At 47.5% G+C, this 288,358-nt stretch overlaps 1 protein-coding gene across 1 annotated transcript; it reads right to left on the bottom strand.

Annotated features, from left to right (window-relative positions):
* Positions 1–11,975: 11,975 nt before the first annotated feature.
* On the bottom strand, positions 11,976–222,459 carry VTCN1 (V-set domain containing T cell activation inhibitor 1). The gene is made up of 5 exons (XM_086933554.1): positions 222,130–222,459; positions 53,255–53,319; positions 20,804–21,148; positions 13,412–13,666; positions 11,976–12,100 (listed from the first exon to the last, which is right to left on the bottom strand). The coding sequence occupies exons 1-5, from the start codon at positions 222,159–222,161 to the stop codon at positions 11,976–11,978; spliced, it is 822 nt and encodes a 273-aa protein (XP_086789680.1). The 5' UTR covers positions 222,162–222,459.
* Positions 222,460–288,358: the final 65,899 nt, after the last annotated feature.

The raw sequence follows: 288,358 nt of genomic DNA on the forward strand, positions 1-288,358 counted from the left end.
ATTGTTTCCTGTTGGCACTTTTTGATAAAACTCTTCTGTAAGTAATGTCAAACGTGGCGCCGCCGTGGAGTGAAAGAAAACAAAGCGAGCAAGGTCCGCTAGACCTTCCCCTTGTATGCATAGCTCCACCATGATGAGTAAATTGCATTCTAGGACTTGTAGTCCCGCTGTTTAAACAGGCCCTGCTAGCATATGCAACTACATGGAAGAGGGTACACCAGAAGCTGTGTAAGCATCCGAGTCACGAGCCGGCGGTTGAAAAATGCTGACTCAGCTTTTAATTAAAAGGCACCCATTGCACCGTAACGTATTCAAGACATATTAAGGCATGTTTACGAAATCCTTTGCGGCTCGACAACCCTGTAGTCTTTTTAACAGGCGTTTAACAGCATGTTTACTTCGTGTACATAAACTTGCTGATCTAGCCCCAACAAAAACGTGCAAACATGCTCGAAGGGCCTGCAGCATAAACCTTCTCCCTACATTTAACAAGAACACCACGCCCCCGAACCGCGCCCGCAAAGCCGCATGCCCCCGTCTGGAATCCACAGAAAGGCCTATCGGGCCTGGAACTGTTTGCGCACTTGCCGTGGGCAGCATTCCCTAAGACAGGTGATGCCTCGCACCCGCCAGGCAGGGACAGCGGAGGCAGCCTCTCCCGATTCCGTCGTGGGCACATAACGAGAGGATAAGTTTATATAGTGCGTTTTGTGTAAAGTGAACCGCCGTAGTACAGCAGGGTGAGTGTGTCCCCGCCCTAGACCTCTCTTGCTCTGCCAGGGTGCCTCTCCGCAGCTGCCGTGACAAGCTCATCCTGAGTATGCCACGCAGCCAACAAACGGGCCTGTGATTTACTGCATCAACAAATGAGAACACTTCCATAGCTAATAAAAATAGTTCACGGGAATGGGCGTGTCCTCTGAGGGCTTATACTACGGTATCTCTTAAATGGCATTCTCCAACTAATTATTCACCTCAATTCAGAATAAAAACATAACGTAACACAAGCACCGTTTCTACCCTACCTCCTCCACCGCCCAGGAACGTGCTGGAATGACGGCACTAACAAAACTAAAAAAAACAAAAACGGGGTGGGAACAGGATACTGAATCCCGCCCCTCCAGGACTCCCTGCCCTGCCTCATGGTTGCCAAGGCAATATTTCTAAAAATATTGCTGTGCTACCGTAAGGCAGGTGATGGAGTCCTCGAGAGGTGGAGTCCAGAGCAGACAAATCTGCTAAACAGGAGCTTTTTCCAATGGCAGGCCTCCGTTTCGAGAGGCCTGCCAATGGAAAAAAGGCGCGTGGTTTCACACAGTACTGAAATTCTCCTGTTCACAATAGGTCTTTGCCTCCAGCAGGGCCATGCCCTGCAATGGAGGCTTCAACCTAAAAAGGGCAGATTTGTCAGAACAGGTGAGTCACGTTTTTCGGATCCCATGAAAGTAGTCAGGGTTGGTAGACAAGTTGTGGAGTTAACAGATGGAAATGTTTGGAGTTTTTCGAAAGTTGAGAGGGTCTCCAACATGGATAATTGCTGTGCTCCTTCTTTACTAAACAAAAAGGTTCTACATAAAAATCTGAGTTGGCGAAAAGACCGTCAATATTCTTCGAATGTTGGGAGGAGCCAGGAGTGTGTGAGACAGAGACATCCACCTTCGTGGTGTAAAGATTATGTTATGAATAGATAACTCCTAGTTATCTCTGTTTACCAAACTCCTTAAATGTTATGTAAAGTCTACTATTGCAAAAGATTATTTATGGTTTAACTTTGTGTTTTGTTGTATTGTTGTAATATTTTATTTCTTTAAGGAGGGAAATGTGTGGTGTCCTCCGTTCTGTTGTGGAATCTGGAACACACTGCGTGTGGGGAGAGTCCAGAGGAGATGGGTTGGCTCAGGCTTGTAAAGACGACATCTCTTGAGTTCCTGATGAACAATAAATCTGAAGAATTTACCTTGGCATCCTGTCATCTTTGAAGAGAGATTACCACACCAGCGCTATATAAAACCTTTAAAATAAAATAAATAAATTGTCACATGAATCGACAGAATTGGATTATAGACAGGGCCACTGAAATTGTGCGATTCTGCAGCCGCAGCGTTTTCCGCGTAATTATGGATTTGATACATTTGCTACATGATCCATCATCTGCAGCATAATTTGAAGATTTTAACAAACACCATCATAAGAGGATCACATGTTACTAAAAATGCAGTGATGAGTTGCTGCACAGTGGAAGGCCCTTCACATAGGTTTACTCCTCACTAATGAGGTGAAACCTTTTTCCAGGGCGTTAACGTGCAAAAAATGTCATAATAATGACCTAATACTGCCCTGCATTACACTGTAAAACGGAGCCAGCCCCGCGGCATAATGTAGACCTCTCCTGCTGCATAATTCCAGAAGCCCTGATTCTAGCGCCGCTGCTGCCCCTCAGGTGCTAAACTGATGAAAGGCAGAAGTCTGAGGTGGAGAAAAGACAGAGGCGAAGGAGGGAGATGGGGTTAGAGAGGGGTAACAAGGGGGAGGCAAGAGGGAAGGTAGTGAGAACAAAAGGAGGATGGTGATGGGGAGAAAAGGAGGGCACGTTGGAAAGAGAGAGAAGAGTGAGCAAGAGTTAGAGGAGGGCGAGGAAGAGCGAGATGGGCGAGGAGAGACAAGGGTGAGGAGGAGGGGAAGAGTGAGGTGGAGAGAGAAGTGTCAGCTGGAGAGAAGGGTGAGCTGGAGAGAGAAGGGTGAGGTGAGGTGGAGAGAGAAGAGTGAGGTGGAGAGACAATAGTGAGTTGGAGAGACAAGAGTGAGGTGGAGAGAGAAGAGTGGGGTGGAGAGCGGTGGGTGAGGTGGAGAGAGAAGAGTGAGGTGGAGGGGGAAGTGTGAGTAGGAGGTAGAAGTGTGAGATGGAAAGAGAAGAGTGAGGGGGAGAGACAAGAGTGAGGTGGAGGGGGAAGAGTGAGGTGGAGAGAAAAGAGTGAGGTAGAGAGAGAAGAGTGAGGTGGAGAGAGAAGAGTGAGGTAGAGAGAGAATAGTGAGGTGGAGAGAGAAGAGTGAGGTGGAGGGGGAAGTGTGAGTTGGAGGTAGAAGTGTGAGGTGGAGAGAAGTGAAGGTGAAGGTGAAGGAGGGAGATGGGGAGAGAGGGGTATCAAGGCGGTGGCAAGAGGGCGGGTAGTGAGAACAAAAGGAGGATGGTGATGGGGAGAGAAGGAGGGCACGTTGGAAAGACAAAGACGAGTGAGCAAGATTGAGAGGAGGGTGAGGAAGAGCGAGATGGGTGAGGTGGAGAGAGAAGAGTGAGGTGGAAAGAGAAGAGTGAGGTGGAGAGAGAATAGTGAGGTGGAGATAGAATAGTGACGTAGGGAGAGAAGAGTGAGGTAGAGAGAGAAGAGTGAGGTGGAGAGAGAAGAGTGAGGTGGAAAGAGAAGAGTAGATGGAGAGAGAAGAGTGAGGTGGAGGGAGAAGAATGAGGTGAGGTGGAGAGAGAAGAGTGAGGTGGAGAGACAATAGTGAGTTGGAGAGACAAGAGTGAGGTGGAGAGAGAAGAGTGGGGTGGAGAGCGGTGGGTGAGGTGGAGAGAGAAGAGTGAGGTGGAGGGGGAAGTGTGAGTAGGAGGTAGAAGTGTGAGATGGAAAGAGAAGAGTGAGGGGGAGAGACAAGAGTGAGGTGGAGGGGGAAGAGTGAGGTGGAGAGAAAAGAGTGAGGTAGAGAGAGAAGAGTGAGGTGGAGAGAGAAGAGTGAGGTAGAGAGAGAATAGTGAGGTGGAGAGAGAAGAGTGAGGTGGAGGGGGAAGTGTGAGTTGGAGGTAGAAGTGTGAGGTGGAGAGAAGTGAAGGTGAAGGTGAAGGAGGGAGATGGGGAGAGAGGGGTATCAAGGCGGTGGCAAGAGGGCGGGTAGTGAGAACAAAAGGAGGATGGTGATGGGGAGAGAAGGAGGGCACGTTGGAAAGACAAAGACGAGTGAGCAAGATTGAGAGGAGGGTGAGGAAGAGCGAGATGGGTGAGGTGGAGAGAGAAGAGTGAGGTGGAAAGAGAAGAGTGAGGTGGAGAGAGAATAGTGAGGTGGAGATAGAATAGTGACGTAGGGAGAGAAGAGTGAGGTAGAGAGAGAAGAGTGAGGTGGAGAGAGAAGAGTGAGGTGGAAAGAGAAGAGTAGATGGAGAGAGAAGAGTGAGGTGGAGGGAGAAGAATGAGGTAGAGAGAGAAGAATGAGGTGGAGAGAGAAGAGTGAGGTGGAGAGAGAAGAGTGAGATGGAGAGAGAAGAGTGAGATGGAGAGAGATGGGTGAGGCGGAGAGAGAAGAGTGAGGTGGAGGGAGAAGGGTGAGGTGGAGCTAGAAGATTGAGGTGGAGAGAGAAGAGTGGGGTGGAGAGAGAAGAGTGAGATGAAGAGAGATAGGTGATGTGGAGAGAGATGGGTGAGACGGAGAGAGAAGAGTGAGGTGGAGGGAGAAGGGTGAGGTGGAGCTAGAAGATTGAGGTGGAGAGAGAAGAGTGGGGTGGAGAGAGAAGAGTGAGATGAAGAGAGATAGGTGATGTGGAGAGAGATGGGTGAGACGGAGAGAGAAGAGTGAGGTGGAGGGAGAAGGGTGAGGTGGAGCTAGAAGATTGAGGAAGAGAAGAGAGTGTTTGCTCGCTTTACACAATCAAACACAATCTCTTCGGTAGCAGCGTCTGCCAGTTTTACACAATCAAACACAATCTCTTCAGTAAGAGCGGCTGTCAGCTTTACACAATGAAACACAATGTCTTCCGTAGGAGTGTCTGCCAGCTTTACACAATGAAACACAATCTCTTCGGTCGGAGCGACTGCCAGCTTTACACAATGAAACACAATCTCTTCGATTGGAACGTCTGCCAGCGTTACACAATGAAACACAATGTCTTCGGTACCAGAGGCTGCCGGCTTTACGCAAGGAAACACAAACTATTCGGTAGGATTGGCTGTCAGCTTTACTCAATGAAACACAATCTCTTAGGTAGGAGTGTGTGCCAGCTTTACACAATCAAACACAATCTCTTCAGTAAGAGCGGCTGTAGGCATTACACAATGAAACACATTCTCTTCGATTGGAGTGTCTGTCAGTTTTACACATGCAAACACAATCTCTTCGGTAGGAGTGTCTGCCAGCATTACACAATCAAACACAATCTCTTCGGTAAGAGTGTCTGCCAGCTTTACACAATGAAACACAATCTCTTTGGTACGAGTGTCTGCTGGCTTTACACAATCAAATACAATCTCTTCGGTAGGAGTGTGTGCCAGCTTTACACAATCAAACACAATCTCTTCGGTAAGAGCGGCTGTCAGCATTACACAATCAAACACATTCTCTTTGATAGGAGTGTCTCCCGGCTTTACACAATGAAACACAATGTCTTCGGTAGGAGTGTCTGCCAGCTTTACAGAATGAAACACAATCTCTTTGGTACGAGTGTCTGCTGGCTTTACACAATCAAACACAATTTCTTCGGTACCAGCGGCTGCCAGCTTTACACAAGGAAGCACAATCTCTTTGATAGGAGTGGCTGTCCGCTTTACACAATGAAATACAATCTCTTCGGTTGGAGCGTCTGCCAGCTTTACACAATGAAGCACAATATCTTTGGTAGGAGCGTCTGCAGTTTTACTCAAAGAAACACAATATCTTCGGTAGCAGCGGCTGCCGGCTTTACACAAGGAAACACAATCTCTTCGGTTGGAGCGTCTGCCAGCTTAACACAATGAAACACAATCTCTGCAGTAGGAGTGGCTGTCAGCGTTACACAGTGAAACACAATCTCTTCAGTTGGAGTGTCTGCCAGGTTTACACAATGAAACACAATGTCTTCGGTAGCAGTGGCTGCTGGCTTTACACAAGGAAACACAATCTCTTCGGGAGCAGCGTCTGCCAGCTTTACACAACGAAACACAATCTCTTTGGTTGGAGCGTCTGCCAGCTTCACACAATGAAATACAATCTCTGCGGTAGGAGTGGCTGTCAGCGTTACACAATGAAACACAATGTCTTCGGTTGGAGCGTCTGCCAGCTTTACACAATGAAACACAATCTCTGCGGTAGGAGTGGCTGTCAGAGTCACACAATGAAACACAATCTCTTCAGCAGAACCACTGTGCCATACACTCTGTTTTAAGGTCACATTTTTTACTAAACCAGTAGATTTGAATTATTGCCTTTAATAATGCATTCATGTGGCTTCCTGGATGTCAAGATTTAAAAGACGTCAAGGATATGTGAGGATTGCACAATAAGAGGTTAATGGTCGTTCCTGAGGGACCCGGGTTCTATCGTGCTAAGCCTGTGCCGGGGCTCCAGCTCTCACTGAAACTCTTCTACCTTTCATGTACACCTTCTCTCGGAATCCATCTGCCTGGTCCTCAAACCTCTTCCTGTCAGCTGCAGCTCTACAGGAGTCTTTTTCGGTCCCACTTTCACTGGGGTGGGAATGTCTTGTAGTAACGGCAGTGGCGTAGTACACAGTTTGCCTCCCATGGCTGTTCCTGTCTTTGCCACTCTGTCTTTCTGGCAGCCGTATGGAAGAGCAGGGGGTGGGGCTGCTACCCTTAAAACTCATGCCTCCCGGTGCAAACCGCACCCCCCTGTAACCCTCTACCCCCTCTCTTGCTACGCCACTCAGTAATGGGGAATGGTAAAGTGGTTCTTGAGTATTGATTCCAAACATCTCTACAAATCCCGGTAACACACAGAAGTGGAACATTGTAGGAAGCTAGCTCCATATATAGTGTAGCAAAATGAATTTAACTGTGCAGAGAGTCCAATGAGGCCCCAGTTGGTATACAGAGGTAAAAGTAGATAATACTAACGCAATATTTGTTGTAATTTAGGCAAGCAGTTATGCTTATCAGAGGGTAGTGCTAAGCATTTGTTGTACTCACAGAGGCAATACATGAGACACTCACTCAAGAATAAATCCGAGACCAATTTATAAAAATAACATAGATTTTTGTACTATTTGAAAAGTACTATTTCTTTTACAAATTTTTAAAGTTCCCAAAATAAATCAGTTGCACCATTACGCACCATAGAAGTTAATGGGAAGAGATAGAAAAATGCATAGAACATCAGAAAGTGGGCTCTCAAGGTTCACCTTCTGGATTGGGGTGAGTGGATTGGCAGTTCGGGCTGGACTGTTCCCATGAGGCACAGGGTCAGGCTGATTTGCATATGGCCATGTCCAAACTGGGGTGGCGGTGTGAGCTAAAGAATGATGATGGATTAAACCCAGATCAGTTGACTGGGGGTGAGTGCTTGCAATGTTCAACACTCCGTCCATTGTGCCCTTTGGTTTTGCTTAATGTTCCAGCAGCAGAATTTCAGGAGCGTTCCGGATTCAGCCGGTAGCAGGGTGCTGAGGTTGTTGATAGCAGGTGCTACGAAGAAGGGGGCCCACTTGTAAACACACTGCACAGGATGATTTAAAGGTAAGTCTGGGGGGGCCCACTCAAGGGAGCAGGTCGCAAGGGCCTCAGAACCATGGAAGCACAGCTGGTTCGTCATTACCCAGGCTAGGCGGGCTGGGTACAGAGCAGATAGGGCAGCCAAACGTTGTGTGTCAAGATGGTCCTCGCGGTCAGAGGCAGGCAGGTTGCAGAGGGGATTCCAGGACAGCTGGGCCACACACAGAGCAGGTCTCAGGGGTCTCAAAGTCTATTGATTAATGCCTGTGTCCTGGGTAGTTGGAGTCCGGATTGTCTTCTTTCTTCTCGGTCATCTTTGTAGTGGGTCCGTTACCGCGGGTATTGACACGGCACGACTCCAGTAAGTCCTGGTGTCCTCTCAATTGGTGAGGGGGACAGGTCTGACCCTCCGAAGCTGGGTTACCTCTTGTACTTGGGTGCTGCATTGGAGTCGCCAGGGAGCAGCAAATCAGTAAATCGTGCTACGCGGTTCGGTGCCTGCAGGATGCAGGGGAGTAGCTCCTCTACTCCAAGGGAGGTTTTTGGCAATTTGTGGAAGGCTGGGGGTGCTTGTGGTTCTTGGAGGCCTCACAGTTGCAGGATGAGACAGCAGGTCACAATGGTTGAGTCCTGGAAGCAGCCGGCAGATTTTGGCGCCAATATTTGCCTGCTGGTCATCGGTTCTCGGGTCAGCAGCTCTTCTTTTGATGTTGCTCTTCTTAGTTCCATCGAATCTAAGTTTCAAGGTCAAGGGACGCCACCTAAATACTAGGGGCCTCATTTATGAGGCCTTGCGTCAGTTTTGCGCTGCGGATGCGTCACTTTTTGTGACGCATCGGCAGCGTAAAACATGCGCCTTCTTGCGCCATATTTAAAAAGTGACGCATCTAGGTAGATGCGTCACTTTTTAAACCCCTGCGCCACATTATACCTGCGTCAGGTATAATGTATGCAGAGGGGGCGTTCCCCCGCAAAAAGCCTCGTAATAGTGACGCAGTGAAATCTATGAGATTTCACTGCGTCACTTTTAGGATGCGGTTGCGTCAAAATCTTGCGCCTGCCTCACAGCAGGCGTAAGACTGACGCAAGCCCTTTCACATGGGGCTTTCCCCATGTGAAAGGACGCATTGCTGGAGTTGCTTCACTTTTGTGACACACTCCAGCAATGCGTCACTTTTGCGCTTACAGATACGTCAGAAATACTGACGTATCTGTAAGTCCTTGCGACATGATGCGTCATACCGTAAATATGACGCATCATTGGTGTCGCAAGGAGTGCGCAGTGAAAAGTGACGCATCGCTGTTTTCACGCAGCGATGCGTCACTTTTCATAAATGAGGCCCTAGATTTAGGGGCGTTAAAGGGGAAAAGAGGTAGTAGCCAATGGGCTACCTACCTTTAGGGTGTCTACACCCTATAATTGACCAATTCCTGTGAGAAGGACCACTACCCTAGCCCTGATATGTTAATTCCTGCCCTCCCAAGATGGAGGAATTGGAAACGTCTTGTCCACCTCACCTGCCCCACCTTAGGGGTGGTGCTGGCTGATTGTGGTAGTTACTACAAGTCACTAGTAGTTACTAGTTTCTACAGGTAGTTACTGCACTCCTGCACGGCAGGTAGTTGTACTGCCCTCCTGGGCAGGTTGGACTTCTGGGGCAGGCCCTTGCTTGTTCACATGGTACTTTTCACTCCTTCCTCCATCTCATCAGCACCCTGTCCCTGGTTGTGTTTTTACAGTCACTGCCCCCAACAACCCCTTCCGTTTCTTGTACGTTTTTATGTAACCTGTCCTTTTATACTTTATCCATTCTGTCATTTGACAAAGTCTTCTAGGTTTACATTTTTCTTCCCCGTCAAGTCATTAGGAGCTGATTTAGCCTTTTCTAGAATAGAATCTCTAATATTGAGTTTTGTTCGGCATTAGCGGGCTCCTCCAGTGATTCTCTTTTTCTGATGATACTCTGTGTGATCTTGGGCTGCTGGTATTCTCCTCCGTGGGGCGGTTGGACTGGCAGCGATTGCAGCCTATGAACGAAGAGATACCCAGGCAGGACGCAAACATTCTTCAATGAAGCTGTGTTTCAGGGCGGTCCTTCGCGATTCCTGCTGATGATTGGTGGTCTCTCACGTATCCTGAAAGAAAAAGAAGAAATACTCAGTTCTGGACCATTGCACCCCCCAACATTCGACCCTCTCCTCCCACATGGAAACAGAACACAATGTCTTCACCTTTTAAAAGTTCACGTTTGTTACCTGCGCTACTAAGGTCATTCTTTTTTAACTCTGACCTTTTAATATTGGAGCTTCACCTGCACTTAAAACATGTGTGACCTATGGTTACCTGGGTAGGAAGGGATGACACACATATCTTACCCATGCTTATCTGGGCAGGAAGAGATGACACACATCTTACTCCATGCTTACCTGGGCAGGAAGTGTTGACTCACACATCTTACTCCACACTTACCTGGGCAGAAGGAGGTGACTCACATCTTACTCCACACTTACCTGAGCAGGAAGCGTTGACTCACACATCTTACTCCACACTTACCTGGGCAGAAAGAGATGACACAGATTTTACTCCATGCTTTACTGGGCAGGAAGTGTTGAGTCACACATCTTACTCCAACACTTACCTAGGCAGAAAGAGGTGACTCACTTCTTCCTCCACACTTACCTGGACAGGAAGAGATGACACACATCTTAATTCATGCTTACCTGGGCAGGAAGTGTTAACTCACACATCTTACTCCACACTTACCTGGGCAGGAAGTGTTGACACACATCTTACTCCACACTTACCTGGGCAGAAAGAGGTGACTCACATCTTACTCCACACTTACCTGGACAGAAGAGATGACACACATCTTACTTCATGCTTACCTGGGCAGGAAGTGTTAACTCACACATCTTACTCCACACTTACCTGGGCAGGAAGTGTTGACTCACACATCTTACTCCACACTTACCTGGGCAGAAAGAGGTGACTCACATCTTACTCCATGCTTACCTGGGCAGGAAGTGTTAACTCACACATCTTACTCCATGCTTACCTGGGCAGGAAGTGTTAACTCACACATCTTACCCATGCTTGCCCGGTCAGGAAGGGATGACACATTTTACCTATGCTTACCTGGGCAGGAAGAGATGACACTCATCTTACTCCATGCTTACCTGGGCAGGAAGAGATGACACACATCTTATCCCATGCTTACCTGCGCAGGAAGGGTTGACTCACACATCTTACTCCATCCTTACCAGGGCAGGAAGAGATGACACACATCTTAATCCATGCTTACCTGGGCAGGAAGAGATGACACATTTTACCCATGCTTACCTGGGCAGGAAGAGATGACGGACATCTTACCCATGCTTACCTGGGCAGGAAGAGATGACACACATTTTACCCATGCTTACCTGGGCAGGAAGAGATGACACACATTTTACCCATGCTTACCTGAGCCTGAAGGGTTGATTCACACATCTTACTCCACGCTTACCTGGGCAGGAAGGATGATGCACAGCTTACTCCGTGCTTACCTGGGCAGGCAAAGATCACTCACAAATCTTACTCCATGCTTACCTGGGCAGGTAGAGATCACTCACAAATCTTACTCCATGCTTACCTGGGCAGACAGAGAATACTCACAAATCTTACTCCATGCTTACCTGGGCAGGAAGAGATGACACAGATCTTACTCCATGCTTACCTGGGCAGGAAGGGTTGACTCACACATCTTACTCCACGCTTACCAGGGCAGGAAGAGATGACACACATCTTAATCCATGCTTACCTGGGCAGAAAGAGATGACACATTTTACCCATGCTTACCCGGGCAGGAAGAGATGACGGAAATCTTACCCATGCTTACCTGGGCAGGAAGAGATGACACACATTTTACCTATGCTTACCTGGGCAGGAAGAGATGACGGACATCTTACCCATGCTTACCTGGGCAGGAAGTGATGACATACATTTTACCCATGCTTACCTGGGCAGGAAGAGATGACGGACATCTTACCCATGCTTACCTGGGCAGGAAGGGTTAATTCACACATCTTACTCCACGCTTACCTGGGCAGGAAGGATGCCGCACATTTTACTCCATGCTTACCTGGGCAGGCAAAGATCACTCACAAATCTTACTCCATGCTTACCTGGGCAGGTAGAGATCACTCACAAATCTTACTCCATGCTTACCTGGGCAGGCAGAGATCACTCACAAATCTTACTCCATGCTTACCTGGGCAGGTAGAGATCACTCACAAATCTTACTCCATGCTTACCTGGGCAGGTAGAGATCACTCACAAATCTTACTCCATGCTTACCTGGGCAGGAAGAGATGACGGACATCTTACCCATGCTTACCTGGGCAGGAAGGGTTGATTCACACATCTTACTCCATGCTTACCTGGGCAGGAAGGATGCCGCACATCTTACTCCATGCTTACCTGGGCAGGCAGAGATCACCCACAAATCTTACTTCATGCTTACCTGGGCAGGCAGCTATCTCTTACTGCATGCTTACCTGGGCAGGTAGGGGGGACTGCCTGTGGCTCTACAATAGCGTAACGAGCAGGGCGCCCACGGTGAGGAGGGACCCCTGAATGGGGGTGTGGTGTAGCAGGTAAGGGGCGGCGCTGAGGACCCGCAGTGTGCTTTCTTTCAGCAGTTGGCCAGAGGCTGAAAATGAAGAAAAGAAACAGGTGTCATGAACATGTGGTCTCATCTCCAGACACAGGTGTGCAGATCTACGGCAGACCTTGTCACCCTGCTGAGTTGAGCACTTGTGCATGGCTTTGCAGTGCCAGTGTCAGGAGCACATGGCACTGCATGGCACTGTTGGGGTATCCGTGGAAATGGGGTGCCAGCGGAACCCTGACTCTTGCATCTTCAGTAGAGCAGTTTTATGATGTTTTCAGCCAGACACAGAAAATGTATATTCACAGCAGTGAACATAATGAGGGGTGCTGGAAGCTTTGAGATGTGAGCTGGTGAGCAGAGGTCTGTGATCCCCGAGCTGTGAGCTGGTGAGCATACAGCCATGAGTACTGATCTGGTGAGCATAGAAATGTGAGCACTGAGCTGGTGAGCATACAACCATGATTACTGAAGTGTGAGTTGGTGAGCACAGAGTTGGGAGCACAGAGTTATGAGCTGGTGAGCATAGAAATGTGAGCACCGAGATGTGAGCTACAGAGCTTATATCAGTAAGCACCGAGTTGTGAGCTGGTGAGCACTGATCTGTGACATGTGACATGACATCCACAGAACCCATGGCTAGTTCGTTCGCCGCTACACAAGTACTACGGGTGGTGTTTGTGGTAAAGGTGGCATACATACCTTTCAACTTGACAACCAGAGAACCCCTGGCTAGTTTGTTCTCCATCACACACGCAATACGGGTGGTGTTTGTGGTAAAGGTGGCACACATACCTTTCAACTTGACATCCACGGAGCCCCTGGCTAGTTCGTTCTCCACCACACACACACTATGGGTGGTGTTTGTGGTAAAGGTGGCACACATACCTTTCAACATGACATCCACAGAACGCCTGGCTAGTTCGTTCTCCACCACACATGCACTATGGGTGGTATTTGATGTAAAGGTGGCACACATACCTTTCAACATGACATCCACAGAACCCCTGACTAGTTCGTTCTCCACCACACACGCATTATGAGTGATGTTTGTGGTAAAGGTGGCACACATACCTTTCAACCTCACATCCACAAAACCCCTGGCTAGTTCGTTCTCCGCCACACACGCATTACGGGTGGTGTTTGTGGTGAAGGTGGCACACATACCTTTCAACACGACATTCACAGAACCCCTGGCTAATTCGTTCTCCGCCACACACGCACTACTGGTGGTGTTTGTGGTAAAGGTGGCACACATACTTTTCAACATGACATCCACAGAACCCCTGGCTAGTTCGTTCTCCACCACACATGCATTACAGGTGGTATTTGTGGTAAAAGTGACACACATACCCATCAACTTGACATCCACGGAGCCCCGGGCTAGTTTGTTCTCCACCACGCATGTATACTCTGCCTCAGTGGTGATGGTCAGCTCCGAGTTTACCAGCCATGTGATGCCCAGACCCTGCTCCGGTGTATAGTTCTGGGTAAGATTGGCACCAGAGGTCTTGTTGAGCCAGCTCACAGTAGGTTGTGGATACCACGCAGCTGAAGAGCACATCAGAGAATGGTTGGTGGGACTGGTGACATCCACGGGCCTGTACACTGGTTGGAAATACAAAAGTTACAGTGTGTCTGAGTCTTGTGGACACGGAGGTTGAGAGGTGTGGCTACAACTTTGTGGAGCTTTGTCCACTCAAGCAAAAGTATGTTTTTCAATTCTAAAACATTTGAGTAAATATTGGTTTAGTCAAAAGGTCGTGCATATACCATCTCAATATCAGCCAGGGCTCTCAACTTCCGATTCCCTGCAGCTACCCAAAAAAGAGCTTCAGTAATCTTGCAAGATCCTCTTCACACATGCCCACTGCTGACATCACCTGTACCTTGGTAAAATAGTGCTCTCTGTTCATGCTTTATGTGGCAAAGATCAAGTACAGTAGCAGTCAGCTCACCTCTGGACAACTAACCAATAGAGCTCACCTCTAGAGAACCAACCAACAAAGCAAATAATAGACCTCACCTCTGGAGAACCAACCAACAGGGCAAATAACAGAGCTCACCTCTGGAAAACCAACCAACAGGGCAACCAATAGGGCTCACCTCTAGAGAACCAACCAACAAAGCAAATAATAGACCTCACCTCTGGAGAACCAACCAACGGGCAAAATAATAGACCTCACCTCTGGAGAATCAACCAATAGGGCAGCCAGTAGAGCTAACCTCTAGAGAGCCAACCAGTAGGGCAAATAATATAGCTCACCTCTGGAGAACCAACCAACAAAGCAAATAATAGACCTCACCTCTGGAGAACCAACCAACGGGCAAAATAATAGACCTCAACTCTGGAGAACCAACCAATAGGGCAGATAATATAGCACACCTCTGGAGAACCAACCAATGAGGCAGCCAATAGAGCTCACCTCTGGGGAACCAACACATAGGGCAGCCAAGAGCTCATATCTAGAGAACAAACCAGTAGGGCAAATAATAGACCTCACCTCTGGAGAACCAACCAATAGGGCAGATAATATAGCACACCTCTGGAGAACCAACCAATGAGGCAGCCAATAGAGCTCACCTCTGGAGAATCAACACATAGGGCAGCCGATAGAGCTCACCTCTGGAGAACCAACACATAGGGCAGCCAATAGAGCTCACCTCTGGAGAACCAACCAATTGGGCAGCCAGTAGAGCTCACCACTGGAGAACCAACAAGAGGGCAAATAATAGAGCTCACCTCTGGAGAACCAAATAATAGGGCAGCCAATAGAGCTCACCTCTGGAGAACCAACACACAGGGCAGCCAATAGGGATCCCCTCTGGAGAACTAATTAATGGGGAAGCCAATAGAGCTCACCTCTGGAGAACCAACCTATAGGGTAAATAATAGAGCACACCTCTAGAAAGCCAACCAATAGGGCAACTAATAGACTGCACCTCTGGCGAACCAACCAATAGGGCAAATAACAGAGCTCACTTCTGGAAAACCAACCAACAGGGCAAATAACAGAGCTCACCTCTGGAAAACCAACCAATAGGGCAAATAATAGACCTCACCTCTGGAGAACCAACCAACGGGCAAAATAATAGACCTCACCTCTGGAGAAGCAAACAATAGGGCAGCCAGTAGAGCTAACCTCTAGAGAGCCAACCAGTAGGGCAAATAATAGACCTCACCTCTGGAGAACCAACCAACAGGGCAAATAATAGACCTCACCTCTGGAGAACCAACCAATAGGGCAGATAATATAGCACACCTCTGGAGAACCAACCAATGAGGCAGCCAATAGAGCTCACCTCTGGGGAAGCAACACATAGGGCAGCCAATAGAGCTCATCTCTAGAGAACAAACCAGTAGGGCAAATAATACAGCTCACCTCTGGAGAATCAACACATAGGGCAGCCAATAGAGCTCACCACTGGAGAACCAACAAGAGGGCAAATAATAGAGCTCACCTCTGGAGAACCAACTAATAGGGCAGCCACTACAGCTCACCTCTGGAGAACCAACAAATAGGGCAGCCAATAGAGCTCACCTCTGGAGAACCAACACACAGGGCAGCCAATAGGGATCCCCTCTGGAGAACCAATTAATGGGGAAGCCAATAGAGCTCACCTCTGGAGAACAAACCTATAGGGTAAATAATACAGCACACCTCTAGAAAGCCAACCAATAGGGCAACCAATAGACTGCACCTCTGGCGAACCAATCAATAGGGCAGCCAATAGAGCTCACCTCTGCAGAACCAACACATAGGCAGCCAATAGAGCTCACGTCTGGAAAACCACCAATAGGGAAGCCAATAGAGCTCACCTCTGTAGAACCAACTAATAGGGCAAGTAATAGAGCTCACCTCTAGAGAACCAACCAATAGGGTAACCATTATAGTAAACAAAGAGCAAGCACCAACACCACAAAGGACATCATAAACGCCTTCTGGTACTCCCACACCCACGTATCTTGTATCCTGATCAATGAAAGATCCATAGGAGCATAATCCACACTCATGATTGGCTGGACCGCCTCTTCATCACATAAAGTTTGATGTTAGCCGTATTGCACAAAGCTATACCACATGGCTACTAAACTACTGCAGAAATCACCACAACAACAAGTATAGTGGGGTGTTGGCTATAGTGTAGCAAACCTCTTTTGACGACATCCGTCAAGAACCACTCAACCCCAGAGTAAGAATCCCTACACTCCTTCCTGGTTCGTTGTTCACCACTCCCAACCTTTTCTGCCTCATTCCTTCTCCTCTTCCAACCACCTGCAGACTAAGCCACCATCGCCAAAGCCCGCGGGGACTTTGTCTTGGATATAATATTTGGCCACCCAAACCTTTGCTTCCTGGGAGAGCTCAACACTTGTTTTGACACAATGCAGGTGACACTAACCTTAAAGCACTCAATTACTACCAACTAATTACTGTGTCAACACAAGATGCTTCCACTGCGATCAACACAATCTTATTTGGAAAAAGATCCTTTCGCAGGTAAATAAATCAGTTATCACCCACAGTGTTCATCTTAACAGCGACGTCAACCTTAATCTCTCAACAGCAACACCATTGCCAGCAGCACAGACATCAAAACCTCTCAATGAGCCGTGGAAGCGGAGACATCACCAATGGAAGTCAGAAAAGCACGGAGAAATGAAAGCATTTCTCCTTTTGACGCATACTTTCCAGTAGTTGATTTTTGCCACTAAACGCTGCTTGCCGATGATAGTATATAGGGTTTAGAGTCAAAAGCCTGCTTGCATGGGAGCACCCGTGTATCACCCATGTAACGCCCCCATGATCCAAGGGAATGCAAAGCAGCATTTTGCGTTGTTTTGCGTTACTTTTCTGTATTAACCAATGCAAATACCAATTTGCGTTTGTTTGTTAATCCCAAAACAGGTTTAGCTTCGGGTTTGCGTTAATCCAAAGCTAAACCTTTGAGAATCTGGGCTCAAATGTGCGTCTGTGTGACCTCAAGGGGGCATGCCCTCATTTGCATGGGGGTGTGGTCCTATGCAAATGAGGCACGCCTGTGCCTCTAGTTTAAACCAGATTACAGATGCAAGTAAAGAGGCAAAGAGGCGATAAGAAGGCGGACAAACTGGATGCTACAAAGAGATTGCTCACAGTCAGTGTGCCCGATGACACCCCATGGGAGGAGGTTACAAGGGTCGTGAGGGCCTCCCCACCCATCCTCTGACCAGCAGGTCCCCTCACAGCTCCCGCCTGCAGGGGTATTCTGCCCCTCCCAAGAATGAATGAAGTAGGATTGGCTGGATGAAAAAAGCAGATCTTCAGCCTTTCAAGGCTCTGCCTTTCAGGAATGCTCCCCTCAGGGCAGGCATGAACAGTCAGAGTTTGCATCTGCACTGAGGGAAGCACAGTGGGTTCTGTAATTGGATGCACTGTCCCTTCCTGTGCTGGGCAAACATCACCGAGGGTGCATTGTGGTACAGACTCAGTGTGTGCCCTACTGGAACCTGGTCTCATTTCTGGTCACTGTAAACCCTGCCCTCGTTTCTGGTATTCACAATAAGTATATAAAACAGTGATGAATGCTTGAATTATTCTCAGCCACTGGTAATCAGTTGGGCTGCATTCCAATCCATTGTTTTATTGGACGCCATGCAACCTCAGTATGGACCCAGATATATGCAGATCAGTATTGACTCTGCTCCAATCAGATCAATCCATCCCCAAGTGCCAAGCCAGGTCCTCCCTGAACTGGAACACAAGCATCTCAGGATTGTTTCTCCCTAGTTATGGGCTCATCAGCTGGGTACAGCTTGGGTCCAAAGATACAGTGTGCACAGGACCCACGCCTGGGCATACCCATCCCACTTAGGGCAACACAATAAGTATACAAATCCGTAGCTGATGTGGCATGGTGGGCAAGCAATGGATTGGGATGTGGCCCACGCGATTGCCAGTGGCTGAGATTATTCAAGCATTCCATCCATCGCCTTGTGTTGTTTTTGCTCTTTTCTGCGAGTAGCAGACCCAAATCTCTCTTATAGTCACTACAGACCTTCACGTCTGGGCACCGTAGACCGAGCCACATTTCCTGTCAAAGAAACCAAGCAATGTCTTCTTGTCATAATAGATATGACACACCTCTGTGGTGCCTACAGATCAGCCTTCCCTTCTGCTCCCCACACACCACTTCCTCTCTCCTTGTCTTTACAGACTATGATCCGTTCCTACTCACCAGAGACCTGGCCATGCCTTCTTGTCCATTAAACTCCCTTGTAGTGACTACAGATCAGTTCCTCTCCTCTGGTTTCTACAGGCCATGTACTCTCTTCTGGTCTCCACAGACCATGTACTGTCTTCTGGCTTCTACAGACCATGTACCCTCTAATGATCTCCACAAGCCGTGAACTCTCTTCTGCCCTTTACAGGCCATGTACTCTCTAAAGATCTCCACAAGCCATGAACTCACTTCTGCCCTTTACAGGCCATGTACTCTCTTCTGGGCTTTACAGACCATGTACCCTCAATCGTTCTCTACAGACCATGTACTCTCTTCTGGCCTCCATAGACCATGTACTCTCTCCTGGCCTCTACAGATCATGTACTCTCTTCTGGACTCCACAGACCATGTACCCTCACCTGGCCTCAACAGACCATGTACTCTCTTCTGGACTCCACAGACCACATACCCTCTCCTGGCCTCTACAGACCATGTACTCTCTTCTGGACTCCACAGACCATGTACCCTCTCCTGGCCTCTACAGACCATGTACTCTCTTCTGGACTCCACAGACCATGTACCCTCTCCTGGCCTTCATAGACCATGTACTCTCTTCTTGCCTCCTAAAATGTTGTACCCTCTCCTGGCCTCTACAGACCATGTACTCTCTTCTGGCCTCTACAGACCATGTACTCTTTTCTGGCCTCTACAGACCATGTACTCTCTAAAGATCTCCACAAGCCATGAACTCTCTTCTGCCCTTTACAGACCATGTACCCTCAATCGTTCTCTACAGACCATGTACTCTCTTCAGGCCTCCATAGACCATGTACTCTCTTCTGGCATCCACAGACCATGTACTCTCTTCTGGACTCCATAGACCATGTACACTCTCCTGGCCTCTACAGACCATGTACTCTCTTCAGGCCTCCATAGACCATGTACTCTCTTCTGGCCTCCACAGACCATGTACTCTCTTCTGGACTCCATAGACCATGTACCCTCTCCTGGCTTCTTCAGACCATGTACTCTCTTCAGGCCTCCATAGACCATGTACTCTCTTCTGGCCTCCACAGACCATGTACTCTCTTCTGGACTCCATAGACCATGTACCCTCTCCTGGCTTCTTCAGACCATGTACTCTCTTATGGGTTTTACAGACCATGTACTCTCTTCTGGACTCCACAGACCATGTACCCTCTCCTGGCCTTCATAGACCATGTACTCTCTTCTGGCCTCCATAGACGTTGTACCCTCTCCTGGCCTCTACAGACTATGTACTCTCTTCTGGCCTCTACAGACCATGTACTCTCTTCTGGCCTCTACAGACCATGTACTCTCTTCTGGCCTCCATAGACCATGTACTCTCTTCTGGACTCCACAGACCATGTACCCTCTCCTGGCCTCTACATACCATGTACTCTCTTCTGGCCTCTACAGACCATGTACTCTCTTCTGGCCTCCATAGACCATGTACTCTCTTCTTGCCTCTACAGACCATGTACTCTCTCCTGGCCTCTGCAGACCATGTACCCTCTCCTGGCCTCTACAGATCATGTACTCTCTCCTGGCCTCTACAGACCATGTACTCTCTCCTGGCCTCTACAGATCATGTACACTCTTCTGGGCTTTATAGACCATGTACCCTCAACCGTTCTCTACAGACCATGTACTCTCTTCTGGCCTCCATAGACCATGCACTCTCTCCTGGCCTCTACAGATCATGTACTCTCTTCTGGACTCCACAGACCATGTACCCTCTCCTGGCCTTCATAGACCATGTACTCTCTTCTGGCCTCCATAGACCATGTACTCTCTCCTGGCCTCTACAGACCATGTACCCTCTCCTGGGGCCCGATTCACAGAAGTAACTTAAGACAAAAATCTAAACTTACTACCATTTAGGTATTCACAGAAGGCACTTACTCATTTTGGAAGGCACTTACTCATTTTGGTATTCACAGAAGGCACTTACTTATTTTGGTATTCACAGAAGGCACTGACCCATTTTGGTATTCGCAGAAGTTAGGACTCCTAACTTTAGGACTCCTGAATGCCTTCTGTGAATACCGAAAGTCTTAAAGTTAGGTTAGCCTCTTCTTGTCACTATAGATATCCTACTGTCTTCTCGTTTCTACTGATCAGCCGTCTCTTCTGGATGCGGAAGGCCTGGCCTTCTCACTGGTCGGTATCACTCCAGCTTCTGGTCACTAGAGACAATGTCTTACTGACGTAGGTATCCAAAGATTCTCTTCCTGTCAGTGCAGCCCTTGGTCACTGTCTAGCCCCTGCATTTCAGACTCATGCATGCCCTTGTCTTAGTTTCAGACCTTGCTGTCTCCACACACCACAGACCTCACTCTCTTCGCAGCACTACCTTGGAGGTCTTCTCTTCTGTGCACTATAGAGTAGGGTGGCACACCAGCATGCCATTCTGTGAGTTTATGGAGCCACAAGCCCTGGAAGGTTGAGCTGTGCTGATCATGGGTGCAAGTGTACAAATCTCATGATACTACCAGTGCTTTGAAGCATGCCACTTACTTCCAACCCGGAACTCCATCTTGGCGCTTCCTGCGCCAGCAGACGTGGTCACGGAGCACTTGTAGGTCCCAGCGTCATCCAGCTTGACGTCGGTCAGCTTCAGCGAGGCGTTGCCTGATCCCACCTGTGTCGGGAACAGCTCAGCCCGGCCCTTGAAGATGGAGTTCTGGTCCTTGAGGTTGTCGGCGCCCTTTTCATAGCGGTAGACGATGCCGCTCACTCCCTCCTTCTCCCACAGGATGACGTTATTCTGTTTTATATCGGGAGTGAAGGTACAGAGCAGGAGGCCCACGTCCCCAATACGGCTCACCGAGGTGGAGGCTTTCACAGTGTTGGAGATGCTTCCTGGAAGGCAAAGAACAGGTTTCCATGAGAGATCTACTCAAGGCCATCTGTTACCCAGATAACTCAAGCGGTAGAACCCACGACCATCTACCAAAGCCTTCCCCATGGGCAGTATCTGTTCATTCACCCAACTCAAGCGGTGGAACCTACCACCATCTACCAATGCGTTCCCCATGGGCAGTATCTGTTATCATCCACCCAACACAAGCGGCGGAACCTACCACCATCTACCAAAACGTTCCCCATGGGCAGTATCTGTTCATCCACCCAGCTCAAGCGGCGGAATCTACCAGCATCTACCAATGCGTTCCCCATGGGCAGTGTCTGTTATCATCCACCCAACTCAAGCGGCGGAACCTACCACCATCTACCAATGCGTTCCCCATGGGCAGTGTCTGTTATCATCCACCCAACTCAAGCGGTAGAACCCACGACCATCTACCAATGCGTTCCCCTTGGGCAGTGTCTGTTATCATCCACCCAACTCAAGCGGCGGAACCTACCACCATCTACTAATGCGTACCCCATGGGCAGGTACTTCTGTGATCCACCCAACTCAAGCGGCGGAACCTACCACCATCTACTAATGTGTACCCCATGGGCAGGTACTTCTGTGATCCACCCATATCATGCGGCAGAGCCTATAACCATTTGCCCATGCATACCACATGGGCAGAGCCTGCCACAACCCACCCAACTGAAGTGGCAGAGTCTATGACCATCTACCAATGCATGCCCCATGGGCAGGGCCTTCCTCCCCCTACCCACAATGAGAAGGGAGCATGTATTACCCTGTACCCATGGTTATTTCAGTGGCAGGCCCTTCTCCCAGGTCCTTCTGCCATCCACCCAACAGGAGAGGGCAGAGTATGCGACCCACTGTCAATGTGCAGCCACAGGCATGGCTTTCTGTCATTCACCCTATTACAAGAGGACTATAACCCTTGGACAGGGCCATGCACCAATAAAAGAGGGCAGAGTACATGGCCCTTGCCAGTATTAACCCAAAGGGTAAGGCCTGCTGTCACCCACCCAAGGCAGGGCAGAGTATATGACCCTTCACCGGTGTTAACCCAAAGGGTAAGGCCTGCTATCACCCACCTAAGACAGGGCAGAGTATATGACCCTTTACCAGTGTTAACCCAAAGGGCAAGGCCTGCTATCACGCACCCAAGACAGGGCAGAGTATATGACCCTTCACCAGTGTTAACCCAAAGGGCAAGGCCTGCTGTCGCCCACCCAAGACAGGGCAGAGTATATGACCCTTCACCGGTGTTAGCCCAAAGGGTAAGGCCTGCTATCACCCACCCAAGACAGGGCAGAGTATATGACCCTTTACCAGTGTTAACCCAAAGGGCAAGGCCTGCTATCACCCACCCAAGACAGGGCAGAGTATATGACCCTTCGCCGGTGTTAACCCAAAGGGCAAGGCCTGCTGTCACCCACCCAAGACAAGGCAGAGTATATGACCCTTCGCCAGTGTTAACCCAAAGGGCAAGGCCTGCTATCACCCACCCAAGACAGGGCAGAGTATATGACCCTTCGCCAGTGTTAACCCAAAGCGCAAGGCCTGCTATCACCCACCCAAGACAGGGCAGAGTATATGACCCTTCGCCGGTGTTAACCCAAAGGGCAAGGCCTGCTGTCACCCACCCAAGACAGGGCAGAGTATATGACCCTTCGCCGGTGTTAACCCAAAGGGCAAGGCCTGCTGTCACCCACCCAAGACAGGGCAGAGTATATGACCCTTCGCCGGTGTTAACCCAAAGGGCAAGGCCTGCTGTCACCCACCCAAGACAGGGCAGAGTATATGACCCTTCGCCAGTGTTAACCCAAAGGGCAAGGCCTGCTATCACCCACCCAAGACAGGGCAGAGTATATGACCCTTCGCCAGTGTTAACTCAAAGGGCAAGGCCTGCTATCACCCACCCAAGACAGGGCAGAGTATATGACCCTTCGCCAGTGTTAACTCAAAGGGCAAGGCCTGCTATCACCCACCCAAGACAGGGCAGAGTATATGACCCTTCGCCAGTGTTAACCCAAAGTGCAAGGCCTGCTGTCACCCACCCAAGACAGGGCAGAGTATATGACCCATCGCCAGTGTTAACCCAAAGGGCAAGGCCTGCTGTCACCCACCCAAGACAGGGCAGAGTATATGACCCTTCACCGGTGTTAACCCAAAGGGCAAGGCCTGCTGTCACCCACCCAAGACAGGGCAGAGTATATGACCCTTCGCCGGTGTTAACCCAAAGGGCAAGGCCTGCTGTCACCCACCCAAGACAGGGCAGAGTATATGACCCTTCGCCAGTGTTAACCCAAAGGGCAAGGCCTGCTATCACCCACCCAAGACAGGGCAGAGTATATGACCCTTCGCCGGTGTTAACCCAAAGGGCAAGGCCTGCTATCACCCACCCAAGACAGGGCAGAGTATATGACCCTTCGCCGGTGTTAACCCAAAGGGCAAGGCCTGCTATCACCCACCCAAGACAGGGCAGAGAATATGACCCATCGCCGGTGTTAACCCAAAAGGCAAGGCCTGCTATCACCCACCCAAGACAGGGCAGAGTATATGACCCTTCGCCAGTGTTAACCCAAAGGGCAAGGCCTGCTGTCACCCACCCAAGACAGGGCAGAGTATATGACCCTTCACCGGTGTTAACCAAAAGGGCAAGGCCTGCTGTCACCCACCCAAGACAGGGCAGAGTATATGACCCTTTGCCGGTGTTAACCCAAAGGGCAAGGCCTATCACCCACCCAAGACAGGGAAGAGTATATGACCCTTCGCCGGTGTTAACCCAAAGGGTAAGGCCTGCTATCACCCACCCAAGACAGGGCAGAGTATATGACCCTTCGCCAGTGTTAACCCAAAGGGCAAGGTCTGCTATCACCCACCCAAGACAGGGCAGAGTATATGACCCTTCGCCAGTGTTAAACCAAAGGGCAAGGCCTGCTATCACCCACTCAAGACAGGGCAGAGTATATGACCCTTCGCCGGTGTTAACCCAAAGGGCAAGGCCTGCTGTCACCCACCCAAGAGAGGGCAGAGTATATGACCCTTCGCCGGTGTTAACCCAAAGGGTAAAGCCTGCTGTCAGCCACCCAAGACAGGGCAGAGTATATGACCCTTCGCCGGTGTTAACCCAAAGGGTAAGGCCTGCTGTCACCCACCCAAGACAGGGCAGAGTATATGACCCTTCACCAGTGTTAACCCAAAGGGCAAGGCCTGCTATCACCCACCCAAGACAGGGCAGAGTATATGACCCTTCGCCGGTGTTAACCCAAAGGTCAAGGCCTGCTGTCACCCACCAAAGACAGGGCAGAGTACATGACCCTTCGCCAGTGTTAACCCAAAGGGCAAGGCATGCTATCACCCACCCAAGACAGGGCAGAGTATATGACCCTTCGCCAGTGTTAACCCAAAGGGCAAGGCCTGCTATCACGCACCCAAGACAGGGCAGAGTATATGACCCTTCACCAGTGTTAACCCAAAGGGCAAGGCCTGCTGTCGCCCACCCAAGACAGGGCAGAGTATATGACCCTTCACCGGTGTTAGCCCAAAGGGTAAGGCCTGCTATCACCCACTCAAGACAGGGCAGAGTATATGACCCTTTACCAGTGTTAACCCAAAGGGCAAGGCCTGCTATCACCCACCCAAGACAGGGCAGAGTATATGACCCTTCGCCGGTGTTAACCCAAAGGGCAAGGCCTGCTGTCACCCACCCAAGACAAGGCAGAGTATATGACCCTTCGCCAGTGTTAACCCAAAGGGCAAGGCCTGCTATCACCCACCCAAGACAGGGCAGAGTATATGACCCTTCGCCAGTGTTAACCCAAAGGGCAAGGCCTGCTATCACCCACCCAAGACAGGGCAGAGTATATGACCCTTCGCCGGTGTTAACCCAAAGGGCAAGGCCTGCTGTCACCCACCCAAGACAGGGCAGAGTATATGACCCTTCGCCGGTGTTAACCCAAAGGGCAAGGCCTGCTGTCACCCACCCAAGACAGGGCAGAGTATATGACCCTTCGCCGGTGTTAACCCAAAGGGCAAGGCCTGCTGTCACCCACCCAAGACAGGGCAGAGTATATGACCCTTCGCCAGTGTTAACCCAAAGGGCAAGGCCTGCTATCACCCACCCAAGACAGGGCAGAGTATATGACCCTTCGCCAGTGTTAACTCAAAGGGCAAGGCCTGCTATCACCCACCCAAGACAGGGCAGAGTATATGACCCTTCGCCAGTGTTAACTCAAAGGGCAAGGCCTGCTATCACCCACCCAAGACAGGGCAGAGTATATGACCCTTCGCCAGTGTTAACCCAAAGTGCAAGGCCTGCTGTCACCCACCCAAGACAGGGCAGAGTATATGACCCATCGCCAGTGTTAACCCAAAGGGCAAGGCCTGCTGTCACCCACCCAAGACAGGGCAGAGTATATGACCCTTCACCGGTGTTAACCCAAAGGGCAAGGCCTGCTGTCACCTACCCAAGACAGGGCAGAGTATATGACCCTTCGCCGGTGTTAACCCAAAGGGCAAGGCCTGCTGTCACCCACCCAAGACAGGGCAGAGTATATGACCCTTCGCCAGTGTTAACCCAAAGGGCAAGGCCTGCTATCACCCACCCAAGACAGGGCAGAGTATATGACCCTTCGCCGGTGTTAACCCAAAGGGCAAGGCCTGCTATCACCCACCCAAGACAGGGCAGAGTATATGACCCTTCGCCGGTGTTAACCCAAAGGGCAAGGCCTGCTATCACCCACCCAAGACAGGGCAGAGAATATGACCCATCGCCGGTGTTAACCCAAAAGGCAAGGCCTGCTATCACCCACCCAAGACAGGGCAGAGTATATGACCCTTCGCCAGTGTTAACCCAAAGGGCAAGGCCTGCTGTCACCCACCCAAGACAGGGCAGAGTATATGACCCTTCACCGGTGTTAACCCAAAGGGCAAGGCCTGCTGTCACCCACCCAAGACAGGGCAGAGTATATGACCCTTTGCCGGTGTTAACCCAAAGGGCAAGGCCTATCCCCCACCCAAGACAGGGCAGAGTATATGACCCTTCGCCGGTGTTAACCCAAAGGGTAAGGCCTGCTATCACCCACCCAAGACAGGGCAGAGTATATGACCCTTCGCCAGTGTTAACCCAAAGGGCAAGGTCTGCTATCACCCACCCAAGACAGGGCAGAGTATATGACCCTTCGCCAGTGTTAAACCAAAGGGCAAGGCCTGCTATCACCCACTCAAGACAGGGCAGAGTATATGACCCTTCGCCGGTGTTAACCCAAAGGGCAAGGCCTGCTGTCACCCACCCAAGAGAGGGCAGAGTATATGACCCTTCGCCGGTGTTAACCCAAAGGGTAAAGCCTGCTGTCACCCACCCAAGACAGGGCAGAGTATATGACCCTTCGCCGGTGTTAACCCAAAGGGTAAGGCCTGCTGTCACCCACCCAAGACAGGGCAGAGTATATGACCCTTCACCAGTGTTAACCCAAAGGGCAAGGCCTGCTATCACCCACCCAAGACAGGGCAGAGTATATGACCCTTCGCCGGTGTTAACCCAAAGGTCAAGGCCTGCTGTCACCCACCAAAGACAGGGCAGAGTACATGACCCTTCGCCAGTGTTAACCCAAAGGGCAAGGCCTGCTATCACCCACCCAAGACAGGGCAGAGTATATGACCCTTCGCCAGTGTTAACCCAAAGGGCAAGGCCTGCTATCACCCACCCAAGACAGGGCAGAGTATATGACCCTTCGCCGGTGTTAACCCAAAGGGCAAGGCCTGCTATCACCCACCCAAGACAGGGCAGAGTATATGACCCTTCGCCAGTGTTAACCCAAAGGGCAAGGCCTGTTGTCACCCACCCAAGACAGGGCAGAGTATATGACCCTTCACCGGTGTTAACCCAAAGGGCAAGGCCTGCTATCACCCACCCAAGACAGGGCAGAGTATATGACCCTTCGCCAGTGTTAACCCAAAGGGCAAGGCCTGGTGTCACCCACCCAAAACAGGACAGAGTATATGACCCTTCGCCGGTGTTAACCTAAAGGGCAAGGCCTGCTGTCACCCACCCAAGACAGGGCAGAGTATATGACCCTTCGCCGGTGTTAACCCAAAGGGCAAGGCCTGCTATCACCCACCCAAGACAGGGCAGAGTATATGACCCTTCGCCAGTGTTAACCTGAAGGGCAAGGCCTGCTGTCACCCACCCAAGACAGGGCAGAGTATATGACCCTTCGCCAGTGTTAACCCAAAGGGCAAGGCCTGCTGTCACCCACCCAAGACAGGGCAGAGTATATGACCCTTCACCGGTGTTAACCCAAAGGGCAAGGCCTGCTGTCACCCACCCAAGACAGGGCATAGTATATGACCCTTCATCAATGTTAACCCAAAGGGCAAGGCCTGCTGTCACCCACCCAAGACAGGGCAGAGTATATGACCCTTCGCGGGTGTTAACCGAAAGGGCAAGGCCTGCTGTCACCCACCCAAGACAGGGCAGAGTATATGACCCTTCACCAAGTTTGCGGTGGTATTACATGATATAAGTTCCTGCAGAGAAAGCAACATCAGTGGGAGTCTGTTGATGAGAACCTTAATGAATTTAATAAATTAGCAGAGGATTGTGCCTTTGGTGTGTTGCAGCAGGATTTCATTTGTGATCAAGTGGTCATGCATGCTCATAACCCTGCATTCCAAGAAGGTTGTGGGTGAATAGGGATGCAGCGTTCAATGATGTGCTTGCTATTGTCCACAAAGCAGAAACAGCTAGTAGTGTGCAAGTGCTTTGAAGCCTGAAACAAAAAAAATGGATGTTGTATCTAAAATTGGTGGTAGGACTAGGAATTGGAAGTAGTTGAAAGGGTTCGAATTCAGTTAGGGAACCCCCCAGGTGTTCTAGGTTTGGTGATTTGGACCGTTTGGCATTTACTAAGTCGTGTTCTGCAAGGAGGTTGAATGTAGTGGCTGCGGTGTTGTGAGCAATTATGCTAAAGTTTGTAGAAAGAAATCCAAGAAAGTCAAGGTTGTAAGTGAGCATGATGGCTGTGGTGATGATGTTGCAGAGGGAGAGGTGGAAGATACAGAAGGTGCCTACAAACCTCAGGAAAAACTTATTTTGAATATTTAAGATGGGTTTTTGTAGGTGAAACAAACCTGATTGTTGGATGAAGATTGGAAGAGTGAATCTTACAATGTTTGCTGATTCTGTATCCTCGTTTACCATTATTAACGATGATGTTTGGGGCAGTATTTTGTGTGGAAGCTTAGAACAAAACTATTCACCACGGATATGCTACCTGAAGGGCACAGTTTGAGAGCATTGATGTGATTGGATTTAAATTTGAATTTAGGAACAGACATGCATACGGTAAATTGTAAGAGGGCAAGAAAGGTCCATCTGTTTTGGGTTGGCTTGATCAGAAAAAAGCCAATGTCATTGTGGAGCCCAACAGCAAAGGGCAGATATTGGTGGTAGATGAAGCTGCAAGAGTGGGAGACGTCGGCCTCACTTTACAAGCCCCTTGTACCGCCGATGCGCCACTGTTTTAGACGCACTGGCAGCGCGTGTGCCTGCCCATATTTACAAGGCCACATAAAGTCACCCTGCATGACTTTTCATGGCCTTGTAAATATAGGCCCCTTTCACTCATTACTCTGCGTGAAACGGGCGTGCCATGGGTGTTTCTGTGGGTGTTCTCACGCAACAACCATGGAACCCGACACATTCCCAGAGTTACAAAGTGGCGTAAACCTGGGAATGCATCAGAATACTACGCCTCCCCAGGGAAGGCGTAAAAGTGGTGCAACCAGCAAAAATACTTTTATTTCTCCTCGTGTTTTGCTCTTTCTACGCTGCTGCACTCTGCAGCCCACATCGAAGGAGCAAAACACCATTAATGATTGTTTTTGTGCTGGAAGGTTTCCCTTCCTGCACAACAATCATCCCCGCAGAGCACGCACACTTGCACCGTGGCATAAGGGTGTCTGCGTTGGCTACAGCTGCTGTTTGTGCAGGGGAGAAGGACAGGAATCCGCCGTATCTTCTAAATATGACACCTTCCTGCTCTTGTATTTACACGCACTGCAGCTCAGCAGGAAGACTTGCCGCGCTGCGGTGTGTCAAAATATAGTCAATTCGGTCCTCGACATTAAAGAAGTTTCCTAACTGTTTTAGTAGGAAAATTGGCAATGTATGTGAATTTCAACATAGAAAGCGCTGTGTCTAAAACACACAAAGCCAGGAACATTCCCTTATCTTTGAGGGAAGAAGTAGCGAATCAATTGGAAAAGTTATAGCCACAGATATAATTGAGGCTACTGAAGCTTCTGCATGGATTGCACCTTTAGTTGTGGCACACTGTAGCAATGGCAAGTTAAGATTATGTGTCGATTCATGCCATTTAAATAGTAATATTGTAGTGGATCAACTTCCATTACTCAGAATATATGAAGTGTTGTCTATGTTGAAACATGCCAGAGGGTTCTCCACAATTGATTTGTCGGCGGCGTACCACCAAATGTCCTAGATGATAGTATAGAAGTAACACACTTATTACACCTAGAGGATGTTATCAGTTTAAACGCATTCCTTTTGGTCTGGCATCTACCACAGCATTTTTTCAACGGCTGATGAATCCTCTATTTGGAAGAATAAAACGTGTGAAATCTTTCCAAGATGACTTTCTGGGTTTTGAAAGGGACAAATCTGAACATGATCAATTTTAGAAGAGGTTTTGGGTATTTTTGAACCAAGAAGTTTGACTGTGGAGTTTTCAAAGTGTTCCTTTGCTGAGGATAGAGTTACGTAGCTGAGGCATTGATTGTAATGGAATTAGGACCGTACCGCCCTTGGTTGATGCTATACGGAGTGCACCTGCTCCTAGTTGTAAAGATGAAGTGCGACTCTTTATTTGACTTGCAGAATTTTGCTCCAAATACATTGCAAATTTTGCAGCTAAAAATTATAACATCAGACAATTGTTGAAGAATAGGTGTAAATTTGAATGGACAACAGAATATGATTTGGATTTTTGCAGAACGAAGGAATGCATGACAAATGTGGCTTCTCTTAAGAGTTTTGATCTGAATGCCGCTTGTGTTATACAGACTGCTGGAAGTTGTAAAGGGTTAGGTTCTGATTTGACTCAGGTGGAGAAGGTTGGTCCTGAAGGTGTCATTGAATATGATTCGAGTTCTCTGTCTCCCACGGAAGAGAAGTATTGCGTTATTAAAAAGAAATTCTTGACTATGCACTCTTAGATGTGATCATAAGCCATTAGTTAAAATGTCATACTATGTAAGGCACAATAAATGCATTGGCTAGAATAGCTAGATCTTCTGTGCGACTCAAAGACTATACTTATAAAATTGTGCATGTGCCCGGAAATGAAAACGTTATCGCTGATTTTCTTCTTGGCTGGCACGGCTATTGAATTTGAGCGATATGTACATGACTATTCTGTTTAAAAAAGCGCCGTCAAGTCTTTGATCACTTTGAAACCACCGATGGGTATGTTTCCCATACAAAATTGCCGTGGGAGTCTGTAGCCATGGATATAAGGAGTCCAATTGGGTTAACACTCACATTTGTCATTGTGTTATGATATGTGCTCTCTAGGTGGCCTGTTTTCAAGGTTCAGATGCTATTTTGTTTTTTTTTTAGATCAGATATTTTGGTTGGAAGGTATCTCTACCAATTTGATGTGCCAGATTGGGAATTAAACACAGGACCGCATCATTATATAATCCGAATAATAATGGTATGGTAGAGCGTTTAAATGGGGTGATTCGCAACACCAATCAATTGGATGTTAAGAGTAAGAGTGATTGGGAGGTACAAATGAAAAAACACTGTTTGGGTGTATGGAGTATCTAATTGTGATGTTACAGGGTATTCCCCATTTGTGTTGAAACCCGAGATCTAAATATGATCCAGGATGGTTATTCGGAGCTAGTTTTGTACTCTGGGTCAGAAGATGTGGTTGGTGATAGAATTCAACCTTCATTTTGCAAGGGAAAACCCTGCATGACATCAAGCATGGAATGAAAGATTGTTGTGTTGTTGTGAGTCAATGGGTCCGTTTTAAGAAGCCAGATAAAGTTCAAAAGGGGGAAAGTCAATTTTATGGTCCTATGGAAGGCATTGAAATGTTAACAAAGGCAGTTCTTTTAGTGGATGAAAAGGTTTGGAATTTACAAAAAGTAGTGAAATGTTCCTCCCCTAGTGGGCCTGCATCTATGTCAGCTGACCATTTTTAGGTCGAGCGACCTATCTCAATGCGCACATGCGCATTGAGAGCGGGAGCTCAATATAAAGGGGCTTAAACAGATGTTTAACTAGCTGGCGATTTGGTGATGTGCCCGTGAAATGCTCGTGCACAGCATCAAATCGCCAGCCATCTGCCATCTGTTCCCCAGCAGCTCCGCCCCACAAGCTTCCCCCAGTGTGCGCTCTGGCTCAGTCGAGCCGCACTCCTCCCACACCTCTCACACACAAGTGAAGCTTCACTTCAAAGGCCCCCGCATTTACATTTCACTCGTCTCTTGTATTCTCTCACTCGCACGCTCAAACACACACACATTTACTCTTAGCCTCCGTGGCACTCTCGTTCTCCCTTTTGCATGCACATTTTTTTTTGCTCTCAGCTTTCATTACTCTCTCTGCTGTTCCCCTTCTTTTACTCTTTTTCTTTCAGTCACTCTTTCCGCAGCCTATCTGTCTTCATGACTGTCTCTGTTTCTCTCTCATATTATGCCCCTCTCTCTCTCTCGCTCTGTTTTTCTCTCTCAAACACACACGTACACGCTCAGAAAGATGCTTGTAAGCACACGTGTAACTGCAGCCTGGACAACGAAAAACTTCTGAGTGTGGCCAGACTATGCAAACTTTGTACAAGTGCAGTGAATTTTGCATCAGCTTGTTTTGCATCGACCTTCTAAGTGCAAATATAATATTTTCACAGATGGATGGCTGCACAAAACGGGCTTCTGCAGCAATCAGTGCAAATGTGTTTGCATTGCTCATTCTGTGCAGATTTTGGTGCAAGCATTGCAGTGCACGAGTGCCATGGTACTATGTTGGTTGTTCAAGGGTAGATGGGTTCAGATCTTCGTTTCGGTCTGCCCTTTAGTTTTCACAACAAAGCAAAGACAACCCTGAAAATGTCCATGAAGTATAAAACATCTTAATGTAAATTGTCCGGCAAATTCCCACTGAACACCACCACATCCACCATCACCACCACATCCACCACCACATCCACCGCATCCACCACCACCACTGCATTCACCACAACCACATCCACCGCATCCACCACCGCATCCACCACCACATCCACCGCCACCACATCCACCGCATCCACCACTGCATCCACCACCACATCCACCACCACATCCACCATCACCACCACATCCACCACATCCACCACACCCACCACCACTACATCCACCACCCCATCCACCACCACCACCACCCCATCCACCACCACCACATCCACCACCACCCCATCCACCAACACCACCACCCCATCCACCACCACCACCACATCCACCACTGCATCCACCATCACCACATCCACCACCACCGCATCCACCACCACATCCACCATCACCATCACATCCACCATCATATCCACCACCACCACCACATCCACCATCACCTCCACATCCACCATGACATCCACCATGACATCCACCACCACATCCACCACCACCACCCCATCCACCACCACCACCCCATCCACCACCACCACCGCATCCACCAACACCACCGCATCCACCATCACCACATCCACCACCACCGCATCCACCATCAACACCACATCCACCATCACATCCACCACCACATCCACCACCACATCCACCACCGCCACATCCACCACCGCCACATCCACCACCGCCACATCCACCACCACCACTTTCACCACCACCGCATCCACCACCACCACATCCACCACCACCGCACATCCACCACCACTTTCACCACCACCGCATCCACCACCACCACATCCACCACCACCACCACATCCACCGCATCCACCACCACCACCACATCCACCAGCACATCCACCACCCCATCCACCACCACCACCACCACCACCGCATCCACCACCACCGCATCCACCACCACATCCACCATCACATCCACCACCACCACCACATCCACCATCACATCCACCACCACCACCACATCCACCATCACATCCACCATCACCTCCACATCCACCATGACATCCACCACCACCATCCACCACATCTACCCCATCCACCACCGCTTCCACCATCACCGCATCCACCATCACCACATCCACCACCACCACATCCACCACCACATCCACCATCACATCCACCACCACATACACCATCACATACACCATCACCACATCCACCACCCCATCCACCACCACCACCACCACATCCACCACCACATCCACCACCGCCACACCCACCACCGCCACATCCACCACAACCACCACATCCACCACAACCACCACATCCACCACAACCACCACATCCACCACCACATCCACCACTTCCACCGCATCCACCACCACCGCATCCACCACCACCACCACATTCACCACCACCACCACATCCATCACCGCATCCACCACCACCACATCCACCACCACATCCACCACCACATTCACCACCACATCCACCACCTCATCCACCACCTCATCCACCACCACATCCACCACCTCATCCACCACCTCATCCACCACCACCACACCCACCACCATCACTTCCACCACCACATCCACCACCACATCCACCATGACATCCACCGCCACATCCACCATATCCACCACCACCACCACCACAACCCCCACATCCACCACCACCACCACCACCACAACCACCACATCCACCACATCCACCACCACATCCACCACCACATCCACCACCACCACATCCACCACCACCACCTCCACCACCGCCACATCCACCACCACCACCACATCCACCACCACATCCACCACCACATCCACCACCACCACATCCACCACCACCACATCCACCACCGCATCCACCACCACCACCACATTCACCACCACCACATCCATCACCGCATCCACCACCACCACATCCACCACCACATCCACCACCACATCCACCACCTCATCCACCACCACATCCACCACCACATCCACCGCATCCACCACCACCACATCCACCACCACCACCACATCCACCACCACATCCACCACCTCATCCACCACCGCATCCACCACCACCACACCCACCACCATCACTTCCACCACCACTTTCACCACCACCGCATCCACCACCACCACCACATTCACCACCACCACCACATCCATCACCGCATCCACCACCACCACATCCACCACCACATCCACCACCACATCCACCACCACATCCACCACCTCATCCACCACCACATCCACCACCACATCCACCGCATCCACCACATCCACCACCACCACCACATCCACCACCACATCCACCACCTCATCCACCACCGCATCCACCACCACCACACCCACCACCATCACTTCCACCACCACTTTCACCACCACATCCACCACCTCATCCACCACCGCATCCACCACCACCACACCCACCACCATCACTTCCACCACCACTTTCACCACATCCACAACCACCACATCCACAACCACCACATCCACAACCACCACATCTACCGCATCCACCACCACCACATCCACCACCACCACATCCACCACCACCGCATCCACCACCACCACCACATTCACCACCACCACCACATCCATCACCGCATCCACCACCACCACATCCACCACCACATCCACCACCACATCCACCACTTCATCCACCACCTCATCCACCACCGCATCCACCACCATCACTTCCACCACCACTTTCACCACATCCACAACCACCACATCCACCACCACCACATCACCACCACACCGACCACCACATCCACCACCACATCCACCACCACATCCACCACCATCACCACCACATCCACCACCACCCCATCCACCAACACCACCACATCCACCACCACCACCCCATCCACCACCACCACCCCATCCACCACCACCACCACCACCACCACCACCACATCCACCACTGCATCTACCATCACCAAATCCACCACCACCGCATCCACCATCACATCCACCATCACATCCACCACCACATCCACCACCACATCCACCATCACATCCACCATCACATCCACCACCACATCCACCACCACATCCACCATCACCTCCACATCCACCATGACATCCACATCCACCATGACATCCACATCCACCACCACCCCATCCACCACCACCACCACCCCATCCACCACGACCACCACCGCATCCACCACCACCGCATCCACCACCACCGCATCCACCATCACCACATACACCACATACACCACATCCACCATCACATCCACCATCACATCCACCATCACATCCACCATCACATCCACCATCACATCCACCATCACATCCACCATCACATCCACCATCACATCCACCGCCACATCCACCACCGCCACATCCACCACCGCCACATCCACCACCACCACATCCACCACCACCACCACATCCACCACATCCACCACAACCACCACATCCACCACTTCCACCGCATCCACCACCACCACATCCACCACCACCGCATCCACCACCACCACCACATTCACCACCACCACCACATCCATCACCGCATCCACCACCACCACATCCACCACCTCATCCACCACCTCATCCACCACCGCATCCACCACCACCACACCCACCACCATCACTTCCACCACCACATCCACCATCACCACATCCACCATGACTTCCACCACCACCACATCCGCCACCGCCACATCCACCACCACCACCACATCCACCACAACCACCACATCCACCACCACCACATCCACCACCACATCCACCACCACATCCACCACCACATCCACCACACATCCACCACTTCTACCGCATCCACCACCACCACATCCACCACCACATCCACCACCACCGCATCCACCACCACCACCACATTAACCACCACCACCACATCCATCACCGCATGCATCACCACCACATCCACCACCTCATCCACCACCTCATCCACCACCGCATCCACCACCACCACACCCACCACCATCACTTCCACCACCACATCCACCACCACTTTCACCACATCCACAACCACCACATCCACCACCACCACATCCACCACCACCACCACATCGACCACCACCACCACATTGATAACCTCATCCACCACCGCATCCACCACCACCACACCCACCACCATCACTTCCACCACCACATCCACCATCACCACATCCACCATGACATCCACCGCCACATCCACCACCACCACATCCGCCACCGCCACATCCACCACCACATCCACCACAACTACCACATCCACCACCACCACATCCACCACCACCACATCCACCACCACATCCACCACCACATCCACCAACACATCCACCAACACATCCACCACTTCTACCGCATCCACCACCCCCACATCCACCACCACATCCACCACCACCGCATCCACCACCACCACCACATTCACCACCACCACCACATCCATCACCGCATGCATCACCACCACATCCACCACCTCATCCACCACCTCATCCACCACCGCATCCACCACCACCACACCCACCACCATCACTTCCACCACCACTTTCACCACATCCACAACCACCACATCCACCACCACCACATCCACCACCACCACCACCACATCGACCACCACCACCACATCGATAACCTCCACCAACACCACCACCACATCCACCACCACATCCACCACCATCACCACCACATCCACCACCACCACCACATCTACATGTGTGTGGCTCTGTGTGTGTGTAGGTGCAAATGCAATGTTCTCGGATTGTCGTCACAATAAAATACACTGAACATAATCTTCACAAAATTTATTTACAAACGTTTAAGCTATTGCCATTATAAATTACAATAACTTTTATTTAAGTATTAATTATTTACAAAATGAAAAGCCATTGTTATTTGTAATATCAATACATCTAAGTCACGTAAATACAACACACATTGCATTACAAATGCTATAGGTGTCACATTTGCAAAAGTTAAAAATATTGACATTGTAACTGACAAAGCTATTAATTTTGCTACTTTCAAAACCAACACATAAATAAAAAAAGTGTCATTTACAATACCAATAGCTCAAACTTTCCTAATGCGAGACCTATTGCATTTCCAATGCTTGTTGTGATGATGGTTGGGGTGATGATGTACTCAGTAGAGGAGTGTCTGAATCTGCAATGCGTAATTCAGCTGATTCGGAGTCTCTACCGGTAATGTTTGAGGGTGGGCCATCACCCACAAAATCTGAGGGTGGGCCATCACCCGCAAAATCAGAGGGTGGGTCATCACCTGCAATATCTGAGGGTGGGCCATCACCCGCAAAATCTGAGGGTGGGTCATCACCTGCAAAATCTGAGGGTGGGTCATCACCTGCAAAATCAGAGGGTGGGCCATCACCGGCAATATCTGACAGTGAGCCATCTCCCGCAATATCTGAGGGAGGGTCATCACCTGCAATGTCCGAGGGTGGGTCATCACCCGCAAAATCTGAGGGTGGGTCATCACCTGCAATATCTGACGGAGGGTCATCACCCGCAATATCTGATGGTGGGCCATCACCTGCAATGTCCGAGGGTGGGTCATCAACCACAATATCTGACAGTGAGCCACCACCCGCAGTATCTGAGGGTGGGTCATCACCCGCAATATCTGACGGAGGGTCATCACCTGCAATGCCTGACAGTGGGTCATCACCTGCAATGCCTGACAGTGGGTCATCGCCCGCAATATCTGATGGTGGGCCATCACCTGCAATGTCTGAGGGTGGGTCATCACCCACAATATCTGACAGTGAGCCATCACCCGCAATATCTAAGGGTGGGTCATCACCCGCAATATCTGACAGTGAGCCATCACCCGCAATATCTGACAGTGGGTAACCACCTGCCACGTGTAATGGTTTATTATAAGGGAGTGAAGCTGCACTATTGGATGGTGAATCATCACCTGCCATATCTGATGGTGTATCATCGGAGAGTGAAGCTGAGATATCTGACGGTGGATCATCACCTGCCATGTCTGATAGTGGGTCATCACTGCCATGTCTGGTGGTGAGTCATTGGGGATGAAGCTAAAATATCTGGCGGTGGGTCATCACCTTCCACGTCTCATGGTGTACCATTGGGAAGTGAAGCTGCAATATCTGATGATGGGTCATCACATGCCACGTCTGACCGTGGATCACCACCTGTAATGTTTGAAGGTGGGTCACCACCTGCCATGTCTTACTGTGGAATAAACATGTAGTATCCCAACTGGTATTATTGAAAGACAATTAAAATAGATATGCGAAAAGCATTATCAGAACAGAAATAAGGAGACTCAATACGTATTTCAAATGTGCTCATGGCATCATGTAATAAATAGTGATTAGGCAATTTACAGTTGTAGCAGCACTGTAGGTAGACAAATAGCAACACAACCCAAATTGTAGTTGGTGTTCAAGGTGTGAAAGTGGTAAACAGGGTGGCAAAGCAAGTGAAAATTGTGATCAGCATAAACGGTGCATAGTGAATGGTGCTGGGATATATACAGTGAGAGAATGAAAAACAATGTGGCTCCAGATGAATCGTAAAGCTTGAGTTCTGAGTTGGGTTGACTGTAGTTAGGATGAACCACATTGTGGACTGCGCCTCTTATTGCGCTGAGTGATCGACTGTTGTATCTTGACTCTCATGTTATGCCCTCCTTCCATGTGGAATCCTCATGTGATGTCACCTCACAGAATGTTGGGAGTCAAATAGCCACAGTTGGCTGGGCTGAGCAGCATGCTGGCTGCTCCTGGTGGGGTCTCCCTGTGGTCTTGTTCCTATATACTTATCATCTTGTAACTATCCTGAAATAAACCATCTTTAAACTACATGATCACTTGCGGATTTGATCGACGACGTTTCGCTCCTCATTATTTGGGATCATCTTCAGGACTGGGTTGTAGGGGCAACGGTACTGTAGGAACTTGAATCAGTCCATGGTATTCCGGGGGGGGGAGACCAAAACTCGACCCGTCAGGGCGATAAGTGCTGGCCTGGACGCAGAGTAGTACAGGGCAGTGGCTGGGGTTCCGTGGGCAGCGAAGGCGAGTCCGATCTGGGAAGTGATCGGAATCAGGAGAATCAATCTCTGGCTGAGTGAAGCAGCGAGGACGGATATGTTTATTCTGATTATCTACCCCAATCCAAATGTGGTAGACGGGTTTTTGCTCCTGTAGTTCCTTATAACAATGTCTTACTGTGGGTCATCACCTGCCACGTCTGACCATGGGTCCTCACCTGCCACGTTTTAGAGTGGGTCATCACCTGCTACATTTGACTGTGGGTCACCACCTGCCATGTCTTACTATGGGTCATCACCTGCCACGTCTTACAATGGGTCATCACCTGCCATGTCTGACCGTGGGTTATCACCTGCCACGTTTGACGGTGGGTCATCACCTGCCACGTTTGATGGAGGATCACCACCTGCCATGTCTTACTGTGGGTCATCACCTGCCACGTTTTACAGTGGGTCATCACCTGCCATGTTTGACCGTGGGTCATCACCTGCCATGTCTGACCATGGGTCACCTCCTGCCGTGTCTTACTGTGGGTTGTCACCTACCAGGTCTGACCATGGGTTGTCACCTGCCACGTCTGACCGTGGGTCATCACTTGCCACGTTTGACAGTGGGTCATCACCTGCCACGTCTGACTGTGGGTCATCACCTGCTACGTCTGACCATGAATCATCACCTGCCACGTTTGATGGTGGGTCTCTCACCTGCCACGTTTGATGGTGGGTCACCACCTGCCATGTCTTACTGTGGGTCATCACCGGCCACGTTTGACGGTGGGTCATAACCTGCCATGTTTGACCGTGGGTCATCACCTGCCACGTCTGACCATGGGTCATCACCTGCCACGCCTGATGGTGGTACAAAAGGGGGTGGTGATGGACGGAGCATCTGAATCAATCAAACACTCACACCCAGTCAAACGATCTGGGTTTAATCCATCACCGTTCTTTAGCCCACTCTGCCACCCCAGTTCAGACATGGCTATTTGCAAATCAGTCTGACCCTGTGCTTCATGGGAACAGTCCAGCCTGAACTGCCAAGCCATATCTTCCCTGGACCAGAAACAAGCTTCAGAGGACAGGTTTCTGGCATTCCAGCCGTCTTCAGCCCGGCTTGCTTGAATCCAGTGGCAAAGTGAGCAAGGGACTCACGTCTGAGCATACCCTGCCACACTTATGGCAGCCAAAAGTGGTACAAAAGGGGGTGGAATGCCAGAAACCGGTCCTCGGAAGCTTGTTTCCGGTCCAGGGAAGACATGGCTTGGCAGTTCGGGCTGGACTGTTCCCATGAGGCACAGGGTAAGACTGATTTGCATATAGCCATGTCTGAACTGGGGTGGCAGAGTGGGCTAAAGAACGGTGATGGATCAAACCCAGATCTTTTGACTGGGTGTGAGTGTTTGATTGATTCAGATGCTCCGTCCATCACCACCCCCTTTTGTACCGCTTTTGGCCGCCATAAGTGTGGCAGGGTATGCTCAGATGTGAGTCCCTTGCTCACTTTGCCACTGGATTCAAGCAAGCCGGACTGAAGACGGCTGGAATGCCAGAAACCGGTCCTCGGAAGCTTGTTTCCAGTCCAGGGAAGACATGGCTTGGAAGTTCGGGCTGGACTGTTCCCATGAGGCACAGGGTCAGACTGATTTGCATATAGCCATGTCTGAACTGGGGTGGTAGAGTGGGCTAAAGAACGGTGATGGATGAAACCCAGATCTTTTGACTGGGTGTGAGTGTTTGATTGATTCAGATGCTCCGTCCATCACCACCCCATTTCGTACCATGTCTGATGGTGGGTCATCACCTGCCACGTTTGATGGTGGGTCATCACCTGCCACGTTTGACCGTGGGTCTTCACCTGCCACGTCTGACTGTGGGTCATCACCCGCCACGTCTAACTGTTGGTCATCACCCACCACGTTTGACGGTGGGTCATCACCTGCCACGTTTGACGGTGGGTCATCACCTGCCACGTTTAATTGTGGGTCATCACCTGCCACGTCTGACCGTGGATCACCACCTGCCATGTCTTACTGTGGGTCATCAACTGCCACGTCTGACCATGGGTCATCACCTGCCACGTTTTACAGTGGGTCATCACCTGCCATGTTTGACCGCTGGTCATCACCTGCCACGTCTGACCATGGGTCATCACCTATCATTTCTTAATGTGGGTCATCACCTGCCATGTCTGACCGTGGGTCATCACCTGCCATATCTGACCATGGGTCATCACCTGCCACGTTTGACGGTGGGTCATCACCCGCCACGTCTGACCGTGTGTCATCACCTGCCACATCAGACCGTGGGTCATCACCTGCCACATTTGACGATGGGTCATCACCTGCCACGTTTGACAGTGGGTCACCACCTGCCATGTCTTGCTGTGGGTCATCACCTGCCACGTTTGACTGTAGGTCATCCCCTGCCACGTTTGATCGTGGGTCCTCACCTGTCACGTTTGACTGTGGGTCATCACCTGCCATGTCTGACCGTGGGTCATCACCTGCCACGTCTGACTGTGGGTCATCACCTGCCATGTCTTACTGTGGATCATCACCTGCCACGTTTTAGGGTGGGTCATCACCTGCCACGTTTGACTGTGGGTCATCACCTGCCATGTCTGACAGTGGGTCACCACCTGCCACGTTTGACGGTGGGTCATCACCTGCCACGTTTGACTGTGGGTCACCACCTGCCATGTCTTACAGTGGGTCATCACCTGCCACGTTTGACTGTGGGTCATCACCTGCCACGTTTGACCGTGGATCATCACCTGCCACGTTTGACGGTGGGTCATCGGGAAGTAGAGCTGCAATGTCTGATGTTTTTACCTGATCAGAACCAGATATTAAGGTCCGATCTTTCCAAGATGCTGGTAATAGCCCAGCTCATTGTACAGAATCTGTTCAATATAAATGTGATTCTTTTTATCCAAATGTAATAAGAAGCCTCCTGTATGGTTTCACGATTGTGTTTGTGAAGAGGTGCCCTGGATTCAAGTGTAATGGGAAATTAATAAGGGTCAAAGGCTAAACCCAGTGACGTTTTTTTCCACTTTCTTTTTAAAACAAAAAGTATTTCTTTCCATTTTTTATTTAAAGAGGGTTGTTGAGTATTGGGTATTGTATTTTTTTAATTGTTAAGAAGGGGGCTCTGTTATATGTTTGTTACTACTGGAATAAATATATTATCATTTCTACTTGGAGTGGTGGATTATTTGACACAACAGGTCACGCGATAGTCTGAAAATATATCACCCCCGCCCTACAACTGGGTGTCTCGGGTGGAAACTGTTACAGCGCTCCTAGTAACATGCTGCTAGCACCTCTGCTAGCTAAATGTATTGCATTACAGTCTTCAGGCATTGAGGGTCGCTCCTACAGGTAACTGAGGAGCGAAAAGAGACCCAGATATAAATGAGATAGTAGACAGCTTCTCTGCCTTACTCCAAGGTATAAATGAGATGGTAAAGATGCTCTCTACCTTACTCCAGGGTATAAATCATTTAGTAAGCAGTATCTCTGCCTTACTCTGGGGTATAAATGAGATAGTAGAGAGTCTCTACGCCTTACTCCTAGGTATAAATGAGATGGTATCAGTGTCAGCGCCTTACTCCTGGGTATAAATGAGATGGAAAACGGTCTCTGCGCCTTACTCCTGGGTATAAATGAGATGGAAAACGGTCTCTGCGCCTTACTCCTGGGTATAAATGAGATGGAAAACGATCTCTGCGCCTTACTCCTGGGTATAAATGAGATAATAAAGAGGCTTGCTGCCTTACTCCTGGGTATAAATGAGATAGTAAAGATGCTCTCTACCTTACTCCAGTGTATAAATCATTTAGTAAGCAGTATCTCTGCCTTACTCTGGGGTATAAATGAGATAGTAAAGAGTCTCTACGCCTTACTCCTAGGTATAAATTAGATAGTAAACAGTCTCTCCACCTTACTTCTAGATATAAATAGCATAGTAAAGTGGTGGCCACCGTCTTTGGGATGTGCACTCAGCCCTAAACAGGTGGTAAAAAATCTCTGTGTATGGGTAGTTTCGGCCCTCACTTTTCAGGTCCATACCAAAATAGTCGCGGGCACCTGTTTTGGTCTCCTGCGGGGGCTTAGACCGATGTTAGGGTTTTTTTTACCCTGCCACCTGTCTGGTGATCATCCAGGCTACCATCATGTCTCGGCTAGATGATGCCAATTCTTTGTACCTGGGGGCTAATAAGGCTGAAATCTTACAACTCCAGAGGGATCAAAATGCGGCTGCCTGAACTCTTTTGGGCCTTCCCAGAATGTGTTCCACGTCCAAACCCCATTCACCGACTCCACTGGCTTCCAGTGGCTAGGTGTATCGAGTTTAAGTCCCTCTGTATTGCCTTTAAAATTATGAATTCTTCTTCACCGAGTATCCTGGCAAACCTGATTTCTACCTACACCACTACTCGCCACCTTCGTTCCGTGGGCCAGTACCTGGCGATCGTTCCTTGGGTGAGGAAGGTGCGCACGAGTGGAATGTCCTTTCGCCTCCTGGACGGCAAGCTCTGGAATTCTCTCCCAGTGCACATCCGATGTCAGAATAACTATCTGTTCTTTCTTAAGGGTATTAAAACTTACCTTTTCTCTCTCATCTAGGTTCTGCTTTTCGTGCAGCCCTCATTCTTTATGCCATCTAGCGCCAGGACGCCCCTTTGTTGGGGCAGCTATGTGCTTTATAAATTACAATACAACACAATAAACAGTTTCTCCGCCTTACTCCTGGGTAGAAATGGGATAGTAAACAGCCTCTTTACCTTACTCCTGAGTATTAACGAGATAATAAACACTCTCTACACCTTACTCCTGGGTATAAATCAGATCGTGAACAGTCACTGAGCCTTACTCTGGGGTACAAATGAGATAGTAAACAGCCTCTTTGCCTTACTACTAGGTATAAATTAGATAGTAAACAATTGCTCCGCCTTACTCCATGGTATAAATGAGATAGTAAAGAGGCTCTCCACCTTACTCTTTGGTAGAAATGAGACAGTAAACAGCCTCTTTGCCTTACTCCAGGGTATAAATGAGATAAACACTGTCTGGGACTCACTCCTTTTTTGGTCGAGCTTAGCGTTGCAGGGCATGCGCTGCTCGCTTTGCGAGCCATGCAGTATTCAGTATAGTGGGAAGCATCGTGGAAGCTTCGCCCACTCTCCGCCCATCTTTTCATTGGATTTTCTCTCAAATGCTGTCTTTTGATTGGCTATAGGTTTGTTAGTCACTCCTTATGACAGCCATATCGTCAGTGTCTGTGCATGGCTACTGGCCCCTTTACTTCAGCACTACTTTTTTCCCGTACTCCCCGCAGACCGTGCCTTCTCGCCCGCCCCCCCTCCCGCAGTCTGTGCCTTCTCGCTTGCCCCCCCGTTCGTGCCTTCTGCACTCCCAGTTTGCAATGCAATAGGTCTCGCTTAAATGCGAGTCCTATTGCATTGCCAATGCTTGTTTATATATGAGATAAAAAACACTCTGTGTGCCTTACTCCAGGGTAAGCAGTCGCTCTGCCTTAATTCGGGTTATGAATGAGACAGTAAACAGTCACTCACCTTACTCCTGGGTAGAAATGAGGGTGGGCAGTCAAAATGTCGATTTTTAAATATCGAACTACATTAGCACCTTGGCTGCTTGAGTTGATCTTCTGCTGTGCTGGGCCATAATAGAACTGGGTGTGGTCATGACGAGCTCAGCTCGTCATGAGCACAGGAGCACTGTACTGCATGACGAGCTGAGCTCGTCATGAGCATGGAAGGGGTTAATATCGAGTTTTTAATATCGTAGGGACAGAATAACGCAGTCAAGAATATCGTTGACCAGAATATCGACCACAAGGTAAGTAATATCGTTTTTTTAAAATAACGAAGTAAATAATATCGAAGTAAGTTATCGAAAGCAAAAATATCATTGTTAATAATATCGATTTTTTTTAGTGTTATGTATTTTATATGTATGTCAAACATTTTTTTAATGTATTTTTATGCATTTTAAAATAAATGTTTAGAAATTAGTAATTTTGTTAAAGTAAATTTTGCATTTTAGTATCAGAGCGGGTTGTGGGTTTATAGGGGAATAGGGTGGGAAGTACTTTAATTATAATTAGGGCTCCCGGTTTTCTGTTTCAACGGATTTTTACATATAAATACAGACGGAAAACAATTTTTCCTTTGTCTGTATTTATATGTAAAAACGGCAAAATACTGCTGTGCTCAAATCCAGAGTTAACTCACCAGGCCCCCTTCCTGCTGCTGGAAATTCCTTCCCGGGCACACACACAGCCGAACCCGAGTACTTCACAGGTCTTTTGAAGACCATTTACTTGTTAAAGAGGCTTAATTGTTCTTTCACCCCATGCTGTAGCCTCCCCCAAAAGCCCCTGACTCGTCCTGTCCCAGGCCCCATACAGAGCACATTTAAACACTTCAATTCACAGTGCTGCAGCAGCCGGAGATAAATGAATATTTTCCTGTGACAATCGGCATGCCCATGATGTCGTCCTTGGAGAAAAGACATTAACCGAATGTTTGATCGAAACATTATTTTTAACAAACCCCTCATCATAAAATGAGCAGTACATTTTTTCCTACACAATCACATAAGATTTCATAAACAGCTTCCATGTCGTTCTCGACATTTACTATGGATTACAAATGTAATTTCACTATACACTAATAGTTAATTCAGGGGTCATTCTGTTTTTCACTTAGAAAATGCATGTCCCCGTATATCACCCTCTCTGGCAATGTCCGCGGTAGCAGAGCAGGTGCAAGATGTTTAGTTTCACGGAGAGGAAGCCAACACAGGTCAATATGTGTTTAGCTCCTAAATCAGTGAGTGGAGCGGAGAGAGGTATTGGTATTTTTAGAAGCCCCACGAAGAATTAAAACTCCTTTGTACGGTCAGGCGTTCTTCTCTTTGCTGAGTTTTATGCCAATGGTTTTTAGCAAGTGCTTGGCAGCTGTTTCAAGACAATCTGTAAGGGCCAAGTTGATTTTATTTTTATTACGTCCTCCTGCTTTTCCTCTTAAGGCTTCACTGTGTGCATATGTCAACCCCCCCCCCCCCCCCCGCCACCCCCCCCATTTACGTGTTTTCCTGCTGTTCTAATTGTTTTTCTACTCACTAGTGAGGTCATGCTTCCGCTCGGAAAATCTGTGGGCTACCTTAAAGTCAGAGATTTGAGTCCAGACTCGCTGCCTTGACTTTCATCCTCCCAAAGTTGATAAAAATAGTTGCATTGCCTTGTGTAATAGTAACACCAGTTATTTCAAGACTTCGAGGCTTAATTGATGACGTGCTACATAGGTAACCCTCGATTTGGCATGCAGCATTGCTTGTAACATAAAACCGCACTATGATCTGACATGCTTTGGCACCTTTGTTAGTAACTTAAGCCTGTACACAGGCTTGTTATGTTAAATGACATGCATCTGTATATAACAAATGTTTATACATAAGCTTGGTGTGTTGAGTGAAATACAGCTGTTAGTAATGTAAGTCTGCCTGCAGTATTATGTCAAGGGACGTAGGAATATGCAGGGGTATCAGTAATGTTGGTATGTAAACAGGCCTGTCATGTTACATGAACACTTTTGTTTTCATTTTAAAACTGGGGCTGACTAAACACAACCAATTTTTTAAAAAAAAAAATCTAGCTGGCTTTAGATGAAATACAGAAGCGCTGGCACATGTTTGCTCCTCATAAGTGCTTGTACTGTATCCTAAAGTGTTTTTATAGTAAAACTGAGAAGCACAAGTATTCTCCTTTTCAAGTTACTCAGTACCGGACCATTTAAAGCACTGCTAAAGCCACAACAAATCGCTAGTTTAAGTGAGCGCAAGTGTGCATTGTCAATTTAAATAATTGTGGAAAAATACCAGCTGTAGCGTCTTCTTTTGCTTGTGGCAAAAATAAATGTGGATAAATACAAACGGAAATGGCAAAAAAATAAATACCATAAAACCGGGAGCCCTAATTATAATTAATTAAATATTATGTTTTTAGTAATTGTTATTGCTTATTAATTAATTGTTAATTAAGTATTGATTGGTAATTATTTTTAATAATTAGTTAATTATATTAATTAGAATGAATGTATTATTATTTTTTATTTATTGTTATTGTTAATTAATAATTAATTGGTGATTAAATTGTATTAAGTGATTAATTGATAGTGAAATTAATTATGTGATTTTTTTTAAGTGTAGTGGGTTGTGGGTTTACAGTGGCATAGGGTAGGAAATAATTAAATGTAATTAATAATGAGATTGTTTTTATTTATTGGTATTTATTATTAATTAATTGTTAATTAATTAATTGGTAATTATTTTTATTAATTAGTTCATTATATTAATTACAAATAATGTATTAATATTTTGTGTTCATTGTCATTGCAAAGTAACTTATTATTAATTAATTATTAATTGGTGATTAATTATTAATTGGTAATTAATATATATTAATTCGTTATTGTATAATTATAATAATTTATTAATATTAGTTGGTATTGATTAATTGATAGTTACAATAATTGTGTTTTTTGTATGTGCAGTGTGTTGTGTGTTAAAGGGGGAATAGTGTGAAATGTAATTTAATGTTATTTAAGTAAATATTAATTTTAATGGATCGGTATTTATTAATAATTGTTTTGTCAATTAAATATTAAAGTTATTTTTTGTACAAAAAATATGTAATTGATAAGTATGTTAATTTAACCCCTATGGAGTGGGAATAGTAATTTTTACCCCTACGCTATCCAACGCTTTCCCTACTGTTGCACTCACTGGAGTGGAAATAGTAATTTTTACCCCTACGCTATCCAACGATTTTCCTAGTGTTGCACTCTCTGGAGTGGGAATAGTAATTTTTACCCCTACGCTATCCAACGCTTTCCCTACTTTTTCAATATGTGGAGTAAGTATATATATTCATTTATATTTAGATGTTTAAATAATTTTAAAATGATATGTAATATTTATTATTTTTTAAATATGTTTTAATGTTTATATCTATAATATTTTAAATTATTTGTATTTTTAACTTATTTTTACATTATTATTAAAACATTTAAAAAACAATATTTTTAAATTCTATATTTTTTAACAACAATATTTTTTTTCTCGATATTTTTGTACTTACCTTTATGTAGATAGGACTTCGATATTTTTGATGTCGATATTTCTGTGTCGATATTTTTGTAGGTCCATTTTCTGTCTGTCGATATAATGTCAGATATTCAGAAATGAGATAGTAAACAGTCTCTGTGCCTTGCTCCTGGATATAAATGACCTAGCAAACAGTGTCTGCGCCTTACTTCTCTCACAGGCCACAGGCCTCCATTTTGACCTGGGCCACCTTGGCTGTAAGCAGTTGAACTAGGGAAGCATTCATTGGAGACGTCTGTAAGGGGATTCTTGGGTTTCTGGGCCTGCCTCGTTTTTGGGGTTACGCTGCTAGTCCTGGAAGGTTGTCGTCAGCTAGAAGTGCCGCAGGTTCTGCCTTTATTTATTTATTTCATGCAGTTTTATATATCGCAAACTTTACCCAAAGGTGTCAGAGCGCTTTACCAAAAGACACAAATAAGTTACGAAAGGTACACAAGATAGACTAAACACGCTAACAAGTTACATATATACAGTTACAACGCTAACAAGTTTCACATATACATTGTAAAAAGTAAAGGTGCCAGCGTTAGCTTAATACAGGCATAAAATACATATTTACAAAGTTGACCTCATATGAGTCCCAGTGATGGAGCAAGGATTCGCATGTAACGCGACTTGCTTGAATTCAGTCCTCTCGACATAACGTTAATGTACTAATCAATATTTTTGTATTATTAAAATCGCATTACACAACATCTGAGGGAAGCTTGCATATGTGCTTTTACTAAGGTTAATCCACTTGGAATAATATGGCTGCTGCTACGCAGGATTTCTTACTGCGCATGCGTCTGTCACACTCACGTGACATGACGTATCTTTCGCTTGGAGGGAATTTTTTGCTTCTGCGCACTAGAACTAAGATGGCTGCTCTGTGTTACAGCATGCATGAAGCTTGCACTGCTGCTTTTTGCTAAGTTGTTCGTTCTGCTTAACACTAACGCAATAGTTAAATATAACGTAATGGGAATAGAGTAGAGATAAGTGGTATACAGTGCATTCATTTATTCTTTTTTCTAAAACTGTTTCTTTTCTGCCTTACTATCAGCTCGAGTTTGGGCCTGAAATGTATCTGTGACTCCATTTTGAAATCCACTGCACTCCATATTGAAACCTTTGAGCCTGCGCACCAGAGACTGGAAAACCATCGAGTCATGGCATTGAATGAGTGCCAGCGACAGTCTGGACCAAGATGCGCCTGGGAACCTCACCTCCTGAACTCTACGGAGGAAGCAGAATTTTCATGTGAACTAAATTGTACCCAATATTGGAACATTCATTGTCAGGTGGAATAAAACATACAAGAGAAAATAAAATGATGGGCGGGAATGCTAACATTAATATTCAAAAGAAAAAGTGTCATTTTGGTGTGGTGTGATGACCTCTCCTCATTCTTTTGTCCAATCAAAATTAGGGATCCTTACACTTGCAACATTGGGGAGTTGTACACTGACCTGGAAAATAGTATAACTAGGGTAGGCTTAGCTAGTTAGATTGTCCGACTTGTCCGAATAGCTGACCTGTCACTGACCCAACGCACTCAATAGGTGACCAAGAACAGAGGGCTGCGGAGCACTCACTCAGAAGATTCGCTGACCCAAACGGGGTTCTGGCTGTTAGGTGCAGAGAGGGATTAACGCAGGCGTTGCATCTTTAACTGCGGGTGCTGGTCTTAACCTTTTGGTGGCCCTGTCCTGATCCAATTTGGCTTTTCCTTGCTGACGTCTGCATTTTCGGGGTTCTGTCCTTTGTCCAGCCCGTGGCCAGGGTTTGGTCTTCACACCATTCTAGGTAATTATAAATCTGTGTGGGTTCGTCATTGTATTATTTCCTTCTCTTTACCCTTCCTACCGTTAAAAGTTTGACATATGTTCCCTTTTTTACCCTCCCTATTATTGATATCTTGAGACAGTTTTGATTACGTATTTCTTTTTTCCCTTACCCTGCCTTTTTTTAAATGCCCAAAATCGTTTGATCACATATCATGTTCCTTCTCTTTACCCTCCCTTGCTGATAAATGTTTGAAAACAGTTTAATTCATCTTTTGCATAGTTACATATTGATTCTGATCTTCATAATCCAAAGTCTGTTGGTGTTTAACCTTTGGATCATGACCATTTAAGAAACTTAGATAAAGATTTTAAAACTTCCATAGTCTGTGGTTATTATGTGAGTGCAAATGTTATTTTCCTATTATTCTAACACCCTTGATCCCTTAGGACTTTAGGTACCGACTACAAGGATTGGTAAGTCAATGGTATAGGTCCTAAATGAAATTCATAAATCACTGATTAGAGTAAGCGCACAGGTGACCAGATTAAACTCACGAGTATAATTTGTGTTGTTTTATGGGCCCAGGTGAGTATGGTAAAACCGAGTCGGGTGACCTGCGCGCTCTATCACCAGGTGGACGTAAGAGTCAAGAAATGGGTTGAATTAATCCAGGAAGTGCCTTTGGACGAGAAGAGTTTTTAAGATCTGTTCTGAAAGTCCAGAAAGAGGCCATGATTCAGAGGGATGGAGGAAGTGAGTTCCAGATTCTAGCTGCATTACCAGAGAAGGATTGAGCCGTGAATCTTTTCCTTTTGAAGGTAGGAGGGTCCAGCAGTAAGTTGTCCGCATTGCGTGAAAGTCTAGAGCCGCCAGAGATTTTTACTTCATTACCCAGGTATCAAGGGAAGGAAGTGTGCGAGGCTTTATGGGTGATACTGATGTGTTTTATCTAGGAACCCGATCAATATTGTGACCTTTTGACCCTATACGGCTATAATCAATAAATATCCCTATAATGGCATAATAATCAGAGCCATATTTCAGTAACTCGCCTCTGCAGTCCATGACACAGCAGAAGCCACTTCCTTAGATTCCTAGATAACACACCGAGTTCTTTCGACATACCAAACCCCCAGCAACCTGGGAAAGCCCCGCTTGCTTTGTTTTGATTAGTAATAGAACTCTAACGAGCACTGTCAGAACGACCAGTTCTTAGTGACATCTTTATTGACGTCTTATGTCCAAAAACTTACGTCAAACTTGGCACCTTTCAGGTATAAATATATCAACGTTGCCTTAAGCAAACACACGGTGGTGGTGAATACTGGAGCAGAGCAGCTGTCCCCTTGCAGAGAGCCCAGCAGATGCAAGAAGCCCACGGACGCTGCCCCTCCTCCTTGACGCGCTGAGAAAGACGCTGTCTTTTCTCCTGCCCAGAAAATCCAGCTCCGGCATTTCCAGACTACCCTTGCGGCTGACTGGGATATCGAGTCCTGAGAGAGAGATACCAGACCTCCTACATTCTATTCCAGAGGTACGGTGCTGACTAAACCCTTAGAGAGAATTCTTGAATCAAACTCTTGGCAAAACCAACTTAACTTAAACTGCTACCTACTTACTCAGGTCAGGTACACCGGGGTAGGCGTAGTTAGTAGCACCAGTTGAGGTCGTTAGCTAATGTATATATGAATGTATATATTTTATTCATTTTAACTATCTTATGGCAAAGAAACCATATCAATGCTTTTACAGTATTATTTCGTAATACTCCTTTTACTGTACGCACTTTTCATAATAACAAGTCTTGCAATTGTGGCAATTCATTTCTCTTGCATGAGAAGGAAGACTGCTCAATAAATAATATCTTTTATTGAAAAACGCCCGTCTCTCTATTCTCTGCACCCTGGTGAAACTAAGAACGCACGTCTGACTGAGTGAAATAGCTGTCTATTGTTTCACACAACTCTAGAGATTGACTCTTATTTCTGAGGAGCAAAGTTGTCATGTTTATGCGGTTGTCGGAAGCTGAATCCCTTCTTGTCTGAGCCAGGGACGCTGATCACTTCCTATTCAGTCAAGAAAGTTTCCAGTGACCTCTGAGCTAGCTGGGGCAAACCTAAATTAAGTCTAACATAGTCAGTAGAGACCTAGGAGACCTCAGTCCTACGTCTACACTGCTGTTTATGTTATTCCAATGCGCAGAGCCTATAGGGAAAATAGGAACTACACTACAATACAGGAGGTCTTGTAAATTGACCCTGCTTCAAGAGCAAGCCAGCGAAAAGAAATCAGTAAGGGTGTGATGTGATCATTTGTTTTTGCCGAATATACGAAACGTGCCGCTGAATGGAGGACGGCTTTTAGAGGGGATAGGTGGGATTTGGGGAGGCCAGCGAGGAGAGAGTTGCAGTCGTCCAATCTGGAAACCACCAAAGATTGGACCAAGGTTTTTAGTTCTTGCTCAGGAGAAAAGCGCCGAACCCCCAGAGAAGGCGCAGTTGGTAGCGTGCATTCCTGGCGATGGTATTGATGTGGGACTGTAGGTTGAACCTTTTTTATAGGACGACGCCTAGAGATTTGGCGCTGTCAGCAATGATAGGCTCGTTGTTGAGACTGTTCATCCAAGATTGGACAGGAGGAGAGAGTGAGGTCGGGAGGAGAACGAACTCTGTTTTGGAAGGATTCAGAGTGAGTTGATAAGTTGACAGCCAGGTTGGGATGGGGTTGAGGGTGTATTCCCTCAGGTAAGGGGTAGCGGTGAGGTGGGTGGATCTCGTGAGGTGTGTAGGGCACAAAGAGAGTGTTGTACCATCCCCTAACTTGTAGAGGGTGTAACCCTCGGCGAGGCTGGCATCTGAGCAGACCACCCCTCCCCCCGCAGGTCCCTCAGCAGTAAAGCAAGCACTGAGATGAGACCAGAAAGGACAGGCGGTCACTGTCGGTTTCACTGCGACCCCCAGTGTGGCCCCAGGGCAAGGAGCCCCTCCGGACATACCTGAGACTCCTAAGCCGATGATGAGCGCGATGACAGCCACGAGGATGATGATGATGGCGATCATGCTGCAAGAGAGAGGGAGAGCGTCACTCCATTGTGCTGTGTGCCTAGAAGTACCCCTGCACCCTCGGACCCCTGCACCCTCGGACCCCTGCACCCATGGACCCCTGCACCTCTGCACCCTCGGACCCCTGCACCCTCGGACCCCTGCAGCCTGACACCCCTGGACCCCTGGATCCCTGCACCCCAGACCCTTGCACCCCTGGGTCCCTGCACCCCTGGATCCCTGCATCCATGCACCCCTGCACCCCCAGAACTCTGAACCCCTACCCCCGGCACCCCTGCAACTCTGCACCCCGGCACCCCTGGACATCTGCACCCCTGGACCCCTGCACCCCTGAACCCCCAGACCTCCGCACCCCTGGACCACTTCACCCCTGCATCCCTGGACCCCTGGATCTCTGCACCCTCGACCCCTGCACCCCGGACCCCTCCACACCTGCACCCCCTGCACCCTTAGTCCCCTCCAGCTTGACACCCCTGGACTCCTGTACCCCTGCACCACAGCACCCCTGCACCCCCGGACCCCTGGATCCCATCATCCATGCACCCTGCACCCCCGGACTTCTGCAACCCTGCCCCTGACATGCCTGGACCCCTGCAACTCTGCACCCTCCGGACCTCTTCACCCCTGGACCCCGGCACCCATGCACCCCCATACCCCTGCACCCTGGCACCCCTGGATCCCTGCACACCTGAACCCCTGCCCCCTGGACATCTGCACCCATGCATCCCTGCACCCCTTGCACCCAAGCACCCCCTGAACCCCTGTATCCATGCACCCCTGGACCCCTGCACCGCTGCACCCCTGAACCCCTTCACCCATGCAACCCTGCACCCCTGCACCCATGCACATCTGCACACATGCACCCCTGCACCCTTGGATCCCTACAGCCTGACACCCCTGGACCACTGGATCGCTGCACCCCTGCACCCCAGACCCCTGCACCCCCGGCCATTTGCACCCCTGGATCCCTGCATCCATGCACCCCTACACCCCCGGACCTCTGCACCCCTATTCCTTGCACCTCGGCACCACTGCGCCCCTGGACCTGTAGTGTGGCTCACTGGTTAGAGGCGGCAGACCCGGGAGCAGAGGATGGCCCGGGACCAGGGTTCGATTCCCGGCGCGGCAGGTTTCTGGACCAGGGTCAGCGGACTCGATAATTCTCTCGCCTCGGTGCCCACTCTGATCAGCGATCACACTCGGCAACTCTGGGCATTAGCTTGCCTCATCTTCACTAACGGCCCCACCAGACCGCCGAGGATGCCTGGTCTCACCCTGGAGATACCCATTAAGGGTCCATCTCTCAGGGAAGCCAGCAAGGGTTTCGCAGCGGTCGAAGCGCCTTGGGACCCTCCGGGTAAGTAGTGCGCTATATAAATGCCTATACATTTACATTTACATTTACATGCACACCGGCACCCCTGGACCTTTGCACCCCTGCACCTCTGCACCCCTGAACCCCGGCACCCATGCACCCTCAAACCTTTGCACCCCTGGACCCCGCAGCCCTGCACCCCTGGTCCCCTGCAACCCCTGCACTCCTGGACCCCTGCACCTCTGCACCCCTGGACTCTGGCAGCCCTGCACCCCTGCACCCCTGGACCCGTGTACCCCGGAAGCTCTGCACCCCTGGTCCCCTGCACCTCTGAACCTCTTGAACCCCTGCACCTTTGCACCTCCGAACACTGCACCCCGAATCTCTGCACCCACAAACACTTCCACCCCAGAACCCCAGTCCCTCCTGAACCCCTGCACTTCTGAACCCCTGTCCCTGCTGAACCCCTGCACCCCTGAACCCCTGCACCCATTAGTCCCCAGACCCCTGCATCTCCTGAACCCCTGTAACCTTGCACCTCCTGAACCCCTGCACCCATTAGTTTCCAGACCCCTGCGTCTCCTGAACCCCTGCACCTCCGCACCACTGAACCCCTGCACCTCCTGAACCCCTGCACCCATTAGTCACCAGACCACTGCATCTCCTGAAACCCTGCTGCTCGGAACACTGATCCCTTGCATCTCTGCACCTGCGAACCCCTGAACCTCTGCACCTCTTGAACCCCTGCACCCATTAGTCCCCAGACCCTTGCATCCATGAAACCCTGCAACCATTAGTCCCCAGACTTCTGCATCCCTGAAACCCTGCACTCATTAGTCCCCTGTCCCCTGCACTTCCGCACCACTGAACCCCTGCACCTCCTGAACCTCTGCACCCATTATTTCCGAGACCACTGCATCTCCTGAACCCCTGCACCTCTGAACCCCTGTACCCCTGCTCCTTTGAACACTGATCCCATGAATCTCTGCACCTGCAAACCCCTGAACCTCTGCACCTCCTGAACCCCTGCACCCATTAGTCCCCAGACCCCTGCATCTCCTGAACCCCTACACCTCTGAACCTCTGAAACCCCTGCACCTTTGCACCCCTTCACCCCTGCACTACGTGAAACCCTGAACCCCTGAAACTCCTGAACCCCTGCACCACCCAGACCCCTGTACCCCTGAAGCCCTGCACCTCCTGAACCAGAGCACTCCCTGACCCCTGCATTGCCAACCCCCTGCACCCCAACCCTTGAACCCCTGCACCCCTGTATCCCTGAACCTTAGCACCGTTAAACCCCTGCACTCCTGGTCCCTGCATCACTGAACCCCTGCACATTGTACCTCTACACGCCTGAACCCCTTGGATCCCTGCAAGGCTGAACCCTTCCAGCCCCGGACCCCTGCACCTCCTGAACCCCGAACCCTGCACCTCCTGAACCCCTGCGATCCTGCACCGCTGCACCCCTGAATCTCTGCACCCGCAAACACCTGCATCCTCAGACCCCTGTTCCCCATGAACCCCTGCACCACCTGAACCCCTGTATCCCTGAATCCCAGGACCCCTGCATCTCCTGAACCCTTGCACCTCTGAACACTTGAACCCCAGCACCTCCTGAACACCCGAAACGTTTGACCTCCTTAACCCGTGTCCCACCCGCACCCCTGCACCCCCGCACCCCCAAAACCTCCCAAACACCTGCACCTTTTGAACCCCAGCACCTCCTGAACACTTGCACCCCGAGACACTGCACCCCTGAACCCGTGCACTCCTGCACCCCGAACCTCTGAACCAGTACACCCTCGGAGCCTCGCACCCATTGAGCACTGTACCCCTGGACCCCTCACTCCTGAACCCCAGCGATGCAGAACCCCCTCACCCGTGCACACCTGAACCCCTGTACCCTTGAACCCCTGAACCACTGAACCTCTGCACCCCTGAACCCCAATACCACTGAACCCCCTCTGCACCCCTGGATCCATGTCCCCTCAAACCCCTGAACTCCTGCACCCTCGAACACCTACAACCCGAACCCCTGCATTGCTGAACCCCTGTACCGTGACCCTGAACCCCTGCATTGCCAAACCCCTGAACCCCTGGGCCCGCTGAACCCCTGCACCCCACTCCCTGCACTTCTGGACCCCTCCACCCTCAAACATGTGCACCTTGGACACCTGCTTCTCCTGAATACCTGCACCCCCAAACGTTTTCACCCCTGTACTCCACACCCCTCGATCTTTGCAGTCAGAACTCCTGCAGCATTGAACCCCTGCACCACTGAAACCCTGCACCTCCATAACCCTGCACCTCCGAACCCCTGCATCCCCAGACCCCTGAACGCTAGCACTGCTGAACCCTTGCACCCCCAACCCGCTGCACCTCCTAAACCCCTGCATGCCCTGGCCCCTGCACCCCAGAACCCAACACCCCACCTGTCCAAAATACAAGCTTCCGTCCAGATTTGAAGGTGAATGAACGATAGCAAAGGAAGGAGTGAGCAGGGGGGTCAGTGCAGAGGGGTAAGTGACACTGAGAGTCCGGGCCTGCAGTGCCAGGTAAGTGGGGCAGGATGCTCTGGGCCCAGTGCCCGCCCGGCCTACAGCGACCGCATTTTAAACAAGCTCTTGCAAAGCAACAGGTGAATGTGATTGTTTTTGTGCAGGAGGGCTTCCCTGCACGCAGCCGCCCTTGACCATGGTGCAAAGACGGCTTCATTGGCGCACCGCTGCTCATTGTGCGCCGGTGCTGGGGAAAAGGACAGAAATGCGCCGTATCTAAGAGATATGGGGGCAGATTAACAAGCGGTTGCAAGATAAACGTGTAAGTTCAAATCGTTTTCAATCACATTTTATTTCCATGATTAAAGTTTCATTTGCATCATGATCAACAGATTTCTTGATATCAAATTCCCAAGTACTTCAAAATACCCAATGCATTTCAAGTCAAAGTGAGGACCCTTCGTCAGGGATCTGTGAAAGAATAACACAGGACCAACATCAATACTCGCTACCAGACATAATACAACCCTCTCTGTATTATTTAGCATCAAGATCTTTGGTGTTTCACGGTTTTCACATATTTGTGTATTATCATTCCGAGGCACTGGGTGTAACCTATTTCATGCACTACCACTTTTCCTCTCACGCACGTTGTAGTTTTTGCTTGATGCTAAATAATACAGAGAGTGTTGTATTATGTCTGGTAGTGAGTATTGATTTTGGTCCTGTGTTATTCTTTCACAGATCCCTGACGAAGGGTCCTCACATTGGGTATTTTGAAGTACTTGGGAATTTGATATCAAGAAATCTGTTGATCATGATGCCAATGAAACTTTAATCATGTAAATAAAATGTGATTGAAAACGATTTGAACTTACACGTTTATCTTGTAACCATATGAATAAATTGATGAGAAACCCTCCAGGCTTCTAGTATATCGCGCGCACATCCTTGCGTGAAGAGACTCTTCTCACTCCACGTTCACATTCTTGAAGGCGCGGTATGACTGCGTGTGTCGGAAGTAGCGCCAACCCTAAGGCTGTTTAACTCAATTGAGCATTTAAATCAGAATAATTAGAGTGCACGGGGACAACACAGATTCGGCAGATTTACAAGCCCCGTGCGCCATTTTTGCTTCACTTTTAACATGGGAAAAGTGACGCAAAAGTGGCGCAAGGGGCTTGTAAATCTGCCCCCATGGCCCCATTCCTGCCCTCTTGCCCTCTGCGCTGCCGCGCAGCAAAAACACAAAAGCATAATTGAGGCCTCTATAGTGCCTGGCAACGGGCGAGGGGGTTCTGCAATTCTCTTCTTACTGGCCCCCCCAAATCTCACCTGTCTCCACTTAAGTCTGTCTTCCATTCAGCAGCTCGTTTCATCTATGGGGCCAAAAGAAGCGATCACATCACACCGATGTTATCCACCCTCCGCTGGCTTCCCTTCGAGGCTAGAGCTATCTACAAGACCGCTTGTATCACCCACAAAGCCTTGCACTCCTCCTCTCCCCGCTACCTGGCGAATAAACTGAAACTCTCTGGAGGCTCTAGACCTTCACGCAATGCCGAGAATCTACTGCTTGAGCCTCCCACTTTCAAGAAGGAAAGATCGATGGCCCAATCCTTTTCAGGCAACGCAGTGAGAATCTGGAACTCATTCCCGCCTCAGCTCCGGACCACAGCCTCCTCCCAGGCCTTCAAAAGGGACCTCAAAGTTCTCCTCCTCCAGAGACACCTCCAAAAGTAATTCACGTCCTCTTGCTATTTGGAGGAAGACTCCCCACTACTGATATTTTCTACTTTCCATGACCACAGGAGTGCCTTCCCAGTGTTTTCCTGTGGTGGGAGTGTCTGCCTTTTTGCAGTATTCTCCATGTACTTGTGTTCGGTGCCCTTTTGTAACATGCACACTACACTTTGCCCATGTAACACACGGTTGCTTCCTCTCACATGTTTTTACCTTTGATACTTGCACAAGGGCCACCTTGCCTACGTAACGCTTGTTCGTGTGCCTAGCATTTATTGCAGTATTATACCTCAAATTATACTCTGTTTTCTCTTATAACTGCACACTTGTCACTTTTCCTCTTGTGCACTTTTGACTACCTCATGTATTTTTGGTTGCTCACAATTTTTACTACTACCTCAAGTATTTTGTTTGCTCACAATTATCACTATTACCTTTACTACCTCAAGTATTTTATTTGCTCACAATTGTCATTATTACCTTTACTACCTCATGTATTTTTGGTTGCTCACAATTTTTACTACCTCAAGTATTTTGTTTGCTCACAATTGTCACTATTACCTCATGTAAGTAACGTATGTTTTAGTAATCTGCTCTTTTGCAATGTTTCTCATTATGTTTCATTTCTGTTCCGAATGTGAAGCGCTCTGACGCCTTCGGGTAAAGTCCGCGCTATATACAAACGCATAAATAAAATAAATAAACTAAATAACAGAGACACGCCGCTATGTAACGGCCGGCCGGGTAAATAGCACTGGAGAGTTTCACTGATAAACAGATACAAGCAGGTTGAGTAGTTAACTAGTGGTGGCTCAGAAATTCGGCAGTATTTGGCAGTTGGTTGAACAGCATGAAGAATACACTATTGATCCGGGAGTTGATACCTTGCAGCGCATCTGCAGTGTGTGTCCGGCCGCCGGTCAAACAGCAAAGACGCGCCTCCCTTCCTGTCAGTCATGGGGGGGGGGGGGGGATCCTTGTCACGGCCTCCTGCTCCATTAATACACGTTCTCTGCTGTTTAGACACTGCAGGCCGCATGAAAAGCAAGGGCGGCTCGCTGTTTTTCGGGGGGGGGGGGGGGGGGGGGGCTGGGCCGGGAGCTCGGCTCTCTTGCTGCCCCTTATGGACAGACGTGTTGCTGTGCGCCTGGCTGCCGGTTCAACAGTGCTGACCCCGGCTGTTTGTCCGGCCCTGGCAGGTCTGTGCCCCCACTTCTTTATTTGCTGTTTGTCCGGCCCTGGCAGGTCTGTGCCCCCCCCCCTACACCTTCCCCCCCCACCCTCCTCGATCTCAGCTGTTTGTCCGGCCCTGGGAGAACCACTGGCAGGCCTGTGGCCTCCGTTCGACCTTTGTCTCAGACACGCGCCACTAGCCCTGAAGATTAGATGTGACACATTGACACTTTGCAGGAGTGCCTGTCAGTGACCCGGTCAGAGAGGCCCTGAAAGAGATGAAACTGGAACATATAGCAAAGCTGGTCCGAACAGGGGCCCCCAAACCATATTGGCTCGGGCCCCCAAAATCCCTAAGATGCCCCCGATGGGTTTATTGTGCTCTCAGCGCAGGGTATCCTCGCTGCGGCTGAACCGCCCTTCTAAGCCCCGCCCCCTCCGCCGCACTCCCATACCCCCCCTGAACGCCGCACATACTCTGCATTCCGACACGTGTCACTGACGATGGATGACGCCCCGGCTCTTTGTTCTCATTGCATTTGTTATATTCTCTTCTTTTCAGCTCCCAGCGCCTCGAAACCTGTCGGGCGGGCCCGGGGAGCTCCCCCGGTCCGTGCCCTGCACTGTATGTGCACACGTCACGGCCGTGCCTTGCAGGGAGGCGTCCTCTGGAGCAAGGCCAAGCTTTGTGCACTGAGGGACTTAACAGCACGAGTAGAGTCATGAGCGGCCCCCCCCCCCCCCCCCAAGGCCCTCCTCGCCCCCCCTCCCCCCGCACCAGGGAGACAAGCTATGAAACAAAAACACATCGGTGGACAGCAGCGACCCGAGGATAGGGGCTGCTGCAAGCAAGGATATTGGCCCCTCTGACTGCTGCGGGGGTAGTAAAGTCCAACAACTATCAGGGCTCAATGGCCCCCGGTGCCACTGCACCTGCTGCACCCATGGAGTTGGGCACTGGACTTGCACCACGTGATCTATGTTCACTTCCGGTGCAGCTGAGCTGAGAACGTCCCTCGGCCCCATAACCTTTATAAAGCATCGCCTGTCGAGCTCATGCAGGGAGGGGTTCACTGTCCAAGAGACAGGAAATGGGCAGTGTTTTTATTAGTCGCTGCTGACATCTGCTGTGAGCAGCAGGTTAGAAAGTCAAATCTCAACTAGACCCTTTACCCGTGTGACGTCAAGAACCGAGGTGCCCTTAAACTGAGTAGTATTAGAGCTTCTTACTAACTATCGTAAAATCACAGATGTCCCACCCTCTCAAGACCCCAGCAACAGACTCGGCACCTTCATCATCCACCACAAGATCAAGACAATCTACGACAACTTCGGCAACCACGACCTCCCCACCGCACCAGCATCCTCCTAAACCGACACCAACACGAAAGACCCGACTGCCACTCACCACGAACGACCGCCTAAAGACCTTTAAAAGCATCCACTCTGGGTCACCATCGGACCCCTGCCCACACCACATCTTCCACAGAGCTACCCGAGCTACGCCGAACCATCAACTACTCCCTCAAGACCGACTCTTTCCCCAACGACTGGAAACACGCTGAAATCAGCCCACTCCTGAAGAAACCCTCCGTGGATGCGACAGACCGTAAGAACTTCAGACCCATCTCCCTGCCCCCCCTCTTAGCCAAAGTCATTGAAAAAGCCATCAACAACCAACTAGCCAACTTCATGGAAATAAACAACATCCTGGACAACCTCCAACCAGTTTCCGAAGCAAACCCAGCACTGAGACCGCCCTCCTCGCCTCCCCCAACGACATCCACTCCTTCTTTGTCCAGGGCAAAACTGAGGCCCTCATCCTCCTTGACCTCTCGGCCTCCCACGGCACCTGATTCACTAGACTCCAAGACGCCAGCTTCTGCGACAAGGCCTTCAACTGTATCCGATCCTTCCTCACAGGCAGTACGCAATTGGTCCGACTTCCACCATACCTCTCGTAACCGACAGAGACCAAATGCGGAGTGTCCCAGGGCTCCTCTCTCAGCCCCACCCACTTCAATGTCTACATGGCCCAGCGCAACCATCGTCAGGAACCACAGACTCAACATCGTCTCCTATGACGACGACACACAGCTGATCCTCTCCCTCAACAACAAACCCAATCTCACCAGGCACAAGTTCCAAGAAGGGATGAAAGCCGTTGCCACCTGGATGAAAAACAGTTGCCTTAAGCTGAACTCAGACAAGACTGAAGTTGTCATCCTGGAATCCACACCCTCCGCATTGAACAATACCTGTTGGGCCTCTGCGTTAGGAACTCCTCCTACCCCGACCGACCACACACGAAACCTCAGCATCATACTAGAGGCATCGCTCTCTATGGACCACCAGATCAACTCAGTATCCTCGACCTGTTTCAATACCCTCCACCTGCCGTGAAAAACCTTCAGATGGATCCCCACCGAATCCAGAAAGACCGTCATTCACACGCTCATCAGCAGCAGACTCGACAACGGCAATTAACTCTACTCCAGCGTTACCCAGAAAAACCTCCACAAGCTCCAGAATGTCCAGAACGCCACAGCCAGACTGGTCCTCGACCTCCCCCGGCACAGCCACATCACTCAACACCTCCGCGAACTCCACTGGCTCCTACTAGACAGAAGAATAATCTTTAAACTCCTCACCCTCCCTTACAAGGCCCTCTACAATGCTAGACCAGAATACCTGATCAGCCGCATCTCCTTCCACGCACCCAAAAGACACCTCTGCTCTGCCCAGCTCGACCTGGCCACTGTCCCACGGATCCACACGACCGGAACTGGAGGAAAGTCCTTCTCCTTCCTCGCTTCCAAGAGCTGGAACACCCTGGCCCTCCACCTCAGACTATCTTCCACACTACCCCAGTTAAGGGAGGACCTCAATTCTTGGCTCTTCGAATGACCCCAGCACTTAGACGGATTTGCTCTCCGCGGCGTTCAACACGGTCTGCCACCACCAGGCCCGGACTGGCCGTTGCGGGCACCGGGCAATCCCCCGGTCGGCCGCATGGGTGGGGGCCGGTTTTGGGCCCCAGGGGGCCGTTTTTGTTACAGGGCCGTTTTTTGCAGCATAGCTGCAAAAACGGCCCTGTAACAAAATCGGCCGAAAACCGGCCTTGGCAATGAGCACGGTCGCACACCCAAATCCCCCCGGAGAGGGAGGAGGGGCCAGGCGAGCACTTTGCCAGGGCCGGTTTCGGTTCCCAGTCCGGCCCTGGCCACCGCACCCTATTGCAGCGCCTCAGCAACATCGGAATCCAGGAGAAGGCACTGGAGTGGATCATCTCCTTCCTCGCCGGAAGAACCCAGAGAGTCCGCCTCCCCCGTTCAGATCAGAGGCCACCAAAGTCATGTGCAGCGTACCACAAGGATCATCGCTCAGCCCCACTCTGTTCAACATCTACATGAGCCCCCTCGCGGCCATCGCACGCCAACACAACCTCAACATCATCTCCTACGCCGACACCCAGCTGATCCTCTCCCTCACCAACGACCCAGCAACCGCCAGAACCAACCTACACGAAGGGATGAAAGACGTAGCTGAGTGGATGATGAACAGCCGCATGAAATTGAACTCAGATAAGATGGAAGTCCACATCCAGGGATCATCACCCTCCACCTGAGACGACTCCTGGTGGCCCCCTGCCCTGGGCAGCGCTCCCAAACCAACGGACCACGCACGCAACCTGGGCTTCATCCTGGACTCCTCCCTCTCGATGACCAGACAAGTCAACGCCGTCTCCTCGTCCTGCTTCAACATCCTACGCATGCTACGGAAGATCTTCCGGTGGATCCCCACCGAAAGCAGGAAGACCGTCACCCAGACGCTCGTCACCAGCCGGCTGGACTACGGGAACTCCCTCTACGCCGTAACCACAGCCAAACTTCAGAAGAGACTTCAGCGCATCCAGAACGCCTCAGCACGACTCATCCTGGACATCCCCCGACACAGCCACATCGCCGGACACCTGAGAGACCTGCACTGGCTCCCCGTCAGCAAGAGAATCACGTTCCGACTCCTCACCCACGCACACAAAGCCCTACACAACCAAGGCCCCAGATACCTCAACGACCGCCTGACCTTCTACACTCCAACCCGCCAGCTACGATCGACCAGCCACGCCCTCGCCGTTCCCCGCATCCAAAGAGCCAAAACTGGAGGAACATCCTTCTCCTACCTGGCGGCCAATTCCCTTTACCAACCCTTGATGGATTGATTGATAAACAGTAAAGGCATTAAGCTCTATAAAAAAAACGATTAGCAAAGTCCGTAGGTCCGGACCATGAAACCTATTGGCTTTGCTAATGCTTTTTCATCTCGTGGTAGCTGCTACAGCATGCGCACATCCGCATCTGTGGCCATCTTGGAACAGGTTTTGTAAAAATATTATAAATGCATTAAACAATGACTGCTGTTGAAGCGTGTGGATCTACAGTGGCCATCTTTGAATACATTTTGTTTCTTTTGACAATTCACATTCAAAGAGAATAACCTTGTATGCACCTGCATCTACCATCTCTCAATGTTTTATTTTTTTATTTTAATAAATCCCATTCAAAGATGGCTGCTGTTGTTTTTTTAAATACTATAAATCCATTGAGAGACGCTAGCTGTCTGCGTGTGTGAAGGCTCACATGTGGGTGGCCATCTTAGCCTGGACAAATAAATCTTAAGATGGCTAACCACGGATAATGTGACGGACAGTTAAAAATGAACAAGGGGACTGGAGTGGTACGAGAACGCTGGATTGGAAGAGGGAAAGAAGGGGGGGGGGAGAAAAGGCCAATGAGGGATGAGCGAAAGGAAGTATAATAATAGCCCCTCTCAAGCACTGCAAAGCATAGCCTGACCCAAAGCCATATCTAAGTATAAGTAATGGAGTGGAAAAAAAGGTCTCAGAATCTGGCTTCCGTTCCCCGTGTTACAAGAGCCAGAGCTGGAGGACGTTCCTTTCGTGCTAAGGCCCTGCCCTCTGCAACGCAGGCCTTCTGTCTATTAGGAGTGTCCAGAAGCACTCGTCCTTCAGGAAGATTCTCAGGACATGGCTGCTCTCGCCTTAGTTGTTCCTGCAGCTCTCTGCCGTAGGTCGATTCTGGCAGTTCGCTCTCTTTTGGGATTAGTGCTAGGATACGCCGTCGCTGGGGCAGACATGCGCTTTACAAATTGTTTAACATAACATAACAGGTCCCCAACATCTAAAGCTGCCTGTAGCCGACTACATTAATCCCTGGTCTAAATGTTTCCTCACAGTCGGCCATGTCTGTTAGACCGTTGTGAGATCTGCTGGACTCCGCTGTGACTCTCAAATATGAGCTCATCGCGAGCTGGAAAGAAGATATTGGAATTTTCCCAGATCCTACAATGGTTTTGGTGGTTCTGGCACTCATAGTACCCTATCATTTCCACTCTTTGCCAGCTGGAATGAGGGGACCCCTAGCCCAAGACTACTTGTGGCCAGCCGCGGCCAGTGGTGCAGGGGGGCATGGTGGGGGGAGTTGACAGATGGCGACAAGGCAAGATAAAATAACTCTTACCTGCACCGGCCGCAGCTGCTTGGGGCCCCTCTTTCTTGCCTCCATTTTCATTGAATGAGTTGATGTCATCTAGAACTGACTCTTGAGGGCCATCATATAGCAGAGAGATCAGAGAAGGACTTTGGAGTCACTCGACTATTCTACCTGCGCAAAACGGATGCACTCGTGGCTGAGGCTTTCGGATCAGGCTGGAAGAGATGCTGCAGACCGATGCCATGGAGAAGGAGAGGTCAGAGATGATCCTTTGGAGTCACTCCACTGTTCTACCTGCAGGAGGCAGATCCACGAGTGACTGATACTTTCGTGTCAGGGCCGAGGAGATGCTGCAGACCGATGCTATGGAGAAGGAGAGGTCAGGTGCTTACCAGTGGAACCGATGCATCAATTCTTCTGAGCAGAGCATCCTAAGGGCCATCCTCAAACAGTACCTATGCATCGCCGCTGCTGCGTGCATTGGGCCTGGCCATCACCCGTGGGATCTTGCATCTTCTGAACTGATGCATCGGAGTTGCAAATCTCTGACGCAGGTCCTTGCACCCTCGCCGATGGCTTCTCGATGACGGCACCAGCCTCTTGATCTCAGTCTCGCAGCTCATCAGAACCAATGCCTCGGGTGTGTGCTGCATCCTTGAAGCACAGACTCCGCATCGCAAGCTCTGTTGACGGGATCAATGATGACGATGTTAAAGGACCTCGTACTGTAGCCTTGGCGCTTCTTGGAAGTGATACATTGCTTCGACTGCACAACATTTTTTCACATCAGATCCCTCTGCAACCAGGATCGAGGGTACTTTGTTCAGCGGGCCTAACCTGGTCCTGTAGGCGGCCGGCGCTCTATCGTGGTCGGCCCTTACTTGTGACTTTGTCCCAGACCAGGTATCCCTTGTTGACACTTTGTGCTTTTGGTGCTCTTTTACCCTAAACTTAGAAATTCAATATTTCTAGTTTCCCTGTTGGGATTTTTGTCATTTTGCTTTTGTTTTATCGATTAAAATATACTCTATTTTCTTGAACCTGCTGTGGGATGCTTTTTGTTTGGTGTTTTCACTGGTTTTACTGCTTGAATTGTTGCACACATACTTTACACATTGCCTCTAAGGTTCGCCTGACTGCTCTGTGCCTAGCTACCAGAGGGTGAGCACAGGTTAATTTAGGGTTGGCCTGCTGTTAGACCTGGCACCTTGGCATGGGTCTCCCTTCCATTTTTTTGCTGATGTGCCTCATGTGTTTTGCTGGTGTTAGCTGCTCAGGGCACTGTGCCACTGCCAATCAGTGCCACAGTGCAAGTGCTCCCTATGAAAAGTGTATATGTGATTGGTTTCCATGATTGTCTTATTTGGTTTACTGTCAGACTCCAGTAAAGTGCACCAGGAGTCCCAGGGCTTGTAAATCCAAATGCTGCTAGTGGGCCTGCAGCGCTGGTTGTGCCACCCACAGAAGCAGCCTTGTAAAATGTGTCTAGGGTCTGTCTGCTACTGTCATGCTGGCTGGGCAAGTGCACACACTTGCCAGGCCATAAAACTCCCCTTTATTTCATGTGAGTCACACCTATGGTAGGCGCAAGGGCAGGGTGCATTGTAAGCATAAGGTAGGACAAGCCCTGATGTGTGTGGCTTGTCCTAATAGTGAATTACAGCCATGTTCGTTTTTCACTATTGGAAAGCTACCTGTTCTCATAGGCCAGAATGGGTTGATGGAATCATTACACTCTATAATCCCAGCAGGCTCAGGGAACATGGTAGAAAGTCAAATTTGGTATGCCTGAACTCAGCATAATAAAACACATCTTTTAATAAAGTTTATTTTAATATCCTGTGTTTGCAAACACCACTTTTAGAAAGCGGTTGTTTGCTTGCCTAACCATTTCAGCCCGCCTCTGCTAGGATGTGTATCTGCTGTCTGGTTTGTGTGAGTGACAGGGCTGGGGAATTCCAGGAGACAGTCTGGGCTGCCAGGTGGTGAATAGAGAGATTACAACAGGATGGGTGGGAGGAGTGCCCCTTGACTCTGAATAGGGCTGTGCTCTGCCACCTCAATGCTGGCTCCACCTCCGGCAGAGCGTCTGATATTTCTGCCCCGCACACTGAAAGAACAAGCATTGGAAATGCAATAGGTCTCGCACCATTAGAGTTAGTGCTTTTAGAATTGTTTATGGGTTTTTCTTGTAAATGTTTAGCATTTTTGTTTCCTGTAGCCAATGCTAAAGTATTACAAATAAAAAAAGCCATAAACATTTCTAAAAGCTCTAACTGAAATGGTCTGAGAACTATTGCACTGTGTGAGGGTGAGGGTGAGTGAGGGTGAGGGTGAGTGAGGGTGAGGGTGGGTGAGTGAGGGTGAGTGAGGGTGAGTGAGGGTGGGTGAGGGGTTGAGGGTGAGGGGTTGAGGGTGAGTGAGAGTGAGGGTGAGTGAGGGTGAGTGAGAGTGAGGGTGAGTGAGGGTGAGTGAGGTTGAGGGTGAGGTGTTGAGGGTGAGTGAGGGTGAGGGTGAGTGAGGGTGAGTGAGGTGTTGAGGGTGAGTGAGGGTGAGGGTGAGTGAGGGTGAGGGGTTTTGGGTGAGTGAGGGTGAGGGGGAGTAGTTGAGGCTGAGTGAGGGTGAGTGAGAGTGAGGGTGAGTGAGGGGTTGAGGGTGATGTATGTTTGCCACCAAACTCCCCAGGCCACTAACGCTCGGACGTCCCATGCAGCTTAAATGGTGCAAAGTGAGTTTACAAGTGCACAAGGCCAAGGTATTATGGGGCTTATTTAGAAGCCCCTTGCGCTGCCGGTGGGTCTCTTGTAATGTGGGGAAAGGTGACGAACCGGCGGCGCAAGAGGCTTGCACATAAGCCCCCCATGTATGTAATACATTCATCCCAGAATGCGTGTGCTCAAACACCAGCATAGCAAAAGCAGAACTGTAGAGGGAAGAGAGGGGAGGGGGGAGGAGAAATGCGACACAGCGGGAAGGGGAGGGGGCGGAGCGGGTTAAATTAAACAAACAAGACGGACGGAGGAGAGGGGAGGGGGGAGGAGAAATGCGACACGGCGGGAAGGGGAGGGGGCGGACGCCGGAGGGTGGTCCGTGGAGAATTTGGAGATGTTCTTGTTCTGCGTACAGTGTTGTGGACGCGCAAATATCAGTAACTGCAAAAAATAATAGTTGCTACTTGCAAAATGCTTTAACACTATGCTCAAGAAAACATACTGTAGCACTAGTCAATAAATGTAAAGGTAAATAAGAGTTGTTCCCGCCATATTTCATCAAGGGGTCTGATGCTACCTACCTGGACACCGTGTTTCATACACCTTCAGTGAATTGACATCAGATGTTTAAGCCTGAAATAGGACTGTTCCTAGAGTCCACATCAAAAGAGAGTAACAAAATGACATCATCGCGCAGAGACGTGTGTAACCCCATTGATCCAATCCGAAGCAGTAACTAGACCTCTCACTGCTGGTGGTAGACTGTGACGGGATACTATATTGTATTGACCTTCTGGTAATTCAAGTATGATTATGAGTATGCACATTATTTTGTGAACAAGGTCTAGTTTGTGATTTCTAGTTAGACAGGAAAAAGGATGCATAAAAAACATTGGTGATCGTCTAATAACCAGTAAGCAACAAAATGGTTTTTGATTTGAAATTTTACGCACTTTTTGTAATTTAAATATTTTTAATGGATTTTGTACATAGAAAAAATGACAGAACACAAGTATCAGTATTTACATTGCCCCTTAGAAGAGGCTAACATAGCTAGCTGTATCCTGTAAATAACAGTGGGCGTAGGCTGTCCAAATAATAGAATACTGGAGGGAGCAGGGAAAATTCAATATCTCTCGTAAGCAATTTTCCCTCAAGGTAGTCTGATGTAGTTTGGTTAAGAAGCTGAAGAGAATACAACAATACGCTGAACAGTGAGTGGGGAAGTAAACAGCCGGAAATACGTGAATTGCTCACGGCAGCAGCGGCGGTGTTGTTTTTGGCATATGCTGCGCTGCGGGAACGTGTCGGGCGTTATTTCTTGTGAGAATATAATGTACATGTGTCAGAAGCGGGAGCAGAGGGAGTGGGAAGATGGAGAGACGATAGGGTGTGGGCAGAGAGAGCAGCGGTAAGAGCAGGAATGGGGGGGGGGGGAGTAGGGAGCAGCTGAGAGGAGGAAAGGGAAAGGGGCCAGAGAGGCGCTGCCAGTGGAGCCAGCAGAGAAATTTAGAGATCGGGGAAAGGGAATTTACACAAAACCTGACCAGAAGGTGTGGAGAAGTGAAGAAAGGGAGCGAGCATTGGGAAGTAAAACAGAAAGGGGTAGAGTTGTACCAAGAGTGGAAACAAAGGAAACGGGGATGAGAGACGGGTAGGGAGAGGCGGCGGGAAGGGGAGGGGGCGGAGCGGGTTAAATTAAACAAACGAGACGGAGGGAAGAGAGGGGAGGGGGGAGGAGAAATGCGACACGGCGGGAAGGGGAGGGGGCGGAGCGGGTTAAATTAAACAAACAAGACGGACGTAGGAGAGGGGAGGGGGGAAGAGAAATGCGACACGGCGGGAAGGGGAGGGGGCGGAGCGGGTAAAACAAGACGGACGTGCACGCGCTTTTAAGCTCAATGCGCATGCGCATTGAGCTTAAAAGTCACGGGCACTGCAAGGAATCGCCACGATTCCTTGCAAGTTGGGGAAAGAGTGGATAAGTCCCAATACTCTCGCTTGATCGATGCGCATGCGCATCGACAGGCGAGACCTAAAAACCAGAGTCACCAAAACAAAGTACTCAGGAACTGGACTGGATTAGGCAAAGGCCCCCCTGGCCTGAAAGAACAAAGGATTTTGGGTATAAGAGTAGGAGCCCTGCTCCTAGGAAATCAGATCCTGTTTACGCCAAGAAGAACCTCTGCCCAACGCGAAGGACCTGGGAAAGCTGCATGGAGGAGTACTGTCTCTGACCCGGGAGACTGGCCTGTGGTGGGTGCCTTGCTGCAAGAAGGAGAGGGAAAAGACTGAAGTGACTTTGTTCTACTTGTGCTTTTTGAAACGATCTCCAAGGGCCTGGAAGCGAGCTGGCCCCCTGAACGGAGTCCCAGGAACATTGGACTCCTCTTTCCCTCACCACTAGCTGGACCTTGCCAGAACCTGTCCTGCCGCTGGAGTTGCGACCTCAGTGCAACCCGTAATCCTACCCGTTCTCAAGCCCGTGCCTGGCCGTCCTGCCCCGTGTATTGCCGCTCATCGCTTTGAGCCGCAGTTCGCACCGTTGCTCTGGGCCGCACGCCGCTTCACCCCCCACTTCCTGTGAGCCACACTGTTTGACCCCCGCTCTACGCCACGCCCCCTCAGGTGCCGCAACACAAGCCTGGAGCTCATCCAAAGGAGGGGCCGCCACTCTCCCAGCCTGCCATCACCGCAACTCGCACGTCCGAGCCGGACGTCCACACAAGAACATAAGGTACTGTGAGAGTCGCACGCCAACTCGTGAGCACCGGACCCGATGGTCCGCAACGTTAATTTAACCCTTTGTCTTTAAAACAAACTGTGCCACAACGATCCGCATTGCCAACGCGGCGCTCACGGGCCTAAGAGACATGCATTCTTTTGAATAATCATTCAGCCTGCATAAAAAGTATTGTGGCCTCATTGAAACGTTATTTGGTCTTGTATTTAAGCCTGCTTGTTAGATATATAAAGAATACTTATTTTTATACCAATCCTAGACTGGTGTCCGTTTGTGGTGGGTCAATTAATTACTGTGTGTGATCATAAATGCTTCACCCATAACGCCCTGAAGTTTAGCCTTGTCTGCTCGCGGCACGCAACCTAGGGGGTGAGCAGGGGTTATTCTGAAGAGGAAGTCCCTTGCCCTGACTAGAGGATAGGGTCCCTGCTTGTCACAAGTGCATACCTGTGCCAACCAGAGACCCCCAAATCTAACACCTGCCTCTTACCCAGACTAGGATTGTGGTTGCTGCTTGACCAGGGCTCTCACCCCAGTCAATCAGTACCCCAATTTCTAGCACCTTTCCATTGCAAATGACATAAGTAATTTACTGACAAATGCATATTTAAAGCAAGGTTATGGTTGAGTTTTAAACGACGATACCCCTGGAGTTCACCAGTTGGGCGCTGTTAGACCTGTCAGCCCTAGGGTGGTCTTTCCCTATTTTTTTCGCCCTGCCTCATTTTTCCCACCCACTTTTTGTTGGCCTTAGGACTCTGGGCACCCTCCCATTGCTAATCAATGCCAGGGGGCAGGTGCTTTCTTCCCCTAACATTGTTGCCACTGACCCCTGCTACTGCAGCGTGGTCTTTTCAGGCGCACTCTAGTGGCCAGGAGCTGGCTGGAACCCTTAAACAATGTTGCAATACCAGCCTGCCATAGCTAGAATGAGGGAAGCTCCTGGAACCTTCCAGAACAAGGGAGGTGACACCAACTGCCACTGCCAACTGACGCTATATAAGGAAAGGGAGGGAAACTTTCTAGTCAGTTGGGGCATCACTGACCTGGGGGACCCACGCAGGAGATTTAGGCGGGAGGGCCTAGTCAGGGACTTATGCCACTAGGAGTGACAGGATTTAGGTGCTGCCTCTTAAGCCGAGTGAGGTATCCTAGACAAGCCCCCTGATCTGGCCCAGCGGTATGGGACCCCAGGGACCATCTTCAGTGACCTGAGGTAACTTGTAAGCTTCCAACTCAATGCCCCCCTCTTCAAGAAACCACCTCATAAGGGCGCAGAACCACCCAAGCACCGAGAAGACTAATTGCCTTTAACCAGAGACTGCTTGGAGATCGACCAGGTACTGGACTGTGCTGCCCTGCGCACTCCCTGTCTCCATCTGGGCCAATCTTGCCCTGCCTGTCTCCTCCTGACTGACTTGCTCTGCTTTCCATCCTGCCTGCATTACTTGCTGCATGACTTGAAAAGTGCTGTAACTTGCCCCCTTTTCCAGCGCTGTGTCAGAGACTGCCTGCCTGACAGGAGCTGCTGTGAATTGCCCCTCAGGCGCTTGACTGCACTCACGCTGATGCCCCGTGTGAGCGCTGACCGAAACGGCCCCCTAGCTCTTTGAGAACTGAGCGCGCTTGCCAGGGTGACTCACCGCTGCGGCCCGGAGCCGTTTGCGCCCTCCGGTAGCGCCTAGGAACCCCCACTGGTGGCCGCGGCGTCAGCGCCAGCATTGCGTCCCGGTCGGCGGCCCCCGTGTGCCAGGAGAGGGCCGCCGGAATTCTCCATGGGCCGCGCTGGGCCGAAGTCAACCGCCTCTCCGTGCCCCGGCGCCCCAGCGGGTCCCTCGACGACATCAAGCCCCCTCGGCGGCCCCCTTATGCCAGGAGAGGGCCGCCGCATCGAGTCCACCAGGCCGCACTAGGCCTGAAGCCTTCCCAGCCTGCAGCACGTGACGGGGGACTCCGGCCTCGTCATCAGCCACGCCCCCACCAAAGACGCGCAGCCATTGGCCGACCACACCGTGCCTTCTGCACTAAAGCCCGGCACCCGGGGAAGCCCCGACTCATCGCGGAGGGGGCCGCGGAGCACAAGAGCCCCCTCCGTTCTGCCCCAAACGCTGGTTCTCCCTCGGCCCTGGCGCCTGTGCTCCACAGCTGTTCCTGCACCGTGCTGGGCAGAGTGAGGCTCTGGGAGGGCTGGAGCCCCTCCCCCCGCCCCAGAGTCTACGCAAGGGCCCCGGAGGGCCGAAAACAACAGGTAACCCCCGGGGAGGAGGGCGGAAGGCCAGACAAGGCCCCGAGTTTGCCCCTCCCCCGGGAAGAACTGGGACTGGGCCCCGTTGGTCCCAATGGCCCTTTCATGACTAGGAGGCCTTGGTTAAACTTAAAGGTTCCTCAATACAGGTTGACTGTGTATGCCTGAATTCAGGCTCATTCTAGATTAACCGTGCATGTCTGAATACCTGCTTTGAGCCTGCCGATTGAGCTGTTAATTATTGCCCTATACTGAATTTCTTGCAGGGGCGGGCTTCTGAGAGCATCTATGGGGAAGTACTATGATACTGCTTGATTTCCCCCTTTGATATTTCGATGAAATGGTTACCTGTATTGAACTGTTGATATTTACAAGATGAAATGTTCATGACTGCTTCCTGAAAGGCCAGTTCATGGTTCATGAAAGTACCCCCTTCTTTTTCCTGCTGAAGAGTTTATTAAAAAAAGGCTGTGTTAATTGATGATTTGCTACTTGTGCTCACATGATAAAAATGCCTTAATGAAATATTCTAGGAAATTTTGATGAATTGATTATCCTGACATGAATTCTATATAAATGATATTGATTTTTAATCAAAAGAACTGGTGTGGTCTCCATTATTGCGCCCACTTATTGCCTCAGTGGATGAGTGTGTTGAGTAGCTACTTTACACGTAAGCCCCTGGCTGCGTTCCTGCTCGAGCTAAGCTACCCCCGGAGAACTGGCGGTCCCAGTTCTTACATTTGGTGGCGAGCGGTGGGATTCAGGACCTGTAGCTACCTAACACCCTCCAATGGGACAGAGTGCGCTGCAATTAATTGGACGCCTATCGTGCCTACGAGCTTACCCAATTGCCCCCCACTGTCTAGCCTGCAGAGTGTGTAGGGACCTGTGTTGACCCAGCATTGTTGCCTACGTCCTAGTATCTTTTTTCCAGGTTATCTGGGTCCCCACCTGACAGAATGGAGTTCCAGCTGGCTGACCTTGATCAGTATACGGTAGCGCAGTTATAGGAGTTTTGTCAGGGGATGGGGGTGCCGGCTGGGCCGAGAGCTGTAAAAGAAGAACTCCGCACCGCCTTGAGGGCATGGGTAAGGGCCCTCCCAGGGGAGAGAGAGGATGAGGAACAGGAGGGACAGGTCACACCAAGGGAGGCGGGCACTCCAGAACCCCCAGGCCTGCTCAGCATTGATATGACTGACAATGTGTTGCCAGGAAGACTATCCGGGGCAGGGAGTAGTGTATCTAGGGGGAGTGCATCGTCGCAGGAATATGAGGACAGGAAGGAGGAGAGGCGATTGAGGTGGGAGCTTGCCAAGCTAGAGCACGAGAGGGAGAGAGAGAGGGAAGATAAGCAGTTTGTTATGGAGGAAAGGAAGTTGGCGCACAAGCTTCAGCTCAAGGAAATGGAGCTGAGAGCATTACAGATAGGTGCGCCAGGAAGTCCTAATGGTGGCAGCGTACCAGGGGCTCAGCAGGAGCCCATATTCTGGTTACCTAAGGAGGTGATAGCGAGCTACACTAAGGGGGGTGACATTGCCAGGTGGTTGGAGGCGTATGAAGTGGCCTTGACCACCCATGGGGTGCCCGAGAAACATTGGGGAGGTGGCCTGAGCCGTTATATACCTCCAGACGTCAGGGACACCCTCCTGTACTTGGAGAAGGCAGGCCAGTTCAGGTATTCCCCCATGAAGGAGGCGCTCATTAAACACTTTGGCCTCAACCCTGAAAGGTATCGCCAGAAGTTCTGTGGCAGCCATAAGCTGTCCACGCAGAATTGGGTGGATTTTTTTGAGTATGCCCGTAAGGCTCTGGATGGTTGGGTGCATGGCAGCAAGGTGCGTGATTATGAGGGCCTGTACAATCTTTTTTTGAGAGAGCACCTCCTGGATAAGTGTTTTCCGGAGCTGCGCCAACATCTGGTGGACCGCAAGCTTACTGATCCCTGTGAGTTTGCGGAGGAGGCGGATATCTGGGTCAGCACCCGGGTTTCACACAAGAGCCCCAGGGGAGATGGCCCGAAAGGTGGACAGGGTGCCCCCAGAAGAGAGAGGGGGGAGATAAAAAGACGGAGTTGTCACAAGGCCCACAAACTAGACAGTTTGGGAGAGAAGTAGGTACCCCACCTCAGTCCCGTTCCCCAAAAACCACTTACCCTGACAAGAGTCAGCAGCCAAAAGTGGTCCGGTGCTATGAATGTGGAGAGGTCGGACACTACAAGGGAGATGCCCAGTGTCGTAAACGACCCAGCCCCCACTGGTGGCAAGACTCCCGGGGTGGCTAGTGTAGCACTTGGGTTGGAGCTGCCCCTAGATAGGGAAGGGGAGTGGACAGGCCTGACCCTGGTTTCACTTGGGGATAGAGAGATGGTCCCAGTGACGCCCCTACCATTGAATACTGCTAAGTACCAGCAGAGGGTGAATGTCGAAGGGGAGGAGGTGGACGGTCTGAGAGATACAGGTGCCAGCATGACCACCGTAGTGAGGCGGCTGGTGTCCCCTGAGCAGGTAGTACCTGATGTGTTCCATCCGGCCATGTTGGCTGACGGCAGTATGAGCTACTATCCTGTGGCTCAAGTTCCCTTTGAGTTGGGAGGAGTTCGAGGACCGTTGAGAGTTGCGATCAGCCCTGCCTTGCCTGTGGACTGTCTGCTAGGTAATGACCTGGAACATACCGCCTGGAAGGAAGTGGAGTTCAAGGCCCACACCGAGATGCTGGGGTTACCAGGGTGGACTTGCGTGGTCACGCGGTCCATGGCTGCCCGGCAAGAAGCTCAACCCGGATTGGAGCCTGAGACAACGGCCCAACCCAATGCTGGTCCAGAGGAGAATGGAGAGGAGGACACGCACCGTGTGATGGATGGGGAGGCCGCGGAGGTACCCCCGGAGTCCGTGGAGGTGGATGCCGTTCCTGTGGGGGACTTGCCGACCCTTGCCGAGTGGCATGTGGAAGGAGGGCCAAACCGGGAGGAATTCTGTCGGGCGCAGAAGGAGTGCCCCACGCTTGAAGGCATGCGGAGACAGGCCGAAGCCCAAGCGGCTGATCAGGAGACCGGCAGTTTTCACGTGTATTGGGAGGATGGCCTCCTGTACAGTGAGCCTAAGGTTCCGGTGCATGGATCCTCGAGGGCCTTAGTGGTCCCCCAGTGCTACCGGGCCTTTTTATTGGAACTGGCGCATGAGATCCCCTTGGCTGGACACCTGGGCCAGGACAAGACCTTTGCAAGGCTAGTCCCATTTTTTTATTGGCCCAGGATGAGGGTTGCCTCTGACACCTACTGCAAGACCTGCAAGACTTGCCAGGCAAGTGGCAAGACGGGGACCAATGTGAAGGCCCCATAGGAACCACTCCCAGTGGTCGGGACCCCTTTTGAGCAGGTCGATATCAACATCGTTGGGCCGTTGGACCCTCCGACCTCTGCGGCACACTGGTTCATCTTGGTGTTGGTGGACCACGCCACTCGGTACCCAGAGGCAATTCCTCTGAGGACCGTTACTGTACCTGTGGTGGCGCGGGCCCTGATGGGGATATTTACCAGAGTGGGATTCCCCAAGGTCGTGGTGTCAGACAGGGGCACAAATTTCATGTCGGCCTACATGCAGGCCATATGGAAGGAGTGCGGAGTGACTTATCGGTTCTCCACTCCTTACCACCCCCAGACTTACGGGCTCGTAGAGCACTTCAATAAGACCTTGAAGGGGATGATCCGGAGCCTGCCAGAAGACTTGAGGCGGAAATGGGACATTCTCCTCCCTTGCCTGCTGTTTTCATACCGCGAGGTACCACAGAAGGGAGTCGGGTTCAGCCCCTTTGAATTGCTCTATGGCCATCCCGTTAGGGGACCCCTCAGTCTTGTCAAAGAGGGATGGGAAAAGACTTCGAAGAAGCTTCCCCGTGATGCTGTCAGCTATATGCTGGCGTTCCGCAGCCAGATGGCCAAGCTGTGGAAGGAAGCCTCAGACAACTTAGAGGCTAGTCAAGCCGTCATGAAGGAGTGGTATGACCGCAACGCTCGGTCTGTGGAGTTGGACGCTGGACAGAAGGTGTGGGTCATGGAGCCTGGGGAGCTTAGTGCCCTCCAGGACCGGTGGACTGGTCCGTACGAGATTGTGGAGCATCAAGGCCAGACCACCTACGTCGTTGACTTGAAGACCCCCCGTCAGCCCCATCGGGTGCTCCACATCAACCGCCTGAAGCCTCACCATGAGCGATCGGAGCTTGCTCTCCTTATGGTGACGGATGGGAGCGAGGAGGAGGAGAGTGAGCCTCTTCCTGACCTTCTAGCAGCTCAGAAAAAGGATGGTTCAGTGGAGGGAGTTGTCCTCTCCCCATCCTTGACCCAAGAGCAACAGAGGGACTGCCGTCAGGTATTGGCGCTGCACGGCTCGTTGTTCTCCCTCACGCCTGGAATTACCCATCTGTGTACCCATGATGTGGACACATGGGACAGTCCACCAGTAAAAACCAAGTCTTACCAGCTGTCCGATAAAGTGAAGAACAGCATCCAGGGTGAGGTGACCAAAATGCTGGAGCTGGGGGTGATCGAACCTTCTAGCAGCCGGTGGGCCAGTCCGGTGGTGTTGGTACCAAAAGCAGCTCCACCGGGCACCACATCGGAACTTCGGTTCTGTCTGGACTATCGGGGATTAAACTCTGTCACCAAGACAGATGCTCACCTGATCCCACGGGCAGACGAGCTGATTGACCAGCTGGGTGCAGCCAAGTACCTCACCACCATCAACTTGACATCAGGGTACTGGCAGATTGCCATGGCCGATGGAGCAAAGGAGAAGACAGCGTTCTCCACCCCAAGGGCCACTTCCAATTCCGAGTGATGCCCTTCAGGCTCAAAAATGCTCCGGCCACTTTCCAGCGGTTGGTGAACCAGGTGCTATCTAGCCTGGAGTCCTTCTCAGCGGCGTACCTGGATGACATAGCTGTCTTCAGTAGCACCTGGGAGGACCATCTGCAGCATCTCCAGGAGGTGCTGCAGGCTTTGCAACGTGCTGGCCTCACCATCAAGGCTAGCAAGTGCCAGATTGGACAGGGATCTGTTGTGTACCTGGGACACCTGGTGGGCGGGGGTAAGGTGCAACCCCTCCAGGCCAAAATCGAGACCATCATGGCCTGGGAGCCCCCCAAAACTCAGACTGAGGTCCGAGCTTTCCTCGGCCTCACTGGCTACTACCGCAGGTTCGTCAAGGGATATGGCACCATCGTGGCCCCCTTGACCGAGTTGACGTCCAAAAAGCACGCAAGGTGATCTGGACGGCTGCTTGCCAGGAGGCATTTGAAACACTGAAGCGCACTGCTCCGGTGCTGGCCACTCTGGAATTCCGAAAATAATTCACCGTGCAGACAGATGCCTCAGAGCACGGTGTAGGTGCCGTGCTATCGCAACTCAGCGATGACGGCCAAGAAAACCTGTGGCCTTCATCTCCAGAAGACTCCTCCCTCGGGAACGTGAATGGAGTACCATCGAGCGAGAAGCCTTCGCTGTGGTCTGGGCCTTGAAGAAGCTGAGGCCATACCTTTTTGGCTCTCACTTCCTAATTCAAACCGACCACCGTCCCCTTCGCTGGCTCATGCAGCTGAGAGGCGAAAATCCCAAGTTGCTAAGGTGGTCCATTTCCCTACAGGGGATGGACTATAGGGTGGAACATTGGCCCGGAGTTGACCACGCCAATGCTGACGGTCTCTCCCGGTTTTTCTGCCTTAGTGACGAGAACTCCCTAGAGGTTGGGTAGCTCTCCCCTCTTTCGGCTGGGGTGGATGCATGTTAGACCTGTCAGCCCTAGGGTGGTCTTTCCCTATTTGTTTCGCCCTTGCCTCATTTTTCCCACCTACTTTTTTTTGGCTTAGGACTCTGGTAAGCATGGGCGAATTTTGCGAATCTGGCGTTCGCGTATTTGCGAACTCACAATCTGCAAAATCCACGAATTCTCACGAATTTATTTTTTTTGTGTTCGCAAGGGTTTCTGCCAGTTTGCGAGGGTTTTGTACCAGTTCGCAATTGCGAACTTACTTGTCGGCTCGCAACGGTCGCGACTTTGTTGTTTCTACGTCTGGTTCATCATCACAGGTTCACAGCACCCTGTGTTTCACCACTGCCACCCTCTGATTCACCCATGCCACCCTCTGGTACATCACTGCCACCCTCTGATTCATCACTGTAGATTATGGGGGAGAAAAGCAAGCACACCTGCCCTGCTTCAACTGACATGAACTAATTTGGGGTTGATTAATGTGTCACTGAATTTAAACTTCCTGTCTGGCACCTGCTTCCTTATCTGTAATTTGCTTTCTGTTTCAGTGCAATTTTTTTTTCCAGGACCTTTGTGGCCTACTTGTAGCTATTCTATGAGCCTGCTGTGAGGGTCAGAGCAGGGTCATAGAATAGTTGCAAGTAGGCAACTGAACTCTGGAGGGCCCCCTCAGGTAGCACTACATGGAATGGTTACTAATGATGAGTTTGAACTTTTGCTCCTGCTGAGTGCTTTCAGTTTTGCAAAACTCGTTTTTCTGCAGAACAGCAACTGTAATGCCCCAAACAAACATAGGCAACTGAACTCTGGAGGGGCCCCTCAGGAAGCACTACAGGGAATGGTTACTAATGATGAGTGAACTTTTGCACCTGCTGAGTGCTTTCAGTTTTGCAAAACTCGTTTTTCTGCAGAACAGCAACTGTAATGCCCTAAACAAACTTACTTGTGAAAGTTGATTTCTAATCCAAAAGTGATCCAAAGAAAGTCAAAAAGGCCTCAAATCCAAAAAAGTGCAGGTAAATGTCAACCTGAGGAGTTATTCTGATAAAAATCATCATTTTCCGAAGGTTTATGCTGCTTGCTGGTGGATTTCTTGTGCAGAATTGCAAATTTTGTAATTTCGCGAGTGCGAGATTGTTGCTGCCCGCCGCATCTACATGTTCGCAATTGCGAACTCTCGAGAGGCGTCGCCAAACTCCCGCTGGATCCCGCAGCAAGATCCAAAATGGCGCAGCACTTGCAAAATATCGAAAAAAACAACTCGGCAAACGCTGAATGACGGTAAGTGAATGCCGCACGCCACAATATTGTATCACCAAGCAAAAAAATCCGCTGCATGCGAATTTGCGGATTTTCGGTAAATTCGCGGATTGCGAATTTACCGAAAATCCGCAAAATCCGCGAGCGGAACGGATTTTCAGCCCATGCTTAGACTCTGGGCACCCTCCCATTGCTAATCAATGCCAGGGTGCAGGTGCTCTCTTCCCCTAACATGGCTGCCACTGACCCCTGCTACTGCAGCGAGGTCTTTTTAGGCACACTCTAGTAGCCAGGAGATGGCTGGAACCCTTAAACAATGTTGCAATACCAGCTTGCCAGCCTGCCCATAGCTAGAATGAGGGAAGCTCCTGGAACCTTCCAGAACAGGGGAGGTAACACCAACTGCCACTGCCAACTGCCAACTGACTCTATATAAGGAAAGGGAGGGAAACTTTCTAGTCAGTTGGAGGCATCACTGACCTGGGGGACCCACGCAGGAGATTTAGGCGGGAGGGCCTAGTCAGGGACTTATGCCACTAGGAGTGACAGGATTTAGGTGCTGCCTCTTAAGCTGAGTGAGGTATCCTAGACTAGCCCCCTGATCCGGCCCAGCGGTAAGGGACCCCAGGGACCATCTTCAGTGACCTGAGGTAACTTGTAAGCCTCCAACTCAACCCCCCCCTCTTCAAGAAACCACCTCATAAGGGCGCAGAACCATCCAAGCGCGACGAGAAGACTACTTGCCTTTAACCAGAGACTGCTGGGGGATCGACCAGGTACTGGACTGTGCTGTCCTGCGCACTACCTGCCTCCATCTGGGCCCATCTTGCCCTGCCTGTCTCCCCCTGACTGACTTGCTCTGCTTTCCATCCTGCCTGCATTACTTGATGCATGACTTAAAAAGTGCTGTAACTTGCTCCCTTTTCCAGCGCTGTGTCAGAGACTGCCTGCCTGTCAGGAGCTGCTGTGAATTGCCCCTCACGCGCTTGACTGCACTCACGCAGATGCCCCGTGTGAGCGCTGACCGAAATGGTCCCCTAGCGCTTTGAGAACTGAGCGCGCTGGCCAGGGTGACTCACCGCTGCGGCCCGGAGCCGTTTGCACCCTCCGGTAGCGCCTAGGAACCCCCACTGGTGGCTGCGGCGTCAGCGCCAGCATTGCGTCCCCGTCGGCGGCCCTCGTGTGCCAGGAGAGGGCTGCCGGAATTCTCCAGGGGCCGCGCTGGGCCGAAGTCAACCGCCTCTCCGTGCCCCGGCGCCCCAGCTGGTCCCGCGACGACATCAAGCCCCCTCGGCGGCCCCCGTATGCCAGGAGAGGGCCGCCGCATCGAGTCCACCAGGCCGCACTAGGCCTGAAGCCTTCCCAGCCTGCAGCACGGCACCCAGGGAAGCCCCGACTCGTCGCGGAGGGGGCCGCGGAGTACAAGAGCCCCCTCCGTTCTGCCCCAAACGCTGGTTCTCCACAGCTGTTCCTGCACCGCGCTGGGCCGAGTGAGGCTCTGGGAGGGCTGGAGCCCCTCCCCCACCCCAGAGTCTACGCAAGGGCCCCGGAGGACTGAAAACAACAGGGAGGAGGGCGGAAGGCCAGACAAGGCCCCGAGTTCGCCCCTCTCCCTGGAAGAACTGGGACTGGGCCCCGTTGACCCCAATGAGCCTCTCATGATTCGGAGGCCTTGGTTAAACTTAAAGGTTCCTCAATACAGGTTGACTTTGTATGCCTGAAGTCAGGCTCATTCTAGATTAACTGTGCATGTCTGATTATCTGCTTTGAGCCTGCCGATTGAGCTGTGAATTATTGCCCTATACTGAATTTCTTGCAGGGGTGGGCTTCTGAGAGCATCTATGGGGAAGTACTATGATACTGATTGATTTACCCCTTTGATATTCGATGAAATGGTTACCTGTATTGAACTGTTGATATTTACAAGATTAAATGTTCATGACTGCTTCCTGAAAGGCCAGTTCATGGTTCATGAAAGTACCCCCTTCTTTTTCCTGCTGAAGAGTTTATTAAAAAAAGGCTGTGCTAATTGATGATTTGCTACTTGTGCTCACATGATAAAAATGCCTTAATGAAATATTCTAGGAAATGTTGATGAATTGATTATCCTGACATGAATTCTATATAAATGATATTGATTTTTAATCAAAAGAACTGGTGTGGTCTCCATTATTGTGCCCACTTATTGCCTCAGTGGATGAGTGCGTTGAGTAGCTACTTTACACGTAAGCCCCTGGCTGCCTTCCTGCTCGAGCCAAGCTACCCCCGGAGAACTGGCGGTCCCAGTTCTTACAGGCGCACAAGGAGAAACATGGCTTGTTATGTTATATGCGGTTTTGTAGCACGCTCAATTACTACAGGAGTATCCTGGCGCGAGGTAAGAAATGCTAGAGGACAGAATATAAGAGAAAACAAAACTTAGAATGCAAGTTTAAACAGATGGGTATTGAGTGCTTTCTTAAAAAGAATATAATTCGGGTTGGACCGGAGGGTCAAAGGCAGAGAGTTCCAGGCAGTAGCAGCTTTGACAGCAATGGACTGGCCACCAAAACGGGAGCACTGGAACCGTGAAACCGCCAGTAGGTATTGGGTAGGGGAGCGCAAGGGCCAATTGGGAAGATAGAAGGCGAAGCGTTTCCTCAGATATAGTGGGCCCTGACCATAGATGGCTTTGTGAGCAAAGGTAAGTGTCTTGAAGATAGTACGCTGCAAAACTAGAAAGCCAGTGCAGGCTGCACAAATCTTGCTGGATGCTAGTTCGCCTGGAGATGTTGAACAGGAGCCTGGCTGTCGCATTTTGGATTATCTGAAGACGCTTAACCAGATAGGCCGGTGATCCGTTCAACAGGGCATTGGCATAGTCGAGGCGCGAGAGAATCAGTGCTCTAGCCACTGTTTCTCTCGCTGCTTTGAGAAGAAGAAGAGGAAAAAAAATTCGTAGAGCCTTGAGAGTGCCGAAGCAGCCACATGTCAGTTTCTTAATGTGGGCCTCAAAAAGTAAATCTTCCCCAAACCATACCCCCAGATATTTGGCTGGGATGTTCACAGAGCTAGGAAATGGAAAGCGGTGGAGGGCATGAGATGTTTCCACAAATGTGTTTAGTTGCCGGAAGGCCATTTTTTCGCAGACCTTAGCCATTCTTGGGTAGAAGCGAAATCAGCCGATAATTAGCTGGTACCGCTGGATCAAGACCAACCTTTTTTAGCAGTGGCAGGAGTTTAGTTTGTTTCCAGACATCCCGAACAGTAGCCGATTTGAAGGAGAGGCTAATGATGTGAGTGATCTCCTGACTCACCGCCTCCGCCACCCCGCGCTCTACAGGGGTCGATAGGTGAGCCTGATTACAGGGATTTTAAGACAGCTAATGTATCAACTTCCGATGGCGGAGAAAACTCCTCAAAGGAAAGAGTACCGGAAGATGGTAGAGAGGAGGGCACAGGAGCTGGGAAGCTCAGACTAAGACAGGTAGTCCGAAGACTAGCCTGAATCCTTGCTATCTTTTGATCAAAAAACGAGGACAAACCCTCACACCAGGATGCAGAGGATGGCACTGTAGGTTGCTCGGCGCAAGGGGAAAGAAAGCTATAAACAATGGAAAAAATGTCCCTGCTGTTATTGTTAGCCTTGGTGATCCTATCCGCAAAGTATTCAATCTTAGCTGTTCTAATACAAGCGTAATATTCCCTCTGAGCAGCCCGCAGGGCCTACTTGGCAATAGGGCAGTAGGCGAATCGCCAGCACCTTTCAAGTTTTTTACAGGCAAGCTTGAGCTCTCGCAGGGATGGCGAGAACCAGGGTTTGGAGGGGGTGGATCGGATTTTTGGTCTGGCATTCCCCTTGGAAGAGGATTAAACTCCCGCAGAGATCCAGGAGTTGAAAGTCCGCACAGCATTGGTCAGCTCATTGCCAAGCACTGGACGACTATTACGCAAGGTGGCAGACAAGGTGCACAAATTAATCTTCTGAGAACATATAGTAATCTTAGCGTTGGAGGAAGTTTTATCGGCGGGCCAGGAAAATCTGATCAGCCTGTGGTCTGACCACGTGAGAATTTCAGGAGCAGATACGGATAGAGGAAAATTCGAGCAAACCACATCGAGCGTGTGACCTCCAGAGTGAGTTGGGAGTGTGACTCATTGGGTAAGTTGAGCAAGGCTAAGAGACTCCAGCAGATTTTTGGAGTCTAGTAGCTCAACCACCTCTGTATGAATGTTAAAATCGCCCAAGAGGAGAAATCTAGGAAACCTCAGGGCACGAGGCACAATGACATCAGCCAGTCTCTTAAGAAAGGGTCCAGTGGGACCGGTGGGGCGATAGATCAGTGTGCCACCAAGTGTAAAATGGGATGAGAGGATGAGAGAAAAATTAAGGACTTCACCATCTCCGAACTCATCGGGGGAATCAGTGTGCAAAACCCAGGTGTCTTTAAAAACAACCGCCAGCCCTCCCCCTCTTCCCCGTGCTCGATGCCTCCTAATTATTTAAAAACCTCTGGGGATAGTGAGCTCAATGTCGGGGGCACTGGAGGCGTTAAGCCATGTTTCTGTTATGAACAGAATATCCAGGTGACCAGCAGACAGCAGTTCAAAAATGTCGGCTGCGGGAGGAGGAGCCTAGCTCGCGACCGTGATGGCCGCGTTGTAGCTCGGCTCCGTCGACCTTCTCGCCTGTTTTATTAATCCTGTGCCGTATCCTGCCCCGAGAAGACGTATTCGTGGCAATATGGAAACATGATAGATTGCTGATTCTTACCATCTGCTCCGGATGCTCCTGGGTGCTGCGGTTCCTGAGCTGTGCCCTTGTTCGCTTCGGAGCCCGCGAGGCGGACGGGCCCGGACTTGCCTGCGGCTCCCCGACTGGCACGAAGTTCCTGCGCCGGCCCCTGGTGGAGGAGTGGGGTCGACCGAAGAGGCCACTATGCGGATGGACCGGTGACGACTGACCGGGCCCGGCTGGATGGTCCCGGGGCCTGGTGGGACATGGTGGCGGGGTGCCGCATCCCACGGACGGGGGTTGACCGCATGGGAGACGCGTCTCCCCTTTGTCTCCCAGCCGGCCATTTTGAAACCCTCCACCCGGACTCGGTGGTCGGCGCCCATGGGCCAGAGGCGCCGACTACCTCCAATGCCTTGGTGGCCCGCCTCCCCGCATCGCTGGTGCGGTTGACTGTCCCCGGCTGGCTCTCGCTGGACCCCGCTGGCAACCGGATTGGGGCTGGAGTGTACAGTGGCCCCGCCGTGCTGACAAGATGGCGGCCATCGACCTATATCTTAGACCCGTCGTCGACGGGGACACTGGCCTGTCGCACAGCACGTTTGCTGAATACTGTAGGGGTGATCCTACGATCGGCGACGTCCTCGCTGCCTTGAGTTCCTGGCGTGAGTCCATGATGTTGAACACCGCCAGGCCGGACGATGTTTTTCTTGACGTGCTCGCTGAGCCGCTCCCCATGTGTGCGGACCAACCGCTGAACTGTGCTGCACGGACCTTCCCGGAGGTTGATGAGATTACGGCCATCGCTTGTCTGGAGGTCTGGGTGCCCGTTGCTCTACTTTGTCGAGAGCGCTTCCAAGGAGTGGAAATGACGGAGGGACTCCGGCCGTGGTCCGTCCGGGCCTGCCTTGCCGTGACTCCCGGTGATTGTTCGCCTTGCCCTGCTGAGCCGGGACCTGATGTCTGTCCTAGTGGAGCGAGTGCCCCTTCTTGGTCAACGGGGCGTTGCTCGTGGCACCTGCTGTTACTGTTGCTTCTTCTTGCTGGCCCGATCCGAGGCCATCATGACTGGTGCCGTGTGTTGTGGCCTGGAGTTCTTGCTTTTCTCTCCTGGCCCGTCCGCTTCTGGTTCAATGTGCACTCCGTGTCTCTGGCCCTGGACAGACAGGGACAGGGTTGAGATACTTTACATCGGCGGACTACTATTTCGTGCATGGATAAATGGCGTACTTTCGATTGTACAAGTATGATCGCTTCCTCATCATGTTCCTGTATTTGACTTTGTAGCGACTTTCTCTTCTCGTTGGTTTAAATTGTGCACAGGTGGGTGGTGGGAGCAGATCGTTTTGATTACATGTCTCCTCTCCCATTAGTTTTTAGTTCCTTTTTCTCCCTTCCCTTTCTTTCTTTTTTCCTTTCCTTTTTCTCTTCTCTGAGTCTATATTTCGGGACTCGGTTTTGGGCGACAGGCACACTGCTAGGGGGGTGGGTAGGCCGTAGCCTCTGCATGCGTGCTGGGTGGGGGGCTTGGGGGTGGGTCTTTTGTTTCGTCTTGGTTCTATGGGCCTTATTTTTCTCCTTTCTCTCTTGACTCTTCTCGCTTTTTCCTTTTTTCTTTGGGTCAGTTTGGTGGTTAGGTGTAGCGCTGCTTATTGTTTCGGCTGTTGGTCTCTCCACTACTGTCAGTCAAGATGTTCCACGTTCCTGCGGCGGGTACTGACCAGTGTGTATTGTACTGTTTGCTCTTATCCTCAAGTTCTTCTGATGCTCCTCTAATTATTGCCTGGTTTGTTGCTGACTCGCTGGGATCATTGCCCGCCATGTGTTCTCGATGAAGTGACTGCGTCTGATCCTTCTTACCTATAACTTTAAAAATTAACCTCACTTATCCTGTACTCAGTGGTCCCACCTTATCTCCAGTATGTAATGCATCGTATAATTGCTGCCCTCGTCTCAGGGACTGCTGAGCTGTTTTGATTTTGCCTTATGTGCTATTACTTGATTTCGCGGCCGGCCTGCATGGTTGTGGGCCCGTACCTGTAAGCTTTTGTTGCACAATGAAGGTTTTCAAAAATTAAAGAAAAAAAAAAATGTCGGCGGCATGTCTACTCATGGACCGAGCATTAATAAGAGCTGCTGCGATTACTTGTGAATGACTCGTGATGTGAGTGGGAGCCATCAAAGTTTGCGCACAGCTGAAACCACACACGGAGCAGGGGCTAAAGATGCCATCAATCAGAGTCGGCGGGGCAAAGCCAGAACACTCAGCAGTTTTAAGAGATAACAGTTTCTCTCGTGAATAATTTATATGGGCAAAGTTCGAGGTGATGGGGTCTTGGGCAGCGTGATCAGCGCTAGGCGTGACCGAGGCGCGGACGGTTGCAGACGGGCAGACCTTTGGCTTACCTTTGGCGTGCCTCCGTGATGCACTGATCATCACTTAACACAGCACTAATTGACATCTCAAATTATCTCATCATGCATCCATACAGTCATATGGCCACGTTTACGTCCCCACCAAAAAACGATCAAGCAACCGTCAACATAGCCTCACGCACCCATCATATGGTCACACAGACACTATAGAGAACCAAGTCACTGGGGGTGCACCAAACATACACAATTACATGACCAAACACATTCCTGCCATCATGTATGACAAGCTATAGCATGCCTTCACAACCTCACCATCACAAGGCCACACAGCCAACAAAATACAACTTCGCATCCACAATTAAATATACATCCATCATTATAGGGCAACATGCCCATGCACTATGCAATGGCCACAGAGCCAACTTGCATTAAAATTCCTTCCGCTGGCGTATGTCAGCCGAGCTGTCAGTGAATGTCTAAACTGCCATAGTCATGTACCCATCATCGCAAACAACAGCCACCATCACACAACCAAAAACCTATCACTAGGCGGTTACCCAGAAACCAACATATGGCTGGGCGACCCTCATCACATGAGCAAGCACTAATCACCTCAGTCGTCTGTTATGTTTGAACAATTACTGTCAAGAATGATGGTTCAGTGTTGACAGTTCCATAATGCCGCTGGTGATCCCATGTGTGTTGTCATCATTGATGTCATCAGTGAGATCATGTGTTCAGCGTGGCAGAGAGAGGGTTGCAGTTTTAGTGTTCCGTCATAGTTGACAGATATCAGGGTTTTGCAGTTGAGCCATAACTTTAGCTAGGGTTCGTCACTGAATTTCCCTAGCAAGTTTTTCCATGGAGAAAGAAAAGTGAATGCACTCATGAACCATAACTTACGATTAACTGTTTTTTAGTGTGTATATACCCTCAGATTGTTCTCTGAAGATTAAATCCTTAGATATCTTGCTGTCTCTGAAAGCTGCCTCCCACTGTATTCCTGAAACCTTGCATGAAAAACTGAACTTGAATCACTTCCGAGTGACTCACTTCTGCTTGACTTACTTCTGCTTGATTCCCTTCTGCTTGACTCACTTTGGCTTGATTCCCTTCTGCTTGACTCACTTCGGCTTGATTCCCTTCTGCTTGACTCACTTCTGTTTGATTCCCTTCTGCTTGACTAATTTTGGCTTGATTCCCTTCTGCTTGACTCCCTTCTGTTTGATTCCCTTCTGCTTGACTCATTTTGGCTTGATTCCCTTCTGCTTGACTCACTTCGGCTTGATTCCCTTCTGCTTGACTCGCTTCTGTTTGATTCCCTTCTGCTTCACTCCTTTTGGCTTGATTCCCTTCTGCTTGACTCCCTTCTGTTTTATTCCCTTCTGGTTGACTCACTTCGGCTTGATTCCCTCCTGCTTGACTCACTTCGGCTTGATTCCCTTCTGCTTGACTCACTTCTGCTTGATTCCCTTCTGCTTGACTCACTTCGGCATGATTCCCTTCTGCTTGACTCACTTCGGCTTGATTCCCTTCTGCTTGACTCACTTAATCTTGATTTTCTTCTGCTTGACTCACTTCCGCTTGATTCCCTTCTGCTTGACTCACTTCGGCTTGATCCCTTCTGCTTGACTCACTTAATCTTGATTCCCTTCTGCTTGACTCACTTCCGCTTGATTCCCTTCTGCTTGACTCACTTCCGTTTGATTCCCTTCTGCTTGACTCACTTCTGCTTGCTCATTTCGGCTTCATTCCCTTCTGCTTGACTCACTTCTGCTTGACTCACTTCTGCTTGACTCACTTCTGCTTGATTCCTCTCCTTTCTTCCTGACCATCTTCTTACCTCACATCCTCTGCATGCCTTCTGTTTCTGAGTACCTTCTCCTTGCAGCCTTAGCCTGTCTGCCTTAATCACTCTAATATAATTCTGCAATTCGCTGATACCTCATTTCATAGACCACAACCTCTCCTCTCTAAAAGCCTATCCCTGAAACTCACATTACCTAGCCTCCACCAGCCTATCTGTCCCAAGAACCATTCAGCTGAAACCACAGAGTCCCCCCTAACAATCACACCGAACCGGCATTAATATAATCTCTAACAAAGTAAATAGAGCAAATGCATGCAAAGTTATGTTCATCACGCTGCACAGTGGAGCTGGGCTCATGTCAAGCTGAGTTCGTCACGACTCCGCCCACTCATTGTAATGCCCCAAACAGGAGGAGAATTATCCCTGCGTGGGCGTTCTGCGGTGGTTATGACGAGCTCAGCTCGTCATGAGCACAGCTCCACTGTGCCTCATGATGAGCTGAGCTTGTCATGAGCGTTAAACGTGTTAAATGGAAATCAAGATGTTTTCTATGTCTATGACACGGACATAGTATATAAGTTGTTTGTAAAATGGCGCACATTAGATTGGGAAAAGCTGCTGAGTCAGCCGAAACGCATCTCTCCGTGTTGCCGGGCAGGAGGAGGCCTAATGAAATAAAAAATGTCTGAATACTCAGCACTCTTTGGAGATATATATATATGAACAGGAACTCGCCAGATGCCAGCAGTGCCACCAACTTGTTTTTCAATTGGATAAATGACGAAGAGTAGAACCCAATTCTGGTGCCAAAACAAAGGTGCCTTTATCCGTGCCTTTTAATGCTCAGCATGCCCGCCTTGACGCGTTTCGACTGTCTCCACAGTCTTGATTACATGATGTGAATGCATTGCCACAGGTGAGGTATATAGAGTAGACATAAAGGGCGGACTGATATACGGCGCGGCTACAGTATTCTGTGAGACTCTAATCCTGCCCCCAGGGACAACCACCAATGGTAGAACAAGTGGGTGTTTATTAGCTGTGTACTGGCACGAAGCTGTGATGTTGGCAGGCATTTGAGAAAGTCACTTATGACGAAACACGTCATGCCGAAGCTGTTTGAGGAATAAATCACCTACCTGGCTCCCCGCTGTGTCCCTCCGATTCTTCCTTCGGCTTGAATCCTGTGTGGCATATATATATATATATTTACCCACATGTTGCACAATAAATACTAGCAGTTGGATATCAAACCTTGCCTTGGCGTGCTGATTGTGCTGTCTGTGTGCCTTTCTGTGCGGCAAGCACTTGTGAAGACGGGCTGGATGTGCATATATATATATATATTTCAACAAGATTCCCCACCTCGAGGGAAACAATGGAGTCTCAATTTTCAAACAAAGTCCAGCACCACGCTACAGTTAAATTTCTTCAAGTGATTTATTCATCCATGGGGTCAAAACAAAAAAACTAACGCGTTTCGACAGCGTCCGCTGTCTTGATCACAGTCAGTTTGTGTGTGTGTACTCACATATTTTAAACCATTTCCTGAAACCTGAGACACGCCTCTTAGTGGGTGTGTTTTAGTGATGGTCATTTCTTTTACATAGGTTGCATTCTGGGATTTGTAGTTAATTTCAAGCATTTCAAATTTAAAGGTTTATCAAACATTTCAGACTTTTCAAAATTGCTGATTCAACCGATTTTTTCTATATACATACAATTCCCACAATCCTGTGCTATGTGGTTTGATAGGAATGGTTGAATTTATGTCTTTCCATGTTGTAATTAGGAAGTGCTGCCCTCCAGTGGGCCAATTCTGTTTTATTGCGTATGGTGTATGTGAGTATGATATATCCAAAGGTGAGGAAAGGTGAAGTGGGTGGGAATTATAAAATTAAAATAAAAATTATAAAATAAAAACATGGTAAGCGAGATGTCCAATAGAAACACAATAATCACATTTCACTGTACATTAGAGTTCCTTAGAGATGTATGTAGAGTTCTTCCGATTGGTTGAGGCCCAATGGAGTCATTGTTCTGAAGGCCAATATGTGTCGGGACTCCTTACGTCGTAAGAGTTTTTCGTTATGGCCCCCCCTGTCAGATAGAGCCATAGTTTCCAGTTCCCAGAAACGTAGTTGTTTCCAGTCTCCATCATGATTGGCCTCCATGTGCTTAGCAACAGCATTGCTCCTGTCCTTGTGAACCGTTGCACGCACATGCATGGTAGAGGTATATATATATATATATATATATATATATATATATATATATATATATATATATATATACATATATCATTATATGTCATTTAGATGTCATCAGTGATGTCATCAGTGATGTCACTGACCATGTCATGAATGATGTAATATGTGACATCATCAGCAGTTGATTGCGGGTGCGTGATATATAGTTATTGCAACTAACTATATATGCGAATTTCTATGGTTTTGTGCGAGTAAATTAAGGTTTTGTGAATGCTAATCCCTAACTATATATGGTCTATAACCAATGGTTTTTTCAGTGAATTTTCATGGTTTTGTAAATGCAAATTCCTAACTATATATGGTCTATAACCTATGGTTTTTTCAGTGAATTTCATTGGTTTTTTAAAAGCTAATATCTATAGCTGTAAAATATATTCTTTATTACGTGACGTATCACGTAGCCATGTGAGACGCCTCATGACGCGTCGCATAAACGTGACGTATCGTCTCTGCAGCGCAAACAAAACCCATAACGTAAGCACGCCAGAGCACGCTTACAGATATATATATTGTTTTTTAACCTTAATTAGACAAAATCCACACGTGCACATATCTTGAGGCCTTGCAAAGGCACATCAAACAAACAGTCCCTACAATTTTGCAAAGTTTGGTGGAAATCTATTCCTTTAAATTTTATTTTACTGTTTCTCTTGGTTTTCCCCTTGTTACGCTTACCGGAACGCTACCCGGTACGCAAACCGGACGCTCCAAAAACACAAGATGTCGGACTCCCGTTACGCTGCCGGTTAGCTGCCCGGTTGGCGTACTGGGAAGCGCCTCTACCGCGAAAAATCGCAATTTTCTTTTTTTTTCTTTTGCCCCGTGGGGCACTTTAATATCCCCTTCATCAATCCTAGGGGGTCAGGAGGGGTCTACCTTGCCCCCTTTCCTTCATTTCCCCCATCGTTTTTCACCACCGCTTGTCTCTCGATCCTACCGAGAGACAAGATGGCGGCCGCTCCGGACTGTTTACAATGTTGACAGCCAATCAGCTTCTCCTCAGACTCCCGTTACGCTGCCAGGTAGCTGCCCAGTTAGCTACCCGGTTCGCGTACTGGGACGCGCCTCTACGGCGAGAAATCCCTCAGACAGTTGGAAAGTAAGTATATCTTACTGTTAGATACGAGAATTCCGAACGGATTGAATACGGGAGAGGACCTTCATTGTTTTTTATAATATCTGGGCAATATATTTGGCCTTATCAGCCATAGTTCCAATAGCATTCAGTCCCCCCTATTCCAGTCACCAGCTAGATTTGATTCTGAGAGTATTAGGTACTTATTTTGGTTTCGGAGTTGATGTGATTTCTTTATCCATTGTATCTATCCTGAGTACGATCACTATCATTGTATGCTATCACTGTCTGAGAGCCTTGTCCCCCTTTATAAGATCATTTTTTCTTTGTACATCATATGATGAATATCTGTTTCAATATGAAGTATGATTGAACCGTTTAGGGTAGCAATTTCCATATTATGATTATGTGGTATCCTTGAGAATATTATTATGGCACTATGTCCTAATTTGTTTCCTCACAATGAAATTTAATAATTAAATTGCGTAAATATATAAGTATGGGATACTAACTTGCTTAGCACTGTAGTCACAGGAAGTATATAGGATCTGGGTAGTCCACTATTCTTAACCCCCGTACATGTAAACCTCCTAATAGGGTGCAACATGGTGGGGCCTGAGCATTCCCTTGAATATTCCTTGACTTGTTTTTTTCTGAATTAATTGACCAGCTACATATGAATCATTTTAGGGTCAGTTATCTGACTCTTAAGCTGGCTCAGATTGTACTTTGATTTTGTATTTCAATTTTTGCACCAGGGTTTGGCACTTTTTGGGTCTTTATCAATTAACACAGTCATGTGAGCGGGCATAGTAAATAATGAATACGATTTTGCACTATCATCCGGTAATCACAGGGTTCGAATGTCGAATCATTTGTGTTTGTAACATATGAAAACAGTAATGAGTAATGAATTACATGTATATATTGTACAGGCAAAGGTAAAATTTGCATTGTAAATTTGTAATATATTTATAGATTGTACATATGGATATTGAGATTAATTTCTAAACTGTATATATTCAGTTTTACTGTTGTTAATAGGGGTCTGTTTTCAACTATGGATGTTATACATTTCAGTGCTTTTTCAGTTTCTATCATTTTCCCGCCTTCTGTGTTGATTGGTTACCCCTTATAAGTATTTTCATTGGTTTCGTTCTGCATGTGATCAAGGTCACCGTGTAGTGACCGAAACGCGTCATGCTGGCGAGTTCGTGTGAATAAACCACTTTAATCTTACCATTGCGCTGTGGAGTGGTCTGTACCTGGTGATTTAGTTGTTGCAGATTGGATCTTGGTCCTTGTTTGAGGCAGCGGAACAGGACTGTGAAGTGTATATATATATATATATATATATATATATATATATATATATATATATATATATGCAGGTCCACAATGCGTAGCAACGCTACGTAAAATGCACTCCCCTCGAAATACCAGGAATCAAAAAGTTCTCAGCAAAGTGCGCTTTTCCCAAAATCCATGTTTATTTAAAGTGCAGCATCGTGATAAGTCATGGAATCACAAACCCAACGCGTTTCGGCGAGGAAACTCGCCTTGATCACGGGTAGTTTTAAATCCAATAAACAAACATTTAAATAAAGTTTCACGTGATAAGTGCAACATAAACAAAGGACTCATTGCTTGTGTATGGTGGCCATCTTTGAGTGGAGTACACATTCATTAGTCACATAGTTCAAAAGAATAAATATACGTTTCAAAGGCACCTTTTCATAAATCAAAAAAGCATTTGGCATAAATAAGCCCATTATTGCCACTTATATAATGTCCTGACATGCAAAGGGAATAATAACAGGAAACGTTATATGCGCGTTCTAAATTCCCGTTAACATCTTAAATAAATTAGAAAAACATCCGGTTTCTGTATTCTCATTTAAATTAAGACTTCAAATGAAATTGCCCCAAACATCAATTATGGGATAGCCTCAAGTATATAAACCCCCAGTGAGGTTTTGCATTCTGTCGTATTTGTTTTCCAGAATTAAGGGTTACTTTTAACCAACATACATTCTTGGTCTCTATTTGAATATTATTCAGTTCTATGAAACATTTCACTGTCCAACTTCTGTGAGTTGACTTTACAGAAAGGTGCCCAATACGTTCAGTGCGTTGCATGCTATATGTGGAATCCCAAGTGAGATATAGTGTATAAGGCAGTCATTCGTATCAATCCAAGTGTATATAGTCTTAGACGGATGTCTCTCCCTGTGCATCATAACATAGTCAGTACCTATAAGTGAAACACAAAAGAAAGGTGCCAGTCAGAATCTATATCATGCATAACCAGAGACTAATGAATTAAGCTATGAGTTTTGTACTAAGTGAGTGAAAGTGATGAAACAAAATTAAAATTACAGAATACATTTAAAAACAGCAGAAGGCACTAACTAGACCAAGGGCTAAAAACCAATTTGCAGTTCTAGTTACAGTTCTAGTTACTTCTAATTGGCGGAAGAATGGGCTGAGAACTTAATGGACTGTTCTAATCGCATGCTATCCATCTTAATTAAACATACATGGAAGGACAGAATGTCACTGTTGAAACTTATTGCGGATCTAAAGGATGAATTAACGAAGGAAGACACAATGGAAGGTTTCACAAAGAAAATGGAAGAAATTGATAAGAAGATGACTAAACACGAAGACGACATTGTGGCAAAAAAAGAAAGGAAATTCTTACGAGACAAAATTGACTATCAAGAAGGCCGCATATTTACCTTCAGTCGTAAATATGACAATTTACAAAGAAAGGGGGTACAAGCCAACATTGATGCTGTAGGTGCTGGGGCACCAGTCTCGGAGGAGGAAGTTGTAGAGAGTGACGTCTCAGAAGACGGTCAACTACAGGCACCCAAGGCTGCATCAAAAAATTCCAGCAAGGCTTCAAATTTTCGGGTGGAATTCAAGATGATGAATCAAACCACGCAACAACAAAACTGGCAAATAGACAGAGGCCGGGGACAAGGAAGAGGATTCAGAGGAAAAGGCAGAGGAAGAGGCAAGCTTGGAGAAAATACAACAAAGAACGACGGCCAGTCAGGAGGGGCGGCTGGAACAAGTGGATTGACAACAACCCCAGTGGGAGTGGAAACACGGGGTCAAAAGAAAACACGAGGAAAATGAATCAACGCAATGTGGTAAACCTTTCATCTCATATCCTATCTAAAGTAGAATATGATTTTGTACAGTTTGGCTTATCCTTTTGCCCCTCGGCTAATTTTAACTACTCTCAGGAACGAATAGACTTGTTCAAATTTACTAGAAAGTTGCGTTTGCATAAATGGAACAAACTTAAAGTGAAAAATGCACCAATGACTCAAATGTAGAACCAGCTAGCGAGACTATTGGTGAAGTAGAAACACTCATTGCTATGAAGGATTTGGAGTTTGGTACACCTGAAAATACCCCCAATGATGCAATTTCCTTGGGTTATAGAACAGATCTTAATTGTCCAAATCATTTCAAATCCAAATCGACCTTCAATCCAACTATACCTGCTTGTAGCATTGACACCTTTGAAACCCTTGTCATAAATGACCTTAAAAACCTGGCTAAAAATAAGTGTTGGTTTAAAGACAATCTGAGTAAAGCAGAAAGAGTAGCCATAAAATCATTGGAAGAGGACCCCTCTATTGTCATTCGTCAATCTGACAAAGGGGGGAATGTGGTTGTATTGAATGTTAATGACTACATAAATGAGGGTAATAGACAACTGAATGAAAAGGAATGTTATGAAGTCTCTTCTTTACAGCAGATTGAAGAAAGCAATAACAAGTATTTTGAAATGCTAACAAACTGGCGTACAAATGGTATCATCGAATGGGATGAATACTCCTTTTTGTTAAACAGACATCCGAAAATAGCAGTTTTATATTTACTGCCTAAGTTACACAAAGACCCAAACCCCCCCCCCCCCGGCAGGCCGATAGTATCTTCGATTGGTTCTCTTTTGGAGAACACGTCAAGATACATTGACTTCTTTCTGAGACCATTCGTTGAGAATGTACCATCGTACTTAAAAGACAGTAGGGATTTTATTAATAAAATCACCAACTTTGAATGGCAGGATGGCTATTTACTCATCTCATTAGACGTATGCAGTTTGTATACGTCTATTAGACATGAAGATGGCATTGGAGCATGTTGGATATTTTTGTGCACCAGATCTATCTCCTATCTGAATCATTCTGAGATGATAATCCAAATGATCAGATTTTGTCTGGAACACAATTTTTTCGTCTTTAATGATGTCTACTTTAGACAACGGCAGGGGACGGCGATGGGAACTTGCTTTGCTCCCAGTTTTGCTAATCTCTTCATGGCGAACTGGGAGCAGCAAGTAGAGAGGACTCATCCAATGTACCGCAGCCATGTGAAAATGTGGCTGCGCTACATTGATGATCTCTTCATCATTTGGGACGGGACACAGAGTGAAGCAGAAACTTTTGTGGCAGACCTAAACAGAAATGATCTTAATGTCAGGTTGGAAGGTCACATGGATACCCAGAATATGGTATTTCTGGATCTACATGTGAAAGTGCTGAATAGGAAACTCAAAACCTCCTTATACCGCAAGGAAACTGCGGGTAACACCCTGTTGCACGCGGACAGTGGACACCCGAAAACCTTGATCAAAAGCATTCCTTTTGGGGAATTCCTCCGGGATCGGAGGAATTGTAGTACGGAAGAAGATTTCATGATTGAAAGTGTATGCATGAGGAAGCGCTTTGTTGAAAGGGGATATCAATCCTCTATCATAGATGCTGCTTTTAAAAAGGCCAGTGAAGTCAGCCACCAATCCCTGCTAACAACTAATGTAAATCTTGAAACTGCAAAAACAACAGAAGTAGTAAGGCATATCTCTACTTTTCATTCCAAATCATGGCAAGTATTTAATACTTTTAAACGCCATTGGAATGTCCTTAGAACGGAACCCACTCTGATTGAAGTCCTAGGTGAGAATCCCAGTATGACCTACAGAAAAGCACATTCCCTCAAGGACAAATTGAGCAAAAATGAGGTAAGCATGAACACAATTAAATCAAGTGACATCAAGGGCTTCTATACCTGCATGAAATGCAAAGCTTGAGGGTATAGTCATAACATCAAGAAAGTCTTTTTTCCTGTTGAAGCAGTTGAAAAGCCTATTAACAAACACCTAACATGCTTATCTGAATATTGCGTGTACGTTTTGACATGCCCGTGTTCAAGGAAATACGTAGGGAGCACTATGTTCCCTGCCAAGAAACGTGTCCTTGAACACATGAGATCTATTGAAAACAAGGATCAAACTTCGCCCATCGCACGTCATTTCGAGGAAGAACACAAAAGCAACAGAAATTTGCTCAAGTTCTTCGTAATTGACAAGCTCCCTGCCATGAGGAGAGGTGGAGATAAGATCCGCAAATTAAGACAAATGGAGAACAGGTACATCATTGAGCTCGACACCTTGATGCCTAGGGGTTTAAATTCGGAGGAAGAAATGAAATGGCATCTAGGTGATTAATGTAAATTGCAGTCTGGATATGGTTACCAATGTATTTGCTTTGGATGTAACTAGAACTGCAAATTGGTTTTTAGCCCTTGGTCTAGTTAGTGCCTTCTGCTGTTTTTAAATGTATTCTGTAATTTTAATTTTGTTTCATCACTTTCACTCACTTAGTACAAAACTCATAGCTTAATTCATTAGTCTCTGGTTATGCATGATATAGATTCTGACTGGCACCTTTCTTTTGTGTTTCACTTATAGGTACTGACTATGTTATGATGCACAGGGAGAGACATCCGTCTAGGACTATATACACTTGGATTGATACGAATGACTGCCTTATACACTATATCTCACTTGGGATTCCACATGTAGCATGCAACGCACTGAACGTATTGGGCACCTTTCTGTAAAGTCAACTCACAGAAGTTGGACAGTGAAATGTTTCATAGAACTGAATAATATTCAAATAGAGACCAAGAATGTATGTTGGTTAAAAGTAACCCTTAATTCTGGAAAACAAATACGACAGAATGCAAAACCTCACTGGGGGTTTATATACTTGAGGCTATCCCATAATTGATGTTTGGGGCAATTTCATTTGAAGTCTTAATTTAAATGAGAATACAGAAACCGGATGTTTTTCTAATTTATTTAAGATGTTAACGGGAATTTAGAACGTGCATATAACGTTTCCTGTTATTATTCCCTTTGCATGTCAGGACATTATATAAGTGGCAATAATGGGCTTATTTATGCCAAATGCTTTTTTGATTTATGAAAAGGTGCCTTTGAAACGTATATTTATTCTTTTGAACTATGTGACTAATGAATGTGTACTCCACTCAAAGATGGCCACCATACACAAGCAATGAGTCCTTTGTTTATGTTGCACTTATCACGTGAAACTTTATTTAAATGTTTGTTTATTGGATTTGAAACTACCCGTGATCAAGGCGAGTTTCCTCGCCGAAACGCGTTGGGTTTGTGATTCCATGACTTATCACGATGCTGCACTTTAAATAAACATGGATTTTGGGAAAAGCGCACTTTGCTGAGAACTTTTTGATTCCTGGTATTTCGAGGGGAGTGCATTTTATGTAGCGTTGCTACGCATTGTGGACCTCCATATCGACGGAGGGGAACCTTTGCCCCTTAATGCACCGCTGTCCCGGTGTCCCGGCGTTACAAAGGATGTGGATCTGATATATATATATATATATATATATATATATATATCATTATCATATATCATTATATGTCATTGAGATGTCATCAGTGATGTCATTTGAGATGTCATCAGTGATGTCATCAGTGATGTCACTGACCATGTCATGAATGATGTAATATGTGACATCATCAGTAGTGGATTGCGGGTGCGCGATATATAGTTATTGCAACTAACTATATATGCGAATTTCTATGGTTTTGTGCAAGTAAATTAAGGTTTTGTAAATGCTAATCCCTAACTATATATGGTCTATAACCAATGGTTTTTTCAGTGAATTTTCATGGTTTTGTAAATGCAAATTCCTAACTATATATGGTCTATAACCTATGGTTTTTTCAGTGAATTTCATTGGTTTTTTAAAAGCTAATATCTATAGCTGTAAAATATATTCTTTATTACATGACGTATCACGTAGCCATGTGAGACGCCTCATGACGCGTCGCATAAACGTAACGTATAGTCTCTGCAGCGCAAACAAAACCCATAACGTAAGCACGCCAGAGCACGCTTACAGATATATATATTGTTTTTTAACCTTAATTAGACAAAATCCACACGTGCACATATCTTGAGGCCTTGCAAAGGCACATCAAACAAACAGTCCCTACAATTTTGCAAAGTTTGGTGGAAATCTATTCCTTTAAATTTTATTTTACTGTTTCTCTTGGTTTTCCCCTTGTTACGCTTACCCGAACGCTACCCGGTACGCAAACCGGACGCTCCAAAAACACAAGATGTCGGACTCCCGTCACGCTGCCGGTTAGCTGCCCGGTTGGCGTACTGGGAAGCGCCTCTACCGCGAAAAATCGCAATTTTCTTTTTTTTTCATTTGCCCCGCGGGGCACTTTAATATCCCCCTCATCAATCCTAGGGGGTCAGGAGGGGTCTACCTTGCCCCCTTTCCTTCATTTCCCCCATCGTTTTTCACCACCTCTTGTCTCTCGTTCCTACCGAGAGACAAGATGGTGGCCGCTCCGGACTGTTTACAATGTTGACAGCCAATCAGCTTCTCCTCAGACTCCCGTTACGCCGCCGGTTAGCTGCCCAGTTAGCTGCCCGGTTCGCGTACTGGGACGCGCCTCTACGGCGAAAAATCACATTTTTTTTTTTGCCCCCGGGCCACTTTAATATCCCCCTCATCAATCCTAGGGGGTCAGGAGGGGTCTACCTTGCCCCCTTTCCTTCATTTCCCCCTTCGTTTTTCACCACCTCTTGTCTCTCGATCCTACCGAGAGACAAGATGGCGGCCGCTCCAGACTGTTTACAATGTTGACAGCCAATCAGCTTCTCCTCAGACTCCCGTTACGCTGCCGGTTAGCTGCCTGGTTAGCTGCCCGGTTCACGTACCGATTTGCGCCTCTACGACAAATTTTTTTTTATTTTTTTGGCCCCGCGGGGCACTTTAATATCCCCCTCATCAATCCTAGGGGGTCAGAAGAGGTCTACCTTGCCCCCTTTCCTTCATTTCCCCCTTCGTTTTGGCCTCCTCTTGTCTCTCGATCCTACCGAGAGACAAGATGGCGGCCGCTCCGGACTGTTTAGAATGTTGACAGACACCGGAGAGCCAATCAGCTTCGCTTCGCAAAGCTCCGTTACGCGAAAAGTACGCGAACTGGTGCGCTATCCGGTACGCTATCACAGATATATCTGTTTTTGTAAACGTTAATTTCTCAAAATCCACTGGAGCACATATATTGAGACCCAGCAAAGGCACATCGGGCTAACAGTCCCTACAATTTTGCCAAGTTTCGTGCAAATCCATTCAGCCGTTCGAGCTAAAAGTGAGGCCAAACGCCCTATGGAAAAATGAATGGGAAAAACGCGTTTTGGGACCCCCCTTTTTTCTCGTCCCCCCCCTTGACGGAACCCCCCCAAATTTTCAGGGGCTGCTCAGAAACAAAATGTGCCATTTCCTGCAAATTTCAGCCGATTCCGTCCACAAACGCCAAAGTTATTAGACATAGAATTTTCAAAAGTTCCATAGAGAAAAAATCCTAACTATATATACATACTGGCTAGCGCCAGTAGGTAATATATATATATATTACCTACTGGCTATCGCCAGTAGGTATATATAGTTAGAATTTTTTCCCTATGGGACTTTTGAAAATTCTATGTCTAATAACTTTGGCGTTTGTGGACGGAATCGGCTGAAATTTTCAGGAAAATGGCACATTTTGATTCTGAGCAGCCCCTGAAAATTTGGGGGGGTTTCGTCAAGGGGGGGCCGAGAAAAAAGGGGGGTCCCAAAACGCGTTTTTCCCATTCATTTTTCCATAGGGCGGTTGGACTCACTTTTAGCTCGAACGGCTGAATGGATTTGCACGAAACTTGGCAAAATTGTAGGGACTGTTAGCCCGATGTGCCTTTGCTAGGTCTCAATATATGTGCTCCAGTAGTTTTTGAGAAATTAACGTTCAAACCAAGATATATATCTGTAACAGCGCTCTGGGCAGCGATCCGGTCCGCTTACTTTTCGCTTATCGGAACTTTGCGCGCAGAAAGCTGATTGGCTCTCCGGTGTCTGTCAACATTCTAAACAGTCCGGTGCGGCCGCCATCTTGTCTCTCGGTAGGATCGAGAGAGAAGAAAAGGTGAAAAACTAAGGGGGAATTTAATGAAAGGGGGCAAGGTATCCCCCTCTTCACCCCCTAGGAATGTTGTTGGGGTTATTAAAGGGTCCCGTGGGGAAAATAAAAAAAAAAATGATTTTTCACGGTAGAAGCGCTTCACGGGCCGCGAACTGGGCCGCAAACTGGTAGCGAAACGGGAATTCGCCATTTTGAGCTTCGTTAATTAAATTACTAGTTATAAGTGGGTGCGGGAGACGTATCCTAATCCCCTATGTTTCCTGAGGGTGGCTGAGGAGGCTGATATATGTTGATACATCTCTTCCAGCGGCTGTGCGTGAGCTTTTTTTTTTTTTGCTGCGTGACAGTCCGGAGCGGCCGCCATCTTGTCTCTCGGTAGGATCGAGAGAGAAGAAAAGGTGAAAAACTAAGGGGGAATTTAATGAAAGGGGGCAAGGTATCCCCCTCTTCACCCCCTAGGAATGTTGTTGGGGTTATTAAAGGGTCCCGTGGGGAAAATAAAAAAAAAAATGATTTTTCACGGTAGAAGCGCTTCACGGGCCGCGAACTGGGCCGCAAACTGGTAGCGAAACGGGAATTCGCCATTTTGTGCTTCGTTAATTAAATTACTAGGTATAAGGGGGTGCGGGAGACGTATCCTAATCCCCTATGTTTCCTGAGGGTGGCTGAGGAGGCTGATATATGTTGATACATCTCTTCCAGCGGCTGCGCCATCTTGCCTTTTTTTCGAATGCCACAATTTTGTCGTGCACGGCAGCCATTTTAGATGCCAGGTTGGTCCCAGGCTATCACCTACCCCTGCGGATGTAGTTTATGGCCCCAGCTGTAGAGAATTCAGACATGCCAACCCTCCCAATTCAGGCATGTGACTACTGATTTCAGTGCTAGTCTCCCGCCTCCCGATTTCTGCAAGCAAAAACCCGGGGGCATATTACGAACAACTAGCGATAATTTTTGTCTCTAACTTGTTTAGAGACAAAAATTATCGCCGCACATCGGCGATTTTTATCGCAGATAAACCTTGCTATTATCGCAGAAAAGTCAGCGATATTCATGTATTATTGACCTAATGCTCTTAGCCATGTTATCCACCTCCCATTGGATAACATGGCTAAGAACTGCTCAGGGCAGGTGTTAGATTTTGGAGATATTCGCGCTTAGCGCGAATATCTCAAAAAGTTGGTAATAGAAGGTAGCGATGTTAGGGACTGTTTCCAGTCGCTAACATCTTGGCACGCCACTTTGCATGTCATTAGTGATAAATATCACTGACATGCAAAGCGGGGCCCAAGATGGTCGCTATCTCCTTTTAGCTGTCACTAACTGGTGTTAGCGACAGCTTGGTAATAGGGAGATAATTTTATCTCCGCTTTCATGGCTTTTAAAGCCAAAAAAGCGGAGATAAACCCCCTTGATAATATGCCCCACGATTCCTTGGGGGTTTCAGCTGACAGGGCTTGGTATTGTGTTACATGGTAATTTTTCCATGAAACGTCAGAGGGTCGATGCAGGGGTTCTAGAAGAGGTGATAAACCATTTAAGCCTCATGAACAAGCGCATGGTCTTTTAAAGATTTGTGAAGTACTCGGGGCGGCGGTGTGTGTGTGCCCTCTTTCAGGAGCGGGCGGGGGGGCACTGCCAGCAATTTGCCAGGTCAGGTAGTGTTCAACACGTGCATCACCCTTTCTCTGCCTGCTATTGCGCTCCATGCTTCGGAAAGGTAAGAAAAAGAACGTGCATTTGAGTTTGAAATGTCCGATCCTGCAGCAGCACACTTCCAAAGCCCACACATGACAATAACCCGATTCAAGGCCCCATTCACCCGTTTTTCAAAAAATAGATAACACTCCAACAAATTAAGGTTATAAAACTTTATTAACTTTTAACGATAATGAACAGAACAAAAACTAAAAACATTTAAACATTTATTAACACAAAAAGCAACAATGGTTAGAAGCTGTCTTTTGTGCGAATAGTCCCAAGGCAGCACAACGTGCAGAGTTCTGGACGGCACCCAGGTGATGTCGCCTGGGTGCCGCACTGGTTTAGGGATCCTACAATGCTGCTCCGAAAATTGGCGTGGGGCGTCCCGGGTGGGGCGGGGGGAGGCCTCGTCAGTAGCGGTCTGTTGTGCGAATAGTCCCAAGGCAGCACAACGTGCAGAGTTCTGGACGGCACCCAGGTGATGTCGCCTGGGTGCCGCACTGGTTTAGGGATCCTACAATGCAGCACAGAAAAACAGCGTGGGGCGTCCCGGGTGGTGCGGGGGGAGGCCTCGTCAGTAGCGGTCTGTGTCCAGTGTCACATGGCTGACACAACATGTACGACAGGCACCCAGGTGATGTCCAGTAAACTGCCGCACTGGTTTTGGTATCCTACAATGCTGCTCCGAAAATTGGCGTGCGGCGGCCCGGGGGGGGGGGGGGAGGCGGCGTGAACGGGCCTCCCCAGGTGGCGGCCATCTAGCTGAGTTGCGCTCGCTCTTGCGGCCACAGCGTCTCGCTCACCATGTTGTGGAGTTGCTCCCACTCTTGCAGTGCAGCGATAGGCGGCTGCCACATGGCTGTCAAAATGGCGGACGGCTCTTCGGTTTTGGGCCTGGTCCACTGAAATGGCCCTGGGACACCTTGGAAGTCGGACGCTTGCCTGCTAGGGCTTGGGCTCCATTCTCGAAAAGCGTCCCCTCAGCCGTGAAGATTGTATAAAAGTCTTGGGGGCCCCCGACTCCCGCAGGCTTCCGGTGGGGAGCGGCTGCCATGATTGCTCGCGGAATGACCACGACGGAGCCACGAGATGGTGGTGCTCTCATGCTGACGCCAGCTTCAGTCTGAATGATCCAGAAACAAGGTGGGGCTTTCATCGTTTGGGAAAAAAAATGTTCTAAACCAATGAAAAGTGTTATTTTTAGGTCATATGACCAAGCCTTCCATCTTTAGGAAACCAAAAGTAAAATGAACCAATGAAAAGTTTTATAAACAAGTCACATGACCTGTTCTGCGGCATAGGGCTACAAAAAGCGTAGAAAATCCGTTGGCACGTGAGGCGGCGTCAGTAGCGGACCGATGTGCGAATAGGCCGAAGGCAGCACAACGCGTCGAGATCCGGATGGCACCGAGGTGGTGTCCAGCAAATTGCCGCACTGGTGTGGCCATCCTACAATGCTGCGCCGAAAGACGGCGTGTCCAGCTGAGTTGCGGTCACTGTCAGTAGCGGACCGATGTGCGAATAGGCCGAAGGCAGCACAACGCGTCGAGATCCGGATGGCACCGAGGTGGTGTCCAGCAAATTGCCGCACTGGTGTGGCCATCCTACAATGCTGCGCCGAAAGACGGCGTGTCCAGCTGAGTTGCGGTCACTGTCAGTAGCGGACCGATGTGCGAATAGGCCGAAGGCAGCACAACGCGTCGAGATCCGGATGGCACCGAGGTGGTGTCCAGCAAATTGCCGCACTGGTGTGGCCATCCTACAATGCTGCGCCGAAAGACGGCGTGTCCAGCTGAGTTGCGGTCACTGTTGCGGTACAGTGACTCGAACGCGCCGAGATCCGGATGGCACCGAGGTGGTGTCCAGCAAATTGCCGCACTGGTGTGGCCATCCTACAATGCTGCGCCGAAAGACGGCGTGTCCAGCTGAGTTGCGGTCACTGTTGCGGTACAGTGACTCGAACGCGCCGAGATCCGGATGGCACCGAGGTGGTGTCCAGCAAATTGCCGCACTGGTGTGGCCATCCTACAATGCTGCGCCGAAAGACGGCGTGGGGTGCCCCGTTGGCTTATGAGGTGATGTCAGTAGTGGACCGATGTGTGAATAGGTCGGAACCAGCACAAGGCGCCAAGATCCGAATGGCAAGTCCTGGATGTTGAGTGCCTCAGTTGAGAGTTCTGAGCAGTGCTTGTAAGACTGTCTGAAGCTTATTTGCACCTGCTGCAGCTTCACTAGGTCCGGCGGAACTTTTTTCCTTTTCCTTTCTGCTTCTTTTCCTACAATGCGTTTCATCTGAAGACACGACCAGGTCCCTGAATGTGTGCAGGGGGACGCTATTGATTGAATGAAAATGGCGGCTTGACACAAAGCTGACTCAAGCGTTACTGTTGGTGCTATACAGACTAAAATTGGTTTTCAGTTTGTACATTCTTCAGGTTTTTTTTTTCCATCCAAGTCTGATTGAGAGTTTGTAGAAAAATGGCTTCAGATTTTCCACATACTACTCTTCAACATTCTTTCTAAATGTAACTATGTGAAACTCACTAGGAGAACGGCTGTTTCTGTTTCCTTTCAAAATGCTGCCACCAATAATTTCTGAATGGAAGACACCATCTTGTAGCATAAAGGGCCGAAAGGGGTTCTGGTCTGGCCGATGGTTGGTGGAGACATTTTGACTATATCTTGGACCTGCCCGGCCTCGCCCAAAATGGCGCCGGTATAAATGGGACTCGTAACCCCTTGCCCGCAAATGTATATCTAGAAAATGTTATTGTAAGTGGCCCTGTCGTATTTTAATTACAAAATGTACGTCCACCGATTCCGCAACTGTTAGAGACCTTTGTTCTTGTCACCTAATGGCCCGCTCGTTACGTTCTTCTACAGTGTAAATGTCTCCTCATCATATACGATTTCAGTTTGCTCCGTGGCCGGCCCACGTGGTTATAGGCCCGTATTTGTATACTGACATTTTCACAATAAAGGTTTTTAAAAGAAAACACGGTAGTAGTATTTACACTTGTATATTTTTTACTTTTAGTGACTGTTTTCGAATCAGTAAAAGGCAAGTGAAATAAAGCAATCCAATTACATGACGGATAAAAGGTATAATATGTAGGAACGCAGTAAAGATAAATGGTCAAGGGCAGTTGTGTTTTTCATGTCTGCAACATAAAGTGATCGATAAGAATCTGATAATCAGGCGTATCGGCGACTAAGACAGCAGGCCGAATCTCTTTTACTCAACGGCTCCGTCATGGAAGGAAGAAACGCCCTTTTTCTCGAAAAAGGAATATATTTTACTTGCAAGACAGTTGTAAATTTTCCGGGAAAGTACATTAGCCTGGAATATTATAACATATGTTTGAAAAAAAAATATTGTTCGAAAATAATAAAAAGCGTAATTTTTAGGTCATATGACCAAGCTTTTCATCATTAAATTAACAAAAGTAAAATGAACCAATGAAAAGTTTTATTAACAAGTCACGTGACCTGTTATGCTTACGTTACGCGCTGCGCGCCGCGCCTCGGATCACTTCCGGGTGCGCTAACGCGGCGTGTCATAAAACGCATTACGCGACAACGTAGGTCAAGAATATAGTCTAAATGTCTCCACCAACCAGCGTTCAGAACACAACCCCTTTCAGCAGTCCAAAAAGTTCTGTTAAATGACAACAGAGGGGACAGGCAACAAGAACCATCAGTCAAAGAGGGGAGGGCAAGTTCTTCTCTTCCGGGTCATGTTGGGGCGCTACCGGAACTGATCGAATTGGTAGTCTATAGTGTTTCTGGATGTTTCAGACTAAAGCTGGCGTCAGCATGAGACCACTACCATCTCGTAGCTCCGTCGTGGCCATTCCACGAGCAATCATGGCAGCCGCTCCCCACCAGAAGCCTGCGGGAGTCGGAGGCCCCCAAGACTTTTGTAGAATCTTCACGGCTGAGGGGACGCTTTTCGAGAATGGGACCCAAGCCCTAGCAGACAAGCGTCCGAGTTCCAAGGTGTCCCAGGGCCATTTTAGTGGACCAGGCCCAAAACCGAAGAGCCGGCCGCCATTTTGAGAGTCCTGTGGCAGCCGCCTATCGCTGCACCGCAAGAGCGGGCGCATCTCAACTACATGGTGAGCGAGACGCTGTAGTCGCAAGAGCGGGCGGTAAACAGCTGAATGGCGGAAGAGGCACAGTGTAGCAAAAGCGGGCGGAATGGCAACTAAAACGATAAAGGGGCGCCCCACTACATCTTGTCTTCAGGTCAAACGGATTGTGGGACAAGGTCCAGAATTGAAGAGTCATCAAAAGGCAAAAAGTTCCGCCGGACCCCGGGAGCCGGCCGCCTATGTCGGGGGCGATCTCAGGCTACACCAGTGCTATAAGACTTGGGGAGGGTGTCGGAGCCAAGCGTCTTCTCCGAGTCCATGGCCATCACACCGCCCCTCAGGGGCCTCCGTCAAGCTGTTTAGGAAGGTAACATATCACATTGTTTTCTAATGCAGTCAGGTCCACAAACGACACTCACTTACTTTGAGAATAGTGAAGCTGCAGTAGGTGGAAATAAGCTTCAGACAGTGTTACAAGCACTGCTCAGAACTCTTAACTATGGCACCCAACATCCAGAACTTATGCTATTTGAGAATGGTAGTGACATCGAAGCATCTCAGGGACCAAAACCATTAACGTACTTTCACGTATGAAAATCTTACTTGGGGAGGGGGCAGGAGCGAAGCGCCCCCTCCCAGTCAGCGCCACCACACCGTATGTTGAAAATCTGAAGCCATCGTTCTACAAAGTCAACCAAACTTGGATTGAAAAATCTAGAAAAATGTACAAACTGAAAACCAGTTTTGGTCTGCATAGCATCAGTAGCAACGCTTGAGTCAGCTTTGTGTCAAGCCGCCATTTTGATTCAACAAAGCACAGGCATTGAAAAAGGCTGAAATTCAGAACTCTAAACTATGGCACCCAACATCCAGGAGCTTGCCATCCGGATCTTGGAGCCTTGTGCTGTTTTCGATCTATTCACACATCGGTCCACTACTGACATCATCTTATAAACCAACGTTTTGTAAATAGTTATTTAATAAAATGTTTTACCCTGTTTCTTTGCTGGTGTGTTGTCTATATTTTCAATATTTGCATAGGGTTTGTCGTTATTTTGTGCGGTATGGGTGATGGAGCCGAGCTGTCTTGCAGTCCTCATGGTGTGGAGCTCAGTTCATCTCACTATTTTCGTATTTCTCATGAAGGGTTGTTCCTAATATTTCTATTTTAGCGAGGTCAAAAAGAGATCTAATTAGTGGCCTACTGATTTTGCTCGATTACTTTTATTATTTTACACGATTTTTCACTATCTGCAAAGACTAAACAGAGTATTGCGACTTTGTGCTTGTTTGTAAATAGAGAATGATCCAAAGAGAACCAATTCTAAAACAGTAAATGCTTGGACAACAATCAATCAAATGGAGAGACAAGGAGGCACGACGGATTACAACGGGGGTAAAGGCCTGCGTTAACTACCCTTCAGTATCTGCAAAGAGAGAGTACTACTAAGACAAAAGAGGGGAGGGGGGGAGGGGGTGCAGCGTTCAAAGCACATCAGCGTGCATAAATACGAAAATGTTTTTATCTATCACGTACTTGACATTTTAAAGCTTTTCATATTTGCTATTAAAAAACCAATGAAATTCACAGAAAAAACCATAGGTTATAGTGGATATATAGTTAGAAATTTGCATTTAGAAAACCTTGAAAATTCAATGAAAAAACCATTGGTTTTAGGCCATATATAGTTAGGAATTAGCATTTACAAAACCTTATTTTACTCGCATAAAACCATTGAAATTCCATATATAGTTAGAAGCGCTAACTATATATCGCGCACCCGCAATCCACTGCTGATGATGTCACATATTACATCATTCATGACATGGTCAGTGACATCACTGATGACATCACTGATGACATCTCAAATGACATCACTGATGACAACTCAAATGACATCACTGATGACATCTCAAATGACATCACTGATGACATCACTGATGACAACTCAAATGACATCACTGATGACATCTCATTTGTCATCACTGATCACATCACTTATGTGATAATACAATGAACCTCTTCAGACTCTAATATAACCTTACATACACTCAGTATAAACAGACACTCACAGACTGTCACTCATCCATGGAGTTACTCACACACCTACTCAGTCATGCAAAGAATCAATCACACCTCCATTTCCTCAACTATAAAGTTATACACATCTTACTTATTCAAACATATAATAACACATATTTATTCTCTTATATAATCTCTGATACAAGCTCACAGTGATCGATACAGCCACTCACACATTCACTGGCTCTTATGTTCAGTTATTTATATATCTCAACTCTCACATGTATTGTGTTTTACATACGTACTTACTTGCTCATGTAGCAATGAGAAATCCATTCACTCACCAACACACCCATGCATAGTCAGCCGCCCATATAGCTGTTTCCACATGCACTCTTGAACTCATACTCCTAGTGAATCAACTGCTTACACATCTATGCACAGAGTCACGCACCTCCCAGCCACCCACACACACACTCAGCCTCCCATTCAAATACTTGGGCAACCAATCAATAACCCATATGGCCACTCTTATAGCTACTGATCAACACATGCAGCAGCTTACACAACAACAAACATACTGATGCACAAATTAAGACAGTTTAGTCACTAACCCATGCACTCAGTGAGACACATTTAATCACTCACTCATACAGTCAGTCATGCACCTACTAAATTCTTCATCCAGACACTTATACATCCACTCATTCTTCAATATGTGAAACATATTTAAACTTTACAGACACATACAATCATTTGAGTTGTCATCAGTGATGTCATTTGAGATGTCATCAGTGATGTCATCAGTGATGTCACTGACCATGTCATGAATGATGTAATATGTGACATCATCAGCAGTGGATTGCGGGTGCGCGATATATAGTTAGCGCTTCTAACTATATATGGAATTTCAATGGTTTTATGCGAGTAAAATAAGGTTTTGTAAATGCTAATTCCTAACTATATATGGCCTAAAACCAATGGTTTTTTCATTGAATTTTCAAGGTTTTCTAAATGCAAATTTCTAACTATATATCCACTATAACCTATGGTTTTTTCTGTGAATATATATATATATATATATATATATATATATATATATATATATATATATATATATATATATATATATATATATATATATATATATATATATATATATATATATGATATATTTATATCATATATATATATATATATATATATCCGAAAGGCTGCTTACACAGGTTGGGTGCAACGACGAAGTCCCAGTCAGCACCAAAGAAGCAGACACGAGCCCAAGATGAGTGCAGAAAGCAAGTAGCGTTTATTCCTTCATGAGTCCGCCATAACGCGTTTCACCACCGGAGTGGCTTGATCACATGACAACGTTAACAGTTTTTACTGGACCTTTTAAACAGCTAGCACTTTAGACACGTGATGCAAGTGTAAGTGACATAGAAGAAAGTGTAAACAAGCAACATTTGAGCGCTATTTTAAAAAATAGACTGCGCTTTGTAAAATACCAAGAAAATTACAAGTAAAAGTTGCTTTTACCAACTAATAGAAGGGCAAACAAATCATTGTATACACAAATGCCAGTAATATCGTAAAGGTGATTTTGCATTGAGATAAAAAGGGAAATTGTGTTATTTTCCAAAATATATCCGCATAAATGCATAACTGTCGGTATAAATACCCATAGAAATATATATATATATATATATATATATGTATATACATCTAAGGTAGAAAAATAATTTCATTAACACATATGTACAAAATTACATGATCGTGTATATACAAGCAATGTTAAAATTCATATATTTACACAATGCATATTTAGCATTTACTGGACATTTTGATGAATATCGGCCTAAATGCCGCTTGATCGAAAAGAAACCCTTCTGTTGTGTTGCTAAGTAATCAATTGCAAAACATAGTTGGATGATATTACAAGAAGTGCATAAAGTGCTCTAAGTGCTCAAAATAAAGGTGAGGATAATCCTAAAATGAAATAAAATGGTAAAAAATCCTGAATATGTAGGATTGGGTGAGAGGCATAAGGCAGTTGCATTGGGCAGCGATATAAGGTCTTTTTCTAGGTTAAAGCAGAATGTAGACCTAGTTGTAGGGTGCAAACTATCAATGAAATGCACCAGATGCAAGTATAGTACATCAGAAAGTTTGGAAAAGGATACAGGGGGCTGGTTAACAAAATGAGTCGGGAACAGCAGACAGAAAAATTTCATTCATTGTTTTGGTGGGGGTAGTATGAATCAAAGATGTAATTCACAGACATGTGTGTAAATCTTCAGTATTGTTCAATCCTCCAGGGCTTTTGCTGTTGAAATTTAGAATGTATCTAGTTTCCAACATGCGCATCCTACGTTCCCTATCACCTCCCTGTTTAGTTTTGGGAATAGTGTCGATAACATAATAACGGAGGTCCTTCAGGTTGTTATTGTGGACCTCACGGAAATGTCTCGCCACTGGGTAGGTGGGGTCAGAATTATTGATCGCTCTAATATGCTGTAATACTCTGGCACTTGCTTGTAATTTAGTGCTCCCTACGTACCGTAAGGGACAGGTACACTCCAAGATGTAGATGGCGTACTCTGTTTTGCAATGGAGGGATTTGGAGATCTTGATTTCTTTGTTACTGAAGGCTGTACGGTAGCTGGTTTTATTTATGCCATAAGTACAGGCTTTGCATGTGTGACATTTGGTAAACCCCCGTGAGTTTTTAAGCCAATCCTTAGATGGGATGACCTCTGGACAGTTGGAAACTAGACTGTTGTGAAGAGAGGTGGCTCTTTTGTAGGTGATACTGGGCTTAGCTGGCATTTTGTGGCCAATTATTGGATCAGAGCGTATTAGTGACCAGTTCTGGTTGATTATCTTACTAATCGCGCCTTTTTGGATACTGTACGGCACGATAAGTCTGGCACTTTCAGGTTTGACTGGTTGAATCAAAGAGGGGGTTGGGGGATTTCTGATGGCTTTAGGAACTAGAAGAAGGGTTCTGTCCAGTTCCATTGTCTTGTCAATGGCAGTTTGAATAATGTGCATGGGATAACCTCGTGCGAGGAATCGCTCTTTGCATTCATGTTGAGCCATGGTGAGATCTATGGGGTTGCTGCAAATCCTTTTTATTCTCAGCATTTCCCCGTAGGGAATGCTTCGAATAAGATGTTTAGGATGGAAGCTGGTGTAGTGAAGGATGGAATTACCAGCCGTTTCTTTTCTGTAAAGCTTGGTTTCTATGGTGTTGTTGAAAATGTACAATTCTACGTCTAGGAAGCAAATGTTGGTTGGACTAACGGTACAGGTAAAATTTAGGTTGATGTTGTTAATGTTTAACAAATTGACCCACTCAAGGGCTTCCTCCCTTGTACCATCCCAGACAAATATAAGGTCATCAATATACCTATAGTACATTTTCACATGTTTGGCAAACCACTCACCAAGGGTCCCTTTTAGGGCCAGCTCCTCCCACCAGCCCATGAAGATGCAGGCATAGCTGGGGGAGAAGCTGGCCCCCATTGCTACCCCCCGCACCTGTTGGTAGAAGGTTTGATTAAAGGTGAAGAGATTGTGGTGAAGACAAAAAGTCACCATATCCAACAACATGATGTTATGTTCTGGGCATGCAGGTCTATTTTTGGTGAGAAAGAAATCCAATGCCCTTAAGCCATCCCTGTGATCAATGCAAGTGTACAGGGATGACACATCTAGAGTTAGCAGTAGGAACCCCGGATTCCAAGAAAAATCCCTGATTTTATCCAAGAAGTCACTTGTGTCTCTGAGGTAAGAGGCCAGCCCAGTTACACAATCCTGCAAAAAGTAATCGATGTAGTTTGAGGTGTGTTCCAACAGGCTGTTTCTCCCGGAAATGATGGGCCTTCCGGGCGGATGTGAAGGGTCCTTATGGACTTTGGGGATGAAGTAGATGTTGGGAATAGTTGGGTAATCATTTTTCATGTACAGATATTCATCCTTGGTGATTAGGCCCGCACTTTTCCAGGCAAGTAGTTTGAGGAAGAAAGAGTTAGATGTTTCTTTTACTGCTGCAGCGCTACTTAGTTTATAGCAGCTACGGTCATTCAGCTGTAACATTGCCTCACTCATATACTGATCTCTGTCCCAAAGCACCACGTTACCTCCTTTATCAGAATTTCGAATGATTATCTGGTTGTTTCGTTGGAGTTTGGTTACCAGATTGTCGTATGTTCTGTTGCGCCTGTATATTTTGTTTTTCATTGCGCAGGTTTTGAAGTTCAATTTTTTCAGTTCGTTAACTATATGTTCGTTATAGATATCGATACCATCACGTGGCATAATAGGATTGAACTTAGATGTGATTTTAAAGGGAGTGGTGGTGATAGGTTTGTTCATTAAACTTGGGGTTTGACTAGCAAGAGATGTTTGTGAGAAATCCGTGCGGTTCTGGGCATGGAGGTCCGTGAGAACCGTTAACAAGGTGGAAGGTGGTTCTGTGCATGGCAAGGTTCCCATGATGTCTTGGCTACCCGTTTGGGATGCAGTCTCTGTTTCCGTTGTTTTAGGAGGATTGAGAGCATGGAATTTGTTCAGTTTGAGTTTGCGAATGAACTGGTAAATGTCCATACGAGTGGTGGCATAATCGAAGTTGGATTCTTTGCAATGGGAAAGCCCTAAAGAAAGAATTTGAATTTCCGCTTTTGTGAGGACAGTTTCTGTCAAGTTGATGACTGTTTTTTCAGCGTGATTATTGGGGTTTATTAAGTCCTTGTTCGTGTTGCCTTTGTTAGAAGCAGGCAAATTGCAAGTTTCATTTTTGGTCATCATTGATGCTTCCAGCGACCTCTCCCTTTGCTCCTCTGATTGGAGTTTGCTTGTGCGTTTCCTTGCTTTCCTCCTTTGGCTGCGTTTGTGGTTTCTCCACTTGCGGCCTGAGTCTGCCGATTTCTTGGCCGCAGCGTTGACAGGCGATCCATTGATAAAAAAATTATTTCATCGCCAGGAGTTGGAATCGCTTTAGGGTCGGATGGCACCATTCTGGATTGGTTCCCTTCATTTTCGCTTTCAGCGGCAGAGCTGAAATCAGATTGCGTGGAATCATTGGAGGCATTAGATGTACTAGCCTGTATTTTGTTTCGGTTTTTTACGGATGGTTTGCCGCTCTTTAAGGAATCGAACTTGCGGGCAAAAGTAAAAATGCGTCCGCATTCATAGTCCGCAAGGTCGCGTTGAAACTTGTAAGCTTTGCGTGCTTTAATTTTTTCCTCCTCTTTTTTAAGGCGAGCGGTCATTTCTGCATTCAATTTATTGATTTCTTCAGGTGTTCCCATTTGGGCTATTTCGTCCGTTAATGCCACCACTTTTTTCTGAAGTTCAATGCGGTCAATTTCTGCATACTTGACGAGCAGAATTACTAACTCCCTCGAAGAGTCTAGGTTTTTTTGTGCCCATTCCTTCATTAGTTCTGGGTTTGGCTGCTCGTAACTAGGTGCCAACAAAATTCTTAATCCCCTTGGTACTCTTCCCGCGTCCAGGTAGCTTTGTAACGATCTGTGCTCCCACCATTTTGCCTGCTCTCCCCGCATCAACTTTTCCAAGGTTTTCATTTTGTTTTTGAGAGTTTCGTCAGTTTTTACATTGCTCGGCCCTGCAGGTTCCTGGCGTTCCCGAGCCTGGGCGATGTTGATAAATAGCCCCTGCGCTGCCGCCTCTCGGTCCTTTAACGTGTCGGCAGACATGTCTGCTTGAAGCAGGAAAGAAAAACGCCAATTTAACTTGAGGATGCAGTTCGGGTTGCGGAGTTGTTAATCACCCTCCGTTTCGTTATATATATATATATATATATATATATATATATATATATATATATATATATATATATATATATATATATATATATATATATATATATATATATATATATATATATATATATATATCAAGTCCAAACCCCCTGAAAGATCAAGAGGAGATAAACACCAGCGGGACACCAGGGAAATCAGCACATAAAACCCTTTGTTTTCGCCATATGCAGATGCATTTAGTTTATTTCAAACTTAATCAGTGCTGCCGAGGTTCTAACCCGGGTGAGTCTCCCGCCCTCATTTAAAGTCAGTAGTCCTGCTACGATTGGACAGGACCCTCCAGGTGATAGTAGCATGGTGGAAGTGAAAATCCAGAAGGATTCTCACGGAGCAGACGTCCATGTGCCAGTGCAGACCCCAGTGGGCTGTGTCTGCCCTAGTTCCAACCATGCTCTCCGTGTTCTTACAGGAGGGCGGTGTTGCAGATTAACGTGTCCCTCACTCCGCCGCCAAACATTCACAGCTTTCGCCCAAGTATCCTGCTTCAGTGAGCAAAATTTCTCCCACGTAGTGTCGCGGTGCACATTGTGTGTCAAGACGAGTTGTGAACGAGCGGCGTGTCCCATTTTTACCACAAAGTCTGTAGTGAAGCCAAAAGAGTTGCCACAAATTAAAACGGGACGCCTTGTGGAGTGGGTGTTTCAAAGGGTATTCGTGGCAGTACCCTATATTTCAAGTCCAAACCCCCTGAAAGATCAAGGAGAGAAACACCAGCGGGACTCCAGGGAAATCAGCACATAAAACCCAATTGTGGGCGAGCGAGTTATAGTTAGCTGAACTAACTATAACGGGGGAATTTCAATAGTTTTGTATGAGTGAAATGTCCAGCTAACTTTAGCATGTGTGAAACCTATAGTTTTTCAATGAATTTGCAAGGTTTTTTAAATGCTAATTCCTAACTATACCGTGGCTGAAACCTATGTTTTTTTCAGTGAATTTCAAAGGTTTTGTAACTGATAATTTTTAAATGTATTAATTGTTATATTTTTTTATACTGATTCACTACATTGTTTTAAAGTATTTATTTTTAAGTATTTTATTTTTTAAATTACATTACATATTTTTAATATAAATTGAAAAAAATGTTTTTAAAAATATTGAAATTGTAATATATTTATTTTTTATTTTATATGTTTTTAATTTATATATATTTTATATAGCAGGCAATGATATCCTATGGAAGGAAATTCAAGTTACTGATAAGTGCGGTTAAAATTACTTTTCAGGGACAGTAGTGTGCTGAAAGATGCAGCACTGATGTATCTCCTGATAACAGGTGAGTAAATCAGAATTCGTAGCTCGGCTGATTTTAGAGGAATTTTTTAAAGTTCAAAAATTCCACACTTAGAAGAATTTCCAAGTGAAACCAGTCAATGTTAGCCTATGGAAGGAAATTAAAGTTACTGTAACTACGATTAGAATTACTTTTCAGGATCAGTAGTGGACTCAAAGATGCTGCTCTGACGTCTCTCCTGACAACAGGTGAGTAAATTGGAATTTGCAGTTCCACTGATTTTAGAGCAATATTGTGCTGCGTTGCAGAGAGGTGTTCAGAGGGCACGCCCCCTTTTTACAACACTCTGCAACGCAGATCGGTGGTGTTTACTGGAGGTACCTGTTGGAATAGTTGGCCCCTAGGGGACCTCTGGATTGAAGAGGAATTAATTCCCCAACTTAAACGCCCCACAGGGCATGTTTGCACACATATCACCTCAAGCCCCGCCCCCTACCTCCACCACTGTGCAAACGTACCCATAGCACGATCTAAGTTGGGGGATTAAGTCCCCTTGCATACTGGGGGTCCCTGGGGACCAACTAGCCCACCAGGAACCTCCAGTATGTGCCAGGGGGCTGCGTTGCAGAGAGGTGTAAAAAGTGGTGTGACCTCATTACACCTCTCTGCAACGCAGCACCCTGGCACGTTTGCAGAGGGGGAACTAATGCCCCTTGCATACTGTGGGTCCCTGGGGGCCAACTAGCCCACCAGGAGCCTCCAGTATGCGCCAGGGGGCTGCATTGCAGAGTGGTGTAATGAGGCCAAGCCCCTTTTTACACATCTCTGCAAGCAGCCCCCTGGCGCGTTTGCACAGGGGGAACTAATTCCCCTTGCATACTGGAGGTCCCTGGGGGCCAATTAGCCCAGCAGGAATCTCCAGTATGCGCCAGGGGGCTGCTTTGCAGAGAGGTGTAAAAAGAGGCGTGGCCTCTTTACACGTCTCTGCAAGGCAGCCCCCTGGCGCATACTGGAGGTTACTGACCCCCTAGGCCTGCTCAGGGGGTTCCACAAGGACCCCCAAGGCCCAAAAAAAATATATGTGCGTACCCTGTCGATCCCCCAAAAAAACATTAAGGCACCACTCTGCAAATGCATCCCCTGGCGTGTTTGCAGAGGGGGAAAAAATTCCCCTTGAATACTGGGGGTCCCTGGGAGCCAAGTAGCCCACCAGGAACCTCCAGTATGCGCCAGGGGGCTGCTTTGCAGAGACGTGTAAAGAGGCCATGCCCCTTGGGTTGGCCCCCAGGGAGCCCCAGTGTTCAAGGGGAATTAGTTCCCCCTCTGCAAACATGCCAGGGGACTGCCTGCCTTTTTTTTCTGAAGGCATTGGTTGTAGTCTTAGCGCCTGGACGCCTCAGGGCAGCTGTTAGCGCTTAATAAAACTGGTTTTCATTTCATTTAATTTCATTTTCATTTCATTTCATTTCCTTGCGGAGATTTGTAAAGAGGCCACGCCCCTTTTACACCTCTCTGCAACACAGCCCCCTGGCGCATACTGGAGGTTCCTGGTGGGCCAGTTGACCCTGAGGAAAAGTATTTTTCGATCAACAATCATTTTTAATAGGACTCCATTGGTCTTTTACATTGCCATCTCGTGGCAAACACTTTCACAGGACCCATCTGGTCGTTTTTTCTGATGTACGAGAAAATTCTATCAACACGACAAAAAACATCCATTCTTGCAGCCTGCATTTCAGCTCGGAAACTGTCGTGCACTCAACCCTCAGTTCATAACAGTTCACAGGAAGGCTACAAGACAATCATGCCTTGTGTAAAGGATTCTTCCTCTCCTGCTCCCAGCCTGATAAAACATCCTTGACACCATGATCGGATTATCTGGACAATGGTCTTTCATCCAGACAATCGGAGAATGGCTTGTAAAGCCGGGGCTTTTTGATCAAGGCAAATGGGCAAAGAAACCTGTGGAAACTAAGCCCCGATCAAAACTGAACTAACATTTGACTGTGTACCTTGCCCTGACCAGGTCGCTAACTACAAACACCACCTGGATCCAGCTAATCAACAACAAACACTGCCCTGATCGAACAATGGACTAACAGCCAAATGAATGTAATAAGAAATGTATAAAAGGCATGTAAGCTACCGAGTGAAGTAGCAGCCTCCTTTGCACTGTCGCTTGACTCGCTTGGGACTCTGTTCCATAGCCCGGGCTATTGCAATAAATCTGGGTTCCTCCTGCCGACGAAGGCTCCTGTGTCTCCTTTTTAGGTCTTGTCCTAATAATCGCGCAAGCGATAATAGGATGAGGGTATAGAGGCCAAACCAAGGTCTGAAACCATTGCATGGATTTCCTACAGTTCGTGTGGTGCACTGGGGTGGAACGCGTGACCACATCAAAGCCATCAGCCTCCCTCCCACAGGCTTCTCCAGCGTGCGCTCGGCCTCAGCCTGACTTCTCCTCCCCCCTAATTACATCCCAAACAACCACGCACATCATGCCGCCATGCAATCCGCTTTTTGGAATCGCTTCAGCCCACTGTCAGTTTCCTATTTCTACTAAGATCTGCTGCATATTATTAATGTTGTGTTAAGACTCATTATCTTGCTCAAATTGGATGGCAGCATTTGACTTTTAATATTCTGTTTTTAATATTTGTTTTTTCAGTTTTTAGCTTGGCACGTATTGTGGCAACCTCTGCACGCTCACTCGCACTGAACAGTTTACCTGCACTTGTAGATTGGGGTTTATTTGGTGGTTCACTACTTTCTCCTTTCTGTCTCTGCTAGAAATGTTTTGTTAGCATTGAGGTTCGTTTTTCACCATTTTCATTGACACAATCTTTATTGATAAAGAGCACTAAATCTTCCATTGCAGTCCTATTTTCATTATTATGGTGAACGTCGGTTACGTCATGACTGGTACTTCGATAGTTGCCATTCAGCTTCGGTAACTCGCAAGCGTTGATTTGTTGCCTCTGAGGTTTATCCATTTGTAACAGATTTAGAATGTACACGTTTTGAGCAGCGGTATGATAGTTTTTTCTAGTCTCGTTTTTTAGTCCTATCTCTTACTTGTTTTCGGCTTTTTTTCAGCTTGTGTCTGTTTGGTTCTAACTGTTGTTGCTAGCCTCAGCGTCTATGGTTATAGGTATGATTGTGGTCATTTGCATGCCTTAGTTTGACACATTTGGGACAGCATGCACAAGGTGTTTCATTTTTATTGATCTTTCTACACGAGGTAATCACACTCTTTTGGAGATTATTGAATCACACTGAGGGAACCTTTGACGTTCGGGTTTGGCTCTTTTCGTAGATCAACTGAGGCTTTAGAAGTGTCGCGTTCTAATCTAGGACCCTGATCGATACTGTGACCTTATGCCCCTATACGGCTATAAATCCATTTATTCCCTATATTGGCATAACCGATCAAATGCAATATTCAGAAACTCGTCTCTGGCCTCACACGAACAGAGCCACATTTCAGAATCGCTTCCTCTGCAACTTCCTTTGCAGCTCATTAGTGCAAATGACACAGCAGAAGACATTATCTAAGATTCCTAGATTAACACTCCGAGTTCTTCAACAAGATAAAAACTCAGCAACCTGGGAAATTCCCGCTTGCTATGTTTTGATTAGTAATAGAACTCTAATGAGCACTGATACACGATCACTTCCTAGTGACATCTTTATTGACGTCTTATGTCCAAAAACTTACGTCAAACAAGGCACCTTTCAGGTATAAATATTACCAACTTTGCCTTAAGCAAACGCTGAAGCTGCTGCTGATGATACCATCGCTGATGCTACTATCGCTACTGCTATCGCTGCTAACGAGCGAACGATGGTGTGGTGAACTTAGGAGCTGAACAGCCGTCCCCCTGCAAGAGCCCAGCAGATGCAAGCTGCCCGCGGACGCTGCCCCTCCTCTTCCTCGACGACGCGCTGAGAGAGACGCTGTCTTTTCTCCTGCCGAGAAATCCAGCTCCGGAGTTTCCAGCCTACTCTTGCGAGTGACTGGGATATCGAGTCCCTGGAAGGAGATACCAGACCTGCAACATTCTATTTCAGAGGTATGGTGTTGACTAAACCCTTAGAGAGAATTCTTGAAGCAAACCTTGGCAAAACCAACTTAACTAAAGCTACTTACTTACTCCCCTCCCAAGTATTAGGCTTAGGTCAGGTACACTGGGGTAGGCGTAGTTAGAAGCACCAGTTGAGTACGTTAGCTAAATATATATATGAATGTATATATGTTTTATTCATTTTAAACTATGGTATGGCTAAGAAACCATATCAATGCTTTTACAGTATTATTTCGCAATACTCATTTTACTGTACGTACCTTTTATAATAACTAGTCTTGCAATTGTGGCAATTCATTTCTCTTGTATGAGAAGAAAGACTGTTCAATAAATGTTACCTTTTATTGAAAACACCCGTCTCTCTATTCTCTACATATTGTGAAAGTAATCTGCACAACAACTGACTGAGTAAAATAACTGTCTATTGTTTCACACGACCCAAGAGATTGACTCTTATCTGAGGAGCAAAGTTGTCATGTTGCACGGTTGTTGGAAAACTGAATCCCTTCTTGGCTGTGCCAGGGAAGCTGATCACTTCCTATTCAGTCAAGAAAGTTTCCAGTAACCTCTGAGCTAGTTGGTAACAAACCCAATTAAGTTTAGCGCAGTCAGTAGAGGCCTGGAAGATCCGCACTTCTACGTCGATACTACTGTTTATGTTATTCCAATGCGCAGGGCCTATTGGGAAAATAGGAACTACACTACATGGCGCCCAAACGTTTGGTAAGGCGATAAACTAACCCAAGACATTAGAGTAACTCAGTCGTGCATTTTTCACACAGACCCCTTTCTCCCGTAAATTCTCCAATAGACGTCTGGAGTGGGTGAAAGGTTAAAATCCGCCCGACCTTAGTAGGAAGAGATTCCTATGTAAATCTCTGGTTTATTCAACGTTGAAGGATACAGTGTTCAAAAATATTGTGCACCTAATCTTTGTCTCCTTGGAGACCTGCTCTGCAAAACCTGCATTTATAAAATGTCAGTAGAAAACAATGGAACTGATGTCGCAGTAGATGCGACTCAGCAGGGTCCCGACGGGACTACTGAACCGGGTGCAATAATCATCCCAGCACATTTAAGAAAATCTATAACGTCAAAACTTATAGAAAATGGACTGACCACACAAGGTGGCACAGTCGTCTTCGTGATAGAGGCACACGAATATTGGCAGACAGAGGTATTCTATTCATGGATAAAATTTCCAGCGCCAAACGCCGCAACACACAAGTTCCACTATTACAAAATAGGGGATCCACCGGGAGAGTACGCTCCTTTCGAGGAGATTGAAATCCCATTAAAATTCCAAGAGCACCTGCTCTGGTTTAATGGCGCCCGAAACATAATGATCATATTACCAGGCTCGGTCCACTAGGTAGACCAGGAGCAACGTGGCCGGTTCTAGCCCAGCTAAAAACATTAATTAAAAATACATAGGCAATTAGTCCAATATGTAATGCGGACTGCTACAGTCCAATCAGCTGTTTATGCACCACAGCTGACCCCTCATCAGGGGAACACTAATAAAATTACACCACAGAACATACAGTCATGTCTTGGTAAAACACCCATAAGTCTGGAACAAATTCCTTTCTGGTTAGCGCAGAAAATTACTCAAATAGAGGCAGTATTTCCGAATACTACCCCTATTGAGAAACATAGGATCCTGACCATCTGCCTTCCTATGGGGGTCGCACCACATATGGAGGACTGTGACACTTAGGGTACAGTCTTTGCTTCCATTTACACAAAAACACATGGTGTACCGTCAATGGCGGTAATACCAGAAGTGCTAAAACAGATTCAAAATGAATACGGTCCAGAACCTGCTTTAACTCTTGGTATGAAATTACTGAAAGACTTCAAGCAGGTCTCGGCTATATTATTAGCCAATATAAAAGGAGAAGCAGCATCTGTGGCGATCCGCCAGAAGTTGAGGGAAACAGATATAACAGATCAACCAATTGAGCTTGCCATAATCATAGAAAATGCTATGAAGAATTAGGTAGTGACAGCTTGGGTGGGAAACCAGTAAAACCCCAACTGCTCGAAAATCCTGAAAAATTATTTATTAAAAATAATTCAAAAACTCCTAAAAAGAGCTGGGATGGAAATAAACAATCCACTCCCAAGGAAAATGTTTTCCAGTCCAGAGGAAGGTCTCCTCGACGGAGGGAAAGAACTCCGACTCGAGAACACCAGTCATAAGGGATAATTTGAAGAAGCCTGATAGATATCAAAGTATTGATACACGTTCCTCTCGATCTTTTTCGCAGAAATCGGAAAGAGGAGGACGGTCAGACCCAGGAGAGCACACCAAGTCCAAAGACAAGGAACCTGCTCAGAGTAAAAAATCTCAATTTCCGAAAAAGAAGGTAGCCAGTATTAGAGTAATCGAACATGCCGAGAATACTAAGGACACAGCTGAAAAACGGGGAGTGGGCACAGACAATGTTAGACAGTGCAGCAGAAATCAGTATAGCCCGCAAGATCCTGATGAGTCATCTGGAGACAGTAGACACGAATGAATACATTCAGGTTGAAACTGCCGACACCAGACTTAGCGAGCCCCATAAGATATACGAAATAACATTGCATATAGAGGGTGATAAGACTAGGAAAATAAGGGGTCTATTTTGGGATAAACTCTCAAAAGGCTATGATATTCTGTTAGCTGAAAAAGATTGGCCCCCAGAGTTTGTCAGGGAGTGCCCTCGTGGCGAAGAAATGATTATGCCTGCCTTCTCGAATCACATTCCGATTCACAAAAAATTTACTTATGCAAGGAAATGGGCAGTAGCCCAGGCACTGGCATTATATAAAAATCATGTAGGAAGGGATGAGGACTCTCCTCCTCACAAAATCCAGTCAAAAAGTGCCCAAAGGCAGTATCCCATTAAGCAAGAAGCTTAAAAACAAGTCAGGGAGATTTTAGATCAACTTGAATACCAGGTGGTGATTGAAACATGCACCTCTCAAATTAACAATCCTTTGTTTCCTGTCTCCAAGCCAGACAATTCATATCGTCTAGTTTTGGACTACAGACACCTTAATGCATGTTGCAAAACTTTTGCAGTACAAAATTTGCATAGTGCTGCACTAATGAATAACATAGTTAGGAAAAAATACAAAACGACATTAGACATATCTAATGGTTTCTTTTGTCAAAACATTGCACCAGAAAGCAGATACTTGACCGCTTTCTCAGTAATGGGGTCTCAGAAAAATTTCTGTAGGCTCCCACAGGGATTCAAGAACAGCCCAGGACTATTCTCAGCCAGAGTAACAGAGTTACTACAAATATATGATGATGAGGCATTATCTTACGTAGATGATATCTATCTCTCAGACGACGACTTGGATACTCACTTGAAAAGAGTGAACACCACAATACTTGGGTTCGCTGCAGAAGGTTACAAATTCAACTTTAAAAAGTCTTGAATTGCCCATCTGACAGTATTATTTTTAGGATATGAATTATCAAGTGAAGGAAAAAGCCTAGCGGACAACTTCTTAGAGAAGTGCGCTGTACTCCAAGCTCCAAAAACGCTGAAGAACTTACAATCAATTCTAGGTTTTCTGAATTTCGGTAGAACTTACATTCTAGATTACGCAGAGAGGGTTAAACCTCTCTACGAACTAATTAAACCTGATTTTAAACAAATCAATTGGACTCAAAAACACACAGAAATTTTGAGATCACTGCAAACAGACATGTTAGCAAAAACAAAATTAGATACACGTGACAACACACGCAATCTTGTAATCCGAGTCATCCCAGGAAGATGCAGATTCACGTACCTGACCTCTAATGATGGAGAAAAGGTACCAATTTCAATAAAATCTCACTTGTACACACAAGCAGAAAAAACATTCAGTCTCACAGAAAGAACTGTAAAAGCAGTAGAAACTGCATTAGCGAATGAACGAGAACTAGCACATGGAAAACGGATTAATATCCTCACAGCGGAATCCGCTTTCGAGGCACTATTCAGCCCAGTATACCTGCCTACAGTGTCACTGGATCCGAAATAGATACAGTGTGTAGATTCTCTAGGAGCGGAAGATGTGAAATACTATTTCGCCCCGCAATTCAAAAAACTGAATGATTTAGAATATGAAGAAGAATATCCTCTGCCAATCGTACTTCTGCCTCTCCCACAGTACGCCTGTATAATCTATACAGATAGATTTGTACAGCATTTCAACGTAGAGAACAAATCCTACGATGCAGCCTGTGCGATTGTTAAAGGTCGTTGGCTGTGCGGTAAATTCAGACAGAAAATAACAAAAACTGAATCAGTAAGAAACTGTTCGGCTCAGAGAGCTGAAATCAGATCGTTAAAGATGGCGCTTGAAAATGCAGAACGTGAATTCCCGACACTAATCGTGTGCGATTTTCATTTTTGCGTCAACTGTTACAATAATAAGTTGCAGAGCTGGATTGAAAACGATTACAAAGATGACACAGGTGCCACAATAAAGCATAAATTGCTCTGGAAACAGGTAGCTCTTTTACAGAAAGAACTACAAAAGACTCACGTGATACACGCACAGAGTCATCAACGTGATGGCGTTCACGTTGCAGGGAATTCATTGGCTAATACAGCCAAAGCGGAAGCAACTAAACCGGTTTCCGTAGCCACAAAAAAGCGTCAGAAAAATACAAAGACGGGGAAACCATGCTGGCAGTAAAAATGACTGTAAAAGGCGACTGTGCAGCACTACCCGTGAACTATCCACTCAATTATGCATACGTAATCGATGCAAACTCCGTTCCTTTTGCTCGAATCCCTGGAGTGGGGGATAGGGTAATTCCAAACATGAACAGGAGAATATTTTTAATAGCAGACGCACACATGGGATTGGGTCCTAGGCACAAAAAGATCAAGGAATCTCTGACTGAATTAAATTCAGTATACTGGTGGCCAGGAATGAGCGTGCAACATCAAACATATGTGATAACCTGTTCCAATTGTGACAGGCATCGCAGTAGTGAACTACGCTACCGGCTACCAATCAGAAACAGCGTAACGCTTCTACAGGCCATCCTGCGTCCTATTAATCATTAAGGCTAAACTCACTTAAAAAATGTGGCCTCCAGCGCTCGGCTGACGCCAGAACAGTTATAAAAGATCTGCGAGTCTTTATCGGCACATACGCAATTGCCATGTTCCATTCTGACCAGGGTGATGCTTTCAGCTCTCGAGCTTATAAGGAGGCCATGGCCAGCATAGGAGTTGGGTTGCGGTATTCTTGTCCGTCACACCCCGAAGGGAACAGTGTGGTAGAAAGAAAAAACCGGGACATAAAGCAATCTATAACAGCGAAGGTATTAGGTTCGGGTGCTGGGTGGGTCAAACATTTAATAAGTGTCCAGATCAGTCTTAACAATTTGCCAAGAAATTCTCTAAAAGGTTTCAGCCCATACGAACTATTGTTCGGAACTAGAATGCGAATTCAGGACTTAGATAGTCAGGTATCAGTGGTACAAGATAAGAAAATAGACTTTGACATCAAAGATCGTTTGGCTGTTTTACAGGACTTGAACGAAACAAGAGAATCCTTAAGCAACATAAAGTTAAAGCAACAGCCAGCTACCACTGACGAGGCACCACCAGCACTAGCCCCAGCAAGGCCTGTCTGGATTCCAAAGATTGGGGATCTAGTCAGAGAAAAAATAGCGGTGAAGAAGGAATTTGGGCCTTCTTACAGAAAAGCAGTACCTGTCTTGGCAATCAACGGAACAAGATCAGTAGTACTACCGCCCCTTGCTGGTAAAAAGGAGAACAGAGTTGTATCAATCGACCTGGTAAAACCACAAGCATGTGGCCTAAAATCAACAGTAGGCCCAGTGGACTCCCAAGAAACAACAGAATACCCAAACTTGCAACAATCCAAGAGGTTCAAACTGAAAGACTAATCACATTCGATCAGCCTGCAGTGCACAGAGAGGGACTATGCAATAATGCCATGGAACTCGTGCCTCTTGAGACACAGATTGAAACAGTTCGTCAAGAAACACCAGTCTACAATGATGTGGCATCTAAATGTGCTACCGAAAGACAAATTGAAAGAACAATTCCAACAATTGACAGAACTGCCTCTGGCTACTTCATCAACTTCGACAACTTTTCCGAGGATCAAAGCAACCCCGAAGTGATGCCAGAAACAAAAAAGACTTTTAAAGAAAAAGCAACGGAACTCTTTCAACAAATCAAACAAGTATATCTGGATGCACCATTGATTGAGCATTGGATTATTTCGGGGGGTATTCATACTCCTAATATGCCTAATTTTAGTTTTAATTTTAGGAAAGTTTATTACAATACAATGGACACAGCAAGTCAGAACATCAACTTAGTCCTCAAACCACACAGATCATCCCACATGAAGAAAAGAGAACTGTCAACAGTAAATGTCACAGCCATTCCAATACCCGGTGGGGTAGTATGGGAGAAAACTGACTATGAAATCTATGGTCCGGTCGAAATCCTGAAGTATCCTCATCAATTCAAGGTTTCCTTAAGTGACTTTGTAAAACCTAGTACATTCTCTGATGATTGGGACTTTGAAAGTATTAATAACATGATGTCTGATTTAGTAATGTCAGCTAGATTCACAGAACATGATTATTTACAAGGTTCGTCTAGTTATGAACAGATGTTCTGCTTCACACATTATGGTGACCATTACTTGCATAAATCTGCACAGCCTAGAAATGTTTTAAAGTATAACCAATGGGAACATTGTGCTACACCACCTAAAAGCAGTTCTAAAACATTCTTTGAGAAATTCAAGTACTTCTCAGGGTTTAACACCAGTGATGCAAAAACGTTTTATTACAAACTGTTAGATAAAACAGGATTGAAAACAATGCTGACAAATACTAAATTGATATATTCAGAAGCATTTTATGAAAATATGATGACATTTGGTTTTGATTATTGGAAAAATAACATTGAAACAAAAACCATCTGGGGTACAAAAGAGTGGCAGGTACAAGGCCTAGGAGCACTATTCAGAACCTGCATGATACCAGAACAAATGATGTTTTTAAATGACACAATTCATCAAACATCCTGTCTTGGCCTAGCTAAGATCAAAGACCTAAACAAACCGTCTTTTCCAAAACCAATACCTGAAAATGTAACGACAGATATTGAGATAGACGTATCTAAAATTTTACATTTTAACAGAACACATCCTGATTGGAAAAAGTGGTTAATCTGGCCTACTGACACAAACAACTGTCATGATAGATTCCTGAATAAAACACAGGGGTTAAAAATGACCAGACAAGACCCTAGATACTCCCAGAGACAACATCCAGGGATAGTAACAACATACAGTGTAGGGAAACTCTACCTCGAATGGCTAGGATCATCCACACTGGCTGAAATTAAGCACCACTTGTCTTTACTTAAAGATGGTGCTGATTTGCGCGATTTTATTATGGGACCACGCAAACAGCGTCAAAAGCGTTTCATAGCGACCAGTATCTATGCGGTATACAACGAGGCTTGGAAAGTCACACAAATTGAAACAGCTGAAAAAATACGAGAAATTGATCGTATTAATTTGGAAAAATCACTTTCTGTTGTGGACAATTGGTTAATGACTCTGTCCTCCAGAATATATTCGTTGGACAATATTGTATCATCTGCCTTTGATATAATAGACAGAGACTTGCTAATGTTACAGCATGGCAAGTCGCAATTACGTTCTCTTGTACAGTTAGGCTGGACACTGCAAAATCTTCGTTCAGGCTATGTGCCTTGGCGTTTAATCAACACAACGTCATTGTTTTCCATCTTTAACCTTACTGATAAACAAATCAGCTTGGCACAGAAAGGATCAGACTATACAATCCTGAGCATCGAAAAACTTGAGAGATTACCTTTGACAATGTCAGAAAGTCCTGTCATTGAATGGATAATACACAGGATTATCACAATTCCGATAACAACGTTCCAATTTAAAAAGTGCCTTGAATACATACCTACTGGCCAGTATGAACGATTGGGTAAAGGATACGTTAAGTCAGCATGGAAATTACCATACACACATTCATGCTATAGTGACAGCAGCAAAAATGTATTTCTTAGTGGTGAAAACTGTAAACATTCACTAAGCGGTATACTTTTGTGCCAGGGTATTAATTTACACGGAGCCTGTGAAGGTAATTCTAACAACCTTTCATGCCACCAACATGTCACACCTGCAACGAAGATAGAGCCTTTCTTTATGCAACTCGCAAATGGGAGTTACATTCTAATAACGGATCACAGCTGTTGTGGCCTTTTGCCAGGGAAAGCCTATCTCGTAAGCGTAACTTCCATGGTCAAATGCTGTATGCTAGCATTGTTTCCGAGCGGGCCTGGAGACATAGAGACTCCCATCTGGCCTCGTTTGAATTTTTCTTCAATATGAATTAATACTTTAAGCAGAATGAAGTCTGTGCTTTTGCAGACAACAGTGCCCATCACGTCATCAAAAGAGACGTATGAGCTCCTAGTTGCAAGGACAGCTACAGAGATACATGACCTTTTATCAACAAATTGCCCCGTGCATTTCACAGAAATGCTTAGCCAACTCCTTAACATGTCTAGTGCCACAGGCATCCCAGGCATATTTAAGACGATTTTTACGGGACTGCTAACACCATTTCAAGCAATTCTGGGAATCATTCCTAATTTTGTCCATTCAGTCTTTGGCGGCATACCCCTATTTTTGGGACTTGTAGCAGGGATTTTATTTTTGACCCTCGTGCTCCAATATGGCAAGCCAAAGCTCAGACATGACTCCTACGAGGATGGAAGAAACAATCTTAGCAATCCGCTACCGGGACAGAATAACTAGAGTCCTTGGATTGGCCAGGCTGAGAGATCTAAACATGACCTGGTTCCTTTCATTCAGACCGATATGGCAATCCTGCATCTTACCTGGGCTATGATGTATGCTATGCGGAGATGAGTGCGTGTTGGACATCTGTCTTGCACTTCCATCAGCAGTACCAATGGATATCGATACTTTGCTCAGTCTGATAACGGCTCACGCATTGTGTTGTCCCCAGCGGCTACCAATCCTGATGACGGCATTCGTTGAGACTCCTGTACTACGACTAGGTGGTAACAGTGGAGCGAGTGACAAAAGCAACATCACCCAGGTACGACCTTCTGTGAGCATTGCTGATCCAGACTTTGATGACAGCAATCATTCTCACACCTGCCAAGTTACAGCACTATCGAATTTGGTCGAACTGTCACCTGATTTTGTAGACCAATTCTTTGAGAGCCTGTCTGATATGATGTTCTCACCCGAACAGAAACAATAACTTTAGAGAAGCATTCCGACACACAGCATTCCCATGAACTCTGAATTCGGCCTTCAGTTTTGAACAACAAAAACTGCTAAAAGCGTTGGAACTCCATTCCCCGTGGCCTCACACGAACAGAGCCACGTTTCAGAATCGCTTCCTCTGCAACTTCCTTTGCAGCTCATTAGTGCAAATGACACAGCAGAAGACACTATCTAAGATTCCTAGATTAACACTCCGAGTTCTTCAACAAGATAAAAACTCAGCAACCTGGGACAGCCCCGCTTGCTATGTTTTGATTAGTAATAGAACTCTAATGAGCACTGATACACGATCACTTCCTAGTGACATCTTTATTGACGTCTTATGTCCAAAAACTTACGTCAAACAAGGCACCTTTCAGGTATAAATATTACCAACGTTGCCTTAAGCAAACGCTGAAGCTGCTGCTGATGATAGCATCGCTGATGCTACTATCGCTACTGCTATCCCTGCTAACGAGCGAACGATGGTGTGGTGAACTTAGGAGCTGAACAGCCGTTCCCCTGCAAGAGCCCAGCAGATGCAAGCTGCCCGCGGACGCTGCCCCTCCTCTTCCTCGACGCGCTGAGAGAGACGCTGTCTTTTCTCCTGCCGAGAAATCCAGCTCCGGCGTTTCCAGCCTACTCTTGCGAGTGACTGGGATATCGAGTCCCTGGAAGGAGATACCAGACCTCCAACATTCTATTTCAGAGGTATGGTGTTGACTAAACCCTTAGAGAGAATTCTTGAAGCAAACCTTGGCAAAACCAACTTAACTAAAGCTACTTACTTACTCCCCACCCAAGTATTAGGCTTAGGTCAGGTACACAGTTAGAAGCACCAGTTGAGTACGTTAGCTAAATGTATATATGAATCTATGTATGTTTTATTCATTTTAAACCATTGTATGGCTAAGAAACCATATCAATGCTTTTACAGTATTATTTCGCAATTCTCATTTTACTGTACGTACTTTTTATAATAACTAGTCTTGCAATTGTGGCAATTCATTTCTCTTGTATGAGAAGAAAGACTGTTCAATAAATGTTACCTTTTATTGAAAACGCCCGTCTCTCTATTCTCTACATATTGTGAAAGTAATCTTCACAACAACCGACTGAGTAAAATAACTGTCTATTGTTTCACACGACCCTAGAGATTGACTCTTATCTGAGGAGCAAAGTTGTCATGTTGCACGGTTGTTGAATCCCTTCTTGGCTGTGCCAGGGAAGCTGATCACTTCCTATTCAGTCAAGAAAGTTTCCAGTGACCTCTGAGCTAGTTGGTAACAAACCCAATTAAGTTTAGCATAGTCAGTAGAGGCCTGGAAGATCCGCACTTTTACGTCGATACTACTGTTTATGTTATTCCAATGCGCAGGGCCTATTGGGAAAATAATAACTACACTACAGAAGCACTTACTACTGTGTATTTTTTGTGTTTGTGATAAGTCTTGTTCATATTACTGAGTTTGACGCCACAGGAGGGTGGTATTTTTTTTCCAAAATGTGAAAAAGATGAAGGGTATGAGCCTTTTTTTTATGTCAGGCCAAAAGACTCCCATTTCTTGTTTTGTAAATTAAAAAACAAAAATGCTAAAAAGACATTATATACACATGCAGGGGCTTTTAGTCAGCTCTCGTCAAGCTACTGACTGCATCAGAGCCATCAGCCTCCCTCCCACAGGCATCTGAAGCTTCCCCCAGCGTGTGCTCGGCCTCACTTCTCCTCCCCCCTAATTACAACCCTGCTGTCTTTCACGGCCGCGAGGCGGTGCTCTGCCGAGAGCTTCACTTCAAAGGGCAAAGGGATCTGCTCCCCCGCCCCCTGCTCACACCTTGTTAACTCGGGATATGGATGGGGCTCAGCCTCGCAGGGCAGGCCGACTCGCTGAAAATACATCCTATCTTCTCAACCCCCCCTCCAAACTAGTTTACCTATAGCTCATCCCTGCCTTTTCTCTGCATCTTCTCACTGACCTCTAGTTCTAGTTTCTGTGATTTCCCTTTCTGCCTTTTTTAATGTCACCTTTTATTTTCCTCCTCCTGTTCAACTGGCTCGCCCGGTCTGCAAGTCTCACTTTTCACAGTGTTCCACTAACTCCATTCTCCCTCCACCTTTCTGTTTCTCCACCTCACAGCACCTTTCTCCCCCCATCTCTACTTCACAGCTCCTGAATTGAGAACCACGTGTGTAATACGAGCCCCGAACTGTAGCGAGCTTTGCAAGAGCCTCAAACACCTCATGGGAATTTGGTAACCGCGCCCCTCCTCCAGACTATGTATGTTTAAAAACAAGGATAAATCCTGCATCTCGCAGCCATTTCCCCCAATCAAATTGGCTTCTAATATATACTTAGAAATAGAATCTCTTCCAAAGTGGAACTAGTTCTGTGCTTTTAGGATCTCAAACACGGCCGGTTTTCATGATCAACATCAAATGCCATGTTCAGAAGATGGCGTGCCTGCTTGAACGACTGAGCAGACAAATATCTGTGGTCACATGGGAAATACTGGCTGTATCATAAAATGGTACCCATCCAAGAAAAAAAAATGTCTGAGGCATTCTACCCACTGCCTCTCTCTGCCAGCAGCAATCAAATATCCTGCGCGAGGAATTGAAATAACATTAGCATTTCTTCCATCACATGCCTTTATGTTGCGATTAAAAACCTCTGCTCAGATTTCCAGGGGCGCTGCTAAAAAACAGTGTGCTGCTTCGTGTGCCAGCCCGCCGGGGACATTTCGTAAATAGACTGGGGTGCTACTATTTTTGCAAATAGTTTTCAGGTAAGGCATCACGTTCTTCTCTCTTAGCTTCTTAGCATGGAAATAATCGTTTTCATGTAAGACATCACGTGCCTCTCTCAGCACCTCCACAGCATCACTCAGCACCACCACAGCACCACTCAGCACCACCACAGCATCACTCAGCACTACCACAGCACCACTCAGCACCCCCACAGCATCACTCAGCACCACCACAGCACCACTCAGCACCACCACAGCACCACTCAGCACTAGCACAGCACCACTCAGCACCACCACAGCACCACTCCGCACCACCACCGCATCACTCAGCACCACCACATCACCACTCAGCACCACCACAGCATCACTCAGCACCACCACTTCACCACTCAGCACCACCACAGCATCACTCAGCACCACTACAGCACCCCTCAGCATCACCACAGCACCCCTCAGCACCACCACAGCACCACTCAGCACCACCACAGCACCACTCTCTGCCTCCACAGCATCACTCACGGCCTCCACAGCATTACTCAGGGCCACCACAGCATCACTCAGGGGCACCACAACATCACTATGCGCTACCACAGCATCACTGAATGCTACAGCATCACTCGTCGCCACCACAACATCACTACGCGCCATCACAGCATCAATCTGTGCAACAATTCAACAACAACTGGGTCAAATATGTTCTCTCAATGTTTCAAGCTTTATTACACAAGTCACAAAAAGATGTTAATATTTCACTTCTGTTCTTGGATTTTCGTCACAATAAAATACACTAAACATAATCTTCACAAAAGTTATTTACAAAAGTTTAAGCTATTGCCATTATAAATTACAATCACTTTTATTTAAGTATTAATTATTTAAAAAAATTAAAAGCCATTGTTATTTGTACTATCAATACATCTAAGTCACGTAAATACAAAACATGATACATTACAAATGCTATAGGTGTCACATTTGCAAAAGTTATAACTATTGTCATTGTAAACGACAAAGCTATTAATTTAGCTATTTTCAAAAACAACACATAAATAAAAAAATTGTCATTTATAAGACCAATAGCTCAAACTTTCCTAATGCGAGGCCTATTGCATTGCAAATGCTTGCTATTTAAGTATGCAAAGTATGTAAGACTAGGACGGTCCCCCCGTTGCAGAGACTCAGTGAGTGGGTTAATCCAGTTCTTCAGCCCCCAGGGACCCCCAGTATTCAAGAGGAATTAGTTCCCCCTCTGCAAATGCGCCAGGGGGTTGCCTTGCAGTGAGGTGTAAAAAGGGGCGGGGTCTCATTACACCTCTCTGCAACGCAGCCCCCTTGCACATACTGGAGGTTCCTAGTGGGCTAGTTAGCCCCCAGGGACCACCAGTATGCAAGGGGAATTAGTTCCCCCTCCGCAAAAGCGCCACGGGGCTGCGTTGCAGAGAGGTGTAAAAAGGGGCGGGCCTCTTTACATGTCTCTGCAAGGCAGCCCCCTGGCACATTTGCAGAGGGGGAACTAATTTCCCTTGAAAACTGGGGGTCCCTGGGGGCCAACTAGCCCACCAGGAACCTCTAGTATGTGCCAGGGGGCTGCCTTGCAGAGAGGTCTAAAATGGGGCGTGGCCTCTTTACACGTCTCTGCAAGACAGCCCCCTGGTGCATACTAGAGGTTCCTGGTGGGCTACTTGGCCCCCAGGCACCCCCAGTATTCAAGGGGAATTCTTTCTCCCTCTGCAAACACGCCCCCTTCCTCCTCTGCAAACACTCTGCAAACACGCCACGGGAGCATTTGCAGACTGGTGCCTTAATGTTTTGTTTTTTGGTATCTGCAGGGTACGCGTATACCGGGATTCTTTTCACCAAAAAAATTGGGGGGGGCCTTGTGGGTCCTTTTGGGGCCCCCTGAGCAGGCCGAGGGGGTCAGGAACCTCCGGTATGCACCATGGGGATGCCTTGCAGAGAGGTGTAAAAAAGGGCATGGCCTCTTTACAGGTCTCTGCAAGGCAGCCCCCTGGCGTGTTTGCAGAGGGGGAACTAATTCCCCTTTAATACTGGGGGTTCCTGGGGGCCAAGTAGCCCACCAGGAATTAATTCCCCAACATAAACGCGCCACAGGGCATGTTTGCACACATATCACCTCAAGCCCGCCCCCTACCTCCACCACTGTGCAAACGCGCCCGTAGCATATTCTAAGTTGGGGGATTAAGTCCCCTTGCATACTGGGGGTCCCTGGGGGCCAACTAGCCCACCAGGAACCTCCAGTATGCTCCAGGGGGCTGTGTTGCAGAGAGGTGTAAAAAGGGCGCGGCCTCTTTACACCTCTCTGCAAGGCAGCCCCCTGGCACATACTGGAGGTTCTTGGTGGGCTACTTGCCCCCCAGGGACCCCCCGTATTCAAGGGGAATTATTTCCCCCTCTTCAAACAGAGTGGTGCCTTAATGGGTTTATTTGTGGATCGGCAGGGTACCCTACCATACACTATACCAGGAATTAAAAAAACAAAACAAAACATTTTTTTTGGGCCTTGGGCGACCATGTGGGACCCCTTGAGCAGGCCTAGGGGGTCAGGAACCTACAGTATGCGCCAGGGGGTTGCATTGCAGAGAGGTGTAAAAAGGGGCGTGGCCTCTTTTCACGTCTCTGCAAGGCAGCCCCCTGGCGCGTTTGCAGAGGGGGAACTAATTCCCCTTGAATACTGGGGGTCCCTGGGGGCCAACTAGCCCACCAGGAAACTACAGTATCCGCCAGGGGGCTGCATTGCAGAGAGGTGTAAAAAGGGGTATGGCCTCTTTACACCTCTCTGCCAGGCAGCCCCCTGGCGCATACTGGAGGTTCTTGGTGGGCTACTTGACCCCCAGGGATCCCCAGTATTCAAGGGGAATTATTTCCCCCTCTGCAGACGCGCCAGGGCGCGCATTTGCAGAGTGGTGCCTTAATTTTTTTGGGGGATCGGCAGCGTACCATACGCGTATCCCGCGATTTAAAAAAAAAAAAAATTGGGGGGGTCTTGGGGGTCCCACCTAGGGGGTCAGGGTGTTTCTACACTGCCCCCCTTGCATGTTTTGCACGTTTGTTTCACTGCTTTCTTATGCCTCGGTTCTTCCGAAGCACAAGATGGCTGCCAACACTTCCTGGTTTCGAGTGTTGACAGACAGTTGACAGTCAATCAGCATGCAGCTCGTGCTCGGGAAGGTACTTGTGCTGTACTTTATCTCTAAATATCGCTATGATTTTACTTTTGATTTTCTCAGGAACTACTGAACGGATTTACACCATTTAACAAAAAGCACAATCTGCGAAAGGATATCTACCTCTCTGCCAAATCTGGTGTAATTCCTTTCAGCCGTTCGGGCTGTAGCCCTGGCTAAAGGTCCCTATGGAAAATTGCATGGAGAAAACATGTTTTGGGACCCCCCCCTTTTTTTCTCGGCACTTGATGAATCACCCCCAAATTTTCAGGGAAGGAGCGGAGCGGAGCAGGCCATTTTCTTGGAGAAGTTCGCAAAGATTCGTCCACCAGCACCAAAGTTATTCCAAATAGAATGTTGTGGATTTCCTATGGAAAGTAGGTCCTAACTATAACTGTAGGTTATATATATATATATATATATATATATATATATATATATATATTATATATATATATATATATATATATATATATATATATATTCACTGAAAAAACCATAGGTTATAGACCATATATAGTTAGGGATTAGCATTTAAAAAACCTTATTTTATTTGCACAAAACCATTGAAATTCCATATATAGTTAGTTGCACTAACTATATATCGCGGACCCGCAATCCACTGCTAATGATGTCACATATTACATCATTCATGACATGGTCAGTGACATCACTGATGACATCACTGATGACATCTCAAATGACATCACTGATGACATCACTGATGACATCTCAAATGACATCACTGATGACATCACTGACATCTCATTTGACATTACTGATTACATCACTGATGATATCATTTATGTGATAATACATCTTCAGACTCTAATATAACCTTTGATACACTCAGTGTAAACAGGCACTCACAGACTGTCACACATCCATGGAGTTACTCACACACCTATTCAGTCATGCAAAGAATCAATCACATCTCCATTTCCTTAACTATACAGTTATACACACCTTACTTATTCAAACATATACTAACACATATTTACTCTCTTATACAATCCTTGATACAAGTTCACAATGATTCATACAGCCACTCTCACATTCACTGACTCTTATGTTCAGTTATTTATATATGTCAACTCTCACATGGAGTGTGTTTTACATATGTACTTACTTTGACATGTAGAACTGAGATATCCATTCACTCACCAATATACTCATGCACACAGTCAACTGTCCATACAGCTGTTTCTACATGCACTTTTGAACCCATACACCTAGGGAATCAACCGCTCACACATCTATGCACAGAGTTATACACCTCCCAGCCACCCACACACACACTCAGTCTCCCATACAAATACTTGGGCAACCATTCAATAACCCATATAGTTACTGATATAGCTACTGATTTAAACATGCAGCAGTTTACAGAAGAACATAAATATTGATTGCCAAATTAAGACACTTTAATCACTAACCCATGCACTCAGTGAGACACATTTAATCATTCTCTCATACAGTCAGTCATGCACCTACTAAATCCTTCATCCAGACACTTATACATCCACTCATTCTTCAATATGTAAGACATATTTTAACTTTACAGAAACATACAGTCACTGGGTGTTGTCATCAGTGATGTCATCAGTGATGTCATTTGAGATGTCATCAGTGATGTCATCAGTGATGTCACTGACCATGTCATGAATGATGTAATATGTGACATCATTAGCAGTGGATTGCGGGTCCGCGATATATAGTTAGTGCAACTAACTATATATGGAATTTCAATGGTTTTGTGCAAATAAAATAAGGTTTTTTAAATGCTAATCCCTAACTATATATGGTCTATAACCTATGGTTTTTTCAGTGAATTTTCAAGGTTTTGTAAATGCAAATTCCTAACTATATATGGTCTATAACCTATGGTTTTTTCTGTGAATTTCATTGGTTTTTAAAAGCTAATATCTATAGCTGTAAAATATATTCTTTATTAAGTGACGTATCACGTAGCCCGTGAGACGCCTCATGATGCATCGCATAACCGTGACGTATCGTCTCTGCAGCGCAAACCAAACCCAAAACGTAAGCGCGCCAGAACACGCTTAAAGATATATATATATTTTTTTAACCTTAATTAGACAAAATCCACACGTGCACATATCACAAACGTTCAAAAAACACAATATGTCGGACTCCCGTTACGCTGCCGGTTAGCTGCCCGGTTAACGTACCAGGAAGCACCTTTACCGCGAAAAATCGCAAATTTTTTTTTTTCACCCCCCAGGGAACTTTAATAGCCCCCTCATCAATCCTAGGGGTTCAGGAGGGGTCTGCCTTACCCCTTTCATTCATTTACACCTTTTTTTTTCCACCTCTTGTCTCTCGATCCCACAGAGAGACAAGATGGCGGCCGCTCCAGACTGTTTACAATGATAACAGCCAATCAGCTTCTCCTCAGACTCCCGTTACACTGCCGATTAGCTTCCCGGTAGCTGCCCGGTTAGCTGCCCAGTTCGCGTACCAAGACGCGTCTCTACGGCGAAAAAATCGGATTTTTTTGTTTGTTTTTTTTTGGCCCCACGTGGCTTTATAATATCCCCCTCATCAATCCTAGGGGGTCAGAAGGGGTCTACCTTGCCCTCTTTCCTTCATTTCCCCCTTTGTTTTGGCCTCCTCTTGTCTCTCGATCCTACCGAGAGACAAGATGGCGGCCGCTCCGGACTGTTTACAATATTGACAGCCAATCAGCTACTCCTCAGACTCCCGTTACACTGCCGGTTAGCTTCCCGGTTAGCTGCCCAGTTAGCTGCCCGGTTCGCGTACCAAGACGCGTCTCTACGGCGAAAAAATCTGATTTTTTTTTTTTTTTTGGGTTACACTGCCGGTTAGCTTCCCGGTTAGCTGCCCGGTTAGCTGCCCGGTTCGCGTACCAAGACGCGTCTCTACGGCGAAAAAATCGGATTTTTTTTTTTTTTTGGGTTACACTGCCGGTTAGCTTCCCGGTTAGCTGCCCGGTTAGCTGCCCGGTTCGCGAACCAAGACGCGTCTCTACGGCGAAAAAATCGGATTTTTTTTTTTTTTTTTTTGGGTTACACTGACGGTTAGCTTCCCGGTTAGCTGCCCGGTTAGCTGCCCGGTTCGCGAACCAAGACGCGTCTCTACGGCGAAAAAATCGGATTTTTTTTTTTTTTTTTTGGGCCCGGCGTGGCTCTATAATATCCCCCTCATCAATCCTAGGGGGTCAGAAGGGGTCTACCTTGCCCCCTTTCCTTCATTTCCCCCTTTGTTTTGGCCTCCTCTTGTCTCTCGATCCTACTGAGAGACAAGATGGCGGCCGCACCGGACTGTTTAGAATGTTGACAGACACCGGAGAGCCAATCAGCTTCGCTTCGCAAAGTTCCGATACGCGAAAAGTTCGCGAACCGGAGCACTGCCCGGAGCGCTGTTACAGATATATATCTTGATTTAAACGTTAATTTCTCAAAATCCACTGAAGCACATATATTGAGACCTAGCAAAGGCACATCGGGCTAACAGTCCCTACAATTTTGCCAAGTTTCGTGCAAATCCATTCAGCCGTTCGAGCTAAAAGTGAGTCCAACCGCCCTATGGAAAACTCAATGTTAAAAACGCGTTTTGGGACCCCCCTTTTTTCTCAGCCCCCCCTTGACGAAACCCCCCCAAATTTCCAGGAGCTGCTCAGAAACAAAATGTGCCATTTTCCTGAAAATTTCAGCCGATTCCGTCCACAAACGCCAAAGTTATTAGACATAGAATTTTCAGAAATCCCATAGGGAAAAAATCCTAACTATATATACCTACTGGCGACCGCCAGTAGGTAATATATATATATATATATATATATATATATATATATATATTGTCGCGTGTTTATCTAGGTTCCTGATCGATACTGTGACCTTATGCCTCTATTCGGCTATAAATCCATTTATTCCCTATATTGGCATAACCGTTCAAGTGCGATTTTCAGAAAAGTCATCTCTGGCCTCACACGAACAGAGCCACATTCCAGCATAGTTCTCTCTGCCACTTCCTTTGCGACCAATTAGTGCAATGACAGAGCAGTAGTCACTATCTGATATTCCAAGATAACACTCCGAGTTCTTCAACAAGATAAAAACTCAGCAAACCTGGAAATCCCCGCTTGCTGTGTTTTGATTAGTAATGGAACTCTAATGAGCAACTGATAACTATCACTTCCGAGTGACATCTTTAATTGACGTCTTATGTCCAGCAAACTTGCGTCAAACACGGCACCTGTCAGGTATAAATATTACCAATGTTGCCTTAAGCAATGAGAGCTACTGTTGCTGATGCCAGCTGCCTGCAAGACCCCGTGTTGGTAAATCTAGCACCCTGTCGCTGCAGCCTGCTGTCCCCTTGGTGGTGAAGCTACTGATACCATTATCGCTGCTAAAGCGCGAACTATGGTGCAGTACGCTTAGGAGCTGAACAGCCGTCCTCTGCGAAGACATCCAGCAGATTCCAGCTGCCCGCGGACGCTGTCCCCCCTCCTTCCTCGACGCGCTGAAGAGAGCCGCTGCCGTTCTCGTGCAGAGAAATCCAGCTCCGGCGTTTCCGGTCTACCCTCGCGGGTGACTGGGATATCGAGAGAGACCCCTGAAGGAGATACCAATCCTCCATCATTCTATTCAGAGGTATGGTGTTGACTAAACCCTTAGACGAGAATTCTTGAAACAAACCTTGGCAAAACCAACTTAACTTAAAGCTACTTACTTACTCCCCTTCCACGTGTTAGGCTTAGGTCAGGCACACTGGGGTAGGTTTAGTTAGAAGCACCAGTTGAGTATGTTAGCCTAATGTATATATGACTGTATATATGTTTTATTACTTTTAAACCATTGTATGGCTAAGAAACCATATCAATGCTTTTACAGTTCTATTTCGCAATCCTTATCTTACTGTACGTACTTTTTATAATAACAATTATTGCAATTGTGGCAATACATTTCTCTTGTACGAGAAGAAAGACTGTTCAATAAATGTTAACCCTTTATTGACAAACGCCCGTCTCTCTATTCTCTACATCTCGTGAAAGTAAACTGCACTAGACTGACTGAGTGAAATACATGTCTATTGTTTCACACGACCCTAGAGATTGACTCTTGATCTGAGGAGCAAAGTTGTCATGTTGCACGGTTGTTGGAAAGCTGAATCCCTTCTTGTCTGTGCCAAGGAAGCTGATCACTTCCTATGCAGAGAAGAAATTTTCCAGTGACCTCTGAGCTAGTTGGTAACACAACCCAATTAAGTTTAGCATAGTCAGTGGAGGCCTGGAATATCCGCAGTTCCACGTCGATACTACTGTTTATGTTATTCCAATGCGCAGGGCCTATTGGGAAACTAGGAACTACACTACATGGCGCCCAACGTTTGGTAAGGCGATAAACTAACGCAAGACAGTTAGAGTAACTCAGTCGTGCATATTTCACACAGACCCCTTTCTCCCGTAAATACTCCAATAGACGTCTGGAGTGGGTGAAAGGTTAAAATCCGCCCGACCTTAGTAGGAAGAGATTCCTATGTAAAGCTCTGGTTTATTCAACGTTGAAGGATACAGTGTTCCAAAATATTGTGCACCTAATCTTTGTCTCCTTGGAGACCTACTCTGCAAACCTCGCATTTTTACAATGCCAGAAAACGGAACCTCTGGGGCCGCAGTAGATGCGACTCAGCAAGGTCCCGAATACACAGACCCGGATGCTATTATCATCCCGGTCCACTTAAGAAGATCTATAACGTTAAAACTTATAGAAAACGGACTGACACCTCAAGGTGGTACAGTAATTTTCGTGATAGAGGCTCACGAGTATCGGCAGACAGCGGTATTCTATTCATGGATAAACTTTCCAGCGGTAAACGCTAGAACAAAAGAGTTTCACTATTACAAAATAGAGAAACCTCCTGAAGAGTACGCTCCTTTCGAGGAGATTGAAATTCCACTTAAATTTCAAGAGCACCTGCTCTGGTTTAATGGCGCCCTAAAACATAATGATCACATTACCAGGCTCGGTCCACTAGGTAGACCAGGAGCCACGTGGCCGGTTCTAGCCAGCTACACACCACATCCTGACATTGTAAAAATGTCTAGAGAAGAGCTGTTAGTACAGCTAAACACATTAATAAAAATACATAGGCAATTAGTCCAATATGTAATGCGGACTGCAACAGTCCAGCCAGCTGTTAATACACCACAGCTGACCCCTCATCAGGGGAACACAAATAAAATCACACCACAGAACATACAGTCATGTCTTGGTAAAACACCCGTAAAACGGGAACAAATTCCTTTCTGGTTAGCACAGAAAATCACTCAAATAGAGGCAGTATTTCCTGATACTACTCCTATTGAGAAACACAGAATCTTGACCATCTGCCTTCCTATGGGAATCGCACCACACGTGGAGGACTGTGACACTTGGGGTACAGTCTTTGCTTCCATTTACACAAAAACACACGGTGTTCCGTCTATGGCGGTAATACCAGAAGTGCTAAAACAGATTCAAAATGAATTTGGTCCAGAGCCCGCTTTAAATCTAGGTATGAAATTACTGAAAGACTTCAAGCAGGTCTCGGCTATATTATTAGCCAACATAAAGGGAGAAGCAGCATCTGTGGCGATTCGCCAGAAGTTGAAGGAAACAGATATAAAAGATCCTGTTGAGCTTGCAAAAATCATAGAAAAATGCTATGAAGAATTAGGTAGAGACAGCTTGGGTGGGAAACCAGTAAAGCCCCAACTGCTCGAAAATCCTGAAAAATTATTTATTAAAAATAATTCAAACACTCCTAAAAAGAGCTGGGATGGAAATAAACAATCCACTCCCAAGGAAAAAGTTTTCCAGTCCAGAGGAAGGTCTCCTCGACGGAGGGAAAGAACTCCGACTCGAGAACGCCAGTCTCCCCAGAGGGAGCCCTCTGAGAAAAGATATAACCTTAGAAATAGGGATAATCTGAAAAAACCTGATAGATATCAAAGTATTGATACACGTCCCTCTCGATCTTTTCCACAGAATTCGGAAAGAAGAGTACGGTCAGACCCAGGAGAGCGCACCAAGTCCAAAGACAAGGAACCTGCTCAAAATAAGAAATCTCAATTTCGAAAAAGAAGGTAGCCAGTATTAGAGTAATCAACCATGCCGAGAATACTGAGGACACAGTTGAAAAACGGGGAGTGGGCATTGACAATGTTGGACAGTGCAGCAGAAATCAGTATAGCGCGCAAGAACTTGATGAGTCATCTGGAGACAGTGGACACGAATGAATACATTCAAGTTGAAACTGCCGACGCCAGACTTAGCGAGCCCCATAAAATATACGAAATAACATTGCGTATAGAGGGTGATAAGACTAGGAAAATTAAGGGTCTATTTTGGGATAAGCTCTCAAAAGGCTACGATATTCTGTTAGCTGAAAAAGATTGGCCCCCAGAGTTTGTCAGGGAGTGCCCTCGTGGCGAAGAAATGATTATGCCTGCCTTCTCGAATCACATTCCGATTCACAAAAAATTTACTTATGCAAGGAAATGGGCAGTAGCCCAGGCACTGGCATTATATAAAAATCATGTAGGAAGGGATGAGGATTCCCCTCCTCACAAAATCCAATTAAAAAGTGAACCAACTGCCCAACGGCAGTATCCCATAAAGCAAGAAGCTAAAAAACAAGTCAGGGAGATCTTAGATCAACTTGAGTACCAGGGGGTGATTGAAACATGCACCTCTCAAATGAACAATCCTTTGTTTCCTGTCTCCAAGCCAGACAATTCATATCGTCTAGTTTTGGACTACAGACATCTTAATACATGGTGCAAAACCTTTGCAGTACAAAACTCGCATAGTGCAGCCCTAATGAATAACATAGTTAGGAAAAAATATAAAACGACATTAGACATTTCTAATGGTTTCTTTTGTCAAAACATTGCACCAGAAAGCAGATATTTGACCGCTTTCTCCGCATTTGGGTCGCAGAAAAATTCTGTCGACTCCCACAGGGGTTCAAGAACAGCCCAGGACTATTCTCAGCTAGAGTAACAGAGTTACTACAAATCTATGATGATGAAGCATTATCTTACGTAGATGATATTTATCTCACAGACGACGACTTGGATACTCACTTGAAAAGAGTGAACACCATTATACTTGGGTTCGCAGCAGAGGGTTACAAATTCAACTTTAAAAAGTCACGAATTGCCCATCTGACAGTACTATTTTTAGGGTATGAGTTATCAAGTGAAGGGAAAAGCCTAGCGGCCAACTTCTTAGAGAATTGCGCTGTACTCCAAGCTCCAAAAACGCGGAAGAATTTACAATCCATTCTAGGTTTTCTGAATTTCGGAAGAAATTACATTCTAAATTACGCAGAGAGGGTTAAACCTCTCTACGAACTAATAAAACCTGATTTTAAACAAATCAATTGGACTCAAAAACACACAGAAATTTTGAGATCACTGCAAACAGACATGTTAGCAAAAACAAAATTAGATACACGTGACAACACCCGTGATCTTGTAATCCGAGTCATCCCAGGAAGATGCGGATTCACATACCTAACCTCTAATGAGGGAGAAAAGGTACCAATTTCAATTAAATCTCACTTGTACACACAAGCAGAAAAAACATTCAGTCACACAGAAAGAACTGTGAAAGCAGTGCAAATCGCATTAGCAAATGAACGAGAACTAGCACACGGCAAACGGATTAATATCCTTACAGCGGAATCCGCCTTCGAAGCGCTATTCAGCCCAGTAAACCTGCCTACAGTGTCACTGGATCCGAAATGGATACAGTGCATAGATTCTCTAGGAGCGGAAGACGTGAAATACTATTTCGCCCCGCAATTCGAAGAACTGAATGATTTAGAATATGAAGAAGACTATCCTCTGCCAATCGAAATTCTGCCTCTCCCACAATACGCCTGTATAATCTATACAGATAGCTCTGTACAGCATTTCAACGTAGAGAGAAAATCCTACGATGCAGCATGTGCGATTATTAAAGGTCGTTGGCTGTGCGGTAAATTCAGACCGAAAGTAACAAAAACTGAATCTGTAAGAAACTGTTCGGTTCAGAGAACTGAAATCAGATCTTTAAAGATGGCGCTCAAAAATGCAGAACGTGAATTCCCGACACTTATAGTGTGCGATTCTCATTTTTGCGTCAACTCTTACAACAATAAACTGCAGAGTTGGATCGAAAACGACTACAAAGATGACACAGGTGCCACAATAAAGCATAAATTGCTCTGGAAACAGGTAGCTCTTTTACACAAAGAACTACAAAAGACTCACGTGATTCACGCACAGAGTCTTCGACGTGATGGCGTTCACGTTGCAGGGAATTCATTGGCTAATACAGCCAAAGCGGAAGCAACTAAACCGGCTTCCGTAGCCACAAAAAAGCATACAGATAAATACATAGACGGGGAAACCATGCTGGCAGTAAAAACGACCGTAAAAGGCGACTGTGCAGCACTGCCCGTAAACTATCCACTCAATTATGCATACATAATCGATGCAAACTCCGTTCCTTTTGCTCGAATCCCTGGAGTGGGGGACAGAGTAATTCCAAACATGAACAGGAGAATATTTTTAATAGCAGACGCACACATGGGTTTGGGTCTTAGGCACAGAGAGATCAAGGAATCACTGACTGAATTACAATCAGTATTCTGGTGGCCGGGAATGAGTGTAGAACACCAAATATATGCAAACAACTGTGAAAACTGCAATAGGGATCGCAGTAAGGAACCATGCTACTGGCTACCAGTCAGAAAGAACGTAACGCTGCCTACACCCCATCCTGCGTCCTATTAATAGTTAAGACGAAAAGCACTTAAAAAATGAGGCCTCCAGCGCTCGGCTGACGCTAGAACGGTTATAAAAGATTTGCGAGTCAATATCGGCACATACGCAATTACCACGTTCCATTCTGACCAGGGTCCTGCTTTCAGCTCTCGAGCTTATAAGGAGGCCATGGCCAGCATGGGAATTGGGTTGCGGTATTCTTGTCCATCATACCCCGGAAGGGAATAGTGTGGTAGAAAGAAAAAACCGTGACATAAAGCAATCTATAACTGCGAAGGTATTAGGTTCAGGCGCTGGGTGGGTCAAACATTTAATAAGTGTCCAGACTAGTCTTAACAACATGCCAAGAAATTCTCTAAAAGGTTTCAGCCCATACGAACTATTGTTCGGAATTAGAATGCAAGTTCAGGACCTCGATAGTCAGATGTCAGTGGTACAAGAAAAAACAACAGACTTTGACATCAAATATCGTTTGGCTGTTTTACAGGAACTGAATGAAACAAGAAAATCATTAAGCAACATAAAGTTAAAGCAACAGCCAAGTACCACTGACGAGGCACCACCCGCAACAGCCCCAGCAAGGCCTGTCTGGATTCCAAAGATTGGGGATCTAGTCAGAGAAAAGATCGCGGTTAAGAAGGAATTTGGGCCTTCATACAGAAAAGCAGTACCTGTCTTAGCAGTCACCGGAACAAGATCAGTTGGACTACCGCCCTTGCTGGTAAAAAGGAGAACAGAGTCGTGTCTATCGATCTGGTAAAACCACAAGCATGTGGCCTATAATCAACAGTAGGCCCAGTGGACTCCCAAGAAACAACAGAATACCCAAACTTGCAACAATCCAAGAGGTTCAAACTGAAAGACTAATCACATTCGATCAGCCTGCAGTGCACAATGAAGGACTATGCAATAATGCCATGGAACTCGTGCCTCTTGAAACACAGATTGAAACAGTTCGTCAAGAAACAACACCAGTCTACAATGATGTGGCATCAGAAAGTGCTACCGAGAGACAGATTGAAAGAACAATCCCATCAATTGACAGAACTGCCTCTGGTTATTTCATCAACTTCGACAACTTCTCTGAAGATTTAAACGACCCCGAAGTGATGCCAGTAACAAAAAAGACTTTTAAAGAAAAAGCAACTGAACTCTTTCATCAACTGAAGGAAATCTACCTAATTTCCCCTTGGCTAGAGTTCTGGTTCGGTCTAGGTGTATTTTTCCTCCTGCTTTGGCTCATCATGGTACTGTGTTTGGGAAAATTCATTGAAGGAAAATATATTACAATGGACACAGCAAGTCAGAACATCAACCTAGTCCTGAAACCACACAGATCTTCCCACGTGAAGAAAAGAGAACTGTCAACAGTAAATGTCACAGCAATTCCAATACCTGGTGGGGTAGTATGGGAGAAAACAGACTATGAGATATATGGTCCGGTCGAAATCCTGAAGTATCCTCATCAACTAAAGGTTTCCTTAAGTGACTTTGTGACACCGAGTACATTCTCTGATGATTGGGACTTTAACAGTATTAATGACATGATGTCTGATTTAGTAATGTCAGCTAGATTCACAGATCATGATTATTTACAAGGTTCATCTAGTTATGAGCAGCTATTCTGTTACACCCACTATGGGGATCATTACTTGCATAAATCTGCACAGCCTAGAAATGTTTTTATGTATAATCAATGGGAACATTGTTCTACACCACCTAAAAGCAGTTCTAAAGCATTTTTTGAGAAATTCAAATATTTTTCAGGGTTTAACACCAGTGATGCAGAAACGTTTTATTACAAACTGTTAGATAAAACAGGAATGAAAACAATGCTGACAAATTCTAAATTGATATATTCAGAAGCATTTTATGACAAAATGATGACATTTGGTTTTGATTATTGGAAAAATAATATTGAAACGAAAACAATTTGGGGTACAAAAGATTGGCAGGTGCAAGGCATTGAAGCACTATTTAGAACCTGCATGATACCAGAACAAATGTTATTTTTAAATGACACAATACACCAAACATCTTGTCTTGGCCTAGCTAAGATCAAAGACCTTAAAACACCATCCATACCGAAGCCAATACCTGAGAATACAACCACAGATATTGAGTCAGACGTGTCACAAATTTTGCATTTCAACAGAACAAATCCTGATTGGAAAAAGTGGTTAATCTGGCCTACAGACACAAATAGCTGTCAAGATAGATTCCTGAATAAAACACAGGGGTTAAAAATGACCAGATTAGACTCAAGATATTCCCAGAGACAACATCCAGGGATTATAACAACATACAGTGTAGGGAAACTCTGCCTTGAATGGCTAACTTCGTCCACACTGGCTGAAATTAAGCAACACTTGTCTTTACTAAAAGATGGTGCTGATTTGGCAGATTTCATTCTTGGACCACGCAAACAGCGTCAAAAGCGTTTCATAGCGACCAGTATCTATGCTGCTTACAACGAGGCTTGGAAAGTAAAGCAAATTGAAACTGCTGAAAAAATACGAGAAATTGATCGTATTAATTTGGAGAAATCACTTTCTGTGGTAGACAATGGGTTAATGACTCTGTCTTCCAGAATATATTCGTTGGACAATATTGTATCCTCTGCCTTTGATGTGATAGACAGAGATTTGCTAATGTTACAACATTGCCAGTCTCAATTACGCTCTATTATAGAACTAGGCTGGACGCTGCAAAATCTTCGTTCAGGCTATGTGCCTTGGCGTTTAATCAACACAACGTCATTATTTTCCAGTTTTAACCTTACTGATAAACAGATCAGTTTGGCACAGAAAGGAGCAGACTATACAATCCTGAGCATCGAAAAACTCGAGAGATTGCCATTGACTGTCATTGAATGGATAATACACGGAATTATCACAATTCCGATAAAAACTTTCCGATTTAAAAAGTGCCTTGAGTACATACCTGCTGGCCAGTATGAACAATTGGGTAAAGGATATGTAAAATCCGAATGGAAATTACCATACACTCATTCTTGCTATAGTGACAGTGACAAAAATGTATTTCTTCGTGGTGAGAACTGTAAACATTCACTAAGCGGTATACTTTTGTGTCAGGGTATTAATTTACACGGAGCATGTGATGGAAATTCAAACAACCTTTCATGCCACCAGCTAGTCACACCTGCAACTCAGATAGAGCCCTTCTTTATGCAACTCGCGAACGGGAGTTACATTCTTAGAACGGATCATAGATGTTGTGGCCTAGTGCCAGGGAAAAGTTATCTAGTAGAAGTAACATCCATGGTCAAATGCTGTATGCAAGCATTGTTTCCGAGTGGGCCTCCAGACACAGTGACTCCCATCTGGCCTCGTCTGAATCTCTATTCTATACGAATTGATATATTAAGCAAAATGAAATCTGTACTTTTACAGACAACAGTGCCTATAACGTCATCTAAGGAGACGTATGATCTTCTAGTTGCAAGGACAGCTACTGAAGTTCATGACCTTTTATCAACAAATTGCCCCGTGCATTTCGTAGAAATGTTCAGCCAACTCCTTAACATGTCTAGTGCAACAAGCATCCCAGGCATATTTAAGACAGTCTTTACGGGACTACTAACACCCTTCCAGGCAATTTTGGGAATCTTTCCTAATTTTGTGCACTCCATTTTTGGCGGCATACCATTATTTTTGGGACTCGTCGCAGGGATTCTATTTTTGACCCTCCTGCTTCGTTATGGCAAGCCTCTGCTCAGACATAGCTCCCATGGGAATGGAAGAGACAATCCTAGCAATGCGCTACCGGGACAGGATAACTAACGTCCTCGGATTGGCCAGGCTGAGAGATCTAAACATGACCTGGTTCCTTTCATTCAGACCAATATGGCAAAATTGCATTTTACCTGTGCTACGGTGTATGCTTTGCGGCGATGAATGCGTGTTGGACATCTGTCTTTCACTTCCATCAGCAGTACCAATGGACATCGATACTTTGCTCAGTCCAATAACGGCTCACGCATTGTGTTGTCCCCAGCGGCTACCAATCCTGATGACGGCATTCGTGGAGACTCCTGTACTACAGCCAAGTGGTAACAGTGGAGCGAGTGACAAAAGCAACATCATCCAGGTACAACGTTCTGTGAGCATTGCTGGTCCTGCCTTCGATGACAGCAATCATTCTCACACCTGCCAAGTTTCAGCGCTATCTAATTTGGTTGAACTATCACCTGAATTTGTAGACCAATTTTTTGAGAGCCTGTCTGATACGATGTTCTCACCCTTACAGAAACAATAACTTTTAGAAGCTTTTCCGACACACAGCGTTCCCATAAACTCTGAATTCGGCCTTCGGTTTTGATCAACAAAAACTGCCAAGAGCTTTGGAAATCTATTTTTCCCCGTTCAAGCAATAATTCTTTGAATTGGATATTTTTTTTTAATATTGACCTTTTTTTGGCACGAACAATTCTTTGCTTAACGTAAAAACTATTCTTAGAGAACAGAAGCTTCACACTTCTATTTCTAAACACATCTAGAGACATAACAACATTACACCAGCCTCTAGCACACATGTTATTACAATGCATTTTTATGTGATGATTTATCTCGCTTTTCTTCTGTCAGAGATACTTCATGTGTAATTTTTTATGCATAATCGTTCATTGATTTCATATGCAATAATTTTTTGAATGATTTCTATGCTTCAAAAACGTACAGTACCTAAATTTCATGTATTTCCAGTACGCCTATTTCAAATGCATTTATGTATTTTGGGGTGGGCAATGTTACACATACATCTAATTGTTTTAGTTTTAGTAATTTGATGGACATGAATACGTGGAGTGGGTGTCGCGTGTTTATCTAGGTTATGTTATGTTATGTTATGTTAAAATCAATTTATAAAGCGCTCGTACGCCCGTGGGCTTCATGGCGCTAAGGTTCCTGATCGATACTGTGACCTTATGCCCCTATTCGGCTATAAATCCATTTATTCCCTATATTGGCATAACCGTTCAAGTGCGATTTTCAGAAAAGTCATCTCTGGCCTCACACGAACAGAGCCACATTCCAGCATAGTTCTCTCTGCCACTTCCTTTGCGACCAATTAGTGCAATGACAGAGCAGTAGTCACTATCTGATATTCCAAGATAACACTCCGAGTTCTTCAACAAGATAAAAACTCAGCAAACCTGGAAATCCCCGCTTGCTGTGTTTTGATTAGTAATGGAACTCTAATGAGCAACTGATAACTATCACTTCCGAGTGACATCTTTAATTGACGTCTTATGTCCAGCAAACTTGCGTCAAACCCGGCACCTGTCAGGTATAAATATTACCAATGTTGCCTTAAGCAATGAGAGCTACTGTTGCTGATGCCAGCTGCCTGCAAGACCCCGTGTTGGTAAATCTAGCACCCTGTCGCTGCAGCCTGCTGTCCCCTTGGTGGTGAAGCTACTGATACCATTATCGCTGCTAAAGCGCGAACTATGGTGCAGTACGCTTAGGAGCTGAACAGCCGTCCTCTGCGAAGACATTCAGCAGATTCCAGCTGCCCGCGGACGCTGTCCCCCCTCCTTCCTCGACGCGCTGAAGAGAGCCGCTGCCGTTCTCGTGCAGAGAAATCCAGCTCCGGCGTTTCCGGTCTACCCTCGCGGGTGACTGGGATATCGAGAGAGACCCCTGAAGGAGATACCAATCCTCCATCATTCTATTCAGAGGTATGGTGTTGACTAAACCCTTAGACGAGAATTCTTGAAACAAACCTTGGCAAAACCAACTTAACTTAAAGCTACTTACTTACTCCCCTTCCACGTGTTAGGCTTAGGTCAGGCACACTGGGGTAGGTTTAGTTAGAAGCACCAGTTGAGTATGTTAGTCTAATGTATATATGACTGTATATATGTTTTATTACTTTTAAACCATTGTATGGCTAAGAAACCATATCAATGCTTTTACAGTTCTATTTCGCAATCCTTATCTTACTGTACGTACTTTTTATAATAACAATTATTGCAATTGTGGCAATACATTTCTCTTGTACGAGAAGAAAGACTGTTCAATAAATGTTAACCCTTTATTGACAGACGCCCGTCTCCCTATTCTCTACATCTCGTGAAAGTAAACTGCACTAGACTGACTGAGTGAAATACATGTCTATTGTTTCACACGACCCTAGAGATTGACTCTTGATCTGAGGAGCAAAGTTGTCATGTTGCACGGTTGTTGGAAAGCTGAATCCCTTCTTGTCTGTGCCAAGGAAGCTGATCACTTCCTATGCAGAGAAGAAAGTTTCCAGTGACCTCTGAGCTAGTTGGTAACACAACCCAATTAAGTTTAGCATAGTCAGTGGAGGCCTGGAATATCCGCAGTTCCACGTCGATACTACTGTTTATGTTATTCCAATGCACAGGGCCTAGTGGGAAACTAGGAACTACACTACAATATATATATATATATATATATATATATATATATATATATATATATATATATATATATATATATATATATATATATATATATATATATATATATATATATATATATATATATTACCTACTGGCGATAGCCAGTAGGTATATCTAGTTAGGATTTTTTCTCTATGGAACTTTTGAAAATTCTATGCCTAATAACTTTGGCGTTTGTGGACGGAATTGGCTGAAATTTTCAGGAAAATGGCACATTTTGTTTCTGAGCAGCTCCTTGAAATTTGGGGGGGGTTCGTCAAGGGGGGGCCGAGAAAAAAGGGGGGTCCCAAAACGCGTTTTTCCCATGTTAATTTCCATAGGGCGGTTGGCCTCACTTTTAGCCCGAACGGCTGAATGGATTTCCACGAAACTTGGCAAAATTGTAGGGACTGTTAGCCCGATGTGCCTTTGCTAGGTCTCAATATATGTGCTTCAGTGGATTTTGAGAAATTAACGTTTAAAACAAGATATATATCTGTAACAGCGCTCCGGGTAGCGCTCCGGTTCGCGAACTTTTCGCGTATCGGAACTTTGCGAAGCGAAGCTGATTGGCTCTCCGGTGTCTGTCAACATTCTAAACAGTCCGGAGCGGCCGCCATCTTGTCTCTCGGTAGGATCGAGAGACAAGAGGAGGCCAAAACAAAGGGGGAAATGAAGGAAAGAGGGCAAGGTAGACCCCTTCTGACCCCATAGGATTGATGAGGGAGATATTATAAAGCCACGCGGGGCCAAAAAAAAAAAAAAAAAAAAATCCGATTTTTTTCGCCGTAGAGACGCGTCTTGGCACGCGAACCGGGCAGCTAACCGGGCAGCTAACCGGCAGTGTAATGGGAGTCTGAGGAGAAGCTGATTAGCTGTTATCATTGTAAACAGTCTGGAGCGGCCGCCATCTTGTCTCTCTGTGGGATCGAGAGACAAGAGGTGGAAAAAAAAAGGTGTAAATGAATGAAAGGGGTAAGGCAGACCCCTCCTGAACCCCTAGGATTGATGAGGGGGCTATTAAAGTTCCCTGTGGGGCAAAAGAAAAAAAAATTGCGATTTTTCGCGGTAAAGGTGCTTCCTGGTACGTTAACCGGGCAGCTAACCGGCAGCGTAACGGGAGTCCGACATATTGTGTTTTTTGAACGTTTGTGATATGTGCACGTGTGGATTTTGTCTAATTAAGGTTAAAAATATATATATATCTTTAAGCGTGTTCTGGCGCGCTTACGTTTTGGGTTTGGTTTGCGCTGCAGAGACGATACGTCACGGTTATGCGATGCATCATGAGGCGTCTCACGGGCTACGTGATACGTCACTTAATAAAGAATATATTTTACAGCTATAGATATTAGCTTTTAAAAAACCAATGAAATTCACAGAAAAAACAATAGGTTATAGACCATATATAGTTAGGAATTTGCATTTACAAAACCTTGAAAATTCACTGAAAAAACCATAGGTTATAGACCATATATAGTTAGGGATTAGCATTTAAAAAACCTTATTTTATTTGCACAAAACCATTGAAATTCCATATATAGTTAGTTGCACTAACTATATATCGCGGACCCGCAATCCACTGCTAATGATGTCACATATTACATCATTCATGACATGGTCAGTGACATCACTGATGACATCACTGATGACATCTCAAATGACATCACTGATGACATCACTGATGACATCTCAAATGACATCACTGATGACATCACTGACATCTCATTTGACATTACTGATTACATCACTGATGATATCATTTATGTGATAATACATCTTCAGACTCTAATATAACCTTAGATACACTCAGTGTAAACAGGCACTCACAGACTGTCACACATCCATGGAGTTACTCACACACCTAGTCAGTCATGCAAAGAATCAATCACATCTCCATTTCCTCAACTATACAGTTATACACACCTTACTTATTCAAACATATACTAACACATATTTACTCTCTTATACCATCCCTGATACAAGTTCACAATGATTCATACACCCACTCTCACATTCACTGGCTCTTATGTTCAGTTATTTATATATGTCAACTCTCACATGGACTGTGTTTTACATATGTACTTACTTTGACATGTAGCACTGAGATATCCATTCACTCACCAATACACTCATGCACACAGTCAACTGTCCATACAGCTGTTTCTACATGCACTTTTGAACTCATACACCTAGGGAATCAACTGCTCACACATCTATGCACAGAGATATACACCTCCCAGCCACCCACACACATACTCAGTCTCCCATACAAATACTTGGGCAACCATTCAATAACCCATATAGTTACTGATATAGCTACTGATTTAAACATGCAGCAGTTTACAGAACAACATATATAATGATTGCCAAATTAAGACATTTTAATCACTAACCCATGCACTCAGCGAGACACATTTAATCATTCTCTCATACAGTCAGTCATGCACCTACTAAATCCTTCATCCAGACACTTATACATCCACTCATTCTTCAATATGTAAGACATATTTTAACTTTACAGAAACATACAGTTAAACCCCCTTGCTAATATGCCCCACGATTCCTTGGGGGTTTCAGCTGACAGGGCTTGGTATTGTGTTACATGGTAATTTTTCCAGGAAACGTCAGAGGGTCGATGCAGGGGTTCTAGAAGAGGTGATAAACCATTTAAGCCTCATGAACAAGCGCATGGTCTTTTAAAGATTTGTGAAGTACTCGGGGCGGCGGTGTGTGTGTGCCCTCTTTCAGGAGCGGGCGGGGGGGCACTGCCAGCAACTTGCCAGGTCAGGTAGTGTTCAACACGTGCATCACCCTTTCTCTGTCTGCTATTGCGCTCCATGCTTCGGAAAGGTAAGAAAAAGAACGTGCATTTGAGTTTGAAATGTCCGATCCTGCAGCAGCACACTTCCAAAGCCCACACATGACAATAACCCGATTCAAAGCCCCATTCACCCGTTTTTAAAAAAATAGATAACACTCCAACAAAGTAAGGTTATAAAACTTTATTAACTTTTAACGATAATGAACAGAACAAAAACTAAAAACATTTAAACATTTATTAACACAAAAAGCAACAATGGTTAGAAGCTGTCTTTTGTGCGAATAGTCCCAAGGCAGCACAACGTGCAGAGTTCTGGACGGCACCCAGGTGATGTCGCCTGGGTGCCGCACTGGTTTAGGGATCCTACAATGCTGCTCCGAAAATTGGCGTGGGGCGTCCCGGGTGGGGCGGGGGGAGGCCTCGTCAGTAGCGGTCTGTTGTGCGAATAGTCCCAAGGCAGCACAACGTGCAGAGTTCTGGACGGCACCCAGGTGATGTCGCCTGGGTGCCGCACTGGTTTAGGGATCCTACAATGCAGCACAGAAAAACAGCGTGGGGCGTCCCGGGTGGTGCGGGGGGAGGCCTCGTCAGTAGCGGTCTGTGTCCAGTGTCACATGGCTGACACAACATGTACGACAGGCACCCAGGTGATGTCCAGTAAACTGCCGCACTGGTTTTGGTATCCTACAATGCTGCTCCGAAAATTGGCGTGCGGCGGCCCGGGGGGGGGGGGGGGGGGAGGCGGCGTGAACGGGCCTCCCCAGGTGGCGGCCATCTAGCTGATTTGCGCTCGCTCTTGCGGCCACAGCGTCTCGCTCACCATGTTGTGGAGTTGCTCCCACTCTTGCAGTGCAGCGATAGGCGGCTGCCACATGGCTGTCAAAATGGCGGACGGCTCTTCGGTTTTGGGCCTGGTCCACTGAAATGGCCCTGGGACACCTTGGAAGTCGGACGCTTGCCTGCTAGGGCTTGGGCTCCATTCTCGAAAAGCGTCCCCTCAGCCGTGAAGATTGTATAAAAGTCTTGGGGGCCCCCGACTCCCGCAGGCTTCCGGTGGGGAGCGGCTGCCATGATTGCTCGCGGAATGACCACGACGGAGCCACGAGATGGTGGTGCTCTCATGCTGACGCCAGCTTCAGTCTGAATGATCCAGAAACAAGGTGGGGCTTTCATCGTTTGGGAAAAAAAATGTTCTAAACCAATGAAAAGTGTTATTTTTAGGTCATATGACCAAGCCTTCCATCTTTAGGAAACCAAAAGTAAAATGAACCAATGAAAAGTTTTATAAACAAGTCACATGACCTGTTCTGCGGCATAGGGCTACAAAAAGCGTAGAAAATCCGTTGGCACGTGAGGCGGCGTCAGTAGCGGACCGATGTGCGAATAGGCCGAAGGCAGCACAACGCGTCGAGATCCGGATGGCACCGAGGTGGTGTCCAGCAAATTGCCGCACTGGTGTGGCCATCCTACAATGCTGCGCCGAAAGACGGCGTGTCCAGCTGGTCACTGTCAGTAGCGGACCGATGTGCGAATAGGCCGAAGGCAGCACAACGCGTCGAGATGCGGATGGCACCGATGTGGTGTCCAGCAAATTGCCGCACTGGTGTGGCCATCCTACAATGCTGCGCCGAAAGACGGCGTGTCCAGCTGAGTTGCGGTCACTGTCAGTAGCGGACCGATGTGCGAATAGGCCGAAGGCAGCACAACGCGTCGAGATGCGGATGGCACCGATGTGGTGTCCAGCAAATTGCCGCACTGGTGTGGCCATCCTACAATGCTGCGCCGAAAGACGGCGTGTCCAGCTGAGTTGCGGTCACTGTCAGTAGCGGACCGATGTGCCGAGATCTGGATGGCCAAGTTTCAAGTTTCATCTGGCAGTTTTTCTCCATCCCTCCTGGATCAAAGAAGGTGAATGCTAAATATGCCACCTGCCTCATCTGAACATATGAAGTTAAGTTGTATACACTGTGGTGCTATGCTGTCCTATGGCAACATGAGCATCAACCTGATGAATACGGCATTCGAAAATCATAAATGCCCTAATGCACCCAAGAAGTATTTTTTTTTTTTCTCCAGTTGAGCCGTTTTCAATGCCTGTTTTTTGTTGTTTCCCCTCCATCAAGAACAAAACAAAAATACAAGGCGCTAAGATCCGAATGGCAAGTCCTGGATGTTGAGTGCCTCAGTTGAGAGTTCTGAGCAGTGCTTGTAAGACTGTCTGAAGCTTATTTGCACCTGCTGCAGCTTCACTAGGTCCGCCGGAACTTTTTTCCTTTTCCTTTCTGCATCTTTTCCTACAATGCGTTTCATCTGAAGACACGACCAGGTCCCTGAATGTGTGCAGGGGGACGCTATTGATTGAATGAAAATGGCGGCTTGACACAAAGCTGACTCAAGCTTTACTGTTGGTGCTATACAGACAAAAATTGGTTTTCAGTTTGTACATTCTTCAGGTTTTTTTTTCCATCCAAGTCTGATTGAGAGTTTGTAGAAAAATGGCTTCAGATTTTCCACATACTACTCTTCAACATTCTTCCTAAATGTAACAATGTGAAACTCACTAGGAGAACGGCTGTTTCTGTTTCCTTTCAAAATGCTGCCACCAATATTTTCTGAATGGAAGACACCATCTTGTAGCATAAAGGGCCGAAAGGGGTTCTGGTCTGGCCGATGGTTGGTGGAGACATTTTGACTATATCTTGGACCTGCCCGGCCTCGCCCAAAATGGCGCCGGTATAAATGGGACTCGTAACTCTTTGCCCGCAAATGTATATCTAGAAAATGTTATTGTAAGTGGCCCTGTCGTATTTTAATTACAAAATGTACGTCCACCGATTCCGCAACTGTTAGACACCTTTGTTCTTGTCACCTAATGGCCCGCTCGTTACGTTCTTCTACAGTGTAAATGTCTCCTCATCATATATGATTTGAGTTTGCTCCGTGGCCGGCCCACGTGGTTATAGGCCCGTATTTGTATACTGACATTTTCACAATAAAGGTTTTTAAAACAAAACACGGTAGTAGTATTTTCATTTGTAAAGTTTTTACTTTTAGTGACTGTTTTCGAATCAGTAAAAGGCAAGTGAAATAAAGCAGTCCAATTACATGACGGATAAAAGGTATAATATGTAGGAACGCAGTAAAGATAAATGGTCAAGGGCAGTTGTGTTTTTCATGTCTGCAACATAAAGTGATCGATAAGAATCTGATAATCAGGCGCATCGGCGACTAAGACAGCAGGTCGAATCTCTTTTACTCAACGGCTCCGTCATGGAAGGAAGAAACGCCCTTTTTCTCGAAAAAGGAATATATTTTACTTGCCAGACAGTTGTAAATTTTCCGGGAAAGTACATTAGCCTGGAATATTATAACATATGTTTGAAAAAAAAATATTGTTCGAAAATAATAAAAAGCGTAATTTTTAGGTCATATGACCAAGCTTTTCATCATTAAATTAACAAAAGTAAAATGAACCAATGAAAAGTTTTATTAACAAGTCACATGACCTGTTATGCTTACGTTACGCGCTGCGCGCCGCGCCTCGGATCACTTCCGGGTGCGCTAACGCGGCGTGTCATAAAACGCATTACGTGACAACGTAGGTCAAGAATATAGTCTAAATGTCTCCACCAACCAGCGTTCAGAACACAACCCCTTTCAGCAGTCCAAAAAGTTCTGTTAAATGACAACAGAGGGGACAGGCAACAAGAACCATCAGTCAAAGAGGGGAGGGCAAGTTCTTCTCTTCCGGGTCATGTTGGGGCGCTACCGGAACTGATCGAATTGGTAGTCTACAGTGTTTCTGGATGTTTCAGACTAAAGCTGGCGTCAGCATGAGACCACTACCATCTCGTAGCTCCGTCGTGGCCATTCCACGAGCAATCATGGCAGCCGCTCCCCACCAGAAGCCTGCGGGAGTCGGAGGCCCCCATGACTTTTGTAGAATCTTCACGGCTGAGGGGACGCTTTTCGAGAATGGGATCCAAGCCCTAGCAGACAAGCGTCCGAGTTCCAAGGTGTCCCAGGGCCATTTTAGTGGACCAGGCCCAAAACCGAAGAGCCGGCCGCCATTTTGAGAGTCCTGTGGCAGCCGCCTATCGCTGCACCGCTAGAGCGGGCGCATCTCAACTACATGGTGAGCGAGACGCTGTAGTCGCAAGAGCGGGCGGAAAACAGCTGAATGGCGGAAGAGGCACAGTGTAGCAAAAGCGGGCGGAATGGCAACTAAAACGATAAAGGGGCGCCTCACTACAGCTTGTCTTCAGGTCAAACGGATTGTGGGACAAGGTACAGAATTGAAGAGTCATCAAAAGGCAAAAAGTACCGCCGGACCCCGGGAGCCGGCCGCCTATGTCGGGGGCGATCTCAGGCTACACCAGTGCTATAAGACTTGGGGAGGGTGTCGGAGCCAAGCGTCTTCTCCGAGTCCATGGCCATCACAGCGCCCCTCAGGGGCCTCCGTCAAGCTGTTTAGGAAGGTAACATATCATATTGTTTTCTAATGCAGTCAGGTCCACAAACGACACTCACTTACTTTGAGAATAGTGAAGCTGCAGTAGGAGGAAATAAGCTTCAGACAGTGTTACAAGCGCTGCTCAGAACTCTTAACTATGGCACCCAACATCCAGAACTTATGCTATTTGAGAATGGTAGTGACATCGAAGCATCTCGGGGACCAAAACCATTAACGTACTTTCACGTATGAAAATCTTACTTGGGGAGGGGGCAGGAGCGAAGCGCCCCCTCCCAGTCAGCGCCACCACACCGTATGTTGAAAATCTGAAGCCATCGTTCTACAAAGTCAATCAAACTTGGATTGAAAAATCTAGAAAAATGTACAAACTGAAAACCAGTTTTGGTCTGCATAGCATCAGTAACAACGCTTGAGTCAGCTTTGTGTCAAGCCGCCATTTTGATTCAACAAAGCACAGGCATTGAAAAAGGCTGAAATTCAGAACTCTAAACTATGGCACCCAACATCCAGGAGCTTGCTATCCGGATCTTGGAGCCTTGTGCTGTTTTCGATCTATTCACACATCGGTCTACTACTGACATCATCTTATAAACCAACGTTATGTAAATAGTTTTTTAATAAAATGTTTTACCCTGTTTCTTTGCTGGTGTGTTGTCTATATTTTTAATATTTGCATAGGGTTTGTCATTATTTTGTGCGGGATGGGTGATGGAGCCGAGCTGTCTTGCAGCCCTCATGGTGTGGAGCTCAGTTCATCTCACTATTTTCGTATTTCTCAAGAAGGGTTGTTCCTAATATTTCTATTTTAGCGAGGTCAAAAAGAGATCCAATTAGTGGCCTACTGATTTTGCTCGATTACTTTTATTTTTTTACACGATTTTTCACTATCTGCAAAGACTAAACAGAGTATTGCGACTTTGTGCTTGTTTGTAAATAGAGAATGATCCAAAGAGAACCAATTCTAAAACAGTAAATGCTTGGACAACAATCAATCAAATGGAGAGACAAGGAGGTACGACGGATTACAACGGGGGTAAAGGCCTGCGTTAACTACCCTTCTGTATCTGCAAAGAGAGAGTACTAACAAAGGCAAAAGAGGGGAGGGGGGGGGGGGGGCAGCGTTCAAAGCACATCAGCGTGCATAAATACGAAAATGTTTTTATCTATCACGTACTTGACATTTTAAAGCTTTTCATATTTGCTATTAAAAAACCAATGAAATTCACAGAAAAAACCATAGGTTATAGTGGATATATAGTTAGGAATTTGCATTTACAAAACCTTGAAAATTCAATGAAAAAACCATAGGTTATAGGCCATATATAGTTAGGAATTAGCATTTACAAAACCTTATTTTACTCGCATAAAACCATTGAAATTCCATATATAGTTAGCTAACTATAAGCGCTAACTATATATCGCGCACCCGCAATCCACTGCTGATGATGTCACATATTACATCATTCATGACATGGTCAGTGACATCACTGATGACATCACTGATGACATCTCAAATGACATCACTGATGACAACTCAAATGATATCAATGATGACATCTCAAATGACATCACTGATGACAACTCAAATGACATCACTGATGACATCTCATTTGTCATCACTGATCACATCACTCATGTGATAATACAATGAACCTCTTCAGACTCTAATATAACCTTACATACACTCAGTATAAACAGACACTTACAGACTGTCACTCATCCATGGACTTACTCACACACCTAGTCAGTCATGCAAAGAATCAATCACACCTCCATTTCCTCAACTATACAGTTATACACATCTTACTTATTCAAACATATAATAACACATATTTACTCTCTTATATAATCCCTGATACAAGCTCACAGTGATCGATACAGCCACTCACACATTCACTGGCTCTTATGATCAGTTATTTATATATCTCAACTCTCACATGTATTGTGTTTTACATACGTACTTACTTGCACATGTAGCAATGAGAAATCCATTCACTCACCAACACACCCATGCACAGTCAACCGCCCATATAGCTGTTTCCACATGCACTCTTGAACTCATACTCCTAGTGAATCAACTGCTTACACATCTATGCACAGAGTCACGCACCTCCCAGCCACCCACACACACACTCAGCCTCCCATTCAAATATTTGGGCAACCAATCAATAACCCATATGGCCACTCTTATAGCTACTGATCAACACATGCAGCAGCTTACACAACATCAAACATACTGATGCACGAATTAAGACAGTTTAGTCACTAACCCATGTACTCAGTGAGACACATTTAATCACTCACTCATACAGTCAGTCATGCACCTACTAAATTCTTCATCCAGACACTTATACATCCACTCATTCTTCAATATGTGAAACATATTTAAACTTTACAGACACATACAAACACTGGATGTTGTGATCAGTGATGTCATCAGTGATGTCACTGACCATGTCATGAATGATGTAATATGTGACATCATCAGCAGTGGATTGCGGGTGCGCGATATATAGTTAGCGCTTATAGTTAGCTAACTATATATGGAATTTCAATGGTTTTATGCGAGTAAAATAAGGTTTTGTAAATGCTAATTCCTAACTATATATGGCCTATAACCTATGGTTTTTTCATTGAATATATATATATATATATATATATATATATATATATATATATATATATATATATATATATATATATATATATATATATATATATATATATATATATATATATATATTCAATGAAAAAACCATTGGTTTTAGGCCATATATAGTTAGGGATTTGCATTTACAAAACCTTATTTTACTCGCATAAAACCATTGAAATTCCATATATAGTTATAAGCGCTAACTATATATCGCGCACCCGCAATCCACTGCTGATGATGTCACATATTACATCATTCATGACATGGTTAGTGACATCACTGATGACATCACTGATGACATCTCAAAAGACATCACTGATGACATCACTGATGACAACATCCAGTGACTGTATGTTTCTGTAAAGTTAAAATATCTCTTACATATTGAAGAATGAGTGGATATATAAGTGTCTGGATGAAGGATTTAGTAGGTGCATGACTGACTGTATGAGTGAGTGATTAAATGTGTCTCACTGAGTGCATGGGTTAGTGACTAAACTGTCTTAATTTGTGCATCATTATGTCTGTTGTTCTGTAAACTGTTGCATGTGTTGATAAGTAGCTATATGAGTAACTATATGGGTTATTGATTGGTTGCCCAAGTATTTGTATGGGATACTGAGTGTGTGTGTGGGTGGCTGGGAGGTGTGTGACTCTGTGCATAGATGTGTGAGCAGTTGATTCACTAGATGTATGGTTTCAAAAGTGCATGTGGAAACAGCTGTATGGGCGGTTGACTGTGTGCATGAGTGTATTGGTGAGTGAATGGATATCTCAGTGCTACATGTCAAAGTAAGTACATATGTAAAACACAGTACATGTGAGAGTTGACATATATAAATAACTGTGCATAAGAGCCAGTGAATGTGTGAGTGGCTGTATGGATCATTGTGAACTTGTATCAGGGATTGTATAATAGAGTAAATATGTGTTAGTATATGTTTGAATAAGTAAAGTTTGTATAACTGTATAGTTGAGGAAATGGAGGTGTGATTGATTCTTTGCATGACTGACTAGGTGTGTGAGTAACTCCATGGATGAGTGACAGTCTGTGAGTGTCTGTTTACACTGATTGTATCTAAGGTTATATTAGAGTCTGAAGAGGTTCATCGTATTATCACATGAATGATATCATCAGTGATGTTATCAGTCATGTCAAATGAGATGTTTTCAGTCATGTCATCAGTGATGTCATTTGAGATGTCATCAGTGATGTCATCAGTGATGTCACTAACCATGTCATGAATGATGTAATATGTGACATCATCAGCAGTGGATTGCGGGTGCGCGATATATAGTTAGCGCTTATAACTATATATGGAATTTCAATGGTTTTATGCGAGTAAAATAAGGTTTTGTAAATGCAAATCCCTAACTATATATGGCCTAAAACCAATGGTTTTTTCATTGAATTTTCAAGGTTTTGTAAATGCAAATTCCTAACTATATATCCACTATAACCTATGGTTTTTTCTGTGAATTTCATTGGTTTTTTAATAGCAAATATGAAAAGCTTTTAAATGTCAAGTACGTGATAGATAAAAACATTTTCGTATTTATGCACGCTGATGTGCTTTGAACGCTGCACCCCCCCCCCTCCCCTCTTTTGTCTTAGTAGTACTCTCTCTTTGCAGATACTGAAGGGTAGTTAACGCAGGCCTTTACCCCCGTTGTAATCCGTCGTGCCTGCTTGTCTCTCCATTTGATTGATTGTTGTCCAAGCATTTACTGTTTTAGAATTGGTTCTCTTTGGATCATTCTCTATTTACAAAAAAGCACAAAGTCGCAATACTCTGTTTAGTCTTTGCAAATAGTGAAAAATCGTGTAAAAAAATAAAAGTAATCGAGCAAAATCAGTAGGCCACTAATTGGATCTCTTTTTGACCTCGCTAAAATAGAAATATTAGGAACAACCCTTCATGAGAAATACGAAAATAGTGAGATGAACTGAGCTCCACACCATGAGGGCTGCAAGACAGCTCGGCTCCATCACCCATCCCGCACAAAATAACGACAAACCCTTTGCAAATATTAAAAATATAGACAACACACCAGCAAAGAAACAGGGTAAAACATTTTATTAAAAAACTATTTACATAACGTTGGTTTATAAGATGATGTCAGTAGTGGACCGATGTGTGAATAGGTCGAAAGCAGCACAAGGCTCCAAGATCCGGATGGCAACCTCCTGGATGTTGGGTGCCATAGTTCAGAGTTCTGAGTTTGAGCCTTTTTCAATGCCTGTGCTTTGTTGAATCAAAATGGCGGCTTGACACAAAGCTGACTCAAGCGTTGCTACTGATGCTATGCAGACCAAAACTGGTTTTCAGTTTGTACATTTTTCTAGATTTTTCAATCCAAGTTTGGTTGACTTTGTAGAACGATGGCTTCAAATTTTCAACATACGATGTGGTGGCGCTGACTGGGAGGGGGCGCTTTGCTCCTGCCCCCTCCCCAAGTAAGATTTTCATACGTGAAAGTACGTTAATGGTTTTGGTCCCTGAGTTGCTTCGATGTCACTGCCATTCTCAAATGGCATAAGTTCTGGATGTTGGGTGCCATAGTTAAGAGTTCTGAGCAGTGCTTGTAACACTGTCTGAAGCTTATTTCCACCTACTGCAGCTTCACTATTCTCAAAGTAAGTGAGTGTCGTTTGTGGACCTGACTGCATTAGAAAACAATGTGATATGTTACCTTCCTAAACAGCTTGACGGAGGCCCCTGAGGGGCGGTGTGATGGCCATGGACTCGGAGAAGACGCTTGGCTCCGACACCCTCCCCAAGTCTTATAGCACTGGTGTAGCCTGAGATCGCCCCCGACATAGGCGGCCGGCTCCCGGGGTCCGGCAGAACTTTTTGCCTTTTGATGACTCTTCAATTCTGAACCTTGTCCCACAATCCGTTTGACCTGAAGACACGCTGTAGTGGGGCGCCCCTTTACCGTTTCAGTTGCCATTCCGCCCGCTTTTGCTACACTGTGCCTCTTCCGCCATTCAGCTGTTTACCGCCCGCTCTTGCGACTACAGCGTCTCGCTCATCATGTAGTTGAGTTGCTCCCGCTCTTGCGGTGCAGCGATAGGCGGCTGCCACAGGACTCTCAAAATGGCGGCCGGCTCTTCGGTTTTGGGCCTGGTCCACTAAAATGGCCCTGGGACACCTTTGAACTCGGACGCTTCCCTGATAGGGCTTGGGTTCCATTCTCGAAAAGCGTCCCCTCAGCCGTGAAGATTCTACAAAAGTCTTGGGGGCCTCCGACTCCCGCAGGCTTCTGGTGGGGAGCGGCTGCCATGATTGCTCGTGGAATGGCCACGACGGAGCTACGAGATGGTAGTGGTCTCATGCTGACGCCAGCTTTAGTCTGAAACATCCAGAAACACTGTAGACTACCAATTCGATCAGTTCCGGTAGCGCCCCAACATGACCCGGAAGAGAAGAACTTGCCCTCCCCTCTTTGACTGATGGTTCTTGTTGCCTGTCCCCTCTGTTGTCATTTAACAGAACTTTTTGGACTGCTGAAAGGGGTTGTGTTCCGAACGCTGGTTGGTGGAGACATTTTGACTATATTCTTGACCTACGTTGTCGTGTAATGCGTTATATGACACGCCGCGTTAGCGCACCCGGAAGTGATCCGAGGCGCGGCGCGCAGCGCGTAACGTAAGCATAACAGGTCATGTGACTTGTTAATAAAACTTTTCATTGGTTCATTTTACTTTTGTTAATTTAATGATGAAAAGCTTGATCATATGACCTAAAAATTACGCTTTTTATTGTTTTCGAACAATATTTTTTTTTCAAACATATGTTATAATATTCCAGGCTAATGTACTTTCCCGGAAAATTTACAACTGTCTTGCAAGTAAAATATATTCCTTTTTCGAGAAAAAGGGCGTTTCTTCCTTCCATGACGGAGCCGTTGAGTAAAAGAGATTCGGCCTGCTGTCTTAGTCGCCGATACGCCTGATTATCAGATTCTTATCGATCACTTTATGTTGCAGGAGTGGCAAACACATCTGCCCTTGACCATTTATCTTTACTGCGTTCCTACATATTATACCTTTTATCCGTCATGTAATTGGACTGCTTTATTTCACTTGCCTTTTACTGATTCGAAAACAGTGACTAAAAGTAAAAACTTTACCAATGTAAATACTACTACCGTGTTTTGTTTTAAAAACCTTTATTGTGAAAATGTCAGTATACAAATACGGGCCTATAACCACGTGGGCCGGCCACGGAGCAAACTGAAATCGTATATGATGAGGAGACATTTACACTGTAGAAGAACGTAACGAGCGGGCCATTAGGTTGCAAGAACAAAGGTGTCTAACAGTTGCGGAATCGGTGGACGTACATTTTGTAATTAAAATACGGCAGGGCCACTTACAATAACATTTTCTAGATATACATTTGCGGGCAAGGAGTTACGAGTCCCATTTATACCGGCGCCATTTTGGGCGAGGCCGGGCAGGTCCAAGATATAGTCAAAATGTCTCCACCAACCATCGGCCAGACCAGAACCCCTTTCGGCCCTTTATGCTACAAGATGGTGTCTTCCATTCAGAAAATATTGTTGGCAGCATTTTGAAAGGAAACAGAAACAGCCGTTCTCCTAGTGAGTTTCACATTGTTACATTTAGGAAGAATGTTGAAGAGTAGTATGTGGAAAATCTGAAGCCATTTTTCTACAAACTCTCAATCAGACTTGGATGGAAAAAAAAAACCTGAAGAATGTACAAACTGAAAACCAATTTTTGTCTGTATAGCATCAACAGTAACGCTTGAGTCAGCTTTGTGTCAAGCCGCCATTTTCATTCAATCAATAGCGTCCCCCTGCACACATTCAGGGACCTGGTCGTGTCTTCAGATGAAACGGATTGTAGGAAAAGAAGCAGAAAGGAAAAGGAAAAAAGTTCCGCCGGACCTCGGGAGCCGGCCGCCTATGTCATGTGCGACCTTTGGCCACACCAGGGCAATAGTGAAGCTGCAGCAGGTGCAAATAAGCTTCAGACAGTCTTACAAGCACTGCTCAGAACTCTCAACTGAGGCACTCAACATCCAGGACTTGCCATTCGGATCTTGGCGCCTTGTGCTGGTTCCGACCTATTCACACATCGGTCCACTACTGACATCACCTCATAAGCCAACGGGGCACCCCACGCCGACTTTCGGCGCAGCATTGTAGGATGGCCACACCAGTGCGGCAACTTGCTGGACACAACATCGGGGCCATCCAGATCTCGGCGCGTTCGACTCACTGTACCGCAAGAGTGACCGCAACTCAGCTGGACACGCCATCTTTCGGCGCAGCATTGTAGGATGGCCACACCAGTGCGGCAATTTGCTGGACACCACCTCGGTGCCATCCGGATCTCGGCGCGTTCGAGTCACTGTACCGCAACAGTGACCGCAACTCAGCTGGACACGCCGTCTTTCGGCGCAGCATTGTAGGATGGCCACACCAGTGCGGCAATTTGCTGGACACCACCTCGGTGCCATCCGGATCTCGGCGCGTTCGAGTCACTGTACCGCAACAGTGACCGCAACTCAGCTGGACACGCCGTCTTTCGGCGCAGCATTGTAGGATGGCCACACCAGTGCGGCAATTTGCTGGACACCACCTCGGTGCCATCCGGATCTCGGCACGTTGTGCTGCCTTCGGCCTATTCGCACATCGGTCCGCTACTGACGCCGCCTCACGTGCCAACGGATTTTCTATGCTTTTTGTAGCCCTATGCCGCATAACAGGTCATGTGACTTGTTTATAAAACTTTTCATTGGTTCATTTTACTTTTGGTTTCCTAAAGATGGAAGTCTTGGTCATATGACCTAAAAATAACACTTTTCATTGGTTTAGAACATTTTTTTTTCCCAAACGATGAAAGCCCCACCTTGTTTCTGGATCATTCAGACTGAAGCTGGCGTCAGCATGAGAGCACCACCATCTCGTGGCTCCGTCGTGGTCATTCCGCGAGCAATCATGGCAGCTGCTCCCCACCGGAAGCCTGCGGGAGTCGGGGGCCCCCAAGACTTTTGTAGAATCTTCACGGCTGAGGGGACGCTTTTCGAGAATGGAGCCCAAGCCCTAGCAGGCAAGCGTCCGAGTTCCAAGGTGTCCCAGGGCCATTTCAGTGGACCAGGCCCAAAACCGAGGAGCCGTCCGACATTTTAAGAGCCATGTGGCAGCCGCCTATCGCTGCACTGCAAGAGTGGGAGCAACTCAACAACATGGTGAGCGAGACGCTGTAGCCGCAAGAGCGGGCGCAACTCAGCTAGATGGCCGCCACCTGGGGAGGCCCGTTCACGCCGCCTCCCCCACGCCCCCCCCCCCCCCGGGCCGCCGCACGCCAATTTTCGGAGCAGCATTGTAGGATACCAAAACCAGTGCGGCAGTTTACTGGACATCACCTGGGTGCCTGTCGTACATGTTGTGTCAGCCATGGGACACTGGACACAGTCCCATCAACATCTCAACGCGTTCTGCTGCCTTGGGACTATTCGCACAACAGACCGCTACTGACGAGGCCTCCCCCCGCACCACCCGGGACGCCCCATGCTGTTTTTCTGTGCTGCATTGTAGGATCCCAAAACCAGTGCGGCACCCAGGCGACATCACCTGGGTGCCGTCCAGAACTCTGCACGTTGTGCTGCCTTGGGACTATTCGCACAAAAGACAGCTTCTAACCATTGTTGCTTTTTGAGTTGAAAAATGTTTAAATGTTTTTAGTTTTTGTTCCGTTCATTATAGTTAAAAGTTAATAAAGTTTTATAATCTTACTTTGTTGGAGTGTTATCTATTTTTTTAAAAACGGGTGAATAGGGCCTTGAATCGGGTTATTGTCATGTGTGGGCTTTGGAAGTGTGCTGCTGCAGGATCGGACATTTCAAACTCAAATGCACGTTCTTTTTCTTACCTTTCCGAAGCATGGAGCGCAATAGCAGGCAGAGAAAGGGTGATGCACGTGTTGAACACTACCTGACCTGGCAAGTTGCTGGCAGTGCCCCCCCGCCCGCTCCTGAAAGAGGGCACACACACACCGCCGCCCCGAGTACTTCACAAATCTTTAAAAGACCATGCGCTTGTTCATGAGGCTTAAATGGTTTATCACCTCTTCTAGAACCCCTGCATCGACCCTCTGACGTTTCCTGGAAAAATTACCATGTAACACAATACCAAGCCCTGTCAGCTGAAACCCCCAAGGAATCGTGGGGCATATTATCAAGGGGGTTTATCTCCGCTTTTTTGGCTTTAAAAGCCATGAAAGCGGAGATAAAATTATCTCCCTATTACCAAGCTGTCGCTAACACCAGTTAGTGACAGCTAAAAGGAGATAGCGACCATCTTGGGCCCCGCTTTGCATGTCAGTGATACTTATCACTAATAACATGCAAAGTGGCGTGCCAAGATGTTAGCGACTGGAAACAGTCCCTAACATCGCTTTCTCCTATTACCAACTTTTGGAGATATTCGCGCTAAGCGCGAATATCTCCAAAATCTAACACCTGCCCTGAGCAGTTCTTAGCCATGTTATCCAATGGGAGGTGGATAACATGGCTAAGAGCATTTGCTCGATAATACATGAATATCGCTGACTTTTCTGCGATAATAGCAAGGTTTATCTGCGATAAAAATCGCCGATGTGCGGCGATAATTTTTGTCTCTAAACAAGTTAGAGACAAAAATTATCGCTAGTTGTTCGTAATATGCCCCCGGGTTTTTACTTGCAGAAATCGGGAGGCGGGAGACTAGCACTGAAATCAGTAGTCACACGCCTGAATCGGGAGGGTTGGCATGTCTGAATTCTCTACAGCTGGGGCCATAAACTACATCCGCAGGGGTAGGTGATAGCCTGGGACCAGCCTGGCATCTAAAATGGCTGCCGTGCACGACAAAATTGTGGCATTGGAAAAAAGGCAAGATGGCGCAGCCGCTGGAAGAGATGTATCAACATATATCAGCCTCCTCAGCCACCCTCAGGAAACATAGGGGATTAGGATACATCGCCCGCACCCCCTTATACCTAGTAATTTAATTAACGAAGCACAAAATGGCGAATTCCCGTTTCGCTACCAGTTTGCGGCCCAGTTCGCGGCCCGTGAAGCGCTTCTACCGTGAAAAATCGTTTTTTTTTTCTTTTCCCCACGGGACCCTTTAATAACCCCAACAAAATTCCTAGGGGGTCAAGAGGGGGATACCTTGCCCCCTTTCATTAAATTCCCCCTTCGTTTTTCACCTCTTCTTCTCTCTCGATCCTACCGAGAGACAAGATGGCGGCCGCTCCGGACTGTCACGCAGCAAAAAAAAAAAAAGCTCACGCACAGCCGCTGGAAGAGATGTATCAACATATATCAGCCTCCTCAGCCACCCTCAGGAAACATAGGGGATTAGGATACGTCTCCCGCACCCCCTTATACCTAGTAATTTAATTAACGAAGCACAAAATGGCGAATTCCCGTTTCGCTACCAGTTTGCGGCCCAGTTCGCGGCCCGTGAAGCGCTTCTACCGTGAAAAATCTTTTTTTTTTTCTTTTCCCCACGGGACCCTTTAATAACCCCAACAACATTCCTAGGGGGTCAAGAGGGGGATACCTTGCCCCCTTTCATTAAATTCCCCCTTCGTTTTTCACCTCTTCTTCTCTCTCGATCCTACCGAGAGACAAGATGGCGGCCGCTCCGGACTGTTTAGAATGTTGACAGACACCGGAGAGCCAATCAGCTTTCTGCGCGCAAAGTTCCGAAACGCGAAAAGTAAGCGGTCCGGATCGCTGCCCGGAGCGCTGTTACAGATATATATCTTGATTTAAACGTTAATTCCTCAAAATCCACTGAAGCACATATATTGAGACCTAGCAAAGGCACATCGGGCTAACAGTCCCTACAATTTTGCCAAGTTTCGTGCAAATCCATTCAGCCGTTCGAGCTAAAAGTGAGTCCAACCGCCCTATGGAAAACTCAATGTAAAAAACGCGTTTTGGGACCCCCCTTTTTTCTCAGCCCCCCCTTGACGAAACCCCACCAAATTTTCAGGGGCTGCTCAGAAACAAAATGTGCCATTTTCCTGAAAATTTCAGCCGATTCCGTCCACAAACGCCAAAGTTATTAGACATAGAATTTTCAAAAATCCCATAGGGAAAAAATCCTAACTATATATACCTACTGGCGATAGCCAGTAGGTAATATATATATATATATATATATATATATATATATATATACATATATATACATATATATATATATATATATAATGTCGTAATGGCGACAATGGCTAAATAAAGAATTGCACGAACTTCACCGGGTCCACGCTCGTTTGTTCTACAGAAGTGGGAGTGAAAGCGAGAAACGAAGGATATAGGATATATATATATATATATATATATATATATATATATATATATATATCCTTCGTTTCTCGCTTTCACTCCCACTTCTGTAGAACAAACGAGCGTGGACCCGGTGAAGTTCGTGCAATTCTTTATTTAGCCATTGTCGCCATTACGCGTTTCGGGAGATCCCTTCCTTGATCACATGACAGCCTACAGGCATCACCATTTGCTTTATAAAGTGCATGTGCAAGCAGCCAATTAGTAAACATAGTAGACATACTATTGCTTCGGTACATATTGCATATTAACTCCCACATTGAATGTTTAATACAGTCAAATAAATCGATGCAATTTGAGGTTTTTGAAAATTCATTCTCCAACAAAAACCCTACATTACTCCATAAATGGAATTTTCTCCTACTGGCTCTTTATGTGCCTGTGGACTAATCATTGCATGAATGCCAATGGTACCTAAGCATGCCACCATGAATGACCCTATCGCCTTATTTATTTTTTATTTCAATTCAATAATCTTTATTTCGTTGCAATTGCATCATAAAAGATATACAAAAAAAAATACATAATACACATAGTTATACATGGCCACAATATCATCAGCAAATTTACATGATATATAATTCAGAAAGTGCTAGTGCATGACCAAAATATTATCCCTGGGCTTCTTAGTTACATCACGAGAGTGAGCTTTAAAACAATCATCAATAAATATAGTTAAAAGGATGGTTAAAATATTTACAAGGTTAAAAAACATTAAATTGATATATAACAGCCAGACACTTAAAATGCCAGTGATGATTTTTGCCTAATGAATTTTACTGCCAAAAGGAATCTACTGATACCAAACACTATTAATTGACTAGTGTCCGTAAGTAAAATTCTTCCTGCTTCCTTATATGAAGTTGTTCCAATATTACGGCACAATGGCACTATCCATTTTTTCCTAGTTTCTACATAACTTGGACAGAAAAACAAGATATGAAAAATGTCTTCTCTTGCATTATTTGTACATAAAGTGCATTTGTCATTACTGGTTTTCCCCCATTTAGACTCGGTTTCCCGAGTTCTTAGTATACCGTACCTATACTTTATATACAAGGTTTTTGCTAAAGGTGGTTGAATCTCATCAAGAAACATTTCAAACGTGGCTGCATTTTTCACCAATAAAAATCTTTCGGTTAGGGGGCCATGTGCTCCAACATATACAGCATCATGGCTCACTAAAGCCCAAAAAGAGAGTTTTACTATTTTCTTTGAGGACACAGTCAGTAGTTCAGGTTGGGTCCAAAAGTGGGATAAACCCATTTTTGTTAACCAAATTTTGACATGTTTAAACCAAAAGATCTTGTTACAGCGAGAAACGAAGGATATAGGATATATATATATATATATATATATATTCACAGAAAAAACCATAGGTTATAGTGGATATATAGTTAGAAATTTGCATTTAGAAAACCTTGAAAATTCAATGAAAAAACCATTGGTTTTAGGCCATATATAGTTAGGAATTAGCATTTACAAAACCTTATTTTACTCGCATAAAACCATTGAAATTCCATATATAGTTAGAAGCGCTAACTATATATCGCGCACCCGCAATCCACTGCTGATGATGTCACATATTACATCATTCATGACATGGTCAGTGACATCACTGATGACATCACTGATGACATCTCAAATGACATCACTGATGACAACTCAAATCATTGTATGTGTCTGTAAAGTTTAAATATGTTTCACATATTGAAGAATGAGTGGATGTATAAGTGTCTGGATGGAAAAAAAAAACCTGAAGAATGTACAAACTGAAAACCAATTTTAGTCTGTATAGCACCAACAGTAACGCTTGAGTCAGCTTTGTGTCAAGCCGCCATTTTCATTCAATCAATAGCGTCCCCCTGCACACATTCAGGGACCTGGTCGTGTCTTCAGATGAAACGCATTGTAGGAAAAGAAGCAGAAAGGAAAAGGAAAAAAGTTCCGCCGGACCTAGTGAAGCTGCAGCAGGTGCAAATAAGCTTCAGACAGTCTTACAAGCACTGCTCAGAACTCTCAACTGAGGCACTCAACATCCAGGACTTGCCATTCGGATCTTGGCGCCTTGTGCTGGTTCCGACCTATTCACACATCGGTCCACTACTGACATCACCTCATAAGCCAACGGGGCACCCCACGCCGTCTTTCGGCGCAGCATTGTAGGATGGCCACACCAGTGCGGCAATCGTTAAAAGTTAATAAAGTTTTATAACCTTAATTTGTTGGAGTGTTATCTATTTTTTGAAAAACGGGTGAATGGGGCCTTGAATCGGGTTATTGTCATGTGTGGGCTTTGGAAGTGTGCTGCTGCAGGATCGGACATTTCAAACTCAAACGCACGTTCTTTTTCTTACCTTTCCGAAGCATGGAGCGCAATAGCAGACAGAGAAAGGGTGATGCACGTGTTGAACACTACCTGACCTGGCAAATTGCTGGCAGTGCCCCCCCGCCCGCTCCTGAAAGAGGGCACACACACACCGCCGCCCCGAGTACTTCACAAATCTTTAAAAGACCATGCGCTTGTTCATGAGGCTTAAATGGTTTATCACCTCTTCTAGAACCCCTGCATCGACCCTCTGACGTTTCATGGAAAAATTACCATGTAACACAATACCAAGCCCTGTCAGCTGAAACCCCCAAGGAATCGTGGGGCATATTATCAAGGGGGTTTATCTCCGCTTTTTTGGCTTTAAAAGCCATGAAAGCGGAGATAAAATTATCTCCCTATTACCAAGCTGTCGCTAACACCAGTTAGTGACAGCTAAAAGGAGATAGCGACCATCTTGGGCCCCGCTTTGCATGTCAGTGATATTTATCACTAATGACATGCAAAGTGGCGTGCCAAGATGTTAGCGACTGGAAACAGTCCCTAACATCGCTACCTTCTCCAAAATCTAACACCTGCCCTGAGCAGTTCTTAGCCATGTTATCCAATGGGAGGTGGATAACATGGCTAAGAGCATTAGGTCAATAATACATGAATATCGCTGACTTTTCTGCGATAATAGCAAGGTTTATCTGCGATAAAAATCGCCGATGTGCGGCGATAATTTTTGTCTCTAAACAAGTTAGAGACAAAAATTATCGCTAGTTGTTCGTAATATGCCCCCGGGTTTTTGCTTGCAGAAATCGGGAGGCGGGAGACTAGCACTGAAATCAGTAGTCACATGCCTGAATCGGGAGGGTTGGCATGTCTGAATTCTCTACAGCTGGGGCCATAAACTACATCCGCAGGGGTAGGTGATAGCCTGGGACCAACCTGGCATCTAAAATGGCTGCCGTGCACGACAAAATTGTGGCATTCGAAAAAAAGGCAAGATGGCGCAGCCGCTGGAAGAGATGTATCAACATATATCAGCCTCCTCAGCCACCCTCAGGAAACATAGGGGATTAGGATACGTCTCCCGCACCCCCTTATACCTAGTAATTTAATTAACGAAGCACAAAATGGCGAATTCCCGTTTCGCTACCAGTTTGCGGCCCAGTTCGCGGCCCGTGAAGCGCTTCTACCGTGAAAAATCATTTTTTTTTTTTTTTTCCCCACGGGACCCTTTAATAACCCCAACAACATTCCTAGGGGGTGAAGAGGGGGATACCTTGCCCCCTTTCATTAAATTCCCCCTTAGTTTTTCACCTTTTCTTCTCTCTCGATCCTACCGAGAGACAAGATGGCGGCCGCTCCGGACTGTCACGCAGCAAAAAAAAAAAAAAGCTCACGCACAGCCGCTGGAAGAGATGTATCAACATATATCAGCCTCCTCAGCCACCCTCAGGAAACATAGGGGATTAGGATACGTCTCCCGCACCCACTTATAACTAGTAATTTAATTAACGAAGCTCAAAATGGCGAATTCCCGTTTCGCTACCAGTTTGCGGCCCAGTTCGCGGCCCGTGAAGCGCTTCTACCGTGAAAAATCATTTTTTTTTTATTTTCCCCACGGGACCCTTTAATAACCCCAACAACATTCCTAGGGGGTGAAGAGGGGGATACCTTGCCCCCTTTCATTAAATTCCCCCTTAGTTTTTCACCTTTTCTTCTCTCTCGATCCTACCGAGAGACAAGATGGCGGCCGCACCGGACTGTTTAGAATGTTGACAGACACCGGAGAGCCAATCAGCTTTCTGCGCGCAAAGTTCCGATAAGCGAAAAGTAAGCGGACCGGATCGCTGCCCAGAGCGCTGTTACAGATATATATCTTGGTTTGAACGTTAATTTCTCAAAAACTACTGGAGCACATATATTGAGACCTAGCAAAGGCACATCGGGCTAACAGTCCCTACAATTTTGCCAAGTTTCGTGCAAATCCATTCAGCCGTTCGAGCTAAAAGTGAGTCCAACCGCCCTATGGAAAAATGAATGGGAAAAACGCGTTTTGGGACCCCCCTTTTTTCTCGGCCCCCCCTTGACGAAACCCCCCCAAATTTTCAGGGGCTGCTCAGAATCAAAATGTGCCATTTTCCTGAAAATTTCAGCCGATTCCGTCCACAAACGCCAAAGTTATTAGACATAGAATTTTCAAAAGTCCCATAGAGAAAAAATTCTAACTATATATACCTACTGGCGATAGCCAGTAGGTAATATATATATATATATATCCTTCGTTTCTCGCTTTCACTCCCACTTCTGTAGAACAAACGAGCGTGGACCCGGTGAAGTTCGTGCAATTCTTTATTTAGCCATTGTCGCCATTACGCGTTTCGGGAGATCCCTTCCTTGATCACATGACAGCCTACAGGCATCACCATTTGCTTTATAAAGTGCATGTGCAAGCAGCCAATTAGTAAACATAGTAGACATACTATTGCTTCGGTACATATTGCATATTAACTCCCACATTGAATGTTTAATACAGTCAAATAAATCGATGCAATTTGAGGTTTTTAAAAATTCATTCTCCAACAAAAACCCTACATTACTCCATAAATGGAATTTTCTCCTACTGGCTCTTTATGTGCCTGTGGACTAATCATTGCATGAATGCCAATGGTACCTAAGCATGCCACCATGAATGACCCTATCGCCTTATTTATTTTTTATTTATTTATTTTAAGGTTTTATAGAGCGCGAACTTGACCTGTGAGGGTATCAGAGCGCTTTACATATTCAAAGGGTAGTATAGAGCGTAGTATATCACAGGACCTGTACATCATAGAGCTTACAGAATTGAGGGGTCATAAGGTGGGCAGGAGATTCCAAACAATACTATACAATTGGGGAAGGAGAGACTATACATCGGGGCATTTTACAGAGACAAGAGTCATACAATAGGCAGGAAATCACACAAGTGCTGTACATGGTCGCAAGATGAGGCCATAGTCTCTTAGATAGCTGAGGAGCAGGTTTAGCCAAGGAATTTACCCATGAGGATGGATTTGGCCTCTTTCTTGAAGCGTGCAAGGGAGGGGATTGTTCTGATGTCAGGAGGGAGGGAGTTCCATATTCTTGGTGCAGATCCGGTGAAGGCTCGATTGTAAATTTTTGTTTTCCTAAAGCGTGCAGGCCGGAGGAGGAGGGTGTTAGCCGATCGTGAGTTTCTGCTTCCTTCAGATAATACCAGCTTCTGTGCAAGATACGCAGGGGAGTTAGAGTGAAAAGTGAAAAAAGTGAAAAAGTGGAGTTAGAGTGTAAGGCCTTGTGTGTGATGCATGCCAGTTTGAGGTGGATCCTAGCCTCAACGGTCAGCCAGTTCACAGCTTTCAAGTGAGGAGTGATGTGATCGAATTTTCTCGAGCCTGTACGCAGTCTGGCAGCTGCATTGAGGAGGTTTTTAAGGGAGCCAGCGAGATCCTAGGCAAGCCGTAGAGGTTGGAGCAACCATATTCCAGTAGAGAAATAACTAATGATTGGACTGCTAATTTTATGTCAGGAGCGTCAAGAAAAGGTTTCAATTTCCATAGGTAGCTCAGGTGGAATCTGGCAGATTTGGCCATTGCGTTGACATGGTCTTGCATGTTCAAATTGTGGTCCAAGGTGCCGCTCGCAGCCTGTGACCTAACCTGGATTCTCTCTCATCTCGTCGGAGCACGCAACCACTGCGGGGAAAGCAGATTGCCTAGCGGATTGTTCCCTGTACTGTAGTGCCTTGGATCGTCTGGGGAGCTGCAGAAGCCTGTGTGGTGCACGAGGGCGGGACTGCGAGTCCCAGCAGGAGTAGCGCTCCAGCCATCAGCGCACCTGCGACTCTTCCCGCCCTCACTCCTCCACCTGCAGCATAAAGTCGGCTCGCGGCCCCCGCTCTGCGGGAGCCGCTCGCAGCCTGTGACCTAACCTGGATTCTCTCTCATCTCGTCGGAGCACGCAACCACTGCGGGGAAAGCAGATTGCCTAGATGATTGTTCCCTGTACTGTAGTGCCTTGGATCGTCTGGGGAGCTGCAGAAGCCTGTGTGGTGCACGAGGGCGGGACTGCGAGTCCCAGCAGGAGTAGCGCTCCGGCCATCAGCGCACCTGCGACTCTTCCCGCCCTCACTCCTCCCCCTGTCTACTTAACACCACCTACCCACGCGCACGCGGGACGCGCGCGGGGCGAAGTCCGGGGCGAAGACCGGGCAAAGAGCGGGCCGTTTGAGGCCGTTCGAGTACGGCAGAGTCCGGTCCGGGCTATTCCCCTTGTCACCCTCCTATCGTGCTGTTGGAACTACACCCTCTGTCACCCTCTCACCGGTAAGCACACGCTACAATGTCTACACAAGAGTATAAAAGCAGAGCAGCAAAGGGTAAACTGAAAAATGGCACTCTTAATGACTTTCTTCATAGAACAAACACGGCTATAGACTTGGAGATTAGCAAGATGCAGAAAAGGGTTTCCATCGAACTCGATGCTGCCAGAAGGCTTTCCCAGGAACTGGCTATTGCTAAGAAATCCTCGCTTGGGCATTTTGCTCATGCGAAAACACCGGATCGCACCTCACGACCAGTATCGATTTTAACACAGGCAGTGATCCATCACCCACCAGTCTCACCTCCCATAGCCTTGGTAGTAAATCCAGGGTCCCAATGCCAAGCAACCCCCACTCCCAATATATCTTCGGGCAGGGCGGGAGGGGAAGAGGGGCCTCTATTATCGACAATAACAACTGTTGATTCTACAGTTTTGAGTGCGAGGATTACCCCAATCCAGACCAAGGGTTCCAATCAGAAGCGGAAGTGCAAGGCCACAACTGCTTATTCTAGGAAAAAGGCTAAGGTAGCGAAGACGCAGATACCCTCCCAAGTGTTAGCCCAGCCACCTCTCCCTCCACCCTCTGCAGAAAATAATTGCCCTATAGCACTAGAATCTAGTCCACTGAAGTTGTTGAGGGAGCACGAGAATCTGATAATTGAAAGTGAGAATGGTGGGGCACCGCTTTGTATGATTCAAGGAAAGGATGTGGATTTTCTAACGATAGTGTGGGAAACGCTAAAAAAACTCCTTACCCCACTGGAAGTCAGACTGTCTCGAATGGAAACTCAGCATCTCGAGACTGAAAAAAGTATTTTAAACCTGGCCACCCTGACCCTATCTGGTAATAAACCAACTAGCTAACCTGCTGCAAGTCACACTCCAATAGTAGCTGCTGTCACTTTACCATCCTCTCCGGTGATAAAACCTGTCCCTAAACCCCGGCATAAGGTCCCTGCAAGCACTCCCAGTAATAAAGTATTGGGATGTGTTAATCAGCTCCCGGCACCTCCTGTGCCAGCTCCTAAAGTGCAGGCAGCCCTGAGGCCAGAAAATCGAGATACCCACAACGCTATCCCACAGAGAGATAGATCTAAAAATCACTATAGGGGTTATGTGGATCTCCCCCCTGATGTTAGACCCTATGTAGCAATCATGACGGGGGTGCCAGAAATCCCACATCAACAGCAGGAGGACTTTGGGTCATTAAAAAATAAGGTCATCCACTGGCTTAATGTGAACAGGCCATTGCCTAATCACCTCAGAAGTAAAATTCTTATGGTGCGACGGGTTCCCTGGATAGGGTCCACGCACAAATCCCTCTCAGGTGATTGTGTAATTGTCTCATTTGAAGATCCTAACACTGCACATTTTATCCACTCATAGAGTGACCATGGTGCCTACTCACCCATAGCAACTAGATCACTTACCTACTTCTACCCACCGCGTTCCCATTCCCATATGGGGGCAAACCGGAACTGGAACGTGATCCCAGGACGAAATTTTGTGCAGGGTGGGCAATTCAATCACTGGCAAGATAAACATGGAGGGTGGAATGGGGCTCCTACCTATAACAGATTTGGATGCCTCGAGGATGTGGATTGACTTTATCACTGGGCTTTTGACGCCTCCCCCCTGATAGATTTGTATTACTCTTCTGCTTATCCTCCACCTTGTTCTTCCTCAATAACACCTGATAGGGTGAATGAAACACTGCCACCACCTCCGTATTTCCCAAGAAATTGCATTCAAACCTTGAGGGAAACCAAGCACACAGAGAAACAGGTTGCTGACCATTCCATTTTGGATATACCCACTGATCATGAAAAAGAAGAAGTTGAGCTTATTCTCCCATGCCCAGCTGATATGCTACATGTAATTTGTCCACTGGCCCCAGAGGGTATGCTTTCCCCTAACTTTCCCCAGGGCAGGACAAGTAGGCGCCCTCTGTCTTCTAATTATAGTGAGGAGGGCGGGGCACCAAATACACTCTAGATACTGTCCTGGAATGTGGCTGGGTTAGGTAATAAACTTGATTCACAAGAGTGGTTGGAATTCGTTGAGGAATACGACATATGTCTATTCCAAGAAACATGGGCTAGAGAAGAGCATTCCCACATAGGGTTTGCTATCTTTGAGGTCGTGGCAAAATGGGGTGGGAGGGGCAGACAGTCCGGTGGCTTGTCAATCTGGGTAAGTTCCCACCTTGGATGCAAGGCAAGAAACATGGTTACCGACTCACCGGACGTCCAGTGTGTCGTCCTGGAGTGGGCGTCCGGTGATAGAGTAGCATTAATTAATGTATACTCTAGACCGGTTGGCATCACAGGCACTTCAGGAACAATTGAGGAGCTGGCTATGTTTCTTGACCGTGCGATCCTCTGCCCATCACTTATAATGGGGGGGGGGGGGACTTTAACATCCAGTATGAACCCCTACCGGATCATCTGGATGGTGTCTTCAATGAAGAAGATGAACTCTGGGAGATATCCGATTTGTCGGGCCCGCCGGTAAAATCATGGTCTCCCCTAGCCACCCAAATAATGTCCCTCACCTTATCCCACTCACTAAGGGCTTGCAATGGCCGGTTTAAAGGTGATAATCCACCTCAGCATACCTTTAATAGACTAAGGCACGAATCACGGATTGACTACCTCCTGGTCCGAACTAAGGACTGGATTAAAGTCAGGGACTTCACTATATTGAAAAAGACTGACAGTAACCCCGTTGACAGGGGGTCAGGCAGGGTTGTGTGCTTGCGCCAACCCTGTTTTGCCTCTATGTCAACGGGGTAATCGCCCACCTTGGTGGGGTTGCCAACTCGGACGCCCCAAAGCTGGCAGGCAGCAGGGTACCGGCGATAATGTTCGCCGATGACACCCTGCTCCTCTCAAAATCCCCAATGGGGATACAACGCATCCTAAATGGCTTTGTGGAATTTTGTGGGGAACATGGCCTAGAAGTTAACACCTCAAAGACTAAATTTATGGTCTTTAATGCCCCACAAAGGCTACGAACTGCCCCAACCATCGGCCAGACCAGACTAGAAAGGGTGCGTACTTTTGAATATCTTGGGCTCCTGTTAAATGAGAACATGACCTGGTGCACACACCAACAGAAAGCACTACTGAAACTGGCCCAGTATTCGGGAGGGGTTTTGAGGCTCATGGGAAATAATAGGTCATCTATTAAACCTGTAGGCCCACCACTCCAGATTTATAAGGCACAGGCAAGGGGGGCCGCCATGTATGGTTGTGAGCTTTGGGGGCACGTATCTTCCTCAGATCTGTTGAAAGAGGAGAATAAGTTCATAAGACAGGTAGTACGACTCCCACCTAGCACGCCTCTTGTGCCACTGAGGTTAGATCTAGGGCTCCGACCCCTAAGCGAAGAACTGGCACTGCGTCCCCTCGTTTACTGGCGTAGGTTGTGGGCAGTTCCAGAATTGAGCAGTTACAGGCAGGGTCTGCAGGAAGTTCTAGCCATGCCCAACGCTGGGAAAATTAAGTGGCTCAAATACATTAGAACTGAGTTGGAGGGACTGGGCCTACCGACTCTCTGGTCTGATCCTCTATCTGCATGTCCACTAATTTCCAAAAAGAGTCTGGCAAAGGCATACCATGACAGTAAACTAGCGGCACTCTGTCGACAGGAAACTCTGGGTACACATACGGAGTCCTTTTTATCTATTAAGGACAGCTATAGACTTGAGCCAGCCTTGGATAAAATATATCCTCCACTTCTCAGGAAATTATATTTACAATGGAGGCATGGGACTCTCCCTATCAGAGCTCTAACTAGCAAGTGGAGTAAATCATCAACTAGCCAATGCCCGGCTTGCGGGGTGGACAATGAAACAGAACTCCACATAGTCTTTTTTTGTCCAGCTTACCACGCCTCCCGTAAGAAATGGATCATTCTCATATGTAGGAGCATGGGGTTCGCGGAGTGCCTGGCCGCGTTTAGAGTTCTTAAATCAGACTTGACTGATCACATTGTCTTTGCTGTCACCAAATACCTAGGAGCAATGTGGTACTTGAGAAGCAAATACCTAAGGCTGGTCACTGATTATTGATTGACTGTAGAACAAAACCAGAAACTCTGTACATAGGAAATTTTATGTACCTGGATGGACTGTGACGTTTTATCATTCTATGTTTTAATATTTTTGGAAATGATTTATGTATATCTTTTATGGTGATATATTTACCGAAATAAAGATTTTATGATGATGATGATGATGAATCCCACAGATTTGGCAGAATCCACAATGGTTGGAGAACAGTTTAAGGCAGTGATGGCTGGATCTCAGGGTTGTTCTTGGGCGGGGAGATTAAAAGGAACTCAGTTTTCTTAGCATTGAGTTTGAGTTGGTTGGAGGAGAGCCATCTGACGGTCAGCTTCGAGGCCTCATTCAAGGTGAGGATCTCCGCAAGGGAAGATATTTTTATGTAGATCTGAGTGTCATCAGCGTACATATGGAAGGAGATATTTGCAGTGCGAAGGACTTCGGCAAGGGGTTCAAGATAGAGATTGAAGAGGGTGGGTGACAACATTGATCCTTGCGGGACTCCCACCGCGACCATGGAGGGGGCGGACAGTTTGCCGTTGATTAAGAATATCTGAGATCGGTTTTGAAGGTAGGAGCTAAACCAGTCGAGGACTGTACCATCTAATCCCATTCTCAGTTTAAGGCATTCGAGTAGCATCTCGTGGTTGACCATGTCGAAGGCGGAGAAATGAATGTGTATGTAACAAGGACCCCCTGAATTAACGAATTTTGTAATTCCTAGGTCAGGGAAATAGGTACACTTGAGAAGTAACAACCTAGGCAATTTGACACATTAAATCACGTATAAATCAAGAATATATAGCAATGGACTACAGCTAGCTCAAACACAAGTCGAAGGCGGAGAAATGATCAAGGAGGATCAGGAGACAGGTTTAATCTTGGTCAAGGGCTAGAAGAGCCTCATCGACAATGTGTAGCATGGTGGTTTCAGTACTGTGACCCGGTCTGAATCCAGATTGGCAGTCATCGAGTAGATGGAAGTTGTTGATGTGGTGACTTAGCTGTGTTTGGGCACACTTTTCCAGCACTTTGGCCAAGAGAGGAATGTTGGAAATTGGTCTAAAGTTGTCTGGGGAGGCTGGGTCCAATGAGGGCTTTTCACAATGGGGAGGACTTGGCCAGCTTTCAGTGAGGCCGGTATTGATCCCTGTTAGAGAGAGGCATTGATTATCCCAGTCCAGCTAGGAATTTTAGATTTGGCAACGGTCGCAAGACAGTTCGAGGGGAGCGGGTCGTTGAAATGGTTGTTAGGGTTCAGGGTTGAGAGGATTTTAGCGACAGCGTGTTCATCATAGGGTGTGAATTCGGACCAGTGTGCTTAATTCTTCGGTGCGTATCGTGGCGGCAAGGGGAGAGGCGTTGGAAGGTCAAGGTTTGGAGGGGGGAGTGAGGCAGCCTTGAGTTCAATATCTAGGGCTTTAATTTTGTTTGCGAAAAATGAGGAGAAGTTCTCAGAAGAGATGAGAGACTTGGGGGTTTCTTTCGTTGTTTTGGACAGTTTGTTCGATTGAAGTTTGACCATCTCAAAGAGTTTGCGAGGTGTTTTAGGTGATCTGCTGAGGGGTGCTGTCTCCAGATTCTTTCGGTTTGTCAGAGGGATCTCCTCTCATCATTGAGGGAACCAGTGAACCATGGGTTTCTATCTTTGACTTGAGTTCTTTTTAGTTTAAGAGGGGCTAGGTCATCCAAGATGTTCGACATAGTAACCGAGTAGTTATCATTTAGGTCACTGACTGAGGTGATGTGGTGGGGGGATGGGGAGGTCGGATTTGCAGCGAATCTCAAGTTCATTGAGGTCAAGGTTTTTGGTGTCTCTGGCCCAGCGTTTAAGGAGCACCGGTTGTGGTGTCCTTGTCCTGCAGGTGCCAGGTAGCAGGAAGGTGATGGCATGGTGGTCTGATCAATCGCAAGGGTCGATCGATATGATTTTGACGGTTGTCTCCTTGGAGATGATCCAGTCTAGAGTGGCCCTTTTCGAGTGGGTTGGGAGGGAGCAAGCTTGGGTCAGGGCTAGATCAGTCATGAGGTCTTTGATGGTGTTGACATGAGGGTCGTTGGGGTCATTCCAGTGCAGGTTGAAGTCGCCTAGGAAAATGTCTTTGGTGTTGGGGGAGTACTTGGTCGTGATGACTTCCATGAGGTAGTCAGTGAAGGATTCGTTAGTGCCCGGGGGTGGTAAAAAATATGAAAGTTACATAGGTGAACTGGCTGGGTTGGAGGAATTCAGTGCCGCGTATCTGGACGATATCGCAGTATTTAGCTCCCACTGGACCGAACATCTCCTCCACCTCCGGGAGGTCTTGTTAGCCCTGCAGAGGGCGGGTCTCACCATCAAAGCCAGCAAATGGCAAATCGGACAAGGGTCCGTGGGATACCTGGGGCACCAGGTCGGGAGCGGCCTCGTGGCCCCCCTCCAACCCAAGATCGATGCAATCGTGGCCTGGGAGGCCCCCACCACCCAGACGGAGGTGCGGGCGTTCCTAGGACTCACGGGATACTACCGAAGATTCATAAAGGGGTATGGCAGCATCGTAGTTCCCCTCACAGAGTTGACCTCCAAAAACCAGCCGAAGAAAGTTATCTGGACCCCCGCCGGCCAAGAAGCGTTTGAAGCGTTGAAACACGCTATGTATACTGCCCCTGTGTTACAGGCCCCCGACTACTCCCGAGAGTTTGTGGTCCAAACGGACGCGCCCGAGCATGGCATTGGAGCCGTACTGTCCCAGATGAACGAGAAAGGCCTGGATCAGCCAGTGGCCTTCATTAGCCGGAGGTTACTCCCTCGAGAGCAAAGGTGGAGCACCATCGAGCGGGAGGCCTTCGCGGTGGTTTGGGCACCTTAAGAAGCTGAGGCCCTACCTGTTCGGTACTTACTTCCGGGTCCAAACCAACCACCGACCTCTCCGGTGGCTAATGCAAATGAGAGGGGAGAACCCCAAATTGTTGCGATGGTCCATCTCCCTCCAGGGGATGGATTTCACTGTTGAGCACCGGCCAGGTGTTGACCACGCCAACGCAGGCGGCCTGTCCCGATTCTTCCGTCTCAGTGAAGAGAACCCCCAAGGGGATGGGTAGTTCTCTCCGCCTTTCAGCTGGGGGGGGCGCGTGTTGGACCCGGCCTAGTGGTGTGGTTCCCCCCCATCTTCAGCGCCCCGTTAGCTTAGCCCCGCACCCAGAAATCCCTGGTTGTCCTGTCCATGTCCGCCCAAACGCCGACGACCAGCCCCAGCATACGACCGTACTCCTCCCCGGCCCTGCGCGCTAGACCCTGCATGGCCCCATAGGCCCACCGGCAGCCATTTTCCTTTCCCGAGATCCCTGACTCCCTGGGCCTACCATGACCTCCATCCCCAGCGACACTCAGGCTACAGACACGGATCACTGAAATAATATCTACTACCAAAATATCGAGTTCCCAAAATATCGATGACAAAATATCGAGGGACATAATATCGACTTTCTATCTTCACTAAGGTAAGTACAAAAATATCGACTTTAAAATATCGGGTGTTAAAAATATAGACTGTCAAAATATCAATTTTTTTATGTCTTTCAAAGAAGTTAAAACTACTATAGTATTACATATATTTAATATAAACATTGTTAAAATTATTAAATAAATGTAACATTATTACATAATTAATGTAAATGTAAAAATTAATAATAATAATACATATATATATATATATATATATATATATATATATATAAATACATGTTATTAATAAAACATATAGAATATATTTACCGTGGCATAGCAAAAGGTTTAAATTTAATGTAACCACTCCAGTGGGTGCTACATTACAGAGATCGTTGGATAGCGTAGGGGTAAAAATTACTATTCCCACTCCAGTGGGTGCTACAGTAGAGAAAGCGTACGCCTGTACCCCAAAAACCCAAAACTGACCCTGAACCCTAAAAATATCCCTGTACCCCAAAAACCCAAAACTGACCCTGAACCCTAAAAATACCCCTTTACCAAAAAAACCAAAACTGACCCTGAACCCTAAAAATACCCCTTTACCCAAAAACTGAAAACTGACCCTGAACCCTAAAAATACCCCTTTACCCAAAAACTGAAAACTGACCCTGAACCCTAAAAATACCCCTTTACCCAAAAACTGAAAACTGACCCTGAACCCTAAAAATACCCCTTTACCCAAAAACTGAAAACTGACCCTGAACCCTATAAACACACAACCCGCTACAGAAAATAAATTTTAAAAAAATAATTATTTATCAATTATTTATTTTAAATTAATTACCAATTATATTTTAATTATTTACCAATTATTATTTAATTAACAATTAGATTAAATTTACATAATTAATTAATTATAATTAAATTACTTCCCACCCTATTCCCCTATAAACACACAACCCGCTACAGAAAATAAATTACTAAAAATTAATTATTTATCAATTAATCATTTTTAATTAATTAACTATTATATTTTAATTAATTACCAATTATTATTTAAGTAACAATTACATTAAATTTACATAATTAATTATTTATAATTAAATTACTTCCCACCCTATTTCCCTATAAACCCACAATCCGCTACAGATTTATATTACTCAAATATTATTAAATAATATTAACTTACCTTATTTTCTATATTTTTGTTGTCTATATTTTTTCTAGTCTATATTATGTCTAGTCTATATTTTTGAATCGATATTTTGGCTATTCTAGTCGATATTAGTCGATATTTTTGTTGTCTATATTTTGTCTAGTCTATATTTTGTCCAGTCTTTATTTTTTACTCGATATTTTGTCCAATCGATATTTTGGACTCGATATTATGTCTGTTTACCTCCAGACACGCCAGCCCCCGCTGGGAGGGTGAGGGCTCCCCAAGTGAGATAAGACAAGGAGTGTCGATTGCACCTCCGGCCTCCCCTGAGAGACTGGTTTCTGTCACACCTCTGGCCATCCCCTGGGAGCTGGTTTCGATTGCACATCTGACCTCCCCGAGTGCTGGCTCCAAACCCTGCTGGGTGTCTGAGCCTGCCCGGACACATCCTCAAAGAGAACAAAGGGCCAACTGCCGGACCTCACCAACGACCAGCCCCCAAGGCCTAAGACCTCTGCCTGCGAGAGTCCGGACATCAAAGAGCCACTGGACTACATCAAGACCCGCCCAAGAACTAGCGGGCAGTTGTATCCTGGACAAGAAAGCCCTGCTGATCTGATCGCAGCTGACCCTTGGGGAAAACTGAACTTTGAAACTCTTCGAGCCCTGCTGACGCTGTCGCGACTCTTCATCGCATCTACGGAACCAGAACCTCGGAGCCCTGCTGACCTCGTCGCGGCTCGATCTGGAACCTTAGAGATCTGCATCAACATCCCGAGCCCTGCTGACGTGGTCGTGGCTCCTCAAGAACTATCCTCCGGATCGAGCCCTGCTGACTTCGTCGCGGCTCAACAAGTACTCTGGTCTGGCTAGACCATCGACGCTACCAACCCGAACTGAGTTGACCTGAAGTGAGTGGGACATCCAGTGCGATTATCATCCTCCGTATCCCCCCGTCCTCGAGGATTGAGAGCTGTGCGCAGGGTACACATCGTACTGGCCGAACAACTAAGACTGTCCCGCTACCCTGTTACCTATATCTCAGAGACTTTACGATCCCTAAATCACCTGTAAATAAGATTGTTGATTCCTTTTCCTGTTGATAAAGAACGTGTTACTGAAAACCTACAGCGTGGTGTCCGTTCGTAAGTGTGGTGTGATCTCAGTGTGTACGATTCATTACTCGAAGTCCTCCCGAGTGGGGACCTCTCGTCCAGACTCGGCATTATTGGTGAGAGAGGTGGGTCACGGAGCAGTCGGGTAGACATAACCTGACCTCTGGGGCCGCCCCTTCTAACAGTAAACATCAAGTACCAGCATGCCGTGATGGAGGCCCAGTTGTGGGCAATGAGTAGTGCATGCATTTACGTACCTGAGAAAGCCGAGTGAGCTGTCCTTTAGCCATTTTCCTCTGACGAAGGAGCCGAAGTGCTCAGAAACGCGCAAGGATTGCAACGTTGACTCGGGACTAACGGGCTGGCTTTCTTAAAAAATGATTTATATCATCCCACTGCGATGTGTCTTCCTGCTACAGGGCAACTTTTGGATTGATTTTGAGCGGCAGCCTGGCCGCTAAGAAGACGCCACCGCAGCAGCGGGTCCCTCGGTGTGGAAATCGTTTGCGCCGCAAATGAGGGTGCAGTGGGCAAGAACTTATTCAGCAATCTCTGCAGTCCGGAGGCCCACTGGGGTGAAATTTCATTAATATGTGGCTTCTAGTACAGCGCCCACTGTGGAGAAATATTGGCTTGGCAAACTGTAAACTTCAAGTACCAGCATGCCGTGATGGAGGCCCAGCTGTGGGCAATGAGGAGTGCATGCATTTACGTACCTGAGAAAGCCGAGTGAGCTGTCCTTTTGCCATTTCCCTCTGACGAAGGAGCCGAAGTGCTCAGAAACGCGTAAGGATTGCAATGTTGACTCGAGACTAACGGGTTGGCTTTCTTAAAAAATGATTTATATCATCCCACTGCGATGTGTCTTCCTGCTACAGGGCAACTTTTGGATCGATTTTGAGCGGCTGCCTGGCCGCTGGGAAGACGCCACCGCAGCAGCGGGGCCCTCGGTGTGGAAATCTTTCGCCCCGCAAATGAGGGTGCAGTGGGCAAGAACTTATTCAGCAAGCTCTGCAGTCCGGAGGCCCACTGGGGTGAAATTTCATTAATATGTGGCTTCTAGTACAGCGCCCACTGGGGAGAAATATTGGCTTTGCAAACTGTAAACTTCAAGTACCAGCATTGCGTGATGGAGGCCCAGCAGTGGGCAATGAGGAGTGCATGCATTTACGTACCTGAGAAAGCCGAGTGAGCTGTCCTTTTGCCATTTCCCTCTGACGAAGGAGCCGAAGGGCTCAGAAACGCGTAAGGATTGCAACATTGACTCGGGACTAACGGGCTGGCTTTCTTAATAAATGATTTATATCATCCCACTGAGATGTGTCTTCCTGCTACAGGGCAACTTTTGGATTGATTTTGAGCGGCAGCCTGGCCGCTGGGATATATATATATATATATGCCAAGAACTTCGTTGCTTGTAACAAAAAAACTGGAAACAGAATAACGAATCGGACCCATTCAGGTTAGTTTTAGTGCATATTTTATTTTTCGTGCACCCTCTTGTCCACCATGACGCGTTTCGCGCCCTGGAGCCCTTGATCACATGACATGGTCGTGATTCACCTCGTGATTTGTAGTACAGGAAACAGTCACATGATCCCAGGCCTATAGAAATAACGAACATACTTCAGCCTAATCCAAAGTTTAAAAGCATTGAAAGAATTTTTACATTTGCATTTTCATTTGCTTTACTTTTTGTATTTTCTTGACAACTCCCTCCTTTGTTAATACTCCAGAGACATGTGCAAAATTCACAATAAATAGGTAAAATATGTAAAATATATATAAATATGTGCAAAGTTGCAATTATAAAATATTAAACATTTTCCATAATAGCAGCAATAACACCTATATACACCAACCCTATTTGTAATATTTCATCATATATACACACCCTTTAAAATATTATCAAAAATTTAAGATTACATATGTAAAATACATTGAATCCATATTCGATAAAAGGGTAATTTGTGTGCAAAGTTGGCAAAATAAAGTGCACATATTAGCCGCTAAACTCTGTTCGGTGTAGACTTGAGTATAGGGAGAGGATATTTAATACGTCGCCCAAGTGGGCTTTGTTGGCTTTTGGATTACCGCTTCTACACTGCCTATATAATATATATATATATATTCCTCCCAAAAAGAACGAAGCAGGACCCGGAGGGGAACAGGTGAGGTAGACTTTATTATTCAGACAGCAGTCGCGGTGGCGGCAAATGCATTTCGGCAAGGACTGCCTTCTTCAGTGCCCAACACCTAATGCAAGTCTTGTGAAGTTCGTAAGCTCCTGCTGCCTCTAGATGACTGGCGTAGGTCCGCCCCTCCCCTCAGTCAATGCTGAGCACCTGTGAAAGTTTGTGGGTAAATCCAGGACTTTAACTCCCAGGATGCCAAATGATGAGAGCACCCTGGGCCGGTGTAATGGGTAAAGTGTGGAATGGAATGTCCACGGCGGCACCTGTGAGCAGGGCGAAATGACAGCAGCAGCCGCCCTCCGAACTACGAGTCCGCCCTCTGGTCCCCTCTCTCTGCCGCAGCCCCTGGAATCAGCGGGTCCGTGTAGCAGGGACAAGAATGCGGGGAGCATAGTGCCCAAACAGAGGTGGGATTCCTCAACTGCTCAGGGCCTCCTGAAGCAGAGGCGGATTCTGGATATTCCATCCCTGGAACGTGTAGAATGCCGTGAAGCGATGCCAGCAAGATCCAGACCCATGGCGCGGCGGGGGTTCCTGAAATGTGAAACTGGCAGGCACATAATATGTGGCAGTAGGCTTCCTCCCAAAAAGAACGAAGCAGGACCCGGAGGGGAACAGGTGAGGTAGACTTTATTATTTAGACAGCAGTCGCGGTGGCGGCAAATGCATTTCGGCAAGGACTGCCTTCTTCAGTGCCCAACACCTAATGCAAGTCTTGTGAAGTTCGTAAGCTCCTGCTGCCTCTAGATGACTGGCGTAGGTCCGCCCCTCCCCTCAGTCAATGCTGTGCACCTGTGAAAGTTCGTGGGTAAATCCAGGACTTCAACTCCCAGGATGCCAAATGATGAGAGCACCCTGGGCCGGTGTAATGGGGAAAGTGTGGAATGGAATGTCCACGGCGGCACCTGTGAGCAGGGCGAAATGACGGCAGCAGCCGCCCTCCGAACAACGAGTCCGCCCTCTGGTCCCCTCGCTCCGCCGCAGCCCCTAGAATCAGCAGGTCCGTGTAGCAGGGACAAGAATGCGGGGATCATAGTGCCCAAACAGAGGTGGGATTCCTCAACTGCTCGGGGCCCCCTCAAGCAGAGGCGGATTCTGAATATTCCATCCCTGGAACGTGTAGAATGCCGTGAAGCGATGCCAGCAAGATCCAAACCAATGGCGCGGCGGGGGTTCCTGAAATGTGCAACTTGCAGGCACATAATATGTGGCAGTAGACTTCTTCCCAAAAAGAACGAAGCAGGACCCGGAGGGGAACAGGTGAGGTAGACTTTATTATTCAGACAGCAGTCGCGGTGGCGGCAAATTCATTTCGACAAGGACTGCCTTCTTCAGTGCCCAACACCTAATGCAAGTCTTGTGAAGTTCGTAAGCTCCTGCTGCCTCTAGATGACTGGCGTAGGTCCGCCCCTCCCCTCAGTCAATGCTGTGCACCTGTGAAAGTTTGTGGGTATATATATATTACCTACTGGCGGTCGCCTGTAGGTAGTTATAGTAGGATTATTTTGAATAGGGAATTTGGAACATTCAATTGGGAATAACTTTGGTGACGGTTGAGGAATTTGCCTCGCGGCACTCCGGTCCTTCCCTGAAAGTTTGGGGGGGATTCGTCAAGCGGGGGCCGAGATAAAAGGGGAGGCCCAAAACGTGTTTTCCCCTTGTTAATATCCATAGGGTGGTCGAACTCACTTTTAGCCCGAACGACTGAATGGATTTCCACCAAACTTGGCAAAATTGTAGGGACTGGTAGCCCGATGTGCCTTTGCTATGTCTCAAGATATGTGCTCCAGTGGATTTTGAGTAATTTAGGTTAAAAAAAAATATATATCTATAAGCGCGCCCCGGTACGCACACCGGGGCGTGAACCAGCGCGCTACGCGAGTTCGCGCGGGGAAAGCTGAATAGCTCTCGGTTGTCTGTCAACATTCCAAACAGTCCGGAGCGGCCGCCATCTTGTGTCTCGGTAGGATCGAGACGCAAGAGGTGGCAAAAACAAAGGGGGAAATGACCAAAAGGGTGCAGATTAGACCCCCCCTGACCCCCTAGGTTTGATGTGGGGGCCATAAAAGGGCCCCGCAGGGCAAAAAATGTATTTTTTTTCGATTTGCGCGGGGGGAGCGCCCGGTACGAGCACCGGGGAGCGTACCGGGGAGCGTACCATGGGGGAAAAAGAATGACCGAGTTTTAAAAAAATTTAGCCTTTTTTTATAAATTGGAGGTAGTTCTAAAAAGAACTGTTTTTTTCTTCTTTTTGTTGTTTTATATTTTTTTAAGGTTTTTTGAACATTTTGTACTTTTTTTGGCTTTTATGAACAATTTTATATTTTTTTTGTTATTTTTATGGGGAGAAACAAAAAACTGGGAATTGTAAACAACTCAACTGGAGCAAAAAAAAATCAGGAAAAATTATGTTTTTTGGGGCAATTGTGGTTGTCACCAGCACGGTTGATGAGCTTTATGCTTTGCTCACCATAGGTGATGGTTTTACCACAAAATATACAAGTGATCTTGTATTGCCCAAACTGGGGTTGTATGTTTGGGACCATCTCCCTTGTCTCTGGTCCCGATGGAGTGGGTTGCTTTCTTTTGGAGGTGCTGGGTGAAGATTGGGGAGTGTTTCTGGCCAGTTCCCGGACCTTTGCCGCAGCATAGTTGTTAGGATGCCTGCGCTGCATGTGGCGAATCATGGTGTTATTGCCAAATGAGTATTTCTAGTTAGGGTTCCCCTTGAAAGTTCAATGCCACAGATTAGGCAACTAACCCTTGGCGCATTTACTTTTTTTTGGTCCTTTGGGTTGGAAAAAAACTCCCATATAATGTGCTGCTTTGGCCTATATGGGGTATTATCTTCTGGCAGGAATGTCCTCCTCCCCTCCTCCTCCTCCTCCTCCTCCTCCTCCTCTTCTTCATCTCCACCACTGTGGTGTTGTGGTGGTCCTCTTGGTGGTGGTGGTGGTGGTGGTGGCTGAGATGCTCCTGCTGCTGCTGCTACTGAAGCCATTTTTCAGTCCAAAAAGGTACAGAGAGGTCTTTCAACAGGTCTTCTTCACTCAAAGTACAAAGTGAGAATGAGGAAAAAAGGTGGGGGCTTTCATAATTAGGAAAAAAAAACTGTCCTGAACCAATGAAGAGTGTTATTTTCAAGTCACATGACCAGGGCATTCATCATTTGGAAACCAAACTATCCTGAACCAATAAAAAGTGTTATTTTTAGGTCACATGACCTGACGCGCTTACGCTACACGCTCCCGGACGCTCCCCGGGGCGTGCCCAGGGGCACGTCGTGTAAGCGCGTCGGATGCTTATGTTGCGCGATCGTATGCGCTCGAGTGCTTCCGGGTGCGTTTACGCCGTGCGTATCACGCAGACGCGGCTACACGTACGTCACGATGATGTTTTCGTTCGCGGCAAAAGCGCTAACGGGACGCTCACCGGTACACACCCTGGGGCGCGCCGCAAGACTGCGCTTACCGGTGCGCTCACCGAGTCGCGCACCGGGAGCGCTCCAGGGCAGAAAAATAAAAAATATTTTTAAAAAACATGAACAATATACATAAAAAAAATAGTATTACATAAATATACAATATAGGATTCATTGTAAAAAATATTACATTTCATAGCTATAGAAATTTGCTATTAAAAAACCTTTGAAATTCACTGAAAAAAACAAAGGTTTCACACCAGTTATAGTTAGGAATTAGCATTTAAAAAACCTATGAAATTCACTGAAAAAACCATAGGTTTCACACCAGGTATAGTTAGGAATTAGCATTTAAAAAACCTATTAAATTCACTGAAAAAACAATTGGTTTCACACCAGTTATAGTTAGCTGGAAATTTTACTGACATAAAACCAATGAAATTCCCACGTTATAGTTAGTTGGACTCACTATAACTTGCGCACCTGCAATGCACTGCTGATGACGTCACATATTACATCACTCATGACATGGTCAGTGACATCACTCATGACATCACTGATGACACCATCCTTGTGACCGACTGACAGACCTCCTTTCAGAGTAATGTAACCCTTGAAACACATATTCAAAAATAGAAACTAACATTTTCAAAAAACGGAGATACCCATACTAGTTACAACAACCAATTCAGTAATTCCACCATCTATATAAACATCCTCTCATTCAGCAACAGTTCTATATAGTCACTCATACATATACTCACTCACCATATGTAGTGATACACATATACATCCTGTTGCACACCGACAGTCATCCAAAAGTTACTCACACACATACTCACACATGCAAATAAACTATTGAACATCCATTTATTTGCATATACAGCTATACACACACTAGCACATTCCTTCTAAGGAAACTTACACATACTTACTCTCTTAAACAATCAATTATAGAAACACATACTTATTTAAACAGGAACTCTTTCAATCTCTCACTCTCACATATACTAGATTAAAACATATGTAGTTACTCATAAAGACACTAGTGAGGCAGGCATTCACTCACTAACACACACATATACACACTCATCCACCCATACAGTCCTGCACATATGCTGTCTTCAAAACACATACAAACAGTGAGTCAGTCACCAACCCATGCAGCCACGTATACACAAAGTGAAACACTGATACATATATTTCAATATTTAAAAGTTACTCGCTAATATATGTATTCACTAAGTTACACTTTATAAGCCAGTTAACCAATCAATATTTTATTAAAAATAAACATCCATTTACTCACTTATTTAAACATTTATTTGTCCATCGACCTTTACAAATACATATATAAAACATATTGATTTTTCAGAAAGACACACATACACTGGATGGTGTCATCAGTGATGTCATGAGCGATGTCACTGACCATGTCATGAGTGATGTAATATGTGATGTCATCTGCAGTGCATTGCAGGTGCACAAGTTACAGTGAGTCCAACTAACTATAACGTGGGAATTTCAATGGTTTTATGTCAGTAAAATTTCCAGCTAACTATAACTGGTGTGAAACCTATTGTTTTTTCAGTGAATTTAATAGGTTCTTTAAATGCTAATTCCTAACTATAACTGGTGTGAAACCTATGGTTTTTTCAGTGAATATATATATATATATATATATATATATATATATATATATATATATATATATATATATATATATATATATACATATATATATATTACCTACTGGCGGTCACCAGGAGGTAGTTATAGATAGATAGATAGTTATAGATAGGACCTCGTTTCAATTAAAAAAAAATTTCTTTTGCCAATATCTTTGGCGCCGTTTGACCAATCTTCGTAAAATTTCAAAACTAATGGTTCGCTTAGGGGTCCCAAAATGTTTTTTCTGTATGTTAATTTCCATAGGAAACTTTAGACAAAGCTACAGCCCAAAATGCTGAATGGAAGTACACCAATTTGGGCAAAAAGGTAGGTCTTCGTTCAGAAAGCGTTCTTCTTATTAAAAGGTGTAAATCCGTTCAGTAGTTCCTGAGAACTTCAAAAATAAACAAATATCGATATCTGGTGACCACGGTGGATTTGCGAACCCTCCCGATCACGAGCTTAATTTTGATTGGCTGCCAACACTCCAAACCAAGAAGTGTTGGCAGCCATCTTGAGACTCGGTAAAACCGCGTCACAAGAAAAACTGGAAGAAAATGGTTAAAAAAAAGAGAAGGGGCGGACCTCAGGACTAAAGTGGACTTCATCCCTCGAGCAGCAGTGCGCCAGGAGGTGCATTTGCAGAGTGGTGTAAAAAGGGGGCGTGGCCTCGGACCACTCTTAGCAATCCAGCTGTGTGGGTTTACTAGAGATAACAGGAGGGCTAGTTGGCACCCAGGGATCCTCAGGAAGCAAGGGGACTTCATCCCCCATCCAAGAGCATGCCAGGAGGCGTGTTTGCAGAGTGGTGGTGAAAGGGGGCATGGCCTGTGTTCACATCTCAGCAAACCCCTTATCTGGGGCTTAATGGAGGTGTCAGGTAGGCCAGTTGGCCCCTAAGGACCCCCAGCAGTGAAGAGGACTTTAATCCCAATCCAAGAGCGTGCCATGGAGTGTGTTTTCTAACTGGTGGGCAAAGGTGGCATGGCCTGCTTTGAGAACTTACCAAGGCTGCTGTGTGGGACTTATTGGAGGCAATAGGAGGGGTAGTTAGCCCCCATGGACATCCTTTGGGGCCAACTACCCCTCCTGTTACCTTCAGTAAGTCCCACACAGTGGTATTGCTAAGATGTCTTCGGAGGCCACGCCCCCTTTCTCCACCACTCTGCAAATGCACCTCCAGGAACACTATGCACAGTATGGGTTTGGGGATGACGTCCACTTTACTCCTGAGGGACTTAGGGGGCCAAGAAGCCCTCCTGGTACCTCCTGTTAGTCCTACACAGTGGAATTCCTGAGAGCAGGTCGGACGCCCAGCCCCTTTTCTCCACCACTCTGCAAACGCATCTACTACGTGTTAGATTTGGGGGTCTCTAGTTGGCAGAGGTAGGTACCTTTGACCAAATAGGGACCCTGGCCTCTAGTCAGTGTAAGGGGGTACACTCCTAAAATAACCCCTGCTCACTCCCTTATTAGCTTCGCACGAGCAGGCAGGTTTATCTCAGAGGCAGTGTGTAAAGCATTTGTGAACACTTCAGTAACCCATTGACAACACTACAGATGGACACCACACAAGTTGTAGCATAATAATAAGTATTTTTATATACATTTAACACAAGACCACAAAAGACAAAAATCCACAATACTGTACTTAAAAAGTGGTAGAAATAGCTTAGTTCTCTTTAGATGTAAAATGCGAGTCTTTGAGTTCAATGTACCTTTAGATGCGTAACGCTATACAACGAAAGTGTTGCAGGGAAGGTGATGTGTCAGTTCCTTAGTCAAGTCAAGTCAAAATTTGTATAGCGCACTACTCACCCAGAGGGTCTCAAAGCGCTTGAGGGGGGGGGGGGATCGCTACTTATCAAATAGCCGAGTTGTTTTCTGAAGGAGAGGTGGTTCTGTGTGAGGCGGAGGTGGGTGGGGAGAGAATTCCAGGTTTTGGCCGCTAAGTAGGAGAATGATCTTCCTCCCATGGTGGCTCTTCGGATGCGTGGAATCGTGGTGAGGGCTTGATTAGACGATCGTAGTTGGCGGGTGGGGGTGTAAAAGGTCAAGCGCGTGTTGAGGTATTTAGGTCCTAGGTCGTAGAGGGCTTTGTGTGCGTGGGTGAGGAGGCGGAACGTTATTCTCTTGTTGACGGGGAGCCAGTGAAGGTCTCTCAGGTGACCGGAGATGTGATTGTGTCTAGGATGAGTCGGGCGGAGGCGTTCTGAATGCGTTGGAGTTTTTTCTGTAATTTGGCTGTGGTTCCGGCGTAGAGGGTGTTTCCGTAGTCCAGTCGGCTTGTGACAAGTGCTTGGGTGACCGTCTTTCTTGTTTCAGTGGGTATCTGTCCTCCTGCTAGGGGACTTCAATTACTGGCCTGGCGACCCCAGGGAGGACTCAGCGTCCAAGGCCACTCTTTTATGCCTCAACCTTAAATCCCATGTACTGGTCCCTACCCACAATCTTGGACACATTCTGGACCAAGTCTGGTCATCCCAGGACATAGTTTCCCCCCCCAGCATCCTCCCTTGTACCTGGTCCGATCATTCTCTCATTTCCTTTACCATCAACATTGGTTCCCCTTACAAACCCCCTCGTCCCAAGAATGTTTTCTCTCGTAGCTGGAATCGTGCTGACTTGTCTCCTCTCTCTCATTCCCTTGCTTCTTCTCTTCCTGACCTTACTGGCATTTCCCTTGACTCACAGACCGCTGCAGTTGGCAACTGGCTATCTTCCGCATGCGATTTAGTAGCCCCCCTTAAGTTAGTCAAGTCCATTCGCCCTCATGAGGCCCACCGTTGGTTCAACTCGGAACTCAAGATCCTCAAATTGGAACTTAGACGCTCGGAGCGCCTTTGGCGCCGTAGCTACTGCCCCGACCTCAAGGCCAAATACAAATCTCTTCTTAAAGAGTACAAGAAGGCCATTCTGGCCACAAAGACCAAGTATTTCTCCGAACAAGTAACTCTTTCGGCCAACAAATCCAAAGAAATCTTCTCCTTGGTCAACAATTTAGCCACCTCTGATCGTGCTTGCCCTCACTTCACTCCCTCCCAGGCCCTCTGCTCTTTGTTAAACAACTTCTTTATCGAGAAGATTGTTAAAATCAAATCTAACATCTCTGTTACTCCTTTTACTCCTATTCACTCTGTTCCCTCTGCGCCCAAATCTTCCTTTTCCTCCTTCCCGCCCCTCTCCTTGGACTCTTTCTTAGCTCTGCTCACCAAAACCAAGTCTGGCTCTTCCACCGATTGTGCCCCTGCCCGTATTCTTAAAACTCTCTTCTCTTCTTGTCCTGCCACCCCTCTTTCCCTCCTCAACGCCTCTCTTTCCACCAGATTGGTCCCTTCTTCATTTAAATCTGCTATTGTTTCCCCCATTCTTAAAAAACCTGGTCTTGATTCTTCTCTCCCTTCCAACTTCAGACCTATCTCTCTTCTTCCCTATCTTGCTAAAATTCTGGAATCTTACGTCACCTCTTGCCTCTCTGCTTATGTCGAACAGAACCAACTCCTTGCTTCTCACCAAGCAGGTTTTCGCTCGGGTCATTCGACCGAAACCGTGGTGCTAGCCGTCCTCGACGAGCTTAAAGCCAAGGCCGACGTTAACTCTCCCCAAGCTTTGATTCTCCTCGACCTGTCCGCTGCGTTTGACACGGTCGACCATAACATTCTTTTGGACCGTGACAGCGCAGCGGGCATACAAGGCCTTGCCCTTTTTGGATCACGTCCTTTTTGACAGGACGTCCTCAAGCTGTTCACCTCCCCGGCTTTTCCGCTCTCCCCCTCCCGGTGCCCTGTGGGGTTCCCCAAAGTTCCTCCCTTTCTCCCCTTCTTTTCAATCTTTACATCCATCCACTTATCTCTTCCCTCCTTGAGCTGGGGGTCTCCGTGTTTAACTACGCGGATGACCTCCAGCTCGTCTTTGATCTTTCTTCTTCTTCTCACTCCCTTTCTTTCTTTCATTCCACTATGGTCTTTATTTCTGGGTGGATGAGCGCCAACCACCTCAAGCTCAATCCAGATAAGACTGAGCTTGTCTTGACTGGCGGCTCATCCAGCCCTTGGTCCCCTGCCTTCTGGCCCCCTATTCTTGGCCCCCCTCCCACCCCGGTTCCTTCCGTCAAAACATTGGGCATCAAGGTCAGTCAGGACCTGTCCATGCACGGCCAAGTCAGTGCCGTGGTGTCCTCTTTCTTCCTCTCCCTCCGGATGATCCGGAAAATCTCCCGCTTCTTTTCTCTTGACTCTCTCAAAATCATTATTTCTGCCCTCATCACTTCCCGCCTTGATTATGGCAATAGCTTGTTCGCAGGCATTCCTGCCTATGAAACCCGCCTCCTTCAAGCTATCCGAAATCAGGCTGCCCGTCTCATCTTTCACTTACCCAAAACCCATCACATCACTCCTGTCCTCAAATCCCTCCACTGGTTACCCATCCTGCAGAGATCTTTGTTCAAGCTAGGGTGCCTTGTTTATCGGGCCCTTGATCACTCTGCACCGGCTTTCATCAATTCTCTGATTTCCCGTCACATCCCTGCCCGCACTCTCCGTTCATCCTCTTCTGCCCTCCTCACTGTTCCCCGTTTCCACAAATCTCGCACTGGTGGAACTAGATTTTCTGTTCTTGCTCCCCGGTTCTGGAACTCCCTTCCTCTCTCTTTGCGTTCTATCCCCATTTTTTCACATTTCCGTAAAGCGCTTAAAACTTTTCTGTTTGCCCTGGCCTACCCCCGCTAAACCTCCTGGCCCTGTCTGTTCTGTTCCTTAGAGCTCTCAGCGCCAGGAAGCCGTTTTGGCCATTGTGCGCTCTACAAATATTTTCATTCATTCATCCATCTGAAGATCTTTTTGAGCATAGTAAGATGTTAAAGCATGATGATGAGACTTGTCTGGTCATCGAGAGGGAGGAGTCTAGAATGAATCCCAGGTTGCGAGCATTGTCCGTTGGTAAGGGTGCGCTGCCCAGGGCCGGTGGCCACCATGAGTCGTCCCATGCAGAGGGGGATGATCCTAGGATGAGGACCTCCGTTTTGTCTGAATTCAGTTTTAAGCGGCTGTTCTTCATCCACTCGGCTACGTCTTTAATCCCTTCGTGTAGGTTGGTTTTGGCGGTGTTTGGGTCTTTGGTGAGGGAGAGGATCAGCTGGGTGTCGTCGGCATAGGAGATGATGTTGAGGTTGTGTTGGCGTGCGATGGCTGTGAGGGGGCTCATGTAGACGTTGAAGAGGGTGGGGCTGAGTGACGATCCTTGTGGCACGCCGCAGATGACTTCAGAGGCCTTTGACTTGAATGGTGGGAGGCGGACTCTCTGTGTTCTTCCGGTGAGGAACGAGGTGATCCATTCCAGTGCTTTTCCTTGGATTCCTACGTCTCTGAGGCGCTGTAGAAGGGTGCTATGACAGACTGTGTCGAACGCTGCGGAGAGGTCCAGGAGGATGAGTGCAGCTGTTTCCCCGTTGTCGAGTAGTGTTCGGATGTCGTCTGTGGCTGCGATGAGGGCGGTCTTGGTGCTGTGTTTGGCTCGGAATCCAGACTGTGAGGGGTCGAGGGAGCCGTTAGACTCGAGGAAGGCGGCGAGCTGACTGTTGACGGTCTTCTATATTACTTTGGCAGGAAAAGGGAGGAGCAAGATGGGGCGGTAGTTCTTAAGTTCAGTGGGGTCTGCTGTAGGTTTCTTCAGGAGGGCACTGAGTTCGGCATGTTTCCAGCTTTCCGGGAAGGTAGCGGAGTTGAGGGAGTAGTTGATGATATCCCTGAGATGGGATGCGTTGATGGAGTCGGCCTTGTTGAAGATGTGGTGGGGGCATGGGTTGGTTGGTGATCCGGAGTGAATGGAGTTCATCAAGTGGATGGTGTCTTCGGTGCTGATCGGGTTCCAGGTGCAAAGGGTGGTGGTGGGGGGCTTCAGTTTGGTGGTAATGGGGGTGGACTGGTCGCCGAAGCTATTATGTATGTCAGCGATTTTGCTGTGGAAGAATGAGGCTAGAGAGTCGCAGAGGTCTTGAGAGGGAGTGATGTTGTTGGTGCCGGCGCTGGGGTTGGTAAGCTCTTTGACGATGTTGAAGAGTTCCTTGCTGTTGTGGTCATTGTTGTCGAGTCGATCCTTGAATGCTGATTTCTTGGTGGATCGGATCAGCTGGTGGTGTTTGCTGGTGGAGTCTTTGAGGGCGGTCATGTTGTTTGTGGTTGGGTTTTTTCGCCAGGCTTTCTCGAGGGTGCGGCAGTTCTTTTTGGAGTTCTTGAGGTCGTCATTGAACCAGGAGGCTTTTTTCCTATCTGGCTTGTTGTGATGGTTTTTCAAGGGTACTAGTTTGTCAGCGTAGTTATTGTTATTGTTATTGTTATTGTTATAGTGGATTTATATAGCGCCGGGTCACCTACAGGTCTCAGGGCGCTTTGACCACAGAACATAACATCCGGGATATAAAAAAGGGTGGAGTACTTAAGCTAAGCTGAGTGCTGTTCTGAACAAGTTAGTTTTCAAGGCTTTCCTGAAACGGAGTAGATTCCCCTCCTTTCGGAGTGTCTAAGGCAGGGCGTTCCAAAGGTTCGATAGTAAAACCGAGAAGGATCTCCCTCCCATTGTGGCCAGTTTAAAACAAGGACATACAAGGAGTTTGGCATCAGAGGACCTGAGATTTCTTTCCGGTCTATATATCTCAATCCGTTCCTTGATGTAGGTCGGGGCCTTCCCATAGATGGCTTTATGGCAGTGGCGGTTTTACCATTAGGGCGTTTGGGCGTTGCCCCACCTATAATTATCAGGCAATTTATTTGAGCGGCGCGTTAGTAAAAGTTTTATAAATTAACGCGCCGCTCGAATAAATTGCCCGATAATTATTGCCCTGCGGCCGTGGTGTGTGTCATGGACTTGGACAGTATGCACTGTCTGACACTGGGTGGCGCTGGACTGACTCTGTGCCGGCACAGTGCGCACTCACTGCGCATGTGGTGTTTGCCCGGCAGGGCTTCTTTAACTAGATAACTATGTGGTTTTAAAAAAAACCACCGATTAGGGGTTTGCCTGCCTAATGCAACGTACCCCATTACTCAAAAAACGAACGACGTTTTTTTAATGCTCAGCCCAATCCTGATGCTACTTTCTTTAGAGAGCAGCTCTCCTCTAAAGAGAGCAGCATCAGGATTGGCTACTACTGTCTCTCGTCATCGGCAAGTTGGCAGCCATCAGTCTAGGCGCCAACGGGACCCCAGAGCAGAGATGGTGCGGACCCGGTCAAGTGAAGACAAGGTAAGTTTTTTATTTTATTTATCCCCACCCCCCTGTGAGCGAGCCGTGACTGATCTATTGTGGTTGGTGTCTTAGAAGTGATGGGACAGTCTTCAAAAACATGTATATGTCCTCGAGGTACGCACTCAAACTAAAGCAGATGTCGCGATCAAATGAGTGTTATGTAACAGAAAATGGTCGAACTTTGTAAACTATATAGCCTGGGGTTCGCATCTGTAATGGTCCTGGAACTAAATTATATATCTCTGTCCAGCAGAATGCAAACAAGCTGTTATTTGTGCAACGCGGTAATGAGTCGTTGCGCCATGCACTTTGGTCCTTTTGAAATATAAGCTTGTGACCCTGCTGTCTCCTATTTATTGCCCATAAATGTATACGAAACCCTGGGGATACTGTCTGCACGCGACTGCGTCTGGCAGAATCATCGCCATGTATTCATTCCCCTGTCCTCTTTGACCTTGAGTTTTCTCACTGAAGAAGCAGGGAGAAATGTACGATTCACAAAAAGAGTATTAGGGCATATCCATTTGTTACGATTAATCAGGCAACGAGTAAAGCAGCATTTCACGTGCAGCTGGGTTTCTCTGGATGTGAGGAGCTTTGGTTAGTCAAAATAAACCGAGGCTAGCTGTACACTGTTTCAGTTCTGCCCGCACGAAAACATCGACACACGCCAGAATCAAAAGGGCCCCAAATGCTGAGCACGAGAGCTCTCGGTGTGCACGCCGTGGGGTGGGGACAGGGGTGAATGAATGGCACTTCAGCGGTGAGGGGTAGAAACAGAGCTCTGGGAAGTCATCCGAATAGTGAAGGAGGGCAGGGCCGTCCTGAATAGAAGCAAAACTCTTGCAGATTAGGTTCAGATCACCCTGGGGAACAGGCAGCGCCCATGGAAGTAGGACAAAACTGTCCGGAGGTCGGGGGCAGGGAGAGCTCTCTGGGATTAGAGTAGAGCACAAAGGTGACTGGCGCGGAGCCCCCTAAAGGGTATGGTGACCTCATGGGTAGGAGCAGAGCAAAACACCTCTGGGGCCGAGAGAGAGCCAGTAGAAGTCTCTGGGGGGCAGGCAGTGTACGTCTCATGGGGCACGCACAGTATTATTCTATGGGGCAGGTACACATCTCCGGAAGCAGAGCAGTACTCTCGAGTGATAGGAGCATGTCACCACTTTGAAAATCTACCAGCCGCCACTGAATAGTACAGAACTTTTCGCCCCACCACTTTGAAAATCCACCAGCCGCCACTGCTTTATGGGCTATACAGAGGCTTTTAAAAACGAACCTCTGTCCAATTGGCAGCCAGTGTAGACTTTTTAATAGTGGAGAGGCATGCGTTCTCCGCGGAAGGTTGAAAATAAGTCTAGCGGCGTCGTTTAGGACTACCTGAAGTCTGTTTGTTAGCATTTTTGGCAGGCCTAAGTAGAGCGCATTGCCATAGTCGAGTCTTGACACTATGGTGGCCGAGACCACTGTGCGTAGCATCGACTGGGAGAGGAGAGGGACTAGTTTGCGCAACTGTCTTAGAAGACCTGTACAAGTGCCAACCACGGTGGAAACCTGGTTGGTCATTGAGAGGGCACTGTCCAATTTAATGCCCAGACTTTTAACCATGGCTGCTGGCTGTGGGGTTGGGCCCAGCTCCTGGGGCCAGTACATGTCACTCCAGGAGGAGCACTTGGATGGTACTATCAGCACCTCTGTCTTTTCCGGGTTAATTTTAAGCTGGTTGGTGGACATCCAGTGGACCGTATATCTAAGTATGTCCTGAGCGTGTGACTGGGCTTGTGCTGTGTCATCTATGCCCAGCAGCAGCTGTGTGTCGTCAGCATAGTTAAACACCCGACAGCCCATCCCCGCTAGTGTGTTAATCAGGGGCTGTAGATATATGTTAAACAGGAGTGGGGATAGCGCTGAGCCCTGGGGTACGCCACAAGTCAGACTTCCCACTTCTGATACACTATCTCCCATCTGGATTCTCTGGGTTTCCTTGCTGTAGAGGATGTCTTCTCATGCATTGAGAATATTATAAACCTGGGGTCTCTTGACTTGGAAAAGCTGCGGATTCTTCCTGAGGGACGGACACGTCCGCTCATGGTTGTATTTCCCGGCTTGAGGAGTCACTTGGCCCCGGGATTGTCATTTGGGAGCTTGTCTTGTGCGGGATAGGATGAAGCTTTTCGAGCCGGTGAGGAATTTTCTCTGATTGTTGGTATTGTGATGTGTGTCTGTATGTCTTCCGGCTTATTGGCATTCATTTATATGTGTGTCACAATCATCTGATGTATTCTGTGCATATATTTTTTATGTTTCTGTGCTTTCCTGTGACTGGATTTATTTCTTATTTCTTGCAGTGGGCGTTCAGTATTATTATTATTACTTGCTTGTGTTTTGTTTCTCTTGCATTTGATTTATGAATGTTCCAAGTATTAAATTCTGCTTATGTTTTGCTCCATTATTATTTTTTTACTTGTAAGCACCGTTTCCTCTAGGGCACGCGCGCGCACCTCCCCTGACGTCATCGCGCACCACCTCGCGTGGAGCGCGCACACAGGATGTCGCTAGAGAGAGTTGCGCCGCTGGACACTTTAAAGAAGCGAGCGGCGTAAACATGAGTCACTTTTCCATGCGGTGGAGCGGTCGTGAGGAGGCTATGTGGGAGCGCGGGGCAGACTGTGGCCTTTTATTTAAGTATTACTGTTAATCAGAGCCCCTTCACGGGCTCCGATTAACAGCAATACTTAAACAAAAGGCCACAGTCTGCCCCACGCTTTACTAACAAAAGCGTAGTCAGTTTCCAAACACAGCGCAAACTTTAGCACACGCTGTGTTTGGAAACTGTCTCTATGCTTTTGTTAGTAAAGCGCTGGGCAGACTGTGGCCTTTTGTTTAAGTATTGCTGTTAATCGGAGCCCGTGAAGGGGCTCTGATTAACAGTAATACTTAAACAAAAGGCCACAGCGGCTGGGGAACGAGCGGAACAGAAGGCAAAAGGGGCACAAAAACAAGGAAAAAAACGAGTGGCACAGAGGGCAGAAAGACCCAAAAAACGAGTGGAACAGAGGGCAGAAGGGCACAAAAAATGAGGGGAAAACGAGTGGAACAGAGGGCAGAAAGGCACAAAAAACGAGTGGAACAGAGGGCAGAAGGGCACAAAAAATGAGGGGAAAACGAGTGGAACAGAGGGCAGAAAGGCACAAAAAACGAGTGGGACAGGGAAGAAAAAGGGGCACGCATTTTCGTGCTTCTGATTGCTTACTTTCCACAAGCCCTTGCGTACCACTAAATATTAAACTGCTGTATGCATACGTGTCCATGCCAATAGACCCAATTCAGGCTATCTCCCTCTTGAAATTGCCTCTGCTTCAAAAGGCGTTTTAAAAAAGAAATTTAAGTTGTACACATTGCTTGGGGGTCCCCGGCTTCCAGTAGTGATTCAGTGGGGGTCCTGAGGACAGGAGTGAAAAGTGTGGGAACCACTGTCTTAGAACACACAGTGACCAATGTTCGATGTTGCTGTACATTGTAAAGAGGAGAGGAGGTCCACTTCCTCACAATACTGACGATCGACTACCTGAACACTTTCAGATTACTAAATCAGTATGACGCATCAACAACATGCTGGGGAAATAATTGACAACGGTGTATCACATATGCACCAGTTTAAGATATAGATTGTGATCATTATAGTGTTTACACTCAGTCATTGCAAATACAAACAGGAATGGATGAGGCATTTCCGGATTCTTTAATGCATGCATAGCATTTCAGTAAACACACACTGCGCTGGTCAGCCTCTCCTAAAATCGGGCGCTATGATACGTCGGGGAAGTCCGTGAGGTGAACATTAAAATAAAGCAACCTACTTTGCTTTAACTTTGTACTTTTTTCCGGAATGGCTTCCTGCACAGCTTGATTTGACACGTTATTAGTGAATTTATTTCATGTACAGTACTGATGTAGCCCATCAAACAGTTAAATATAAAGCATACTATTTGATGTAACACAGACTGCCGGCTTCCCCACTTGACCAAACTGTGTGATCTTAGGCAGTTATTTTATTTCCCAGTGCTTCCCTTTTCCTTCATTTGACAGCAGCTTTGAATCCACAATTTCAGTATGTGAACAGAACAAAAGCATTTCACTCCTTAGGGTATCCATTCCTGGAATTGTGAGTCTGCCATTTTTGTACATGACGTTTGTGGCATGAATTACATGCCAATATCATGTGTCTCAGGCTATGCCAAGGTTTCAGATTGCGTATGTGACATTTTCATAATGTCAATGTACTTATGATTAGCATTCGATGGCTCAGGGTGACATTTTCTTGTGAACAAAATCAAAGCAATGAAGATGTGGGGAACATGTAAAAATCTCTGCAAGTAAAACAAGATTGAAGGTTATTCTCTTGATGCAGGTTTTTAAATTGCAGGCTGCGTTTTTAAAAATGTTTTATTTACTGTTCAAAAACACCCTTAAGTTATTACAATCAAAAGCTGTTATCCTTCCGCTCGGGTGGTCTGTCGCAGGTTTTCTGCCATTGCAATGAATTGAAATGCAGCTGTTTGGTAGTTAATAGGTTACTGTTCTATATTAGGATTTAAAGTTATAAACTGCAAGTAACAAAATGAGCTGGCTGACAGAAGCAGTAATGCACTGACCTAGTTACATTGCATGTGATTTTTGATCTGCATGGTTCACCAGCTTTTCACCAGGCATTTTAACCTCCTCGGCTACTTAATGAGTCAACTTCCAGTAGGCAAAACTTAGATCACTCTGCAGCAGGTCCATCATTCTTCAGTTATCTTGACATATTTATGGTTGCCTGAAAATTTCTTGAACGTAGTTATCATATTTTTGCGCGCCACTGCAGCATCTTCAGGTGGTATCTTTTGATGGAGTGTGTGCTTCTCAGCCATCCTGTGGGTTACCTTGTTCACCCACATCAACCATTTGCACAGTTTGTATTTTGTGTTACACCTTCTTTGATGCCGCTTTCCCCTGGGATTCAGATTTATAGACCAGTTTAAGATAATGGATGCTAATAATGGGACACATGGGCACACCCCTGTCTGTCCTAGGCTGGAATCCCAGGTAACTATTTGGATATTTTTCCTTTTGGGCCTATTGACCGGTCCCATGCATAGTTTGTAATTCTTTGGGCGTTTGCTGACTTACTTGTCTTCACTTGTAGGTTTCCAGTCTGTAAGGTATTTGGATTTGAGTGGTCAGGTGCGAGTACCACAAAGACAAGGTAATTCTGTTTACGTTCCCCGTTGGGTTGGGGGTTGCTGGGTAAATAGATTCACAATCTGCACCCCTTTTTCTTTTGCAAGTTCGTGAGACCGTACTACAAAGACAATTGCACAGGCAGACGTGAGTACAGGCAGAACAAACAGGTAATTGTTTGGTAGAGTTAAACTAGTGCATTTTCAGATGCAGGTTTCGCAGAGAGTACCCCACACATTTAAGCAGGCGTACGTGAGTACACGCAGAAGAGGTAATTGTTTGGTTGCGTTAAACTGTGGTGCATCTTGAACATTGTAGTACCATATATACTTACCCATGTTTTCTTTTGTTGCAGGTTTCGCAGAGAGTACCCCATACATTTAAAGAGGCGCACGTGAGTGCAAGCAGAAGAGTTAATTGTTGGGTTGAGTTAAACTGTGGTGCATCTTGTACATTGTAGTATAACAGATGGCATTCATGAGCTACGCGTCAACATAAGCCATGTTCCTTATTTTGCAGGCTTTGTGGCACAGCAGGTTCAAACCGGCGGGCACGGAAATGTTCAAGCGCAAAGCTGTAACTTCGGGAGAGTGCAGTGCTTCACCACAAAGGAAGAAATGTTGCCTTGTATTCAAGGAAGAGTGGAGGAAGGAAGTTGTGGAGGCGGAGACACAGAAGTCACAAAGCAAGGTTCGCATGCAACTCGGAACTATTTCAATACAGTCCAGACGTGGGCTTGATTTGCAAAGCATGTGCCAAAGCCAAGATTGTTGGGGACTTTTCCACAGGGAAGAAATGGAGCAATGGCTGGAAACTAGACTACATGAAATGCCTTCTACTTAGCAAAGAACACAAGTCTGCCATGGTGATATTGAGAAACAGAAGTGTTGTTGCTAGGTTTGGTTTTGGAGTGCAGGCAATGCTGACAGAAATTGCCACTGACAAAGCAAATAGAATGGAAGTAGTTGAACGCCAAAGATCTATGCTTGAGGAAATAAAGATTCTCATGAACAATGTGTTGCTGGCAGTCAAGTTGAGCTAAAAGAATGGGCAAGTTTTGAGATCCAGGCAATAGCCACACAATCACATTTTGATTTTGGGACTGAGAACATTGAAAGCCTTGTTGAAAAGAATAAAAATGTCTTGGCCCTGGGTGATTGTGAAACACCAGAAGATGTTGTTTGACAGGACAGAGACTATAAATATGTGGTGGCAGAACATTTAAAGGGTGGGTTATTTACCACCTTTCAAGACATGGTGAATTTCACTGTACACACTGCTGCTCAGTATAGTGTGTTGCCTCAGCTTGTTGATGTCTGCACAAAGTTTCTGCAACTCTGATTCACTCGGACACAGCCCCGCCAGCTCCATTGTAAGAGATTGATTCTCCCGCCACCGATTGCGTTTGGATCGGAGCCGCGAACCCGCCCGGTGGTATTTCCATTACCATCCCCGCTCTGCCTAGCCTTCAGATTTATCCTTTCGCCCATGATCACCACTGGATCGGATTCCTGATCGCGCCCGACGGGACTTCCTTTACTATCTCTGATTCACCCTTCCTTCAGGCATTCTACAGATCACCTGGATTTATCTTACTTCAGAGCGAACACCGCCAGGAGTTTCTACCAGCACTGATGACAAACCAACCCAGTCCTGATGAAGATCCCAAATTATGAGGATCGAAACGCCGTTGACCACTCAGTGCAATCATAGGCGCAACACACAAGGTGGCTCAACCAAACTACAACCAGCCCAAAGCAGAACCAAGCACCACAATTCAGCTGGAACCACATTGGTTCCTCGACACACTGTATATATTTATGCACCAGTCACCTTGCGCCGTTTTTGCTGATCACATTGTCACTTACGTTGCCACCGTTTATATCACTTGCACAAACAGAGTACCAAGTACAATTAGGGTTGTATTATTTATTTCACTACAGTTCTGCTACAACTGTAACTTGTTCATTCCTTGTTTTGGATAAATATGATGCCATGAGCACATTTATAACTAAGAAAGTCTCCTTATTTCCTTTCTGATAATGTTTAAAACATATCCTCTTTAACTGTCTTCTAATAATACCAGTTGGGATACTATATGTTGATATTGCACATTGTTTCAAGCCTCTTGTGCAGACTGTGAACGAGGATTCAGCCTCATGAATACTATCAAGAGTAAATTGAGGAATAGACTAGAGCAGAAGCATTTGGATATGCTGATGAGGACAAAGGCCTACCTCCTGAATGGGAAAGTTGACCTAGATAGAGTTTATCAGCACTGGAAAAATGGCAAGGATCGCCGTGAGAAGCAACCCTGTCACTCATCTAGTGACGCCACTTGACGTGTCTGAACGGCCCTCTCCCTTCTTGTGTATATGTGATATTGTATAGGCTCACAATATTTCCCCACCCAATGAACCGTGCGCCAGTTAAGAATATTTACTAAAATCTTATGATGGAACCACCATTGACGTCTTGTGCTTTTCTAAACTGGAAGTGCACTTGCCAGTGTAACCAATTCATGTCATGGCGTGCTTATCCAATTTGCAAACTGCCCTTAAGACCCTTATTGTGGCGCTGTATGTGTGAAAATGCACAATCTTTTCACTTTTTAAAGTAAACGTTTTGATTGCAATTTGGCGCCACAGACATGTGCGGTTTAATTCCTGGCGCACATAGCCATGGGTGCAGAGCACAGAGACCCTCCACTGCCGCACACAGAGGAAAAAAATTAGAGGGAACATTGCTTGTAAGTCTTTATTATCTGCATGTGCTTTACAATAATTATATTCTTGTGTTTTTTCCTATGCAGTTAACAGTTGCATTTGATTTTTGTCAGTGTGTCATTATTGCTTGCACACACACACACACATATATGTGTATATATATATTTATTTATATATATACACATATGTAAACTTCACACAGCAGTAGCAGAGCTACAAACGCATACTCCATCCATAAATAAGAGGTTCAATTGGTAAGGTGCATGGGGTGGTTTAGTCAAAGTTCCAAAAGCCAGAAACCCAACGCGTTTCGGCGTATAAACGCCTTGATCACGGGTAAAGGAAACCAAGTTTTCCGACAGCATTTCAATTTAATTACAAACAACGTGAAAAATCATGAACGCTTTGAAAATAGAAAATGGACTGTTTGAAGTCTTAACAAGTTCTTACAATAAGTCGGCAATTTTGTAATAGCAATATCTATCATAATGTAATCCCTCATAGTGTAGTGTGGGAGGAATCAATAAGCACTTAATAATCATACAATTCATTCATAAATGCCTCTTGTGGAAACAATTCTAAAAAAATACAGAGATGTATGTAAATATGAAAAAAAGAAAACAATTCTACAAGTAAGCATATATATATATATATTCTATTTTGTATCTGTAACATATAAGGAGCTCTTCAATTAAGTCTCTCTAACAAAGCAAAAAGGCAGGATGCGCACCGGACAAATACCACCACGATGGGCAACCAATACAATCCAAACCTAGTCCCTACATTCAGGTCACCAATACCCATATATGCTAGAGACTATGTCTGCCAACATGTTCACATTGGGGTTGTACCTCGGACCGCTACTGAGTCCATCTTTGAAGAAGGACATGTCTTAATGCTCACAGCAAATGTTGCTCATACGGGTATGCTGTCATTTGATATCTATAACATTATATATAATTAGGGCTCCCGGTTTTATGGTATTTATTTTTTTAACATTTCCGTCTGTATTTATCCATATTTATTTTTTGTCAACTTTATCTGTATTTATCCATATTTATTATGGGGTTTGTGAAAAAAATAAAGCTGAAACTGGTATATTTCCACATTTATTTGACCAATAAATATGCAGTCATGCTTGAATGCCTGCCAGGTTTCAGTGATATGAACACCCGCAGAAGATAAATCAATGCGCTTATATGAAAATATGCACATTTTAGTACCAGCCTTGTGCATATCTGTCGCTGTTTAAACCTCTTTCCTAAAATTCATTTTTTTAACCCTGTTACCTATCAATCTACACAGTTATTGGCCTGGCAGTCATGGCAAAGTGTATTTAGAATCTCTCAGAAAGCACCCAATTTCTGTTTTTATCCACATTTCAAAATAAATACAAACAAGAAAATAAATCTTTTTCTGTCTGTATTTATGTGTAAAAATCAGTAAAAAGGGAAAACAGGGAGCCTTATATATAATTTAATAGGAACACATGCAACATGCATTTGAGGGAAATTGTCAAAGACAATCTTGCCCAAGTGGGCTTTCTTATAAAATGTTTTCCCATACCTCTGATATATACTTAGATAATGGAATACCACATATTGTTTCCTAAATTATATAAATTGTGATGTACAATATACAACTTCGAGTGGCATATTTCATAATCTCATAGATACATTTCATTAAAGTGCTCCTGTAGAAGATCAGCTGCACGATTGAACCTAATAAAAACATACAAAATGACAAAAAATCACCGTTCAAAATAAAAAAATTATAATACAAAAGAGAACACTAAAAATCAATTAAGTGGATATGGTAAAAACCTAGCAGCAGAAGACTCCTGTTGCTTCATATAGAGCCAGCACTATCAACACAATTGTTTAAATAGAACAGTCAAGGAAATACATATGTACACACCCATGTGACTCATTCCCCCAAGTAGCATGCCAATTCCTCTTCAAAGTTGAGCCCCTGAGGGATTCTAGTATCTAATTCCATTATGTACTTGGTTTCCAGTTGTCTCAATTTACGGATCTGATCTCCCCCTAACATTCTGAGGGATACGATCAATTACACAGAAACACAAAGGTTTTTATTGCTCCTGTGTTCTTCCTCAAAATGACGTGCCGCAGGTTAAGCCTTATCTTTATTCCGAATGGAACATGGTACGGAGAACATAACTCTTAGAACATGGACATGTCAAAACGTAAACGCAAAAATCTGATAAGCATGTAAGATGTTTTTGGATATCTCTCACTGTTGAAAAAGACTCTCTTGACATTAGTACTGTCCTTGCAAGCTTTGCAGGACATGCAGGTATAGAAACCTTGTAACTTAGAGCCTATTTGTTTGGCACCTGATATATCATTAACACACAATTTTTCTCTCAAGGAGTTCCCCCTCCTATACGAGATGTTGAGATAATCCGCTGAAGCATAAATCAGTGTGGGTTCAGTTTTTTTAAATCCCCCAATGCTTTGTAAGACATTTCTTGAAGTCTTTCGAGGTGGTACCATACATTGAAATGTATCTGATAACAGTGTCATTGGAGGTCGCCGCCTTCATTAGTCTGAGTCTGAACTGCAGTTCCTGCGAGCCCGGAGGAACTCACCCTACGGAACACTGGTCATCAGATTCCTCGATGGCTACTTTCTGCGTTAAGCAGGGTATGGCCAGCAGCTTTCTTAATGACGTGTTTGTTTATCACAGGGATCTGAGTATCTCAAAAAATGTACACACTACTCACTGATGCGCCTCGAATTTCAGATCATACTCGTTGATATTGAGTAAAGAGACGAAACGGGTGGCCTCTTCTTGACTTCCTTACCTTATAATAAAAAGGTCATCAATATAGCGTAACCGTAGTTTTACAGGGTCGCCATGCCGCTTGCTGCTCCCACCAGCCCATCAAAAGGTTGGCATAACTTCCCTCTGCCCCCATGTGCTATTGACACGTGATGACATCAGGCCAAGCGCGGGGCCGTAACTCCTGGACTGCCCACCCCCACCCATACATTGGAAAAACAAACAGGGTGTTGAGGGAAGGTATTAGATTTGAATCTAAATCAAACGTAGACTATTAATTCTAAAGTTTATCAGCTTCATTCAGCTTCATTTCGTTTTTTTAAAAAGACATTTCAAGTCAACTACACATGTCTTTGAAAGGAATGAGACACTATTGAGTCACACATTGTCATCACATTTAAAAGCATATTGTAAACAACAATACAACACAAAAGATGAACGTCTTCGTGACAAGTGACCACAGTGCCCCCCCTCTGTCACCAGCAGCAGTGAGGGGGCTGACCTCTGACCACAGAGCCCCCCCCCCCTGTCACCAGCAGCAGTGAGGGGGCTGACCTGTGACCACAGATCCCCCCCCCCTCTGTCACCAGCAGCAGTGAGGGGTCTGACCTCTGACCACAGAGCCCCCCCCCTGTCACCAGCAGCAGTGAGGGGTCTGACCTGTGACCACAGAGCCCCCCCCCCCTGTCACCAGCAGCAGTGAGGGGTCTGACCTCTGACCACAGAGCCCCCCCCCCCTGTCACCAGCAGCAGTGAGGGGGCTGACCTCTGACCACAGAGCCCCCCCCCCTGTCACCAGCAGCAGTGAGGGGGCTGACCTGTGACCACAGATCCCCCCCCCCTCTGTCACCAGCAGCAGTGAGGGGTCTGACCTCTGACCACAGAGCCCCCCCCCCCTGTCACCAGCAGCAGTGAGGGGGCTGACCTGTGACCACAGATCCCCCCCCCTCTGTCACCAGCAGCAGTGAGGGGTCTGACCTCTGACCACAGAGTCCCCCCCCTGTCACCAGCAGCAGTGAGGGGTCTGACCTGTGACCACAGAGCCCCCCCCCCCTGTCACCAGCAGCAGTGAGGGGTCTGACCTCTGACCACAGAGCCCCCCCCCCTGTCACCAGCAGCAGTGAGGGGGCTGACCTCTGACCACAGAGCCCCCCCCCCTGTCACCAGCAGCAGTGAGGGGTCTGACCTGTGACCACAGAGCCCCTCCCCCCCCTGTCACCAGCAGCAGTGAGGGGGCTGACATGTGACCACAGAGCCCCCCCCCCCCCCCGTCACCAGCAGCAGTGAGGGGGCTGACCTGTGACCACAGAGCCCCTCCCCCCTGTCACCAGCAGCAGTGAGGGGCTGACCTGTGACCTCAGAGCCCCCCCCCCCTCTGTCACCAGCAGCAGTGAGGGGGCTGACCTGTGTGCAAAGAGCCCCCCCCCCCCCCTCTGTCACCAGCAGCAGTGAAGGGCTGACCTGTGACCACAGAGCCCCTCCCCCCCTGTCACCAGCAGCAGTGAGGGGGCTGACCTGTGTGCACAGAGCCCCCCCTCTGTCACCAGCAGCAGTGAGGGGGCTGACCTGTGACCACAGAGCCCCCCCTCCCCCTGTCACCAGCAGCAGTGAGGGGGCTGACCTGTGAGCAGAGAGCCCTCCCCCTGTCACCAGCAGCAATGAGGGGGCTGATCTGTGTGCACAGAGCCCCCCCCCCCCTCTGTCACCAGTAGCAGTGAGGGGGCTGACCTGTGTGCACAGAGCCCCCCCTCTGTCACCAGCAGCGGTGAGGGGGCTGACCTGTGACCACAGAGCCCCCCCCCCCTCTGTCACCAGCAGCAGTGAGGGGGTTGACCTGTGACCACAGAGCCCCCCCCCTGTCACCAGCAGCATTGAGGGGGCTGACCTGTGACCACAGAGCCCTCCCCCCTCTGCCCCCAGTTTCAGTGAGGGGGCTGACCTGTGACCACAGAGCCCCTCCCCCCCTGTCACAAGCAGCAGTGAGGGGGCTGACCTGTGTGCACAGAGCCCCCCCCCTCTGTCACCAGCAGCAGTGAGGGGGCTGAACTGTGACCACAAAGCCCCCCCCCCTGTCACCAGCAGCAGTGAGGGGGCTGACCTGTGACCACAGAGCCCCCCCCCTCTGTCACCAGCAGCAGTGAGGGGGCTGACCTGTGACCACAGAGCCCCCCCCCTCTGGCACCAGCAGCAGTGAGGGGACTGACCTGTGACCACAGAGCCCCCCCCCCCTGTCACCAGCAGCAGTGAGGGGGCTGACCTGTGACCACAGAGCCCCCCCCCTCTGTCACCAGCAGCAGTGAGGGGGCTGACCTGTGACCACAGAGTCCCCCCCCTGTCACCAGCAGCAGTGAGGGGGCTGACCTGTGACCACAGAGCCCCCCAGCAGTGAGGGGGCTGACCTGTGACCACAGAGCCCCCCCCCCCTCACCAGCAGCAGTGAGGGGGCTGACCTATGACCACAGAGCCCCTCCCCCCTGTCACCAGCAGCAGTGAGGGGGCTGACCTGTGACCACAGAGCCCCCCCCTGTCCCCAGCAGCAGTGAGGGGGCTGACCTGTGACCACAGAGCCCCCCCTGTCCCCAGCAGCAGTGAGGGGGCTGACCTGTGTGCACAGAGCCCCCCCCCCCTCTGTCACCAGCAGCAGTGAGGGGGCTGACCTGAGTGCACAGAGCCCCCCCTCTGTCACCAGCAGTGAGGGGGCTGACCTGTGACCACAGAGCTCCCCCCCTCTGTCACCAGCAGCAGTGGGGGGGGCTGACCTGTGACCACCGAGCCCCCCCCTCTGTCACCAGCAGCAGTGGGGGGGCTGACTTGTGACCACAGAGCCCCCCCCTCTGTCACCAGCAGTGAGGGGGCTGACCTGTGACCACAGAGCCCCCCCCCCTCTGTCACCAGCAGCAGTGGGGGGGCTGACCTGTGACCACAGAGCCCCCCCCCTCTGTCACCAGCAGCAGTGGGGGGGCTGACCTGTGACCACAGAGCCCCCCCCCTCTGTCACCAGCAGCAGTGGGGGGGCTGACCTGTGACCACAGAGCCCCCCCTCTGTCACCAGCAGCAGTGGGGGGCTGACCTGTGACCACAGAGCCCCCCCTCTGTCACCAGCAGCAGTGAGGGGGCTGACCTGTGACCACAGAGCCCCCCCCCCGTCACCAGCAGCAGTGGGGGGGCTGACTTGTGACCACAGAGCCCCCCCTCTGTCACCAGCAGTGAGGGGGCTGACCTGTGACCACAGAGCCCCCCCCCCTCTGTCACCAGCAGCAGTGAGGGGGCTGACCTGTGACCACAGAGCCCCCCCCCTCTGTCACCAGCAGCAGTGAGGGGGCTGACCTGTGACCACAGAACCCCCTCCCTCACCAGCAGCAGTGAGGGGGCTGACCTGTGACCACAGAGCCCCCCCCCCCTCACCAGCAGCAGTGAGGGTGCTGACCTGTGACCACAGAGCCCCCCCCCCCCTCTGTCACCAGCAGCAGTGAGGGGGCTGACCTGTGACCACAGAGTCCCCCCAGTCACCAGCAGCAGTGAGGGGGCTGACCTGTGACCACAGAGTCCCCCCAGTCACCAGCAGCAGTGAGGGGGGTGACCTGTGTGCACAGAGCCCTCCCCCCTCTGGCACCAGCAGCAGTGAGGGGACTGACCTCCGTGCTCAGAGCCCCCCCCCTGTCACCAGAAGCAGTGAGGGGGCTTACCTGTGACCACAGAGACCCCCCTGTCACCAGCAGCAGTGAGGGTGCTGACCTGTGACCACAGAGCCCCCCCCCCCCTCTGTCACCAACAGCAGTGAGGGGGCTGACCTGTGACCACAGAGTCCCCCCAGTCACCAGCAGCAGTGAGGGGGCTGACCTGTGACCACAGATCCCCCCCCCCCTCTGTCACCAGCAGCAGTGAGGGGGCTGACCTGTGACCACAGAGTCCCCCCAGTCACCAGCAGCAGTGAGGGGGCTGACCTGTGACCACAGAGCCCCCCCCCCCCCCCTCTGTCACCAGCAGCAGTGAGGGGGCTGACCTGTGTGCACAGAGCCCCCCCCCTCTGGCACCAGCAGCAGTGAGGGGACTGACCTCCGTGCTCAGAGCCCCCCCCCCTGTCACCAGAAGCAGTGAGGGGGCTTACCTGTGACCACAGAGCCCCCCCCTGTCACCAGCAGCAGTGAGGGGGCTGACCTGTGACCACAGAACCCCCTCCCCCCTCCCTCACCAGCAGCAGTGAGGGTGCTGACCTGTGACCACAGAGCCCCCCCCCCTGTCCCCAGGGTCCCAGGGCGCTGGCATTGCAGGCTCTGACTGGCACACGTGGACCCCTGGCCTCGGACTCAGGACAGGGTGCGCGGTGCACCCATTAACAGCTCAAGTGAACTTGTGGTCTCTTCACTGCCGAAGCCAGGCCTCTGGTCGGGGTGGGGGCCAGGCCTCTGGTCGGGTGGGGGCCAGGCCTCTGGTCGGGGTGGGGGTCAGGCCTCTGGTCGGGGTGGGGGCCTGGCCCCCTCCCTGGAGGCCCTGCAGAGGCCCGAAAAACCCCAGAGCAGGGCAGGGGCGGGCGCAGCGCTTGACATGTGCCTGCTGCAGACCCGCCTGAACTCCAGAACCCCCACTTAGGGCATGTGTATGTGTGCATGTATGTGTGTGTGCATGTATGTGCTGGGATACATAGCGCCGAGCGAGCGCAGAAGCAATGCAGCGCTGTGCACTCCTTGTGCCAATGAGTGACCCTGAGCACAAGCGCGGGCGCTTTGCACCATCAGAAATGAGCGAAATAAAGCCCGCGTGGGCCAAGTCACTGCCGCCCTCCCCGTCGGGGGGCGCCCTCTGCCCCTGGTGCTCCTCTCTGCCAGCCCCCGACTGCCCACCCCCACCACGACTTCCCAAAGCGGTGCCACCCAATCCCATGCACTGCCTCCACTGCCCTAAGGGGGTCCACCCATGCACAGCCTCCACTGCCCTCAGGGGGGTCCACCCATGCACCGCCACCACTGCCCTCAGGGGGGTCCACCCATGCACCGTCTCCACTGTCCTCAGGGGGGTCCACCCATGCACCGCCTCCACTGCCCTCAGGGGGGTCCACCCATGCACCACCTCCACTGCCCTCAGGGGGTCCACCCATGCACCCACCCATGCACAGCCTCCACTGCCCTCAGGGGGGTCCACCCATGCACAGCCTCCACTGCCCTCAGGGGGGTCCACCCATGCACAGCCTCCACTGCCCTCAGGGGGTCCACCCATGCAACGCCTCCACTGCCCTCAGGGGGGTCCACCCATGCACTGCCTCCTCTGCCCTCAGGGGGTCCACCCATGCACCGTCTCCACTGCCCTCAGGGGGTCCACCCATGCACTGTCTCCACTGCCCTCAGGGGGGTCCACCTATGCACCGCCTCCACTGCCCTCAGGGGGGTCCACGCATGCACCGTCTACACTGCCCTCAGGGGGGTCCACCCATGCACCGCCTGCACTGCCTTCAGGGGGGTCAAGCCATGCACCGCCTCCACTGCCCTCAGGGGGGTCCACCCATGCACAGCCTCCACTGCCCTCAGGGGGGTCCACTCATGCACCCACAAATGCACCGCCTCCTCTGCCCTCAGGGGGGTCCACCCATGCACAGCCTCCACTGCCCTCAGGGGGTCCACCCATGCACAGCCTCCACTGCCCTCAGGGGGGTCCAGCCATGCACAGCCTCCACTGCCCTCAAGGGGGTCCACCCATGCACTGCCTCCACTGCCCTCAGGGGGTCCACCCATGCACCGTCTCCACTGCCCTCAGGGGGTCCACCCATGCACCGTCTCCACTGCCCTCAGGGGGGTCCACCTATGCACCGTCTCCACTGCCCTCAGGGGGGTCCACCCATGCACAGCCTCCACTGCCCTCAGGGGGGTCCACTCATGCACCCACCCATGCACCGCCTCCTCTGCCCTCAGGGGGGTCCACCCATGCACAGCCTCCACTGCCCTCAGGGGGTCCACCCATGCACAGCCTCCACTGCCCTCAGGGGGGTCCCGCCATGCACAGCCTCCACTGCCCTCAGGGGGGTCCACCCATGCACTGCCTCCACTGCCCTCAGGGGGTCCACCCATGCACCGTCTCCACTGCCCTCAGGGGGGTCCACCTATGCACCGCCTCCACTGCCCTCAGGGGGGTCCACCCATGCACAGCCTCCACTGCCCTCAGGGGGGTCCACTCATGCACCCACCCATGCACCGCCTCCTCTGCCCTCAGGGGGTCCCCCCATGCACCGCCTCCACTGCCCTCAGGAGGGTCCACCCATGCACAGCGTCCACTGCCCTCAGGAGGGTCCACCCATGCACCGCCTCCTCTGCCCTCAGGGGGGTCCACCCATGCACCGCCTCCACTGCCCTCAGGGGGGTCCACCCATGCACTGCCTCTACTGCCCTCAGGGGGGTCCACCCATGCACCGCCTCCACTGCCCTCAGGGGGGTCCACCCATGCACCGCCTCCACTGCCCTGAGGGGGGTCCACCCATGCACAGCCTCCACTGCCCTCAGGGGGTCCACCCATGCACCCACCCATGCACAGCCTCCACTGCCCTCAGGGGGTCCACCCATGCACCGTCTCCACTGCCCTCAGGGGGTCCACCCATGCACCGTCTCCACTGCCCTCAGGGGGTCCACCCATGCACCGTCTCCACTGCCCTCAGGGGGGTCCACCCATGCACCCACCCATGCACAGCCTCCTCTGCCCTCAGGGGGTCCACCCATGCACCGCCTCCTCTGCCCTCAGGGGGGTCCAGCCATGCACAGCCTCCACTGCCCTCAGGGGGTCCACCCATGCACCGTCTCCACTGCCCTCAGGGGGTCCACCCATGCACCGCCTCCTCTGCCCTCAGGGGGGTCCACCCATGCACCCACCCATGCACCGCCTCCACTGCCCTCAGGGGGTCCACTCATGCACCCACCCATGAACCTCCTCCACTGCCCTCAGGGGGTCCAATCATGCACCGCCTCCACTGCCCTCAGGAGGGTCCACCCATGCACCGCCTCCTCTGCCCTCAGGGTGGTCTACTCATGCACCCACCCATGCACCGCCTCCTCTGCCCTCAGGGGGGTCCACCCATGCACAGCCTCCACTGCCCTCAGGTGGTCCACCCATGCACAGCCTCCACTGCCCTCAGGGGGGTCCCGCCATGCACAGCCTCCACTGCCCTCAGGGGGGTCCACCCATGCACTGCCTCCACTGCCCTCAGGGGGTCCACCCATGCACCGTCTCCACTGCCCTCAGGGGGTCCACCCATGCACCGTCTCCACTGCCCTCAGGGGGGTCCACCTATGCACCGCCTCCACTGCCCTCAGGGGGGTCCACCCATGCACAGCCTCCACTGCCCTCAGGGGGGTCCACTCATGCACCCACCCATGCACCGCCTCCTCTGCCCTCAGGGGGGTCCACCCATGCACCGCCTCCACTGCCCTCAGGAGGGTCCACCCATGCACAGCCTCCACTGCCCTCAGGAGGGTCCACCCATGCACCGCCTCCTCTGCCCTCAGGGGGGTCCAGCCATGCACCGCCTCCACTGCCCTCAGGGGGGTCCAGCCATGCACCGCCTCCACTGCCCTCAGGTGGTCCACCCATGCACCGCCTCCACTGCCCTCAGGGGGTTCCACCTATGCACCGCCTCCACTGCCCTCAGGGGGGTCCACCCATGCACAGCCTCCACTGCCCTCAGGTGGGTCCACTCATGCACCCACCCATGCACCGCCTCCTCTGCCCTCAGGGGGGTCCACCCATGCACCGCCTCCACTGCCCTCAGGGGGTCCACCCATGCACCGCCTCTACTGCCCTCAGGGGGGTCCACCCATGCGCCGCCTCCACTGCCCTCAGGGGGGTCCACCCATGCACAGCCTCCACTGCCCTCAGGGGGTCCACCCATGCAACGCCTCCACTGCCCTCAGGGGGTCCACCCATGCACCGCCTCTACTGCCCTCAGGGGGGTCCACCCATGCACCGCCTCCACTGCCTTCAGGGGGGTCCACCCATGCATAGCCTCCACTGCCCTCAGGGGGTCCACCCATGCACCCACCCATGCACAGCCTCCACTGCCCTCAGGGGGTCCACCTATGCACCGTCTCCACTGCCCTCAGGGGGTCCACCCATGCACCGCCTCCACTGCCCTCAGGGGGTCCACTCATGCACTCACCCATGAACCTCCTCCACTGCCCTCAGGGGGTCCACCCATGCACCGCCTCCACTGCCCTCAGGGGGTCCACCCATGCACCGCCTCCACTGCCCTCAGGGGGTCCACTCATGCACTCACCCATGAACCTCCTCCACTGCCCTCAGGGGGTCCACCCATGCACCGCCTCCACTGCCCTCAGGGGGTCCACTCATGCACTCACCCATGAACCTCCTCCACTGCCCTCAGGGGGTCCACCCATGCACCGCCTCCACTGCCCTCAGGGGGTCCACTCATGCACCCACCCATGAACCTCCTCCACTGCCCTCAGGGGGTCCACCCATGCACCGCCTCCACTGCCCTCAGGGGGGTCTACCCATGCACCCACCGATGCACCGCCTCCACTGCCCTCAGGGGGGTCCACCCATGCACCGCCTCCACTGCCCTCAGGGGGTCCACCCTTGCACCGCCCTCACTAGTTCCCTCACTTTACCCTCCGATCCCTGCCCCTCCCTCGCCCCCACCCCCTCGACAGGTGCCCAGATATAGGAGTGCAGCGCCTTGACGCCGGGTGTCGGCGCTTGCTCGGGTCTTAGTACCTCACCCCCCTCTTACCTCCTGAATATGATCTGTCCGGCGGTGGCCATGCTCAGCTGCCGAGGTAGCTCAGAGGATAGAGCGCCTGCCGTCCGCTAGGGTGAGCCCGCAGGGGTCAGAGGTAGAGCTCCAGTCTGTCTGTCTGTCTCTCCCGACTGGAGGACGGTCCCTGTGCCCGGAGCTCCGTGAATGAAGCAGGTGCGGCCGGGGCGGCGCCAGGAAGAGGAGATCCCTCCAGCCACGGGGCGCTATACAGGGAGGGGGTGCGACCGCAGGGCGCTATACGACACGGGGAGGGCGGCCTCGGGGCGCTATACAGGGAGGGGGTACGACCGCAGGGCGCTATACCACAGCGAGGGGGCGGGGGTGGGGGGGGGGGGTGTTGCGGCCTCTCCCCGGTGAGCGGTGACAGCAAATTCTTGATCCAAAGCGAGGCGCTGGGGCATTCCTTTAGCCCATCATCCGTCACTGTCATGAGCGACAGACACCACCCTCTGCCGGTCTTGGCCCCACCCCGACCGGGACAGTGCAAACTGAGCTGAGGAGCCACCGAGAGCTGCCCCTGCATTGTTAGGCCTCTCGACTGAGGTGCAGCCTGTCAGGGTATGTCTGGTTGTAGCGCGCACTATCACCGTGAGGGTATCCTGGCATTGAGCAGGTGTGTGTGCCCAGCCCTGCTTGTGGTAGGTTGGTTAATAACGCGCAGGGGTATCTCTGGCGCTGAACAGGTGTGTGTCCCGACCCCTGGGGTATATCAAGCATACACCTTTTTTAGGCAACGAAAGCAAGCGGTGATGATCAGGTGGGCAAACTGGCGAGTGCCATCCAGCAGCTCCGTGGGTTTGCGCACGTGAGGTGCTTTCTGCCTTCACTTCACATGTTTTGTTGGACACATTTATGTGATGGTGTGAAACCACTGGGGTATGTGGACGCGATGTGGTGATTGACATGTTCTTCTTAAATTGAACAGTAAGTAAGGGCCGGCAGTTCATGGATAGGAGTCTGGACTGGCCTGGGAGGTTGAAAGTTTCAGCTAAAACTCCTGCAGATCCTAAAAAGACGAGAGTTTCTGTTCGATGGAGGCCGGGGATACCAGCGACCCTCGCCCAGCTCTCCCCATGGGTCAGCCCCCTACACACCACGGAGGGCGCATCTTACACCCTGTTTGCTCCAATGTCCCTGTCTGTGTCAAAGATCCCTCCAAGTGGCCCGGACTGATCCTTTTTTGTTCCACTTTTCATGGAATATTCAAAATTCCCACCCACACAACCAGCATCGCCAGGAAGACCCTCCCACAAACTCGATCCGACCGTCTTCAGCTGGGCTTTGGGAGATACCCGACCTGGGAGGAGCCCTGGAGAGAGGCACGAGCTGGACCTCGCATGCGGGGGTCGGGGAGCATCTATCCGCGTCCACGTCCGGCAAGCGATCCAGAGATCCCTCCTCTAAACCATGGTTTTCTAAAGAACTCAGAGGGCAAAAACGGTATTTGTAAAAAATGAGAACGCGCTCGAGACTGGCCTCCCGTCCACCCGCTAAAGTGGCGTCAAGGTGGGCTTATATGCTTCAAGCTAAGAGCCTACACTATGCTGCGCGCATAGCCCTTTCCAAAAAGAATGGCAAAGAAATGTTCTCTATCGTGCAGAGATTCCGACCCCCTACTAGCGCTGAGCACCTCACCCGACCCACCTCGGGCGCCTGGGGTGAGAAACTGCCTTGCTTCTTCATTGACAAAATTCAGGCGATTCAGGTGAATTTCGGGATCAGCACCGCTGCTTTGGCAGGGACACTTTTCCCGAGTTTGCCGACATCTAGTTCGCCCCATCACCTTCCTTGACGGGCCGGAATTTACACATATTGCTTCCCAAGACTCCATGGCAATGGGGAAGTTAAGCCAGTGGTCAACACTCTGATTAATATGTCTCTGCAGACCGCCACTGTTCTGTTCCCCTAGATTGGAAGCAGGCCAAACTTCTGCCTCTGCTAAAAAAAAGTTCCCTGGACCCTTTCATTCGAGCCTGATACCGCCCTGTCTCCCTTCTTCTGGCCGCGGCGAAAGCCTCTGAGAAAGCTGCTAACAAACAGCTTTGTGGCTGCATCTGGCTTGCTCCATGCAGCCAGATCAGGGTTCAGGGCCACGTACAGCACAGAGACAGCTCTCGTGGAAATTGCTGAAGCAATCGGACAGCCTTTTAGACGCTGGTGGCCCCGATTCTATTAGATCCCTCTGCCGCCTTTCATATGGTAGGCAACACACTGCTGTACAAGGTACTATCAGTCCCAGGATGCAGCACACCATGTTCCATGATGAACTTCATCGTAAACCAAATTTAAACCACAATCCACTGTTTTCGGTTCGTATTTTTAGTTTTTTATTGTTCGTTTGTTGAATTATTCAATGCAAGGTGATTCCAATTTTCAAGTGCATGTATCATGCCCAATCGCCTTTAATACAGCATGTAAAATCCCTTGCTTCAAAAGTGCAGACATATGTTTAACCCAATGCAGTTCAAGCCGTTACGGCCCTTCGTCAATGATTCATGTCTGTGAAGTTAAAATCAAATGTGTTGCCATTAACATCATGTGCTTATTAGTACATGTCAATATAAATCACTGAATTGTTTACGGCGTCCCATTCTACACCAACCCAACCCTCCCGTAAAACAGCGTTTTAGCCTCTATAAGAGTATTAACATGCGTCAAACTTAATTACTGAATCGGTTTGCCGAGTTATGCCATTCTTACTTATTACGCTTAAAATAACAATATGTGCTATCAGCATACAAACTTTTTTCAATAAACAGTAGCCATGGAGATTACATGTTCTTAACCATCATTATTTACCATCAAGTGCCTTTCATACGGTGCCACACTCCCAGCTACAGGCCGTCTCTCGGATATCGGTGTCTCTGGACTAGCCTGGAATTGGTTTAAATAATTCCTTGAAGATAAATCGCAGCAAGTTTGGCTGCCCCCGTCCTCATCAATTCCCAAAAGGGTGACTACGGGAGTGCCTCAGGGTTCTTCCCTGAGCCCACTCCTTTTTAACATATATGTCACCCCTCTGATCTACTTGGCGGAGGACTTGGGAGCTAAGGTCATTGCATACGTGGACAATACCCAGCTTCTCTTCACTTGGAAAAAGATGACTTATTCCCTGTTTGTGCTAAAGCCTGCCTCACTGCCATCTTTAAATGGCTCCTTTCTGCCCAGCTCAAGTGTAATGAGGAAAGATCGGAAATCCTTTTGTATGGGACTTTTCTCCCTCAGTTCAGGGAATTGTTCTGGCCGGCAGATTATCCTCTACCCAATTCTGCGGCCATCCAGTCAAAAACCTTGGGATCTGGTTCAACGAAGATCTCGATTCTCCACTCAGATTAAGAAACTAGTACGGCAATGTTTTAGGACTCTCAAATCACTCAGGAAGTTTTTACCCCTCCTACCCAGGGCAGCTAAGGAAATGCTCACCCGCGCCCTGATCCTCTCTCGCATTGATTATGCAAATGCTTTGTAAATTGGCTTGCCAGGGTCCCAGTTGAAGAAACTGCAGGTAGTACAAAACGCTGCTGCAAGGGCTCTTCTTAGCATTCCTGGAAGGACGAGCATGAAGCAACATCTACACGACCTTAACTGGCTCCCTGTGGCTCAAAGAGTTACATTTAAAGCCCGTACCTTGGCTCATGCAGCCCTGTACGGATCGGAACCCCTTTATCTCAGGAAACGTTTCAGGTTCTATGCGCCCTGGAGACAGCTGCGCTCTGCCACACTCTGCCTAACTTCTGTGAATACCGAAAAGAGTAAGTGCCTTCTGTGAATACCGAAAGGAGTAAGTGCCTTCTGTGAATAACAAAATGGTAGTAAGTTTAGGATTTTGTCTTAAATTAGTTCTGTGAATCGGGCCCATAAAGTGCAAAAGGTGGAACACTTAGAAGTAGAAAATATGTGAAACTCATATTATGGTAGCAGGGCTATTCCTCTGGTTTTGCCGTGAGTCGAGTTCATGACTCTGGCTGACATCCGATGCGTCCTGCGGGTGGTAGGGTGTTGTAAAGAACGTCTGATAGCCGAGGTGTCGTTTTAGATTATTCATTCACTCGTTGTTGCAGGTTGGTACATCCATAGCTTTGTCCAGGGTTGTCCCTAGAACAGCCCCACCCGGAGCGGCCGGCACGCTGCTCAACCCATGCTCCAACTCGCCCTCCCCACCGCACCGGTACCCCAGCCTTCCATCCATCATCATCACACCAACATTCCACGCAGAACACTCACACCACCTGAGCAGCCAGGGCCAAAGCAACAGGGGAGATACATGAGTGCGTGCATGAGTGCGTGCATGAGTGCGTGCACAAGATTCAGGGCTATTCCTCGGGTGTGGCCCAGAGCCGGGTTCATGGCTGTGGCTGACCTCTGGTGCGTCCTGCGGGTGGTAGGGTGTTGTAAAGAACGCCTGATAGCCGAGGTGTCGTTTTAGATTATTCGTTCACTCGTTGTTGCAGGTTGGTACATCCATAGCTTTGTCCAGGGTTGTCCCCAGAACAGCCCCACCCGGAGCGGCCTGCATGCTGCTCAACCCATGCTCCAACTCGCCCTCCCCACCGCAACTGCCCCCCAGCCTTCCATCCATCATCACCACACCAACATTCCACGTAGAACACTCGCACCGGCTGAGCAGCCAGGGCCAAAGCAACAGGGGAGATCCATGAGTGCGTGCATGAGTGCGTGCATGAGTGCGTGCACAAGATTCAGGGCTATTCCTCGGGTGTTGCCCGGAGCCGGGTACATGGCTGTGGCTGACCTCTGGTGCGTCCTGCGGGTCAGCCTCTGACCTCAGAGTACAATATATTTACTACCCTTTAAGTAGGTAACAATAAGACTTGTTTATTTGTAGAGCTTGTAAGTGCCACAGCGGTCGCATTGTGTGGTATATGAAAGCGCACATTATTTTTTCTCAAAGGGAAACCAATGTCATTTCCAAATACATAAAGGCGCAGTGGGATGGGTGTGAGGTGACTTTAAGGGGCAGATTTATGTTTCCTGGCACATTCCTGCAAATCAGCAGGGATGCGCAAGGAAACTTGCGACACGCATCTCAATCCTTGAGCCACCACGGATCCGCCGCATTAACAATGCGGCGCATCATGGCGCAAGGAAATGCTGATGCGTGTCGCATCTGCTGCCGTAACGTTGGCGCAGTGCTGGAGTTGTGTCGCGCCCGCAACGCAACTCCAGCACTGTGCCAACCCTGCCTATGTCTAACATGGTGCGTCAAGCCTTACGCCTGCTTCAAGCAGGCACAAGGTTTTGACGCTGCGGGGTCAGAAAAGTGACTGAGTGAAATCTTGTAGATTTCACTCAGCCACTTTTACGAGCCGTTCCTGCTTCAGAACGACCCCCACCCCCGTGCCAGAACGCCCACGCAGGGCTTTACAACGTGACGCATCTCCCTAGATGTGTCACGTTGTAAATACCCCACAGCATGGCGCTGGCTTTTCACAGAAGTGACGCAACGGCGGCGCAAAAGTGGTGTAAGGGGCTTGTAAATCTGCCCCAAAGTTCTCAGCGTCACACCGCACTGGAGGAGTTGCGAGGTTGAGGGTTTCGACATGATGCTCTCCAGCATAACTGAACTAGTTAGAAGGAGTGGGTCCTTCTGCAACCTTCAGAGTTCACCAACCAGGAGGCGTCACGCAGCGGGGGCTGTCTTGAGGCACCTGAACTTGTGTCTTATCAAGGTAGCTGAATGGAATGGAATGGAAGAGGATTTATAAAGCGCTTGGGTACCCGTGGGCGTCCCAGCGCTAAGAGTAGAGATTACAGCAGGGATAGCGATGTTTAGGGAAACTTAGGGAAGAGGAAAGTTTTAAGAAGTTGACTGACTGAGTTCAGTGCGGGTTCAGAGCTGAGATAGTGTAAGTCGCGTGTCGTGGGGGTGCAGTCGTGACCCGTGTCTGTGACCCGGGCTCCTCTGGCCTGCCCGGTGCTGCTGGCCGCTTCTTGGTTCAACCAGCCCATCAGACCCAGCTTGGGATGTTGGGTGGGCCGAGGTGGCCCCCGCGGGGCAGCGCCTGCAGCCCGTGGGGGGTGCATCACAGCTGTATTATTAGCACGCCCCCCAAAGCACACACACACCCCAGGATGGGCTGCAGGAGAGGGGGGAGGGGCCGTTATTCCTTTCTTTGTGCCTCTAGACATGTCCACCCTGCTGATGCCCCCCCCGCCGGGACAGGTCTCTTTGGCTGCTGTGATGTCTTCACAATGAGGACGTGAAGGCTGAGTGGGCCAAGCTGAGTTTAATATGAATAGATCACCAGTCTGTGGTTCCGTGGTCCCGAATTGGGTTCGATAGTTCCGAACCTGATTTATAAAGATCGTCGGAAATGGACGATTTTGGTCTCAACAGACCGCAAATGGCGAGTGTAACGTGCCTGAGTGTTTTCGTATGAACCGATATAGGAGAACACTCTGTATTCGAGGATTTAGTCTGAACCTTCGGGTTCCATTTTGTATGTGGCAGCCATTTTGTGTGGTTGCCCTAACATAGGCCCGATGACTGCGGCCGAGAAGTCCTTGAGACACGTACGCCTTAGCTGACTTCTGGATGACCTGGCCGAACTGACTCCTCGCCTGGGGCGAATCCCGCTGAGCCAGTTCCTTATTCAGCAGCTGGCCTGATAAAGATCAAAGAGCAGGACGTGTCCGATTTTATGGTACACCGTTCCCACTCCTCTATCTCCTTTCCATCTGTTTCTGCCTTTCCTTTACGACTTGATCATCGATCTGGGTTGAAGGGTTTATGATGGGTTTGTCCGGCCTGATCGAACAGGAAACCAAGCATGTTTGCGATCGTTTTTGGTGGGCTGGACAACGGAAAATGGGTTTGTCTTTGACTGTCGTCATTTGCTACTTTTGAAATGCTACGTTGCTATTGGTCAGTTTGTATGCACCAAATGTAAATTGTAATGCTGCCTGAGGCACGATTTTCGGCATAAAAGACCGAGCTCCGTTTATCTAAGTGTGCAGTCTCTGACGAACTACCTGTGTGCACTTCGTAGATCTCTGTCCCTGGTTGAAACCAATAAACTTTGGTCTTTGACGTCATCAAGAAGTATCCCGTGTCTCTGTTTGCCAAGACAGGGGAATCTGGGGTCTTTGGGTGTTGCCCTGACACCGCTGGGTTACCGGATTAGTACCGGTTCTGAAAAACCCAGTACCTCAAGCCCCACAAGGAAGGAAGCCCGAGCAGCTGAGGCGAGGCGGGAAAAGCCTTTCAACGCCACTGTGGACCAAAGCTGCATTGCACAGTCCAACAACTCCATAAACAAGCACAGTTTAACACAAATACACCACAGTAGCAAGCTGGGTTTTCAAGGAGTGTTTATGTTAGCCCTTAACAGGAGCTGATGATTGGATTTGCATCTGAAAGGCCGTCTCGAGCGGCCCTCTCAGTACAGGGAAGTTTAACCCATGATTCCCTACAGAAAGAAAGAAAGAAAGACAGGATATCAAGTTTATTTTGCATTTCACAACTCTCTCCTTTGGCAGAGGCCGAAGATACCACCATCTTTGTTTCCATCCCGCAGCATCCTGCATTCTTCAGCTGTAGTTTTGCTTGTATCAGTTTCAATGTGCGATCAAAACCCCAGCATGCAACGGGCTCTTGGATAAAAAGCTGAATTCGCTGCATCTGTTCCGCATGACATGGAGCCACTTGTCTGCTATTTATTTTTATTTAACAACGTTTTCTGCGTTATTTCAAAATCTGCTTAGTTCATGCACAAAACCAAAGGTAAACTCTGCTCAGATATTTTAAAAGGGTTCCCTCTTTCACTTTGCACTAAAACAAGAATGGGAAATGTGGACTTTTTCCTGCGTGGAGTTAGAAGCTTTATAGCCAAGCTTCGCAACTCAATAAAGGTACAAGAAGGACTGTCGCGGCGCAAGCTTCCCTCGCACAAATAATAAGTTAAGGACAGGAGGTGGCAGCAGAAAGAGCATCACGCTATTCTGTCGCACATACAGGGCAGGTGAACACAGGTACAAACGCACTAGGGAGTGTGTGAGAGGAGCTAAAAGACAGGTGTGTGATTTTCATAAATAGATATAAACTTACAGGAAGTGAAAACTGCTACAGGGACTCGCTAAACCTGTTCTTGCTCTGTTAAGAATTACCATACGCTCACATATTCACAGAGGATGGTGACTTCTCACCCACCCAGTGGGTTCCATTTGACGGAAAAGGATGCAGGGGGAAGAAAAGTAATTGCTCAGGGTCACCCAGTTTGGCCGAGCTGGAAAGCTGTGATTGCAATCATCAGTGTCTCCGTGCCAAGGCTCGCAGCCAGCTTTGCTCGGGGTCCAATAAAAGCTTCTGTTTGACCAGGGCGTGCTATGCAAGTGAATTCAAAATACCCTTTTTTATAGAATAGAGCAACAGCAGTGGAATCACCCTCTTCAAAGAATAGCTACACCCTGGACAGAAACAGTGCAAGCTTCAGAGATGTTTTTAAGGTGTGGTTCAAGTGGGCCACACCCCGGGGCCTCCACCGTACATGGCAGGGCAGACTAGTGCAACCTACCGTCTCTCATGGAAAACAGCAAGTGGAGCCTTCCAATCCCCGCAGAACGGATCCATCAGGGCAGACTGGTGCAAGCTTCCCCCTCTCACAGAAGGGAGTAAATGGAACCTTCCAATCCCCGCAGAACGGATCCATCAGGGCAGACGGGTGCAAGGTTTCCCCTCTCACAGAAGGGAGTAAATGGAACCTTCCAATCCCCGCAGAACGGATCCATCAGGGCAGACTGGTGCAAGCTTCCCCCTCTCACAGAAGGAAGTAAATGGAACCTTCCAATCCCCGCAGAACGGATCCATCAGGGCAGACGGGTGCAAGCTTCCCCCTCTCACAGAAGGGAGTAAATGGAACCTTCCAATCCCCGCAGAAGGGATCCAGCAGGGCAGACTGGTGCAAGCTTCCCCCTCTCACAGAAGGGAGTAAAAGGAACCTTCCAAATCCCAGCAGAACGGATTCAGCAGGGCAGACTGGTGCAAGCTTCCCCCTCTCACAGAAGACAGTAAATGGAACCTTCCAAATCCTCGCAGAACGGATTCAGCAGGGCAGACTGGTGCAAGCTTCCCCCTCTCACAGAAGGGAGTAAAAGGAACCTTCCAAATCCCAGCAGAACGGATTCAGCAGGGCAGACTGGTGCAAGCTTCCCCCTCTCACAGAAGGCAGTAAATGGAACCTTCCAATCCTCGCAGAACGGATTCAGCAGGGCCAACTGGTGCAAGCTTCCCCCTCTCACAGAAGGCAGTAAATGGAACCTTCCAATCCTCGCAGAACGGATTCAGCAGGGCCGACTGGTGCAAGCTTCCCCCCTCACAGAAGGCAGTAAATGGAACCTTCCAAATCCTCGCAGAACGGATTCAGCAGGGCAGACTGGTGCAAGCTTCCCCCTCTCACAGAAGACAGTAAATGGAACCTTCCAAATCCTCGCAGAACGGATTCAGCAGGGCAGACTGGTGCAAGCTTCCCCCTCTCACAGAAGGGAGTAAAAGGAACCTTCCAAATCCCAGCAGAACGGATTCAGCAGGGCAGACTGGTGCAAGCTTCCCCCTCTCACAGAAGGCAGTAAATGGAACCTTCCAATCCTCGCAGAACGGATTCAGCAGGGCCGACTGGTGCAAGCTTCCCCCTCTCACAAAAGGCAGTAAATGGAACCTTCCAATCCTCGCAGAACGGATTCAGCAGGGCCGACTGGTGCAAGCTTCCCCCCTCACAGAAGGCAGTAAATGGAACATTCCAAATCCTCGCAGAACGGATTCAGCAGGGCAGACTGGTGCAAGCTTCCCCCTCTCACAGAAGGCAGTAAATGGAACCTTCCAAATCCTCGCAGAACGGATTCAGCAGGGCAGACTGGTGCAAGCTTCCCCCTCTCACAGAAGGCAGTAAATGGAACCTTCCAAATCCTCGCAGAACGGATTCAGCAGGGCAGACTGGTGCAAGCTTCCCCCTCTCACAGAAGGGAGTAAAAGGAACCTTCCAAATCCCAGCAGAACGGATTCAGCAGGGCAGACTGGTGCAAGCTTCCCCCTCTCACAGAAGGCAGTAAATGGAACCTTCCAATCCTCGCAGAACGGATTCAGCAGGGCCGACTGGTGCAAGCTTCCCCCTCTCACAGAAGGCAGTAAATGGAACCTTCCAATCCTCGCAGAACGGATTCAGCAGGGCAGACTGGTGCAAGCTTCCCCCCTCACAGAAGGCAGTAAATGGAACCTTCCAAATCCTCGCAGAACGGATTCAGCAGGGCAGACTGGTGCAAGCTTCCCCCTCTCACAGAAGGCAGTAAATGGAACCTTCCAAATCCCCGCGGAACGGATTAAGCAGGGCAGACTGGTGCAAGCTTCCCCCTCTCACAGAAGGCAGTAAATGGAACCTTCCAAATCCTCGCAGAACGGATTCAGCAGGGAAGACTGGTGCAAGCTTCCCCCTCTCACAGAAGGCAGTAAATGGAACCTTCCAAATCCCAGCAGAACTGATTCAGCAGGGCAGACTTGTGCAAGATTCCCCCTCTCACAGAAGGCAGTAAATGGAACCTTCCAAATCCTCGCTGAACTGATTCAGCAGGTCAGACTGGTGCAAGCTTCGCCCTCTCACAGAAGGCAGTAAATGGAACCTTCCAAATCCTCGCAGAACGGATTCAGCAGGGCAGACTGGTGCAAGCTTCCCCCTCTCACAGAAGGGAGTAAAAGGAACCTTCCAAATCCTCGCAGAACGGACTCAGCAGGGCAGACTGGTGCAAGCTTCCCCCTCTCACAGAAGGCAGTAAATGGAACCTTCAATCCTCGCAGAACGGATTCAGCAGGGCAGACTGGTGCAAGCTTCTCCCTCTCACAGAAGGCAGTAAATGGAACCTTCCAATCCTCGCAGAACGGATTCAGCAGGGCAGACTGGTGCAAGTTTCTCCCTCTCACAGAAGGGAGTAAATGGAACCTTCCAATCCCCGCAGAACAGATTCAGCAGTGCAGACTGGTGCAAGCTTCCCCCTCTCACAGAAGGGAGTAAATGGAACCTTCCAATCCTCGCAGAACGGATTCAGCAGGGCAGACTGGTGCAAGCTTCTCCCTCTCACAGAAGGCAGTAAATGGAACCTTCCAATCCTCGCAGAATGGATTCAGCAGGGCAGATAGGTGCAAGCTTCCCCCTCTCACAGAAGGCAGTAAATGGAACCTTCCAAATATCCGCAGAATGGATCCAGCAGGGCAGACTGGTGCAAGCTTCCCTCTCTCACGGAAGGGAATATATGGAACCTTCCAATGCCCACAGAATGGGTCCAGCGTGGCAGACTGGTGCAAGCTTCCCTCTCTCACGGAAGGGAATATATGGAACCTTCCAATCCCCACAGAACGGGTCCAGCGTGGCAGACTGGTGCAAGCTTCCCTCTCTCATGGAAAGCAGTAAATGGAACCTTCCAAATCCCCACAGAACTGATTCAGCAAGGCAGACTGGTGCAAGCTTCCCCCTCTCACAGAAGGCAGTAAATGGAACCTTCCAAATCCCCACAGAACTGATTCAGCAGGGCAGACTTGTGCAAGCTTCCCCCTCTCTCAGAAGGCAGTAAATGGAACCTTCCAAATCCCAGCAGAACTGATTCAGCTGGGCAGACTTGTGCAAGCTTCCCCCTCTCACAGAAAGCAGTAAATGGAACCTTCCAAATCCCCGCAGAACGGATTAAGCAGGGCAGACTGGTGCAAGCTTCCCCCTCTCACAGAAGGCAGTAAATTGAACCTTCCAATCCCCGCAGAACGGATTCAGCAGGGCAGACTGGTGCAAGCTTCCCCCTCTCACAGAAGGCAGTAAATGGAACCTTCCAAATATCCGCAGAATGGATCCAGCAGGGCAGACTGGTGCAAGCTTCCCTCTCTCACAGAAGGAAATATCTGGAACCTTCCAAATCCGGCAGAACAAATCCTGCGAGGCAGACAAGAGCAAGCTTCCCTCTCTCACGGAAGGGAATATATGGAACCTTCCAATCCCCAAAGAATGGGTCCAGCGTGGCAGACTGGTGCAAGCTTCCCTCTCTCATGGAAGGGAATATATGGAACCTTCCAAATCCGGCAGAACAGATCCTGCATGGCAGACTGGTGCAAGCTTCCCTCTCTCACGGAAGGGAATATATGGAACCTTCCAATCCCCACAGAATGGGTCCAGCGTGGCAGACTGGTGCAAGCTTCCCTCTCTCACGGAAGGGAATATATGGAACCTTCCAATCCCCACAGAACGGGTCCAGCGTGGCAGACTGGTGCAAGCTTCCCTCTCTCATGGAAAGCAGTAAATGGAACCTTCCAAATCCCCACAGAACTGATTCAGCAGGGCAGACTGGTGCAAGCTTCCCCCTCTCACAGAAGGCAGTAAATGGAACCTTCCAAATCCCCACAGAACTGATTCAGCAGGGCAGACTTGTGCAAGCTTCCCCCTCTCTCAGAAGGCAGTAAATGGAATCTTCCAAATCCCAGCAGAACTGATTCAGCAGGGCAGACTTGTGCAAGCTTCCCCCTCTCACAGAAAGCAGTAAATGGAACCTTCCAAATCCCCGCAGAACGGATTAAGCAGGGCAGACTGGTGCAAGCTTCCCCCTCTCACAGAAGGCAGTAAATGGAACCTTCCAATCCCGCAGAACGGATTCAGCAGGGCAGACTGGTGCAAGCTTCCCCCTCTCACAGAAGGCAGTAAATGGAACCTTCCAAATATCCGCAGAATGGATCCAGCAGGGCAGACTGGTGCAAGCTTCCCTCTCTCACAGAAGGAAATATCTGGAACCTTCCAAATCCGGCAGAACAAATCCTGCGAGGCAGACAAGAGCAAGCTTCCCTCTCTCACGGAAGGGAATATATGGAACCTTCCAATCCCCACAGAATGGGTCCAGCGTGGCAGACTGGTGCAAGCTTCCCTCTCTCATGGAAGGGAATATATGGAACCTTCCAATCCCCACAGAACGGGTCCAGCGTGGCAGACTGGTGCAAGCTTCCCTCTCTCACAGAAGGAAATATATGGAACCTTCCAAATCCGACAGAACAGATCCTGCGAGGCAGACGAGAGCAAGCTTCCCTCTCTCATGGAAAGCAGTAAATGCCATCTTTCGTTTCCTCAGCAGAGATCCAGCATTGCAGAGATTTTTTTTAATTTGTATTTATCATTTTGCATTACAAAAAGTACATGCTAAAGAAGAAAAAAAAGATCAGACAAAACAACAACCCTTGTCATGGAAAAGGATCTCATGCAGTAGACGGCATAATTACAGCAAAAGGAGCGTACAAATATAAAGCCATAATTACAAAAGGAAAGCGTGTCACATGTCAAGTGGGGGCGAAATCTCATAAACAATGGTGGGTTCTACAGGCTGCCGCTGGGTATGAGGAACAATCTACATTGTCAATGGTGTTATGATGATCATTCGTTATATGCCAGAGGGGGTCAGCTCATACTGTTCACGTTGTTGTAAATAAGGGCGAAATGGTTGCCAGATGTCCTTCGGGCGCGAGGAAGGTGTCAGCAGCGAAGCATAGGTTTCGTTAGTAGAGTCCCGGAAGGGAATGCGTCTCTACCCGGCCACCGTTGGGAGGCGTTCACTTCCCAGGTGTGAAGCTGTTTCACGCTTTGCAAGCAGTCGAGCAGTAGCAGCCCCCCCCCCCACTCTTCCCCCCCCCAGCGCCTTGAGACCCTCACGGATGAGTAGTGCGCTTTACAAATTTACTGATTGAGAGATTAATTGTGAAATTGCCGTAAGCCTACAGACCCCGTGCGGAATATCTCGGACGTACCCCAATAGTGCAAGGAGGTGATCTGGTGTAATAGTGTAATCTGACATTAAGGAGAGCCGGGGGGAGATGGCTATCCAATACTACCAGGTATGGGCGCCTGTCCAAGTGAGATGCGCAAAGTCGGCGTGAAGGGATTGATACATATACATATGAGCCCTTACCTTCACCTCTGGATCTTCGAAACTCCTGGGAGGCCGGCCAGGAGTTCACTATCGGTGTAAATTAAGGTATTCTAATAACAATACCTGTGGAAGGGAGTTACACCTGGATGTTGAAACCAGGCTATGAGGGTTTGAGTCTGAGATAGGATGTGACTATCTATCATTTCCTCTATCCCTGGACTCTCTAAAACTCCTTTGAGGTTTGCCAGGAGTTATTGTGAGTGGAAATTTTTGATATTTTCTAGAATTAACAGCTAAGGATTAAGGGCCAGATGTAGGTAAATACTATTTACCGATTCTTAAATACCGAATTGTACCGATTCGGTATTTAAGAATAGGTAAATATTATGTAGGTAATTTTTCGGTCAAGCTTACCGAATCGGTAAAATTCGGTATTTACTGATTCGGTGTTTACCAAATCGGTAATTCCCGTTCATTCCTATGGGCCTGGAGGCCCATAGGAATGAATGAGAAGCCATTCACTATTACCGATTCGGTAAATACCGAATCGTTAATAGGGGGAACATTTCCAAGGGTGGCAGGTTGTCACATTGACACCCTGTTGCACCCCTGAATAGTGCATGTGTGCACATACATGGCACACATACATGCCCTAAGGGCGTTTATGTCTGCCACATCGCACTGTTGTAAATGCAAAAAAAATTTCTTTTGCAAAGGTTTTCGATATTTACCACCAACTTCTAGTTGGTGGTAAATACCGAATCCTTAACTCAGGAATGCACTCACTTGAGTGCTCCCTACATTGCGGATTCGGTAATTTACCGAATCGGTATGTTAAGAATTCGATAATTTACCAATTCCTTAAATTACCAATTCGGTAAAATACCGAATCCAGAAATAATGCCACCTACATCACAAAAGCCGAATACCGGTCGGCAACGGCCAAAATTGGGTTATTTTGGCCGTTACCGAACGGTATTGGGTGACCTACATCTGGCCCTAAAGCTTTAACCTGGTTGAATGACTACATTTCGTATGTGTTAGTTTGGGATTTGGTATGATTGTTGATAATATTGATAGAGCGCGCAGGTCACCCGGGTCACAAGTTTACCAATTTCCACGCACTTGGCCCTGGCGTGCATACGATGACTGTGCTTGCGTGAACCGGGTGTTTCTTACACGCTACTATGAGTAATTCGGGGGTGACTTTCACACCACTTACTGTTCATGTACCTGACTTACCACAGGCACATTATTCCTGATGGATCAGGAGCTAGCAGTGGACAGGTGACAAGATTCCTAGAGGAAATAAACCTTTATAAACCAAGTACATTTATCCACACTTTTAGACTGTAAAATGACCACAGACACCTGATGAGTTTTAAAGATTTATCAAGAAATTTCAGAATGAATATGCCAAGATGATAAGCCAAATATAAAATAACACATCAATTATTAAAACTAACGCCACAATGTAACTATGGATTAGGGCAAGTACTATTAGAATACTTGGATCACTACAGGGTAAGAGTATTAGAAATAGAGCTATTCACCGCAAGTTTAAACTAGGACATGGGACATAAACAGGACCTAAAATCTGCACTTAAACCAGGCTAGTTATGCTATTCTTACTGATTTCACTGCAACCATGCTAAAGGAAAGGGGAAAAATGGAACATACTAATATAATATGAAACTTTATTAATGTCCTACAGGTAGGGAGAGAAGTGGAACAATTCTAATAAACAATTGCATATAAGTTGCTTTAAAACAAGGGTAACAAGGCAATATCACAGGCAAGAGTGCTTTATTAAGAAGAGAAGAAAGAGAGATAGAAAGACGTAAACCCACAGTTTGATAATTACCTAGATAGGAATGAGGACTAACCCTGGCCACGGGTCAGTTTGGGATGACGGGGACAAGGACCCTCAAGGAATGGAATACCAGAATGTGAGCAGGTACAGCTCATGGACAGTCAGGACAGGATACCCCTCAGGTTTGGGTCTGGATTGGGCTCACCAAGGTACGACCAACACCCACAGCTTCGGATGCAACGCCTGCGTTACCCCTCTCTGCAAGTAATCCGCCAGTAACCCCGATTGGGTTTTCGAATTTTCCCAGCAAAGTGCTTTTCCAGCACTTAGGACTATTTCCACCCCTAGGAGTTTGTGGAAAGTATGGACAGAGTGCTCCGCAGCACCCTAGATTGATCACCTATAGAGTTCGTAGGGTCAGTGACAGGTCTGCTACTCGGACAAGTCGGACAATTTCTCTAAGCTACACTAGGCTAGATATACAGTTTTGGGGACCCTTAGACCACCCACAAATGTTGCAAGTGACAGATTCCCACATTATGATTGTTCAGGAGAGGTGACTTTGTCATTGTCACCTCCTAGAATTTCGTGTTCACATCATTATTATGAAATTTTGCATACCCGCCCCTTGGGTTCACGTTCCCAGGCATAGGAATACAGAAGACAATACAAGTGCACAGTATATAGCAACAGTGTATCTTGGTCAAGGTGGAATACAGCATCTTCGAGATGGGTTCCCAGGCGCATCGGGCTTCAGGAGCCAGCTGGCTTGTTTTAGCTTCTGCGCAGTGGGGTTTCTCCCATGTCACGTGGCAGGGTTCCGAAGAGCTTCAAGTATGGCGCAGCTCCCGTTTTCCCCAGCCCCCAGATACGTGGTACATGAAAAGTAAGTAATGACGGACAGATTGAATTAATATGATTACAAGTTAGGCGAGGTTCTTGAATCGGAGCAAGTCGCTTTACGTGCGAATCCTTGCTCCATCGATCCCCTCTTTGATGATATTTACTATCATCACTACATAAAGGAAACAGATGCCAACTTTCATTCTTCCATATCATGCATTTCAATTTCAACAAACTTATTGTTGAGTTTTCTTTCGGCTTCTCTATGAGAGTGGTGATTCTTTGCCTTTTTGTAGATTTGATTCCTCAATTCTTCTAATTCTAACTCATCAATATTCCTTTTCACTCCTCTCTTATTCACAGTGTACTTCTTTTTACATTTTTGACATTTACAGCAGATGAATATGATCAGTGCAACCACCCCTATTCCAGCTATTGGCATCAGTATTTTCCATAGAAGATTTTTACCTAAGTTAGAAAACCAACTACCTATAGAGGAGAGACCTCCAGTCAGTCTCGTCCAGGCACTGTCAACCTCCAATGGTTTGAGTTCTTTTTCCAAATTAGTTATGTTCCTTACATATCTTTTAAGTTCGATACTTTTGTCAGGTATGTAGGTGCAACAATGTTGCGCCTTCAGCATTCTACAGACTCCGCCCTCTTTTGCCAATAAGGTGTCAAGAGCAAGGCGATTCTGTAAAACCATTGATCTGATCGCAACCATTTCAGTATTGACCAGTAGGAATCCAGCAGCAGTGTCAGTTGATAACCGATCCACTACTGTAGACAATTTGCATATTCTGTGAGTATTCAGAACTACCCCCATTCCAGGTATCAGTGCACTAAAAATATCACCTATAATTTCGCCTACGCTTTCACGTTTTCTACGCGCTAAGCCATTAGTCTCTTCATTGCTTCCAGCAGCATTATTCACATGGTATACTTTCGGGAAGACAATACCAAAATAGCAGCTTCCATACCAGTGATCCGGCAATTTGAAATAAGCCTTGTTCCCACCTATATAATAAATTCCGGGAAACGCAGGTTCTGACCCATTTTTGAAACCCCAACCTCCAATTACCTTGTAATTATGTTCACACTCGCTGGAACCAATGAATACATTGTTATAATATTCTGTCCTTTCTCTATGGACAAAGTTTTCCTTTCCGTTCAAAATCCAGCAACAAAGCAGGATTAGCTTTGCCTTGTGAGGTGTTATCCATATGTTCTGCCCACCTAGGGACTCTATCTTTCTCGTCATTTGCCTTTTTCTGAAACTTTTCCCTCCTTCTGTCTGCCATTTTTATGAACATCTTTTCCTGCTACTGCAAGGAACAGGTCAGATTAGCTTGTCTTGCTTCATTTAAGTCTATGTCACCTATAGTCAGGAAATATTCTCCCATATAACGGGTTACCTTGCTCCTAATATGTACAAGATTCAGGTGTCCCCTAATGGGAAGTTCAGAAAAGACCACGTCAGCATTTGAATAATAGTACTGTAAAGTGCTTCTATAAAACAAGCTAGCTAATATACTGCAGGAAATTCCATAGGTTAGGGGTAAATGGTGATATGTCACACCTTCAGCTACAGAAGTGGGTAGCTTCATGCAGACATAACAATCTTCTATTTCCATAGCCTCTACATAATGCACTAACAGGTTAGCAAAAACATTTAAATGTGTCCGGTTTTTCATCTTGTGGAAATGTAGTCCACCCTCATCTGATGCTTCTAAATTTGGTCGTGTGTGTCTCAGACTAACTGGGTTGTCACGTCGTTCTAAGCTTCGTGGTGTTTCTGCAGTCTGTACAACGTCTGCGTCTAACGTTTCAGGTTCAGTAGGGGACAAGTTAGGATCTTTACTTATCATAAAAGGTATAAAAACTGTTAGTCCTATCCATATCACTATTAACATAGCTACACTACATAAGCATATTTTACAGCAAGTTTTACAACACCCAAATCTGGATCTTCCAGCTACGGTTGAATCAGACATTCTAGCTTACAGGTGGCTTTTGCAACCCCTCTTTGTCTCTCTACACCAAAGGCTCACTCGGGTTTTTCTCAAGGAGGGTCTTCGTCAGAACTCCGATCAGTGATGGACTCTTCGTCACTTTTGCCACTGTGGTGGGGCTCATCAATTTCTTCTAACACCAAGTATGTCCATTCAGGGCTCCGATACAGCCTGTTCTGTTTCTTTACTCTGTCGCTCTTTCTCAGAGACTTGCCTCGGGCTGTTTTTCTTTCACTTTCAGCCCTTTTTCGGTCCTTTAATTTTTCTTCAACAGTCTTTATGCGGAGTCTTAGTCTTTTGATGTATCGGGGTTCCCCCTTGCTTCTGTGACTGTCAGTGGTCGAGGAAACTTGGCCTTCTTCGTGCACTCTTTTGATTTCACTTCGTTGTGGCACTTCTGTATTGTCAGAGTCTATTTCCCTTCCTGTCTGACTAGTTCCAGGTCTTTCATCTATTTCTTCTGCCTGGTCCCTAAGCTGGCCTTGTTCAGGTTGGAGTTGTATTGGTTCTTTAATTTCAGAAGATTTGGTTTCTGCTTCCTGAACACGTTCGTCTATATCTATCTGTTCCTGTTCATGCACTTCGATCTCTTGTTTTTCTTCCGCATGAACTTCAACTTTAACCACTATCTGTCCCTTTCCAGACTCCGGAGTTTCAGGAGGAGTGTCGATGTCTTGATCTGTCCCTACTTGGCCTACTTCCTGATCAGGTGTGATGTGAGTCTCGCTGACCTGACCTTCGTCCTCTAGTTCTGTCTCACCTGGACTATCCCACTCACTGTCTAGGTAGGAATATTTCCTGGTTCGTATTGGATCATGAACCTGGTCGTCGGCAGGGAACCAATCAACGTCTCGACTTGTGCTCGGCAGTTCGATGTCAGCGAGATCCGGACCCTCTTCGGGAGTCTCCTCAGCTGGACTGCCTTCAGCTTCAGTCGCGTTTTCTCCAGTTACCCGCTTCGTGTGGCTGGCATGGATCCACTTCTGTACACCAGCACACTTTACAGCAGTCGTAGTGACGAGGATCACTTGTCTTGGCTTTCCCCACTTTGGTCCAAGGCAACTCTTCTGGGTGTGTTTCTTTAAACCCACCCAATCTCCTGGTTGCAGTTTATGTGCTGGAGTCTTTGGCCAGTCGTCAGCTGTCTCTCCAATCTGGTGAGAGATAGAACGCACTTGGTCACCCAGCTGCTTGCAGTATTCTAGTACCAAATCATCAGAAATACTTAGCAGTTTGTGTCCAGGTACCCATGCCTGCCGCATCACTCTCCCCATTAGCACTTCATGGGGGCTCAGGCCTGTTTTCCGGTTCGGAATACTTCTCAAACTCATCAGCACAAGGGGTAAAGCTTCTATCCAGTTCATTTTTGTGGAATCACACATTTTTGCCAGAATGGATTTTAGTGTGCCATTTATCTGTTCAACTACCCCAGAAGCCTCTGGATGGTATGCACAGTGCAGCCTTTGCTTCATCTTAAATGCTGTACAGAGTTCGTCCAGGACATCGTTGGCAAAATGCCCACCTTGGTCTGTTTTAATCGTCTCAGGAATTCCATACCTAGGTCTCAACTCCCTGAGCAATAGTTTGGCTACGGTTAGGGCATAATTTTTCTTTGCTGGGTAGGCCTCCACCCACCGGGAAAACAGGCAAACTATGACCAGGACATATCTATATCCCTTGCATCTGGGCATTGTTATAAAGTCCGCCTGCATTCTGACAAAGGGACCCACTGCCTTTCCAATGGTACTCTGTTCTACTACCGTCCTCTTTCCTGCATTGAATTGCTGACACACTAGGCACCTCTGGCAAAGCCTTTCCGCCTGGTTCCTGAACTTTGAATTATAGAACACCTTGTCAAACACACAACACATTGCGTCCCTTCCCATATGTGTTGGTTCATGTATCATCCTGACCATGGGATCTATCAGGCTGTTGGGCAGCACAGGCACCCCAGTTGAGTTTACCACTACGCCATCATTCCTCAATTTGCATTCATTCGCCCTCCATCTGCCTTTTTCTTCCCTGTCTGTTGCCTGTTGTAAGTCCCTCAATTCTTCCCACGTAGACACATTTTCAAACAACATCAGTTGGCAGCTGTTTCCACCCCATAACTCAATTTGGAGGGACATTTGGTGACGGGCACAAAACTGGGCGATTTGGTCAGCGTATCTGTTTCCGGCTGTCACATCATCATTTCCGGATCTGTGAGCCGCACACTTGACCACAGCCAATTCTTTGGGCAATTGAATAGCTTCCAGCAAGTCGTGTACCACCTTTCCATTCCTGATAGGGGTACCTGAGGAAGTCATGAATTCTCTTTGTAACCATAATTGGCCGAAGTCATGAACAACCCCATAACAGTACTGGCTGTCGGTATAAACAGTTATTCTCTTGTTCTTACCCCTCTTACATGCTCTGGTTAATGCGATGAGTTCTGCTACTTGTGCAGATTTCACTTCGCATAGGTAAGATGCTTCCAGGGTGTGCGTCAATGTGACTACAGCATAGGCAGCACACAGACCTCCACTTTCATGTCTGAAACACGAGCCTTCCACAAAGATTGTAAGATCTCCATCAAGTAAAGCTATTTCTTGGATGTCAGGACGGAGCTTAGTGCTGAATTCTGTTAAATCGATGCAGTTATGCTCCACTTCATCCTCGGCTTCTACATCCAGAGGAACAGGCAGCAGTGTAGCAGGGTTTAAGACATTGCACCGGGAAATTATTACATTCTCAGCACCAATCAAAATTCTCTCATACTTAGTCAGCCGACTAGGTGTGAGATTGACGTAAATAATTAATTTACAGTCTTAATTTCTATGCAGGTAAGTACTTAATCAATGATAACTCAAATCGGAAGAAAGAAGACAGAGTCCGTGGTGTTAGAGTTCTTAGGGGTTTTATTCCTTAAAGAGGAATGGTCATGACCAGGATATCAGGTTCTGACCACCACAAGGGTGTCAGAAGGGATAGAGCAATATTTTATTGACAATACATAGCTTATATACTTAATTTACACCATAGAAAGCAATATAGTAGGCGTAACAGCTGAGAGAAGACAAGATAACAGAATCCACGTGTTACTAGTACGTAATCAGGAGGCGTGAACTAGGCGTGAACTGGAGGTGTGTGCTAGAAACGTCACAGGTAGGTGTCACATGTGGGTGGCACTAAACAGAAATGTTGCAATGTCAGCAGAAATCGGAAGCTTGGATGCGCGCGCAGCTGCATGACGTGTGAATGACGTGAAGCTGGAGGGTGCTGGGGACTTGACATTTGAACTAGCGGAAAGAGACAGAAGTCTGGCATGTCAGATCAACTTGTGTTTCTATCATATCTAATATCTGATGTTTTAGGAACTGAGTTATCTGGGCGGAAAGGTCTCTGGGGCAGAAGCTATTCTATACTGACTGAGAGTGCGTGTATAAGCGCCTAAGTGTCTGCATGAGGAGCGTGGGGGCATGGGCCTTCCATGGTAGCATGGTAACAGGAGCTATGAATTACTTGCATAGAAACAGTGTGGCCGGGCCCTTTGGCTCTGCAGCTGGGGAATGTTTACTTAAGCTAGTAGGCAGGAATGCATTTTCGAGGAGCAGATCAGATAATTCGAAGGTTGAAGTCAGTCTTGGCAGGAAGCAGGCTGAGCTGAGCGCGGTGGGCCGCGCTGGAAGTAAGTCAGAGTTCACGGGTACAGAGGCAGCCTGGGCTGAGGCTTTCGGAGTCAGAAGCCAGGAAAAAGGCTCGATGGCAGAAATTCAGGGCCTACTCAGCTAGAGCTGAAAAACGTGTAAAGTACACCACAAAAAGACGTTGGCATGGTATACTTAGGAACGGTCTATTCAACCCATTCAGGGTGGGTCTGAAAGAGGACATGTTAACGTTGGACGCAAATGTATTTGCGTCTTCATAGCTGGCACAGGAGGGAAGTTACATGCACTTTAAGCTGGTACATGGAGACGGTGGGGTACACGATAGGGAACACAATCTTGACCAAAAATGTATATTTCCTCATTCCCTCCTTGTTCCCTACGGACCCTTCATGATATCTCGATCCTCATGAATCGATCAGTTTGTTCTTGTAACATCATTTGCTCGTCCTTCTTTCTTTGACGGTTTGAGAGAAAACTGGAATGTCCAATGCATGATGTGGCACACAGTCCACAAATCGCTGGCCCACACTGTAGGCACAGGCAGCAACTGAATACTATGACTAGGCCAATGCCTAGGAAGGATAGGATCTTCCATCCCCAAGCAGTTAACGTTGTCCAGAACCAACCGGACCAAGTCCAGGTGCCTGGATTCTGATGTATCAGATTTGCAATTTTATGAAGACGGGTAATACCTTTGTATACAGATGGCGCGTTTTCTGGAATGAAAACACAGCAACTTGACCCGATGACCTTACAAGCTCCACCTCGATCTGCCAAGATGACGTCAATCACAAGACGATTTTGAAGGACAACAATCCGCATAGCAGACTGTTCCTCTGTTAAGTTACCTAAGGCGGAGGCAGTTTCATGTACTACTGCTTCAAGTGTTCTAGTTAATCTACGTATTGCTTTACTATTTTGGACGGGGCCTACGAAGAAGAAGAATCCTTTATTAAAATCTGTGTATTGCTCCCATGCCGTTTCAGTATAATCGACAAGCGGGAGGTCTCTTCGGAGTCTATTGTTTACTAGATTTGAATTTCTATGATAATCAGGAGGAGCTAAGAAAACAGGGGGCAGAAGGAAGGCAATGTAGCAGGTACCATCCCAATCTGGAGGTAGACTTATGTATGCGGTATGGCCACAAACAAAATATGAATGAGGTCTAGCTCGAAATGAGGACCTACCCTCATCAGTGAATTCGACTACAGTAGTACATTTACTATGACCTAAGTGTACTGAACCCTTTTTTCTAACACAAAGATGACCAGTGACTGGTAATACTGACATGGCGGGGAGAGCGGGTGCAGCTTCGGATTCAATAGTAAGAATCATAAGGTTAACTGTGTAATTGCCTAACCCATATACTTCATTTTCTAGATCAGTTCCTACTGTAACAGATTGACCTTCACTATCAGGGTAACAGGCGTAGAATAGGACTAAATTCAGGTCTCCCCAAATCCAGCCCCCTTCGAGGGTAACGGCAATATCAGAATCTATAGAATTTATCAATCTACTCCATGCACCGCAGGAGCCATTGTGTGAGAATGGATACGGAAAAAGAGGCAGAGTTCCCTGGTATTTCTGATGGGGAGGGAGTCGGCCACATACCCAGCAATTGGTAGCATTGCTAGTCTGATGGGAGTGATGTAACATACTAATGAATGTGTTGTTGCGCAGCGCAAGTCTGTAAGAAAGTTCATGTGGAGGTAACTCACTAAAAGAATGTTCAGCAGAAACATTGTAAGCAGATTTTTCTCGCTTGAAAAGAGGATAATAGATGGACAGCAGTATACTTGCAACAATATTCAGAAGACTTACAAAAAACATAACCACTAATGTCATTATACAGTGGCTGCGGAGTGATTTGCGATATGCACGTTTCTTGAATCGTCTCTCTCTCTCTCTCTATCTCGATCTAGGGGATACATGTCAGAAACTATTTAACCGATTCACCTAGGGGAGGACTTAAACAATTAAACTGTCTGACTTGCTAGATCGGAGCTTCAACTTGTACTCTTCTTGGGGAGTTTTTTCTCGTTCGGAAACTTTAAAGTCTTTTGGCTCAACACAGTCTTTGGTGGGGGTGGACGAGTCTGGATCTGGTTTCAGTTCATTGCATAGTTTAATATGACTCGTGTGGACCCACCCCTTTCTCCCTTCAACCTTCACTGCGGTCCTCGTGGTGAGAAGGACGGTCTTCGGCGATTTCCAGCGGGGCTCCAGCGGACTTTTCCTGTCAAAGTTCCGTATTAACACTAGGTCGCCAGGACGGACATCATGCGGCTTTACATCAGTGTTGTCAGGGAAAGCTGCGGCAACCTGTGAACGACATGATTGGAGTGCAGACATCAAGGAGGCAAGGTAATCTGTCAACATATTACAATCAACATCAGTGATTTTCTTAGGAATGGGCGTCCCCCACATATTCGGTGGTCTGCCAAAGACCACTTCGTACGGGGATAGTCCTGATCTCGAGTGGGCAACCGTTCTCATATAGAACAGTGCCACTGGCAGGGCGACTATCCAGTCGACCCCTTTCTCCTGACATATTTTTGCAAGGCGGGTCTTTAATGTCTGATTATGCCTCTCTACAAGGCCTGCGGCTTCGGGATGTCGGACACAATGGAATTTCCACTGATATCCTAGCAGCAAAGAAACTTGCTTCATTAACTCGGACGAGAATGGCTGTCCGTTATCTGAGTACACGACACGAGGCAAGCCGTACCGTGGGAAGAATTCACGAACCAGCTGTTTGGCAGTGGTCGGGGCAGTGTAATCTGGGACTGGATATGCTTCGGTCCAACGGGAAAGTGCACAAACAACTACAAGGACATATTTGAATCCTCGACAACGGTCCATCTGGATATAATCCATCTGGAGGACTTCAAAAGGGTGATCGGGAGGATGAAATCCACCTTGCTCTACAGGGACGCTTTTACCTGGATTGAACTGACAACAGATCAGGCAAGTACGCACTTTCTGTTTTGCTGCTGCTCGTAAGTGTTTATTGCTCCAGAGATTTCGTAAACTGTCTAACATCGCTTTTTCTCCTAGATGTGCTGGACTATGTGCTGTATTTATTATGACTTGAACCATAGAGTCAGGGAGAAACCATGTAGATTTTCCCTTCGTCATCCAACCTTGATCTGTCTGAATCCCTCCTAGTTCAGTCCATTTCTTTATTTCATCTGCAGTAGCATGTGTCTGAATATCGATTACATCTAGAGCGGGATCCCTGACTGTCATACAATTTGTCGGTACTATTGTCTTTGTCATATCAGTAGTCTGGGTGTGAGTCAATGCTGTATGTTTTGCTGTCTGGTCTGCCAGGTCATTACCCTGGGAAACAGAATCTGTAACTTTAGTATGTGCTTTACACTTCATAACAGATATGCCTGAAGGCAGATGTATTGCTTCTAACAGTGCTTGAATGAGGGGACCGTGTTGGATCTTGGCACCATGGGAGGTCAAGAAACCTCTTTCTTGCCATAACATGCCGAAGTCGTGTACGACTCCGAACGCATAACGGGAATCAGTATATATGTTGACATTTCTGTTTTTGGCTAGTATACAGGCTCGGGTCAGAGCAATAAGCTCTGCCGCTTGAGCGGACAGTGTGTCAATACGGTGTGTTTCTTTGAATTCAGTTTCAGTGGTCACTGCATATGCGGCCACTAATTCTCCTGTACTTGTTCTCATACATGAACCATCCACATAAAGTGTCAGGTCTGGATTTGTCAATGGAACATCTGTTAAATCTCGTCTGGGTTTTGTTACTGCATCAATGATCTCTATGCAATCATGCGGGGCTGGATCTGTCATACTTGGAGGTAACAATGTTGCGGGGTTCAGAATGCTGCAGCGTCTGATTTCTATGTGTGGCTGGAATAGCGTCAATTCGTATCCTGTCAGTCGTGCTATAGTCAAGTGCTGAGTCTGGGTTCTGTTTAAAAGAACCTCTACAGAATGTGGAACTTGTACTGTTAACTGATGTCCTAAAACGATTGAATCGCTCTGTCTGATTGCTAATGCTGTTGCTGCTACTGACTTTAAGCACGCAGGGAGTGCCTGGGCTACTGAATCCAATGTACTTGAAAAATAAGCGCAAGGCTTATGTGAACCTGCTTGGTCTTGAGTGAGGACAGACAATGCTGTGCCATCACGTTCTGTAACAAAAAGTGTAAATGGTTTGCTGTAACATGGTGTCGCTAAGACTGGTGCTTGACATAAGGCTTTCTTTAATTCTTCAAAGGCTTGTGTATGTTCCTGAGTCCAAGGGAGGACAGTCGAAGTCGCTGCCTCCTGTGTCGTTAACTGAATGAGTGGTTTAGCTAGAAATGCATATTGGGGAATCCATTGTCTACAGTACGAGGTGAGGCCTATGAAGGCCCGCACTTCCTTTTGTGTCTGGGGTTGCGGCATATTTACAATTAACTGAATGCGATCGGGAGTGAGCTGTCTCCCCACTTTGGACAGCAAGTGACCCAAGTACACAACTTGCTGAACACAGAATTGTAGCTTCGAAGGAGACACCTTGTGTCCCTTGTCGGCCAGAAAATGTAAACCTGTCAGTGATGCTTGTTCACATTCGGGCTCACTTCGTGCGGTGATCAGCAGATCATCGACGTATTGCAGTAAAGCTGTATTAACTGGCATTTGAATACAATCTAGTTGTCTTTTCAGGGCTTGACTATAGATGCTGGGGCTTTCTGTGAATCCTTGAGGTGCACGGGAAAATTTGAAACTTCGTCCATTTAAACTGAATCCGAAGAGGTATTGGCTCTCTGGATCAATGGGTACACTAAAGAAGGCGTTCTTGAGGTCAATTACAGTAAAGAACGTTGCTTCTGAATCAATAGCAGTCAATAGGGAAGAGATGTCAGGAACCACAGGATACTGTGGAATGATGCATTTATTCAGTTCTCTTAGATCAATCACCAGCCGATATACTGGCGGTGCATTGGGGTCAGTACGTTTAAGAATTGGAATGATGGGTGAATTACAGATATTGGAGTCGGTCTCTACGACCACTCCTTGGGCAATGAGCTCTTCAATGATTTCCAGTAAAGCCACTACAGCATCGGGTGGTAACTTGTATTGTCTGATTCTGGGTAAAACAACACCTGCTTTAAGTGTGACACGGTATGGTGTGATATGCATACAACCTACATCAGTTGGGCCTTTTGCCCACAAGTGATCTGGTACATTTTTTAATCTAACATCAAATTCTCGCAAAACATAATGACCCTTGAAATCCCGCAGAAAGAGTCTAACCCCCTCCGGGGAACAGCATATTATAGCTCCTAGAGCCTTCAAAGTCTTTATTCCTAACAGATTTTCTGGGCATGATTTCGTAAGTAACAGGTCTGTGACACGTGATAATGGACCCACAGCCAGGGGAACGGGTTGTGATACCTCATTTACGATAGGCTGTCCTGAAAAAACAAGGGAAACATTCTGTGAGCCTGAGAGGGGTGCCCCTGGGACTTCATCATGGCTGATTGTGGTGCGACTTGCCCCTGTGTCAATTAAAAACTTTCTGTCTTTTCCCAATACTTGACTGTGTACATAAGGACCTTCTTGATCTACAGGAATTTCAATAAGAGGCAAGCCACCTTCCCTCTCTAGGCTATTTCATGTGTATCGTTGATAATCGGGATAAGCGGACTGGGCATACTGGTACATCTGTTGTGAAACTTGCTGAGTCGCGGCAATGGGCTGTGGCTGTGGTACCGCTACTGTCTGTGTTGCGTGTGATGAAGCATGCATAGGCTGTGTATTCTGCATGGGCTGTTCGTTCTGTGAGGTCTGTTGATGACCATGGTCATGTCTAGGCGGATGCGGCCTTTCTTTAGTTTTACCTGTAGCTATATTATGTTTCAGAACTGGGCATTCATGTACGTAATGACCTGGCTGCTTGCAATAATTGCATGTCCCTTTAACGGGAGCTGTAGCGTGACCTGTCTGGGTCGCACCCTTTCTTTGACCGTCGGCTGGGACCGTCTGAGCTACTAACATTTTCATTTTCGTGTCTTTCATGCGTTTCTGTTCCTGATCTTGTTCTTCTCTAATTCTGTTCTGATGGTATTGGAGCATCTGTAACATCTGGGATGGCGTATTTGCCTGCCAAGTACTTTCAACTTTGTACACGCGGTTCTTAACTAATGGCAGGGAATTCTCGACTAATTTTGATACAAAAAGATGCGGATATGACTCGCTACTTGGTTTGAGGCCACTATTAATAATGAAACATTTCTCGAATCTTGAATAGAAATCACTAGTATCTTCATCATGTTTCTGTTTACAGGACGAGATGGCGTCCCAATCTTCCTTTCTAGTTGTCAATAATCTTGGCAGAACCTGTACTATCAAACCGGGTAATGCTTTAGTTTTCTCCCCAAGGCCTACCCCTGGGACACGTTTGCTCTCTTCGTCTTCTATTTCTGCCCATACAATCTTTTTCTCTCCCACCTCCCATTCTTTTTCCTTGAGTTTCTCATAGATGCCCGTGGGCAACAGTACCTTTAACATTTTCATGATATCTTCATATGTGTAATCCCCCATCAATAACATGTCTTTAAGTTCTCTGTGAAAACCTGCAGGGTCTTTATCATGACACGGGACTAGTTTCTTCATTTCTAATAGTTCTAACTTGGTCAGAGGCGTGTGTACATACACACGTTTCAAGTTATGATCCTCACCCATAACTGGGTGCACTTCGCGTAAGGGGTTCTGACTTTCAATGCCATGCAGACGTTCCATATGATACATTTTTCTTTCTGGGGGCGGAGCGGGAACATATTCAGAGCTTACGAAAGTGTTATATCTGTGTCGCTGTTCTAGAATTATTTGAATTAATTTGGTGCTTAAACCTCTCCATCTATCAGTGAGTAGTGCTTCTAATGTATCGTGTAGGGGACCTAGATCAGAATGTTGGTTTCTGTATAACGTGAGGAGGTGCTGAATCATATATACACCTGCTAATTTCTGTTCGTCTGGGGAAAGGTTCAGGAATGTCTGCGCTACTGTATCATCATTATATATATCCGGATTGTCAGCCCATAATACTGCTGACCGAGCTAGTTCTTGTTCATCCATAGAATTGAGTACATGGTACCCCATTCGGTCTCGAAGCCTTTTATCGGTCTCCGGGAACTGATGTTCAGTAGAATTCGGATTGGTTAGGCCAGAGAGAAAAACTCTCTTGCTTTCTGGACGAATGCCCTTCCTAAGGTAAGTTCCCTTACCTACATACGCTATCGTGTCTGTAGTCTTTTCTGGTTCTTCAGGTTCTTCTTCCCCCTCGGAGGAAGCCTTTTCTTTCTCTTCTTTGTGTATGTCTATCACTGCTTTTCTTATTTTCTTGTACATACTGGCTATGCAGGTCCCCTTGTCGTGTTTTCCTTCAGATATATTTTGACCCCACCTATTGAGTGCATCTAATTCATCTCGATCTGTCTCAGGCCTGTCTCGTTCTCTTATTAGGCAATTTATGAAAAAACGTAATAGCTGTGCTTGAACGTCAACTTTCTGATGCTCCATGGCATCCTTAATACTGTCAGGGTCTACCCCAGTCTGAACAAACTGATATATTCTATCTAGGCGCTCCTTCATTCCTGCAAATAACAGCAGGAAATCAGTAGCAGATCGTAACCGTAGTGATGCCATCATCATTCTATCATCTTTGCCGGGTACTGGATCATATCTGCAAACTGAAAGGTTTTCCTTGAGTATGTCGAGGCGGGGAGACTTGAACGTTAAAGGGCTCTGCATATCCCTAAGATTGAATCTGTGTGTTAATGGCGGGGTCCGGAGACCCTCGGTCGCACCTCCTGAGGCGGAAGCTTGGGCATTATCTCTCTGTGGAGTCTGTATCTGAACTTGAATTTGTCTTTTAGTAGGGTCAGGTAGACGTGGTTTCGGTAGATCAACTTTAGGTGCGGGAAATGGTGGAGGTGGTGGAACATGGGGGGGAACCTGTCGTGGTACTGGCGGAATATGATCTTGGGGCGGGTTACCACCCCCGTCCCCGTCTGTAGGCAGGGCGCGAACAGGCAGATTGGTGTAAGCGGGTGCTACATCCTCTAGATAGGAATTCAGGAATATATCTTTAGTGGTCCTGTGCATTACTTTAGTTGGGACCAATGGTGGCGGCAGATTTTTCGGTATTTCTGAAATGGCCTCAGGTGAACCCTCGGCCGCGAGATACATACCGTTTACAAGATTGTTTCGTGCACGGTCTATTTGTTCTGATTTTACTCGGATCCCTTCAGTAACTAATTCGTTTTCTTGAGCTTTATCTGATTCTTTAAGTCTGTCTTCTCTACGGAGTGCTTTTTCAGCACGCTTATGTGATTCCTTACGCCAAAATTCTATGGCGTCTTTCTGAGATTGTCTGGCTTTCTTTTTCCATAGTGCTTCCTCTACCTTCATGATGCACTCGGCATCCCATGTTCCGGTAGCAGGCCATCTGTGTCTTTCGTCTAGATGCTTAGTATAATCGGCCCATAAGTCTAAATACAATATGGCATCTATGCCATGTTTATGATACATAAAATTTCCAGGAGTGTCCCTAGGGGGAATAGGAATTTCTTCCTCTAGTATCCCTTTCCTAGTTCCTATCTGCTTTAACTTGTTAAAAAACAGCATTTTGCTTATTTAGTACTGAATGCTCAATCGTTGCTACTTAATACTGGGTACAGCTAGTTATACAAGAACACAATAATGCACATTAAACAGTCACTCATACAACGACATTAATCACATGAAAAAACATTTAAAAACACATATGACTACCCCCTATTCTAGATGTACTGCTAAACGGCACAGATACACTGCTGAGCACAGTGCAAGAACTGGAATCATCGGATATACTGCTAAACAGTACAGATACCCTGTCTAAAACAGTGCAGACCGGACTTGTGTACCCAAACCCGTCTAGATACGTCCCAGCAATGATACTCACCGGGAAGCACGGAAAACAGAAGGCCTCGGAAAACTCGACTGGACTGGACCGGACTCGGAACCCTCGGTGGCTCGACTCGACACGTAGATACTTCGGAAAACTGGTGGGCCTCTTGACACCTCGGACCTTGCTTCTTTCGGCTAGGCTCTGGTCGGGATCCTCCGCACTCCTCACCGCCTCGTCTGGGCGCTGATCGCAATCTTCGTCACCTCCGTGGGCCAGAGGGAGATACAGGAAATCCTGCCGGTACGCGTAGTTTCCTTCTAACTGATGGCAGGGGACAGAGCTTGCAACGCACCAACCGGCGCGTGGGGTGGGGGAGGGGTCCCTGTTCGGGCGCCAGAATGACGTAAATAATTAATTTACAGTCTTAATTTCTATGCAGGTAAGTACTTAATCAATAATAACTCAAATCGGAAGAAAGAAGACAGAGTCCGTGGTGTTAGAGTTCTTAGGGGTTTTATTCCTTAAAGAGGAATGGTCATGACCAGGATATCAGGTTCTGACCACCACAAGGGTGTCAGAAGGGATAGAGCAATATTTTATTGACAATACATAGCTTATATACTTAATTTACACCATAGAAAGCAATATAGTAGGCGTAACAGCTGAGAGAAGACAAGATAACAGCATCCACGTGTTACTAGTACGTAATCAGGAGGCGTGAACTAGGCGTGAACTGGAGGTGTGTGTTAGAAACGTCACAGGTAGGTGTCACATGTGGGTGGCACTAAACAGAAATGTTGCAATGTCAGCAGAAATCGGAAGCTTGGATGCGCGCGCAGCTGCATGACGTGTGAATGACGTGAAGCTGGAGGGTGCTGGGGACTTGACATTTGAACTAGCGGAAAGAGACAGAAGTCTGGCATGTCAGATCAACTTGTGTTTCTATCATATCTAATATCTGATGTTTTAGGAACTGAGTTATCTGGGCGGAAAGGTCTCTGGGGCAGAAGCTATTCTATACTGACTGAGAGTGCGTGTATAAGCGCCTAAGTGTCTGCATGAGGAGCGTGGGGGCATGGGCCTTCCATGGTAGCATGGTAACAGGAGCTATGAATTACTTGCATAGAAACAGTGTGGCCGGGCCCTTTGGCTCTGCAGCTGGGGAATGTTTACTTAAGCTAGTAGGCAGGAATGCATTTTCGAGGAGCAGATCAGATAATTCGAAGGTTGAAGTCAGTCTTGGCAGGAAGCAGGCTGAGCTGAGCGCGGTGGGCCGCGCTGGAAGTAAGTCAGAGTTCACGGGTACAGAGGCAGCCTGGGCTGAGGCTTTCGGAGTCAGAAGCCAGGAAAAAGGCTCGATGGCAGAAATTCAGGGCCTACTCAGCTAGAGCTGAAAAACGTGTAAAGTACACCACAAAAAGACGTTGGCATGGTATACTTAGGAACGGTCTATTCAACCCATTCAGGGTGGGTCTGAAAGAGGACATGTTAACGTTGGACGCAAATGTATTTGCGTCTTCATAGCTGGCACAGGAGGGAAGTTACATGCACTTTAAGCTGGTACATGGAGACGGTGGGGTACACGATAGGGAACACAATCTTGACCAAAAATTTATATTTCTTCAAGATACTGGGTCTTGGTTCTTGTCAGTAGGATTACAACAGAATGTGGAACATATACGGTGACAGGATGTCCCATGACAATATTCTCACTCTGTTCTAGACTGAAGCAAGTAGCAGCTACTGCTTTCAGGCATCCGGGTAATCCAGCAGCCACCGGATCTAGGGTGGCCGAAAAATAGGCCACGGGACGCCTGACCAGCCCATGCTCCTGGGTCAGGACTGAGAGCGCACAATTTTCTCTAGTGTCACAGAACAGTTCAAAGTTCTTGGAATAGTCAGGCATATCTAATGCAGGAGCGGTACATAGACAATTTCGCAATGTTACCCAAGCCGACATGCTTTCACTGTCCCAACTGACTGGGTCCTCTACTCCTTTTTTGGTCATTCTTATCAAAGGTTTGGCTAGAGCTGCGAATCCTACAATCCACTGCCTGCAGTAACCCACAACTCCTAGGAACATTCGCACCTCTTTCTGAGTTCGGGGTAGGTCCATTGTTTTAATTATTTTGATCCTCTCTGTAGTGACTTTTCTGATCCCTTTTTCTATCTGGTGCCCCAGATATTTTACTGAGTTTTTACAGAACTGTAATTTGTCAGGTGATACTTTATGTCCTCCCTTTCCTAGGTGATTCAGCAAGGCGATGGTGTCTGTGACACAGTCAGTTTGAGTTTTAGATGCCACTAACAGGTCATCTATGTACTGCACCAAAACGGACTCTCTTGGCAGTACTAGAGATTCAAGGCATTTCTTTAGGATCTGGTTGAAAATCGATGGACTTTCGGTGTACCCCTGAGGGACACGATTCCAGACATAGATATGGCTGTCAAATTCAAAACTAAAAAGGAACTTGCTTTCTGGATGCAATGGGATGGAAAAGAATGCATGACACAGGTCAATGACAGTGAACCATTCCGCATTCCAAGGAATCTGATATAGTATCACTGCGGGGTTGGGCACAATGGGACAGCAAGGTACAACAATTTGTTTTACCTTGCGTAAGTCCTGCACTACCCGGTACTTTCCACTAGGCTTTTTAATCCCAATGATGGGCGAATTGCAGGGACTGCTCATTACTTCCTGTATGATGTCTGCTTCGAGCAACCTGTTAATTTAAATTGCGACTCCTGCTTTTACTTCTGCACTCATTTTGTACTGTCTTGTTCTGGGGTATACAGCATTTGTTTTTATTGCTATTTTAACTGGGTCTACATTTGCCATTAAGCCTACATCTTTTCCCGTGAAATCCCATACTTCGGGTACCACTCTTAACTGGAGCTCTTCAGGTAAGTCTTCAACGGACAAGGGTCTAATATCAGTGTCAGGTCTCACTAACATCAGTTTGTACAAGCCATCTTCATCGGGGGTCTGAATTTCGACCCCTTTTGGTGTGCAAAAGATGGTGCAGTTCATTTTGCACAACAAATCGCGTCCTAACAGGTTCACAGGACTGGAATCACAGACCACAAATCTGTGCATTTCTTTAAAATTTCCTATAGAGATTTCCATAGGTTCAGTTACTGGAGTACTGATTATTTGATTGGAGACACCCACTACTTGGATTGCTTCTCCCGAGAGGGGTTGGTTAGGAACATCCACTGTTCTCACAGTGGACCGGGTAGCACCAGTGTCCAACAGAAAGGTGACGTCTCTTCCCTCAACCTTTCCTTCAATGTATGGTCCAGTCTGGTCTACCGGTAAGGAGGCGCCAAGCACGCACTCCTTGTCCTCCCCCCTCAGGCCCCGTCAATCTTGTTCATCACAGAGGAAAGAATCATTTAACAGGTACTGTGGAATCGCTGCATTTCTCTCATTCTCTCCCTCCCATATTTCCGCCCTTTCATTCTGCTGACCCTGATTCTTATAATTCTGTCTGGGAGCGCGAGGTATTGGAGGTAGCTTTACCTGTTGCTGGTTCTTTCTTGTCCCCTCTTTCTGCACCTGTGGATTTAAACCATTTATTGGGGCATTACCGGCCTGTAGGTGTGGACACTCGTCTCTCCAATGCCCTATCTGGCCGCACCCGTGGCAGGGGAACTTTTTCATAGCCTCTTCCCGACTCATTTTTGCCCGGGGCTTCCCTCCTCCCCCAGCATTGGTATTCTGGGCATTATTATTAGAATTCAATTTACTTAACTGTTTTTCTTGCTGTTCAGCCAATTTCACTTGTGCCCACATAACTTTCTCCTTGAGGGCTTTCTTCTTGTTTTCTATCTCATCCTCGCAGTACTTGGCATACTTAAGGACATCATCTATTGGGCTTTCCCTGCCAACTTATTTTATTGTCTCGAATCCATTGGGATATTTCAGGCCTTAATCCTAGCACGAATCTGTAACTGAAATGGGTCATGTCCTTCATGTCCACATTATCGATTCCACTGTAAGTTTTGAATACTTGTAGCAACCTTTCATAAAAGGAGTGGACAGTTTCATCGCGCTCTTGGGTAGTTCTATCTATCCGGGTCCAATCGGTTTCCTTTGCGGGCACCTTTTTCTTGAGGTATTGTATGACTTGATCATACTTCCTCATTACTTCAGGTGAGGGAGCTCCTGTTTTTTCGTCTCTTGCATATTCCTCATTGGGCCAATCAATCTCAATTTTGCATTCGGTCCACAAATCTACAGGTACCACAATGTCGAAAAACCCATCCAGGTCTTTTAGGAGACATTTCTGAACCTTTATGAAACGTTCGACCTGTCGGTACCAATCAACTGGTTTTTCCCGTAATTTTGGAAAGTCATTTGTAAATGACACAATATCCTGTCGGGACCAAGGGACATGGACGTATTTTCCCCCCGGGACCTCCCTCATGGGACACAATTTTTCTGCGGGACTTACTTCTTTGAGTACATATTCTGAAGTTTGAGACTTAGCCCTACTGTCTTCCTTTTTCTTTGCCCACCGGGTTCTCCACTTTCCTACATCCCCCCATTTCTGTAAGAGTTTCAGTAATTCTTTTATCTGGATCTGTTTTCCTACCACATTCAAGCTTTCTAAGTCTTTGTCTGAAAAATCTACTCTGTAGGGTTTCTGAAGGATTTTGGAGCGACTGACATCGATTCCCATTTCTGTAGCAGTGTCCATCAATCTCTCATGGAGCAATCTAGCGTTCCGGGTAAGGTTTTTGCTGATGAACAGTAACTCTTCCTCATTAAAGGAGTTTAACCGGTCTAATCCTACATTACCAGCCATTAGTTCTTCTATTTCTATCCTTAGTTTATAGATTTCTAATGGTATGGGTTGGGGAGTGGTCTCTTTCTCCAACTCTTTGGTCCATCTGTCCAATTCTTCTGGAGATACGACTGTGGCACTCCTAACCCCTGATGTGCTTTCAATCAGAACTTCTTTTGCCCTACTCTGACTTCTTGGTCCTGGCATACTAGCTCTAGATTCCCTAATGGGCATATCCATTAGGACTACTGACTCACAGTCACTTTCTTGATCATCGACTATGAGTGTCTCCTTTCTTGGGGGTGGAATACTTGGGGTTGGCATAATTGGGGTGATAACAGGAGGACGAGGACTGGCCAGTCTATCCCCGTAAAGAGGAATAGCGGGGCCAATAGTTACTGGGATAGTCAGTGAATCTGGATGGGGATGTATCTGGGCTATGGTCCGGACTAAATCATCTCGCTGTCTAGCCAGGGCTTCCTTCTCTTGCTCCCGCAAAGCTTTTTCTGCGGAATTGTCATGCAATACTTGGGGTACCAAGGGAGGGTAAATACTTGGGGCTGTTGGAGTAACCAACCGAGGTGGGCCTTCTCCAAACGGACGGTAATTCGGGACTGTAGAACTAGGCCTGCAAAACCCATCCCCATCACTGTTTTTACTATCCGTACCCGTTCCATCTGTTTCACTATCCCTCCGACATCTAGGATATTTAGAAAGCGGGTTTGGTGAATTCACAGGTTCTGATTCTGCAACATAGGGAGGAGGGTTTTTCATCAACAAATCCTCTAGGTGCTCATCTTCAGAGTCCCCCACGGCCATTAAGTGGCGGGTTTTCTCTTTACATTTCCCTTTCCCTTGTTCTAATACCCCCATCATTGGAAACAATCCCTCCACCATCATGCTTTGTCTCCAATGTTTCATTTTCTGCTCTTTGGTTTCTCTATGGACCCTCGGATACCATTTGCTTACTCCCTTGTCCATCCGGGGTCTATCTCTTTCCAGAGCCTCAATTTCCCATTCCTCTAGGGCTTCGTACTGGGTTAATCTGGGTCTGGGATGTAATTCATTCATGTGGGTCCTCAAGTTAAACAGGATCCTGCCATTAAACGTACCATCAATAGGGAATGCCAGAACTCCGTCATCTGCAGTATACTTTGCCCAATTCTCTAGCCATACACAGGTATGATACCCCTTTTTAAACAACATGAAGGAAGCAGGAGTATTCGGTGGAGGGATGATCACCCCCTCCCTCGTTCTAATGGGCTTGTCCGTTTTAAAAAAAATCTTTACTTTATCGGCAAATTACATTTTTCTTTTTGCTCCATACATCATGTGCGGTCTACCTCGTAAAATCTGTTCCTTATAGAAGCCTAAGTTTTGTGGATTAGGTAAGAACTCAGGATACCACATACGCCTTTCCAGACCCCTCTCAAGCTCCTGTTGATTAATTATTTTTACCTTTGTGCTTCCAATGCTAATGCGACTTTTATTTCGTAGTAACCAACACTGTGAATACAAAAATCCTTGTCCAATGGGTGCGCGGCCTTTTCGCAAGACGAGGTCTCACGCTTCGGCACTCACCCCTCCCTTACAATTTCGGCTCCACTACACACCCGCCGTCTCAACCAATCCCAGCGCGGCACGGAGTGACGTCAGAGCAGTCTTCCGACCGACTCCCTCCTTCACAAGGTAACGGAAACTTTTAACTTTTCCTAAAGTGCGAATGTAAATCTTAGTCAACAACACGCAACGTTTGCCACTGTGTCTGAGTGTTCTAAACAGGTAGAACATTTTTCTTTCACTACTAGTAAACCACTTCTGTCTACTTTTCATTCACTCCGGATAGACTTCTTTGCCTGACCCTTCACACAAGCAATCTAGAACCTGTTACTCCTCTGACTCATCCACTTCTTTCCGGGATATATACTAAGTCAGGATTTCACCAGCGGACTATTTTACTTACCATTCAAGCCTTGGAGACCCTATTACTCCTTCCGTATGTGACCCTTACTAGGTGATATCACAATGGAGGTTTCATACAAAAAGGACTCGTAGCTATCATTTATTCAGATGCAAAAAGATCCTAATTAGTGCTTCCAGGTATTCCTAACCTTGCACTAATGACTCAAGACAAGTGACCTTACCAGCTAACCGGATTCTGCTCACCGTTAGCTATATACTTCCCCAGGGATTCAGACTACACTGAACACTTACAAACAATTCTTTGTTAATAATTACATATAACACTTATAGCAGCAATGCAAAAATCATTTATATACATAAATAAATCCTTTAAACATTTGCGCAATATTTAAATCAATGCAATAGAAATTTTCAGCAGCACATTTTATTTTCACGGTTTGTTTATTAACTATCCTGTCTACCTATCTTAACTAGTCCTAACCATCCTCTGCTACCAGAAAATTACTGATAGAGCGCGCAGGTCACCCGGGTCACAAGTTTACCAATTTCCACGCACTGGGCCCTGGCGTGCATACGATGACTGTGCTTGCGTGAACCGGGTGTTTCTTACACGCTACTATGAGTAATTCGGGGGTGACTTTCACACCACTTACTGTTCATGTACCTGACTTACCACAGGCACATTATTCCTGACGGATCAGGAGCTAGCAGTGGACAGGTGACAAGAATCCTAGAGGAAATAAACCTTTATAAACCAAGTACATTTATCCACACTTTTAGACTGTAAAATGACCACAGACACCTGATGAGTTTTAAAGATTTATCAAGAAATTTCAGAATAAATACACCAAGATGATAAGCCAAATATAAAATAACACATCAATTATTAAAACTAACGCCACAATGTAACTATGGATTAGGGCAAGTACTATTAGAATACTTGGATCACTACAGGGTAAGAGTATTAGAAATAGAGCTATTCACCGCAAGTTTAAACTAGGACATGGGACATAAACAGGACCTAAAATCTGCACTTAAACCAGGCTAGTTATGCTATTCTTACTGATTTCACTGCAACCATGCTAAAGGAAAGGGGAAAAATGGAACATACTAATATAATATGAAACTTTATTAATGTCCTACAGGTAGGGAGAGAAGTGGAACAATTCTAATAAACAATTGCATTTAAGTTGCTTTAAAACAAGGGTAACAAGGCAATATCACAGGCAAGAGTGCTTTATTAAGAAGAGAAGAAAGAGAGATAGAAAGACGTAAACCCACAGTTTGATAATTACCTAGATAGGAATGAGGACTAACCCTGGCCACGGGTCAGTTTGGGAAGACGGGGACAAGGACCCTCAAGGAATGGAATACCAGAATGCGAGCAGGTACAGCTCACGGACAGTCAGGACAGGATACCCCTCAGGTTTGGGTCTGGATTGGGCTCACCAAGGTACGACCAACACCCACAGCTTCGGATGCAACGCCTGCGTTACCCCTCTCTGCAAGTAATCCGCCAGTAACCCCGATTGGGTTTTCGAATTTTCCCAGCAAAGTGCTTTTCCAGCACTTAGGACTATTTCCACCCCTAGGAGTTTGTGGAAAGTATGGACAGAGTGCTCCGCAGCACCCTAGATAGATCACCTATAGAGTTCGTAGGGTCAGTGACAGGTCTGCTACTCGGACAAGTCGGACAATTTCTCTAAGCTACACTAGGCTAGATATACAGTTTTGGGGACCCTTAGACCACCCACAAATGTTGCAAGTGACAGATTCCCACATTATGATTGGTCAGGAGAGGTGACTTTGTCATTGTCACCTCCTAGAATTTCGTGTTCACATCATTATTATGAAATTTTGCATACCCGCCCCTTGGGTTCACGTTCCCAGGCATAGGAATACAGAAGACAATACAAGTGCACAGTATATAGCAACAGTGTATCTTGGTCAAGGTGGAATACAGCATCTTCGAGATGGGTTCCCAGGCGCATCGGGCTTCAGGAGCCAGCTGGCTTGTTTTAGCTTCTGCGCAGTGGGGTTTCTCCCATGTCACGTGACAGGGTTCCGAAGAGCTTCAAGTATGGTGCAGCTCCCGTTTTCCCCAGCCCCCAGATACGTGGTACATGAAAAGTAAGCGAAAACAAATTAGAATCATACGTAAAAATGATCACACTGTATACCGTTATAGATTTCACTGCACCCCTTATTTTATAATATCTATAGCATTAAAGTTTAGTGCAAAAAGACAGATAGGCTGAAGCAGCGGTGGCAAGCAGAGAGCGTGGTGAGAGACAAGCGGCCATGTTTGCAACAGTGCGCATGAGCAATACAATCCCTCCAAAATGCGAGTGCGTCACATCACATGGGTATGACCGACGCATGCGCAGACTGGATTTCTGCGAAGCAGCCATTTCCCTAGTGCAAGCATTGTTAGGATGAAAAGACACACAGGCAAGCCTCCTGGGGACACCCGCGTGTTGGGGAAAATGCTAAATAAATGACGGACAGATTGAATTAATATGATTACAAGTTAGGCGAGGTTCTTGAATCGGAGCAAGTCGCTTTACGTGCGAATCCTTGCTCCATCAATATCACCAGGATATATATTTTTTATAGTGGGAGCCACTAGTAATTTGTAATTTTTATGTGTTCTTTGTTCTATGTATTGTATAGTGAACAAACTGTGGCTGGGAGATATCTCTTTTCCTGAAGAAGGTGGCTGTCAAATTTTAAGACCACCCGAAACGCGTCGATGCTTTGCAAATTTTGAAACGCTAGATCTTTGGGACATCTGTTAGTCGAAGAAAACTGAACATAAGTAATATTCCAACTGGAAACAAATGATCTGATGCAGACTGGTGTTGGCTTAATGACATGTTACAATTGTCTAATGTGTTCTCCACTGTTAAATGAAGATTTATTGATTTGTGAATACCGTGGTATTTGTTTCACAATCTGTATGTTTTTATGCTCTTTTTAAATTAGGTAGAACAAAGTGTTGTTTTTTAATAATTAAATTGTATGTACTGTTTTTTTAAGAAAAGTACATATATCAAATTGCTAAAATAAATGTGGGCCACACTGAATATATATATATATATATATATATATATATATATATATATATATATATATATATATATATATATATATATATATATATATATATATATATATATATATATATATATATTCACGAATTTTAAACTTCAATTTATGTTTTGGTGATATGGATTGATCATGGACATGAATCTATGAGAAGAGAGTGAGTGATTTTGCCAAAGAGGATTTTATCGTTTGACCTTGGAATGCTCACAGAAACACGCACTGCACGTCCTTTTCATAGTAAGTGAAGGGTAGGAAGGGGCTTCGCACACAAGGTAGCATTAACCAACCTTAACCGGCTACACGCTGCATTGCAAATAAGAAGAAGTGTACATATCCACTAGAATGTCGCTAAAAGTGATGTTCTGTTGCCGATATGACATAGTAGTATTGGCGTTGGGTATTGTGGTGAGTGGAACTTTGGATAGATAAAACGTACCAGGACGTACTTTTCCACCGGGGCATTTCTTTTCATCTTTCCTGAGTTACTGGGACGCTTGCCATCGGTTCCCGCCGCTGCCTTTCTCCACCTCAGTGCGCGGCCGCCGAGGGGGGGGACTACATCCCCCAGGTGCCCCTGCAGCCGGACACCGCACACGCCGGTTTTGCGCCAGGCGGCGCTGAAAAGACCGCTGCAGTTGCGGCAGAGCGGGTGCTGTTTGGAACTTTGGATACATAAAACTAACCAGGACGTACTTTTCCACCGGGGCATTACTTTTTATCTTTCCACCCCGCTGCCGCTGCCTTTCTCCACCTCAGTGCGTTGCCGCCAAGGGGGGAGGACTACATCCCCCAGGTGCCCCTGCGGCTGGACGCTGCACACGCTGGTTTCACACCAGGCGGCGCTGAAAAGACCGCTGCAGTTCCCGCGTCACGGGACGTGCACGGGCGACTCCGGGCTAAGCCCGGGCAAAGGGCGGGCAAAAAGGTGGCCGGGCAAAGGGCGGGCCTTCTGTAACCGTCTGGGGCCAGAGGAGGCCGGGCTGGGCCACCCCATTGTCATCTTTACTTTCGGACAGTAAGCTTTAAACCTAAATGGACTGTAGCACTTGGCTGCAGGGATTTGAAAGCGGGCTAGCATTTTTTGATTGCATATTGATATAACTTTTTATGCTAGGGTTGACTACCACGTGATTGTTTAATAATTTATATTGGACTATTACGGTATCTGCTCAATGGCGGCTCGTGCCGGAAGGGGGAAAAGAGTAGGGGTGGGGGGATCCATAAGCGGTACATTGGATCATTTTATTACCAGGGCGACCTCGGTTTTAGAGCATGAAATTGCCCTAACAGAGCGTCGCCTTTCGGTTGAACCAATGTACGTAAGGAGGTCTTCCTTAGGGCCACTAATGCTGCCTATTTCCCCAAATCAATCAGAGGGGCATGCCAATAGAAATGTTTCCATTAGCGAGGGAGCTAATTCGGAAAATATAGAAGGAAGCATCCTAGAAATATCTTGACTAAATGGAACTAGCCCCCACGCTATAATATGTGCCCCTAGTAATAAGGTTTTACCCGTTAGCGCTACCACAGACCCCACAACAAAGACAAACATAGACAAGAAGATAGGTACTGCAAAGAGGAAACGAGGAGGGGGTGTCCAAAAGGGGAGATGTCCCAAAATTATAAAAAATACAAAAACATCACACAATGCAACACAAGAAGGGGTGGCTAATGTATACACCATATCAACACCAGAAGCATTGCCGCCTACCCCCCATCCACTCCCAATTAGCACCTCGGGGGCTGACCCAATTATTCCCATGTCACAATTATTTGATGGATTTATGGCACAAATGGAGCAACTAGTAAAGTCTTTAATCCTACCCCTTGTTGAAAGATCAAAACAAATTAGTGAGAGGTTGGAGAGATTCGAACAGTCCACTGTAGATAACTTTTACACTTTAAAAATGTTGACTGAGAGTATATCCAATAGTAGTTCGGCCATTGCAAATGCCCAGAAGCCAAAAGTAGCTCTGGCAAGCGAGTAAATAATCCAGCCAATAGACACCCTGACCTCTGTGGCTCCTGTCAACACCGGTTTGACTTCCACAACTCCTGGGAAAGAACTAGCTGGTTCTGATAGAGACCCATGAAGGCCAGAGAAGGAGACACAGGCAAGGCCAAAAAACACAAAAATCTTGCTCACTGAAACCCTCGCCATGGAAAAAGACACTAATAACACTGATGATATGTTGCAGAAAAACTCCTGCCAAAAAACTGTCGACTTACCACCCGACTCGGCCACGTACGTCGTTGTATTAACGGGGGTCTCAGAGTTAAAAAATGGTCAGACTGAAACCTATCCTGAGCTCAAAAACAAGGTAACATTCTGGATCAACGAGAATAGACCACTCCCAAAATACATCAATGGGGAAGTTCTGTTTGCCCGTAGAGTACGTTGGGTGGAGCAAAGGCCAAAGGACATACCTGGGGACTCTGTTATTGTAAATTTCAGGGACAGGCGTATAGTCAGCTGCATCTGCGACCAATACCACCCAAGGGGCAGAAGTGGGATTAGCACATTTGATTTAAGTTATTTTTATCATCCACCACCAGCACCTCGATCGGCCCAAAACCTCCTAGAAATCCAAGAAAGAGGGGCAACGGGAACCTTTGAGAATAACTTTGGTGTCTCAATTTTTAATCGTTATATGGGATGGAAGGTGTTGATTGACTGAGGGATCAGGACGTAAGTTTGATATTTGCAAAGGAGGGTCCTCTTGTGGGCGACAATAATAAAACGGTTATTGAAAGACAGCAAATGAAGCTACCGTGGTTTCCTTGCCCTCAGCTGGTCTACAGACCACCAGCAAAGAGGGGGAAGGACTCTGAGTTGAGCGATAAAGTTCCTGATGAAACCCTGAATAGCAAGTTATTCACTAGCAGAGGTGGGGAGATTAAAAAAGTGGCCCCACCTCTACTAGAAGTTACTAATACCCCTGACCTGAAAAGAGCAAATCAGGTCAATAAAAACAAAGGCGATCCCCCAGCTAGGTCTGAATTGAGCTCTAACTATGAACCCATGACACCAGCACCGCTTGGGAACATAAATGCAGAAGGTGGAATTCCGCACCTACAGAGCATTTCCAGCATTAAACTGAGGTCCTGGAATATTGCTGGTCTAAAAAAGAATCTGAGTGACCCTTTGTGGCAAGAATACATTGAGAGTGGTGACATTATATTATTTCAAGAAACATGGGCTGTTGAACCCCATTATAAAATGGGATTTAGATCTTTTAGTGTGCCCGATGCCAATGTAAACAAAGGAAGACCCTCAGGAGGAGAGTCTGGACAAAAACTACATTAGGGCTAGATTTCATGCAAATTGAATCTAATAGCCCAGATATTCTAGGAATAAGGTTCATGGGAGCTAATAAAAGAGAAGTCTGCATCTTAAATGTTTATAGTCGGCCGTCTGCGGCAAATAAAGAGGTAGAGGTCATCGAGCATCTAGATAATATTATCTTGAATTGTGACCAGAAAACTTTGCTAATTATCGGGCGAGATTTTAATAGAAAATTTGAACCCATAATTGGTTTAGAAAGTATCTTTGATCAGGAGGACAATGCCAATAATATTCCTGGAATTGAAACTAAAACATCAGTAGCTTGCTCAAAGGCCGCAGTTCAGATTTTGTGTTTGACTGCGGCTCACGGATTGCGAGCCTGAAATGGGCGCCTTCCTTTGGATAGTCCAAGCAGACCAACTTTTAAGCGGGGTACCTGCAGTAGCCATTTGGACTACATAATGGTCTCAATCCCACTCTGGCCGATGGCAATAGACCTCGTAGTGGAAGAGTGCATCGAAAGTGATCACCTCCCACTCAATCTGAATATTGGTTCGGCATTATTTAACTTGCCCCACAAGGGAGGATCTTCTAGCGAGCACACCAACATTGACCCACTGTTGTCTAATAATCGCAGAGCACTGAAGTGGCCAGTGACATTGGGGAATGAAAACACTTAAAAAAAAATCTTCGATCTGTATGTTGACCTTTTGTCCCCTTTCGACATTGTCCCAGTACACGAGATCCCTATCACAAGGATCCACGAAAAAATGACTCTGGGACTGTGAGAAATAAAACTAAAGCCACCAAGCCAATGAAAACAAGCCGGCGAAGTTCAGCCACAGGGGATGTTTGGCATGATAAGACCTGCCACCATGCTAAAAGTTGGGATGGAAAAATGTGGTCCGATTTGCTTGAAGCATGCAAAGCAAACGATGAGGTATCCTTTTGGGGCATGATAGCTAGGGGCACCAGAGATGCAACCCCCGCCAGGGACACGTTTCTCGAAGCTAAAGTCTGGACCTCACACTTTTCAACACTATACCTCCGATTGGAAACAAGCCCATACTGGACGAATATGAAATAGGGTCATTCCCAAGTGAGATACCTCTGACCTTTAAAGGCTGAAACCATTGTAGCCATTAAGGCAACTAAATCTGGGAGAGCCCCTGGGCCGGATAGGATACCGGGGGACCTGTGGAAACACAAAAATATGCTATGGGCTCCATATATAAATTGTGTTTGTAATAATATTGCAAGGGGCGCGCCACTTCCAGAGACATGGCGGGGCGCCGAAATAGTAACTATTTTTAAAAAGGGCGACAGAATGAACCCGGCCCACTACAGACCTATTAGCCTGCTTGACGTCCTTCAGAAGGTATTTGCACGGCAAGTATTAACTAAGCTAAGTGCTTGGATGGAAGAAACCAGTATTCTAACCAAGTACCAGGCTGGTTTTAGAGGGAAAATTAACACTGACGATCAAGTGTTCAGATTTTTATGTATCATCTGGAAGTACATCAATATAAAGAGGGCACATTTGTATGTGGCCTTTATCGACCTCAGGGTGGCTTTTGACCTTGTGCCCAGAGGCTCCCTGTGATTGAGACTGAGAGACCAAGGGGTCCCTGGGAATATTTTGAAACAGATTAATAATCTTCATGAGGCCAATTACGCCAGGGTGAGATGGGGACCGAATGGAGAATTGACTGAGCGCATTGACATAAGGAGAGGTGTGTGTCAGGATCCGACCTGTGCCTACCCAGTGATAGTGGAACTACAATTCCCAGAAAGCTCAGCGAGCACCGAGTCGGGATGAGAACATAAAAACCCGTGAGAACCGGAGTGCGGTGCACGTAATTTTGTCTTTTCGGAGATCAGAGTTGAGAGCTTCAGGGATTATTCTGGATTACTAGTGCTCCATAGTGTGTTACCGTAACCCGCGGCTGCGGGGTTACCTATTCTGGGACTTTGGATTTACCCGAACCGAGAGACGCAGGATTGCACCCTCTCGCGATATTCGGGAACTTTTGTTTGGACACGTTTCTTTTGTGCATTCGGGGAGACGTTGGATTTCACCCTCCCGAGTGCGACACTGCTTTGGGTTTATTATTTTGTTCACTGGTGTTGGGAGTTTGTGGTTCTTGAGAGAGACGCGGGATTTGCACCCTCTCTATTTGACCAGAGGTTGATCGGTTCTGGAACCCGTTTGAATCCGTTACCGTGAGAGACGCAGGATTGCACCCTCTCTAATTGACAAGAGGTAATGGTAGGTTTCGGAGGAACATTTCTTCGGATCCAGTACTGGTAAGAGATGTCAACATGCTAGGGTGTAGGCAGAACATCCTATCCGTATTTTCTGGTGAAGAGTGTACTCAGTATCAAACCAGAACCATCGAACATTTTCCTCTCTTGGTTTCCGTGGGAATTGTGGCATTGGTATCCATAACCTTTAAGCCTGAGTAGAACCTTTTAAAGCAAGGGACTGGGAACTAACAAGTAGGTATAGGACACCACATCAAGCTTTGTATTCAGCGTAGCGGGGGGAGAAGTGTATATAACCTGTGTGCGTGTTTTTGTGTTTTGCAGAAAGCGTATTTGTGGAGAGACAATATCTCACAGGTAGAAGAGAGAGGTCCTGAGACGCATCAGGTAGGAAAGAAGCGAGAGGAGAGGAGAGTTCATAGGAAATAGGAAGCATAGGACTCTCGTCTTACTGTGTGTTCTTTGTATCCTTACAGAGACCGCATCTACCCTCGTTTCCAGTCCCGGACCAGTTATCCCTCGCCTGCTTACTATCGTGCTCTGTCAGATATTCTTTCCGGAGCACGGAGGAAGCTGGAGGTGGAACCCAAATAGCATCAATCGATCCAGAGGAGTCGTTGGACCGTGACAGAATTACGTGCCCACGAAATAACCTCCTCTTGATCGAGTAGTGATGGCTACCTTGGAAGATGTAATGGCGGCCTTGTTGCTGGTACAACAAGAACTAGCCACTTCAAGAGCAGAAGCAGCTGCTCTAAAGGAACAGGTAGAGAGACAAGGCAGGAATCCCTTTAATGCTTCTGCAGGTGTGCAGCAGGTTCAGGTCACCGTCCCTCAGCCTATTCCGTTGGCCAGTCCCGAGAGATATTCGGGGAGTCCTACATCTGTCCAAAATTTCTTGACGCAAATCACGCTACATTTCGCATGTCGCCCTGCGTCGTTCCCCACTAATATGTCAAGAGTAGCCTTTGCTATCTCGTATTTGACAGGTGATGCGGCGAATTGGGCAGGGCCGTTAGTGAAAAATGATGACCCTCTCCTATCGGATTGGGGGGCTTTTCGGAGAGAATTCGAAAGGGTATTCGATAGAAGAGCCACGACCCTAAGTGCAGACACGGATATCCTGGATTTGAAACAAGGGCGGAGTGATTTAATCACGTACATGACAGCCTTCAACCGTCTGGTAGCAGAAACAGCTTGGCCAGAGGAGAAGAGAAAGGCCTTATATTATCATGGTCTTTCCGACGAGTTGAAGGATGTTCTGGCGCAAATCGATCCGCAACCTGTTACTTGTACCGATCTTATTAACCTGACGCTGAGGCTTGACCATCGTCGAGCGGACCGTGTGGGTGAACGGAGACGTGGGTATCAACCCCTTGGGGGTCAGAAGAAAGTTGAAGGTGGGATACCCCCAGAGAAGAGTGGTGGAGCCGAACCTATGGAGTTGGGGGCGGTTAGGGCTCCTTTATCGAGAGCAGAAAGAGAGAGCCGCCGTACCTTGGGCCTCTGCATGTATTGCGGAAAAAAGGGCCATTACGTTAAGGATTGTATGGTAAAACCCAAGAAAGGCCGTCCGTATTCGATGGGAAGGACCCAAGCTGTTCCAGCGGTAAAGGGGGATTCAGAGAGTGCATCCTTGGTGTTGGAGGAAAACCCTGAGGAGCAAGAGTGGCGGTTGCCATCGCTGGCGGGGGGTTCCGCCACAACCACGGAAGCGCACATCGTTCTATCTATGTTGTTGCGGGTGCGAGGAACTCTATACCCAGTACATAGTATGGTAGACTCGGGAGCCACGGGTAACTTCATAGACGAAGGGTTGGTAGCACGTTTGGGGTTGGGGAGAGTGGCGATGCAGAAACCAGAGAGAGTGCTGGCAGTAGATGGCACGCCGCTGAAGTCCGGCCCTATCATTGAACACACTGAGGAAGTAGAACTGCACCTCCCGGGAGATCCTATGGAGCATGTAGAAACCATTATCCTGAATATTATCGAAGCACCTCAATATGAGGTTATTCTAGGTATGCCTTGGTTAGGTCTGCACAATCCTACTATGGATTGGAAACGGAAAACCATCAGCTTTCAGTCGACAGAATGCCAAACAACCTGCATGAGAGAAAAGGTCCATCATCTCCTTGCTCTATCACAAGGGTATCAAGTAGCGACAGCGGTTGAGAAAGATGTTAGCCTCCCCGCCGAGTACGAAGAGTATAGTGAGGTGTTTAGTGAAACCAAGGCTGCGTCCTTACCGCCTCACAGAGAATACGACTGTCGTATTGATCTGGTGGAAGGAGCAGCGATACCCTCCTGTAGAGTATACGCACTTTCAGAGCCTGAAACCAAACACCTGCAGGAGTATTTGAGGGAGTTTTGTGCCATGGGGTTTATTCGGCCATCACGATCCCCGGCGGCCTCACCTCTGTTTTTCATAGCCAAAGCTAACGGGGATCTACGTACCTGTATTGATTACCGCCTGTTGAATAGACAGACCATTAAGAACCGGTATCCGTTACCACTCATCCCCGTACTGTTGGACCAAGTAAGGGAGGCCACAATTTACACTCGGTTGGACCTCCGGGGTGCGTACCATCTGGTGAGGATCCGCAGTGGGGATGAGTGGAAAACGGCCTTTAAGACTCGATACGGGCTATTCGAGTACTTAGTAATGCCGTTCGGGCTTTGCAATGCCCCTGCGGCGTTTCAATACTTTTTAAATGACGTGTTGAAGGATTACATAGACCAGTTTGTCATCGTATACATCGACGACATCTTGGTGTATTCAAGGTCTATTCCTCAACATGCTAGTCACGTCATTTTGGTTCTGAAGAAATTACTGGACAACAGCTTGTATTGCAAGCTTAGCAAGTGCGAGTTCGGAGTGGAGGAGGTGGAGTTTCTGGGTGTTATCTTGAGCCCCTTGGGTTTCCGCATGGCAGATCGTAAGGTGGAGGCAGTTCAGCAGTGGCCAACTCCCAAGAGTGTGAAGGAAGTGCAGTGTTTCTTGGGGTTTTCCAACTACTACCGAAGATTCATTGCACAGTTCTCAGCAGTGGCGGCTCCGATTACTCGATTGCTGAGAAAGGGAACGACATTTGAGTGGACGAATGAGGCGGACGTGGCTTTCAATATATTGAAAGAAGCGTTCTGTACGGCTCCCATTTTGAAACATCCTCAAATGGATGTTCCGTTCGTGGTAGAGGCGGATGCCTTGGATGCCGCGGTCGGAGCTATCCTCTCACAAAGGGACAAGCACACTGGACAATTGCACCCGGTTGCTTTTCTATCGAAAAAGCTGTCATCCGCTGAGGCCAATTATACCGTGGCGGAGAAGGAATTGTTCGCCATAAAGAAGGCCTTCATGGAGTGGAGGCATTATTTGTGGGGTGCGAGACATTCCATCACGGTGTATTCGGATCACCGGAATCTGGTCTACATGAAAACAGCTCGCCATCTATCACAGAGACAGATGAGATGGATGTTGTTTTTTGCGGGTTTTGACTTTGTGGTCACGTTCCGTCCCGGGGCGGACAATAAGAAGGCTGACTCCCTGTCAAGGCAGACAGAAAAAGAAACATCAATACAAAAAGCACAGGCCATCATACCCGCAGAGAAAGTGTTGTGTGCGAATGCGATAGAACAGTTCGTGTCTCAAGTGGTAAAGCAGAAAAGCACACAACAGTGGTCTACTTGGGCGACTCAGAATACCAATCGAGCTTTGAAACATGGGGTGCCCTTATGTAACGGAAAGCTATACTTGCCCACGCATTCCCTCAGGTTACAAGCCTTTAATTGGTGTCATAATGCTGTTTTGGCAGGCCATACAGGGATAAAGAAGACCCTTCTCCTGATACAACGCCATTTCTGGTGGGAAGGGATGGGTAAAGATGTGGAGAACTGGGTAGGACAGTGCGAGGTGTGTGCAAGGGCGAAGGGGGAGCATTGTAGGGCGAAAGGGAAACTCATGCCACTTCCAACTCCTTCCCATCCCTGGCATACCATCAGCGTAGACTTCATAGTGGGGCTGCCAACAGATCAACAGTGCAACGCCATATTAGTGGTAGTAGATAGCCTTACAAAAATGGCGCATTTCATACCATGCCACAATCTCCCAACAGCCAAACAAACAGCACAGCTACTTTTGACGCAGGTGGTGCGTCTGCACGGGATTCCTCGAGTCATTATATCTGACAGAGGGCCCCAATTCATCGCCCGGTTCTGGCACATGTGGTGCACAGCCCTACAGGTGGAAGATGCATTGTCCACCAGCTTCCATCCTCAATCTGATGGTCAGACGGAGAGGATGAATCAAACGCTCAAGAAATATCTGAGGTGTTATGCAAAGGAAGCGGAAAAATCATGGGTCTCTATGTTGTGGCTCGCGGAACTGTCTTATAATAACACCTGGCACAGTTCCATCCAGGAAACACCATTCAGGGCCAACAACGGGTTTCATGCTAAGACCTTGCCCATTGTGATACCGGGTGAAGTGCAGAATCATCCCTCTGTGGCGGCCCATGTGGAGGAGTTGGTCAAACTCCACAAAGTCATCCGAACCACCTTGAAAAGATCGAAATCAACTTATAAGGCTTGGGCGGACCAACATAGGCAGGATGGGCCAGAATACAAAGTCGGGGACAGAGTATGGCTCTCGACTAAGAATATCCGGTTCTGCTATCACAGTGTGTTCCATCCTCGCTTCATTGGGCCCTATACTGTACTTCGGAAGGTCAATCGGGTGGCGTTCAAACTCAAACTTCCGGGGCATTTAAGAATACATCCAGTATTCCATTGCAGCTTGTTGAAACCCGCTGGGAAGGCGAAAATGTCAGCGGCTCCTCCGGTGTTGAGGGATGAGCAGTTGGAGTACGAGGTCCGGAGGATTCTGGACTCGAGATTCCGCCAGGGCAAGCTGTGGTTTCTCATTTCATGGAAGGGGTACCAACCTGAGGATGATTCGTGGGAACCAAGTACGGCGGTTCATGCTCCGAGAGCAGTTCGTGCTTTCTATCGCAAACACCCGGAGAAGCCGGGCGCTAGGAGGCACGGTGGAGGGGGGCATACTGTCAGGATCCGACCTGTGCCTACCCAGTGATAGTGGAACTACAATTCCCAGAAAGCTCAGCGAGCACCGAGTCGGGATGAGAACATAAAAACCCGTGAGAACCGGAGTGCGGTGCACGTAATTTTGTCTTTTCGGAGATCAGAGTTGAGAGCTTCAGGGATTATTCTGGATTACTAGTGCTCCATAGTGTGTTACCGTAACCCGCGGCTGCGGGGTTACCTATTCTGGGACTTTGGATTTACCCGAACCGAGAGACGCAGGATTGCACCCTCTCGCGATATTCGGGAACTTTTGTTTGGACACGTTTCTTTTGTGCATTCGGGGAGACGTTGGATTTCACCCTCCCGAGTGCGACACTGCTTTGGGTTTATTATTTTGTTCACTGGTGTTGGGAGTTTGTGGTTCTTGAGAGAGACGCGGGATTTGCACCCTCTCTATTTGACCAGAGGTTGATCGGTTCTGGAACCCGTTTGAATCCGTTACCGTGAGAGACGCAGGATTGCACCCTCTCTAATTGACAAGAGGTAATGGTAGGTTTCGGAGGAACATTTCTTCGGATCCAGTACTGGTAAGAGATGTCAACATGCTAGGGTGTAGGCAGAACATCCTATCCGTATTTTCTGGTGAAGAGTGTACTCAGTATCAAACCAGAACCATCGAACATTTTCCTCTCTTGGTTTCCGTGGGAATTGTGGCATTGGTATCCATAACCTTTAAGCCTGAGTAGAACCTTTTAAAGCAAGGGACTGGGAACTAACAAGTAGGTATAGGACACCACATCAAGCTTTGTATTCAGCGTAGCGGGGGGAGAAGTGTATATAACCTGTGTGCGTGTTTTTGTGTTTTGCAGAAAGCGTATTTGTGGAGAGACAATATCTCACAGGTAGAAGAGAGAGGTCCTGAGACGCATCAGGTAGGAAAGAAGCGAGAGGAGAGGAGAGTTCATAGGAAATAGGAAGCATAGGACTCTCGTCTTACTGTGTGTTCTTTGTATCCTTACAGAGACCGCATCTACCCTCGTTTCCAGTCCCGGACCAGTTATCCCTCGCCTGCTTACTATCGTGCTCTGTCAGATATTCTTTCCGGAGCACGGAGGAAGCTGGAGGTGGAACCCAAATAGCATCAATCGATCCAGAGGAGTCGTTGGACCGTGACAGTGTGAGGCAGGGATGCGCGCTGGCACCCACACCATCCTCCTTGTATGTCACTGACATACCGGACACCCTCTTGGGCTGCGAGCATGACTCTCCCAAGTTGGGCAGTGAACATGCGCCGGCATTGTTATTTGCAGATGACACTATTTTAATCTCACAGACACCTAGAGGATTGCAAAATTTACCTGATGCCTTTCGGTGCTATTGTGATGAAAAAGGTTTGGAAATTAACTCGTCTAAAGCCAAGTGCATGGCGGTTAACCCTCACAGAAGTTTTAAAAGAACACTATCAGTTAATAATGAAATGATCGAGTATGTGCATAGTTTTAATTATTTGGGTATTACTCTAGACACCAAAATGAACTGTAAATCTCAAGTGGTTAGAAGTAAAACTCTTCTTGTTCAAAATCTAGTCCCAATAGCCACGAGACACAAGAATAGTTACTGTAAAGCTGTGACCCCTGCACTAGAGTTATATAAATCCGAAGCCCAATCTGCTTCACTTTATGGGGCTGAACTATGGGCCACACAGCCAAATGGGCCTTTATGACACACGAAAATATTTTTTTCAGACAAATAGCAATCCCACGGCACACACCCTTACTCCCACTTACAATGGACCTGAACATACATCGCAATGACGATCATACCATTTTGCGACCTTTGCTTTATTGGGTACGTCTCTGGGCAACAGATCAACCAGCTGACTACAGAGATGCCCTAAAGGAAGTTATGAAAATAAAAAATACGACTCGGCTGCCATGGTTGAACCACATCCAGAATTGGTTTACAAAGCTCGGGCTTTACCACTATTGGGCTGAGCCCGATTGTCTGACCCTGGGCTGCAAAAAGCTGCTAAAAGAAAGATACTGCAACTACCTCATTAGCTCAACGCTACGGAACCCGAGGGTAGGTGCCCTAACTCTTAAGTTCCTTAGTGTGAAAACAGAGAGCAGTTTCGAAGGCTTCCTGGATGAGATTCTACCGTCCTTAGCGAAGTCCCTGTATTTAAAATGTCGCTATTGTAGAATACAAATTAAGGCTAACACTGTTAAATGGGTACGTAATGTGGATAATGCAGGAAAGGAAGTCTTGGCAAAATGTGATTTGTGCACTATGGGAACAAGAGAGGGCGAGACACACATAGTATTTTTGTGTTCGGCCTACACTTATTTAAGGAAGAAATGGATAAAACCGATTTGTCGCCTTCCGGGCTTTAGGCATCTTCGTGATGCCGAACGAGTTCTCAGAAGTGAGACTACTCAACCCACTGTCTTTAGTATAAGTAGATATCTTCTCTCTGTGGAGATAGAGCGAAGGAGACAGGGTTTTAGACTCTGAGAACATAGAGACAGAGCCTAGTGCATTTGATGTAATATAGGAGCTAGAAATTGGGCGCAGGGGACAAGAATTGGTGTCAGGATTATTCATATATTGTACAGGAAAAGGAAGTAGTACTGCTTATATTAAGTATGTTTTAAAAATTTATATTTTTTGTAAATCATTCGACTGTATCAATTTTAACGAATGGTAAATGCTTTTTTTTGTTTTTAACTAGAAAAATATGTATTTATTGTTTTAATACTGCAATTGCCAACGAAGGATCTCTTTTTTAAGGAATAATGAATGTGAAAGTGGGCGTGATCTGAAACTTCTGGGCTCCAAACTGTTCCCTTTTGTTTTTTAAATAATTATGTGAATCTTTTATGGTTTTGCTCAACCGAAATAAAGATATTTGACTTGCCTTTGACTTGACACCCCCAGACATGCATGGAACATGGGCCCTGGATAATGTCAAACCCGGCTGGTTGCACGTGAATAGAGATTGGTTTGTGTCAACATGCATCCTTCCACTAATGCAAGGAAGGACACAACACCCTGGAGTGTGTGTCACCCGGTGTTGTTGTAAAAAGTCCGCTGTGCACCAGTGCAGGCCTCCCTGACCCCTGCCTCAAAGTTGTCTGCCCTGCTGCTTGCCTGGTGTCATCTTTATCACTGCAGGGGAAATCACAAGGGGAGCGCACGTACAATCTCAGTATAGGGCAGTCCTTGTATGTCGACTTATGCTGGGTTGCATCGATAAAGTGCTTCCCGCACTATGTCTACTCAAAATCTTGCCTGAAGGACCCTCCGTTGTGAAATCTTACCATCACCCTAAAACCCATCATCTGGGGTGCTGCATGACACGTCACCTCACAGCAGGTTGCATAACCAGTCCGTTGTGGATAGCCACGACGGATGCAAGAGTAGTCGGCACGGGATAAGCCAGTCCTCATCGTGGCCTCGTAACTGTGCGGCAGTAAGTGGGTTGTCCGGACCTTTGTCTTCAATGCACACATACACGTGTGTGGAAGAAATACATGCGATGTCTCACGCCCTGCAGAACACCCGCTCTGCCCCTGAGGAACTATAAAGGATGCCTGGGATACTCCTGCCCCTCTGGCGGGGGTCGGTTGAGTCCGCCCCGACTCCAGCACGTGCAGGACGTGAGTAGCTTGGTCTGCGGAGGGATGTTGGTGCTGCGCTGGGATGCGGGCTTCAGCCCAGGCACTATCTGCTTCAAGAGCCGGACAATGGACCCCTCCTAAGCCTGTAAGGGGCTACGACCTCCTCATGCCAGAGGTGAATGAGGGTGATCCTCGAACAGGAGATCCGGTCCCTTCGCCGGCGCTGTCGCTGTGGTGGTGGTCGTGGCCTCTGTGGTGCTCCTCGCTGCAAGAGCTGAAGACCCCTGGCGTAGTTGAGCTTGTCAAGGATACATTGGGAGAGTTCTCCTTTTCTACAAGTGTGTTCGCTTTATTTTTACGACCAGATAATACCTATCGGGAAAAAACTGCAGTGAATGTGACTTAGCTGCATAGTGCTCACACCGCCATTCGCTCCCGCCCGCTTGTACAATACACAATTACAATTCCCACCCAAAAGAAACTCAGGAGACATATTTGTGGGAAAGAACTGCTGCAGGTTTATTTCATACAACACAGGTATGACGTTTATGGTGGGTCATCTTACGGGCGATCCAAAGCAGGCAGCCCCTCGCTGTCCTGCATGCCTAAGGAGCCATCTTGCACGGCGAGTCGATGCTCTGACGGTGCAGCACATTACCATCTTCGTTATACTCCCGCCCCCCCTGTCAGGGCGGAGCGGTGTGGCACATCCCCGATCGGTTCAGGCCCCCCGACCGCCTGATGAACTAACGGGGCGCGGCGAGGCACTTAAGTATTGTTTGGAGAGGATTTGGTTGGCTGCTTTAATTGCAGACTGTGCACTAGCGTACGCTGTTAATAACTTGCTACGTCTGTTTCACTGGGATACAGGTTTTCATCGCTTACTTTAAGGCATACGCCTTGAAACGGAATATGCGCAGTCCAGAGGCTGGTCGTTCGGGGCAGTCGGTAACCTCAACCTTACGCTGGGCCGTCTCTTGGAGCGCCCACTGGAAATACTGGCACTCGCACTCAGTGCTGGCGTACCGCTTGACTAGGACCCTTGCAAGCTACTGCGAGTGCTGCAAAGCCCCCGCATACAGAGACAGACACGTGCACATATATGCAGGGCAAGGAAATTGCCACAATTAACCTCAGTGTAAATCGCTGCCTCGGGCCTTTTAATGGCTCGCGGACGGGTCGCCATTCACAATCAGCGCCGACCCGGCCCCTCGCCATCCCGGGTTGATCTCCGGACCCCTAAGCCCACTGGTCCTCAACTACTCTACACGCTTGCCCGACGGTTGAACCTCCCCCCACCGCCCCGATCCCGCGCTCTTCTAAGGCACGTTCGCCCGCACACACGACTAGCGTGGCCACCTCTCCCTCCCCGTGGTGTTCACCACTGGGGCCACGTGCAACCTGGTCATACCCAGGGACATGGCCGGGGGGGAGGCAAGAGTGCAGCACATACCTGGCCTTGCAGGGCACGACGACAAGACGTGAGAACAGAGCAGAGCCGCGGGCGAAACCGGGAAGGAGAGAGGTCGAGCTACGGCTGCTGGAGTATAAGTAGCGAGAGCGCCCCTCCCCTCCCGGGTGAGCCCTCCCCCTTGCCGGTGAGAGGTGGACACGGGGAGGGGCGCCCCATAGGTTGCTGGAGCTAGCCGGGTGGGTCTAAAGCGCTGCTCCGCCCATTGCTCCCGTGCGGGTCACGCGGTCAGCAGCAGTTTTTCTATTTTAGCGATGCACAAGGAAATCCCTCTAAATATCATGTTGTGTGTTTTGTGAGAGTTTTGCCGCGGGAACGCCTACCTTGCATCTCATTTTCAGTAACTCACGCTAAAATGTCGCTAAAGGGGACTTGCAAAAATGTGTAAATATGACGATAAAAAAAACGCTGTAGCGGCAAAAAAATAATGCTACTGCGGTGTTAAATCTCAGTAAATATGCACCGATGTGCACTGAGGATCGTGTGCGTTTACTCTTGTTCTATATGTTATCCTCAGCTCACTTTTATTCAGTCTTGGGAGGAGTTGCTGTCACTCTCTGTCCAAGCAAATTTGATGTTCGCCCGAAACTTTGCAGAGTTCATTTCCTTTTCATGCAGCCACATCTTCTCCATGCCCGGCCCCACCCCCTGCCACCCCTCCCTTGCCCCCTGCCACCTCCCCCTGCCAGCCCCTGCCCCCCTGATACCTCTACCTCCACCCCCTGCCCCCCACCCCAGAGGTGAAGCTGCCTCCCTCCCACTTGTCTATCCCAGGTAGACAGGATGTGTTCCCTGCAGAAAGCTGAGCCCTGTGAAACTGAGACGCCAGGTCAGCCCTTCCTCTGGCGTCCCCCTCCCTGCCTCCCCCTCAGTCTTTGTCCTGGTGCTGCTGGGGTGTCTCAGGGCACACCTTCACCTGGTAGAACCGGTTCAGGGTTTCAGACACTCCTCAGAAAGGTCCTTCCTGAAAGCCAAGCTGTGTACTTGGCCGTCCTGAGCAACCGGAGGAGGAATATGCTGAAAGGAGGAGAACCATGATGAAAGGAGGAGAAACATAATGAAAGGAGGAGACATCAACCTCTGCTGACCACTTATGTCATGGAGCACCTACATTCAAGGGGCCCCACCCTAGATACCCCTGGCAGGTTCCCAGGTGCACACAGGTGCATGAAAAACATCCTCAGGGGAAGGAAGAGGTTGAGTTTCAAACACCTCACGTGGATTTATGAGCCTGAGTCAGGAGTGAGACCCCAATGAGGTTCAGGGCAGAGAGCAGCACTGCACCCCAACAGAGAGAGCAGCACTGACCCCAACAGAGAGAGCAGCACTGACCCCAGGGGAGAGAGAGCAGCACTGACCCTAGGGGAGAGATAGCAGCACTGACCCCAGGAAAGAGAGAGCAGCACTGACCCCAGGAGAGAGAGCAGCGCTGACCCCAGGGGAGAGAGAGAGCAGCACTGACCCCAGGGAGGAGAGCAGCACTAACCCCAGGGGAGAGAGCAGCACTGACCCCAACAGAGAGAGCAGCACTGACCCCAGGAGAGAGAGCAGCAATGACCCCAGGGGAGAGAGAGCAGCACTGACCCTAGGGGAGAGAGAGCAGCACTGACCCCAGGGGAGAGAGAAACAAGCACTGACCCCAGGGGAGAGAGAGCAGCACTGACCCTAGGGGAGAGATAGCAGCACTGACCCCAGGAAAGAGAGAGCAGCACTGACCCCAGGGGAGAGAGAGAGCAGCACTGACCCCAGGGAGGAGAGCAGCACTAACCCCAGGGGAGAGAGCAGCACTGACCCCAACAGAGAGAGCAGCACTGACCCCAGGAGAGAGGGCAGCAATGACCCCAGGGGAGAGAGAGCAGCACTGACCCCAGGGCAGAGAGAGCCGCACTGACCCCAGGAGAGAGAGCAGCACTGACCCCAGGGGAGAGAGAGAGCAGCACTGACCCCAGGGGAGAGAGAGAGCAGCACTGACCCCAGGAAAGAGAGAGCAGCACTGACCCCAGGGGAGAGAGAGAGCAGCACTGACCCTAGGGGAGAGAGACAGCAGCAATTGCCCCAGGGGAGAGAGAGAGAGCAGCACTGACCCCAGGGGAGAGAGAGAGAGCAGCACTGACCCCAGGAAAGAGAGAGCAGCACTGACCTTAGGAGAGAGAGCAGCACTGACCCCAGGGGAGAGAGAGAGCAGCACTGACCCCGGGGGAGAGAGAGAGCAGCACTGACCCCAGGAAAGAGAGAGCAGCACTGACCCCAGGGGAGAGAGAGAGCAGCACTGACCCCAGAGAGGAGAGAGCAGCACTAACCCCAGGGGAGAGAGAAGCACTGACCCCAACAGAGAGAGCAGCACTGCCCCAGGAGAGAGAGCAGCACTGACCCCAGGAGAGAGAGCAGCAATGACCCCAGGGCAGAGAGAGCCGCACTGACCCCAGGGGAGAGAGAGCAGCATTGACCCTAGGGGAGAGAGACAGCAGCAATGGCCCCAGGGGAGAGAGAGAGAGCAGCACTGACCCCAGGGGAGAGAGAGAGAGCAGCACTGACCCCAGGAAAGAGAGAGCAGCACTGACCCCAGGAGAGAGAGCAGCACTGACCCCAGGGGAGAGAGAGAGCAGCACTGACCCCAGGAGTGAGAGAGAGCAGCACTGACCCCAGGGGAGAGAGAGAGAGCAGCACTGACCCCAGGAAAGAGAGAGCAGCACTGACCCCAGGGGAGAGAGAGAGCAGCACTGACCCCAGGGAGGAGAGAGCAGCACTGACCCCAGGGGAGAGAGAGCAGCACTGACCCCAGGGGAGAGAGAGCAGCACTGACCCCAGGGGAGAGAGAGAGCAGCACTGACCCCAGGGGAGAGAGGAGCACTGATCCCAGGGGAGAGAGAGCAGCACTGACCCCAACAGAGCGAGAGCAGCACTGACCCCAACAGAGAGAGAACAGCACTGACCCCAACAGAGAGAGAGCAGCACTGACCCCAGGAGAGAGAGCAGCACTAACCCCAGGAGAGAGAGAGCAGCACTTACCCCAGTGGGAAGAGAGCAGCACTGACCCCAGGAGAGAGAGAGCAGCACTGACCCCAGGGGAGAGAGAGCAGCACTGACCCCAGGAGAGAGAGAGAGCAGCACTGACCCCAGGGGAGAGAGAGCAGCACTGACCCCAGGGGAGAGAGAGCAGCACTGACCCCAGGAGAGAGAGAGCAGCACTGACCCCAGGGGAGAGAGAGCAGCACTGACCCCAGGGGAGAGAGAGCAGCACTGACCCCAGGAGAGAGAGAGCAGCACTGACCCCAGGGGAGAGAGAGCAGCACTGACCCCAGGGGAGAGAGAGCAGCACTGACCCCAGGGGAGAGAGAGCAGCACTTACCCCAGTGGGAAGAGAGCAGCACTGACCCCAGGGGAGAGAGAGAGCAGCACTGACCCCAGGAAAGAGAGGGCAGCACTGACCTTAGGAGAGAGAGCAGCACTGACCCCAGGGGAGAGAGAGAGCAGCACTGACCCCAGGGGAGAGAGAGAGCAGCACTGACCCCAGGAAAGAGAGAGCAGCACTGACCTTAGGAGAGAGAGCAGCACTGACCCCAGGGGAGAGAGAGAGCAGCACTGACCCCAGGGGAGAGAGAGAGCAGCACTGACCCCAGGAAAGAGAGAGCAGCACTGACCCCAGGGGAGAGAGAGAGCAGCACTGACCCCAGAGAGGAGAGAGCAGCACTAACCCCAGGAGAGAGAGCAGCACTGACCCCAGGAGAGAGAGCAGCAATGACCCCAGGGCAGAGAGAGCCGCACTGACCCCAGGGGAGAGAGAGCAGCACTGACCCTAGGGGAGAGAGACAGCAGCAATGGCCCCAGGGGAGAGAGAGCAGCACTGACCCCAGAGAGGAGAGAGAGAGAGCAGCACTGACCCCAGGAAAGAGAGAGCAGCACTGACCCCAGGAGAGAGAGGAGCACTGACCCCAGGGGAGAGAGAGAGCAGCACTGACCCCAGGAGTGAGAGAGAGCAGCAGTGACCCCAGGGGAGAGAGAGAGAGCAGCACTGACCCCAGGGGAGAGAGAGAGCAGCACTGACCCCAACAGAGAGAGCAGCACGGACCCCAGGGGAGAGAGAGAGCAGCACTGACCCCAGGGAGGAGAGAGCAGCACTAACCCCAGGGGAGAGAGAAGCACTGACCCCAGGGGAGAGAGAGAGCAGCACTGACCCCAGGAGTGAGAGAGAGCAGCACTGACCCCAGGAGTGAGAGAGAGCAGCACTGACCCCAACAGAGAGAGCAGCACGGACCCCAGGGGAGAGAGAGAGCAGCACTGACCCCAACAGAGAGAGCAGCACGGACCCCAGGGGAGAGAGAGAGCAGCACTGACCCCAGGGAGGAGAGAGCAGCACTAATCCCAGGGGAGAGAGAAGCACTGACCCCAACAGAGAGAGCAGCACTGACCCCAGGGGAGAGAGAAGCACTGACCCCAGGGGAGAGAGAAGCACTGACCCCAACAGAGAGAGCAGCACTGACCCCAGGGGAGAGAGAGAGCAGCACTGACCCCAACAGAGAGAGCAGCACGGACCCCAGGGGAGAGAGAGAGCAGCACTGACCCCAGGGGAGAGATAAGCACTGACCCCAACAGAGAGAGCAGCACTGACCCCAGGGGAGAGAGAGAGCAGCACTGACCCCAACAGAGAGAGCAGCTCGGACCCCAGGGGAGAGAGAGAGCAGCACTGACCCCAGGGAGGAGAGAGCAGCACTAACCCCAGGGGAGAGAGAAGCACTGACCCCAACAGAGAGAGCAGCACTGACCCCAGGGGAGAGAGAAGCACTGACCCCAACAGAGAGAGCAGCACTGACCCCAGGGGAGAGAGCAGCAATGACCCCAGGGAGGAGAGAGCAGCACTGACCCCAGGGGAGAGAGAGCAGCACTGACCCCAGGAGAGAGAGAGCAGCACTGACCCCAGGGGAGAGAGAGCAGCACTTACCCCAGGGGAGAGAGAGAAGCACTGACCCCAACAGAGAGAGCAGCACTGACCCCAGGGGAGAGAGAGAGCAGCACTGACCCCAACAGAGAGAGCAGCACGGACCCCAGGGGAGAGAGAGAGCAGCACTGACCCCAGGGAGGAGAGAGCAGCACTAACCCCAGGGGAGAGAGAAGCACTGACCCCAACAGAGAGAGCAGCACTGACCCCAGGGGAGAGAGAAGCACTGACCCCAACAGAGAGAGCAGCACTGACCCCAGGGGAGAGAGCAGCAATGACCCCAGGGAGGAGAGAGCAGCACTGACCCCAGGAGAGAGAGAGCAGCACTGACCCCAGGGGAGAGAGAGCAGCACTGACCCCAGGGGAGAGAGAGAAGCACTGACCCCAGGAGAGAGAGAAGCACTGACCCCAACAGAGAGAGCAGCACTGACCCCAACAGAGAGAGCAGCACTGACCCCAGGGGAGAGAGCAGCACTGACCCCAGGGGAGAGAGAGAAGCACTGACCCCAACAGAGAGAGCAGCAATGACCCCAGGGAGGAGAGAGCAGCATAGTGACGCAATGAAATCTATGAGATTTCATTGCGTCACTTCTAGGACGCCATTGCGTCAAAATCTTGCGCCTGCCTCAGAGCAGGCGTAAGACTGACGCAAGCCCTTTCACATGGGGCTTTCCCATGTGAAAGGACGCATTGCTGGAGTTGCGTCACTTTTGTGACACACTCCAGCAATGCGTCACTTTTGCGCTTACAGATACGTCAGAAATACTGATGTATCTGTAAGTCCTTGCGACATGATGCGTCATACTTTAAATATGATGCATCATTGGTGTCGCAAGGAGTGCGCAGTGAAAAGTGACACATCGCTGTTTTCATGCAGCGATGCGTAATTTTTTTATAAATGAGGCCCACGGATCACTTCTGCCATGTTCTGAGTACTTTACACCGACTACGGGTAAAACAACATAGCGATTTAAGGTGTTGTGCCTCAGACACAGAGCTGTCAACAGCCAGTGCTTAATTTGAGCCGGTGCTTGCAGGTGGGGTCATCCGCACACATTGTTAGGGACCAGCGCCGTTCTTTTATTATCAGACTTTGATCTTCAGCAAGAGAGAGAAAGGCAGAAAAGGGAGAAAGAGAAAGATAAGAGCACAGTAGGAAAGGGAGAAATAAAACGAACTTGCAAGAGAGATAAAGAGGCCGGAGGCACAGAGGGCTTGAAGACAGAGACGGGATGTGGAATAAAGGCCGTCCATCCTCCTCTCTTGCTGTTCTTGAAGCAGTTGCGCCCCTGAGGTCTTTGGATATTACAGACTCTGCTGCAGTACTCAAAGAAGCCACGAGGTGGCGCAAGGGCTCCACAAACCAACAAAAACAAATGCATCAATGAGCAAGGCTCACGAAAGTCCAGCTGCCGCAGGATCACACGGGTTGCAGAGGAGACGCTGGGATTAGCGCTCCAGTCTCCGTCTTCATATCCTCTGCTCCCATTTCACCAAAAGTCCGAGACATATTAGAAGTGACGTCAGACGCTCAGAACCAATCCTAAAACACAGAGGGGACGATATCTCTGAACCTTTGAGCAGATGAGAGAAGATTGATGATACGGGTTAATTATTTTATTTTTATTTTCAATTTTATATAGCGCGGACATGGCCGAAGGCATCTGAGCGCTTTACAACAGTCACATGATACAAGGGCACAGCAAGTTAAAATTACAATAATGACGTGTTTTGCAGATTTATAGCGCGAACTCGACCCGAAGGTATTGGAGCGCTTTACATGAGCAGCACCGGTTACATTACACATTCATTTTATTTTGGTAGACTCCGAGGGGCAGATCAACAAGAAAGTGCCACCGCGCGCCACATATTTACAATGATATGTCGCATCTCTGTGCTTCCCCCTGCGCTGATGCACAAACAGCTGCCATGCGCAGCAGCAGGCACCCTGCGCCAAGGGGGGATTGCTTTTGTGCAGGAAGGGGCCCCTTCACTGCAGGCATTTTCCTCTTTCAATGCGTGCTGTAGAATGCAGCACACATTAAAAGAGGAAAAAAGGAGGAGAAATTAAAACATTTCTCCTCGTTTCGCTTGGCTACGCCACCCCTAGGGTCGGGTAGCAAACTGACGCATCTCCAGATTTGCGATTTCTCTTAAATCTGGAAATGCATCACTGGACATGGGTGTTGCGTGGGAACACCTACAGCGACACCCATGTCCCACCCCTAACACGCAAAGTGCTGCTTGAACAGGGGCGATATTTTCGAGCACAGGTTAAGTCATGCAGGGTGACTTTACCAGTGCTTGTAAATATCCCTTAGCAGGCTGCACCCCTTGATAACAGCGACCAGGACAAACGCAGACACTGGGCACGGACGTACACAGTTCAAACATCGATTAGAATGTGGGGACACACAGGGAAGGCAGCTTGTCTCCTGGGGAGAGTACTTGGATATGGCCAAGGGAGATTCGTCTCCTGGGTAGAGTACTTTGGTATGGCCGAGGGTGATTCGTCTCCTAGAGAGAGTACTTGGGTATGACTGAGGGTGATTTGTCTCCTGGGTAGAGTACTTGGGTATGGCCAAGGGTGATTTGTCTCCTGGACAGAGTACTTGGGTATGGCCGAGGCTGATTCATCTCCTGGGCAGAGTACTTGGGTATGGCTGAGGGTGATTCATCTCCTGGGCAGAGTACTTGGATATGGCTGAGGGTGATTTATCTCCTGGGGGAGTGCTTGGGTATGGCTGAGGGTGATTTGTCTCCTGGAGAGAGTACTTGGATATGGCTGAGGGTGATTTATCTCCTGGGGGGAGTGCTTGGGTATGGCTGAGGGTGATTTGTCTCCTGGAGAGAGTACTTGGCTATGGCTGAGGGTGATTCGTCTCCTGGGTAGAGTACTTGGGTATGACCAAGGGTGATTTGTCTCCTGGGCAGAATACTTGGATATGGCTGAGGGTGATTTGTCTCCTGGGTAGAATACTTGGGTGATTCGTCTCCTGGAGAGAGTACTTGGGTATGGCCAAGGGTGATTTGTCTCCTGGGTAGAGTACTTCGGTATGGCCGAGGGTGATTCGTCGCCTAGAGAGAGTACTTGGGTATGGCTGAGGGTGATTTGTCTCCTGGGTAGAGTACTTGGGTATGGCCAAGGGTGATTTGTCTCCTGGGAAGAGTACTTGGGTATGGCCGAGGCTGATTCATCTCCTGGGCAGAGTACTTGGATATGGCTGAGGGTGATTCATCTCCTGGGCAGAGTACTTGGGTATGGCCGAGGGTGATTTGTCTCCTGGAGAGAGTACTTGGGTATGGCCAAGGGTGATTTGTCTCCTGGGCAGAATACTTGGATATGGCTGAGGGTGATTTGTCTCCTGGGTAGAGTACTTGGGTATGGCCAAGGGTGATTCGTCTCCTGGGTAGAGTACTTGGGTATGGCCAAGGGTGATTTGTCTCCTGGGCAGAATACTTGGATATGGCTGAGGGTGATTTGTCTCCTGGGTAGAGTACTTGGGTATGGCCAAGGGTGATTCGTCTCCTGGAGAGAGTACTTGGGTATGGCCAAGGGTGATTCGTCTCCTGGAGAGAGTACTTGGGTATGGCCAAGGGTGATTCGTCTCCTGGGTAGTGTACTTGGATATGGCTGAGGGTGATTCATCTCCTGGGTAGAGTACTTGGATATGGCTGAGGGTGATTCATCTCCTGGGCAGAGTACTTGGGTATGGCCGAGGCTGATTCATCTCCTGGGCAGAGTACTTGGGTATGGCCGAGGCTGATTCATCTCCTGGGCAGAGTACTTGGGTATGGCTGACGGTGATTTGTCTCCTGGGCAGAGTACTTTGGTATGGTCAAGGGTGATTCGTCTTCTGGGTAGAGTACTTGGGTATGGCTGAGGGTGATTCTTCTTCTGAAGAGAGTACTTGGATATGGCCGAGGGGTATTTGTCTCCTGGGTAGAGTACTTAGGTATGGCAGAGGGTGATTCGTCTCCAGGGTGGAGTACTTGGGTATGGCCGAGTGTGATTCTTCTTCTGCAGAGAGTACTTGGATATGGCCGAGGGTGATTCGTCTCCTGGGTAGAGTACTTCGGTATGGCCGGGGGTGATACGTCTCCTGGGTAGTGTACTTGGGTATGGCCGAGGTTGATTCATCTGCTGGGCAGAGTACTTGGGTATGCCTGAGGGTGATTTGCCTCCTCGTTAGAGTACATGGGTATGGATAGAGTATGTGGGTATGGCCAAGGGTAATTCGTCTCCTGGGTAAAGTACTTGGGTATGGCCGAGGGTGATTCGTCTCCTGGGCAGAGTACTTGGGTATGGCCGAGGGTGATTTGCCTCCTCGTTAGAGTACATGGGTATGGATAGAGTATGTGGGTATGGCCAAGGGTAATTCGTCTCCTGGGTAAAGTACTTGGGTATGGCCGAGGGTGATTCATCTCCTGGGCAGAGTACTTGGTTATGGTCGAGGGTGATTCGTCTCCTGGAGAAAATACTTGGGTATGGCCGAGGGTGATTCGTCTCCTGGGTACTGTACTTGGGCATGGCCGTGGGTGATTCATTTCCTGGTCAGAGTACTTGGGTTTTGCTGAGGGTGATTCTTCTTCTGCAGAGAGTACTTCAGTATGGCCGAGGGTGATTCATCTCCT

The sequence above is a fragment of the Lissotriton vulgaris genome, chromosome 8, assembly GCF_964263255.1.
Source record: "Lissotriton vulgaris chromosome 8, aLisVul1.2, whole genome shotgun sequence".
Classification (NCBI taxonomy): Eukaryota; Metazoa; Chordata; class Amphibia; order Caudata; family Salamandridae; genus Lissotriton; species Lissotriton vulgaris.

What these genes read in the sequence shown, in the direction of transcription:
- VTCN1 (XM_086933554.1), bottom strand. Translation starts at nt 222,161, where the DNA reads ATGGCCACCGCCGGACAGATCATATTCAGGAG. An exon ending in CATCGGCTTAGGAGTCTCAG is followed by an intron (nt 21,149 to 53,254) that starts GTATGTCCGGAG and finishes TTTGCCTTCCAG; the next exon opens with GAAGCATCTCCAACACTGTG. An exon ending in CGTGGATGTCAAGTTGATGG is followed by an intron (nt 12,101 to 13,411) that starts GTATGTGTGTCA and finishes CTTCATTTTCAG; the next exon opens with CCTCTGGCCAACTGCTGAAA.